The 288,358-nt window shown below is 49.8% G+C and overlaps 7 protein-coding genes, 1 long non-coding RNA gene and 1 other non-coding gene across 18 annotated transcripts; 6 read left to right on the forward strand and 3 right to left on the reverse strand.

The window, feature by feature from the left end:
- Positions 1-614: 614 nt before the first annotated feature.
- On the forward strand, positions 615-39,654 carry LOC122368167 (the record flags this gene model as incomplete). The annotated part of the gene is made up of 39 exons (XM_043341858.1): positions 615-768; positions 6,901-6,947; positions 7,401-7,519; positions 7,853-7,965; positions 8,279-8,477; positions 8,825-8,989; positions 9,230-9,407; positions 9,681-9,858; positions 10,231-10,767; positions 11,104-11,275; positions 11,573-11,759; positions 12,046-12,242; positions 12,480-12,637; positions 13,016-13,234; positions 13,437-13,717; positions 17,857-18,044; positions 18,280-18,473; positions 18,962-19,216; positions 19,499-19,714; positions 19,909-20,058; positions 22,652-22,947; positions 23,484-23,637; positions 23,890-24,058; positions 24,518-24,642; positions 25,011-25,188; positions 25,413-25,521; positions 25,839-26,012; positions 26,320-26,361; positions 26,546-26,769; positions 26,944-27,032; positions 27,199-27,596; positions 27,837-27,975; positions 28,247-28,464; positions 28,784-28,911; positions 29,094-29,422; positions 29,758-29,879; positions 35,923-36,055; positions 36,768-36,794; positions 38,862-39,654. Coding segments are annotated over 38 exons (6,955 nt in total), but the record flags the coding sequence as incomplete, so codon positions are not given.
- Positions 39,655-40,136: 482 nt separating this feature from the next.
- On the reverse strand, positions 40,137-79,072 carry LOC122368170 (carcinine transporter-like). Its single transcript, XM_043341863.1, has 11 exons — positions 78,898-79,072; positions 67,815-69,156; positions 59,441-59,642; positions 54,241-54,344; positions 53,631-53,785; positions 53,102-53,261; positions 50,496-50,631; positions 49,510-49,834; positions 48,800-48,981; positions 41,488-41,651; positions 40,137-41,277 (listed from the first exon to the last, which is right to left on the reverse strand). The coding sequence occupies exons 2-11, from the start codon at positions 67,997-67,999 to the stop codon at positions 41,118-41,120; spliced, it is 1,773 nt and encodes a 590-aa protein (XP_043197798.1). The 5' UTR covers positions 68,000-69,156; positions 78,898-79,072; the 3' UTR covers positions 40,137-41,117.
- A 1,829-nt stretch (positions 79,073-80,901) lies between these two features.
- Positions 80,902-96,875, forward strand: LOC122368171 (trace amine-associated receptor 13c-like). The gene is made up of 3 exons (XM_043341864.1): positions 80,902-81,340; positions 93,889-94,064; positions 94,424-96,875. The coding sequence occupies exons 2-3, from the start codon at positions 93,936-93,938 to the stop codon at positions 95,357-95,359; spliced, it is 1,065 nt and encodes a 354-aa protein (XP_043197799.1). The 5' UTR covers positions 80,902-81,340; positions 93,889-93,935; the 3' UTR covers positions 95,360-96,875.
- A 10,726-nt stretch (positions 96,876-107,601) lies between these two features.
- On the reverse strand, positions 107,602-123,361 carry LOC122368173 (bifunctional polynucleotide phosphatase/kinase-like). 2 transcript variants are annotated; one of them, XM_043341872.1, is made up of 11 exons: positions 123,076-123,346; positions 121,959-122,389; positions 121,503-121,661; positions 121,063-121,221; positions 120,646-120,814; positions 113,306-113,412; positions 111,943-112,086; positions 111,441-111,584; positions 111,085-111,146; positions 109,648-109,793; positions 107,602-107,757 (listed from the first exon to the last, which is right to left on the reverse strand). In XM_043341872.1, exons 1-10 carry the CDS (start codon positions 123,200-123,202, stop codon positions 109,670-109,672), a joined length of 1,626 nt encoding a protein of 541 aa, XP_043197807.1. In that variant the 5' UTR covers positions 123,203-123,346; the 3' UTR covers positions 107,602-107,757; positions 109,648-109,669. The 2 variants fall into 2 exon arrangements, with proteins under 2 accessions (XP_043197807.1, XP_043197808.1); XM_043341873.1 differs by lacking the exon at positions 107,602-107,757 and adding an exon at positions 123,357-123,361 and having other exon boundaries at positions 109,258-109,793; positions 123,076-123,211.
- Positions 123,362-124,139: 778 nt separating this feature from the next.
- Positions 124,140-129,697, forward strand: LOC122368174. 2 transcript variants are annotated; one of them, XR_006254195.1, is made up of 5 exons: positions 124,140-124,164; positions 126,187-126,245; positions 128,516-128,569; positions 129,007-129,085; positions 129,457-129,697. It is a non-coding gene; the product is annotated as an uncharacterized LOC122368174 (long non-coding RNA). The 2 variants fall into 2 exon arrangements; XR_006254194.1 differs by lacking the exon at positions 124,140-124,164 and adding an exon at positions 124,647-124,848.
- On the reverse strand, positions 129,644-146,735 carry LOC122368172 (apoptotic chromatin condensation inducer in the nucleus-like). 6 transcript variants are annotated; one of them, XM_043341870.1, is made up of 16 exons: positions 146,518-146,720; positions 141,948-142,028; positions 137,876-137,981; positions 137,170-137,241; positions 136,830-136,885; positions 135,375-136,695; positions 134,833-135,341; positions 134,376-134,563; positions 134,066-134,146; positions 133,605-133,795; positions 133,058-133,191; positions 132,524-132,742; positions 131,969-132,187; positions 131,416-131,646; positions 131,074-131,239; positions 129,644-130,781 (listed from the first exon to the last, which is right to left on the reverse strand). In XM_043341870.1, the coding sequence occupies exons 1-16, from the start codon at positions 146,647-146,649 to the stop codon at positions 130,540-130,542; spliced, it is 3,948 nt and encodes a 1,315-aa protein (XP_043197805.1). In that variant the 5' UTR covers positions 146,650-146,720; the 3' UTR covers positions 129,644-130,539. The 6 variants fall into 6 exon arrangements, with proteins under 6 accessions (XP_043197805.1, XP_043197804.1, XP_043197802.1 ...); XM_043341869.1 differs by having other exon boundaries at positions 134,833-135,334; positions 135,368-136,695; XM_043341867.1 differs by having other exon boundaries at positions 134,833-136,695; positions 141,960-142,028; positions 146,518-146,735.
- A 26,790-nt stretch (positions 146,736-173,525) lies between these two features.
- LOC122368168 (fizzy-related protein homolog) lies at positions 173,526-188,713 on the forward strand. Of its 3 annotated transcripts, XM_043341859.1 has the most exons (10): positions 173,560-173,730; positions 176,656-176,676; positions 177,037-177,240; positions 177,480-177,665; positions 182,140-182,271; positions 182,689-182,877; positions 183,356-183,580; positions 183,900-184,032; positions 186,685-186,809; positions 187,333-188,713. In XM_043341859.1, the coding sequence occupies exons 3-10, from the start codon at positions 177,037-177,039 to the stop codon at positions 187,609-187,611; spliced, it is 1,473 nt and encodes a 490-aa protein (XP_043197794.1). In that variant the 5' UTR covers positions 173,560-173,730; positions 176,656-176,676; the 3' UTR covers positions 187,612-188,713. The 3 variants fall into 3 exon arrangements, with proteins under 3 accessions (XP_043197795.1, XP_043197796.1, XP_043197794.1); XM_043341860.1 differs by lacking the exon at positions 176,656-176,676 and having other exon boundaries at positions 173,526-173,734; XM_043341861.1 differs by lacking the exon at positions 176,656-176,676 and having other exon boundaries at positions 173,543-173,730.
- Positions 188,714-191,165: 2,452 nt separating this feature from the next.
- On the forward strand, positions 191,166-223,686 carry LOC122368169 (protein phosphatase PP2A 55 kDa regulatory subunit-like). The gene is made up of 10 exons (XM_043341862.1): positions 191,166-191,328; positions 196,516-196,584; positions 197,565-197,828; positions 198,158-198,270; positions 200,110-200,287; positions 201,017-201,181; positions 203,494-203,660; positions 214,702-214,917; positions 220,445-220,641; positions 223,168-223,686. The coding sequence occupies exons 1-9, from the start codon at positions 191,322-191,324 to the stop codon at positions 220,598-220,600; spliced, it is 1,335 nt and encodes a 444-aa protein (XP_043197797.1). The 5' UTR covers positions 191,166-191,321; the 3' UTR covers positions 220,601-220,641; positions 223,168-223,686.
- A 37,421-nt stretch (positions 223,687-261,107) lies between these two features.
- Positions 261,108-261,179, forward strand: Trnaw-cca. The gene has a single exon. It is a non-coding gene; the product is annotated as a tRNA-Trp (tRNA).
- The last annotated feature ends 27,179 nt before the right edge of the window (positions 261,180-288,358 follow it).

Raw genomic sequence — 288,358 nt, forward strand, 5'->3', positions numbered from 1 at the left:
CGCCAGCCGCTACATGTCAAATAGGAGGGTAGTGTGACGTTAGGCGAAGATTCGATCACGTTTAGCGATAAAAGGAAGGCATCATCCGAAATGTCTCATGTTGATGCCTCAATAAGTTTTTCATTATCATGAAACATAAGATTCATCGAATTTCGTGAGTTTCAAATGACTCAACTTAGTTCAGTGAAGGCGAAGTATAAATCACGCTTAGGTATCTTTTGCCGTTTGTTTTGTGTTGTTAGACTAGCAACACATCGGCATAGGTTTGGGTAGAAAACGGTTATCATAACCGGCATGGTCATCATTGGTGGTTCTAAACAAAATAATTTGCTATGACATTTGACGGAATATAATAAAAGAAAGCATTCGCAAGACCGATGTAACAACTATCTTGCCGATTAGCCGCGAATGGGAAGTAACGTTAAAATAGCAGGATAATATACGTGCGATACTTTAAAAAGTATGTAATTCAGCTCACATATTTTCCTCACTGCATGATAGCGAGTGAGGGAGCGACCACTCCCTCACTGCAAGTGCAAACCACTATTCCAGCTGATCGTTGTTTTTCGCATTCAGCCCTGTCCCATCCGACGGCCGTGTGCTCCTCCCTGCAGGACGTGCGGCCCGGGCACCGTGTTCTGTATGAGCTCGGGCCACTGCGAGCCGACCGGAAAGGGGTGCTCCCCTCAGGCAGCATTCGGCTGTCGCGGCGGCACCAGCTACTGTATGACAGCGGCGCGGTGCCTGCCCACTCCGTGCCCCGCTCAGGTGAGGCTGCCGGCCGTCTGTTTCAGCTTACACAGGTGAGGAGATGGCCCTAGCCGTGCACTGTGTTTTCAGGTGAGACGACTGGCGCTGTATCTAACCTACTAGATTGAAGGTCAGCTCACCCTTTGGCGTGGTTTTGTGGTGTGCAAATCAAATTTAACCAAAGATAAACAGATTTTGAATTCTGCATACGCTATGAGCTCACGGATATTCTATGTTTAGTGCTGAACATATAGCTTGACTACTTGTTAGATGCGTTTAATATAAACTGATTGGTGTGCTCTAGCTGCTATACTAAAAGTGTGCCCGTGAATGCTGATTGCCGTGAATTTCTCAATATGTAACTAAATGTTTTTTTTACGTTACATCCTCGATAATCAAAGTAAATTATTTCCATTTTCCTCTATGGCTATTCCGTACGGAGCTTCAGCCTACAGGGTGTCTCAAAAGTTCGTTGACAGGTACAGCCCGCCGCTAAAGTAATGTAGGGTTTTACCAATCTCAACGGTTGGCTTTTACTGGCGCTTGTTTAATGCGGAGTGATCGAAAAGAAGATGTCAATAGCTAAAGTTGCAGCTGCAAGGGTGACGATACATATAAGCTACATTCAAAGTTTCATTGTAGTCTGGTTAATCGTTCCTAAGCTTCAGAAGCAGAACATACCCATGACTGAAACCCCACATTACTTCTGCTGTGGACTGTACCAGCCATGCTTTTTTGTCAATAATTCTGAATCAACAAGAAATAAACAGTCGAAATTTTGCATGGGCATTGGTAACAACCTTCCTTTAGCAGTTTCATTGTTTTCAAGCGCATTTGACCCTTCATGAGCTCACTAAAAGGGTTCACCTGTGACCATGGATCAGGCATGAAAATGGAGGTCGCAAAATCGGGTCGGCTGAGAAACTCTCTGCTTCTCAGGTGTAATGGAAATGGTTAGGTCGGAAATGACACATGGCAAAGTGTCGGCGAGGATGAGTACAACACAATGATCATCTAATAAAAACGAGTGGCTAATTTTTTTGAAGGACGAAACCATGCGAGACTAACAGCGTTTTGAACGACCCTTGTACGGCAGCAGACTCGTGCTCCGGAAAGCAGCTGAAAATGCAGTGCTAACTATTAAAAACTGAATAGAAGCTCACAGACAGAGGTTACCCAGTTTCAAAAATTGCAGGTCATAATAAAATAAAGACAAAATTTCATTTAGAATTGTTTATAATATCTAAAACGCTACATTTTTGGGGAAAATAACACGAAAATCGTCAATGCCGAGGACAAGTGACCCTCCAAAAGTGTCAATTAATGTAAAGTTGTATCTTACGAAGTTTCAAGAGGCAGATCTGGAGCAAATAGCTTTCTTTTACACACAAAATCCGGACAAAACCGCACGATGGACAGGTTTTGGCCGTTTACAAAGCAGAACTTCTCCTGAGGAAAACACTCCGGAACCCAGCGAAGGTCTTGGCATGGGGAATGGCGAGCGTTTGGGTTTTGCAAAATTTGTAAAATGTGTCTAAGAAACAGATGGCCGACACATTCTGCTACGATATGTATGCTGCGAAAAATTTGCCCCTGGCACTTCCCATTTGTTCAGGAATGGGGTTGTTTTGAAAAGGAAAGTGGTGCTTGGGAGGTCGGCGCCAGTCATTCATGAAGGAGTTAGCGCCAGAGAAGACCTACAAAATACTCACGGATGGTGTCGATGCAAGCTGTCGGCTTTCAGGGAGAAGCGGATGTTGCTGGGGAGCTCGTCAAACCTAAATCCGACGCACGGTGCGAACTGAGCTACCCTCAGTCCTCGGCTGCGAGACTGGTCATTAAGCCTCTCATCGTAAACTGTACCCGTTTCTCAGTAGGCAAACACGACAAAATTGGTTAAGCTTGCGAGCTAAAATCTTTTGTTTTAGAGCAGAAAATAAATGACACCAATTACTTATCTGCAGGGAAGGCAAACTTTAAATTTCCTCATAAATTTTAGTCAGTTGAAAGAACCCGTGCCTAGTTAGTCTATGACAGGTGGACGCCTGAGAGATGACTTGTGAAATAAAGCTTCATTTGATGAAAGTATGAATAACAGGAAAGAAGACGTAAAAAATAGAAAAAAGATTAAGACGAAAATATTTAAAAAAGGCCGAATGTCAATAAATACCCACTGATGACGAGAAAAAATAGTGCATGCATTTTTTTTCAGACATATGTCAATTTCAGCGGTTTCCATAGAGGTGATGTCGTGTGCTTTACCGGCCTTTTCCGTCTAACTGGACCATCCTCCCGGCGCTCACTAGTGCCGTCTGTGTGCCCCTGTAGGCGCAGCCGCCGGCCTCAGGACACCCGTGTCCGCCAACCCAGACCTTCTGCGTGTCCACTGGCCGGTGCGAGCCCGCGGAGGCCGGCTGTCCGACGCCTACCTGCCGACCCGGCACGGTCCCCTGCCCGGGGGTGGCCGCCTGCCTGCCGCCCTCAATGTGCCAGCAGCAGGCGAGCTGTCCTTCCGGTCAGATCTTCTGCCTGACTAGCGGCGATTGTAGGCTCCTCGACCAGTGCCGTCGCCCACCAGACTCAGGCACCGAGATCTGCACTGCCGGCATGACCTTCTGCATGAACACTGGAGGATGCGTTCGTGGCAGTCAATGTCCTGCCAACCCCATCTGTCCATCTGGAACGGTGTTCTGTCTTCTCATCGGAAGATGTGCCTCAGAATGTCAGTCAAGACCACCTGACAATGCCACCTGCCCAGCTGGCACTTTCTTCTGTCAAAATAGCTCTAGTTGTGTTCCTGAAGGACGTTGCTATAGCGACCAAAACGAACAAAACAACAACTGTACTATGGGATTCGTTTTCTGCAGTAAATTTGGACGCTGCGTTTCTCCAGCTCAGTGTCAAGATTCCCCTCCTGGAAATCATTCATGCGCTGAAGGATTTGTGTTTTGTTTCCGCTGGAACAAATGCATAAAACGTGAAAGCTGCACGACAACCATATGCGCAAATGGCCTCATCTTCTGCAAGAAGAGTGGACGTTGCCAGCCCAGTGGAGCATGCCAGCGAGAAGAACTCGACGGTAGCTCCTGTCCGGAGGGCTACGTCTTCTGCATGGAACAAAACGGATGTGTGCCTGCCGAAAAATGCCGTCAGCAGCCTTCAGAGAATGCCTGTCCTCAAGGTTTCACCTTCTGCAACGGCACTTGCGTACCTCAAAATCTCTGTCGACCAGAGGAACAGCCGACCGCCGAACGGATCAAGTGCGACGACGGCCACACTTTCTGTATGCGCACGGGCTCCTGTCATCCACCCGGTCGCCGCTGCCGTCGTCAGGCCGGGAGCTCCTGTCGCCGAGGACACGAGTTCTGCATGTCGACTGGCCAGTGCAGGCCCAGTGGCAGCTGCGCTACGCCCACACGCTCCTGTCCGACCGGACAGACCTTCTGTCTCTCCACACTGGGCTGCGTAGCGAAGGAGCGATGTTCACAACGTCCAAGTGGTAGCAATGAGAGCGACAGTGAGTCATCGACCACTGCTGGTGGAGAGGCGAATTTCACCACTCCTCCAGCCGTCTCAACGGAGACGCCGGCTACTGGCCAGGTAACTTCTGACACTACAACCACTGTATCTGTGAGCACCGCAAGTGAGCTGTATGTCCCAACCGAGACGGTGACCGATGTTTTGCAGACTTCTCCCGAGTCTAGTACGACTGAAGACGGTTCTGTTCCGACTGATGCCGGTTCGTCTTCTACGGTCAGAACAGCTACCGAAGGATTGCTTTCAACAACCAATGTAAGCGAGGAAGGGATTCTTCCAGAAGAACCAACAACGGCCTCTCCGCCTTCCTCAACAATGGATGTCACCAAAAGCGGGTCGTCAACAGCAACATCCATCAACAGCACAGTTCTTGAAGGAGTCGACACAACAACTAACAGCCAGGATGAAATCACACCTTCAGTGGTCACCGAGGGGACCCAACCAAATTTAGAACCAGGAAACCAAGTAGCCGGAAATGACACCACCACTATGCGTCCAGGAACGACTGGACAACCAGTCGACGATGTCACTGTGACCAGTGCTGCTGAGTCAGCCACGAACAGAGAAACATCCACATCCACATTACCAACCTTCCCCGAGGAGGTTGTTACCGAAGCTGAAGCCACAACTGTTGCAGTGGGACGGACCGATGTAACCACCCCCTCAGAGACCACGGAGGATGGGCAGACATCTCCCTCCACCAGTGCTCCAACTGGCCCAACCGACGTTCCTCTCGATGATGAAACCGTATTCACGACGACTCACAGCACCACTGGTGCCAACATGTCAACCTCTGAAGCTACCACCAGACAGGCTGCTACATTCGGAACTGGCCCACCACAGACTGGGACACCCGAGACTATAACAGCTCAGACTCCGGCTTCCGAGACAATTTCAACGCAGACGGTGACATCCGAGACAGTTTCAGAGCAGACAGTGACATCCGAGACAGTTTCAGCGCGGACTACGACATTCAGGACTGAAGCGACGGAGACTCTGACTTCCAAGACAGTCTCGGTGCAGCCTGAGACCACAAGCATGGGTGAGGCAATGACTTCGACAGCTGATGCATCCCAGACGGAGACCAGTGCGGCAGAGACTGATGCGACGCAGACTGTAACCACATCATCTGCAGCAACGCAGACTGTGAATCCAACAACGGATGTCTCTCAGACCGAGTCCCCCGAACCGGACGAGACTGACATTACAATAACCGACAGCCAGACGACAAATGGTCGTACAGTTGAACCAAGCCCTTCCCCAACTACGACTCCGGAAGATTCCACGACCGAAATAGCCGTTACAGTAGCTGAACCAATGGACACAGTCACGGTTGACGTAGGCCTTGACTTCACTACTGCCACTCAACCTGACCTTTCATCTCTATCCTCTGTGAGTAGTCCAGGTCCCACTTCCTCCACCGAGTCCAGCACGAGGACAACATCAGCGACTTCTGCATCCAGTGAACAGGTAACGTTCAGTCTCTCGGTGTTCCCACCTGCCAGCCCTGTCACGATCGACACACAGCCGTTTTTGGGAGCTGGACGACCCCATCTGGAGTTTGAGGACTCCACGCACAGCCGTGGAGGGACGAGCGCGCCCGCCTCAGTCCTCGCAACACCATCAGCATGGGATCGGGACGATTTCTGCAGGATCTCACCACACTTTATGTGGCAGGGAGTGCATGCTCTCACATGGTCACGGCCATGCAATTTTTGAGAGCCATTCGGTGTCGCTTGTTCGTATGTGCCTGCTAGTACTGCTTCGCTGTGATCGTTTTCAGGGCTGATGGTGATTTTGAGGAGAAATTGGTTTTGTATCACATGGAATCGTCCTTTTTTGCCTCGTATTGAGATGTGATCCACAATTCACTGAGCGCATATTTCCCTTTTTATAATGAACTGGGATTGTATCATGCGGAGACGTTCACGTGCATAGACAGTAGAGTGCACCGAATGATACACTACTAAACAATTGCACTTGTGTAGCGTTGCAAAATGTAATGATCCTCGTAGGTCAAGGGCGATTAGTGAACTCAGACCGCCTAAGCGATAAGAATGCATTAATATCGTCATTTCCCATCCCGCGGGGTTTCGGCCAGTTGTTTCTCCAGCCATCCTCGCCTGTGTCTCTTTGAGGCTTTGGTGTTCACAACCATACGTAAAGCCGATTGCCGGTACTACGTCAGTCGTTTCGCCTAAGAAAGTTTTGTTGCCAGCAAGCAATCGAAGCTCCTACCTCGCCACATGTGAGCATGGGTAAATTCATAGAGTGGGGAGGCATGAGGGCAAAATGTAGCCATATTCGTGGTTGAAGTGACTAATTGTCTGAGTTAATTTCACAATTGCCTATCCTTTTATTCCGTAAATTATATTGATGTGTCTCATAATCGGGGAAACAGCTGGCCGGAACGCCGTGATTTTAGACCGGTATAGACGTCCTCCAATAATGATTTACAAGCGCATCATGGCTTCCAAATCAATCATTTTTGATGCCTCAATTAAAAGCTTCAGTTTCATTGAAATATATTTCCCATTATGACACACATCACCCGGCATTTGAAGTTCTGTGCGTGAGCTTCTACCTATAGCTTAACTCGTCAATACGTTTCAGCCCGAGGACCCGCCGAAGCCAGAGCAACAATGCGAGGAAGAGGAAATGTAAGTGTGCACGCTGCCGCAACCGGCAACTCATAGCTCAAGGGCGACGCATGGTGACACGCCTATCATTATTCGCATTCCCATCGAGCTACATGTTTTGATTTGTTTCCTTAGTACTCATAAATAACTCATGCCATAATTCTATAACAGCAATTGACCCAATGTCAGCCAGACAACTTAACCTTCCACGCTTCCACTCATCTCTATGTATCTCTATGTTCCACTATGTATTGTTCATCTCTATGCATCTCTATGCACAAGTCATGTTGCCGATACTCAGCATATCATGTTATCGATGCTCGATACAAATTGTATGCCTAAAACGGAGCTAAAACATATGAAGCCTGCGTCGGTTCTAAGGAATAGTCAAGTCGGCATTACTGTAGCGATTCGAAGCCTCCCACTCGTCTCGTAGTTTTCTAATTTCATGCCGACCGCCGTTCCGATCCGCAGATTTTGTGCCATCTCCGGCCAGTGCCAGCCGTCGTCGGAGCCCTGCGGCACAGTCTGCCCACCGAGTCACGTGATCTGCGCCGGGAGGACCGGCTGCGTCTCGTACCGCGACTGCAAGAGTAGGTTCAATCGGAAACTGAAATAAGGTTGTCGTAAATACTACTTTTCTATGTACGTTTGCTTGTTCGCTTCAAACGTCTTATTGAATGGCGACAGATCAGAGATTTAAAATTTTCCTGCAAGATCATCGATGAATTTGCTAAAATCACATTAAAAGTGTGGCTATATTCTGCGGCATTTCTGTCTCTCAACCATCGCCGGGCATCGCAGCTGGACAGAGACTAGAGAGCTAATGTAAGCAGTGATCTATCGAAATGTTCTGGTGCTTTGGGTGATGATTCTGATGCCATTTAAACAAACAAAGATTCTGATGCCATTGCTGTCACCTTCAGACGCGACCGGCACCGGTTTGGCGTGGACGCTGCCATCCGCCGTGTTGCAGGACTCCAAGGAGGCGCCGGCTGCCGCCGCTCTGTCCTCACTGCTCCACTCTGTCGCCGTCGAGGTGAGCTACACCTGCATCGTCAGACCCTCCTCCCTCTCTCTCTCTCTCTCTCTCTCTCTGTCTCTGTCTCTGTCTGTCTGTCTGTCTGTCTGTCTGTCTGTCTGTCTGTCTGTCTGTCTGTCTGTCTGTCTGTCTGTCTGTCTGTCTGTCTGTCTGTCTGTCTGTCTGTCTGTCTGTCTGTCTGTCTGTCTGTCTCTCTCTCTCTCTCTCTCTCTCTCTCTCTCTCTCTCTCTCTCTCTCTCTCTCTCTCTCTCTCTCTCTCTCTCTCTCTCCACCCTCCTGTGACCTCTCTCTCCTTCTGCCCCTGCCGCAGACCCTGCTGGACGCTCAGGTGGTGCAGTCCATGGCAGTGGAGGACGCTGACCCCGGCTGGTGGGTGTCGGACTCCGCTGACGGACTCTTCCAGAGCGTCGCCGCCGACTCCACGCTGCGGCTGAACCAGTTTGTGAAGTTTCGACCGTCGCTCGACGGCGGGCTCGGAGTCAGGCGCATCAGCCTCGCCCAGGACGCTGGTAGGTACAGCTGCTGCTGTACGATTCGTGGATTGGACTTATCTGAGCCAATATAGCATCACACGTTTTGAACTTTTTAATTTTTTATACATCATCGCTTCACCGCCCATTACATACCACATTATTTCAAGGTAACAAGCAGTACAAATATTAAAAATGCATAACGTGATGCAATAACAGGACAGATAGCTGTATCGGGATGAGTGCTGTTGACGCATTTTGCACCGGGGTCCGTGACTGAAAGAGACCAGTGCCGTTTTACCGATTAGCATGCGCATACAAGGACGTGCTGAGACAGTTTGTGGTCCACGCTCCCTTCTTCACCACCTCGACTGCTGTATCTCCAGACCAGGACACTGTGCTGCGCTACTCCGTGGTCCAGTACGTCCTCCCGTCCACCAAGCTGGTCAACATCACCCAGACCGAGTTCACCATCCCGGAGGACCAGCCGAGCACCCTGCGGCTCTCGGACGTCATCCAGATCACCGACCCGGCGACCGAGGACGAGATGGGTCAGTTATATGCAGCCCTTCGGTTACTCTGATCCTTGCGGGGACGGTAAAATTGAATATAGAGATAATGTTGGAGACTGATAACGTTTCTCTTTCCTGCAACATTCTTTCTCGTCTTCTTAAACGATTAGCTATGCGCAGCTCGAAGTTTTTGGGCGTTTTATTGACGACGTTCAGTAGTTAGTCAGTCGGTGTAAAAGTGTTGCATGAGTTCTGACATTCACCTCCCCTGCTGCTCAGGCCGGCTGAGGACGTCTCTGGCGGCGGCTGACCTGGACCGGACGGCTGTGGGTTACCGTCAGCTGGACTCGCTGCTCCAGCCGACCGTGCCCGTCCGCATCGCCTACTCCCGTCCACCAAAGCGTCGCTCGGAGGTGCCCGGCACCCTGCTGCTGTCAACCGCCGGCGACCAGGACAAGTGGGTGCCTCGGAACACGAGCGAGGAAGGTCATAAAAGACAGATGTGTAGTGATGTTTTCTTATAATATTCCCGTTTTTCATGCATCGTTAGACTGTGCCTATAAACGACGAACCCATAATATTGCGATCTCTTTTGAGCGGCCGAGATTTCATGCGATTTCATCGACTACTCATGTTGAGGTTCTAAGTTGAGTTAGTGATCACCTGTGGTGTTTGGAGCGACATGTAACTCGCTGGTGTTACTGTGAGCTGCTTGTCCCGGTGTCGACAGCTGGACGGAGCACAGCCTCGAGCAGCAGCCACTGGAGCTGCAGCTGCCGCGGGACCCCTCGGCCGCCGACCAGCCGCTGATCACCTTCATGCCGCGGCCCGACTTCCAGGGCGTCGTCGGCTTCGACATCAGCGTCAGCCTCGGCGCCGCCACCACCCCGGCGCAACTGACCGTCACGGTATGTGCAGCACTGACTCAAACGGTACGTCCAGCTGGCGAGCTGACCAGCTGAGTCTCCAACTGTCCACATATAATACCGGTCACCAATTTGAATCAATGCATGTAGACCGTAGCTTAGCCAATGGCCGTATGACCGGTTTTCGCGATAAATTGCTTTTTGTCCTCTAACTTGTTACTCTTGGGTCTCGATCGCTATAAACATTCATCATGGCCAGTCATGCATAGCCAACTGATTGCATGTGTTCCATTGTTGATATTCAATCTAAGCACGCGGCACCAAGCCCTGTCGTTTTAAAGGTTTTGTGCTGTGACTTTGGTGCCATCCCTGTGGCTGGGTGGTGTTTCACGACTCTCTGACGCCTGCCCACAGGTGGAAGCCGCTAACGACGCGCCGCTGCGCGTGGGCCCGGCGCCGAATGCGCTGCTGGTGCCTCTGGGCGCCGAGTCGGTGACCGTGTCCGTGTCGGAGCTGGTGTCCGGCTCCTTCATGGATCCGGACGGCCTGGCCACGGGCGCCGCCGTGCTGGTGGCCGCCGGGGAGCCGCTCGGTCGCTGGGAGTGGGCTCCGGCCGGCGCCGACCGCTGGAGCGCCCTGGAGCTGCCCGCCGACGCGGTGTCGGTGGGTCTAACAGCGTCCGACTGCGGTCAACTGCCAACCGACGGAGAGATGGCGGCGCTCAGCCGGCGGCTGACGGGCTCCGCCGCGTGCGGCGCGGCACCGGTCGAGCTCCCGCCGACCACGGTAACACCCCAGTACCTGGCGCCCGACGACCGGCTCCGGTTCACGGTTACAAACGCCAGCCAGGTGTGGACGCGGGCAGAGGCGGCCGAGGCGGCCGTCCTGGTGGTGGCTGGGTGGGACCAGACAGCGGCGCCCAACAACGTCAGTCTGCCCGACTGCCAGCCGGTGAGTCCAGCGCCGCCAGCGCTGAGTGGTATTTCACGCCGGCAGAGTCTGACAGGGGCTAGAGGACCAGGTTTCGGAGGATCAGTGTATCATTTCACTGTCTTTAGACCCACATAATCTAAAAACAGCAGCATAATATCTGTAACAGTGAACACTAAGGATCATAGGAGCTGAAGTCATGTGGACTTGGCTCTGAGTCTGAACTCTATTAACTGAGCGTCACAGTTCAATAAAAGAGGATGAGAGAGGTCTACGGAATGTGCGAGACTGCCCTGTAAACTGATTGTGTGCCACTGTGTGGAGCTGTTCGCTGAATGTCTACACGTTACTCACCAGGACTGCGGCGGCTCATCCAGTCTCAGCGCCTCACTGCTGCGCGTGCTGGTGCTGCGCTCCGACTGTACCCGACTCCCCGTCTACAGTGAAGAGCACGCCTCTGAGCTGGACGCGTGTGGGGTGTGCGGCGGCCTCGGCAATTGCATCACTTGCGACGGCCAGGTCAACGGATGTAAGTACCTCGACAGAATCAACTTGGCAATAAGATACCTAATAAACAACTTTGTTGGTTTATAACTGTATAATCTTATAATCTTACCCACACGGCTGTTGATTCCACGAAGTGATGATCTATTTTGATGATGATGATGATGAGTGATGATGATTTATTTCACAATGCTACCATATTGAACACACGTTTCCTTCAAAACCAAAAATAACAGTTCGGTGAGCACACACTTTACATTATGAGGTCCGCCTGTGTTTGTCGTTTGAATGCGGCTGGTTAATGTACCGTTTGTCTCGGCAGCGGCCTACGTGGACTGCACCAAGTGCGTGGGCGGGACGACGGGCCTCCAGCCGGAGCGGGACTGCGCCAACCAGTGCTCGGAGAACCTCCTGGTGACCATTAACGGCACAGAGCTGTGCGTGCCCTCGGAGGCAGCCAGGGTGCCGCCGTGTGACGGCGTGCCCGGCTCCGGAGCCTACTTCAACCTGTAAGAGAGTGGGCCGCCAGCGGTCGTACGTGCAATTCGTAACAGAGCTGATGATTTGATGGTGTATTGCATGATCTTAGTTAGCGCCAGGTGTGTAGTCAATAGTTTGGAGAGTATTTGCCCCTTAAGTATCGAGCTGAGCGACGTTTTAAAACTGAGAGGGAAGGAAAAATGTAATTCAGAGAATGTCGGCCTTAGACGTTGCCCTTAGAGGCATGTGTAGGTAAATACAGTCGGCACCTAACAGCTTCGCACATGTCTTCACGATCTGCCTTGGGCCGCGCAGGTGCGGCCACTGCGTGCTGGGCAGCACGGGCCGGCCCGCGCTGTATGGCCGGGACGCGTGTGGTCAGTGCGTCGAGGACCCTACCGCCGACAGCGGCTCGAGCTGTCCGCAGCCGCTGTGTGACGGCTCCGTCACCAGCCCCCGGCGGCGAGACCACTGCGGCGAGTGCCGTCACCCGGATAGTGATCAGTGGAGCGGTCAGTGGCAGCACGCAGAGTCCACCCATAGCCTAGGCTAACCTTATGAGGGGTGATTTGAGGCATTGTCTCGAGGCAGTGCGCGCACTCTCTTCATTATCAATAAGATGAAATTATGGACTGTAACTGTAGCGAAACTGGAATAATGTACTGCAATAATGTAACAAGAATAGTGATCTATGTCCATGTTTAGCACTGGAGAAGTGTGACGGTGACCTCGACTTGTGCTTCCCCCAGCGTGTCGGCCGTTTGGGAAGCCGCCGCCTGTGGTTGACCTAGCCCAGCCCGGCGGGTCGATGCCGACGGTGCAGATGGCTCTGAGGAACCAGACGACCGCCTGGGACCCCACGCTGGTCAGCTGCCACGTGACTGGAATGACAGGAGAGCGCAGACAGGTACTGACGCAGAACTGGTGGACAAAGCTGGACGCGAGCCCCGCCTCAATTTGGACATGAATGTGTGTTGTGTGCAACACTCTCCGCAATCATGAATACTTGCCATTCAATTGTTTTTAAGGCATTTCCTATTGTTTTCAATAAGAGTGCTAAACAATCATTTTTGCGCTACGAAATATTAGCGCTTGTGTCTCAAATAACTTAAATCCTTGGTTAAAATGGCCATTTGTTGCAAAATACGAAATGAATCGTCGTTAGCATCTGTCTCTTCATTGAATAGCGAGTGAAGTTACTAAATTGCTCATTTACGGTAAATGTACCCATCAAACCCCCTACCTAGCCCGTCGTCTGACGCTGCCTTTCCCGCGTCGATTTCAGGTGATCACGTTCAAGGGGCCCTCGACAATGACGGCGGAGAAGGGTGTGCTGCGCGAACGACCCTCGGTGGGAGCTAAGCTGGTCGACCTGCCCCCTGAAACCTACCAGTTCAGCTGCGGCGCGGACCTAGCCGCCGATAAATTCAGCCTTGTGAACAGCAGCGAGCTGCAAATCAGTACCTTGGAGACACCTGAGGCACTGTTCAACGCGGAAAACAAGGTGAGATGCGCCGACGGCTTGTACGGTATACCTAATGTGCTGGTGAGCAGGAACCTTGGAAGTCTACTGCAGACAGTTTGTAAGTACGTGTGCCATGTCTGGTGGTGTCTGATGGTGTCTGATGGTCCGATGTGTCCGGTGTGAGTGCATTCGTTGGTGCCTGGTGGGTCTGATCTGATGGTGTCTTTCCTCCTTCCCTCAGGTGGCGGTGGTGCTGTCCTCTGACCCGGTACCCACCGCGCCCGTGGTGCTCGGTCTGGTCCCTCCGGACGGCGTTCGACCGGCGCTGGTCGTCGTCCCACTCACCCGACCTCAGCCAACCCCAGTGGGTGACGAAAGGACACTGAAGCGCATCGGTAAACTGGTGGCCAAGGGTGGCTCGGGCGCGCTGACCGCTCTCCTGCCGCGGCTGCCGTCCGCTGGAGTGTACCGGGTGATTGTCGCTCATGACCGCGCCGGACTGGAGGCTCAGCTGCAGAGAGGGTACGTATTTACACTGGTGTGAGGAACTGATGAATACGTATTGGTCCCGTTGGTCCGTAAGTCCTCCTGTGATCACGACTTTATAGACCGGAGTGAGGGCCGCCAGCCGTATCTGCGACTGTGTCTTGGTAGACTGTACCGCAATACATGCTTGCAATGCGGTACAGTATACACATCAGTCAAGAGATGCGTATTGCGTAGAAAATGAATGAAACTATTGTTGAGATATTCTGGCTTGTAAGCACCGCAGGATCCAGGGGCATTTGGGGCAAATGACCCCCGCAGCGCTCGAAACCGACGAATAATTGTTTTTTTTCTTTTCGAGGATAAAACGAAAACTAAACAACTTTTATTTCGAAAAGTTTGTTTTAAACTGCATAGCAATGCTTAGGAATCGAAATCCGATAAATGTTTGGAATTCGGAAAAAAACATTTTTGGGGCTATGCCCCAGCAGCGTCAAAGAACGCCTTTCTGGATCCGCCAGTGCTTGTTACGGAGCGAGCGAAGCGAGCGGAGTCTTTCCTTAGATTAACGGAAATTTCTGAGTATGAGCGGCCGGCCGGCCGGCCGGCCGTGCGGACGCTTTTGCGAGGCTTATATCTCAGCAACCACTTGACCGATTTTCATGCGGTAATTTTTGTAGGGTAGCTTCATTCCTTCTACCAAGTATTGGACTATTCCCGATGCATGTGGGTGACCCCTTATGCACGTGCCACGTGCAAAACGAAGAGGTGTCAGTTTTGTAATTGTTGCAATATCTCGGTAACTACTTGGCCGATTGCGCTCAAAGTTGGCATGTAGGTAGGCACCCACTAGGCACTGCATATCCATGTGCCAGAGTTGGGGTGCTGCTGCACGTGCGCACGTGCAGGGGTCGTTTCCAGATCTCGAGAACGGCTCGACCGATTGCGCTCAAATTTGGTACACAGTTAGGAATCGGTTAGTAGGGTGCCGTGCACAAGTCAGTTGGGACCCATTTTGCACGTGCGCACGTGCAGGGTGCCGCTTCCAGATCTCGAGAACGGCTGGCCCGGTTGTGCCCAAATTTGGCACATCACTAGAGACCGGTTAGTAAGGTGCCGTGCACAAGTCAGTTGGAGGTACCCCCTCGAAATTTCGCACGTGCAAGGCCCACCTCTCGCTCGCTCCGTTAGTCGCCCCAAAAGGCGTTATACTGGTACTAGGCTTTAGAAAGTTGGCCGAATTACGTTACATAACAGATATCGGATCAGAACTATTTGATGCTCCTCAAGCCCCTATAGGCCGCTGGAGACCCTCCTCCATATGCAATATGATACGAAGCTAAGCTGTATTCACCGCGAGCACAACGATAGAAATGAACAAACTATATATAACTAGGTACGGCAGCGAGACTTAATGATACACAACGAGCAACCATAACGACCGGATTTTGAAGTTAAATATGCCCAGATACGAGTATGTTCAAAATTATATGTTTGTCGGGGGTAAGTTAATTTGGAAGGTTACCAGAGTGCAATAGAGTCACCCGCAGATGATTCTACCTGGTGTGGTGTCCGGTTGCACTGGGTCGACAGCAAGGCCGATCCCGCCCGTTACCAGAGCTGCATCGTCACGCACAGGGCCCGAGTGCAAGGGTCGGCAGTCGAGGACGGACCCAAGGGGTGGCGTCACAGGAACAAGTGGCGTCCTTCCCGCGGCCGCCGAAGCAGTCGGCTCGGCCGCGCCCGCGGCCATCAGCCGGTCAACGCACAAGTGCCGCCCCGACCAGCCCGACCGCCCGACCCTCCCGACCGCCCGGCCCGTCGGCCCATCCGACCGTCCGGCGGCCCGACCGGCCGCCCGGCCCAGCCCGCTCGTCCGACCCAGCCCAACAGTCCGGCCCGCCCGACCACCCGGTCCGACCGCCCGGCTCGTCCGGCCCAGCCCGACCGCCCGGCCCGCCCGACTGCCCGGCCCGATCGTCCGGCCCGGCCCGACCGCCCGACCAGGCCCGACCGCCCAGCCCAGTCCGATCGCCCGGCCCGGCCCGACCGCCCGACCAGGCCCGACCGCCCGGCCCAGCCCGACCGCCCAGCCCGGCCCGACCGCCCGACCGGCCCTCCTGATCGCCCGGCCCGCCCGACCGCCCGGTCAGTGAAGTCACGTACAGTAGGTCTACAAAATAAGTCCCCCGTCGTATGCGGGTCACCAGTGGGCAGTTAGCGCCTGAGCGCTACTCGGGCGCCACCTGCCCGCATACGGAGAGGACTAATTTTGTAGACCTACTGTAAGGGCGCTCATAGGTGTAGGAACCTTTTTGATAGTGGGAGGGGAAGGCAGGATCCCGGACCCACAGGCACCGCTGCGAGCTTTGAGGCCAACGAATGAATGAATGAAATGGGCCATCATAGGCCATCTCGAGGGCCTCGACAGCCGTTTTCAGCCTTTATGCAAGCTTGGGCCCTCTCAGGTCGGAGTGGGCCCTTAGAGGCCGGCATGAGGCCCTAAAAGGCCAGCATAGGCTTTTAGGTGTTCCCTGGGTTCCCTGAGAGTGGCGTGGACCCACCAGAGGTTGGCTCAAGGGCTCTCAAGAGCCAGCGTGGGGCCTTATAAGGTAAGCACAGGCCTCCAGAGGCCATTGTGGGGCCCTGAGGCCAGCGTGGGTCCCTCCGTTGCCGGTGTGGGGTCTTCAGAGGCCAGCATGAGCCCTCAGAGGTCGAAGCGAGGCCTCTGAGGACGGCATGGAGCCATCAGAGGCTAGAGCAAGGACCCTCATGACCCGCATTGGGACTTCCGAAAGCTTAGGGCATCAGCCCTCAACGAGCGCAGGGCCCTAACAGATCGACATCGGCTCTTTGAGACGACTTGAGGCTCTCACAGATCTATGCTAAGCATTACTAGCTAGGGACCAGCTTTAGCCCTCAAGAATCTAAGACTGGAGATAGGATCCACGGGGGCTGACGTGGGGCCTTATAGCTCTGCGTGGGGTCCTCAGAGATCGACCACACGGAGCTCTTAGAAACCGGCGTGTGGCCGCTGACCAGCGTGGCCCCTCAGTAACCAGCACGACCCCTACCAGTCTGTGCAGGAGCCTGTAGAGGCTAGAGCTCACCAGACAGGTCACCAAAGGTCAACAAAAGCTTTTGACAATAACGTTTGACGGAGACGTGATAAAAGCCGTTTTCACGACGGGCTATCCGGCGAATGCACCTGATTTGACCAAATCTGCACCTAATTTCTTGTACAGCAAATATCTTCATTTTATAAATATATTTCAGTGTTTTAATCGATGATGCTCTCTGATAATAATATGACAAAGTAGGCATATAAGCAATTAGTGCAACCCTATGCTGTTAGCTGCTAAGAGACACACTGAACCTGATTTGACCAGACCTGCACCTAATCTGTACCAGATGTGCACCAAATGTGTACCAGATGGCCGTCGTGAACACGGCTAATGTGATGAAAGCACCTGCAATGCGTTCAGCTCAACAGACAACAATACAAACTGATTTAGACACAGCAGAGCATGACCTTGTCCGGTCGGGGCATGAGCTTGGCCTAAGGTCAAATTATGGATCATGCAACGTATCTCGACAGGTCCTCGACACGACAGGTCCGTCGAGGTCCTGGCCAGTGTTGTCTATCTTGTCTACCTAGCGTACCTAGTGTTGTCAGTGCTTGCACACGCCTCGTCTCGCATTCAACGAAATGCTGCCACCAGGGCTTCCAGTCTTCGCTTCTGATAAGGTTTCTATCATTGAGAGAAGGAAATTTGCACTCAATAACGCTGAAGATACCAAAGAAAATCTTCATCGAAATTCGAAGGACAAGCTGGAGAACCATCAAGTTTTGGTGTTCAGGGTGTCGGGTGGTAGGTACAGATAGGCACAAAAGTTCAGCAAAAAGTGTGGGTGCTATGGCCATCTTGGCCTCCCCTGTTCCTATACCTATGTGGGCGCCCGTCACGCACAGTGGCAGCGGAAAGCCGGCGCTTACAATTTTAACAGCCATTGAGCGGTGCAAGGGAATCAGACTGGTAGAAAATACACCAAGGGATGATTTACGTGATAAAGGTATTAAATAAATAAGTCGGTCTTATGATCATAAGATTTACTTGAACATAAGATTCACGTCATCCCGGTATCGCTCTAAAACTGCACGGCTCCATTTTCAGGTGTGACAGCGAGTGTCAGGCTGCGGCGCTGTCTCTGCGCGTGCGCTCGGCGCCGCCGGAAATCACAGGCGCCGAGTTCGCCGCTCCCTACCGGCACGTGACCGTCTCCTTCGACGGCCCGGTGTGGACAGAACAGGGCTGTGAGGCGCTGCTGGACCCCGCCGCACTCCGGGCTCTCGGAGGACCCGGTAGGTGCCAGCCTGGAGGCGGGAGTAGAGAACAAACACAAAATGTTATTTCATAATTGTACGATGTACAGACTACACTGTGTGATGTTATTGTCCTGTCCAGGCATTTATATTTCTGAAACAGACATCGATAAAGTTTTCCTTCGACATCATACCTTGGTGAAATTTTAGCAACTGAACCTTTCTCGTAAGTGACGCCTTTGGTGACGGCGATTTTTCACTTGCACTGTTTCAGAGGGAAGTGACTGTTCCGTTCGAAGTAACCAGCTGTTGATTCGCCTGGGGTCCAAGATGGCTGCGCCCGTCAGCGGGAGCGTGGAACTGACGCTGGCTGAGAGTGGTGATATCGTGCAGCTGGGTAGTGGTGGGGGAGAACTGGCTAGCCGTGCTTCGGGATCTGTGACCGTCAACTTCACACGGGCGATGGCGGTGAGTGGAGAGGGAGAAAGGGAGAGAGAGAGAGAGAGAGAGAGAGAGAGAGAGAGAGAGAGAGAGAGAGAGAGAGAGAGAGAGAGAGAGAGAGAGAGAGAGAGAGAGAGAGAGAGAGAGAGAGAGAGAGAGAGAGAGAGAGAGAGAGAGAGAGAGAAAGAGAGAGAGAGGGGGGAGAGACAGACAGACAGACAGACAGACAGACAGACAGACAGACAGACAGACAGACAGACAGACAGACAGACAGACAGACAGACAGACAGACAGACAGACAGACAGACAGACAGACAGAGACAGAGACAGAGACAGAGACAGAGACAGAGACAGAGACAGAGACAGAGACTAGCGAGAGTGAATAATAATATGGACAGAGACACACATAGAGAGGGCTTGTCGTGGGTCCGCTGATGCCCATTCCGTAGTGCTACATAGCCTTCAATCACGCAGGCACGCTGTAGACCTCTGACACCCTCCCCCCTCCCCCTCAGGAGTCGCCGCGCGTCTCGCTGCTGGGCCCGTCGGTGGTGTGCGCCTCGGCCGGGTGGCGGGCCGCGTTCCGCGCCGTCCCCGAACAGGACCTGGGCCGGCCACTCTCCTACAGCTGGAACATCTCACTGGAGAGGGAGACGACCCTGCGCCAGTCGGACACGCTGACCATCTGGCAGGGAATTAATGCCGCGATCGCCACCGAGGACACGGAGAGTACGGACACAGTGTCCTCGTACAACATCGACTCTTCAGCGGTGAGTGGTGCTCGCAGTGGTCTCGGTAGTGAAGGTAATGCCAGCACTGAGCGCTGTGAGTTGTGACAGCAATGTCAGCAGCGTTAGCATTTCAGTTCAGTTAGTATTGGTAGTGTCAGCAATGGCACAGTACCTATCAGTGTTCAGCAATATCATCAGTGTAAGCCGTGTTAGCATTGTCAGCAATCAGCATCATCCTCAATACCACATCATCCTATGCCTCTCTCCGATCGCCCGTCAGAAGCACTCACAATATATCCGTTCCTCGCGTTCTTTCTGCAGCTGGTACCGGGATCATTCAACTACGAGGTGTTCGTGAAGGCGCAGGCGTGGACGGGCGCGTCCCAGATCGAGTCGCGTCCGTTCCGCGTCTCGTCCTCGGGCCTGTCCGTGTCGGTGACCGGTCCGGCGAGGATCGGTCGCTCGGGCCTCTACACCTACCACGTGACGGCCACCAGCTGCGACTCTGAGCAGGACGGCACTGCTGACAGTCTGACGGTGAGCCGGGGACGCGCCGAACACTGTCGGGTAGATGGTGACTGCTAAGAGCAAATGTTCATCCATTTGGATTGTAGCGAGAGCGGTTTCCAATGCCCTTTTTCCGGAGCTGCCAGCGTATTCGTTCATTTTTGAAGATCACTTCAAATGCTGCATTTGATAACGGTTAACCTCTTTTCTCGCCCTTCCCGTAGTACTCATGGCGCCTGCCGGGGGTATCGCCCTCACACATGGACGGTTTGAACAGCCGCACCCTTCGTGTGGACACCTCAGAGCTAGTGTGGCAGTCAGAGTACCTGCTAACCTGTGTGGTCAGCCGGCTCGGCACCAGCGAGGTCTACACGGTTAGTACACTGCTCCACGAGTGAACGTACATGCATCACCTCATCGGGCACCATATTCTTAGATAAAGCCGGTGCAGTGGCGTAGACAGGGGGGCCATGGGGGCCATGGCCCCCCTTTCCGCCCAGCCGCCCAAATGGTGCCCCAATTAGCGCCGACCAAGCTGATGCCGTTTTACAGAGAGAACATGAATTAAAAAGTGATGTGCAGGCAGGGATCGAACTCAATATCTCTTTGGGGGTGCCTGGACACTTAAATGTTCTCCAGGACACCCCCAAATACGACCTGAGCCCCCAAATGTTGAAGGGCGCCCTTCCGGAAACCAGAATATTAAGAACCCCCAGGGTCGATGGCGCCCATGCGAGCCGCTGGCACCCACCTGAACGGAACAGTCGCCCCAGTTAAGCTTGGTGGCGCCCCTCTAGAGCACCCGGCGCCGCTCTTAAGTTCACAGGTGCCCCAATCGGCCCCATCCAAGATCGATGGCGCCGCCTGAAACCACTGGCGCCTCTCTAAAGTACCCGCATTCTTCTCAAGATCACAGTCGCCCTATTCGAGATCAATAGCGCCCTCAAGTGCCACTAGCGCCGCCCCCCCCCCCTTGAGACTGAAGTCGTCCCGCTTGAGACTAAAGTCGCCCCATTTAAGCCCAATGACGCCCCTCCAGAGCGTCCGACGCGCTTCTGAAGATCACAGTTGTCCTCATCCGAGGTCGCTGGCGCCCCTCAAAGGTCACTGGCGCCCATCTAAACGGAGATTACAGCTGACCCATCTTAAGATCGATGGCAACCCTCTGAAGCCAACGGCCCCCTTCTAGAGTACCCGGCACCCCTCTGAAAATCACATTCGCCCCATCCGAGACAACACCCCTTGTGACTACAGTCGCCCCACCCAAGCTCAAGGCGCCCCTCAACGCCGCTCTAAAGATCACAGTCGCCCCATCAATCCGAGGTCGCTGGCGGCCCTCAAGAGCCACTGGCGCCCACCTGAACTGGGACTTCAGTCGGCCCATCCTTGATCAATGGTGCCCCTCTGAAACCACTGGTGCCCCTCTGGAAATCCCAGTCGGACCATCCGAGATCAATGGCACCCCTCCAGAGCGAACGACGCCCTACTGAAGGCAACAGTGACCCCATCCAAGCATTGCACCCCTCTAGAGCACCCAGTGCCCTTCTGAAGATCACATTCGCCCTATCCGAGGTCGTTGACGCCCTCCAGTAGTCACTGACGCCAATCTGAATGGAGACTTCGGTCGCCCTGCCCCATTCAAGATCAGCGCCCCCCCCCCCGAAACCACTGACGCTAGGCAATTATTTGACAATGGGGCTTTCTCATCGACACCAAGGGTCCTTTTCAAAATGCAGCAGCCAGGCGGCGCCGACGTGGCTAGGATGTGCCAAGCGTTTCTTATAAGACAGCCTCGTTGGTGCCACGCCTCGTTGCGATACCGCCCCTCAATTTGCGACGCCGCCCCTTCACCGTACAATGCCACTCCTCAATGCAAGTGGCGCCCCTCATCGCATGAGTGCCACCCATTATTGCGATGTTGCCAGCGCCTAGCAGTGCGGTGCCGCCCCCAGCGTAAGCGTTTTTTTTTTAAATTGAGCCTGCTGGGGGTGTTTGAACACCCACTTCTAACTCAGCTTGTGGGCCACGTCGAGACACGCAGTAGGCAGTGTTCGAAAGAGCGCCAAAAACTATTACAAAACTACTAAGATAATTTTTAAGGATAGGTCGAACTGGTCGAAGTCACCAGTGACAACCGAAAATCAAATTTCGCCGATGTTGACATGTTTCGACAAAGCGGCGCATAAGTCAGGATTCAGAAAGGGATTGAGCTACAGCGCCGCACGGCCACCCCAGTCGACCAGAGGCTGCAGTCCACAGGTCACTTTGGATCAGTGAGTGAACCTATATTTTTTTTTTGCAAAGCATAAAGATTGTGCCTATCGATCAAAGTATATTTTACGGTTTCGAATTCGCATGGTGCGTATTTTGAGAATAAACTGTCCGTAGCCTGAGCTTGTTTCCTATATCGTGCTAAATTTGCATAAAGATCAAGGTTTTTGATGAATAAACACCGGGCTGCAAATTGCAATAATTGGATTTTTATGAAAAATCAGCGAAACCTGGTTCTTATTTATTTTGCAACACCTAGTAAATCATGCATGAATATATGACGTTACATTTTAGACTAACGCCCCTGTCACTAGCTGACAATGGCGCCCCTCTCAAGGGAAAAAGTCGCCCCCTCGAGCACCATGGCCCCCCCTTTCGCTGATTTCTGGCTACGCCACTGAGCCGGTGCATGCAAAATTGCATAGATGGTGTAAGAAACAAGAAGGTTTTATTACAAACTACGATATAATTCTTCGTTTCCACGCTCACGACTTTAATCCATTGGGGGCTCATCGATTTTGATTAGTTTCTTATCTTCACCTTCAGTTTTTTTTTTTTAGGTTGTTCACTGACAGGACTTATTTGACCGGTCTGTACTCGTAGCCGCGTCATCAAATGTCGCTATAAATCACTGATCAGATCAGACCAGTCAACAAGAGTCACTGATGAACGTTCTGGCCGTGTCTGCCCCGACAGGAGTCCCTCCGTCTGAGGCCGGCCAGCAGCGGCGTTCGTGCCCGTCTGCCGGCCGAGCGGCGCGCCGTCCAGCCGGAGCAGCCCATTTACCTGGACGGCAGCCGGTCGGAGGACCTGGCCGGAAGGCCGGGAAAGCTCAGCTACAGCTGGAGCTGTCGGCTGGCGGAGAGCGGCGCCGGCTGCTTCGTCGGCGACCCGCGGGAGCCGCCGCTGCAGCGGCTGGAGCAGCGTCTCGGCGACAGCGCCCTTAGCGGACCCACGCTGCGCGTGCCGGCCGGGCTGCTCGCACCAGAACAGTGAGTTGGCCTATTCAAACGCAGGGATCCCGCTTTTGTATCCCTTTGAATAATACATTCACACATCATAGATATGAGAACCGAAGCGAGAGCCGCCGGCCATCTGCGACTGTGTCTTGGTAGACTGTACCGCAATGCATGGGTGAACTGCGGTACAGCATACTCATCAGTCGAGAACTAAAGCAAATGAATCTGAATCGATTTGATTTTTTAGTGAATGTCAGATGTAAAATGTTAACTGTTTCTATGTCGCACTGAATGGTAATGGACATTTTTTTAATTGTGTTGGACAAACGTCGTTCAATATAATCTATTTAGTGTGGCTCGTCTACATAGATGCAGGTGTGCGTTAAAATCGCATCATTGGATTGTTGTTATCCGGGTATTGGGCGCTGATGTGCGATGGATGCATACTATGGCATCAATTTTACCTCTAGGTGCGGCTACATATAACACAAAATGGCATCACGCAGGACGAGGACATCATCTGATAACATAGATTGTGGACACCTGACCGAGCGGCTCTCCTCTCGCAGACGCTACCTGCTGACACTGAGGGTGGAGAAAGACGGCGATGTCGACACTGCCCACACGGAGGTGTATGTCAACGCGCTGCCGACGCCCAAACTGTGGATTGACAGGCAGACCGACGTGTTTGATCCATTCCAAGACATTTTCGTATCGGCGCAGGTAAGCGTTGCGGAAATACTGACTTGGGAACGCATGAACGATGTAATCTTTTTTTGAATAAAGTGAGATATATTTCAATTTAAAGCTTCAAAAAGTTCCTCAACTGTCCAAGCGTATGGATGTTCAGGATAAGCATCAGAAAATAGCATGAAAGCAGGCCGTGCCATAGATGACTGTTATGCTGGCACCACGATAGACGGTTTGGTAACGTTCCGGAAACCCTTTCCCCCTATGTATTTCCCCAATCCCCAGGTGTCGACCGACTGGCCTGTGACTGTCCAATGGGAGACCGACTTCCCGCTGCCTCCGGCCGCTCTGGAGGGCGCCTCGTTCCGCCCGACCCTGGTGCCCGCCGGCGCACGCAGGCGCCACTTTGACCTGGTGCTGCCGGCCCTGGAGACAGCCGGCGGAGAGGACGGCTGTGAGTCTGAGACTGGAATACGAAATAAGGAGCAGGTATTCGCTAAGATATCAGGCAAACAATCTGATGGTAGCATACGAACTCATTAGGCAAGGTGGGGAAAAGATTTACTAGAACATATGCTTCGCTCGATACATTGGTTTCAAATCATCTGAAGAAGATATTTTTATTTGGCTAATATTGATATAAAATTGCAATAACCATGCCGTGTAGTTGTTTCTAGTCTGTCTTTCTCTTGCCATATGCTGTACCGCAATACAAGCGTGTACTGCGGGACAGTCTACCAAGAGCAAACACTTCAAGCTCCACGAGCAAGCTTGAGAAAATACTGGTCACGACAACTGATGAATGTGCTTCGACGTCAATGCGAAAAGATGCATATCTCCCACCCCCTCCCGCCATTACATCAGTTCCGTCTATATTGTTTCCGAAGCGACTGGTCACCGGACCGTGTTCCAGGCACTCTGTGTGGAAAGGTGCTCCGTTTCGTCCTCCGCGCTGACATGGAGACCGGCGACTCCCTGGTGGCCTCCGCAGAGGTCGACCTCACCATGATGAGCGCCCCCTCACTCGGCGAACTCGAGGCGAGCACCGTTATGTGTAACTCATATTGATCGGGCTGGTTTTGTAAAAGCGGAGCTTCAAGTTTCGCTGCATCTCGGGACGGAATCCCTCATAGTGATAAGGCATCGAAATATAACGGCACTCTCGTGTGCATGAATGATCACAAGTACAAAATAACACTAAAAGTTCACCCATCAGGAATGTATTATATAAATGTCATGAATTGAGCGGTACTAGGAGATCAAATGTATCTGCAACACTGCCAACTGCGTATTCGCGATCCGAAATACTGCCCGATGTTGCAATACGAATACCGGTACTACGACAGCACTATTCCACTGACGTCATACCTCTACTGACGTCACACCCCACTGACGTCACACGGCAGGTGTCGTCCGCCGACGGCCTGATGACGGCCCTGGACGCCTCTGAGGGCTGGTCGGCTGACTCGGGCGCGCTGCAGCTCACCTTCCAGTTCGGTTTTATCACGTCTGACGGCATGAGGGTGCCCATGGCGACCACGGTGGGCGCTGACATGCCGCGGACCGAACTGCTGCTTCCCAGAGGTGAGAGAAGGCGCCGTGTAAGGCACCTTCAGCTTTGTGCGTTAGGATGCATTGTCCTTTGACAGTTGCATTCAAACTTTCTATAAATCTACTTACGACACTTTCTGTATAACACACTGCGCGCAGTGCGCAGTGTAGTGATCAGGGCCATTTATCAGAGGTGCTGTTATGCTAGTTGTTTATAAGAAACGTTAAAAGATTTGTCGTTTCGCATTCTTTTCCAGGCGCCGCTCAGGTGTACGTTCGTGTCTGTCCGGCTGATGGTGTATGTCTCACCGTGGACAGTGACGTCACTCCGAAACAGGGTGTCATCAGCGACGAAGCTGATATGAGGTAAGTCAAAAGCGCAATTCCCTATGCTTCATCAGACCGGTTTCCTTGCCCATCAAATGCTAGAAATTCTACATCAAATATTTTGTTTTTTTTTTTCGCTTCGCAATATAAGTTCTCCCAAAACTCCAGAATTTGCCGTTCATGAGTTAGTCACGGACCTATACTTGCCTATACTTGACCTATACTGTGAACAAAAATACTTGTTCAGCGTTGGACTTGTCAACGGCGTGACCGCAATGATGGCTTCATCTCTCTACCCAATGAATGACCCGTAGTGGCTACTTCAGTGACATTTCTCCCCGGCTGACCTGTTCCAGGGAGCTCAGCGAGCGCCAGGTGGAGGTTCACGAGCTGGGTCGTCCCGTGGAGGTACTGGGCTGGTCGGTGACCATCCTGGACAGACTTCCGACCGAGCAGAGCTCAGCCGCTGAAAATCTGACGGCCATCGTTCACTTCACGGCTCGCCGCGCCCTCTCCAACATCGCATCCAGGTGAGGACATAGGGAAGAGGCTTTGAGAACATTTAACTTTAGACAGAGTGCAATAGACATTATAGAGAGGCAGAACACCGAGCCACGTAACGTAACAGTGGCTTTCGATTATCATTGTGAGTAATTTGATGGAAACGATCGCGTTCGGCGACAACAACCATAATTTTTACTGATTGTAATGATTTTGATCGTTCCCATGCTGAAACATTTGCTTCTAAGCTTTTATTGCGTATAAAAAATTCTGTTTTTAGGGATTACCACCGGTGTATGTTGCGCTCCTGAGCATAAACGCCTCCGTTTCCCGCAGGCTTCGAGAGCTGACCAACAGTGAAAATGTCAAACAGAAAACGTGAGTGGTATGCCGATTCGTCTGATGCAAGCATTATTAATCGTGAACTCGTTTTATGTATCGTTTCTTTCTGAAAAAAAAAGATTAGGCGTGCTTATAGTCATGATTCCTCGTCGACTGAGCTGTAATTACAATGCCGCTGGTGGATCTAACTGTGACGCTCCCTGCTCTTTGGGCCCGTCAGGCGGGCGGTGGACCAGGCTCTGACGGCTCTGGAGCTGCTCGGCCCGCTGGAGGCTGCGCTGGCCGGTCAGGCGCAGTTTGACCTGACCGGTCACAGGAGCACGCTGCAGCAGCTGGTGGGCGCCGCCCTGCTGCCCTCAGTACCGCAGACGTTCATAGAGCAGACGCTGCAGGTGGTGCCGCAGCAGCAGATTGTGCCGGCCAGCGGACCGGTCCCGCTTCCAGGTGAGAGAATAAATCAAATGCAGCTGACATCGCCGATTTCTTGCCCGTCTCAAACAAAAACATCATGTAGCTCAATTTCGAATAGAAAATTTATTGATGTGTGCATACCTATGTCATTGTGTCACGGACTGAACGGGACACGTAACCGCCAACGTTTTGTCTTTGCGTTTCCAGTGGCCAGTCTGAGATCTCGTCGTGCTCGGCGCCGACCCAAAAGAGCTGTGGCTTTCACCTCGAGCACCCAGCCACTCGACGCCAGCCAGGTAAGTGTGGTGATAGATTGCCCTTAATTAAGCCGCTGATTTTGCTTAGTCGTTCTGTGCTTTCCGTAACATTATGTCCGAACGCCACCCCTAGCCATCTTCTTCGAGTTGTTGTGGATTTTTTTTGACGTCGATGGTCCCCTCTGACCGCCACCTCTCCGACCAGGCGGCGCGACTGCTCAGTACTGCCGAGGGCTCGTCCAACACCGGCGCCCTACTGACGACGGCTCGCGCGGCGCTGGCCGGTCTGTGCGCCGGTCTACCTTCCACCAACAGCCCTCCAGTGGCTGTTCTCGGCTACCGGCTGCAGCTGCAGGCGGCGCGGCGCGCGCTTGACACAGCCGGCACCGCCCGCTGGCCGCTGGTCGAGCACTCGGAGAGCGCCAACGGCACGTGGCTACAGCCCAGCGCCCAGTGGACCGGCTGGTCGTGGGAGTGCGGCGGTGACCCGGAGCTGCAGGTGGCGGTCCTCTGCCGCGATATGTGCGTCACCACCTGGGTCACGGAGGAGGACCTGCTGACGGCCAGCACGGACCGACTGGAGAGCGACCCCACCCCGCGCAGGTCAGTCCAGAGCTTATAGAAACAACGGTCAGTCCATCAGCTAGAATATGAGCAGTGACCGGGAGAGAGAGCGCGCGGCTGAAGATTTCACTTTCAGTGTGGGCTGACGGACTCAGTACTTGAAGTGTAAAGGCGGGGTGTTGATATCATCCCTTGCTGGCTGCGGGGCGTGCTATGAAAACTCTGCTTCTTTGCCGCTTTTTGACTGTGTGACACGTCTTTTTCTGACCATTCTGGCAGGACTCCAGTGTTCAGTGTGAGCCTACTTCACCCGGTCAGCCTGGAGCCGCAGTATGCCGAACAGACCCTCAAGTCGCCCTTCACCATCAGCACCCTGATCAACGCCTCAATGGAGATGCCGGAGGGAAAGACGCTCGAGGTGAGATCGGAACAATGTTCGGACTTACACACCTGAAGGGATGCCGATGTAGATCTACGGATAGTTCCTCCATGACTGCGGGATTGCATTTTTATAGGAGTTTGTGAATATAGAGCGAGTAAAAAAAGATGACAAAGGAATGTGAATGCTCAAGACTCACCTGAATGGTGCAGTATGACAACACGGTTACTATAGGTCACCAGAACCGAACTGAACCGATTTTCTGCCCCTGCCGCCGTTGCTGACCTCTGTCTCTGTCTCGCACACACAGTGTCGCAGCTGGCAGGACGAGGAATGGAGCGCTGACTCCTGTCAGACCGATCGGATGACTGGCGGCGAGCTGAGGTGCAAATGTACCCGGCTGGGCGCAGTGGCGGCCTTTGAGGTGGACGCGCCCGAGCCGACCACCACCGTGCCCACGACCCAACAGGCCACCACTACTACCGAGAGGACGGAGAGCAACACCCAGCTGACCAACATCACTCTGCGGTGGGTGGAGCGCTAGATGACATGCTCTAACCGATAGCGGGTCGACCTGACCTAGCCAGGGTGTTTTCCTGATTGCAAGGGTGTTTTTCAGTTTTAGCAATTATGTGTGTCAAATAGGCCATTGAGCTCAATAAACAAAGTAGCAAACGCATTACACATTACACAACCCCAATACAGCTACTTTGACCTTTTGACCTTTCGTGATCTGTACATTGCGATCTAACTCAGTGGCAGTGACGTCATAAAGTATTGCTATTGCTTAGCCTACTGCCTTTCAATGTATGTTCCTGACACTAAATTACCGTTTTGATTCGCGTAGGATCGACGCCGACTACCAGGCTGTGGTTGGGGACGACAAGGAGCAGTTCGAGAGCCACATGAAAACGCAGATCGCGGCGAGCATGAACATCAGCGAATCGTCCATCATCTCCATCAGCGCTCGCCCGGGTGAGAATCGGCGAGAGCAGGACCTCTTCTGTTGAACATCAGAAAGGGCTAGAAACGTGTCGTGGAATAGGAGTCATGCTTCATACCTCACGCAGGGGTTTCCAATGGTATCTTCTGAACCGCACTGCGGGCGTCCACCTCTTGAGTGTTCCGCATTGACACGTTCTTATTCCCACCCCCAGGTTCCATCCTGCTGGATCTCACCGTCGAGACATCCGCGGTGAACCAGCGCACTGCCACGGCCACCCGCTCCCAGGACCCGCTACAGGTGCTGACGCAGCTGGTGCAGTCGGGCCAGCTGGAGCTCACCGATCTCCAGGGTAACCGGCTGGTGATCCCGCGAGACGGACTCGACGACGTGCAGGCCGACCCCGTGAAGGAGGAGAGGAACACGCGCACGGCCGTCATCATCGGAGCCGTCATCGCCGCCATCGTGGTCATCTGTGTGATCGGCGTCATCGCCGCCGTGGTCATCAAGAACAAGAAGAGGTCCAAGGTCGGATCAATGACGGTGAGGGAGGGAGAGAGGGGAGGGATGAAGGGACGAAGAGAGAGAGAGAGAGAGAGAGAGAGAGAGAGAGAGAGAGAGAGAGAGAGAGAGAGAGAGAGAGAGAGAGAGAGAGAGAGAGAGAGAGAGAGAGAGAGAGAAGAGTCATATCTTATAGTTTGTATGCATGTATATGAGCTTATTTTGGCATTTATTAACAGCTTGCACCTGTATTCTGCACTTTCTGCAGTGCTCTTGTTCCTTAAAAAACCATTAGGCAACATATGTATAAAGTTACACCTAAGGGTTTCATTACCTCGCAACGTTATCTTCTTCTTCTTTTTTTTTTTTTGTCGCAGAGTCCGACAGACCGCAGTCAGCAGAACACGTACAAGTCGTTCCAGTTCGAGCACGTGATGGACGGCACAGCGGCCTCCCTGGAAAAGTACAGATCTTCACGAGGCATGGACGATTCCGATCGGTAAGCAGGAACGCTACATGGACGGTTCTGAACGGGTTGTATCGTCTCTGGCCGGTTAGTGGTGGCTGGAACTATAGCTGTAACCAGGCGACTAATCGGCGAAGCTCATCAGTGAAACGCCAGATTAACCCTATTCCTGGCGGGGGGGGGGGGGCTCAGGAGTCCCCCCCCCCCCGAGGTTTCTTGGTTATTTCTCCCAAACGCTTTGAGCTAGGAGGCTCAAATTTTCTGACTTTTCCTAAAAGACTTTTACGCAACATTTCTGAAAATTTTGAGTTGATCTGACCTCAGGTCAGGTCACCAGAGGCGGTTTGGTGACCCTACCTCAGAAAAGTTTGCAATCACGCCAGAGCTAGAGTTTTTGACCGATCAATTTCTTCTCTTCAGGCTTTAGTTAGGGTACCAGTATGTGCAATTTGTATATCTCAGAATTTTCATATCTGTGACCTGAGGTCAGGCCAGACTCGTGATCTTTACATTGCAAGCCTATGGGAAAATATTGAGATGCCTCCTGCTTCGTGTAAACGAGTCAAAACCACCCAATTCTTTCAGTATTATGGAAGATTATCTCATCGGTGATGATCCTGGTGCCGCTATTTGACAGGGGCACCGGCAAAGGTCATCTGAGGTCATGTGACGTCATAAATCGTTTTTCTGTCAATAAATCACGACATGATGGTGCTAAAGACTTGTAAGTGGTACCAAACTGCTCGCCTGGTCAAGGCGCGTCGTTTGGTATGCAGCATGACCATACCCCACAACCTCATTGATGAATGACCTGACCTTGACCTCAGGTCAAATTTCAAATTGACCTGTGAAGGTCATCACATACTTATTTCGCATCGCCTCGGCGAGAGCAACAAAAAATCTATTGGTTTTATGTCTCTATGTTTCTTAGTTTAAAAGTTATATAGGTAACTAATTTCAAAACATTTTATTGTTGATGACCTCTGGTGACCTCAATATTGACCTGACCTGAAAATGTTTTATTTAAAAGTTGTAGATCTTCAAACGACCTATCAAACGCCGTTCGCCGTTTGTCGCTGCGATGCGTAGTTTTTGAGATCTGAAGGGGGGCCGAATCGCCCCCCCCCCCGCCAGTTTCTTGTCCCGGCGGAGCCCGCCAGGAATAGGGTTAACGGGCACTTACATCGAGATGGGTTATTTGCCTCTCTAGTTGCTGGCTGACTATCCCAGGGTCCTCTGAACATGCGCACCCCTGTGCTGGTCGTCTGATGATCCCGGTCTGATGGTCGATGGTGTGATGGTCGATGGTGTGATGGTGTGATGGTGTGATGGCCGATGGTTGATGGCCATTAGGGTGCATCAAACGCCCCACTTTTTCGAAAAATTTCTACGAAGCCCCTGTCACCAAAATTAATTTGTTACGGATCCTAAATGTATCAACCATGCCAAATTTCAAGAATTTCTGAAGCCATCTAGGGGGTCCGCATCGACCCCAAAGTTAACGAAATTTCATGAATTTGATCATTAATGGCGCTTAATTACAAATTATTTAAAATTATTCTTAGGTCAAAATATCTTTTAGAATCGCTAATCATTGCAAGTGCTATCCTAAAACTGCCCACCAAATCAATCTGAAATGCATCTGATTTCACCTATAGGAGTCTTGACACTCGCCCGTATTGGTGTTTTGTGTGCGTCTAACGTACTGGAGCTGGACCCTCTTGCTGTTCGGTCTCTGATTAAGCCAGAGCTTCACGGAAAAAACTAGCGTGTTTCCCGTAACGAGAAGAAGCAGATGATATCAATTTCTACGGTCCTAGGTCATTGGTTGACCTTCCAGGTCAGGTCAATGACCCAAAAGTCGGGAAAATCGAGACCTGGTAGAACTTCGTGAATTGAGTTTGTTGTAGTTTTTTCGGGGTGCTGATTACGATTTTCAGATCAGCTTTGATCAAAGATGATGTCTCTATGCATTTAGGCTTGGTCGGGTCAGGTCAGGTCAGGTCAACCAGTGGGCGTCCTGCCAGCTATCCATAGTAGGTGTAAATCACCACCGACAGCTTCGAAATATTACGAAGGCTTCGAATAAATATTACGAAATATTACGATTAATATGTTACGAAGGCAACAAAACTACTTCGTAAGTGTTCAATGCTCAAACGTTTCAATGTAGTCACGCTTACGAGATGAGTAGACATTAGACAATGCTCCTATCATCAGGCGCTACTGCAGTGTCAGTGCGTCTGCTTTTTGAAAGACCTGCGCTCTCTCTCGTCTTTCTGGGCCATGTATCTGGTGCAACAACTATATAGCGCGGTGCAACAACTACATATATAGCGCCGACCATTCAGCGTTGCATCCACTCGTCGACGCACGGGGAAGGGTCTTTCACAAGGAGATGAAACTCCAGAAAGTAGCAACTGGCATGTCTCAGATATTCCATTCCGGTCACCTGAGGTTCCGGAGATTTCGTTCACGTGGTCGTGACCTATTGTTTTGGGTCAATGGGGTAAATATGAAAACCGAGTCAGAATGATCATCGCCAGTCACACCCCGGCAAGAACGCGCCCAAACCTCGGCAACATTCAATAGAGCAAGTGGCGGCAACAAAACGAAGACATCAAGTTTGTACGTCGCTACTGAAACCGCAAGGTCGTTGACAACGTCGGATACACCTGTCTGCTAAGGATGAGAGTCCAGACTTGCGACGCTCCACAGGGACTTGGTCCACCCTGAGGTCGACGAGCAATTACCGACAGGAAGAGCGGCTTACTCTAGTTGTCGTCGAAGACGTGCTATCAGATTACATGAGAATTATTCACGGATTGCTAAAAAGATACTCACGAGTCACTCTAAACCAATAATAGCGGTGTTAACATTTACCTCAACATGAGTTCGTCTCAAACCGGTTTTGTCAGGGCTGCATGCGTGACAAAGTAACTTCATTTGGTTTTGACGCTGCCATGGTCGAATAGGAATTTCAGGCTTCATATCGGCGAGCTCATCATCGTGTGCGTCTTCTGCGAGCCCAGAGTCGAAGCATCGAAGTCATGTCGTTGAATCACAAAACCATAAAATAAGCAACAACCGCTCTAACCCAAGAAAACCCAAGTTAATCATTGGAACTTAACGAAGCGATTTGTTCCAGTCTTCCCTCCCAGCAAAAGCCCTACTTCCTAAATATAGGTAATGCGTATCAGTTGGCTAAGCTGAAACTATAGTTATTATTTTCGTGCTTAATTTGGGCTTATTGAGGAAAAATCGCGATGATCTCAAATACTCTTAGTGATGTCAAAGGACGTCATATACACTGTAAAAAATATTGACTAGCCCCTCGTCAAATGATTCTCAACGCTAAATGTCGGGGGTACAGACTAGTTTTGCATCCTACTTTTGACACACGCTGCGAGCCCCTGGCTTGTTTTGTGTTCGTCAGACGACAGTTACCAGGTGTCGGTTAGTTTTTACCACGTCCCAAAAATAGCTGGAGCGTTTCTGCCTTGTTTTGGAAGCCGGTCCTCGTTAATGCTGTGTATGATAACAAAGTACCTAGTAACAATAATAACGAAAAACAATGTCAAAACGAGGGCGGCTTGTTTAGTGACGATGCTCAAAAGAAGCATCGTCTTGTTCCTACTTAACGAATGAAGCTCAAACTAGGTCAAAACTAACGTATTGCTCAACCCATAGTCAGATGACCAGCAGATCCTACGCCGCCCAATCCAGTCATCGAATTTGCCAGCGAATTCGTTTGAAGACCATCATATTATTAAATATCGGTGGTCTTCAAACGAAATCCCTTACCAGTTTGATGACGAATTCATCCGGCCCATTCCAAAAAACGCTCAAGATAAAATGAAAGTGTATTTCTGAAATAATATGCTTTCTTGCAATGCACCTTTCGTATATCAAGCGAATCTTTCACTTCCAGCGCCCGTTTACAGTTATCAATCGAATCAGAAGCATGCACATACCTATCGATAGATCTGAACCTAAGAACACAGACGACATTTTGTAGAGTACCTGTCTGAGCCTATGCAGTGGAGCCCGTGAGCCGCCCAACCGCAGCTGCCTCATGAACTTGATGATAGGTCTGAACCTCAGATTGGCCAGAGCTTGGCCGTCAATAACCAGCTTATTTATATCCACAGTTGTAGTGACTTAGGGTTTGGAATTTGCCAAACCTAAGTTTTGATTACCAAGAGAAGTTTTGTACTTCTTGCACTTGCCCTTTCTTCATAACTTTGGCGGAAATCGTCGTAGTGAAACTTCAGTGTTCCGTTAGCTGTCGGTTCTTGAGAGAGTTGGCCAGGCCGGACACCGGGGGCGGCTCCACAACTTTCGAAAAATTAAACCTAAGTCCTATTGCACTGCATGGAGAGCAATTCATTTAAAATCGCTCTTGTTTCGCCCCCCCCCCCCTCGACAACTTTGCAAACGTCTCTGCGCGATTTGGTTGAGAATAATGGCTTATGGCAAGTTATTGAATCAGAACGTCGATCACTGCAGGTCATATATCGGCAAGCAATTCTTCATAACTAGACACTGCACAAATGGAAACGATACAGGTTTGCCCAGTGATAAACACTCGCACTGCACAGACTCGCGCACCCCCGACCGAACGCGGCACGGCACAGCGCAACAGCTGGCGCCGGGAAGCCGGGAACGCATTAAGTGAAGGATTCACAGGTGCGCAACTTTATTGCGAACAATAAAAACCTACCGCAAACGATTAAAAAAAAGTTGTAGGGCAATCGGAAATACAAATGTATTGACTTATAGAAATAAAATTGTCATTCACCTTCCAAATAACCCAACAATTTATTTGCCGTAAAAAGTGTCTGGAAACGGAAAGTTGCTAACATGATTCAGCAAGTAGGGAAACGCAGCCGCTACCTGGCGAATAATCTCAGGCTGGTTTAGTAACGAGTGCATTGCTACGGCTTGTTCCTCAACCTTCACAGATTACTATGACAAAACTACCCCTAGTATTTTGATCATCCTGAGGCTGGCTTTCACCTAATAATTTGATGAGGGTCTTCCTCGTTTCGGATTGAGGCGAAAACAAACGTCAAACAACCTTGATAGTTAATTCAGCACTTCAAAACAAAGGTACACCTAGGGTATCATTACAATACCGGATCATAACGATCTGGATAGTTCTCAGCCTGTAAGCTAACTAAGCGGTAACTAGTCAAGTGGTAGGTACCGGAAGCATTGACAACCTGGTGACTGTTTCGAGACCCTTGTTTTGACACATAGCTCGTCAATATTTTTTACAGTGTAGGGCACAAGTTGAATACAGACCAGGCATCAGTCCACGAAAACGGGGCACAAAAATAAATTTCAATTCCTGAAACATATTTGGATCATATTTGGCGCTAACTGAGCACTGCTCAGTTAGCGCCAAAACAGATACAGAAAAAACAATACAGAAACTGCTCAGTGAGCAGTTTCTGTATCACTACCTATGGGACATAATGGAGGTGTCACGTGACTGACGTGACCTCAGGCGACCTTTACGGAAAAGAAAATCAGAGGAAAAAAGCTGTAAAAATTTGAAAGCTTGTGATTTCCTAAGTTTCGTCTCCCTGCGAAAGATGCCCCGACTCTGAGAGCGCTGCGAATCTATACAACATTTTTAGACCATCGAGAGGTTCGCATATGACGTCATAGGTCACTGACCTGACCTGATATCAAAATGCAGCAAATGCCAGATGTTCAGGCTTAAGTATCAAAGGTCAGCTAAGCCAAATTAAAGTTCCCTAACCGGACGTGTTTCAACCCATCGCGACAAAAACAGCAGTGGTCGCACCAACCCCCTCCATCGGGGAAGGTTAAGTGATGAAGCATGTTCATAGCTGATGCGGACCCCCTAGATAGCATCCGATATAATTTTAATTTTGCACAGCGTCATTGTGCTACTAGTGGAACAAATTGAATCAACAGACAGATCGATTTGAAGACATCGGGGCGTTTGATGCACCCTAATGGCCATAGTTTGATGACCATGGTGATGGTCTCTTTGGGGCCGCCTGGTGACCGGTTACTGCAGCGGAGCGGGCCGCGCCGACAGGTATCTGGCGGAGACGATGCGCGCCCATTCGGCAGCCGCTCTTCAGCGGCGGGCCAGTGTGCCGCGGCCGGCCCGCTACGACACGCCCAGCCGCGAGCAGCTGGACGCCACCCAGGCCGTGCCAGAGAGCGTGGTGAGTGGACGAGCGGCGGCTGTTGGCGTCCCTTCAACAGCCGCCGCGCTCCGGCAGGACAGGCCACTGATTGGCCCCGCAGAGTCTGACTATTTCTCACGTAATTATTTATCTCTGCAAACATTTTTTCCCAGTCATGCGATCCGAGCAACATCTTGCCATCTTTAGCAACAAAGTATTTTGCAACTGCAACTATGCGGCACATGGCCATTGCCCAATGCCCATCCTGTTAAACCTAAAGCTGTCGGCCAGCGCATGGAGCGATAAATCGCCGTAACTGCAACCAGTACATAAGCGAGACGCTGCATTGCAATTCACTCCACTTTACATCCACCACCATTATCCGCCATTGTATTATCCACCATTGGACGGTGGACTGCATGATAAATGTTTAAATCTATGCTTGTCACCTGTCCACTCCCTAATTCAGCTGTATATTCCTGTCTCAGAGCCAGCACCCCTCAATGTCTACACATGTTCAGACATTGCGCTAACTCTAGAACTTCGTTTCAATTTTTCGTTTAATTTCAGAAGTTTGTTTTGCCTGTTGCATACATTCAATGTACTTAGCCTTTACCCATGCGCGTTTCATACAATGCACAATCACATACAAAGCGATGTGCGCTTCCCTGATCTTCTCCGCCCTCTCTCAATCCCTCTCCTCATCTACTCTTTCATCTCTCTTGCTTACCTGCACTGCTCTGCCTTTCAGCAAGAGGCACCAGCTCCGTAACGGCTGGTACGTAATAATTGTTCGTAGCGTGCTGTGTACCCTGCTAGGCTTCAGTGTAAATGTTCGTGGTGCTTTTGTGTGCTGCTTCGATGTGCGATTGACGTGTATATTATCGGGTCTAAACGCTGTCAATCCCTTTCTCTAACTCACGGGTTTATCGGTTATGATTTGTAAAGGATAATTGATGGCCTCTTGAAGTATTTTAGCCACTACATATATATGACCTGTCGCCTATCTTATCGTGTCTGTAATGCAGGCTACCATTCCACGATCCTGAGAATAGTGCTGGGTAATCAATATCATGCATCGTGCTATTTGTTACAACTGGTGACACATAAAAATAAGTTTCCTCACGAACTGATGGCTGTAAGGGAGTGGTATCGTAAAACCCGTTTAAAATTGCCTTCTTGAACGTGGGTATAGCTGCGGTATTAGAGCAAACGGTGGACAATATTGCGGAGCTCACCCTGCTTCTTCAAACGATGATATAGCGGGACATTCTTAAAATGACTAATAGAACAAATAGCTCGCAGTGTTCCTTACTTTCACAAACTTATTTGGGTCTTAATTTGGGACTGGCTTAGTTTTACAAACAAACCTACCGAATATGTCAGAATACGACAATGAAGACATACGAGTGTGCTAAAAGTTGTTAGACATTTGTAATCGTTTATGAACGTTGTAATCGTTTCATTTATTTACGATGTTTTCTCGCATGGATGCCTATCTGTACTTACTCATCTACGGGGAAGCTGTTCATTTTGGTGTGACTTTTTATTTTGAATGCTCTTTTCGATGTTGTGGTAATGTTTTGCTACTTATAACGATCAATTAACGATGATTACATGCTAAATTAACGGCATGAAAGATTTGTTTACCGATAGCTCATGTGTCTGTATTTGCATATCAAGTAGGTACGTTTATTATTAGGTATTATGCGTTTTATGTTTATGCTATTTGTATATATTTCACTCAATAGTCCTATGCGGTGCAAAGACAACGAGAAACAGTGCACTTTCGTTAGAAAATACCGTCACACGTTTCCATCGACTGGCATAACCAAACAAGCTACCTAAGGAGAAGGACGCACTTTCCAGCACACATATAATCAATATGCATGTAGGCATTCCAGAGCCTGTGTTGAGCTATATGATGCTGAACATGGTAACGTTGCGTTCCAACCCTTCCGGCCTTCATGGCTCATGCCTTGTAAGATTTGTGTGACCTAACAAGTTATTACTAAATGTGACCTTTGTGCGTCCGCCCTGACCGGCGAGAGATTGCAAGGTGCAACGTCTAAATGAAAATGGCGTCCTGGATTTTTCCCTTAAAACCCGAGCCTACCGAATTCAATAAATTGTCGAATCCCACACGGGACAGTTCCAGTAGGACTCAGAGACGTAAGCAATAAGCATGCCCTAGTCTGGGGTGACCGTTTGAGCGGCTGGATGGCCGGCCCTGCCAAGGCGCCTCGCTATATAGCGTTGGTCTCTGATCGATCAACCCCATTTATCGAGCAATACATTATAATGGATAATTATCAAAGTTGCCTGTCTGGTTCAGTCTGTCCTTCCCGTGCCCTGGAATCCTGGGGTAATAGCGACATCTTCATCTAGAGGTGTAGTGTAGTTCTTGTATAGATGTCGCCACAGCATGATGTCTCAGCAAGTCGATGAGGTCCAGCATGATTTTGTGCCTATGCGACACATACACAGATTTCTGTCGGAGAGGACAGGTCAGAATCTGGTGCATGTATCAGTAGACAGCTGAGCTGAGAGCTAAGGAACATCGATCAAAGATTTCACACCTTTCATCCATTTCAGTGATATCCATTCACCAGATGTGCTGGCGGAAATAACATGGGGTCTATAGAGTCCGCAAATGTGTTTGCAGTTGCACGTAAGAGCAAATGCATAATGAAGAAGAGCACCATAGACCTCTTTACACTGGTCTATGAGAACCGGTGTACAGAGGTCTCTGAGAACACTTATGTATGACAATACGAACCCTAGAGAACTCAAATCGCCTTGCCTCTGGCACCCTGACCACAGATGTCGTCTGCTCCTCTTTCAGAAATCCAAGATCGAGAGGATACAAAACCATCTGCCAGGTACACCCGAAGAACAGTGGGAAAATTGAAGACTCTTCTCAGCGGGCTTAGGGCAATCATTTGAAGTCAGCTCCATCGGATGGATATTCGACAATCATACAAAAAGATGTTTAAAATGATAGGTAAATGTAACTTACCTATAGCTCCTTTCGACCGCTAGTTTTGGACTGGTGTGTACTTATTGTATTATTATTGATGTGCGTGTATTTTTATTCATCTCTAACGTGTGACTTTAGTTTTGTGATATGAGACCGTGAGGTTACCCATATCGATATCAATTCACAACTGTCACTGCTGTAAACTGTGATAACTGTCATTTTGCGCCATCTAGTCATTTTGTCTAGGAAAATAGTTGTGATAATTTTTGCAGCGGACTGTGGAAAACAAAACTGTGAAGGCTTGAAGAATTAAAAAAAAATGTTCGATTATGTTACTGCGAATTTCGAGTGATGTTTTCGTTTTTCCGTAAGGTCGACATGCGTGCTGCTTTCACGAGTGTTGTTTTTAATGATCATATTGTTATCACTGCCGACATTCATTTTTACTGGATGCAACGTGTAGTAAGGGAAGTATAAAAGTTACGTAATCGAAGCAAGCTGGGCTGGCAAGACCAAACATTTTTCTAGTTTCGTTTTGTTTTCTATATCGTAGAATTTAAAACGTTCAGAAGACGGCATTTCGATTATACTGTTCGATGACGTTCTCAATAATTTTGAAACAATATGTGTTTGTATATCAATACATTTAATTTCGTTAGCTTGTTTGGTGGTCCACTACAAGGCGCACCGCTTGTCTGCGGGAAGCACGAACGGCAGCGTTCTGCTGAGGATGAGGGCGGAGCTACCTTATTCATCTTATCGCTGTAGTGGCTGCCGAATATATTGGTCCTTGCTGAATATGGACAGCCTCAGGGTCGTCCCACAGTGCCGTCTCATCGGGATGGAAGGCCAAGGGGGGGGGGGGGGGGGCTTTATGAGGGCGGGATATTTGAGGTAGGTAAGGGAACAGCGGTGACCGTATAGAGTTGTGCAATGGCCAACTGGTAATGCTCATCGTACTTACATGAATGTGTTTTTCAAATAAGTTTCGTTGCTACATCAATAATGCAGAAGAATCGGATATTGTTTCATTATATCATAGACAATGCCACAACGAAATTCGCCTTGTCGCTGTCTGTGACATCTCGAAACATGAATACTGTGATTTACATTTAGTTCAGACAACTGGCAAAGGCAAAGTAAGATCAAACATTTATGTACACTTCACAAAAATCCGAGTTGACAGTATTTTCGAGCCCGCACTGTTATGGAGCACCCGACCACAGAGGTCCCTATCGGGCAAAATTCGTCACACAGGGCATACAACGGACTTACACTTACAGGTACAACAGACGGTCCAATGGCACGGGCGCACACAACCGTTTACACACAACGCTGACACACAACGGTCAATTACACAACACTCTCGTACCGAGGTAAAAACACTGTTCACATGTCATACTCTAGACCCGCCACGGCTGAGGGGACCTCACATCGCGCCGCTGCGCAGGCAACAAACATTAGCTTAACATGAGCGCAGCCTCTGATCGGCAACGGTCATTCGCCTCTCTCGAACCAGCTCGGGCCCCCGTGGCCTTCGGACGTCGAATGACGTCCTTACGGCGGTTACAAGCACGCCGGGTTGAGTTCATACTTCATACCCAAGTTTGCATGAGTATCCTCCTTTTCCAGTTGTACGTCAAAGGAGAGCATTGCAGTGGGTGACTCTCCACCACTCTAAGTTGAAGTGGCGATATTCAGCGAAGGGCCGCCGCTGCGACTCTAAACTGGGGTCACTCTGCCTCGCCCTGTCCTCGTCTGATCGACATCACCCCAGGCAGCGCAGGCAGACTGGCACGCTGCCTGCATGTAGATGGAGCGCCACATTTGGCCCAGCCTGACCCCAGCCGGCGCCAAAACAGTCTGTGGGGAGCGGGCTGACATCCTCTCCTTTTGGACACCTGGCCACATACAAATGCAGCGTCCACACTACTACTAGTCACTGGACCACAGTCACTCTTGCCACTCTTCCCCTACTTGTCATGACGCACTGGCACTCACTGTAGTCTCTTGTGATAACACCAGCACACACTGTGACCACAACTCGGGCGATCTACCCCGCTCAGTCCCCCAGGCCGCACGTGTCCTGTCCCGACAACGGACGGTGTCGGCCGACGGCTGCTAGGAGACCAGTGCTCTCATACTACTCTCGGACTGGTCGCCGTTCGGCCGCCGCGCCACCTCCAGAAACCCGTTGTACGGCCGGCTCTTGGTCATGGGGAGGGTCTCCTCGGCAGCGGCAGCCGTACTGTCGACGGCCTCGGCCCGCCTCCTCTTCCAGCTGTGCGGGCGGGAGAAACGGTGTGTCAGAACTGCTCGAACGACCCAAACGGACAATTAATGCACTAACAACACGAATAATTACAGGCCATCCTTTTCATCGCCGTCCTATCAAGTTCCTGATCGCAGGTAAACGAAACCATTAATATTTACTAGCTATGTACAGTTGCGAGGACCCAATCTGTAAAATGGCGTGACGTGTCGTTCTTACCACCGCCACCGGATGTTGGGCTCGCCCTTGCCGAAGTTCTCGCCCTCCTCCATGGTCTCCGGCAGGTGCTGGTGCAGCGTCTCCGGCAGGAAGAACGACACGAACGCGCCCAGCAGCGTGACGCTGCCCATGATGATCACCGGCAGAAGACGTCCGTACGCTTTCTGCGGGACAGACACTCAGACTGAGACTCTGCACCTAGACTACACCAAGATTGAGGTCCTAGACTTAGACAGTCAGACTGCACACACGGAATTCACTCAGCCAGATTGTAGCTAGTAGCTACACTCGGACTCAGGGACAAGGTATCGGGTACGGCGGCATCAGGCCTACACAGGCCTAAATAGGCGCAGATGAAATGCAAAACAGTTACTTGTATGCATGGACAGTGGTCAGGCGACCTCGCGCACAACGGGAAGGCAAAGGAACGGCAGTATATAATCCGACAGCCTCGACACAGAGACATAACTACATAGAGCTCGGATGACCTCGCCTACATACAAGGACACACTACACAGGGACAGTAGTAGCTTTCGGCGCCTTCATGGCACCAGTAGACCGGAACAGTCACGACGTCTTGATCGATGCAGCGAGCGTTTACAGCACAAGCAGGGCGTATTTTAACATGTTAACTGGGTCGGCAATTGCCGACCCAGTCACGGAGAATGCCGACCCAGTGACAGCCGTTTGCCGACCCAGTTGCCGCCCCCTCTAGGATGCAGCACGCACATGCAGGCTAGGTGCCGTCATTCATAGTGAGGCTGCTGCCCTCCGAAATGATAATGCCGCCTCTTAAAGTGAAGCAGCCGTCTATAGAAAGTGATGATCCCACAACTCAATGTGACAGTGCCGCCCCTAAATCTGTTAGTAGTCCCACTCAATGTAATGGTGCCGCCCTTCTAAGCATCTGTGGAGCCCCTCAATGTGATGATACCGCCCCTCAAGAAGATGATGCCGCCCCTTTCAGTATCGGTGGCGCCCCTCAATGTGATGGTGCCGCCCTCAAAGGGCCGGTGGCGCCCCTGAATGTGATGGTGCTGCCCGCCAACGAGTCGATGGCGCCCCTCAAAATGATGCTGCCGCCCCTTAAAGTGTTGGCGCCGCCCCTTATAGTGTCAGTGACGCCCTTCGAAGTGTCGGAGGAACCCACTAATATAATGGTGCCGCCCCTCTAGATATCCACATAGCCCCTCATTGTGATGGAGCCGCCCTCAAGCAGATGATGCCGCCCCTGAATGTGATGGTGCTGCCCGCCAACGAGTTGGTGGCGCCCCTCAAAATGATGCTGCCGCCCCTTAAAGTGTTAGTGCCGCCCCTTATAGTGTCAGTGACGCCCTTCGAAGTGTCAGAGGAACCCACCAATATAATGGTGCCGCCCCTCTAGGTATCCACATAGCCCCTCATTGTGATGGAGCTGCCCCTCAAGCAGATAATGCCGCCCCTCAAGAAGATGATGCCGCCCCTTTCAGTATCGGTGGCGCCCCTCAATGTGATGGTGCCTCCCTCAAAGTGCCAGTGGCGCCCCTAAATGTGATGGTGTCTCCTGTCAACGAGTCGGTGGCACCCCTCAAAATGATGCTGCCGCCCCTAAAAGTGCTGGTGCCGCCCCTTACAGTGTCAGTGGCGCCCTTCAAAGTTTTGGAGGAACTCATCAATACAATGTTGCCGCCCTCTAACTTTCTGTAGCGCCCCTCCATATACATAATGGTGCCGCTTCTCAAACCATCCGTGGCGCCCCTCAAAGTGATGGTGCCGCCCCTTACAGTGTCGGTGGTGTCTCCTCAAAAGTCAAGGTGCCGCCTCTCAAAGAAATGCTGGTGTCCCTCGAAGTGTCGGAGGCGCTCCTCAATGTCATGTTGCCGCCCCTCAAACCTTCCGTAACGCCCCTCCACGTCATGGTGCCGCCCCCCCCCCCCCAATGTGCTCACGGCGCCCATATGTGATAGTAACGCCGGTCAAAGTGCTCCTGGCAGTGTCGGTGGCGCCCCTTATAGTGTCGGTGGCGCCCCGAACAGTATCGGTGGTGGCCCTCAAAGTGATGATGTCACCCTCAAACAAACGGTGGCGCCCTTCGAAGTATCGGAGTCCCTAAATATCATACCTATTGCCGCCCATTAACGATCTGTAGCACCCCTCCATATGATGGAGCCGCCCCTTAAAGTATCCATGGCGGTCCTTAAAGTTACAGTGCCGCCCCTTACAATGTGGGTGGCGTCCTCAAAATAAAAGTGATGTTGCCCCCCCCCCCCCCCGAGTAATGTTGGCGTCTCTTTCTTCTTTTTAAGTATCGGAGGCGCTCCTCATTGTCATTTTGCCCCACATCACTGCTCACATGGCGCCCTTCAATGTAATGGTGCCACCCCGCAACGCTCAAAGACATAATTGCGCTCCTCACAGTGTCGGTGGCCCTAAAAAAAAATTGGTGGCGCGCCTCAAAAAACAAAATGATGCTGTCGTCCCTTAGCATATCTGCAGCGCCCCCAAAATGATAGTGCCTTCCCTTAACCGGCGCCGGGCTGAGTTTGTTTAAACCCCCCTCCCGACCCCTATAACTTGGCTACTTAGGCCACGTAGCGACACGCGGTAAGCGGTATTCGAAAGAGTGTCAAAAACTGCTTGGGTTAGTTGGTTAATCGTGCTTTGGTTAGGGCAAGTCAAATGTCAAATATCAGGTGACCAGAGGTCATCAAAGGTGAAATGTGGGTGAAATGTTGTCTGTTTCAACATTTATTGACAAACTGGCGCATAACTCGGGGAAGAATAGAACTACAGCACCGCGAAAAAGCGCATTCGATAGCTCTTCAACGTTCCTATGAAGTCTTCAGACTTGACCTAACATCAACGGCTTAACCTACAGAGCACAACTTGTTTAACCCGTGCCGGGCCGGGGAGGGTTGGAGGGGACAGTGGACCCCCTGCGCCCCTCTACTGAGCTGTTTTAATGAAGAACCTTTTACTGTAATAATTATTGACTCACGAAAGTTATGACATTGTTTTTTTCAGTACTGTGCTCCTCTCGTCGAGATGCGTCGAATGAACTATAATTTGACATTCAAACGTCATTTGGGAAATTTGAGCTCAGGTCCAGGTCATGACCTGGCTGGTAAAGGTCATGTTGCATATCAGTCGATTTGTATCGTCAAACTGAAATCATCTATGTAAGGTGTTTTCATCGCTCAGGCATGTCGCATGTCTCTATCAGAAGTTATTGGAAAAACTGCTGGAGGCCTACCATGACCTGACATGACCTCAAGGACATAACGAGGGGTCGTGGGTGGCAATTTTCCGATTAAGTGTGTCATTTTTAATTGTTTTCTGATGTTTAAATTCGTTAATTTTGACATTTGTCTACCTATAAAAAGAGGCACATGCCCTGATTTTCTCCCATTTCCTTTTACCTAATGGAAGGGTCGCAAAATTGTCCTTACATTTGGTCAGAGACATCGCAATTTCGAGACTTACATTTAACCCTCGCCGGTTGATGCAACCCCCCTAAGGTTTATCGCGAATAACTCGCGTAAAAAGCGGCCGATCGCAACGAAACTTTCAGTACCCTCGAATTGATCAATTTTACACCTACCCTGCAAATTGATGACCCTGACTTCAATGACCTTTCACCTGTGACCTCTTTTCCGTGACCATGTTTGGCCGAAATCAAGATTCGGCGTATGTCGGCTCGCATTAACCGCGCGTTTGCAAGCTTTTCGTGGTTTCAAACGTTCAAACATGTGATTTGATGTTGCTCCCATGCATTAGGGTGGGTGTCAAGGTCACCTGAAGGTCAGGTCAGGTCATTGACCTTTGGTGACCTCGGTTCACTTTTTCGAGTTTTACATGTTTCTAGGCTAGTTTTTGGAGCTGAATTCGAATTTAGCAACCATTTAAATATTTCCGAAGTAGTTTTGGTGCCTTCGTAACATGTTACGAAGCTGTCAGAGGCGGATGACAGGTACTACGAATACCCGGTACGACCCCTACCGGTTGACCTGACCTGACCTGACCTGACCTGACCTGACCCGACCTGGTCTAAACGCTTAACGACATCATCTGTGATCAAAACTAACACGATATTTGTGATCAGCACCACGGAAAACCCCTTAGCAGCCACAATTTACGACTTTCAAACAGGTCCCGATATTCCCGATTTTTGGGTCATTGACCTGACCTGGAAGGTCAACCGATGACCTAGGACCTTGAAATTGGGTATCATTGGCTTCCTCTCGTGACGGGCAACACGCTCGTTTTTTTCTGCGAAGCTCTAGCTCCATCAGGGGCCAAACGAGGGGGGGTCGTACCAACCAACCTTGTGCCGTCGAAGGACTCAAAATGGCCTGTGCCGGCGAGGGTTATATATACAGTTACACACTGTTTGTCTTATCAATCGCTGAAGTTATAAAGGGATCGTTCAGTCGGTATATCTATGGTGAGCATTTGCCTGTTCCGTGGCTCAGTTGGTAGAGCACCGGACTCCCCGCATTGTCTTCGCTTGCGTTTTGTCCGCCGGCCGAGCCGGAGAGAAAGTTACCGAGTGAAGGTCATTCAAAGTTCAAAAACTCAATGACAATGTCACTGGGGTCACGAAAATGTTTGAGTAGGTAGGTATAACATTCATTAACCTGGGGGGGGGGAGGGATGAACGTATCGTTGCAATACGCTGCAGCGAGTAACTAATAAATAAAAAATGTATGAGTTAATCCTTACTCCACACGCTCTCCCTCTCCATAAAAAAGAGAGTTAATTGTGTTGCATTTTATCTATATGCAGAAAAATAGAGGCGTCAAAGGATATGGCCGAATATCAGCGACCCTTGCTGTGTAAGCAATGGGGTATGACAAGTGGGGGTAATGGCCCCGTCCAGCGCCCATAAAGTGGGCACACTCGTGCGACCTGCCGACCACTGTTCTAGATAGAGCAGTGATGCCATCCACATTTTTGCTCCATCCCAAGATCTCGACCAGAATTTCCCAAGATTCTCGTCTCGAATCCCAAGACTACCCATCGCATATCCTTAGGTGTACCACAAGTAAATCCATAGATTATTTTGGACATATTAGTGTGTTTTATTCAGCTTTCTCTTCTTCGGGTCCACCCTTGTCCTTATTGGCGTCTTTACAGCAACTAATGTACATACATTGTACAGCCCTCTGCAGACTGCGTGGTAGGTATTCTTTTTTCGACAAAACCGAGAATAACGCGAATGCTATGCTATCGGGCACTCGGAAATCGTAACAGCAAGATGCGCGAGACTCCGCAGCTTAAATTGGCATTATCATCGTATGCATTTTCCATCCAGTTTGGCAACAAAACCCAAAAGTTTATATTTGCCCCCAAACGAACTTTTACATTTTGTTGCCACACAAGGCGCATGCTTTGTTTATTGATAGGCCCTATCGAAGGAGTGGAGCATGGCGCATCTATTTGCAGTGAGTTTCGGCCGACTGATAACATGACTTTTGAATTATTATCAGTTTTGTCGGAAAAAGAATATCTACCACGCAGTCTGCTGAGGGCTGTACCTAGAGGCCGGGGGGGGGAGGGGGAGGGGGTCGATCGGACTCCTACAGCTGATATTCCTGACCGAGTATAAGAGCTTCACGAAAAATGAAGATGCTGGCCTAGACAACATTAAGCCGGTGGTATCTGATTCTATGGTCAGGTCATTCGTCGACCGTCAATGGTGGGTCAAAGACCCAAAACACAAAGTCCGAATCTGTTAGAACTTCTTGGAAACGAAATCTGTGGCATTTTGGATTTATTTCGAAATTTGTCTGACACATTTGGAGAAGCTAGGGTCAAGTGAGGTCAGGCTGTTTTTAAGTGTCTTTCACCACTGACAGTTTTGAAATAGGGGCTCCAAAACAAGCTCTTAAAAGCTTATGTAAATCCCGAAATCGAAAAGCCTATGCTGTGAATCTGCGTGTAAGCCAGTGCCCGCTGGGGCCCATGGATTTTCAAGCCGACGATGGCGAGGGGGTCTAAACGAGGACCTAACTCGTCCCCTGGACTATATAGCTACAAGACGTCAGCAGTGTTGTGAAGGTCGCAACTCGCAAGGTTACGCTTTGATTATTTTTGGTCCAGCAGAGCCCAGAGGTCAGGTGACCAGGCACTTTTCCGAGGTCAAAAAATTGCCCTTATTTTGGTTCGCGGTCAAAGGATAAGCCTCCATAGAGCAAAACCGTAAAATGAAGCGCTTTGTGCGGGAGCCGCTTTCTGAAATATTTTTTGGACATAATGTTTGTAAAAGCTTTTCATAGCCACCCAACATCATGCCGCCAAACCACCCATCCCCGTTGATTGGTAGAGTTGGAAATTAAACAAATGAGCGCCAGTTGCGAACAGCAGCGACTGAAAGCTGCTACTATACCCATAACAAGTAATGGTACAAAAATAATCCTGCGATCTCGGGAAGAGAATGCCTGCAAGAAACATCGCAAGCTTCGTCCGTTACCTACTTCAATATGTTTGAATGCTATTAACCTCCGTGAGGCAAATCCATCCTAAATTTATTATCGACCAAGGAGAAAAAACATTCGACAGCATGAGAAGACAAAGTGAAATCAGCTTCTGCCAGATCCCAAGATATGCAGTGCAAATCACAAGATCCCAATGTTAATGTTCAAATCCCAAGATCTTGGGACAAATCCCAAGGAATGGCATCGCTGAGATAGAGCCATAAAACGCCGTGAATATTTTAAGCTTGACGATACGAATCGACTGGTATGTAACATGTTTACCTCGGGTAAAATTTTAAAATTACTTTTTGTTAGGTCAAATTATAGTTCATTTATCGCATTATGATGAGAGAAATACTATATCCCGGAAAAATAAACGTAATACCGCTGAGCTTAGGTTGAATCTGAAATCATTACTTAGGAAGAGTTATAAAAGAACCGACGAACGAGTCTTTTTTGGTCATTAAATATCAGTAGGTATGCCGCCCCCTCAGATGCCAAGTGCCGCCCCTATGAGTGCAAAATGCCGCCCCTAATTGTGATTGCCGACCCAGTGAAAATCCCTTAAAATACGCCCTGAGCACAAGGAAGCTGAAGTGACTATAACGACTATAACCATCAGAGACAGGCACATCCCACAGGTATACAAAGCTAGAATGCGAATGCTCAGTAGTTTTTTCCCACATATTTATAAGAGTATATAATTGAAACAATGTTCTTCGATACCTGATCGATATGATGCTCGTAAGAATAACTGCAGCTTCAGCCTACCCTAGTATTTTCTGAAGCAAAGCTCGCTGTTTTAGGACATTTAAAGTGTATATTACTACAGCAATGTCGTTTCATCTGCCACTAACCAGCTCCAGGATCTGTGGGAAGATGAGCAGGCCGATGCCGGCGAAGAACGAGGCCACGGCCATGGCCTGCGAGCGGATGACGGTCGGCAGTAGCTCGCCGCTGAACACGTAGATGACGGCGAAGCTGCCGGCGATGCCGAACTTGCCGATCATGGCCAGCGTCACCGTCCACCAGACCGCCTCTGAAGGCACAGCGGAAGACCATGGTGTCAGACATGTGAACTGGAGGACGGAAAGTGACTGCTGATGGGTACAAGCGCACTTTGTGGAAGGACTGGGAACGTAAGACGGCGGAGCGACAGACAGCGGTGACGTGTAGAGGAACTGGCAAATGGATTGCAAAGTGACGAATTGGAGTGTAAGACAGAGTAACTGGATGCCTACGACAAATGACAACTCGGGTGTCAGAATAGGAGATAGGGAGGGAATAGGAAGATGGAGGTTGTCGACTGAACGACAGAGCCGAGGAATGGCACAGATGTCAAACGACGCATGACCGTCAGACAGAGTAGCATTAATATTGAGCACAGACACAACATGCAGTGCCATGAGACAGTGCTGACTACTGAATACAGTCACCGATACGCCATTGCCTATGTAAGTGGCATTGACAGAATCGTGTCATCAAGATTCACTCCAATGTCTGCATACCATTCCAGCTTATTAAATCCCTGTCACACTCTCAACAATCATGTTCCCTCTCCGCTAACCTTTCGGCACGAAGATGCAGCTGACACAGGCCAGCCCGCCGAGCAGCATGGTGGCACACAGACTGAGCCTGCGACCCCACCGCTCCATCGTGTACATGACGATGAAGTAGCTGGGCACCTCCACCATGGCGCTGATGAAGAAGGCCAGGTAGTCGGAGACGCCCAGGTCGGTGGCGTTGTAGCTCAGCCCGTTGTAGACGATGGCGTTGGCCGTCCAGCTGAAGGTGATGATGAGGAACTTTTTGCGGATGTTGGGGTAGCCGCAGACCAGACAGCGCATGGAGACGGGCGCCGGCTCCGCGGGCACATCCGGCTCGTTCAGCTCCTGGAACATGGTACATTGAATAGCCGGTCCATAGCCGGTCCATAGCCGGTCCCGTAGCTCAGTTGGTTAGAGCGTTGGACTCCGCGTGGTGAGAGCACGCGTTCCCGGTTATGACAGTCCGGGTTCGAAGCGCTACGGGCGCTCGACATTTATGGGCCTCCTGACAGGTATGGTTGCGGTTGGTGGCAGGCCGTAGCCAGGCGAAGTCAGCGAGGGGACCGGCCGTGCGCGGCTTTGTGCGCACGTTAAACTTTGGACTCTAAATTCTGCCATAGAATCGGAATTGCGCGATCGGAGGGTAGAGGGCAGGGTCATCGCAACAAGCTCCGCTTAGCGGTGGCTCTGTCCTTGTGAATCCTTCCCATCAAAAGGTTCGGACTAAATTTATAAAAAAAAAAAAATTAAAAAAAAATTGAAGCGTCTGATACTCGCCAACTTGGCTATAAACAGTGGTAAACTTGGCAGCCTGAGCTAGAGTGGCCAGTTTACTAGGCGGCCTGATGTAATGCCTGATGTGTAGGCGGCCTGATACTCGACCAATGTTCACCTCAGTGTCATAGACACTAGACAGGGCGTCAGGCAGCGTATATAAAAGATCTGCCACACCACACATCGTATCGGTTTCGCTAAAAACCGTAGTGAATTGAGAGAATTCACTCACCTTTATGCCTTCCAGATAATTCGTTGGTATGGGCTTTTTGTTGACCTTGGCGATTTTCTGGACTATTCGTTCGGCCTCCTCTAATCGGGCGTTCTGGATCAACCATCGCGGAGACTCGGGCATAATCCAGTAATATCTGCAACAGGAAGAACTCTAATGTGATACCTAGTCTAAGTAGGTTCACAGGTCAAAAAGGTTAATTTGCGAATGATTTTTTTTTATTGCTTACAAGACCAACTTTATCTCATTTTCAAAGAAAAATAACAAGGACAAACTTCCATGCCTCCTTATTCGCTACCAGTAGGGGAAGTTGGGGCAATGCCGGAGTTGGGGCAAAGCCGAAATTCGAGATATTTCGAAAACCGTAAGACATGGATGCCACCTGTCAGTGATGCTCTGAAGCCTAAGTGACTACAATTATCGCATGTTTGTTACGAGTCGTCATTCGGAATACTTCGGCTGTGAGGGCGCCAAGAGCGTTTTCAAGGTACGCGTTCCTTGTACTACATGCGCCTTTGAAGCTGCATTTCTTACTCATTATGCTACCGTTTGTCTGGCCAATTCGGTCAAGTAATCTTCAGCATGTCTTTGCATAAGTGTGCTGCCTATTTGAAATTTATACGGCACGTTGAAAAGTTATGGGCCTGCAAATGAAAGCATGGCTGGCTGGGGTAATGCCGAAAACGTGCAATTACGCACGTTAAAGCACGCTACGTGGACTTTACTGCTGTAGAATAGCAACGCGAATTTTTAGTCACACAAATTACACTTTCAACCGACGGAACGGCCTGTTACCTATAAGGAATTATTTACCTGGCATTTTCTTATTATATCACATAATTATAACTTCCAGTGTGCACCAAGCGTCCTCAAGCTCTTAAAACGCGTGTCAGGTTTGATAAATTCTGGATAAAGTTTGAGATAAAGTGGCAAAACATCAATGTCGGCATTCCCCGTAGATAATTTCTCCCATTTTCGGCTTTCCCCGCAGTCCGGGGCAACGCCGAAAAAGTCACTTCTTTGATATTTTTAGTTTGTGCGCTTAACCCGCGCCCCACTGGGGGGGGGCTATTTATAGCCCCCCTCCCGTTTTTCTGCAATAACTTCCAAACCGCTTGACGGATCGACGCCAAACTTTCAGTATCTTCGGCTGCATCAATTTGACACCTTGTGTCAAAATTTGAACTTCGTAGCTACCATAGGTCGGCCGGAAATGACGTCAGAGTGACGTCATGTTCGTCCGATTTCGACGCAAAACATTGAACCACGGCAATCGCTCCCAAGAGCTCAGTTTTTAAGCTAGATCCAATTTCTTTGCATGAAAGAACTCAGAATTGACCGCGCTATCAAACTGCTATCTCGGATTTTCAAAATTTTGAAAATTTCGAAAATTTTATATAATAATATTCAAAATTTGTATTTTTATATTTTTTTCAAAAAGTTTTTGACTTTTCGAAAAAACCGGAATATATGTGACAGAACGCATGATTATGACTACCTCTAGCAAGTTTTAGCTAAATATCTTCAAAAATGGCCAAGTTATACGCATTATTGCAAAAAATTCACAATTCTTATTTTTTCAAATCAATTTTTCAGTACGTCTTTGGCATCGTACACCAATATGAATGGCACCATCGTGTTCCTGAGCTCAAACTGCATCCAATAGACACATTTTTTGTTGAAAAATTTCAACTTCAAAATTTGACCTTTTTTTTGACCTGAAAGTGACCTGACCTAAGCTAAATTCGACTCAAAATGACCTCGAATGACATAGACGACATCAAATTCGAAATCTATGGCCTAAATGGACCATAAAACATGTGTCACGTGACCGAAGCATGATATAATATTTTCGTGACCTGTGATGACCTGACCCTGACCTGAAAATCAAAGTACAAGTTTGGTACCCTCAAGGTATCTAGAGCATCTGTTCACGAGTGTGGAATCCAAAAATGAGCCTGATCTGACTTGTAAGACGGCGGCCAGAGCCCAAAATGTGAACAAGCCAAAGTGCTAATAATTTTTACTTTGACCTGACCTGTGACGTCATCGGTGACCTCGAGGTCAATGAAATTAGGTTTCGCTCGACAGTTTTTCCGGGGCTATCAGACGCCGTTTGAATTTTGACGATCGGCCCAGTAGTTTCGGAGTTAGGAGGGGGGGGGGGCTATGAATAGCCCCCCCCCCCCCCAGTAGGGCGTGTTATACACAGACCCCAGTGGGGCGCGGGTTAACGGTATGCGAATTCATCAAATGCGCCTGGTATGTTTGAAAGGCAAAAGACTGGCCTCTCGAATGACGCCAACAAGAATAGCTTATGTTGTCTACCTTGCGTGCTACGGGCGTCAGAAAAAAAGTATTCGGCGTTCCCCCAACTTCCCCTATCTAAATATATAACGAAATTGGTCTCCGGCTGGCCGCACTATTGTTTCGATCATGCAATTGTTAGAGGTCAAACACCACCCATTAGGACGGAAATCGTCTGGTCTAGGACTTAAACTAAGACCATCCTTGCTAAACTGTGCCTCGCATCTGCTGGTTAGGCTCGGATCAACCATCCCCTATACACTCAGCAGCGTCGAACGGCTCCCTGTTTCGGTACTCACGACGCGAGCAGCACCCAGGGCACTGACAGACTCAGTGACAGCACAAACCAGTGCCGGCACAGGTAGGCGATGCCCGCCAGCAGCGCCAGCGCGAACGCGAAGAACACGCAGATCACCATGCCGGCGAACGTACGGTAGGCGGGTCCCATCAGCTCCAGCGCTGACGGGCGGGGCGGGACGGTCAGGTGGGCTGCGTGTTACTGTTAGTGATGCCGTAAATGCGCCTCAGGAAGGTTCCTACTCAGCAATCTGCAGCCAGCGATCACAATAGTACCTACATTTCGGTGTTGGAGGTACCGCCAATATATAACTGCCAGTGTACTATAGTCAGGTTCAATAACACAGTGCCGATGTGTTTGTGATATCACATGGCTGAATAATTGAATTATGATAAAAGGCTGCTTATGAAAGACCAGAAGATCGTGCTCAACTGTCGAAAAGAGTTAACTTAGCTTACAATGCGGCAGGCTTATTACTATTAGACGGGTGATGATCACAGTTACGTCACACTCGATGCTGTCTCACTTACCAAGAATGAACGGAATCTGGTAGAGCGCCGGGAAGGTGAACCCCACCACGGTCCGGATGGCCATGTACATGGTGAAGTTGGTCGAGAAGCTGCACAGGATGGACAGCGGGATGGCCACCAGCATGATGACCAGGGTGCCGGTCCGGCGGCCCCACCTGCCGGTCAGCGGCGGGTGCTCGTGACACGGGCTAGGCGCGCGGTGGCGGGTCATTATTCACAGACGGCACACGGGCGGAATACGCTGCTCAGTGTCGGCGCGCCTAGCCCAGCTCCTCTGACGGCAGCGGGCGTCCTATAAGGCCGTCTGACGCCACCTGGCTGGCACAGCTGAATCGGTTGTACCCCCTGACCCGTGATATGATCATCAGACGTCTTACAGGGATGGCTGTAGGCTTATCTTTGGCAGGCTACAATGAAATAACGAAACAGCATCATTAGCTGATGTAATACGGAATGCATGCATTGACAAGCTGTAAATAAAATGGGAAACGTAAACGGCGAAAGGCAAAAAGCGCTCACAAGCTTTGTGTCATTCAGTATGCTGTGTTGCAGGCTAGTCTACAAATAGTCGGGACGCAGGACGAGTCAGTAATGATTTGTTCGCACTCACTTGTCTGCCATCCAGCCGAACAGTACATTGCCGAAGAGACTGCCCGTGAAGAACAAGGTGATGCTGAAACCGGGCTGCCACTTGTCCGCACAAACCAGATCAAACTGGAATAGCGTCCAAAAAAAGTTCCAGGGTGTTGACCTCAACTACACACAACACCATACCTACATAATCGCTCATGATTGTGATACGCCAGGTCGAATTGGAACAACCCATAACAACTAAAACCAAGCGTAGCTAAAAAAAAAATCCCGTTTCCTCTAACACATTCGCAGCGCACCTAAAACTGCACACAAATAACGCGCAGGGGGTGACTGCAATTATGCACTACACGGTATCTACACGTTCATTTTGACAATATAAAAGTCGAACTGAAACGGCACAAAAAATAACGCACGCATTAACAAAAGGCATACCTAATGTTGAAAATCGGGCCCAAGGACGGCGAAATGTTTCCTTGCGACTACCAGTGCTGAGTAAAAAGGCATTTCACGCTTTAGACCATTGTTTGTCCCTTTTAAGTTCGAGAGAAAGCAGAGTGTCCACGGGTGCCTCGTGTCGTCTTTTACTCTAGTTACGTCGTGGCGCGGGTACTGCGATGTAGGTTCGGTGAGGGAGGGAGAAGAGGGAATGGGGGGGGGGGGCTGTTCCGGTCCGTATGCCCCGGTTGGCTCAAACAAGGATACCGCGCTCATTGCTGCAGCCGGCCGGCCCAGACCAGCCGTGCTTCCTCAGTCCGATACAAGTGATAGCGCAGGCCGTAAAGGCTGGTTGGCTCCGCGGCATTCACTGATAAAGCCTTTTGAATTGTAAATCACATCCCGGCCCGTGCTAGACGTCAAATAACACCAATAGACGATACATTAATAGTCCCGAAAAGGAGCAGATAGGGAGATGTCTTCAATCCTTGAAAGGTACACACGTGATCGGTTGTCGGCTGAACGTTTTGTGACCGTACAAGGCATGTAGAAATGTGCTGCGTGCGAGCGGCAATCACCTTTCAGTGCGAGTGACGCCAAGCATGTGTGGAGAATGTTTGAAAAAGTTACCCCGGCCGGCGACCGAAAGTCAGAAAGACGATGATGCACAAATATTTGTCAACGGTTATCAACAAACCCCTATTGTATGGCATGGAACAATGGATGTCTGCCGTTACGAGTTATCCAATGTTTTATTTGCAGTGATTTAGCTCGAATTTTTGAATGGACCGATTGACAGAGCCGGGGGCCCACGCTAAGCAGAGCCTGTTGCGTAGGTAGACCCCGGACCCTACCGTCCGACCGCGCAATTCAGGGTAACGGGATAATTTATATGCCAAAGTTACACGTGCCCTTCAAAGCCGGACACGGCCTGTCCCATTCAACTGACTTCAACTGGCTGCGGCTGCTCCCACCAACCGCAGACCATCACCGTCAGGAGTCTCAAATATCGAGCGCCGGAGCGACTCGAACCCGGGCTCTCGGGAGTCCGTTGCCTCTACCAACTGAGCTACGGGACAGGCTTATGTTATGAACTTTGAGAAAAGTCGTTGGAGAACGCTAAAATCAGAGAAATTTGGCTTTTATTATCTATGGTGATTTTATGATTGAGCTTGTCTAAAACTTGACCAGATTTCTCTGATCACGTTTGTCCCTCTTTCAAACGTCGTTCCGCTTTTCGCCTCGTAGCCCAGTAGCCGAGTTAGAAGGAACGTGAAACGCCGACCGCTCGACTCAACGTGTTACGATAGGGCCACCATCCTGGCGCGGGTTAACCCTCGCATGTGTAGGGGGGAGGGGTCGGATGGACCCCCCCCCCATGGTTTTTCGCGAATAACTCGCGTAAAAAGCGGCCGATCGCGACGAAACTTTGAGTACCCTCACATTGAACAATTTTACACCTACCCTGAAATTTTCATGACCCTGACCCAAATGACCTTTGACCTGTGACCTCTTTTCCGAGACCATGTTTGGCCGGAATCGCGGTTCGGCGTATGTCTGCCCGCATTAGCCGCGCGTTTGCAAGCTTTTCGTGGTTTCAAAAGTTCAAACATGTGATTTGATGTTGCTTCCATGCATTAGGGTGGGTGTCAAGGTCACCTGAAGGTCAGGTCAGGTCATTGACCTTTGGTGACCTCGGGTGACCTCGGTTCACTTTTTCGAGCTGTACATGTTTCTAGGCTAGTTTTTGGAGCTGAATTCGAATTAAGCAACCATTTGAACATTTACGAAGTAGTTTTGGTGTCTTCGTAACATGTTACGAAGCTGTCAGAGGCGGTTGACACGTACTACGAATACCTGTCACGATGCCTACTGGTTGACCTGACCTGACCTGACCCGACCTGGTCTAAATGCTTTAAGACATCATCTGTGATCAAAACTAACACGATATTCGTGATCAGCACCCCGAAAAACCCCTTAGCAGCCACACTTTACGACTTTCTAACAGGTCCCGATTTTCCCGACTTTGGGTCATTGACCTGACCTGGAAGGTCACCCAATGACCTAGGACCTTAAAATTGGGAATCATCGGCTTCCTCCCGTCACGGGCAACACGCTCGTTTTTTCCGCGAAGCTCTAGCTCGATCAGGGGCCAAACGGCAAGGGGGGGGGGTCCAACCGACCCCCCCCCCCCTACACATTAGAAGCTGGCAAACGCCGCACACATGCGAGGGTTAAGTTGGAGGAGCCTTGAGCCCCAGCCCCCAACAGCTCGTCCTTCTATCTCACTGATATTACCCTCGTCCTCTCTTGTGATGATATTGCAGTGCCATCTTACGATATAGGCCCTTAAATATGATTTAGGTTTGTTAGATGAAACTTGTCGGGCTGCGCCATGAAAAAAAATTGAGAGCATAGAAGCTCCAAAATGAAAATAAAGTAAATTTAAAAAAAAAAACGTTTCAAGGTAGATAAGAATAATGAGAGACACTTATAGGTGGCAGTTTTTCGCATGGATATAGCTTTTAGGATTTACAAAAGTGGACAAAGTTACCCCGGCCGCGCCGGGGTAGGCTGAAAGTTACCCCGGCCACGGCCGGGGTGGCCGGGGCAGGTTCTCCACCCATGTCGATTGGCATTCTACGGATAAAGGACCTATTACTTCGGTGGCTGTTGACAATAATTTGATCGCTGACGAATAGTATTGACCGTTCATGCAAGCGCCTCACATACCTGAATCCTATCTATTGCTCCATAAAAGTGCTAGTCCTTCAAAGATAACATTTTCAGTTGTGTGCGAATGTCAACCGTCTCCTATGTATTTAAGACGATATTCCTATCTTGTCACATGCCATTTTCATTGACCCAAACAGGTCAAGGCTAGAACAGACTTTTAACTTGGCTCGGTACCAGGCACGATCGTGCAGTGCTTCGATAGGTACAGCCCACCGCTAAAGTAATGTAGGGTTTTACCAATCTCAACGGTTGGCTTTGACTGGCGATTGTTTAATGCGGAGTGATCGAAAAGAAGATGTCAATAGCTAAAGTTGCAGCTGCAAGGGTGACGATACATATAAGCTACATTCAAAGTTTCATTGTAGTCTGGTTAATCGTTCCTAAGCTTCAGAAGCAGAACATACCCATGACTGAAACCGCACATTACTTCTGCTGTGGACTGTACATACCTACCCATTCGTATGGATCGACAGTATTTGTAGGCTATAATTGGTTTATTATTTACATCGTAAGCCCTTACATAGTCAAAACGTTCAGTTGCAGTTCAAAATGATAATCAAATGGAAAGGACTGAACTTAACGCTAAATAAAATATGAGGGGTTCTCCTCCAACACCAGGGACGGGTGTTACCGCACGACGACCGTCATGTCTGAAGAAATACGGGCTGCAACGAACGGTATTACACGTATCTTAACAACCGCTATGCATCCGGATTCCTGGTGAATAGCCTAACCATGGCAAATAAAAACAATCAAGCAAACTTATAAACAAACCATTAACCCGCGCTCTGCTGGGGGGTGTTTGAACACCCCCCCTTGTGGTTTTTCGCAAATATCTCAAAAACGGCGGCGCGGAGCGCCGCCGTTTTTGGTACACCTTGTCATACATCAATTCTACACATGTTGTGAAAATTTCAGACCAAGGTCATTCAAGGTCAGGTCACCAGGTCACTTGAAGTGACCTCACCTCATAAAAAGTTTCAATGTCTGCCATAGCTACACCGAGTGACCGATCGCTTTTAAACTTTCAGCGATTGCTAAGAGCAATAGCATGTACAAAATGTATATCTCAGAATTTTGATATCGATGACCTAAGGTCAGGTCAATTTTGCGACCTCCCCATTATAAGTCAATGGAAGAAAATTGAAATGCGCCTCTTTTGGACGAAAGACATTATAAACACTCCCAAACACCGAATTACAAGTGGTTAAGACACACTGAACATGAAAATGGTGTCCGTGACCCCTGTTTATGCCCTGAGGTCATCTTAGGTCACGAATGGTATCTAACGGTTTTTCGCAAATAACTTTTGATAGAGGCATGCTAGAGCGATGAAAACGCCTTAGATGTGTTAAGCTCGACGATACGGATCGACTGATATGCAACATGACCCTTTCCGGCCAGGTCATGACCTTGACCTGAGGTCAAATTTTCAAGTTGACCTTTCAAGGTCAAGTTATAGTTCATTAGATGCGTCTTGACGAGAGGAACACGATGCCGGTAAAAGTAAGCTCGTACAAGGCTTGGGTCAAAAGTTATTGCAGAAAAACTGTTTCCGAAAAAATCGGCTATTTTTGCAGTTTTTGCCCCCTGCAGGCAAAACCGTTGACGTTAGGTCAAATCTGAGAGAATTACTCAGAAAGGGCGTTATAAGGGCTATCGAATGCGCTTTTCCGCGGCGCTGTAGCTCTATTGGTTCCCGAGTTATGCGTTGGCTTCTTGGAAATTTTCGACATTCGACCTGGAAATCGGCGAAATTTTGCCTTCAATGACCTCTGGTGACCTGACCTTTGACCTGACAAAAAAATTGACCGAAGTGATTTCGTCATCATTTTTGACGCTCTTTCGAACGCCGCCTTCCGCGTATCGCTACGTGGCCCAGGAGCCGAGTTACAAGGGGGGGTGTTCAAACACCCCCCCCCCCCCAGCAGGGCGTGGAAATCCAGGACCCCCAGCCGGGCGCGGGTTAAATAAACGAACAAAAAAGCCATCCAGATTGGGCACCGACGGACTGATTCATGGGTGCGCCCTGTATGACCGCTCACCTTGGTTGTGAGCGTCTCGTCGTAGAAGGTGGTGTCGTACTCCCAGCGGTACCGACAGGGCGCTGTTGGCCACGAGGCGTTGGCTCGCTCCGGCCACTGGCCACCTTCCTGGTACCACAGGGCCGTGAAGTTGACGTCGTACATGGTGCAGGAGTCGTAGCCTCCAGACTCGCCAGGAGGCAGTGAGAGAGCCTTTCGGTGGCTGCGGACAGAAGCGGGCAGGGCAGGTCAGGTCAGGTCAGACTACTGTCGAGCAGTGAGCATCCTGTCAGGTCAGGTTAATTGAAGACTGGTCAGTCTGTTAGGTCAGATCAGGTGGCGTTCGACCATCCTTTCAGGTCAGACTAGATGATGGCCGGTCTCTCAGGTCCGTTCAGTGCTCAGAGTTCAGTACTCTCAGGCCAGATCAGACGGTGACCTACACATATACATAGTCAGATCAGACAATCCACGACCGGTCAGTCCACCACGCTTATTTTAGACAGTCGGGCCACTTAGGTCAGAAAAAGAACGACCAATGCATCAGGCGAGATTAGTTGGTTCGTCTTTATTCATCTTCGACCCTCGCACCTGGAGGGTCGAACGGATCTCTCCTTGGTTTTACGCAAATAACTCGCGCAAAAAGCAGCTGATTGCAACGAAAATTTCATTACCTTCGAGTTGATCAATTTTATACCTACCCCGAAAAGTTCATGACACTGACCCAAATTAATTTTGACCCGTGACCCGTTTCTGGAGACCATGTTTGGCCGGAATCGCCATTCGGCGTGTGTCGGCTCACATTATCCGCGCGTTTGCAGTTTTTTGTGTGATTGTAAACGCTCAAACATGTGAAATGATGTTGGTCCCATGGATTTGGTGGGTGTAAACGTCACGTCAAGGCCAGGCCAAGGTCATTGACCTCGGATTTCCTTTGCTCACTTTTTCGAGTTTTATCTGTTTCTACGGCAGTTTTTGGAGCTTATGTCGAATTTAGCACCCAATGAAACAAATACGAGGTAGTTTTGGTGCCTTCGTAACATGTAACGAAGCTGTCAGTGGTGGCTGACACCCACTACGGATAGCCAGCAGGACGCCTACTGGTCGACCTGACCTGAACTGACGCCATCGGGCCTAAATGCATAAAGACATCATCTCTGATCAAAACTCATGGCATGATATTCGAAATCAACAAAAAAAAAAAACTCATAAGCATAACAGCTTCACTTTACGACGTTCTAGCTAGTCCCGATTATCCTGGGGCTTCCTCTCATCACGAGCAACACGCTCGTTTTTTTTTTCACGAAGCTCTGGCTTGACCAGGAGCCAAGCGGCAGGGTGGTTAAACGGCCCTCCCCCTCCTTTTCGTTAGACGCTGGCAAAACACTAATAGCTACGGGCGAGGGTTAATTCATCACGGTTAGTACTGCCATGCCAACAATCAGCTCAAGTCGCGCGGCACATAACCGTGATGAGCACCGAGCTCTTGTGAGCTGATTGATAAAACACAGCGTGCTCACGGTGAGAAGCCGGGAAGTACTCGTAGTGTGATAAGCTCCCTCTGATACACTCCAATCGCGTGAGTGGTAAGCTGTGTACTGAGCCGTGTAAACCAGGGCTTTATCATGTGCGGATAGGATGTAAGTGCCTGTGTGTGCACACTGAACATAAGACGGCAGGTGGACAGATGAGCCGAAACCGTGTAAATGCTAAGCTAGGAGCATAGGGGTCGAGAGAAGAATACTTCTTATCTCTTGTAAAGACCTCACTGTAGTAAGTCGTAAGATTTAGGTACTCCCAACTGTTTGGTTATGATGTCATGGTATGTTATGTCATACATTTCTTTTTGTTCCGTTTCACATTTTGCTCATCATAACAAATATTTTCCCGGTCATTCCTGTTTATGGGTGATACTTTAGCCGCTCTGTGTCAATTATAAACCTTTTATCACTATCATTTACATACAGCCCACCGCTGAAGTTATTTGCGGTTTTACCAGCCTCAACAGACGGCTTTAACCCGGCAGTTGCTGGGGTATTTCGCCAACCACCGTTTGCTGGGGGGGGGGGGCGTTAAACGCCCCCATCCGATAACTCGAGAACCAATAGGCGCAGCGAAACGCACGAGGCAGCAAACGAAAGAGCGCGACGAGACGCTTCAGATGAGTACTTAAAAGTTGAATTTTGAGGTCACAGGTCGGGTCAAGGTCAGGTCAAACACCTGAAATCGGGCTTTCAGTAGCATGGACTTCAGGACTTCGCAATGGGCGCCTCTCGTCATAAACTCTGTCAAAACGGTGCACAATCCATCATATAAGGCCTACAAGAGTGTCAGCTCCATGTAGGGGTCAGTCAATCATAGGTCAGGGTCAAGGTCAGGTCAACCGAGTAGGCACATATGCCCGAAAATCGAAACTGATATTCTCAGCCTGTGACACATGTTTTATGGGTAATTTGGGGCGTAGAACACGATGGTGACATTCATTTTATCATATGTGTAGGGGAGACCCGGGAGGTATGGGCCGGTTTTGAGAAAAGGCAATTTTCGTCCAGTGGGCAGTGGCTAGACTCGGTATTTCACTCTGTGTACCTGAAATTGCCTTTCGCCTGCAACTTGTGCCTGATATTAGGCATCTGGGATCAACTATTTTGTCTCGAGATAACTTTCTATAAATCATGTGCTTTTTCGATCCATCAAAATACACCGGGAGGTATGGGCCATGGCCCGGGAGGTATGGGCCGGTGCCATGTTTCATATTCTTTTCTCGACAATGAGAATAATACTCGTAGCTGATATCCTACCTTGATCTCTCTTAGAACCCAGGCACCGCATAAGCGGCCAACAGCTTGTTTCATTGAGGTCACTTGGGCCCATATGTATTTTGGTAACCTCAACCATGCACCATGAAATAAGATAAATAATATTTTTCTGTTCGAATGAAATTTGAAGTTAAATTTTCGACCTTGCGCGACAAAAATAAAACTTATTGACGGGGACATTCAATGAAAGCATCTTTTTATTTATTTAGGATCACCGGGGGTGGGTGGCCCGAACCTCCCGGTTAGGACGCCAAAATGTGCGTAGCATCTAAGCTCATAAGCTTGCAAGAAAGCTTCATATTATCTATCCAGTCTTAATTTGCATTCTTTAAACTTAATGTTAGCGATGGTCTGATACCATAAAACGAGCCTGGTTCAAATTTATCACAAATTTTCTGTATGTACCGTATTTTACTCGAAGAGGGCAAAAACGCTTTATGACCGCTCATTGCCAAAGAAGACTGAGGAAGGTTTTGAAAATCACGTGGGATGTATAACGGAACTGCTGCTACCAGTTAACGCCGTCAAATGTGTAAAAATACGCAACACTTCTTCAAAACTGCGATGGCCCATACCTCCAGGGGGCCCATACCTCCCGGGTCTCCCCTACGTGTTTGGCTCAAAAATTTCAATTTAAGAAATGCATGTATCATGATCGTGAAGTAGTCACGAGAAATTGCCAAGATTCAGTTCAAGATTTTGGAAAATGCGGAACGATAATCAATAATCCAAGATAGCCATTTGATTTTTCATGGTATTGGCAGTCTAATGGCGTTTACGGCATGTCTGTATGTCTATTCTGTGATTTTATATGATTTTTTGAACATATGCCGTTTTTGGTCGAAAACTCAGAAATCATGACGTCACTAAAACCTGAATATCTCAAAAATTTTCTGACCGATTTTTTTTTTTGAAACTTTGTCACAATAAACTTCAATCAATTCCCTACAGGTACAGGTCTCGCGAGATTAAGCGGTAGGTTTTGCACTTTTACATTTCCGGTTATATCTCAGAAACTAATCGATCTACGATGAAGCCATTTTACACGATCATGGCCGGCTTGTTACCCAACAAGTCGATCGCATCTTCAACACTTAAAAGCTTAAGACGACGAAGATATAGCCTGAAGTACACTAAATTTTCTAGGTGCAAAACCTACCGCTAAAACCCGCGAGACCTGTACCTAAAATTTGGCGCGCCTGCGGCGCGCCGTTTTTATGCTATGGCCCGAAAAAGTGGGGGCGTTTAACGCCCCCCCCCCAGCAACTCGCGGGTTAACTGACGAATATTAAATACGGAGTGATCCAAGAGTAGATAGCAAAAGATACCTAAACAAAGACTTTTGCTACAAAGATAAATAGTACTTTTGTCTTACTTTTGCTATAAAGATAAATAGCAAAAGTAAGGATGACGATTCATGTAAGCTACATTCCAGGTTTCATTCTAGTCTGACTCTGGAAAATCCTTCCTAAGATACAGAAGCAAAGCATAACCACGACTGAAACCGCGCATTACGTCTGCGGTGGACTCTATTTACCTACCAACAGAATGTGTCTCATCATACGGATGAATGAATAAATAAATAAATAAATAAATAAATAAATAAATAAATAAATAAATAAATAAATAAATAAATAAATAAATAAATAAGTAAACGAATAAATAACTCCAGAAATGAGCGAACGAATCAAGAATATGATCTGAAAACGTTAAAATTTTCAAATTAAAGGGACTCTCCCACCTTCAAAAAAGTTAACGGATGGCTAGAGCCTATAAAAGTGATGAACCGTGGTTCAGAAAGAGCAAAAATGAATATCTACCAAATTTCACCGAAAAATATTCAGCGGTTTTTGAAATATTTGACTTATACTTTTGTTTATTTGCTGGAACCTTCCTGTTCCCAAGATTCCTTTACTACTGAGGTTGGTTCACTAGGGAAATAAAGGCGCCGTGGTGACGTCATTAGAGGAAATCCTTCACGTTCAAATGACGGGGTCATTTGAATTGCTGATTTTGGCTCGATATAGTCCTATTTTTTAGTTTCAGCCCCATTTATCGTAATGAGGCGAACTCATTGTTACATTGGTACAACTTTTGATGACACATAATCCTTGTTTTTTTTTTCTCCAGCTCGCTCGAAAGATGATGAAATTTGCATGCATGCATGAAGGGAGAATCTACCGCCGTGGTGACGTCACGGTAAAGGGATTCTGGAGCTCGTGAACAGGGGCTGACTGTTCCTATGACATTATTTGGAAGCAATAATTTGGCATCTTTAAAGTGCGGCACATTTTGCGAGCAAAGCAGCATATACCACCACAACTTTACAAAGGTTTTAATATGATATTTTAAAATCGCTAGATCTGCACTGACGTCACATATTCAGAGGGGGCATTCAAATGCATTAATTATAGGCTATCTGGTAATGCGTATCACCAAATACAGATCCGACTGAATTTAATTATCGCATTACAGCGTTTTATCTATGAAGGGGAAAGTAGGTAAGACGGCCAGGGTAGGTAAGACGGGCACCCCTTCTATGCAGACCAAACCAATAGCGCTACGAGCAAGAAAAATTAGGACCAGAATTGCCTTTCCCACTACACACCACCATTGAAGTCTGGTGAATTTGTGTTCAGTCAATAATCTTTTATTTTGATTTCTTTTAAAACACTCATTTCATTGAAAACATCAATAATGTATTGTGCAAGCTTTTCTGTGCAGCACTATACATAGAGGTAAAAACTCGCAATCACTTGTGGTACACTATCATGCCACCAGTGTTCATTTACCGCCAATTTGCTTTGTCTGCATCGAATTGTCCACAGAGAAAAAAACGTGCTGTACTTCTGACATTGAGTTTGGGGTAAGACGGGCAAATATGGATCAAATGAGTGCGTAATAGTGAAAATATTGTTTGTTGCTGTAGGAAAAAGAGAAGCATTTCTGTTCAGAATATGTTCGATTTCGATATTCACAGACATGTTAGCAATATTCCTTCGGCACAGTTTATTCTCGAATGATGAATGTGAAAACGGCTCTACAAGGCTTCTGAACTAGGGCCTATATACGAGCATACGCCTTATGCACGAATCTCGTATACTGCCTTTTCCGAAGCTTGAGACCAACGAGCGACTGTATCAATGCGGCTAATCTCGGGCATTTATTGCGAGCTGCGCTGGTCGGTGAAAGAAGCTGTAGCCGTTTTGCCCTGCCCATGTGACCGTCTTACCCCATGGGGTGGGGTAAGACGTTTTTTTTTTGCAAGGTTTTGCAAAAATGGCTGCAGTTTATTTGTCGAATCAGCTCTAAGTCTCATCTTCTGGCAAATGGAAGTAAAATGTCTAAAAAAGGTTTTCACTCAGTTTCCCGTTTCTACGGTGTTTCTAACCGGCCGAAAAATGGCCCCAAAGTTAAGGTGCCCGTCTTACCCCACTTTCCCCTATCATGCACCTATAGGTATGTATGCTTTAAACATATGCTCCACGCGGTGTACATTTAACTCATACATTCAACCAAAAACCTGTTGGTGACCGTTCGAAAAAAAAAACCTGTCCCAATTCGCGAACAGGGAATCTGAGAGTGCATTATCAAATCAAGTTGATCAGGCTCATCCAATAAGTGAAGTTGACAGAAATGGTAAAGGCTGATCCACAGCAGACGCTCGTAGTCTTATTCTTGTATTGTATAGTGTCTAATATTTAATCATATCGAAGCATACCTGGAGCGTGCACATCTAGGTACCTTTGCTGCAGACGGAATCCGTCAACGAAATCAGTCTTTTCCGGAGCTAAGGAAGGACAGATCCCAATCAAGTGCGAATTAAGGTAATTATAATTGTCATTAATGTCCTCCGAGGACCGAGACAATGAAGTACCGTAAAGTGGGGCTATTTGAGACAGTGGGGCTATTTGAGACAGTATTTAAAATCGCTATGCTATGAAGAGCGTTTGATTTTTATGTGATAGTTTTGCTCAGGAAGGTGTGGAATCGAGCAGTAAATCGCCTGAGCAAAAATTAAGCATAAATTTCAAACGGTTATTATTTTATAACAATTTTAAATACTGTCTCAAATAGCCCCACCTTACGGTACCTAACGATTTCATCATTTTCATGCAGCTGAAGACTTCCTGCCGCTCGTTCAAAACGTAGTTAGGTTCGTGAGAGCCAAGCGTAAGGAGAGCCTCCTTTTTCTACCCAAAAGGATCAGATCCGTTTCACTTGTACTTTTATCTTTCCATTGACATTGCAATGCAAGGTTTTTAATAATTAAGCACACCTACCTCACGCGGCACAAGTGGCGCATGACCAACAGCAGTGAGGGTGAAGAGCACACATTGCTTATGGGCATGGACGTTTAGCCCTCAGCAGACTGCGTGGTAGGTATTCTTTTTTGGACAAAACCGATAATAACTCAAAGGCTATGTTATCAGTCAGTCGGACCTCACTGCAAATAGAGGCGCCATGCTCCACTCCTTCGATTGGGTCTATCACTAAGCGAAATATACGCCTTGTGTGGCAATAAAATGCAAAAGTTTGTTTTGGGGACAAATATAAACGTTTGAGTTTTGTTGCCAAACTGGATGGAAAATGAATACGCCTGATAATGTCAATCTAAGGTGCGGAGTCTCACGCGTCTTGTTACGATTTCAGAGTGACCGATAGCATAGTATTCGCGTTATTCTCGGTTTTGTCGGAAAAAGAATGCCTGCCACGCAGTTTGCAGAGGGCTGTACCTACCTGAGGTCAGTGGAAGCTGTTTTGCCAAGGTTCAGCATAATGAAAATAAGTTGTTTGCGTGTGAAAAGTGTCACCATCGCTGAGACGGTTGAAAACACAAAGATTCCCACGTGTATCGGCGACAAATAACATCTCGTTTCATGTTTCTGGTGCAAATTCTAGCGAGTGTTGCTGCGAGTGTTCCTTTTTCTAGTCGGCTACCATCGAATAATGTCGACAACATAACATCGTCAGATAGTTATCTATGCCATGCTAGAAACGTTGTTTCTTAGAGAGAACAGGCATATTTGAATGCAAAATGCATTGTTTACGCCCGTGAGATGTTACAGCAAGGTGGCCCAGGAACTCAGCCACCTGGCTGAACCAGTGTAGTAGTGCTGGTTTGAGCTGCACCAGGGCTTCTCGCCAAAGGAATGAAATTATTAATTAGGGTCAAAGAATTGTGACTATCTTTGTCGCAACCAATTGACCAATCAACCTAATAATGGCAGCTGTTAAGCGTGGCGTAGCGATGCTTTTGATACTCATATAGTCAGTACTAAGCAACATAAGTCATAAATTTTGCCTGCTAGGTTCACACTTAACTTTTTCAAGCAACAGTAGGTATAATTGAAGCACCTACCGTATGTTATACGCAGCCGGACGTACGGGTAGCTGCGGTATCCGGCGCCCCACCCGGGTGGAAGTCCCCCTCGGCCTGGGCCTGCCGGTGTCCCCTTCCGGAGGAAGTCCCTCCTCAGCCCGGGCCGTCGGTGTGTTCGTCCCGTGCACCCACCCCGGAGGAAGTCCCTCCTCAGCCCGCGCCAGGCGGCGCGGTCGGCAGCTGCGGTACTCACGCCACTGAGAGGTTGCTGAGCTGCGGCACCCAGCACCAGTGGTCCGGTGTGGCCACGATGAACACCTGCTGGAAGGCTATGAACGCCGCCGGAATGGTGGCCGGGATGCAGAGCAGCAGGTACATGCCCAGCTGGTAGCGGCCCATCTGGCCAATCTCCAGCAGCACATTGTCGAAGTCGATCATGGCGGCGGTTCAATGTGCTGCCGATGGCTGCACGCTCCCTATCTCACCAGACTACTCACACTCGCACCTCAGACTCCGCTTGAGCACAGCACTGCACTCACCGTCACCGAGTTTTAACCGCATCGGGTTGCCGCTATCGAACTATCCTGCGATGATCGTCAAACATCCACTCATTCGAATCCACTGACTGACGATGTTCTTATTTGACTCTCTCGATTTCTCTCTCGCGCTGGCGCTCTCAAAAAGCTCGACGGCCACCAGCACCACGGTCTGATATCGCCTCGCTGGCGGACGCTCCCCCAAATCACACACAAACCCTTAGTCAAAGCTTCCTTCTCGCCTTCATCACCGACACTTGTACAGATATCCCATATCCGCCGCCGCGGGAACATTCAGTCGCCGTGTCGCACACACACTCGCGGAGGAGGGCGCCGGTGCGTCTCCGGCGCCGGCGGAGCTGGCACTGTCGCAGCGCGCCGGCGGCCAGTGTCGCGCGCCGTCTGCGCTCGCTCTCCGCACACGAATGGTGGCTGTCCTCTGAGCGAGAGCCGCCCGCGGTGCTGACGGCACGGCCGGCCGGCCGCTGGGGCGCCTCAGAGCGGCGTCGCACGCTGGCCCCGCGCCGGCCTCAGTTGTGCCGTGTCAGGGCGCCGCCGCCGCGTCCCCGTCCGTGTCGTCGCCACACGCCCGCCTCTGTCTCACCCCCAAGCGGCCTCGCCTCGCGCCGTGTCGCCCACCTGTCCGTCCGCACGGGACTTCGGAGAGGCCGAACACACGCCGCCGCCGCACTATTCCACGTGTAGGCTTGATGCGACGCCGTTCATGTCATAAATCATTGGAATAAATCACCATGAACCGGACACGACGCGAGCAGAACCACTGATGAACGCTCATAAAAACTCCTCCCTGGGCGATGGCGGGGCGCTTCCTGGTCGTTCCGCCCTCACGGAGTTCGGGGAGCGTGTCCAGGCAGAGGACCCTAGCGCAGACCGAGCTGGCAGGACCCCGCGCGAGCGACTCTGACTGGAGGGGAGGCTGGCGATGGGGCGGGCTGTGCGTACGGCCCCAGCGCGGCCGTCACCCGGCTAATGCTCTCAATAAAGCCGCCAATCACGGCTGCCGTCGGCACCGGCGGCCGAGGGCGGCGGCGCCTGGTCCTGTCAACAAGCCAGAAATGCGGGTACTCGGTCATACACCACGGTGACAGTCGAACAAAAGACACGCGCGCCCGCAGCTTGTGTGCGGTTTGAGGTGAATTGTGATTCAATGTTAATCTGATATGAATTGTCCTCCCGTCAGTGAGTGATTAAAGGTAGTGTGCCAGCTTTCTTGGACCGTATGGAGTTAATGGCCCAGATAAGGAGAAGCGGATTTTTAGAACTTATCCATACCTTCAAAACTCATGGAAACGTCTTAAATTCTTCAAATTTTGAGTACCCCAGTGCGAAATTCGCCCCGACGGGTTGTCGGTCGTACCCCAACCACATTTCACACCACTATGAACAATAAATGCACACACTGAAATCGCTATTACCGATATGCTCATCCAATCAAGTTTCGATAAACCCGTTCATCATCATCTCCTGCGGTTTCGAACACGCCTGTTAGGTGGCTTCTGATGCTCGTCGAGGTCGGAATTTCCAAATACGCGTGGTGCGTCGGGCCGCGCGCTCTGACTTCGGCCAAGAAAAATGCGTCAGCTGATCATTGTCATTTCTGCCACTTGCGTGTGGTGAAATGGGGTCATAACTTATAAGACGGCTTTTTCATATCAATTATTTTACATAAAATCATATTTCAAACCATAAATAATGTTCGACAGCCAAATAAAAGAAACAATACCAATACGGGCTTACAGTTTAAGGCTCGACATTGTGTTGTCTACGATTAGACAGCTGATAACTCATTCCCCTACGTCGTATGGTTGTAACACTATAATGACCTTTGCTTATTGTCACAAGTGCGCCGCATTCGCGATTGTTGCCCGACGCCTGTTTGCAGGTGAGCCCACTACAGTTGTTATACATATCTAAAAACCGAAAAACTTTTAGGCGAAAAAGGCACTATTCCAGGCCCATTTTTTGATTTTTTTTTGCGATATTAGGTAAAAACAGAAGCTTCTTATCCTAGGAAAAATAAAATGGGAAATCTTTCAAAGGTGGCACACTACCTTTAAGTCCGTGTAACTGCTATGTTTAATATCAGAGTCTGCATTCCTGATTTTATGAATTAATTTGCTGAAGTGCTTCATTTCATGCTGCTTAATTTCGACGACAGGCTACGTGCGGCCAGCGGAGAGTCAAAAAGCTAAAACTTGAACACCTGACAACTTCCTTCGCAAGCTTTTATTACGATATATGCAACCAATATTTCAAAGCCTCGAATTCAACAAATGATTGAAATAGTTCTGACGAAATCGTTGTAAAATTCATCGCAGCTATGCTTCCTTTCCCTATCCTACTGCGATTGAAAGCAGCTTCCTGAGAAATCGAAGCGATGAAGTCGTTAAGCCTCGACCTCGGCCACCGACAGCGAGGCGTTTTATCCAGATTTTCAGGCCGCGGTAATTACTGATCCCCACCTGCCCTCGCCCGTCCCTGAATGGCGTCGCGTCGGCCGGTCACAACAGGCCTCTGCAGACCAAGGTTATCATTAGTCTCACGAAGGCGGAGGTGGCTCCGGCCTGTCGCTTAGTGGCGTCACAGCCCGCCGTGGGCGAGCGACGCACGTACGGTGTCTAGACGCGACGCGATGCGACACAGGAGCAACAACGACAACGGGCGTGTGGTACCTATCGTGTGTAATATCGTGTTAAGAAGTCGCTGCGATGAATGTTTTAGGACTACGTTTTAGATCCCAGTAATGAACTTCCGTTAAACATGACGTTAATGAAATGGGATTTTCAGAGTTCGTTGGTACTCCATTTTTCCAAAATCATCATGAAGTTTTCATCTGCTTTCCATGCTATGCAGTATTAATGAGGCTACATACTCCTTTACCTCGTATCCGAAGCTTGGGTAGATATGGTCTCGATTTCGTCAAATCAACATTTTTCGTTAAGCCCTAACGAATATACGACGGGAAAAGTCTCGGCCCACGCTGCCATCCACAGACGTCCTTTACATCGCTTTGAGACGGCAGACGAAATGCCGTGCTCTGAGACAGACGGTCGCTAAAATAGTGTGCCTGCACAGAGAAGGGTTGCCGAATGCCGGCCGTCGGGAGCCGGCCTCCTACTTGACGATTCTCCGTCCGTCGCTCGGCTCTGATGTAGTGTGCACGTGCCCGCAATGTGGCATGGCCAACGACAGGTTGTAAGACAATTCAGACATTAATAATGATTAGATTACGATTTACCGATGGTATATCTGACTTACGTCCAGCTGTCACGACACGATGGGAACAAAAGAATTACGATATGCAATGAATGCAATCAGCAGTATGCCCGTCACGATAACTCAATAAATTATATCGTTGGATAAAAATAGACTGAGAAAGACCTCACACAGTCGAGAAAACAGGCAGGATCATTAAGTTAACTGCTTCAGGAAGTCATCAATCACTTAACTCATTCACTAAACAGCATCTGAGGGATAAGGGATAACAATGATTAGTCCGCAAATATTTCGGCTCCTTTCGTGACCATATTTTTTTTCAGATCGATAGAGTTCAGGAATACAGGTAGGCAGGGGTCAGCTGGTCGTCATAATTTGTCGTAAGCACCAACTTTGCCTCTCGGGGCTGGTGTGGAGTGCCGTTTCAGCCCGGCGGCGTGGGGTGCCAGTCCAGCCCGTGCGGCCCCCGCCCAGCGACAGAGACCGAGCGGGAAACGATGACGCGCCCTTCCGCCGGCCCATCGGCCATGACAGGGCGCTCCCGCTCCCGACTCCCGCTCCCGCTGCGGCTGAGAGCGGACACGGAGACAGCACGCGCCCCGCGCTACCCTGACCGGCACCAACAGCAAGGTATTGACCCTCACACAACACTGTCCCATCTAAGTCCGAGGTGTTGACGATGTTCACAGGAGAGAGAGAGAGAGAGAGAGAGAGAGAGAGAGAGAGAGAGAGAGAGAGAGAGAGAGAGAGAGAGAGAGAGAGAGAGAGAGAGAGAGAGAGAGAGAGAGAGAGAGAGATGTGGAAGCCTCTTTCTCACGGCCTACCGCTTTGAGTGACTTGTCAAGACGTTAACGTGTAGGCGAGTGTAGTAAAAGTTAATTACCATTGAATGACGCTAATTAGTACTAATGGGCATAATGGGCATTCGGCACTCTTGCGACCCACGTCCACGACAAAACCGATGGTCAGCGCTCAAACCAGCTAGCAAAGCTTAACGGAAGCCAGCATACCTGTGAATATTGCGATCATGAGGAGAATTAATGGAGTGGAGATGCTAAATAGCCCGCTGCTTGTCTTATGTAGATGTTGGCTAGCGGTATAAAAGTTTCGTAGAAACAATTACCCAAAAACGTCCAGACAGAGATACAACGATAATCGACCACATTCCTACTTTCTCCACACGACTACGCAGTCTTATAGCTATCGTTTGATCTCAGATTATGTCACCGTAGGGACCGGAGAGGACCTTTACAGCACGTGCGTACTCCGGTCGGATCGGCCGGGGCCGTCACGTGCTCTGGCTGTCAACTACTGTCCCGTTTTTCATATTTGGTCACCCCAGAGGATCAGTAGTAAATTGACTCTCCGAACAAGGTAGGCACTAGGCAGGTAGGTGAGCAGACTGGCACACTGGTTCTCCAATGCTTTTTCTACACTGAGTGAGCAGAAGCTGTCACAGTGGCTGTTTGGAAAGGACAGGATGGGAGGGAGATGGAGAGAGAGAGAGAGAGAGAGAGAGAGAGAGAGAGAGAGAGAGAGAGAGAGAGAGAGAGAGAGAGAGAGAGAGAGAGAGAGAGAGAGAGAGAGAGAGAGAGAGAGAGAGAAAGAGAGAGAGAGAGGGAAGGTGGGAGGGAGAGCGTGCTCTTTATTGGTGGCCCTTCACACAATCCTCGAGGCTCGAATATCAGTATCAGAGCTCCACTTATCCTCAAAGTAAACGCACCGTTCTTACGCAATGCACAGAGCTGGCAAGTGGACCAGATTGGTCAATGTCAGGCGACACTGAATGGTAGTGATACTGAGCCCATTCGACCGATCGTTCGGCTGACACGGCGTCCGTGCTCCAGAATACGCCCGAAGGCGGCAGCCGGGCGAACAAGAGCGATCTCCTAATCTAAAACAGTCCTCTCCATCTACCGAAGTTTTGACGAATGCTGAAACAGTGCCTTTTTTACGTTCATACTTCACGCTGCTGCTCGGAAGAAGTTAGCGTGAAAAGCTATGTAATTCTCCGGTGCATATTATTTCATGAAGGGTGTTTTCGCTATCTTTATGTTAACTTAAGTTGAACGTTATGTTCTGGTGGTAGGTATGCCGGCGCACAAAACACTGCTTTTGCTAGTCCGATGAAACAATCGCCACTAATATGAGTACAGCTCACTGACTCATAATTTATTAACAATCGGTGCTGAGCCACTCATCCTTGACAAATATCGTATCTAATGACCTAAGCTCATTCCATACGAATGCTAATTAAGGTTTTTCAATTAGCGAATGATTAATCAGTTATCCATACATACCTATCTTTATCTCGACAAAATGTGTTCCAGGAAACTGATAAAAAATATCAACAAGTTAGGGAGAACAATAACTGAACAATTGGTCATGCATGTAGCTTGACAAAATGTCAATGACATAAGCTCTTTTAGCTCTCTTTTTACGACAAGTTTAACCACCCTGATAGGTTTTTTGAGATTACGATTAGTTTGTTCATTTTTGTGACGATGTTCATCATTTCATAGGGCGTTATTGGCACTTAACTGTGAATGGACACGAAATATGATGGAATCTTAACTGTATCATCACACTCCCAATCGGGACGGCGATAAACTAAGGAATATATAATCTGTAAATATGTACCTGATATGCCTAGGTACACTGATACCTTTTAAGGCTCTATCAAAAATTGAAATTTCCAAGAGACCAAAGCTCCTTGAACGCACACAAGCAGACAGTCATGTCAGTCCCTCCCAAGACCTCATCGATCAGCTACCTTATTGCGCTTGAAAATTGCGTCAACAGTGGGTACCTACTTAGCACAGCAAACACACGTTCACCAAACATGGCCGCTATTCCAGCCGATCATTGCGGCCTAGAAACGTCTAAAGACGGTCTGTCATTCATTAACGATCCAAGGCACAAGCAAATAGCTCTGACGCACAGGACTTCCGAAAAGGCAGCAGCTCACTAGTTATATCCGCTTATGACGCAAATCCTGCTTGCTGGTAAGCCGTAAACCATCTATGTAATGATCTAGCCATAGAAGAAGCACCATGAGGCCAGATGGTAGACTCGACGGACAGACGGATGGACGGACGGATAAAACCGTTGACGGATGATGGATGGACGGATGGATAGACGATGTACTGATGGACGAACGAGCGGATGGGCGGACAGATGACAAGATAGACGGGCATATGCGCGGGAAGCTAGACGGCTAGACGGACAGACAGACCGTAACAGACGAAAAGACGAACGGACGGACGGACGGACGGACAGACGGGCAGCTGGAGGGTTGAGCGGAAGGATGAACATTTCTCGGGCTCACATCACACTGCTGATTACCCCAACCTAATTTTAGCCCCTTTTTAATATTTTACCCACCACTCGAAGTTTTGAAGAGTCATGAAGCCGATATGAACTACATATTAATGTCTGGAAACGTGCATGTTAAAAGCTTTAAGTCGAAGCTGCAGAAAGCTGAAGCTGTAGTTGTCCACAAAAAAAACAATAAAACATCTAAGATAAGAACAATGCCAGCCTCGCCTTCCCTCACACTCCGAACAGATGCCGGCACCGGCGCACCTCAGTGGTCCGTCTGAGCTCCTGGTGGCCTTGGCCCACATTTTGCTGAGAGTGAACGACAGAGGGAGGGCGACACAAGGAAGCATGATAGGTAAAATATCACCTACAGGAGTGGTGGCAGCTGGACGCATAGGTCGTGTCTCGCGGTGATCTCTGGGCGAATCCACACCAATGCCAGCGAGTTTGGAGAAAACATTGGAGTCTCTCGAGCTCCTGTAATACCACATCTGGCCATAGGTCATTAACTTGAACACAATCTTACAGACTGCGATGTTTTAGTTTCGTTGTTGCGCTGGCCGTCCGTGGCCGCAGCAGGACAAAGATATTTTCCACCACCCCTAGGAGTGTCGCCAAATGGTCAGTCATTCCAGGGCACCTCACGCCGGCAGTGGTCGGTCCTTTGCAGCGTTTACTTCACATCGCATACCTAATACCTATACATAGGTTACCTATCATTATACAAGCTTAGCGAACAGCCTCAGAGAATCAGAGGGTCCGGTAATTTGCGAAATGCAAAGCTCATCATCAGCAGAGAGAGGTCGCCTGCGCCAGTAATTCGACGATCCACTCACCTCCGTGAACTCTGAACGGTCTACGACGCGTGTCCCAGGTGTGAGGGTCGCCGCTGGCCCCGTCCCACCCCTCACCGGAAAAGGCCCTCGGTCGGACTCGACCCCCACCGACCCGACCGCCGCAGCACTGGGAGCTCGCAGTGGGAGCCCGACCGGCCAACGCAGCTCGCGCGCCGCCCATCAAACTACCATCTGTACCCATGAGAGTTCGTTGAGGCTGACGAGGCGGCGCCAGCGGACCCTCCGCTGTGCGCTGATATTGCCGGCTACTGCGAATCACGACTGATGCCGCCACTGCTCTGACGTCATTATATGACGTGTTTGTGACGTCATTGGCCTCGGGCAACAGCCGCAGCGCCGGTGGCCGCGTGTCATGGGCTGAAGAACGAGCTGGGAGAAGTGGCGAGGTCAGAAGGGAGCCAATGACTCGGTGGACGTGACGTCTAACGAGCACCGAGGAGTGGCCGCAATCGGTGCGGTGACGAGTTACTTCCCAGCGCGAGCCATTGTTCTCAAGTGATTAAAGAAGATGACGCTCCTGCACAGGGCTTTCAATGGGCTTTACGACTGTTGCCAAGTGTTCCATGCGGCTGTAAATTGAGCACGTGAACGGCTGGCGGCACTGCGCTGGGGTGGCGCTGGGCGGAATCGGGTGGGTCCATGTCTAATCTCAGCTTCTGTTAGTTTTTGCACGGAGGGCAGACAAAACTATCCGAGTTCTGTGATCTGTCCAACCTCAGTTGGAGTCAAACTAGTTAGGGTGGTTCTGTCCGATGTCAACTAATGTGATCAATGTCACATGCTCTCTTCTATTACAGCTGGTTATGGTCTGCTCGTTTGAGCGCTATTCAAGTTTCACTGGTCCAATATAAATGCGAAAGTGTCCACTGAAGCTGCCATGGAGTGGAACCATATCTATAGAATCGGTCGGGAATCCAGAAATTCTGCATGCTCTGTAGGTATACCAGACCCTATGCCTACCTATACCTACAAATGATAATTGTTTGACCCAGAGGTATGGTCATTGTCTAAAACTAAATTTAATTTTAATGCCCTTCGAATATCACTTAAACATAATGCAATTTGATGCACTAATTTCCACAGCTCGTAGGCAGTTCCTGAAAATCAACAAAATCTAAGGTGCCGGTATACGGGAGGCGTCTCCTCAAGGTCCCCGGGTCGGACGTGGGTGTCGGCCGACCGATGAGGCCCCGCGATAAGCGCGATAGGCAGCCACGCCGCGGCGCCCCGCCCGTGCCGATGAGACGAGCGCTGACCGGAGGCGACAGGACAAAAGGTGGCGAGGCCCCGATAGCGCGCCTGCTGTCCGCTCTGGCGTGATGCCGCTCGTCTGCGCCGTCACCGCCGCCGCCGCACCGCACATGTCCCCGCCGCGCCGCACACGTCTCCGCCGTAGACAGCTCAGTGTAGGAGTGCTCGAGGAGCGAGCAGTCGGGCACACGGCTCGGTACAAACCAAACACTTGACTGCTCAACGGTCGGTAAAAGGAGTCGACCGTGAACATGATGACGCAGATATTTTTGAATTTCGAATCTTCGTCATGGATCCACTGGGGGGTTACCAAGTGGTTAAGAATGTTAGCTCAGTCAAGATAGGCGGTGGCAATTGAATTTATCGGAAAGGGGGTGATGGCCCGAGTTCGAGTTGCTCCGATCACAGCGATTCGTCTCTGACGGGACCGGCCCGCGGTCAGAAGTGGTGGTCAGATTACTGGCTTGGGGAACTACTGCAGACCGAGACCTCAGACTCCTTGATGGAAGTGCCAGCTTATGGATTCATCGGAATGATGCAGAAATGCATAAACATGACTCTGGTTTATAATGATTCATGCCCCTGGATTGCGGAATAGCTCAATATAGCTACAGTCAAATTTAATGGAGCTAGACAGCAAATATTTTAGGTACAAACCCGTTATACTTTATAGTTTATATGACTATGGGGTACGACATTCGGTCCGTTAAATGTGTATTGCTTTGATTCAATTTCAATTTGCGGTCGTTTCAGCCATTGTTGTCGGCCCCAAAGAGCTCTCTCGCCGGCTTCCGCACCACAAAGATGAGCCAGTCCAGCTCCAATGTTCCAGCTCAGTACCTCAACCCAGCGTCAGTGGACTAACCTGCACCACCTATCCCGAATTCCAGCGCAGGTTCGTCGAATTAGCCAGCGCGGCTGCCGTATCGCTCGTCTCAGCTGCAGAAGAATGTCTTCTGAGAATGTTACGTCCAATCGAGTCGATCTCTGGCTTCGTAAGCAGGTGCTGATGAGAGTATGTAGTAGCCGGACAAAGCTGGTAGTGAGCGGATGCAAAGCGGACAACGTGTTGGCGTGATGAACGGCGGGTCTTATATTTCGATCTACACGGCGTGACGCAATAGTTCGATGCAGCGACACTGAAAAGCGGTGTAGGTGCTGCAGCTTACAGCGCCACCGAGTCTGAACGGGGGGTGTAGGTGGAATTCCGGGCCCCTTATCTTTGATATCGCCAGTGACAGTCGGGCGGGTGGCAATCAGTTGGTATACGTGCCACTTGGTACTCGTGGGTGTATGCATCGAGCCGTTGTCACCACTTCGGATTATCAGCTCTTGCAGTGTGCTTCACTGGCCATAGTACACGCAACTCGTAATGCATGAGCAAACCTATCAGTAATTTGAGTTTTCAAAAGAAATTTTGTCCGAATGGACGAACGGGTGGTTGTGGGTCCTAGCAATTTCATAAAGGGTCCTAGTTTCATAAAGGTGAAACGTATAGGTATGCTACAAATGTCGTGAGCCCATCGGCATAGGTTATACCAGTGCGCTCTCGAAGTTGCTCGCATTGTATGGGACTATGTCGTGTACGAGCAAGAATTTAATAAAACTATCACAATGGGCCACATCACGTAACATGCCATATTTGTAAAATAGAGATCACGATAGTTCAAATTGTGCGACAGTCAGTGTTGTTGACCCGTGTTTTTGGAAAAAAGGGTGTGTCCGGTTGTCGTGGTCAGACAGAAAAATAGGCGGCGGGTACTGCGACTCTGGACTGCTCAGCACGCCAGCGATGCGGTTCCGGTTCCTGAATGACAGGCTGACACGACGGCGCGACATCTATGGAGCGGTAGGTCTACAGACGGACCTATTGCGTAACAAGGAATGGGTTCTCATTATGATGGACAGGATATTAACACTCATGCACGTACCTATCTGTAAAAGCTGCGAGTCTCTAAGACTAACTGCTGCCTAAGTTCTGCCTTGTTTATATGCCTATGATTGTTTGTACCCCTTAATTATTACGAAACATATTAAATAAGAGTTCGTACTTAATTCACAGTCATATACACAAAATTTTGATATTATCCGGCCTGTGGCAAACCCACTATCCACTACCCCGAGGCTAGCCTACCCTGAAAGCTGATCTCGCTGGCAGTAGGTAGCAGTCACGGCCAGTCAGTATCGGCCCGGTCACACCACGGGGCTGGTCACCGGCAGTCTCAATCACGGGTCAGTGACCTGACAGTTCACACCAAGACCGGAGTCGCAGCGCACGCGGCCACCCGCTGTCGGCCTCACGGCTGTCTGGGAAGGCCTCTGCTCAACGCAGATACCACCTCACAGACGGAGAGGCCTGAGGCAACCTCGGCACCCCTCCCCCCACGACCCTCTCCACTCGGTGTGATAGTCTAGGCATGGGAGGGGGGGGGGGGCACGGCGGCGGTCCTTATGATTGTGATACAGCCTGTATCAGTCGGCGCGGAGAGGAGACGCAGCCGCGGCTGAAGACGGCCGCTGATGCAACGGTCGTTTGTCCGTCCGACCGCACCCGTGACCGCACCCTCAGCCACACCCCTGGCTACGTCACAGTCGGAGAACTCCGCCGCATTGTTAACGCAGCGGTCATCAGTTTGTTTGCGTTCCATGTCATCATTGAATCGACACGACCTTTACATTTCACTCGCATACTGATGTCATGTTATTCTTTCTCAATATCTATAAGACTGTCACCATTTTATCATATCACTTATTGGTTCGTTCGGCTTTGTATTCTTGAAATAAATGAATGAATGAATGATTAATTATTACGCCCATCTTGTGACGTTCGTATCGCTATTCTTCGCCCTCATTGCATTTTGACAGGATCACCGTTCCAATTATTGACCACAGCTAAGCGTTTTTAGCTTCTCTCTCATTTAGCAAAAAAACAAAAAATGTCCTTAGAAAGGAGCTTTCCTCACATAAAAAATACTACGCATAAACTGTTAACGTTTAGACGCGTCCGACTATCTACTTTGGAAATCAAACCAGCACTTTAAGAATGAGAAATGGCACAAAAAAGCAAATAAAAGCGTTCTTTTTGCATCCTCGTACAACGCAGCTACTTTACAATTACGATTTAATTGCAATTGCGTATGTAAGATGTTTTAATAACTTTTATCAACGAACAAATAGGCATGGACTTTTCCATCACACGCGCTTTACGGAAAAGAATACAGCCTGATAAGCAGCATCGATATTCATTCATCCTCGAATGTGTTTACCCCTCATCACACATACAACCTCTCAATAATGCGATACGTTCCGGCTCCCTCGCACACCACAGCACACGGTGACCGATGCCCTGCGTCTACCTCCGCCCACCGTGGCGCCCATAGCGGTGACGGATAGTGCTGCTTCGGTCGGAGCACCGCCCCACGACCAGCGGCGGCGCATTGTAGTTAGTGGCCCACCGAGTACACACGACCGGGCGTATTTGCCGACAGACGAATGGTCCGCCGCGAAACGCGCTACTGCGCAGTCAACTAATGACCTGTGTGTTTACGTATGATGTTATCGACTAATGCCAGATGATCGCCCAAGTCTGTTCACAGCTACGACATAGTGCTAGGTTGATCGTCGTTTGTTCTGTGTTGTGATGTTGTTCGTTTGTTCTGCTCATGACTCGAAATGTTCACGATCTAATTGGATTATTGCTTTAATTGTTGTTGTTATTTTATGATACCTAAACATGAAACAGGACCTCTACTTTTTACCAATAATACGTCGGGACAGACTTCTCTATAAATAGCAGCGTCTGCAGTCGAGACGTCTGCAGCTGGTGACAATTACGACCCCGTGCCGCGATCAGCCTACATTTGTTCGTGATCATCGTGGTTATCCAGATCCAGGATGTCACAGGAAGAGCCGCGCAGTATTTCCGTCTAATCGGTCCCACCTCCGCAGCCTGAGCACCCCCCCCCCCCAACCCCTCCCCCCAGGACCACTCGGCACCGTCCCACTCTGTCCGCCCCGTTCCCCGGTCTCGTCCGCAGACGCCTCCTCTGGCCGAGATGGTCCGACGGTGCGTGACGTCACTGCGTCGCCACCGACGCGCGTCGGCTCCGTCGGCGGCGGCGATTGATCGGCGGGCGGCGCACCGGCGGCCGCAGTCTCGGCGGCCGGAGCGCCGTGGACTGTGGAACGCCCTGGTGTGAAACGGACACAGGGGGAGCAGTGCTGACTGGATTGATTGGGAGAGGGTTCTATGGTTCGAGTTTCAGCGGTGTTGAATTTCAGCTTGGACTTAAAGCTGGCTTTAAATGGCTTTATGATTAAAACGGTTCTGATCAAGTCAGTGTAAACCAGGTGCTTGAAGAAAACGGGCAATAGATAACATCACCATAACGTTTCATAAATGTCATTCGTGACGAAGGCGTGGTAGCGCGCAAGTTATCACGCTCGATTATCAGACCATGGCGCCGCTTAGAAAGTGCTGGACTTGAGGTCCATCAGTGACAGCTCTCCGAGGAGCACCCCCTCTCTGGCACAATGGAACCTGCATATCGTCGATAGGACACACGCTATGTGATCAGGTGAGTGGTGAAAGGATGCCCGGCTTGAAGTGAACATGTCTAGGTATCCGAAAGTTCAACATTCTAATCCAATGTCACGTCGCATTTAATGAAAGGGATGAAATCAGTTTTATACGAGCTTATTCTTTAGCGAGATTGTGATGAAGGGATGTTTACACCAATTAATTAGCTAAGCACTCATCAAAACCGCGTCTAAAACTTTTCAAGCTGTCTTAAAAGTTACCATTTAAACGCTTAGAAACGCCTTTTACTTAGGTATTGATAGATGCATTGGCGGCGGCCAGATAAAATTAAAATGGAAAACCATATGCCAATATTAAGGAGAAAATTGTAAGAAACGAAAGAGTACTGCATGATAACTTTCACAAAACAGGTAAGAATTTCATACTCGAGAACGTTTCCAAACATTTTCCCTGTGTAGCCTCGTGACCGTGATTCTCATCCATTCGTTTCCTGAAGGTCTCCTCTCACTTTGCTGCAGGTCTTCTGAATATTTTCTTTTCTCGCTGCAATTCAGCTGCCTCTCTTTGCTCCTATCTTCCTGTAGGCTCTAGCACTCGGGGTTCACTGCAGGTCACCTGTCGTGGCTGCACGGCAGATCTCCCTTCGTGCACCAGTCCAATGAAGTCGACAGGCGCCGCGGTTAACTGGCAGTAATTGTGCGCACCATCGCCGGTAGCGCAGTGTCCGTCTGTTCACCCAACTCAGAGGTCGCGTCTGACATGGCCTCACGTCGATAACGGTGGCGCTTATGCTAATGTCCATGCGAGCGGACGCAATGGGCAGAACCTTTCCATCACAGCTCTACGGCCATTGAGTGGGACACGCAAATCTGCAGGGCGGTGTCAGTGGGCGCGGTGTCTGTGTCCCTGCTGTCTGCCGGCACACCCCTGATGGTATTACGACCACTTCTGCTCGGAGCTGAAGGTCGTAAAACGACCAGAGTTATATGAACCATTATGTCACCGGCCGGCCCGCTTTGGTTGCCGTAACCTCCGTGCACTGTCTGCGTGCCGGGCCACTCCCAGGAGCGCGCGGGCCGAGTGGCCGCTGGGGACCGCGAGCTGGCGATGCGGACAGGCGCTAGTCACGGATTCAGACAGGGAGAGGCGTTTTCCTTGACCATGGATTGGGAAAGGCGACGTGCCTTCTGATAGCCCTACAATGATTTCAGTAGGAGGACGTGTATTTTGTCGGGCACGGATTTGATCAGGACAATGCGTCTACTGTTCGTTTTAAAATCGGGCGAAACTACGCTGGCGAGTAGTCAGCCTAAAATGCTTCAGGTAGAACGAGGTGTCTACTGTTGTCTATGGCTTTGCACAGGGCCAAAAGTCTACTTTGACAACGGATTTTTGGAGCTACCGCCCCATGGCGCGCAGTGTCCGCCGGGCGCCGCACATGCCGTCCGCCGCCGGTCCGCACGCCTGTTCTCCGGTCATTCCTCGTTCGGTGCCGTTCCGTGCCGCGGCCAGTCACAAAATACAGACGAGTGGCGGAACCGTGCCGCGGCCAGTCACAAAATACAGACGAGTGGTGGAACCGTGACGTGGCGCAGTCACGGTGCGGTACCGTTCCAAATGTCAGAATGTGACCTTACACAGCGAGAACACGACGAGCTCTCCAGATCTCCCACAGCGAAACGCTGAAATGAAGCTCATTTCGCCTCAAAAGAGCATCAAGATGTTGCCGACTAACGTCATACAATTTGGAACTAGAGCAGAAATTACATTTGTGGCCAGCCAATAAATCATTAATTCAATGTCTGTGCTGGGCTTCCACAGGATCAGATTATATGTGCATGACGTTTCTGCTCGATTATTATACCTTTTACAGCAGGTTGCTGCACCTGTTCAGCGGAAACGACCACGGTACCAATAGCGTTTCAATGTATCGTATTGATGCATCCAGTTCGCAAATGAGAATTTAACCCGGCAGTTGCTGGGCCGCTGGGGTATTTCGCCACCCGCCGTTTGCTGAGGGGGCGTTAAACGCCCCCAGCCGATAAATAGGCGCAGAGAAACGCACGAGGCGGCAAACAAAAGAACGCGACGAGACGCTTCAGATGAGTATTAAAATTGAATTTTGAGGTCACAGGTCGGGTCAAGGTCAGGTCAAACACCTGAAATCGGGCTTTCAGTAGCATGGACTTCGGAACCTCGCAATGGGCGCCTCTCGTCATAAACTCTGTCAAAACGGTGCACAATCCTTCATATAAGGCCTACAAGAGTGTCAGATCCATGAAGGGGTCAGTCAAGCATAGGTCAGGGTCAAGGTCAGATCAACCAGGTAGGCACATATTCCCGAAAATCTAAACTGATATTTGCAGCCTGTGACATATGTTTTATGGGTAATTTTGGGCGTAGAACACGATGGTAACATTCAATTTCATTTCATCATAGGTGTACGTCTTTAGTTCAAAAAGTTCAATTTAAGAAATGCATGTATCATGGTCGTGAAGTAGTCACGAGAAAATGCCAAGATTCAGTTCAAGATTTTGGAAAATGCGAAAAGATAATGAAAAATCGAAGATAGCCATTTGATTTTCCATGGTATTGGCAGTCTAATGGCGTTTACGGCATGTCTGTATGTCTATTCTGTAATTTTATATGATTTTTGGAACATATGCCGTTTTTGGTCGAAAACTAAAAAAACACGACGTCACTAACACCTCGATATCTAAAAAAAAATCGACAGATTTTTTTTTAAAAACTTTGTCACAATATACTTCAATCAATTCGCGCTGTTGTTATGCTATAGCGCGGCGAAAAAAAGGGGGGGGGGCGTTTAACGCCCCCTTCCCCCCAGCAACTCGCGGGTTAAACGAAGCTAGCGATTTTGTGCCAGCATCTTGTCATGAGCAATTGCCTAAAATCGCATTCATGGGTCAGGTCAGGTCACCGACTTAAGTCATATACTCGCAAGTTCTAGACCTCTGCATGATCCATGTAAATGTCGCAACTTGAAACTCTCAGTGCCAGGGAATCTTGAAAGAAACTTTCAGTAAATAGAAAGCTTCTGAATCCCTACAAATTGTTTCCATGACAGTCACCTGTCAAGCACCAGATCACGTGTCAGGTATGCCACGTAACCTTTTCATTATAACTCAGCAGGGGAAACACGGAAACTGCTTATTCAGCGCTGGTTTTCGTCAGCGCTGCTTTACTACTACCTCATGCACGTGAGGTCGTATTTTCTTGTTCATTTATTTTCATCTTTTATTTGTTCTTTTTATTTACAATTTAGACCTTGCATGACGTCATACATTTATCATGTCACTTAAGTCATTTGATGTCGTCAGATTTCTTTTACAAACTCGCAATCTAATTTACCCTCGCCGGACCTTTGGTTTTCTATCATATTACATACATTGGTACATCCGACCTTTGGCCAAGCCGGTGCGTAGGTTGGTATGTTGGCCGAGTCGGTACGACCCCCTCGCAATTTCACTCCCAATGGACCTAGAGGCTCGCGGGAACAAACGGGCGTGCGTGCCGTTACGACACGCAGCGATTGGTACCCGATCACCCGATGTTAGAGTTTCAGGCCAACCGGTGACCTCTAAAGTCAGGTCAAGTGACCCAAGGCACGGGTTCGTTTGTTTTTGTAAATAACTTGCCAAAAATGGTCGCAGAGCCGCGATTTTGACACAATCGTATTCTCCATGCTCAGGCGCGTCGAATGGTATACGTTTTGTTCGGATGAGGTCAACTCAAGGTGTTGACCTCGGGTCAAGGTCAGGTCAGAGCCCTTCAGGTCACGAAGTTGGTCGAAGGAGGTCATAGAGCATGTCATTGGACTCGGCAGGTCTTCCAAAGTCCATTGGTGACTTTCTCAACTCACTAATTCAATTTGATCGGGAGTTGGCCAAAAACTCATATGACCTGTGTGATGTCATAAGTGTCGTCACGCAAAGTCAACCATGCATAAGTCAGTGAAGCATCGGACCTTGCAAGGGGTGCCTAAAATCACAATTCCTTGTTCTTGAGATAGTTGTAGATCATTCCCAGCACCAAACTAACAGTTTCCATATTTTCCCGTTGACTTCACTACATATAATGGTGAGGTCACGTGACCGACCTGACCTCAGGCGACCCTTAGGAAAAATCCGAGATATAAGAGTTATAACAGCTCTCGAAGATAGGGGAAAGTGGGGTAAGACGGGCACCTTAACTTTGGAGCCATTTTTCGGCCGGTTAGAAACATCATAGAAACGGGAAACTGAGTGAAAACCTTTTTTAGACATTTTACTTCCAGTTGCCAGAAGATGAGACTTAGGTAGAGCTGATTTAACAAATAAACTACAGCTATTTTTGCAAAACCTTGCAAAAATCCGTCTTACCCTATGGGTGGGGTAAGACGGTCACATGGGTAGGACAAGACGGCCAGCTTCTTTCACCGACCAGCGCAGCTCGCAACAAATGCCCGAGATTAGCCGCATTGATACAGTCGCTCGTTGGTCTCAAGTGCTTCGGAAAAGGCAGATTCCGAAGTGCAGAAGGCGTATGCTCGTATATAGGCCGTAGCATGGATTAGAGATAACTGGATGGGGCACTCCGGCGACTTTAGCGTCACACGGCCGTTATGCGCATGCGCGAGGAACGTACACGACCGCGACCTTGGCGCCTGTTGTAAACTCAATGGCGGAGTGCTTTGCGGCGATCATTATTTTGCTTTTACGTGTGATTACGTGTGTTTAAAGAAGAATTTGGGGCGGCATATTTTATATTGAAAGGTGAGGAATGCAGTGAAGGTAAAAGTTTGGTCCCAATAGCTATAATTGATGAAATAACGCCATGCTCTGAAAACAACACCTTTTTGGCAAGAAGCATAAATCGGTGAATATCTCTTTGATACGGTAGGCAGTGGCGGCGGAAGGTATTCTAGGATAGGGGTGCAAACGATATTGAAGCGCCCCTTCCCGCTGGGCGCCCCTTACCATTGCCGGGCGCCCCAGGAGAATGAATGTTACACATCAACACCAATATGCCTCCCAGTGAAATGAATTATGAATGTCGCCTTTCGACGCCGGTAGGCGCCCCAGACACCAGTGGATTTACTGCCGCCTTAACCCTCGCCCGTAGGTAAACGGTGTTTTGCCACCTTCGCCTATGCAGGGGGGGGGGGGTTGGTGCGACCCCTCCCTGGCGTTTGAAAACGGAGCGTCGTAGAGCTTAGCGGAAAAGACCAACGGATTGCTCTCAACGAGATCTCGCGATTGGTGGTATATTTTGTGGTCCTAGGTCAACATTTGACCTACTTATGACCGGTCACAGGTCAAATTTTCGGAAAAATCTAACTTTTTCAGATTTCCGCGCCGATTGCGGCACAACGGTAAGAGATATCGACTTAAAACCTTCACTATCGTGATCCTTGATCAATTCTCTATCGTTTGGTGTGTATTTCGATGTCATAACTCTAAAAATGATGCGTTGGGAGCATCGGAAGTCTGCAAGGTCATTTGTGCATTGGGTCACGTCAGGCGTGTGACGTCACTGACCTGACCCTGACCCAAAATGAACTACAAGGAACAATCGACGATGCCTGAAATGGATAGCAAATTCGAATTCAGGGCATCAAAATACCCCGAAAAGGCATACAAGTGCAAGAAGTCATTACAGGTCAACCGAGGTCACTGACCTTACCTTGACCTTAAGTAACCTTCAAAATGTCAACGGACATTGTGCCAATGTCAAATCAGCCAGTTGTGATTCTAAAACAATCCATCAGTGTGTCAGGTCAATCGGCATTTATAGCAATGTGAAGCAATCTCCAATTTAGCGTAAATCTGGCCGGAAGTTGTTCTCTTTATGACGTCATAACTCCGTGACCTGACATTACCTTGACAAAAAAAAAATACCAAAAGTTGCGCAAAGGATGCCCCAAAGGGTACTGAAAATTTGAGCAAGCTATCTGAAACGGTTCGGCGTGTAGCTAAGAAAAACCTCAGGGGGGGTTGCACCAACCCCCCCCCCCCCTACATGGGCGAGGGTTAAAACAACGATAGGCACCTCAGTGAAGGGAATGCCGGCCTATACCACCGATAAACGCCCCGGATGAATAAATACCACCCGTCAACGCCGATAGGCGCCTCAGTGAAATTAATGCCGCCCCCAATCTCCGATAGGCGCCCCAGGTGATACATGTCGCCCATCAACACCAACGGGCGCCCCATTGAAATGAATACCGCCCTTCAACACTGGCAGACGCCCCAGTGGAATGAATGCCGCCCCACAATGCCGATGGCCGTCCCTGCACTGGAAAATCAGTTTCGCCCCTATACGGGCGCCCATAGAAGTTTGCAGAGTGCTATTCCTGGTCATAATCACCTCCCCAGTAAAAAAAAAAAACGCAAAATAGGCCCTAGCACTAGGGGTGTAACCGCCCATACGGACAGTGCAATTTTACAGGCCCCAATCTCGGACCTCCCTTAACATTCATATGTTGTAAACGGCAAACCGCCCCCAATAAATGTTACACAAACTAATTTCCTCTCGCATATCGGCCATCAGGCGCCCCTTTTTGTCGCATGGAGCCTGCAACGCTATAAGCTCTCATATGTTCGTGTTGGCGTTCGGAGGCTATCGCCTTCAAAGACGTCTCCATAAATGTTTCTTTTTCGTCCCACACACAGGCGCCCCTCTTTCGCATGCAGGCGCCCCTCTTCCGCATGGCGCGCTTCTCGAGTGGCTGCGCCCTCCTAGCCTTTATCGCCTGGCAAGAATATATTCGACAGGGTCGGCAGCATCTGCCTTTGTTTCAGATAAGGATGCCCTCCACTCTTCAGCATATCAAAAGATACTTTTCCCACGTCATTGCCACCCTCTTCGTGTCACAAGTGCCTTTATCAGTTGCGGTGTCGCACTGCTCAGCTTTATGGCTGCCGCACCTCTTAACCCGGCAGTTGCTGGGGTATTCCGCCACCCACCGTTTGCTGGGGGGGGGGGGGGCGTTAAACGCCCCCAGCCGATAACTCGAGAACCAATAGGCGCAGCGAAACGCACGAGGCGGCAAACGAAAGAACGCGACGAGACGCTTCAGATGAGTACTTTAAAGTTGAATTTTGAGGTCACAGGTCGGGTCAAGGTCAGGTCAAACACCTGAAATCGGGCTTTCAGTAGCATGGACTTCAGGACTTCGCAATGAGCGCCTCTCGTCAGTAACTCTGTCAAAACGGTGCACAATCCATCATATAAGGCCTACAGGAGTGTCAGCTCCATGTAGGGGTCAGTCAAGCATAGGTCAGGGTCAAGGTCAGGTCAACCGGGTAGGCACATATCCCCGAAAATCAAAACTGATATTCGCAGCCTGTGACACATGTTTTATGGGTAATTTGGGGCGTAGAACACGATGGTGACATTCATTTTATCATATGTGTACGTGTTTGGCTCAAAAAGTTCAATTTAAGAAATGCATGTATCATGGTCATGAAGTACTTACGAGAAATTGCCAAGATTCAGTTCAAGATTTTGGAAAATGCGGAACGATAATCAATAATCGAAGATAGCCATTTGATTGTTCATGGTATTGGCAGTCTAATGGCGTTTACGGCATGTCTGTATGTCTATTCTGTGATTTTATATGATTTTTTGAACATATGCCGTTTTTGGTCGAAAACTCAGAAATCATGACGTCACTAAAACCTCGATATCTCAAAAAATTTCCGACCGATTTTTTTGAAACTTTGTCACAATAAACTTCAATCAATTCCCTACAGGTACCCAAAATTTGGCGCGCCTGCGGCGCGCCGTTTTTATGCTATGGCCCGGCGAAAAAGTGGGGGCGTTTAACGCCCCCCCCCCAGCAACTCGCGGGTTAACTTCCTGCCTTCTCTACAGATTTTAGAGGCGCCCCTTTCCATAGCTTTAGGGTGCAGCTGCCCCCCTTGCCCCCCTGCTTCCGCCGCCACTGACGGTAGGCTAAGTAGATGTGAGGTAGTGGGTTTTATTCAGAATCGTTCCGAGAATCGATTGCATGTAGAATTAAATGAATATTCATGTGTGGTAATAGGAGAATGGCCTTTGAAGTGGTGACTACAAATATGGCGCACATTGTTCATCACAGATTACACTGCTTTAACATTGGTTTGGAATAGTTTGCCTTATTATAAGAATAATGCAAAATAAATACATTTTAAAGATACTGGAATGCATTCTTATTTAGCCCCACATTCATTTCAGACCTTAACTACAAGTTACAACACTAATGACTTATAATGCTGCATATCAAAGTAGGTACTTCCACAGCGTTAAGTATTATATGTTGAGCTTGAAGTGCTGTCCGGATTGAATAGTTTATTTGTAAACCCTTTTTTCATTAACTGACAAGATTTATAATAAATATACTATTAAAATATGGTCACAGAATTATTATCTTCCACCTACCAATAATTTTTCATTACGAGTTTACGCTTCTTCAAGGAGTTCTTGATTGCAATCATTTTATCATAAATAGTTAATACCTTTTTTTTAGGAAAAATGGAAATTTATGTCTAGTAAGAAGCTAAATTCCTCCTATAAAAATAAAATGATTAATATTTTATCAAATATACATTACAAGGAAGTGCATTCGTATTTCTACCTATCTTGTATTCAGGAACATTTCGTTCTTATAATACTTTCTAATAATATAACTCAATTAATATTACTATTCTTTTATAAATATGCATTGAAATTGAGTTGATTCTTCATAATATCCACCTATTACATCTAATCACATTTGTACCTTTTCCACTTTCCAGTTTGACCAGCTACCAGCCATTGGTTTTGGATCAGCCTGTTTATGAGCACTGGACTGGAAGGATGGGGATTGGGGCTGGGGCAAGATCATGCGATGGCAATGCTTGTGTGGTGCCTTGAGTGTTAAACATGTATGTGTATTGGGTGTTGTATACAGTGCCTTAGTGTTAATGTTTGTAAATGCCAGTGTTTGCTTAATTTAACTGTTTGATTGATGCTTAGGGATGACATTGGGCAATAATGTATGTATTGCTAGGATGTTTGATATTGAAAGTAGTTTTGTGTATCACTTATGTTTATAAAGACCAATGGACACCTCAACCCTGATGCGTTAAGGCGTGGAGATCTACTGGTCATGTTTGTATCGATACGTCTCCACTTCCCTACTTGCCCCTTGTTCCATCAATGGCCTCCGTTACTGGAGGGCAGTGGGCACTGATCAGTGTTTTTTTAGATGTCTGTGAACTTGTCCGTCCTTGGGAGTTGTTTTGATGGGCTGTTGTTTTGAAGAAAGCTAATGCTGAGCGCTGTAGGTCGGTGAGTTTTTGTTGCAAATAGAATCGTCTCATTCAGCATTCTGTTTACTCATGGCATTTGCTAACTTAATGTGCGGGTGTGTCGGTTCCTGTATAGCTTCTGGTGTATTATAATTCTTTGGGGCGTTAAATAAGAGAATAGGGGCCTACATACAGTGGGCCGATTCGACCGTCGACAGGCGGAGCTGAGCTTCAGGCGAGACCGGCATGTCTCGGTAATGCAAGCACTGGAGGGAAATGGTTCTACTCGAACTGTCCTAGTGCCCTCACCAGTCGCCAAGGAGCCGGGTGTGGTGGCTGGCTATCAGCTCAGAACAAATATGGGTGATCAGTGATGAGGTGAGTTGGTTGTGAGGATGTAGAGGACGAACATGCGCAGAAACTGTGGGCGGAATCCGCGATTCGATCGTCGTTAAGTGGGCTAACGTATCTAAGCGACCACGATTTTTATGAAATCGAGCACATTGCACACGTGTAGCATCGTGCTAACTACCCGTTGACACCCACCCACCCATCCAAAGGCCCCAATAGCGCAGCTTGAAACGGCGAGGAGCGTAAGATACGGCCGCCGCTAATGCTCTCAGCCGGCCCGGGCGCCCGGCGGTCGTGTACGTTGTTAGTTCCGGGTTCCGCCACCAGGCGGCCGCCGGCCGCAGCGGTGTGACGCGTAGATCAAAGGGTACCGCCGAGAGTGCCCCATCCAGGTATCTCTTATCCATGGCCGTAGTTCAGAAAACTTGTAGAGCAGTTTTTCACATTCATTATTCGAGAATAAACTGTGGCCGAAGGAATATTGCTAGCATGTCTGTGAGTATCGAAATCGAGCATATTCTTAACAGAAATGCTTCTTTTTTCCTACAGCAACAAAAATATTTTCACCATTAGGTACTCGTAAATACAGACCCATTGGATCCATAGTTGCCCGTCTTACCCCAAACTCAATGTCAGAAGTTCAGCACGATTCGGGGGGGGGGGGGGGCACCTCGGCCGGCGAGGGTTAAGCCGACGAGTCGGGTAAAGGCACCAACTGGTGGCACCGCGGCCCTGGTGGCGCAGTTGGTAAGGCGTCAGCCCGCGGTGCGGGAGGTTCCGGGTTCGATCCCCGGTGCCGCCCGTTCCGCGGGCGTCGTCCCCAGCTGTGTCACCAGCAGGAGTGGGGTGGGCTCCCACATTAGCCGTAGCCCAGGGGGGAGGGGTACCTTCCTGTAAATGTGCATACCGTATGGCCCGTTGGAAGGATGATGAATAAACTAACTCTGTGTTATAACCTGCTAACATAAAACTGTATGAAAAATGACCTACCCAACCAACTTCCTGACTGAGAGACTTTGACCTGACCTTGACCTGAGACCGACACCGGAATCAAAGTTTGTCAGACAAAGTATACCATTTGACGCGGCCTAGTGCGACGAAGACGATGATGCCAGCGTTGAAAACCATTGGTATTTGGTAGGTACTACACTTCATGTTGAGTCATACGACCATTGTTTACCATTGACTTGACCCTGATCTTCAGGTGTTTTACCTAGCCTCAGAAGTTACCGTTTGACCTCAGACCTATTATACAGGCGCTGCGTCTAGTAACGATGCTCAACATTTTTTCGCGACGAAGCCCTAGCCTATAAAATAAGGGCAAAACGGTGAAAGAGGTCCTATTACCCCCCCCCCCACTCGGCCAGACCGTGTGTAGATAACAAACAGCATCGTAGCAAGCAGCAGCAGCATGACTTACACGATACTTTCGTAAAAAAGCTCAGGCCAAATGATCCCACTGTATTTCTCCACCAAATGAAGGTGCTGGGTCATCGACCAAGCTGCTTTATCTATAGGGATTAAGGATGAATGATGATTCACATGGAGGTGATGCCCCGCCCCAGCACAATAGGAAGACTGCCAATAGATAAAGGTCCGGCTTTCAAGAACGCACACACATTCACGGGTTAATTACATTTTTTATAGTTGCCACAACCACGGTGCATATAAGCCACAACTAGCTGGCAGCCCAATCAGCCAGCCGAGCGCAATGCGAGCCTGTCTTTTGTCACCTTTTATCCCCTCCTCTTCTTCGTATTTCCCCTCCCTGCCCACTCCGCCTCCTATCGGAAATGAATCGGCCTCTAAGCTCGTCCTGCACTTTGTTCTGGCGAAGTGCCGTCTGATTTTCTCCACAGTAGCGGCTGATTTGTCCCCATGCATCCGCTCAATCGAAGGCCCTCTAACCGCTCAAGCGGGCTCTCAGTCGCAGATAGATACTTATATGGATAATGGATTCCAGGGCAGCCCCGTGACGTCATTGGTTCTTTTGTGTACCGTTACCAAGGCAACCAGCCCAGTGACGTCAGTTAAGTGCATCGTTACCATAACTACAGTCACCATGGGATAAACTTACTAGGTAGTTATAGATAAAGCAAATAATAATGGACGACGGAAGAAGATAAGGCGGGGCTCAAATTTACATGAGCACTTGAGCGCATTGCGGTGCAAACATGTAACTATAGGCAGGCAGATAGAACTTAAGTGATTGATCTTCAATTGACTGACGATGGAAAAGGTATACTTACCTAAAGGATGAAAGGAAAGCCCACCAGCCACGATTTATGTACCTATATCGTTTTTGAACAATATAGAAGCAATATTTTTTTTGTAAAGAATGAGAGTGTGACTGGAAACTGGCACCTAGGTATCACCACTAGAAATTCTCCAGGGAGCACTGGAAACCCGCTCGCACCAAATCACATCTGCCCAATCAATTCAACGTCCAATAGCCGGTGAGCTAATCCCACCTTCAATCCATAATCCCTCTAACCCTCTGTTCAGCATCCGGTACGCGTCAGTCCGTGACTCCGGCGCCGCTCCGCTCTCCGCCGACCGCCCGGTCCGGAGTCCGGAGCGGCGCCGGCGGAGGCTCGGCCCGGGCCGAACCAACCTCGGCCGGCCCGGCCCGGCCCGGAATCAATAGGTGGCGCTCGACGACCGGCCAGTGACGTCACCGTCCGCCAGCGGGTCAGACGCTGACCCCGGCACGGCGGGGTCCGAATGCACAGGCAGCCACCGGACCGAACCGGAAAACACTGAACTGCAATCGGCGGCACTCTCGCATTAATTCAACAGGGTTCCTCAAGGATCAATGTCTTTATTTTCTTATTCTTAGCAAAATGCACATCCATTAGCATCCCAGTTCCCTCAACATTTATTTCCTCTTCCAGGTCCCGATACCGGCCACCTCGTCTGTGTTCCGTCCCGCCGCGTCTGACGGCACCTCTCTGTTCACCAGGCGCCGCACCGAGCCGCTCCACCGACGACAGTCAGCACCGGTGACCGATGGCGATCGCCGGGGGAGTGCCGGAGGCGGCCGCCCGCGCCCGAGAGGCCCGGCCCCAGTCCGACCTGGAGGCGTGGCGCAGCCTGCTCAGCATCTTCTCCAACTACTCCTCCGTGCTGGACGAATGGGTGAGACGCGAGTAGGGGAACGAGAGGGGGGAAGATGTAGAAAGAAAGAGCTAGAGTGGGTTTGCTTCCAGTACCGGTATAATTGTTTACGCCGGGTATTAGGTACAGAGTCCTAAAAGGGTAAATAAAATGCATGAGCCCGGTAGAGCCTTGAGTAAAGGCATATATGCGTGCCTTATTTGTTGTAGGAACTGCTATAATTTTCCGTATTTTTGCAAAACAAAAAATATATAGTATGTATGCGAAAACATAACGTGAATACCTACAAGACGAGCAGCCAACCATTCTGCCACAAGCTGTCGTGTTTCAACCGAAGCCATCTGAGTCGCTCCGTGACGCTCCACCTGCTCTGCTCGCAGGTGGAGAAGATGCTGGAGGAAGCAAAACGACACGAGCAGAACGGCGAGCCCGAGCTGTGGATCATGAACAAGCCGGCGCAGTCGCTCTGCATCTGCGTCATCATCACAGCGGCCGTCATCCTCAACATCTGCGTCATCCAGAACATCTACCACAACGACCTGAAGCTGAAAACCGTCCACTTCCTCCTCATCAAAAACCTGTGCATCGTAGACTTGATCGGGGCGCTGTGCGTGCTGCCCGTGCCGCTGATCACCACGATGCAGGGCGAATGGACCTTCGGCGAGGTCATCTGCAGCCTCAACAGCATCATCAACGTGCTGCTCTGGCTGCAGCACATCATCATGTTCATCATGCTGAAGATCGACCGCGTGCTGGCGTCGTGTCTGCCCATCGGAAAGTATCCCCTGTTCCCTATCCGATTCATCAGTTTCGTGGTGATGCTCTCTTGGCTCTTCTCTTTCAGCGTGGCCGTGTTTGTCACCACCAACTACGACGCCCTCTTCGAGCCAGCCATCATCCTCTGTATCCCCGACCTGCCGTCGGTGTTTTTCATCTTCATCCTCGTCATCTACTGCCTCGCACTCTTTACCATCATCGTCGGCTACGTGCTGGTGGCCATCTTTTTGCGTCGCAAACAGGTGGCCGCTTCCCACAACCCTGCCAGTGTGCACATCCTCGACTACCGCGGTCTGGAGCGCACTGCCATGGCCTCGTTTCTCGTCACGCTCAGTCACTTGGTGCTTTACATCCCGACCCTGCTGGTGATCGGCCTTCACGGCTGGATCCTGCCTCCGATCGGCATCCTCATCTGCGACATGATCGTCTACTCCGAGTTCTTCATCCACCCGGTCATCCTGCTGGCCACGTCGACTCGGATGCGCAAAGAGGTGCGCAGCACACTACGCCGTCTCCGCCAGTCTTTTTCGCGTCGGTAGCGGAGGCTGCTAGAAAAATAGCCGACATCCGAGCACGGCCGTTCGCACAGCTGGTGGAAGTGACATCCGCCGCGAGACAGCTAACGAGGTGAAAGCGTTAGCTGTCAGCTGGATGTCTGCGGGCACTGGGGTGTACTGTGCGACTTCCTACACTAGACTCGTGTGTGTGGGACGTGCGTCTGCCGCCATGTCGCGAACTCTGAGATATCGGCACAGCAGCGGCAGTCGTGTACTTATACCGTGGTGTGAAGTAGTGACAGGAACTTGTCTCAATGAACAGACTCAGTGACGAACTTTGTGAGGTGCTCAATGGGAGCTGCGTGGTGGAGCCGTGCGCCGCGGCGCGGTGGGCTGTTGAATCGTTGACGTTACAGTGTTGTGTGAGTGGCGAGCTACAGGAACGCACACAGTGCTCCACCTCGCGGACAGCACAGGGCACGAGCACGCTTTCCATGGCCTTGAAGTTTCTGACTATACATATTTACGTAATGTTGAGCTGTCCTAAGACATGTTCCAATATTTGCGCAGTTAATACGCCCGTTCTTCAACAATGCCATGCTTTTAGTAGTAATCCCATCCAGACCCGTTTATTTTTCTTGTCCCGTTTTAAAAGCCCTCCCCAGATATCCATTTTAGGCCACCGCTTGACGCTCTATTTCCCATGTTTTTAATCTGCAACCGACTTACGGAAAGGCGACACCGCACTTTGGTATTTGCCATTTATCAACAGCTGGAGACACGCCATTTCTTCGATGGCTGACACTTGACAGTGTTTCTGAACTTACCGACTATATCGGGACATTTCTTGCCGCCTGATCTCTTAGCAGAGCGTGCCACCTGTTCATATGTGAATCATAGTTATACATGTTTGAATGCGATTATTAGATGCTGTTACAATGCCGTTGCGCTGTCCTGTCAGTATTAAACGTTGCAGGGAATGTTGCTGGTTCTCCAATTACGTGCTATCGATCAACTGCTCCTGAATCTCGCCAAAAACACATTGCACGGTGCTCAGCCTCATCACTAGCATTGAACGAATGAAAAAAAATATAGATAAAACAGCAAACTTTGTACGCAAGGAGTGACACAATATGGAGCTGTTTTTCATTACAAGAACGCACAAACATTCAATCCAGAGTTATCCCAGCACAAAATACAATGGGTTACTTCTCATATGTAATGAATGGCTTTCTGTTAACGTAACATGGAGTGTTATCTAATGTAGGTATACTCAATGCCTAACTAATAAAGGATAAACAGATGTCAATGTGATGCTCTCGCTCCACTGAGCTCAATGTGCCGATCACAAGTTATTTTTCACACGTTAGTGGGCAGGTACTAAATGACTTTTATCGTCAAATTTCCATGACGCTGCGTGCAATCCTTGAGAGTGGGTTACAATGTGAACTATGTGACTGACGGTAAACCACTAACCAGCTCAATGTTCATGTGATTGGTCTCCGTTTCCATATACGACCCCTCTGCCTCCTATTATTCCGCCGCTATTGACCGGTGGTGCAGTAGCACACCGTCTCGGAGGGAGACGCCAATGATCGACATTTCATAAATATGCAAGATATTGCAACAAAAACACCTAACCGACGGCTCGTTTATTGTAACCTTTTCTATGGTAATAAATTTTTCATTGTCCTTGAAAAAGTTATAATAAACGAAACGTCGGGTAATTTTTGTTGCAATATCTTGCATATTTATGAAATAAGTGTCACATTACAACTCAATGCTCGACAGTCGACATCTTCACGAACACTGATAGTGGAAGGGCGCCAAACTTTGTCTCCGTTCTCCTGTATTCTCTTCAAGATTTCCACTTATAGCACCAATCGCGGAGACCTGGTACCGCCAGTCTCGCGCGGCGCGTGCGCCAATCAAAACGGCGTCCTCTTAGGGGTGTAACCGGGACCTATTATCAACAGTGAGCGTCGACCGCAACAGCAACCGTTGGCTGTTGAAGCTGGCGGTACCTGCCCGCCCGGCGGCGACTCATGCTGTTACGGCACCGTTGCTCGAAAAGAGAGAACGCCGTCTCAATAAACGTCCACACGCTGGGGTCAGCCGAAGAATCAGTCGTATGTGCATTGGAGAGCGGACACTGGAGAGTACGCGAGTGAGAGTCAATTCCTGCGCTGTAGGACATCGATTCAATGCTTGTGCTCAGTTCAATGCCAGGTGATGCTTGCGCACTTCAGGCAATGTGGGGATAGTCGCCGTTTCTGTCGAATATATCTTTTGATTAAGACACGATATAGACGTCAAAGAAGACAGACTCCTATCTGTTGTGCTGGATCAACTTGATCAAGGGCATTTAGGTATCACATTTGTCTCAGGTGAAAACTTGCGGTGTAAAAAGGTTATAAAGCTTTGGAAAGGCTTCCCTCATCGAACTACATATAAACACAGATCCTGATGTGAAATGGTGTTTTCCTGATTTTACGAAATCTACCACTTTTGACTTTTTTACTTCAACCCATGTTACGTATTTAGAACTTTGCGGGGCGGAATTTTCCGAGCATCTCGCTGCTGTGAGCCGGGTGGTGAGTCGGTCAGCGCCCGACAGGTGGCAGCACCTGCGGGGCTCTGGCCGGCGGCGGGCCCGGCGCCAGCGCGGCGATCGACCGTTCAGCGCCGGCAGACCTCGTGCTCAGCTGAGAGAGAGAGAGCGATCAATGCAGCCGCCGCTGACCGCCAGAGGCGGCCGCCTCTGATACTGAGTACCTACCTCCACCTGATCCGGATATCTGCTGGTCTCATCTGACCACCGCACACGGGCAGTCTCTAATACCGAGTGGCGAGCACCCGCCTCCATCTGACATCTGATAAACACTGGAGCAAATCATCTACAATACCGTGTGCCTTCGTCCGACCTATCCACGAGACAGATTCTCCGTACCTAATTATCTTCCTTCCCATTTGCTGACAGACTGGATTGTGGACAGATCATATTAAATGTGCGTCCGATCGACCGTTGGACGATGGTTTCTGCATACACATCAAACTGCAGATTATCTCCAATATAAACCAGTATAACGCCTTTTGGGGCGACTAACGGAGCGAGCGAGAGGGTGGGCTGTCGTACTGACTTAAAAGTCACCGTCCAGCACAAGAAGAAGATCTATTCTGCTCTCCTCTACACCTTCCAGCCAACTAACTCACAATCCCCCTCCTGGCACATCCACAGCTCGCAGACACACATCTCACATCATCACCAACCAATCGCGCTGTCATACGTCATATATCTCACATCATAACCAGCCAATCATGCTCCCATACGTCATGCCCGGCCCAGCTACTTGCAGGGTGTAACTCGGCCCTGCCGGCATCAGATGCCGGCGGCTATGACCAACGCTGGGTCACCGGTTCACAGCTCGACGCTGAAGCTGACTCACACTTATACGGCTCACATTCATCCTTGCGTCACGCTACATCACCCCCTGGTTCTGAAGAACCACATTACTCTACATGTTACATGTCATTCAATCAACGCATCAACTACATCCTCTGGCACACCATCGCCATATCTTTCCGGCTCTCTTCGAACACGCGTACCACGCCGCAGCGTCGCAGGCACGAACGTTTCACTCTCGTCTGCGGACACATCGGACCCGGTCGGTGGATCGGGGTCCGGGGACTGAGCGACGCTGGGCGGCCGCGTGTCCGACTCCGTCACATCACTCGGAGCTGGCGACACACACACGCCATCACACTCGCTGTCATCAGACCACTCCACCGTTGGCGCTCGCAGAGCCCCTGGCCTCGGACATTCAGGGACGGTCAACCGATGTCGGAGGTTTCGCACATGTCGTGGGACATTATCGACTTCGATTGTCTGGGCCGAAACGACGCCTGTCACAATACCCTCGTCTGACTTTACAAAACATCGGTCGCCCCGCCGCCGAACCCACACCTTGTCCCCTACCTGGTATACACCGGGTTTCTTCAGCGGCAGGGCGTCACCAGGCTCGTCTGAGGTTCTGCGGGGCGTCACGTCAACGTCTCGGCCAGGGTGTCGAAGCACCCCGTTGATTGGAGCTGTGGCCGGGTCACTGCCATCCTTCGGTGTCACGTTGTATCGATGGACTGCTTCAGCAACGGAGCAGGACTGCCGGGCCACCATCACTTTGATGGTACGATGATGGCGCTCGACGATGCCGTTCCCGCCGGGCTCGTAGGCAGCGCGGAACCGGATGGATACGTCCCAGCGAGCCGCGAACGCTAACATGACCCGGCCACGGAACTCTGTCGCATTGTCCGTGAGTATTTCCGCCGGGGCTCCACGCTCTAGAAACACGTTCTCCAGCTCACTCACAATCTCCAGAGCTCCTGCCCGGCGAAGCCGTCGCCATATGGCGTACCTCGACGGCCCGCAGTCCACCAGCGTCAGGTATGGGTGGCCGTGCACGTGGGTGACATCCATGGCCAGGCGATCCCACGTGCGTTCTGTTCCGAGTGACCCACCGGGCCAGCGCTCCGGCGCCGGGTCAATCGAGGCACACGTCTGGCATCGTCTGACCACGTCTCGCACAGCTGGTTTTGACACCCGCCTCACCCCCAGCTCACGTCGGGCGTACCACAACGTTCTCCTCACTCCTTGGTGACCGATGTTTTCGTGGATGGTGCGGATGTCACTCGCTGAGGCACTTGTGATGGCAGCGACAGCCACCGGTTGTGCTTTGGACGAATCAGTGGTTGGCTGGTCGGCAGTCTGCAGCCAGGCGTTGGGCACCCGCGTCACCTCATCAGCACGGTTGACCGCTGACGCGACCAGCTCGATAGTGACCTCCAGTTCGTACTCGATGACGAGCTGACGGAAAACAGCCACGCGCCGTCGGATAAGCATTTCGGACTGCGCCTTGGTTCGCAGCCTTGCCTTACCCGACAGCGCGTCACTCAGCCAGCGGTGCACCGTCACCGAGTCTGTCCGGAGCGTCAGGCGACGGAAGCCCCATGCTACCGCCAGGTTGACACCGTTGAGAGCGGCATCCAGTTCTGAGATATTGATGTGCACGTCCCTCTCCGATTCGGCACGCAGCCAGGACGCGTCCTCGATGATGGCGCCCGTGTCAGGGTCAGTGAGCACGACACCGCGGGCGATGGAGCTGGCGTCGGTCCACACCACGACGCTCGTCCCTGTCACACACCACTGGCCGCGTGCCGGGTCACATGCTCGAAACCGCCGTGACACCTCATCCACCTCACGTTGTAGTTCCTCGCTGACGATCGGAGTGTCCCAGTCCGGGCTGAGGCGGTTGGCAGTCCGCTTCATCCATGCAGCGGCCGGCCGCAGCCAGCCTGCGACCGGCACATGAGATGTCAGCTGGCCGGCCCACGCGAAGACAGATCGCCGCGTTAGCACGGGTGGAGCCTGCGTTGGTGACTCCCCGTCCCTACTCCACTGGAGTGCCGGCCCGTCGCTCTCGGCGACACGAAGGCCCAGCATACGTGCACCGGTCGCGACCCGCTCCGGCGGCTTGCATGTGAGCCCGAATCGAGCGAAGTGCTCGGCAACCTCATCAGCCGAGACCACCGCTTCGTTGACCAGCAGATCATCGGCGTAAGGCAGCACTGCCTCTGCCAACCCGGGGCTCTGTGCGAGCACCTTCCTGACCACAGCCTTCATGATCAGAGGCGCGATACTGAGCCCAAAGCCGACCCTGGTCAGGCAGTACCGCCGCCCTTGCACGATGACTGTCTGGTACGGCCACAGGGCCGGGTCCACACGAAGCTGAAGAAAAGCTTTCTTCAGATCCAGGACAGCGACCCGGCGTCCGTGACGTCGCCACCTTCGCAGCTCTTCCACGCAGACGTCAGCGTCGGCTGTGTGACGTGTCAGGTGTTGATTGAGTTCCCGATAATCTAACACCGGCCGCACCTTGTCCTTCGCTGCCTGAGTAACCACCATCAACGGGATCAATCCCTGTGCGGGACCGTACATCGTCTCATCGTATTCGCGCAGCCAGCCCTCACTAATCCACAGCGCCAGCTCTGCATCGAATTTTTCACGCGCACAACTCGGCACACCGTACTGAGCTATCGAGTTTCCAAGCGGGGGCGGAGCCACGCCACCGGCCCATTTCCAACGGACTGTCCACACATCATCGAACACAGCCGTGAAGTCAGTCTCGTCAATCCTTAGCTCCGGCTCCGTGTCGACCGCTCGACACACCTCCCGCTCCGGCGGGACCTCACGCTGCACCACAGCAGCCGTGTCGACCGCACGACACACCTCCCGCTCCGGCGGGGCCTCACGCTGCACCACAGTAGCCGTGTCGACCGCTCGACACACCTCCCGCTCCGGCGGGACCTCACGCTGCACCACAGCAGCCGTGTCAACCGCTCGACACACCTCCCGCTCCGGCGGGGCCTCACGCTGCACCACAGCAGCCGTGTCGACGCTCGCAACTGGGTTGTCGCTCCCGAAGCGAACGGATCCTCCACTTACACTCACGCCCTGCAGGGCGTCAATGCCGGTCATGCCCAGCAACACGTCTACGCCCAGCAACCGGGCCGGTACGACGACCGCCCGCACACTCACTGTCGCCCCGCGCACTCCAAGGCTGACCACAGCCCGCCCACAGCACAGCACCGGGCTGTCGTTGACAGCGACCAAGCTGGCGTCACTCCGCTCCCAGCAGGACACCATGCCCTTCCACACCACTGTCTCGCTGCACCCTGTGTCGACGAGTGCTCGGCACTTGCGCCCATTTACATTGATGTCGATGATGGGGGCTCTTGGGTCACTGCGGCAGCTGGCGACGGCGGAGCCCGTGGCGCTGATGTAGCGCCGTCGCCGTGCCCGTTTGGGCAGAGCCGGGCGATGTGGCCTACCTGGTTACAGGTCCAACACCGCAGTGGTGGACGGCGACCCGTCCCTCTGGCTCCCCGCTGCTGCTGTACATATGATGGCGGCGGCTGGACGACAGCCACCGATGCAGTCGCTCTCTCCCTGGCCGCCATCGCCAACGTTGACCTAGCGACGGCGACGGCTCGCTCCAAGGAGAGAGTTTCATCTCCAGCACTGTTACGTACTGTTAGCCGCACGTCCGGCGGCAGACCTTGCAGGAAGTGCGTCGTCATCACTTCGTTGGACACTGAACCTATGAGGGATATCAGCCGCTTGACTGATCCCAGGTAGGCATCCACAGACTCGCCCGGTTGTAGACGTCGGTGATACAGCTCATACATAGCCGCGTCGGGTCCCAATGCAAATGCACGATGCAGTTTTTGGCGGACGATTGCAGCATCCCGCTGCTCGGTGGAGGAGAGGGTGGCCCACACCTCGTACGCCTGGTCCCTCAGGCGTGTGGGTATGACAGCGGCCAGTGACACACGACGCAGGGCACACAGCTGTGTCGCCTGCTCCAGCCATCTGACGACGTCACCGCTGCCGTCGAACTCCGGTATTGCCCGCAGATCGAATGCAGGCGCAGGAAACTCTGGTTCCATGGTATTGGTACCAGCTACCGGTGCACCACTGCCCTCTTCTACGTCAGACATAATCACAACACTTAGTCGAGAAGGCCGAAATAGCTTGTCGTACTGACTTAAAAGTCACCGTCCAGCACAAGAAGAAGATCTATTCTGCTCTCCTCTACACCTTCCAGCCAACTAACTCACAATCCCCCTCCTGGCACATCCACAGCTCGCAGACACACATCTCACATCATCACCAACCAATCGCGCTGTCATACGTCATATATCTCACATCATAACCAGCCAATCATGCTCCCATACGTCATGCCCGGCCCAGCTACTTGCAGGGTGTAACTCGGCCCTGCCGGCATCAGATGCCGGCGGCTATGACCAACGCTGGGTCACCGGTTCACAGCTCGACGCTGAAGCTGACTCACACTTATACGGCTCACATTCATCCTTGCGTCACGCTACATGGGCCTTGCACGTGCGAAATTGCGAGGGGGTACCTCCAACTGACTTGTGCACGGCACCCTACTAACTGGTCTCTAGCGATGTGCCAAATTTGGGCACAATCGGCCCAGCCGTTCTCGAGATCTGGAAGCGGCACCCTGCACGTGCGCACGTGCAAAATGGGTCCCAACTGACTTGTGCACGGCACCCTACTAACCGGTCCCTAACCGTGTACCAAATTTGAGCGCAATCGGTCCAGCCGTTCCCGAGATCTGGAAACGACCCCTGCACGTGCGCACGTGCAGCAGCACCCCAACTCTGGCACATGTATATGCAGTGCCTAGTGGGTACCTACCTACATGCCAACTTTCAGCGCAATCGGCCAAGTAGTTACCGAGATATTGCAACAATTACAAAACTGACACCTCTTCGTTTTGCACGTGGCACGTGCATAAGGGGTCACCCACATGCATCGGGAATAGTCCAATACTTGGTAGAAGGAATGAAGCTACCCTACAAAAATTACCGCGTGTAAATCGGTCAAGTGGTTGCTGAGATATAAGCCTCGCAAAAGCGTGACCACGGCCGGCCGGCCGGCCGCTCATACTCAGAAATTTCCGTTAATCTAAGGAAAGACTACGCTCGCTTCGCTCGCTCCGTAAACACGTTGACCCTTGGACATCTCCGACCGCTAGAAATATCCTGACTGATACACAGCTCATCGCTAGACAGCAAAGGGGATTCGGAAAGGCGCTGCATTTGCCCCAAATGCCCCTCCAAATGAATCCGCCAGTGATTGACAGCCCCTGAGTAACTCTCTGATTACTGGCCATATCCTATATAACACATCCAATCGCCGGAAAAATCACCCCTGAATAGTTCCACGTTCTTATTAAGCCAGATCGGGCCAATGATAACCTGTTGCAAGCTGATACCAAATGAAGCCAGGGTCAGCTTCGGGGGTACCTGGAACTAAAGCGCTACGCGGGCAGTCTCTAGTGATATAGAGCAACTACCTTTAATCTGACCTCCGGGCACGGATTCTCTTGTTCTATAATACAACGCATGTTACGCCGCTAGTATCCGCGGCTGAGTTCGTTCCAGCTTCCGGGTCCGCGATCTCGGTCCGCGATCTCACACAGCGTTCTGAATAACGTAGTCCTGTATTGGTGATCGGTTACCGGCGGGGGCCGCTGCCCGACTGCTGCACGGCCGCACCGTGCCCGCGAGCTCCACGAGCTCAGCGCCACCTAGCTACTGCACAAAGTTCAGAGGGCAAGGGCTACGTCACCACACACTACCCCCCTCAACAGGAATGACAGTCGTGGCGAAGCAGACAACACAAAAACTGGCCGAAATAAGACTAAACATCCGTCTAAAACTATTTCAAAGCAAAGCCAGTCGCTTCGAACACGACTTTGTGTCGCCGTCACATTTCGGCTATGAGGCGACGTGGCTGCTTCCGCTGCCTGACGGGCATCCAGGATGTGATCGATTGCGGCCTGAAACACCGAACTGCACGCCGATATGCCGAACGGTAGGGATTTCATCCGATACCGTCCTCGGTGCGTGACGACTGTTGTCATATCCCGCGATTCCTCCGCGAGCTCCAGTTGCAGGAAGGCGTCTTTCAGGTCCAGTTTGCAGAACCGCCGTCCTCGGACGCTCGCAAAGATGTCCTCGGCGGATGGCGTAGGATGCGTCGCCATTTGCAGCTGCGGGTTTACCGTCAGTCGATAATCACCGCACAGACGCACACCGCCATCAGCCCGTGGCACCGTCACCAGTGGTGTTCCCCAGCCGGGCGCGTCGTTTGGACCGACTTTTTCCGCGATCCCGGCCTGCACCCAGCGGTCGAGCTCCTGCTCGACGGCCGGTTTCAGTGCATATGGAGGCGAGCGCACCGGCCGTGACACCGGCCGTGCATCCGGTTTCAGTGTCAGGTGCGCCTTTACTCCACTGATGCGCCCCGGTGTGCCGTCAAACACCGACTTGTGCCTGTTACAGACCGCCTCCAGGTCCGCCGTCCCTCGGTCCGGAGTGACGTCCATCACCGCCGTCTCTCCGCCGCCCACACTGATGTCCAGAGCCCGCAGCCAGTCGCGGCCTAGCAGACGGCGATCGCCAGGCAGGTCCACCACGACCAGTCGCAGTCGATGGTCCCGACCGCGAAACCTTACAGAGACGTCTGCCTCACCCCGGCGAGGGATCCGGTGACCAGTGAATGACGACAGCTGCAGCTGAGTAGGTTTCAGTCGCAGCCGCGGGATGACCGTGTCCCGCCCCACAGCAGTGATAGGGCTGCCGGTGTCCACCACCATTTTGATGGCCACCCCGTTCACCGGTAAAGTCATTTTAACCGCCTCCGTTAGGTTAACAGCGTTTATCTGCCCCAGCCCCCACATGTCCGCCGTGGCAGTCCGCTGTCGGCATTGACTGCGCAGATGTCCGATCTGCTTGCAGCGGTAGCACCGCCGCGTCTCCGGTGCCGGTCTGACCCCGTCGGACCCACGAGTGTCAGATTCCCGGCGCCCCGGCCCCGTCGGCCGCCGTGACGCTGGTGCCGCACGCGCTGACTCATCCGGGCGTCGGCTCTCCTGACAGTCCCACTGAAAATGTCCCGCCGCACCGCAGCGGTAGCAGCGGACCGTGCGCCGCTGGCGGTTCCGGTTACCGTCAGCCGTGCGCTGTGGCCGGACAGCGTTCAGCTGATCCGGTCCCGAGGTCACCACATCGACCTCTGGCCGCTCGTCCAATGCGGTAGTTGACCGTCCGACGCCGTGAGACGCGTTACGGAACTGCGTCACTAGCATTTGCGTTTGCTCGTATGCACGAGCCGTAGCCTGGAGATCTTGCAGTGAAAAGTTGTCTCCTTTGGTTCCGACCGTCTGCAACAGTCGCTCCTGAATTTGTGGAGTCGCGCCGGCCACGCTCCTGTCCCGGAGCTCACGGTCGAGGTCAGCCGCCGGGAACCCGCACCGCCCAGCCACCGCCCGCAAACGAGCCAGGTACGCGTCGAATGACTCGCCGGCGTACATGCTCGTGCGGTGGAACGTTACACGTTCCGCCATAAGGTTAGACGTCGGCTGTAGATACTGGCGTAGTTTAGCCACGGCGGTGTCGTATTGTGACGTTGCAGCCGTTGCAGCCGGCTCCGGCAGGGTGTTGAACACGTCCTGGATGTCCGGCCCCATTAGATGGAGCAGGACTGCAGTCCGCCGCCGGTCGTCTGTTATGTCCATCGCCTCGGCGTAGAATTCCAGACCCTTCAGCCACCGGCTAAAGTCCATCCCCTTTGCAAAAGGAGCCACGCTCGGCAGTCCGGCCGCCATGTTTGCCACCGCCCCGAGCCTGCACCGGGGTCGGGCACTGCACACTGCACTGACCGCGCTGACTCACCAGTCACGCCACACCGAGCAGAGTCCAAAGTTCAGAGTCCAGCGGCCGCCGTCGCCGCCCGCACCACTGTTCACCCAACACGGAGGTGCAATACAAATGTTCCCAACAACGATACAGCGAAACGCAGCGGCAGAGCTTACAGCGTTAATGCACAAAATTGTGCAGCAGTATAAAAAAAATACTAAGCACTAAGCAGAACTAAGCACTAAGCAAGATCACCCGGCCCGACGCTGTCACTTCACCGTGATGTATATCCGCGCCGACCGCCGCGCACTGCACCATCCAGCACGCCAAACGAGTTTGTCCGAGTCCCGACCCTGTCACTTCCCCGTGACGTATATCCGCGTCGGCCACCGGTGCCGCACCACCAGAACGCCAAATCCGTGAGAACGCCACTTTTCCTTCCGAGATCACCACTAAGCGAATCTCATCCTCGTCGCCAAGTTGTTACGCCGCTAGTATCCGCGGCTGAGTTCGTTCCAGCTTCCGGGTCCGCGATCTCGGTCCGCGATCTCACACAGCGTTCTGAATAACGTAGTCCTGTATTGGTGATCGGTTACCGGCGGGGGCCGCTGCCCGACTGCTGCACGGCCGCACCGTGCCCGCGAGCTCCACGAGCTCAGCGCCACCTAGCTACTGCACAAAGTTCAGAGGGCAAGGGCTACGTCACCACAACGCACCTAACTATTTCTCTTAGCTGACCATCGGACGGAGTCAATAATACCGAGGAGCACCCCCCCCCCCCCCACCTACATCTGTTTGTCGTATCAAGTCACGTCAGCATGACATTTCACTTATTTGTAAAAGTCCCAGTTGAGTGTTGCCTAAGGTCACATCAAATTCCGTCAGAGTAATACGATGGCTTAGAGCGATCAAGTTGCTATTCGACAAAGAAAGCCAGCCAATATCAAACGGATCGTTTTCAAACAGACTGACGCAGCCAACAGGAAAACTACTCGGGATAAAAACTCTGCGACATATATTTGAGCTCAATGCTCACAGCTAGCGGCCTCCACAACAGCACGATGGCCATAACGACCGTAATAACTGCCGAAAAAAAATAAACCAACAAAATTGAACTGATCTCCAGCGCAGTATCGCCAATCATTGCAGTGAAGCTGGGGGTGATCAAGAGCGCAGTTAGTTATAGGCTGCTGAACAAGAAGCCAGTCTACTTCACAGAAAACATCGAACAATGTTGATTTCGATCTATGTCGGACACCGGTGGTAAAATCATACCAACGATACAAAGACATAAGAAAATAAAACCAGCCTAGGAATGACATGACGAAGTCACGCCGCCGAAGACAGAGTCCGGACCGCCTAGTTAAAACACTAGGCACCAAAGGACTTGCGTAAGAACTATCGACAGGTATGCAAACTGTTGCAAAAGACAGTACTGTTGCCTAGAGACCTTCAACGGGGGCATCACATCATTATGCAAGACTCCCACCGCATCTAGTATATGATGAGAAACAAAAAAAAAAAACGAGATTGTTAAAGGTAGTGTGCCAGCTTTCCTGGACCGTATGGAGTTAACGGCCCAGATAAGGAGAACCGGATTTTTAGAACTTATCCATACCTTCAAAACTCATGGAAACGTCTTAAATTCTTCAAATTTTGAGTACCCCAGTGCGAAATTCGCCCCGACGGGTTGTCGGTCGTACCCCAACCACATTTCACACCACTATGAACAATAAATGCACACACTGGAATCGCTATTACCGATAGGCTCATCCAATCAAGTTTCGATAAACCCGTTCATCATCATCTCCTGCGGTTTCGAACACGCCTGTTAGGTGGTGCGGTAGACCGCGCCCAAAGCCAGGGCCCCGGTAACGTGAGGTAGCCGAGTCGGGGCAGCGTGCGATGACCCAAGCCGGGGCCGCGCGTCCTCCCGGTGTCATGTGATAGCCCGGGGCTGCCCGCGGGGATGCGGTAGACCGCACCCAAAGCCGCGGCCCCGGCTTGGGTCAGCGCACGCTGCCCCGACTTGGCTACCTCACGTTACCGGGGCCCTGGCTTTGGGCGCGGTCACTTTGTGGTGCGGTGGTGGTGCGTCGGGCCGCGCGCTCTGACTTCGGCCAAGAAAAATGCGTCAGCTGATCATTGTCATTTCTGCCACTTTCATGTGGTGAGATGGGGTCATAACTTTAGAGACGGCTGTTTCATATCAATTATTTTACATAAAATAATATTTCAAACCATAAATTAATGTTCGACAGCCAAGTTAAAGAAACAATACCAATACAGGCTTACAGTTTAAATTCGACATTGTGTTGTCTACGATTAGACAGCTGATAACTCATTCCCGTACGTCGTAACTCTATAATGACCTTTGCTTATTGTCACATGTGCGCCGCATTCGCGATTGTTGCCGACGCCAGGGCGGTGTTTCACGGGACGCTGCTACCACGCTGCTATCAAATTGCGCGAGCTGACGTCACACTTGTGGTAGTGTTGGAGCAATGGGCCTGTTGATGTTTCCATGGAAACCCAATTTGACACGTGTAAAAGCAGCGTGCTGCTATCACCGGTGAAACAGGGCCCTGTTTGCAGGTCAGCCCACTACAGTTGTTATACATATCGAAAAACCGATAAACGTTTAGGCGAAAAAAGCGCTATTTTAGGCCCATTTTTGATTTTTTTTGCGATATTAGGTAAAAACAGAAGCTTCTTATCCTAGGAAAAATAAAATGGGAAATCATTGGAAGGTGGCACACTACCTTTAAACATGAAATTCTGCTGGTAACTAGGATTATTGTCAGTGTACGGGACCCATCTCTCCTGCACGGGGGATTCGGGGCGTAAAATGTCGATGTGAATCCACGGATGTCGATGAGGCTGGGTGATGCTCTCAATAAATCGACTTCGTTGTGCGACCGAGAAAGAGAGTCAATACCAATCGCTTCTCAGAGTCCTGGCACTCACTCCCTTTTCCGGATTCTCTTTCACAGCCGACAGTGCCACTCCCAGCTCCCCATCTGGTAAATACAAAACAAACTCACTGCCGAGTGAAGCAGACTCTGCTCACTTCTCCAGTAGGTAGAGCCGGTATATTCGCTCCTGTTGTTGATCGCTAAAGGTCGGCAGACAGTCCAGTCGACAGATCTCTGAGAACCCCTCGTCGGTGGTGGGCTCTTCGTATCGAGACCTGCGGCAAACCAGGGTGGGGATTGGTGGTAAGCGTGACAGTTTGCTAGGTTACCGGGATTATCAGACGGTTTTACACAGTCACGCCCAATGGGAGATTGTACCAATGTGCGCTAGACATGGGAAAGAGCCACGGGACGTAAGCCATCGGAGGATACCGAAGGGACTGGGCCAAGGGAGTAGGATACCGGCCACCGAACGACCGACAATGGGATATTGGGACGGTAGGGATCACTCTAGATCACTCTAGACAGAGTCGGCTGCACGATCCTCCTGTACAACGTCAGTATTCTCGTATTTAGCTTGCGACAAAATTTGATTGTGTTCTTATCAACTAACATAGCCATATCAATGATGTAAGATGAATTAGAGCCGAGTAACTCGTCGACATGTGGGCTTGCCTACGCCATCTCAAATGCCAGTCAAGGTAATCAGAAAACGACACATCAATCACATTAACCGCAGCCGCATTGACGCAAATGCTGCAGCTGAGCTTTTTACTTGCGCTACGTCAGATACGCTACCTCTAGGCTTTTCATTCTATTGACCAGCAAAAGCTTTTGGCAAAGTGCAATAGGAACGGCCTCCGCCCACCTGTTTCTGGACTACTTTACCGATATACCGCACTCATTGAGATTCAGTACTATTCTCAAGTTCGGTCGAGGAGACCGAGGTGGTTACCTTCTGAAGTCAGTTGCATTTAAACTGTTTCCATTTCTGAACCGTCCGAGGAGGTGCTTTAAGTAGGGATACGGCCACAGCACTCACAGTTCTAAAATGACGTCATGCTGTGGGAGGCTAAAACACAGCGCAAAGCCTGGCCAATCTTACCAATGCCGTAAATAGGATTTGGCAGCACTGGCCGGAGTTTACAGCACTGATATCAAAGATATCCTTTTTATTTACATCCAGCTAATCTTGTCCAATGATTTTGGTAGCGTTAATGATTATGAATGTTGCCTGAACGAATGAATAAGTGAATGTGGAATAGTTCTGGATGTTAGCAAATGCCGTGAATACGCATTCACAGCATTTGATAAGATTGAACAACGACGGAAACGACGTCATACAGCGGGATATAAAACACCCAGCGCCTGCCAGGCACGGCGGGGACAATGCTCGTGGCAAGAGTGGTGGGAGAGTGGGAGGGACCACGAACATTCACAAAACATCCACGTAGAACAGAAACATCCAAGAAATCCAAACGTGGCCATTAAAATAAATAAATAAATAAATGAATAAATATAAATAAATAAATAAATAAATAAAGCATGTTATCTTCAAGAGCTTACTTGAACATGTTGAAGATCATGTCGCTGACGTGCTGGTGAGACGAGTCGGTGAGCTCCCGGTACTGAAATGCAACAGACACGCCGTGAAATGCCACTGACGAGAAGACGCTCCTTTGGGCTTTGGGGAGCCCGCGCAGGTTCAGGAATTACATTGTTACGAGAAGAGGTTTCGAAACACTAATGGACATTAGAGCAACTAAAGACATCCGGAAACCCGCCCTGTGCTTAGGAAGTATGTACCATCTAACAATCATAATCATGTAGCAAACGGGCATTGTTGTGTAGTAAAAAAAAAACGAAAAAAAAAACGTGCGTTGTGTTTTTGTTGCAGCTGTCCGTCCAGCACCACGACCAACCTTGTTGTTGTGCCGCGCGTGCGCCAGTGTCGTGGTCATCAGCAGACAGCGGACGGGCACACCGAGCCGGCGGCCCAGCTGCACGTACCGGGCGCGACTCTCGCGGTCCCCGTTAGTGTTGTCCACCGCCGCGCTCTTGCCCTCCTGTCAGGGGGCACAGGCGTCAGAACGGATGGCATATTCCACTCGGTAGCTCCCAGCGGAATTATATGAATTCATAAGTGCCAACTGTGGCTGCCAGAGGATAAAGTACTGCTTACATAACGAGTGTTTGAAGCTTGCTCTATTTACAGAGCTTAAGCACAAAGCAGAGTGAGTCATGACAGCTCGCTCGGCAGCGTCCTCGAACAGAGCTTTCCTACATTCGCCGGAAGGAGCTCTTTATGGGAACTACAGGCCGGTAGCTAGGCTCTATTTCACCACAAGCAGCCCGTTGTAGGGCTACAGACTGGCCCTATTCTATTCCTGACATCCTGAGCAGACACACAACAGCAGCGCCTACCTTGATGGCCTGTTCGGCGACTTGGACGCACTTCTGCCACGATTTGAGCGTGTCCCGGTTGGCAGCCACGTAGCCAGCGGGCACCAGCTGGGTGGACGTCACGTGACTCTTGCCCGAGCCGGGCGGTCCGACCAGGACGGCAATCTGCCGGCGGGAGGCCGGGTCGGTCACGATGGTATATCACGTGATGTCACATCAGTGCACCTAGTTACGCTAGAGCTAGTGGAGGCTTTAAATATGCAATTAATGTACCATCCTTGCACCGAAAAACAAAAGCGTGAGACTGAAATGCTAACGCACAATTTACGTTGGGTAGGACAGACTTCAAACGTTTCAGTAATATCGCATTAAGTATGCCACAAGGCACGTACACACAACTTTATTACGCGACTTCAAATGAATTATGAATTGAATACGCTTGCCTCTTTATGAATACGCTTGCCAGGAGAGCTCAGCAGCCGCAACAAGCTCCCTAAAGATCTTTGCGACCTGGTACTAAAGACGCGTCCCATCGCCACCACAGCACGACTGAACAGAACCAGGGAACACGACCGCCCGTGAAGAACGACCACCAGCACATCAACATAACCTTCTGCCGCTTCTGCCGACAACAAACTTCAGCACACGCCACGCTTAATTATTCAGCACACATGCAGTTTTTAGATGTTTATGAAGCCCTGAGCTCAGAAATCAGCAAAGAAGCCTCGGAAGTCGGAAAACTAAAACAGGAGATGAGTTGAAAAAGGTGAAACATAACATATTTGCATTCAAGTTTGCAATAAATGTTTAGATCGTGTTTTAAGGTTGAAACCAAGGAACATAGAACATAGTTGAAACCAGGGTATATTCACAGTGTATATAAATAGGTATATTGAATTAGGGTTGAAACAGACTCTTTCCACAGTCAGGAAATCGCATGCGACAACCTATTCAAATACATGGAAGCACGCTCGCATCAATCGCACGCACGTCCCGGATGCGATTGATGCGGGAAGAATTATAATGTATTTGAATAGGCTCTCGCATGCGATTTCCTGAATGCGGAAAAAGTATGTTTCATCCTTTACTCCGAATGAGGGGCACTTAAAATGTAACGGAACATGCCTTGGATCAATCCTACAAAAGCGGAAAGACGGAGAATCCTACGCCTCTTCCTCTTCACCCATCCCCTTCCCCCAGAGACACCCCTTCCCAACTAGGCTCACGCTGACCTCACCTCCTTCTCAGTCCTTGCCGCGCTGACCTCCCCCCCCCCGACCAGGCCGTGCTGACCTCTGACCTCTAACCTCACCTCCTTCTCAGTTCGCGCCGCGCTGACCTCCCCCCCGACCAGGCTGTGCTGACCTCTGACCTCTGACCTCACCTCTTTCTCAGTCCGCGCTGCACTGACCGGTGCCGCCGTTCGGGCGCCATCCACCGCCGCCCGAGGGTCAAACTCCGGCAGCTGGTACTTGTTGGTGGCCGGCTGACCTGGCGGTGCAGGTTTACACGTGGTTAGTACCACAACAGAGCCCACACTGACCCACCGGGGACGGCCAGACACAGTCAGTGACACTGAGAACATGGTGATACCGGCAACTGACTCGTGCCTTGCACGCTGAGCATGACGGGAAATTAGCATATCTTCCCGAAAAAAAAGACAGAGTAGATACTAGTGGTGTCAATCGGAACTTCAATCTTCGGAATTCCGATTTTGTCCAATGTCCAATTCGGAATTCGGTTGGACAATGACAGCAGGCTTTGGACAACTTTGGACAATCGCTTGCTTCACCTCAACATTTTTATAAAGTAATCCTGTTTAACATTGATTGGCTATCAGAAAGCTCAGCTTTCGATATGATTAACACTTTTGAGCTGGTAACGACTAACGATACATTTAAAGCAAATTAAACCAGTATAACGCCTCATGGGGCGACTAACGGAGCGAGCGAGAGGGTGGGCCTTGCACGTGCGAAATTTCGAGGGGGTACCTCCAACTGACTTGTGCACGGCACCCTACTAACCGGTCTCTAGCGATGTGCCAAATTTGAGCACAATCGGCCCAGCCGTTCTCGAGATCTGGAAGCGGCACCCTGCACGTGCGCACGTGCAAAATGGGTCCCAACTGACTTGTGCACGGCACCCTACTAACTGGTCCCTAACCGTGTACCAAATTTGAGCGCCATCGGTCCAGCCGTTCTCGAGATCTGGAAACGACCCCTGCACGTGCGCACGTGCAGCAGCACCCCAACCTTAACACATGCAGATGAATTATCTGATGGAGACCTAACTGTGTACCGAGTTTCAATTCAATCGGCCCAACCGTTGTGCCGTTATTGAGGTTGCAATTTTGGGGGTTCTTAAAAAATGTCCAACTTTACCACGCGCCACGTGCGGTGGTTGGCAAGAACGCATGGTGGCCATCACACCACAGAACTTTTACGTCCAAGTGACATTCAGTAAAGAAGACCGCTTGTCAATCGGATGTCCCGTTCCAAAGATATTAGCTTTTGAAGAGCGTCCCCACGGCCGGCCGGCCGGCCGGCCGGCCGGCCGCTCATACTCAGAAATTTCCGTTAATCTAAGGAAAGACTCCGCTCGCTTCATGATATTTATTCACTTTCGATGATAACACAAAAGCAAATATTCTAAATAGCCAGACGTTTCGGCCTCAGGGTGCCTTCGTCAGTGACAATACCGAGATACTAATACATTAATAAATTAATCAATATAATCTTTTACACTTTCAAAATACACATGACCTGGACATTTTTCAACCATTCTGCACATGAGACTCGAGATTATAAAAACTAAGTATACATTTTTGACACGTTCAACTTTTAAAGCATGACCTTTCGATAAGATGATAATTGATATGCTACACTTCTTTTTCTTATACAAACATACACAGCACAATTGTCGGGCATAACTGTTATCAGATGTCGTTCAGTCGTATTCTTCCTTTCGAGATTCATTCTTAAATGTTTCTTTTTTTTCTCTCTCTCTCTCTCTCTCTCTCCTTTTCTTCTCCTTTTCGTTTTCCTTTCTACGTTTTCTTAGTTTTCATTAACGCCATTTTGGCTCCGGATTTTGCCCATGTAAAGAAGCCCGGCTTCTCATTCACTGTGTTTTCCAAAGAGATGTGAGCTGCTTCCAAAGCCTTTCGTATTGATTTGGACATTCCTTTTTCTATGACCTCAGCCTGGTTCCAGTTCGGTAAAGTTTCACATGTTTCGATGTGTAAGACCATTGCATTTGAACGATTGTGATTTCTTACTTCGCGCTTATGTTCTTTGAGTCTTGTTTCTAAACCTCTTCCAGTTTCTCCTATGTACGACTTATTGCAAGCTCCCGAGCAGGGAATTTTGTACACTACACTTTCTTCATTTGTTATTTCACGTTTTCGTCGAGTCAAATTCGCAATTTTTCTACCAGAGACTACTGCTACGTTCGATCCGATGTCACGAAGCTGGTTCGATATCGAGTCGGCATGTTTCGAGTGAGGTATAGATATAAATCGTCCTCGTTTCTTTTGTTCTTGTTTTCGTTTTTTCTTTTCTTCCGCACTTCGTTTCCATATTTCTTCTGCTTTCTTTTTTGCCCTAATAATGAAGCCTTTTGGATACTGTAACTTTTCAAACGTATCAAAGATATGTCTAATCTCTTCTGTTAGAAAGTCGTCACTGCAAATCCGGAAAGCTCGTAAGAAAAATCCAATCACTATACCACTTTTGACGCGCTCACTATGACCCGATAAATAGTGTACGTAATCTTCCTTGTTCGTTGGTTTGCGGTACACTGAAAATTTTATCCCACTTCCACATCTCATTATGAGTGTGTCCAGAAAAGGTATTTTTCTGTCGTTTTCTCGTTCGATCGTAAATTGAATTTTCTCTTCCACCTGATTGAGGTTTCGTAGTTTTTCGTCAAGGCAAACATCTTCCGGGACCACCACTAACACGTCATCAACATAACGGAGCCACGTACATTCATTTCCCATAATGCTTTTAAATCTGTTTTCTTCTAAGCGCTCCATATAAAAACAGGCAGCCACAGGACTGAGCGGAGAGCCCATCGCAAGCCCACTAAGCTGGGCATACTCTTGTCCGTTGAAAGAAAACGCATTGAAATGCATACAGAGTGAAATTATTTCTAAATAATGTGCTTTCGGTATCGGAAGTGATCGTTCGTCCAGCATATCAACCACCTCGTTTATCGCTTCCAATGCGCCTTCAACAGGTACGTTGGTGAATAGAGATTTTACGTCGAAGCTCGCCAATTTCTTGTTCGACATGTCGATGTTCTTAAGTCGTTCTATTAGTTCGGTTGAGTTTCTCAAATTTGCATCACTAAGGGATCCGAGTGCCCGTGTTAGAGGTTTGGCTAAGACTTTCGCGATTTTATGTGGCGCGCTGCCTATCCCTGATATAATTGGACGCATCGGGTTCCCTTCTTTATGTATCTTTGGCAGGCCCTTGAGCTGGGGAGACTTTGGAGACTCTCCCAGTAAGTTGAGGAGCTTTTTTCCCTTCTCCGATTTTCTTAAGATTTTCCTTGCGTTCTTGTTGAAGTGTGTGTTTTGCTTTTTACAGAAACCTGCTGCTTTTTGTGAATATGTTTCCACATCGGCCAAAAGATCGTTCAGTTTTTGATGATATGTTGGACTATCCATAATGACGATCCCACCACCCTTGTCTGCTTGAGTCACTAAGACATTTTCATCCTTTGACAGTTCTTCCAATGCTTTTAAATATCGTTTCGGCAGGCTGCTCGGTTCGTTATCGCTCATTATCTTGCATATCGCAAGGATGCCCTGAATAAACCCTTTGTCGGCTTCGCTGTCCTCCCACTTATAATTTCGATCAACATGTCCCATGTACGAATATCTGTCTATCCCAGAGTCAAACTTCAGTACCAGTGACAGTGCTTCTTTTTCTGTTTGAGACAATGGACGCCTTGAAAGGTTCGTAATAATGTTGACATTGCCAGCATTTTTCCATTTGCTTTTGTCGCAGAGTTGTCTCAGTTTTTGATTCAGATTGTTTCGCTGTCGTTCGTTTAAAGTCGCAAGTTTCGATTGGAGGTGGTTCGGTAGTCGTATGCCTGTAAGCTCGTCTCGAAGTTCGTAGAGCCTGTTCTTCAAATCTTTACAAGCTTCTTCCAAATATGCCCTGGCTGCCGTACTAAATGGCTTTTTCTCCGCGTGAAGTGATGTCGGCGCTGACTTCGGTAATACCATTTCATCTAGGCAGTCGTTCAAAAACTTGTATCTGTTAAGGTTACTTGCTATCTTTTTTCTTAAATTGAATTCCTTCATTACGTTAACGTTACCATTACATAACGTTACCATCTTGCGATATGCAAGATAATGAGCGATAACGAACCGAGCAGCCTGCCGAAACGATATTTAAAAGCATTGGAAGAACTGTCAAAGGATGAAAATGTCTTAGTGACTCAAGCAGACAAGGGTGGTGGGATCGTCATTATGGATAGTCCAACATATCATCAAAAACTGAACGATCTTTTGGCCGATGTGGAAACATATTCACAAAAAGCAGCAGGTTTCTGTAAAAAGCAAAACACACACTTCAACAAGAACGCAAGGAAAATCTTAAGAAAATCGGAGAAGGGAAAAAAGCTCCTCAACTTACTGGGAGAGTCTCCAAAGTCTCCCCAGCTCAAGGGCCTGCCAAAGATACATAAAGAAGGGAACCCGATGCGTCCAATTATATCAGGGATAGGCAGCGCGCCACATAAAATCGCGAAAGTCTTAGCCAAACCTCTAACACGGGCACTCGGATCCCTTAGTGATGCAAATTTGAGAAACTCAACCGAACTAATAGAACGACTTAAGAACATCGACATGTCGAACAAGAAATTGGCGAGCTTCGACGTAAAATCTCTATTCACCAACGTACCTGTTGAAGGCGCATTGGAAGCGATAAACGAGGTGGTTGATATGCTGGACGAACGATCACTTCCGATACCGAAAGCACATTATTTAGAATTAATTTCACTCTGTATGCATTTCAATGCGTTTTCTTTCAACGGACAAGAGTATGCCCAGCTTAGTGGGCTTGCGATGGGCTCTCCGCTCAGTCCTGTGGCTGCCTGTTTTTATATGGAGCGCTTAGAAGAAAACAGATTTAAAAGCATTATGGGAAATGAATGTACGTGGCTCCGTTATGTTGATGACGTGTTAGTGGTGGTCCCGGAAGATGTTTGCCTTGACGAAAAACTACGAAACCTCAATCAGGTGGAAGAGAAAATTCAATTTACGATCGAACGAGAAAACGACAGAAAAATACCTTTTCTGGACACACTCATAATGAGATGTGGAAGTGGGATAAAATTTTCAGTGTACCGCAAACCAACGAACAAGGAAGATTACGTACACTATTTATCGGGTCATAGTGAGCGCGTCAAAAGTGGTATAGTGATTGGATTTTTCTTACGAGCTTTCCGGATTTGCAGTGACGACTTTCTAACAGAAGAGATTAGACATATCTTTGATACGTTTGAAAAGTTACAGTATCCAAAAGGCTTCATTATTAGGGCAAAAAAGAAAGCAGAAGAAATATGGAAACGAAGTGCGGAAGAAAAGAAAAAACGAAAACAAGAACAAAAGAAACGAGGACGATTTATATCTATACCTCACTCGAAACATGCCGACTCGATATCGAACCAGCTTCGTGACATCGGATCGAACGTAGCAGTAGTCTCTGGTAGAAAAATTGCGAATTTGACTCGACGAAAACGTGAAATAACAAATGAAGAAAGTGTAGTGTACAAAATTCCCTGCTCGGGAGCTTGCAATAAGTCGTACATAGGAGAAACTGGAAGAGGTTTAGAAACAAGACTCAAAGAACATAAGCGCGACGTAAGAAATCACAATCGTTCAAATGCAATGGTCTTACACATCGAAACATGTGAAACTTTACCGAACTGGAACCAGGCTGAGGTCATAGAAAAAGGAATGTCCAAATCAATACGAAAGGCTTTGGAAGCAGCTCACATCTCTTTGGAAAACACAGTGAATGAGAAGCCGGGCTTCTTTACATGGGCAAAATCCGGAGCCAAAATGGCGTTAAAGAAAACTAAGAAAACGTAGAAAGGAAAACGAAAAGGAGAAGAAAAGGAGAGAGAGAGAGAGAAAAAAAGAAACATTTAAGAATGAATCTCGAAAGGAAGAATACGACTGAACGACATCTGATAACAGTTATGCCCGACAATTGTGCTGTGTATGTTTGTATAAGAAAAAGAAGTGTAGCATATCAATTATCATCTTATCGAAAGGTCATGCTTTAAAAGTTGAACGTGTCAAAAATGTATACTTAGTTTTTATAATCTCGAGTCTCATGTGCAGAATGGTTGAAAAATGTCCAGGTCATGTGTATTTTGAAAGTGTAAAAGATTATATTGATTAATTTATTAATGTATTAGTATCTCGGTATTGTCACTGACGAAGGCACCCTGAGGCCGAAACGTCTGGCTATTTAGAATATTTGCTTTTGTGTTATCATCGAAAGTGAATAAATATCACAATGTCTGACACGATACATCCGCTCGCTTCGCTCGCTCCGTAATAACGGTGTTGAGTGTAAAAGCTATTCCAGAATTGGAGGATCAAAAGCATGCGATAGCATGCTTTTGCATCCGGAAATTCCCATTGGTGGGTCGCTGAAAAAAGTTCGGCTGAACCTGTTTGTCAGTGAGTGAGTGAGTATGTGAGTTTGTCCAAGCTTTTTTGGACCTGGAGTCAAAATGGGTGGACCGATCGGGACGAAAGTGGGACCGTTTGATTCGTCTCCGGCGAGGTAAACTTTTGGTGCTGGCCTCGGTTCGCTCGGTGCTTCGTGGCACATGCTATTCCGCTTCAAAGTTTCGGTGACACGAAATTTTTTGTCAAGACTTCAGGTCAACCCGAGGTCACGGGCAAAGCCATACTGGCGGGACACATCGGTAACACCTTGAACCAGTTTCCAGGGGGGTCACCGTCTGCGAGGGGTGCAGGCTGCACGTGCTGGGGTCGGGAAACCGTTTTGACGTGAGGTCCTCTGGCTCAAAGAAATTTTAAGCTATCAACCTCAAAATCGGTTCAATGGTAGTCCCAGACAAGGCCTCCAAAATAATGCACATTTGGTTGAGCTAAACTCTGTGGTGCATGAGCTATGCACGTGCAAGCCGATTGCACCCCTTCGCACGTTGCCACGCCTGCAGGGTAAACGGCAGCTCTAACTGGTTAAAAACTTACAGGTCATAAGAAGAATACATTTGATCACGACATTCCGGCGAGATAATATCCGAGGGGTGCAAGCTGCGCGTGCGGGGGGCGGATAACGGTTTTGACGAGGGATCCTCTGATCCCGGGAAACGTCGATCTAGCGACACAAAAGTCGATTTTTAATGAAGTCATTGGGCTATGGATCCTTCAATTCTGGCCCAAGGCAACGCACGAGCGCTGCCGGCATCTAGTGCGTAGATGTCGGACATCTTTGGACAAATGGCCTGGCTTGGACATTTTTGGACGGACAGTCGACGTAAGTATTGGAAAGTGGACGGACATTGGACATACGTTTTCTGAAATTGACACCACTAGTAGATACCAGACACGGGGATAATGCCAAGTAAACTAATAACGGTATCCTAAGATTGAAAGAAAATTACGAACCATTAATTACAAAGTACGAACTAAACATGTTCAAACATCAACTGTTAACCCACCGAGGAACAGCTCTTCAGGCGTGTAGAACCGCAGTCCCACATTGATGGCGAACAGACGATCGGAGCACGAGAAGTCCTTCTTCTTCTTGGGTGCCCAGCCCTCTCGGCGGCCGGCCGCGTCTCCACAGTAGAAGCTCTCCTTCATGTCAACGGCACGCGATCCGTTTTCCTGCATGACGATCGGAACGATCACGTCTGTGAACTCCACAACTGGAGCGATGAGCATTTCACGATCTGAAGATTTTTTTTTATCCATAATTGACTCGTCACCTGGAGACAACATCAAGCCTATTTACTCATTTACATTTAGAAAAAACGCGATGCTTGTATCATCTCGAATAACCGAGTTAGCATACTTGTCAACCCAATTCTATAACGATGAAAAAACCGTTAACAAAATTAGTCAGTGGAAATTACCGTTTTGATCAGGTACTCCCACATCCCGGGCCGCGGTTTTCGGTACCAGCGGTCGCCGGGCGAGATGAGACACTGAACCGGCACACCCAGCCGACCGGTGATGTTCTGCAACTTGCGCCGCAGGTCCTCCGGCAGCAGCTTCCGCTTGCTGATGCCGAGCTGTCGGAGAGGAAGGCACGCCGTCATGTGGCGTGGAGTGAGGGGGAGGGGAGGATGCCGTTTTATAGTGGTGAGCTGAGTGGGAGGGCAGCCAAGATAGGGCAGGTGCGTGACCGTACCAGCAGCATAGTTGTAACATTATCCGCCGGATTCCCTATTGGACAGCAACATATATTCAATTAAACGTACCTACTTCGATAAAAAACGATATCGTAAAAGAACGAAAGGGCATACATCCCGCTTCCCTGAAAAGGTAAAAAAAACTTCTAAAATTTATTCACCTGATTTGTTAGAAAAACAATCTTGAAGCCACTTTTGCTGAGTTCTTTCAGCTTTCTGGGCACATCTGGATAGATGATCTGCCAGTCATCTCTGTCTTTGGCGAATGTTTTGCCCGACTTGGTCGTTATTATCGTTCCGTCCAGATCAAACGCCGCTATCTGAAACAGGTAAAACCGCCCAGGTTTAAAAAAGTGTTAGAATCCAACAGAAAGGGAAACTGGAGAGCCTGTCCCAACACGACATGCCTTTTTGTTTGCTTGTTTATTGGAGCTTTGGGGCGCGTCCACTACAATTACGGGCTTTTGCGCCCAACATGCCTTTTTGGCATGTTATCTGTATCGTTACCTATTTCAACAGTTCGATAGATCTTCGAATGACACTACGAATGTAAAGCGAGCATATCAAAGTTATCATCGACAAACAGTAAGCTCCGCAGCCACGAACGAGCAACAAACCTTCGAGGACGGCTTCACTCCTTTGGTGACAAACATCAGCAGCTGGTCGTTCTCTAACGACGTCCACTGTTCCGCGAGGGTCTCCTGTTCCTCGCCGTCCGACTGCTCGCCCAGTCCCTCCTCGTCCAATCCGGTGGCAGGAGCACTGTCCGGGCGAGCCCTCTTCGGGGACGGAGCCTCCACCGATCCCGCCGCCCGTTTCAGACCGCTGGGGCTGTCCTGATGGGCGGTGGAGGAGCCCGAGGCGGCGGTCGGCGGCGGCAGAAAGTGTACCGTGAACTGGTGCTGTCCGCTGAGCAGCTCCAGGGAGTCTCCGTGCCGCAGTGACACGGACTGGCCCTGAGGCAGCGGCCGGCCGAGCGCCGACGACGGGTTGGCGCCGAGGGTGCGCACCAGGACCGTGCCCGACGACAGGTCGACGTCACACTCAACTGTGGGTAAGAATAGTAGGTAAATGGAACTGAGATATGTGATCACTTCACCTGCAACCTTCATCAAATTTAAGCTTATTTTGTTACTATAACAATCATTTGACAAGACAAATACTCTCAAAATAAGTCTAGCCTTATATCTGCTTTGTTCCAGACAGCTGAAAGCATGACAGGTGTAATAACATCTTGTAGTGTTGCATGCTCAGCTAATTAGGGTGACATGACAGGTGTCATTTATGAGCTTTATTGGCAAGCACATATGGTTGATTTTAGAACACAAATGCCAAGGCTATTGGCTATTGCTATGTAACTGCTAAAATTATTGGTGAATATCAGGCTATACCAGGCCTACAAAAATTACAATCATGGTTAGTCATAATCTTTCAAGCAAAGCCCATTCTTTGAGATAGGGACCTCAGGAGGAGCAATGGCAGATTTCACACAAATCAGTGCAGGTCCACCATAAAACCAAGCTTGAGCTGACACCACTATGCTGGCACTATCAAACACTCTGAAAGACATGCTGCTTGGCGCCTGCTGGTGTTTAAGAGACTTCAGACCAGCCAGTGAGCAGTCGGACAAATTTCTATATCTTCTAGCTGCTCAAGCTGTGGATGAAAAAAGCTGGCTCACATCTTTAACTGTCTGGATCCAGTTCATGTTCAATAATGCAGTAGTGTTCATACCTTGCTTCTTAGAGCAGCGCACGTCTTTTATCATGGTCTCTCTTGACCTTCCAATGATTTGTTTTCCATTCACAAGAGGCACATTCACCCCATCTTTTCTCTTGAGTGTGCAACCAGAGAAGGACATTTTAATTTCCTACCAAGTCATTTAGGAAAATAAATGGATAAGAACTTGAGTTGTAGATTGCAAGCCAAAGATGGAAATGTTTTCATTCAGCAAAGTGAATTATTGGAGGCCTGTGAAAATCGCCTGCAAAGTAGGTGCCTATCCCAAAACACACAGCATTCCGTTCCAAACACACGTGTAGTTTTATTTAATGCATCAAAAATCTACATCTATTACTATTTACCACTGAATTATAACAAATACATAAATTTAGCACACACGTTGTTAACATATCACTATTTTCTGATACCATTATCATGCATTTTATTTCGGTAGAAAATCGCGTCAACAAATATAAACTGAACAAAAACTTTAAATGAATGTCCTCAGCAACAGATAATAATGCATCTGCAAGTAAAATGTTAAAATTGCAAACATAATTCAAGTGCGAAAAAACATATATAGTGTTAGCTCAGTACTTTTGACCTTGCCAATTCTCATATCAGCTGCAAGCCTCCTTTTATTGTCTACATATCTGGCGCAGATGTGACAAACAAGCTGTTATGATTTTTGCTTTTGATCTAGTTGCCATGGTAATTTCATAGCAGCCTAATGTTGAGATTCTATCTATCGGTGATACTTCGAATCCCCTGAACACTAGTCACAGCGCAATGATTTTCGCGAGCACGGCCTCGCCTTGACAACAGACCCATAATTCCGAGGAAAACGCGCAAAAAAAAAAACGCGGGAGAAGGCCTTAGTAACCGGGCCCCGGGGTCTGATACTGCCGGAGGGGCACATCAGGTTTCGTACCTATTTGTTTGGGAAAAACTGTGGTATGTGTTGGTGTAGTGATAGGGGATGACTGAGTGTGAATGTATGTAAATATGAACTGCTGACTGCTGGGCTGGAGTAGCAGGACCATCACCATGGCTATTTTCGTTACCAAGATAAATTAGCAAAACATTATTTTAACAGTTCAGGTAGGTAGGTACCTAGGTGGTAAATGTTGACATGAAATATCAACAAAAGTGAAATGTAAAAAATGTGCGCCAGCCGCCAACTATGTGTGTTTTGAAGAATTAATGTTTCGTTCACCATCTAATGCTATATCACGTGACCTTGAAAGCTGAGAGGAAAATTTACCCTGGTTTTCAAGGAAACATACCACTTCACATGGGTTTTTTAATTGAACTATCAGTTTTGTAGCCTAAGGTGAGACAAGAACAAATCAGTACCTAGCGTTTACAGCCCAATGATCACCCTAGCCAAAGTTACCTTTACTGATTTTAGTTCTGAAATCATGCCCTTATGAAGGAATGCATTCCCTTACTGAAGCATGCCAAGAATGTAGCCACCTGTGGCAGACCGCAGAGGCCAATGATCAGACAATCAGCATGCTGCTGGTTTGATTGAACTATGTAATATGGTTGGTCAACACATCAGCTTCTGCTGCCAACACTGTATAGCCTATACCAAAGATGGAAAGTAGTTCTTCCTATTTCATTTAAGAGCATTACAATGCTTTGTAAATGTTCATAATTATTTTCTTTTTTGGTCATTTCAAGCATGTAGTGAAAAACATTTCATAAAAGTGGCATATTCCCTGTAAGATAAAGTGAAAGCAGCAGCCAGCAATGAACTTGTCATTGCTGAACCGGACACTGGTAATTGTTAGGCACTATAGAATCATTGTGACATTGATAATTGAATATTGTTAGTTATTTGTTATATAGTTATTTTATTTATTTATCTATGGGGAAATTGATGTGTAGATATCTAAATTTAGCTGATTTTAATTCATTCAATAGTTACCTATTAAGCTATTTTATTTGTTGAGCTGTTCAAATTGAAGTGTTATTTTAAGCTAATGATTAAATGAAAAACAATTACAGCTGAACCGTTCTTTAACAATTCTGGAGTAGGGGAGAGTGGGGCAAAGCGGCCACCCGGGGCAAAGCGGCCACCCATCGTGGCCACCCATCGTTTTAGCCCTTCGTAGCTGGCGTCAGTTCCAATTTATGGTTTCCAATTATACTACATGCATTCTACCAATTTTAATGTTTTTTACCCCACTAAAAGCTAAGCTGGAATATTTTTGTCTCGGACCGTATGCGCGGGGCAAAGTGGCTGGGGCAAAGTGGCCACCCCCCTATTGGCCATAAGTTGTTTCCATCTGGATAAAAAACATTATTAATATTCAAATGTGTCGTCATGCATTCATCTTGGCCACTTTTCAGTTGCATGAGTTACCAAATAATGCAATTAAATGTTTTTTTTCATGAAAATCCTTTCTTTGTTTACCTACAGGTGGAAGATAATAACGTAAACATCCATCCTCGCTTAAACCTTGTCACCATCAAATACCCTAGTCGTACATGAGGCAACTATGTTGTTTCTCATATCGGGACTTGAGAAGACGCCGGTGGCCGCTTTGCCCCAGGGTATGGGGCAAAGTGGCCAAAATATGCATAGGTTTAAAGTTTTGTCGATATCTTTTATATGTGAACGCCTTTGGAAATAAAACGCAGTTGAAATGAAAGGCAACTTAATAGGGATCACATTTGTATAGAAAGAATCTTTCCAAGTTTAAAAATCAAGCGTTGGCATCGTGAGAAGTGTTAGGGTGGCCGCTTTGCCCCACTCTCCCCTAATGATTTACAAGAAGGGTGGCCTGCCCATGCGCAAGTCACGTTGGGCTCATTTTGGACTTTCAAATGAATTAATTGGAATGTAATGAAACAATAATTAGAGCTGGCAGACCAATGATTTAATTGTGCTGCAGCAAAGGCTGTGTCTGACACATGATGACAGACCTGCATGTGCTAATTGAGCCAGCAGGCAGTATTGAGCTCTGCACTTGTGCTATGCAATATGCATACACAGAAGCATTATAATGAGTGCTGGGAGTGGTATGCTTTATCCTGCACACTGACATGACTGATAATTGATTTCATTAAACTTCAGTCGGATATATGTACCTAACCCTTTCCTGTTTATTTCAGATACTTACAAAGGCAGCAGTTTGCTGAATACTGCTGATTTAGAGATGATCAAGTTTATTGTAAGTATCTCCTTGTCCTGGCACATGAAATTAACTTTTCCTTTATGGCAAACTAGGCTGATCTTACCATGACAACCAACTTTTGTTAGCAATTATCTCCTGGTTTGAGAAAATCACGTCCGCTTGGGCTCTGCAGCCAAGGGGGATGGGGCTAGACAGTAGAGTTGCAAAGTTTCCCTACCGCATTACCGGCATGCCGGTAATTTTTCACTACCGCAGGTTTTTTTGTGGTATCTGGCATGTCTTGCCGGTAGCATGCCGGTATTTTTGGTTTTGCACAAAAAAAAAATTATTAGCATATGATTCAAACTTTGGACACTAAGAGGAAAATGTGGCATCTCTTGTAGGGGTAAACTGGAATCAACAATGCAGGTTTTTTAGTATGCCGGTAATTTGGTGGTGTTTTTGCTTTGGGCGTGGTAGCATGCCGGTATCCCCAAAAAAAATTTGTGGGGCGGGGCGGTGCCGGTAGCAGCCTTTGGGGGAAACTTTGCAACTCTACTAGACAGGGAAGGGGTATAAACTTACATCCATAATTGTATTGCTTTTATTTGCAGGAGATACTAGATAACGTGATGATCATTATGGCATGTTGCCTTTACCTACGGCTATGGATATCGGCGATTGCATGGATATTGATAATCGTAAATCAGAAGGATTGAAATCCTTACACACAAAAAGATGGTTAGGTATTGTCCCACTCCCAGCAATGGTAAAAAAACGTAAATATTATAGGCCGATGTTCACTATTTCAGCTTGGTACAGTCTGAGGCGTAAAGATCGTAACAGAGTATAATCCTATAAAGTCCTCTGGGGCAGCTGTCGTCTGGGGGGGGGGGGCTGCTAGCTGATGCTGATGTTGCCTAGTTTGACTCCGCAATCCTACCACGCTGTCCCTTTTCCCGCCCGGTCCGCTCCTCCGGACCATGCCTCGCTGTCAGTGTGAGTTGTGCGCCCCCCCCCCCCCGCCCCCCTCCCGCGGCATTCCGACCCCGGTATTTCTGGCGGCAGTGCCGCGGGCTATTTGGGTCAGCGCGCGGCAGCGTCGGCGCCGGCAGACGGGCAGGAAGTCACGGGCTCGGACACGCGCTCTGCGCTAGTAGTAGTGCCGCGGAGAGAGTGGAAGAAGAGGCGGGACAGACAGTGACTGACCGATCGAACCACTAGCCACGGGTCATGACCCGCGTGTGACCGGTGACCCGGCCGTCGCCCGGTGACCTCTGGTGACGGGCGGGACACTCAGAGTGGTGCAGGATGGTGCTGGTGCTGCTCTACGACCTGGTGATGGTCGGCTTCATTGCCGCCCATTTATTAGTAGGTGGCGCAGTAAGCACACACTTTTCCTCTGTTGTGTTGTCGTCGCACTTTCCCTCTCGTCTCGTCGTCTGAATGGGCTATGTTGGCACTCAGCATTGTATGAATCCTTCTCCCCGACCACCGCTTATTTGTGAGATTTTAAGTCCGATAAACTCAACTATTGGAAGACACGCCAAGAACAGACGCAATGTCTCGACCATTGATTACCTTCTCCTTTTTTTCTAATGGACTAGTGAAGTAAGAAACTGCAGCCCATTTTCCAGGCCGTTTGACTTTTTTTTCGGTAGCATTATTTTGTGGATTCAGACGAACGCATCGTCACTGAAGTCTCAGAACCTTTTTTTTTTGCCTGACAAGGCCACTCCTAGCATTTTCTCGTCTGCAACAGTCGGCAGACATTTTTCTTTCTTTTCTCTCACTGCTCACATCTACGGATCGAACACCTTTAGGGTATGCAGTCACCCCATCCGCCTTCGGGCCGTTACGGATAGGAAAATGACTAGCTTCAGCGGGAGTAAAAGCGAACCGGGTTGCAAATGGCCCCATTCTCGGCGAGCGTTACGCTACCGGGAGCCGGTGCTGGGCTTGGCAGCCGTCCCTGCCTAATCACCCCGTAATACCGACCGGCTGGCGGTGACCCGTCTCAGCAGCAGCGGGAGAGGGAGGGAGGCGTGCTTCCGGGGAGGCGCGCTCCTCTAATGGCGTGAAGTGAGATCACCACAATCCCTGCTCTGCTACTACTCATGTGCCCAAGTCCTAATTACCCAAATCCAGAGCCCGCCATTGGGGTCGAATAGTTGGACACGCCCGATGAACTAACGCAACCCCCCCCCCCCCATTACGACCTCAGTGTGCACAAAGTGTGAACCTTATTGATCAGTTGATACCGACGGTATCCGCCGAAACCATGCCTTGCTATCGACTGTGTAACTAACCGTACTCTCTCTTTTCAGCTAACTTTTGGAGCCGGCGTTTACGCTGGCATCTACGCTTGCCAAAATTACAATGTAAGTACCGTGTGCGCCACGCCTAGCGGGAGTCAATACAGTTGAGATGTTACCTCAGTCATTGGACCGAGTTCGGTACGCCGATTCAGCAGCCCCAGTCAGTTATCGCCTCTGCGGCCGGCCGCCGGAACTGTCTACCGCCTATCGGCCGAGGTCAATGATAAGATTGTAGCGGATTAGCTTCACATTCTCATGTGTTATGCGTGTCTTATCGACCTAAAATGTAGACGGTCGAAGAGTGAATTTTTGTCGAAACGGTTCGTGGATGGGACCGCTATGCCTAACTTCTTACGATCAATGCGCTAAAATACCTCACTAACTTTTTCCACCTTAGCAACAGTGCTTCCGTGCGTCACCAACTGACTGCGACCTTATCGACAGATCGTCTGTGCGTTTAATATTGTGTCTGACAGATCTGTATTACTTTTTTTCCTCAGATCCCGCGGGTCGATGATCCATCAGAAATAATGGACAAAGTTCGAGAGTTCACCGACAAATACAAGAAGAATTGATAAAGTGAGTAACTGTCATCTCGCCGAAGGCGCTCGAACATAGTGCAATCAGATGTACCTATTGTGAAGAAAAGGTCGGTCGCAAAGCGGGGTACTTTCGGTGATTGCCTCTGTTTGAGAATAACTGCACCGTTACGAAACTGCGGACGCCATACTCTGTAGTTTGAACATGCTAGCCTAGTTCGAGAGCTGCACTTCTAATCGATAGTGTATCCATGGTAAAAAAAAAATATTGTGAGCTCCGAACCGTGTGTAGTTCGCGCGGTCATCACCGCAATGACAGTGCATTGACAGTCCGTTCAGTTGCGATGGTTTTCTCGTGTACTGTGTAGTGTGTATTGTTTGTCTGACAGCGCCCTCCCTCCCCTCCCGCAGGAGCCGTTTTAGCACCTGGCTGGTGCAGCAGCCGGTGAAGGACCGTGGAGTCTGGTCCGAAGCCGACCGCACCAGCCAGCCGTCAGACCCCGTGTATTCCAGTGTGGCAGATCAGTCAACTGCCTGACACAGCGCCCCGATCGAATGAAGCTCCTGCCGCCGTGATCACCGCCGCGTATATAAACACTGTTGGAACTATGACGTGTATTTTCATGTAAATAGAGCAGTATCCACTGACGAACGAAGGTGTCTGGTGGATGAACGGTGACCGGCGGCGCGCCGGCGCGCGCGGTGGCGGCGGCGGCCGGCGCGCGCGGCCCCTTGCTGATGACGGATGACGGCGGTGGTCGGTGGCGGGCCGGACGAACGGTGCGATGACGAGCCCAGAGACCGGGCGCCGGCGCGGCGCCATCTCTGTCCGTCCGTCTCTGGGCGCACTGCGGTGTGCTCACTGGTTGTACGTCGGCACTGATCGTCCGCCGAGCCACACACATTCGTGTCCCATCGCCCGGCCGTGCGCGGCCGCACCTCAGTCCTCTCGTTCTCTCTCTCTGGCCTCTCGCCTCCCGGGCTCCCGGCTCGCACATTCCCGTCGGTCACACACGTCTGGCGCACGCCTCTCCCTCACTCCCGGCACCTACTGGCCGGAGAAGCGGACGTCAGAACGACCAGCAATGTGCACCTGAAAACGAACAGCGTCATACCAGCTTACCTCCTCGGCGCGGCGGCAACCCGACCGACCAGTCAGACTAGCACTCCAACCCCGGCAGTGGACTACTCTCGCACTCAAACCTGAAATCGTGATCTCCAGTGCACTCGGAAAAGGCGACGGCTTCTCGCCGCACGCCCAATTCAAAAGCGACCACCTACAACTTACCTGTGATCGGGAACGTCTGACGACGCTACGAAAAAACTCGACTCACGCTCACTTGCGCGCTATGGATAAAACAAACTGGGGGGTGGGGGATATCGCGGGCATTACGGTGTGCTCCGACGAAGCCGGTGCGTGGCGGCGGCCCTGGTGGGTGGTCTCCACGGCACGGCGGCCGTCGGTTGTCCGCTGAGCGCTGGCGGTCGGCCGCTCTATCTCCTGCGGCGGTCCCGGTCCCGATCGGCCGACCGCGACCGCGAGCGGCTGCGGCGCGACGCCGCCTGGATGGCCTCCAGCCGCTTCTGGCGCTCGGCCATGCGCTGCCGGCGCTGCCGCTCCTTCTCGGCGATCTGTTCGGCGGTCAGCGGCAGCCAGTAGATGCACGGCGTCGCCTTGGTCTTTCGGAACAGGTCGTCCAGCAGTTTGGCTGGCGCCTCCTCCTTCTGCCGTTTCTCTGTCGGGACGCAGATTAACAGCTCGGTCAAATCGGTGCCATGGTGGCAGGGCGAGAGCGTGCGTTGACAGCAGCTGTAGATGCCGGTCGATCATGTTGAAACACAAGCACATCAACATTCAACGATCAAAACGCGATTTGACCAGTGACCATAATAACACGATGGGAAGTCTAAATCGTGCAGCTGCGACCACCGAGCACAAACTTATGTCACATTTCCAACGGTCATACCGTTCAAACACGCAGCATCTCTAATCTCTATAAGACGTGTCAATTACTGGTGCTCACTCACCCTTGCGCTCCTCCTTGTCGGCGGCCGTGGCGGGGCTCCTGCTGCGCCGCTTCCGACGCTCGGTCTCCTCCTCGCGCTCTCTTCGGCGCCGCTCGCGCTCGCGCTCCTTCTCGCCGGGACTGGTCTCGCCTATTTTCACCTTGTCCCACTCCCGTACCGATTCGCGCTGAAAAAGAACCGGCTGTCAGAGATCTGCAATTCAGAGACAGAAACACTGACATTTGGATAAACTGACGCACACACTGCAAGTGAAGCCAGCACACCCCCTAAGACCAGCCACCTTCCAATTCAACTTGGCCCACCCCGATGCCTCCCGGTGCCACCCCACCCCGATTTACCCACCCGTTTCTCTCTGACGGTCTCAGCACGCAGCTCCTCCTGCTGGCGCGTGGCGAAGTACGGGTCCACCTTGAGCGGCTCAGTCTTCCTGGGGATCTGTTCAGTGAGCGCCTTGTGGAAGTCGAGCTCGTCGGCCGTTGAGAAGTCGACCAGGAGCTTCTTGGGGTTGGAGGGCGGCCAGCGCACGCCGTGGAGAGCGGTACGAGTCTCCACCGCCTCGGCGTCTGTCTCGTACTGTTGACGGAGAGGGGGGGGGGGGCGTCAGACACTTCACGGGTGACACGGGGCATGGTTGGTTATCATGGGTAGTGCCTTCTTGTTGAATTAAAAATAAAAGCATTCAGGTCCAAAGCTTCAATTAACTACCTTCCTTACCTACCAAAAACAGGATTGGCACAACTGGGAACCAGCTCACTGTTGTTGATCAACTAAATGCGGCCACTTATCCTCCGAGCTGCCAATGATGTCTACACTTTCTGAATCTACTCTGATCCCGTCAGCTTACGGCAGTCCACGATCTCTACCCAGCCACTGAATACCCTGCGAGACAGCTCACCTGGCAGTAGCACTTTGACTTGATGTTGTCAATCCAGAAGTCGGTGATGTTGCCCGTGCGCGCCAGCAGCTCCTTCAGCTGGTTCACGGTGAACGGCCGCACCAGGTTACGGATGTGAATGACGCTGGAGGCAGAGTTCCGTGCCGGGGACGGCTGTCGCTCGATGCGCGGCGGCCGCCGGCCCGGCTGTGGACCGCTCTCAGCGCCGCCGGGTACGTCCTGCCGGGCGGAGAGGATGGAGGGTTAGGAGAGTCACGAGCGCACTATGGCGGTCTGACCAGCAGCCTGAAGCGAGCTGGAGGGATGCCAGCCTGTAGTTGTCAAGCGTGTTATCAATTCATGTCATGACTACATACAGAACATATTGTACAGGCTAAATGACCCACAGACTAAACCACCATTGATTACAAGATCGCATGTAAATGTTCACCATTCATTACAAGATCGCATCTAGCTGTTCTGCACGTCTTCGCTCCTTTTCATCAATTTTCTCTGTCCCTTGTGCCTTCCGCGCTAGCCGGTCCGTCCCTTCTCTACGTTCACCAGCCAGCTCACCTGAGTGACTGTTCGTTTGATGAGTGGCGGCGGCGCCGGACCCTCCTCCTGCGGGCTCTGCGGCCGGCCGTTCTCCGGCGCGGCGGCGGCGGTCTCCGCGGCGGGAGAGGGCGAGCGACTGCCGGTGGGCGAGTCGTCTCGGCGCTCTCCCTCCTCCTCGGACTCCGACTCGAGTCGGACGGCCTCCTCCGAGAGTGGCCGCACATCCGGCACCAGGTCCTGGTGACACGGCGCGAGACAGACGGTCAGCACACAGCTCACACAGACGCTCAGCCCGCGCAGCCACTCGCCATCCCCTTCAAACACTCGGCCTCTTCTTACAGACCCGTAAGACCTCCGCAAGCCCGCCAGTGCCACCCCTTCCCCGTATGGGCTATCAGCCAAGGAAAGTAGTCAGCCAACGCACAATACCAATTATCAAGCATGCAGCTCCACCAAAACTACGGTAACGCGAACTGGCTTCGACACATGGTACGCTAAATTCAGCAAAACGCCCCAACTTCGCCTGTTTGCCCGGCGTCCTGTGCCACGTACCCTGAGTGAATCTGTCGATATGCTGACTGGCTTTTTGTCGCCGTCCGGTCGCGCCGCGGCCCAGCGCCGGCGCCGCTTCTCGCCGGGAGCAGCCTCGCCATCCTCGGGCCGCCGCCGGTCCCGCTTCAGGGAGACTGGTGACACGAGAGAGGTGTCACAGTCAGTCACGGACAGTGCAATCACGAGCCACGACAGGCACAGTTGTAAGCGACAGTCTCGGATATCTCTTATGTTCATTCTTGCAACGTTAAGGAAGGAGGAGCGGTACCATAATTAATTACACTTTGTTGTAGCAATTATTAGGCTAAGACGAAGGCTATCCCGATAGTTCGGGCCGCTGTTACACTGTTTAGGCTGTTGCACTACTACCACCTAGGTTATCGTATCGCGCTGAAGGTGAACCAAATGCAACAAGGAAGCAGATAAACGTGACAGAACGAAACGAAATAAAAAGATCATTGCATAGGTGAATATGCAGGACCTTTCTAATGTTGTGTTCTGCCGTCCCGCTCAGTGTCCTGCCCCGGTCCGGGCTCGCTCGACTCACCGAGTCTGCGGAAGGTGGGCGCCGGGCCCGCGGCGGGCGCCGCCGTCTCGGCTGGCTCCGGCTGCTTCTCCGGCGTCCGCTCCGGCCGAGTCTCCGGCTCCGGGGTCGTAGCGGCGGCTGGGGGCGCCTGGACGGGCGAGCGGCGCCGCTCCCTGCCCCGACCGCGCTCCGAGTCACTGCTGGAGGCCGACCTGGCGGCGGGAGAGAGAGGGAGGTCAGCGGCGACGGACGGCAGGTGGCGGCGCACACGGCCGGGGGCTCGGTCGGCAAATCAGTGCTCATCACAGAGCGTACCAATGGACTGTCCCGAGCAAAGCGCAATAGAAGGATAATTAGAGTTGTGCTTTAAAACGCTAGGCATGAAAAGGTTGTTTATCAACCGACTCCGAAAATATCAGACGCATTGGCTATATCAGCTACCTTGTACGATCCGCGATGGCGATTGAGCCACAAAATCGTACCTGTCACGGCGACTCCTCTTCCTTGGACTCCCCTCGCGCCTCGAGACTGGTGCCGTGTCATCAGACTTGCTGACAGACTCTCTGTGAAAAGAGTAAATGGGACAGGTGCTGAAATGGTCTTGAAAAGCATACCGCTATTTAGTCACTTATCAGTCAAGTAAATAACCCTCAAACTTGTAGAAAAATGGAGATCATCTTCTACTTGTGACACGTACCTAGTGGAATAAGATGACCGAGTCAAAGCTAACGTGTCGTGAAGGGGAGAAAGAAACACGCCCAACTGTAGGAACGAGTGTCGCCCGCCACTTACTTTTTGTCTCCGGTGCTGGAGTTCCGTTTCAGTTTGAGTTTTCGCTTCTCTTCCTTCTTGAGAGGCTGTGCTTCTTCTTGTTCCCGTGAAGATTCCTTCTTAGAAGTATCATCTGCACTTTGTTCCGGCTTCTTTTTGTCACCGTCAGCCTCAGAAGCGGCCGCTTTAGTGACAGCTTCGCCGTCGTTCTGTGAAAGGAAACGCCGGAAATCGCGGTCATCGAAAGTCGGCAAGCAACTGCACCAGTGTATAACTGCTCTGGAAGAAGCACTAATACAAATTTTCAGCTAGAATAAGGCAAATATGAAAGGTCGTTGGAAACTTTTCATTTACATAGAGTAAACGTTTGCAAAATTAACATGTCATGAATACTCTGCTACATCACAAGTCTGATAGACCAACCGCTCTAAGTCCGCTCATAGTACCGGCATCACACCCCGCCGCGGTAAAAACTCACCTGAGCCGGCGCGTCGGAGCTCCAGAAGGCGGCGTCCTCCCTCCACTCTCCGTCCTCCAGAACCATCTCCTCCGCTGACGGAGGCCGCTCGACGGAGTCGTGCCGCCCGCGCCGCTCGGAGGAGCCGTGACGGGAACGACGACCATCGGACGGCGCGCCCGAGCCCGACCGGTGCCGCTCGCGCTCCTTACGATCGCCCGAGTCGCGCTCCTTACGATCGCCAGAGTCGTGCTTCTTACGATCGCTGGAATCGTGTTTCTCACGATCGCCCGAGTCGTGCTCCTTACGATCGCCCGAGTCGTGCTTCTTACGATCACCCTTCTCGCGCTCACGCTCCTTGCGCTCGTCCACCTCGCGCTCTTTACGATCGCTTGAATCGCGCTTCTTATGATCCACTGGCTCCCGCGCATGTTCTTTGCTGTCGCCCGCCTCTCGCTCACGCTCTTTACGATCGCCTGAATCACGTTCGCGCTCCTTACGATCGGCTGAATCGCGGTCCTTACGCTCGCCTGAATCGTGTTTCTGAATCGTGTTACGCTCGCCTGAATCGTGCTTCTTACGCTCGCCTGAATCGTGCTTCTTACGCTCGCCTGAATCGTGTTTCTTACGCTCGCCTTTCTCCCGCTCGTGCTCTTTACGCTCGTCCACATTGCGCTCTTTACGATCGCTTGAATCGCGCTTCTTACGCTCGCTTGAATCACGCTCTTTACGATCACCTGCTTCGCGCTCCTTACGATCACCTGATCCACGCCTCTTACGATCACCTGATTCACGCCTCTTACGATCACCTGATTCGCGCTTTGAATCGCGATCCGGAGAGTGAGGTTCCTTGGATGCGGGAGACTTGTCCCGCTTTGCCTCCGAGGAATCAGCAGGTTCGTTGTCATCATGTTTGTCGTTGCTAGACGACTTTTTGGAATCAGTTCTGTCGTCCGAGCTTTTCTCTATGTGCTTTACTTCAGACTTGTCGGAACGCTTATCATCACCGTCGATCGACTTCGATCGGCGGTGTCCTTTCCTGTCCGATTCCTTATCGTCCGCCTTCTTTCTCTCAGCCTCTTTTCGTTCCCTCTTCTCTTCGTCCTTCCTCCGCTCCGCCTCTTTACGCTCCTTCCGCTCGTGCTCTTTCCTCTCTTCCTTCTTGGCTTTCCTATCAGATTCTTTTTCGCTTTCCTTCTTCCGCTCAGCTTCCTTCCTCTCCCTTCGTTCGGCCTCTTTCCTTTCCTTCCTCTGAGCCTCCTTTTCTTCGTCCCTCTTTCGTTCCATTTCTTTTCTTTCTTTCCTTTCGGCCTCTTTCTTTTCTTCCTCTCTTTTTCTTTGTCTTCGTTCCTCTTCCTTACGCTCTCTTCTGGCTTCTTTGTCTTCTTCGCGGTGGCGGTCACTCTCCTTTTTCTTTTCAGACACGTCCTTGGCTTTCTTCTCTCGTTTATCAGCCTCTTCCACTTCTTTCAGCTCCGGTTCCTTAACCTCAGTTTCATTTTTCTCCTCTTTGCCCTTTCCTTTCCGCTCAGCCTCAGTGTCGTCTTGTTTATCAGACTCCTTCTCTTCCTCAGTCTCTTTGGTTTTACCCTCATCCTTCTTTGGTTCAGCTTCTTTTCGGGTTTCTTTCATTTCTTTCTCCGTCTGTTCCTCCTCACCCCCGGCCGTCTTGTCTCCGTCGGTCACCGCCTGGGGTCCCTCCCCGATCCCGTCCGTCTCAGCGGGCGGCGCCTCAGTGTCGCTATCGCCACTCTGCTGGCTGACCGAGACGCGGCCGCCCGAGCGCCGACTGCGGCGCCGCTCCGGCGTCTCCTCACCGTCGGCAGAGTCCACTGAGGCCGTGTGGCGCCGCGAGCGGCGGCTCGGCGCCGGAGACGGAGGCGCCTGCAAAGAGAGCCGCGTCAAATAAGGAGACATAACTCGGCCCACGCAGGGTACGAAAGATAAACAGGTTGACGATTCGCGACTAAGCTCACAATTGTTCTGCAAATAAAGTAAAAAAAAATGTAAAGACGTACCTTTTCCTCCGATTCCGGTTTCTTGAACGATTGTTCGCGAGACTCGGCTGAATCTCCTGAAATGAAAGAAAATGAATAAGATAACGATACAAAACTTATAGGTTAAAGCGCCATGCTAATATTAATGCGTGAAAATGATAACAAAGTGACAATCGTAAACAAGATGAATAGCGAACAGACATGAACATTGCTAGTCAGGTGGCGTCATCCAACCTTATGGAATACAGCGTCCATCCAGCTAAGGACAGACGGCGACAATATCACTGAGTCCACGATCTGACAACCACCACCACCCAGCTATCTCCGGCGCAGTAGCCGGAGCGAGTGCCCGCATCCCTACCTTTGGCGGCCGGGGTCGACTCCTGCTCCTCCTCTCCCTGACTGTCGGCGCTCTCCGACTGAGACTGCTCACCTGCGAGACACGACCAGCGCGGTCACAGCTCGGCGAGCCACCACCCGCATACAGCCGGCCGGACGGAACATACAGCCGGCCGGACGGAACATACAGCCGGCCCTACTCACAGCCGTACAGTGGGGGCACTGTAAACTGACTACACAAACATTTCGCCAGGATTAATCATAAGTACAATTAGCTTCAACAGCAGTTAGAAATAAATTGTACAACTTTTAAGCCGATTTGGAAGAGGTTATAAGCAAGGAGTCCATGCAAGCATATTCAACCAACGTACGATATTCTTAAGGTCCTATAACCGATGAATCGCATACCCAAGATGATTTGATGAGCATGCGATGAGAACAACAAGCACAAGACGATACTATTTTTGAACGAGATGACACGTCTTAAAACCCAACCCTCAAGCTACCATGAAACAAAAGTTGGAAAACTTGAACCCACGGCAACAAATACACCCGCACCGCACGTTATAGACAAACCAAGCACCGCATGCATTTTTTTTAGCACAAACATGTACAATTTTAGAAAACAGCCGCACACTCAGCCCGCGGCTGTTTCCCAGTTTCTGTGCACGAATGTTTTCGCGGGCCGGTAACGGCGGGTGCTGGTTAGAGAAGCCGGCTAGGCCCACCTTCCACCTTGCGTCTGGCCTCACGCTGTTGGATGAGCTGCGCCTGCTGCTTCTCCAGGTACTGCTTGATGAAGTCGTTGCCAGCCAGCGCGCCCTCGCTCCTCATCTGTGCGCAGAGTCATGCCGAGGTAAGCGAAAGGAACGGCCGCCTGCGAGCCATGCAGATTTGTTGGGGCGTACTTGAGGAACATTCATTGTTCACTTACACAATATCTTATCATAATTGTTTCCACTACACACGCTTACAACAGTGGACATGAGCGTCGTTAGATGAAAACAGCTGAAAAGTAAACTGGCACACCTGTTTTTTTCTTCTTTTTTTTCTTGTCAAACTCTCCCGAGTCTAATTACAGCAACACTTTCATTTGAAAAAGCAGTGTGCGAGCCACACCAGCTATGCAGCGAAGGCAGCTGGGCTCGTGTTCAGTCAATCGTGGATCGAGCGGATAGAAGACGGGATGGAGCCGGCCAGGCTATGAGCGGCTGAGAGCTTCTCCGCGAACGTCGGGGCCCGCTTACCGCTATCCACCCGCTGTAAGTCGACCTAGCGCGGCTGGTCGGACACTTAAACAATGTTAGATTGGGTTGATGGATCACCAGGGAGCGTGACAAGCTAGGAATGCCCTAAAGTTGGTACTGCTGATGCTAGCAAGCTGTTGCTGCTGCAATAATGACCTGCGCTGATGTGTTTCAGGTGTAGTTAATAGCTGCTGGTATTGCCCTTACCCGCGACTGGCCAAGCAAAGGTCTATTATCATCAGGTTGGCTTGAAGCCCTTTGCTGTGCAAGTTCCTCAATCCTCAGCCAATGCCCCTAGATTACCGATGGAATTCATCAGTGGTTGAAGTGGAGAGCACTGTTATTGTGAGAAACCAGCAGCCTGATCCATCCTGGTCCTCAGATGCTTATCATAGCCTTGACCAATCAAAATATGTCTGCTGCATCACCCCATCCAGTAAATCTTGAGGTCAGCAACTTTTGTGTTTACGTGGCAGCAGGGCTGTCAGAAACAATATGTTTAGAACAGGCAACTCCCCATAACTATGTGGACTAGCCTGAAATTTTATCTTTGGGCGAGCGCTGAACATCCTGGGCAATGTATTTATTAGGGTGGCACTTAGCAATAGGGTGAATTTTATGTTATCCGATTTTTAGGCGTGCGGGTAGTTTTCTGGTTCCATTCCCGTAAAAAATAATGTGTGCAAAATAATTTTGAAAAATATTGATATTTAGGGGTCGCGAATTGAGGTCAAAGTTGGCAGTTTTGGGGAAAAAAATCAACTTTTTGGAAACTACTTTAAACCTATTTGGAATGACATATGTGGTCATTAAGCGTCATATTCGACGTATTTTGACCTTTATTTGTATAACAATTGCTTATCCCATCACTTCCGGTCGATCGTAGCCAGTCCAGGTCACGCCAAGACAGGTCTGATCTGGGCTGTTTTACCCATGTCAGGCCTGTTTTTGGCCTGCGACCGGTGCCTTCTCTCTCACAGTGGAGGTCATATCCTCTTATGAGTGTGAGGAGTGAACGGTCTCTCCTGTTCCAAAGGGAGGACGAGCCCCACAGTTCTATCGGTTCTTGAGACATGCTCCTTTTCTGTCAAAGAGAATGTGAAGAAGTTGGAGCCAGCCTATCGCCGGCGGGGGAAAGCAGAGGCGAGAGTGGGCATTGAGCTGCGCTGGTTTATTGTGTTTTCGGGATGTTCTTCCGTGGGCGCTTCTTCCGACTCTACATAGTGCCAGTGCCAGCAACAGACTTACCCGGCCGTTGCGGCGCGCACACGGAGGGAACGTCTTTGACGATGGCGACCATGAGAGAGAAACGTCGACTCACACTCCCAAGCGCATGCGGGCGAGCGGACGTCCCCAACAGTGAACTGGCCTCGACCGGGCCAAACTGCCCAACCGTAATGTGTGAAGAACACGTGAGCCTGTTGTCAACTGCGGCACGGAACTTCTGATACGACTCCGGCTGAACCGCGAATCCTGAACCGCGAGAGAAGGAGCGTCGACCGATTCTAGGTCCTGGTGATGGGGGGGGGGGGGGGATTAGGGTGGCCAAGCTCCTCGCCGTTCCCAAACTCCCCTCCATCCAAGCACAGGAGGCCATGCTCACAGCGCTGGGAGGCTAGGAACTGGAGAAGCGTAACTGCGGCCTTTTGCTTCGACGCCACGACGGCGAACAGCATGCTGGTGAACGGTACTTTAGCCCTTATCATTTAGGGCCTTGCCCTTATCGAGCAGAAGCTGGATCGGCCCGTCCTCCAGCTGGCCTGCCGGCACCACGTGTAAGAGCTGGTCCTAGAGAAGGCCTTCTCCACCTGCCGTAGAATCTCGAGCGGCCTCTACATCCGGCTATTTAAGAGGTTCAAAGGCGGATGGGAGTTCATGCTTCATTGACAGGATCACACCGGTGGCGTTCGCCGTCGACGACGTTCCGGAGTCGGACAAGCTGCTGGTAAGCTTCCATCGCTTCCATCGCTGGACTATGCCTAGCTCCGGGAAGACTACCGAAAACTTCTGGAGCTCTGCGTAACTGCTCTCGGTGGAGTTCCAAGCACGGCATCCGTTTCTCCGCCTCAGAGTACTCCACTGAGTTAGGTGGATGGCAAAGACCATCCGTACCGTGGATGCCTTCCTCTTCAGGGAGCGGCTCCGGCTGACGGCGGCCGAGGCCCAGGTCATCAGACGCTGTGCGCTGTTCGTTGCCTGCAAGTTCGCCGCCGCCGCCGCCGCCTGGTCTGGGACTCTACTGCCACTGCGCCGGCTCTGGACCTGACCTTCGTGAACTCGTTCTGCACCTACCCCGACAAGGAGCTGTCGAAGGCGACAGTCCCGGTCTTCGGCCGTCACCTGTAGTAATTGAGTGATCGGCTGGTGACTCTGGAGCTTTTAGACCCCGACCCTCGGGCTCAATCAAGACATGGTGCGGGCAATAGACTTGTAAGAGAGGGGACCCGCCCCGTAAGTCCTTAGTGGACACTATGAACGCCGCTCTCGCGACCGAGACGTTGGCGAGCTTCCTCACACCATCGTTCAAAAAGCTCTCAAGGATACACGACCTGGACGCGGGGCTCATCATCAATGACCAAGGCCACTGGGAGGACAGCGGCTACCAAACCGCAGCTCGTGTAGTCCGGGAGCTGCGGGTGGTGAATGACTTCACCAGGCGCGGTATGGCGCTGATGTAGGACTGGCACTCATGGAAGACAAAGATTAGCGCCAGTTCTTCCTCCATGTCGTTGAAAAGATCACAGAAAACGCTAACCTGACACCCGAAGATCGGCTGCAATTGCTAACCAGGCTACACACAAAGTGATCTGGGTGCCCGTTGCCCATGATACCCCTCCCTCCAATGAGGCGCCAATAATCTACTAAAGAGGAGGAACTGGAGTAGTGGAGTACATATACCAGCGTTCTGGCGTGGCCGAAGCTGCATGGAATATCAATAAACAATATGAAAATGACTAAGAAATGCCTTATTATCATCCGATTATAGCGTAATAGGAAACTCAGAAGCGATTTTAATGATATTGAAATATGCTACCAAAATCTCAATTTTTACCTTGATTCGCGACCTCTAAACATCAATATTTTCCCATAAAAATTTGCCTCCCTTATTTTTTACGGGAATGGAACCGGAAAACCACCCGCACGCATTAAAAATCAAAAATTGATTTTTAAGTGCCACCCTAGTATTTATATGTCATTATTGAGGCTGTGGTACTTCTGTACACGTGCATGTTCAGGGCCCAGGGGCAGCTTCTACATCTCCATGGCTGAGCCGATTGCACTCAATGTTATAGAACTAGGATTGAAATGGAATGGTGGCTAGCAATCAGTTGGGGGTCTCAGACACACTGAAACAGCATTTACTATTGCACTTGCTGGTTTGTGGCCCAAAGGCATTTTATTTATTTATTTATGGTGTGACATATGAAATGTCTCAAGCATCACTTGCAACAGGCTGCATGAACACAAAAGGTACACAAAGCAGACAATTTGTGTGGCATAAAGCATAGAAGATTGACAGCAGTTGATTGGAAGCATGAAGCTTTTGAATTACCTCTATACTTACACTGATGTTTGGGGCCTGGTCATCTTCACTGCTGGCATTCCGTTCTCGCTCTTTTTCGAGGTGGACATACTGCAAAAAGAAGACATGGTCTAAGGGCTTGAAATACACATATGACATAGCAAGGGCTAGACCACTGCAATGCACACTCCCAGTGGTGTGGTGTGGTGAAGGCAGCTGATTGAGAGGAAATGGTACAAAGCCTATAGGTCCATGCGGAACTCAGTAAGTCAAGGTACAGTCCACAGCAGAAGTAATGTGTGGTTTCAGTCATGGGTATGTTCTGCTTCTGAAGCCTAGGAACGATTAGCCAGACTGCAACAAGACTTTAAATGTAGCTTACATGTATCTTCACCCTTGCAGCTACAACTTTATCTATTGACTTCTTCTTTTCAATCAGTCCGCATTCAAAAATCGTTGGTCAAAGCCATCCGTTGAGATCGTAACCGGACAAATCTTCGTATGGCAATTCTTCGTCGCGCAATTCCTCGTCCGCATTTCTTCGTCCGCAAATCTTCGTCGGCGCATTTATTCGTGTCGCATAACTTCGTCTCGCATTTCTTCGTAAGCGCAAATATTCGTAGCGCATTTTTTCGTATCCGCATTTCTTCGTACGCGCATTTCTTCGTCAAGCATTTTTTCGTCCACGCATTTCTTCGTCTACGCAAATCTTCGTCCGCATTTCTTCGTCCACGCAAATCTTCGTCTGCGCATATCTTCGTCCGCAAATCTTCGTCCCCGCAAATCTTCGTCCGCAAATCTTCGTCTGCATTTTTTCGTCCACGCATTTCTTCGTCTACGCAAATCTTCGTCCGCATTTCTTCGTCCACGCAAATCTTCGTCTCGGCAAATCTTCGTCCGCAAAACTTCGTCCGCAAAACTTCGTCTGCAAATCTTCGTCCGCAAATCTTCGTCCGCATTTTTCGTCCACGCATTTCTTCGTCCACGCAAATCTTCGTCCGCAAATCTTTGTCTGCGCATATTTTCGTCCGCAAACCTTTGTCTCCGCTATCTTCGTCTCCGCAAACATTCGTCCACAAATGTGGTTCAATAAAACCATGAAGAAATATAAGACCATCAAGTGATTGACGAATTTAATGCATGGAATGGATGATCGAAACTTTTGAAGTCAGGTAGATGAGGTCTGTCAGGTGAAGCTATTGTATTTGGGAGCCGAGAATTGAAACATTCCATATCATTTGTGTCCCGGACATTCTTTTTTCGCGGTCGATGAATGACAATATAATCTCTTGTACCCTCGCCGGCATAGGCGGCGGAACGGGGAGGGCACCGGGGCACCGTTCCCCTCTTTAATTTTGGCCTTTTAACAGTAGCCCTATGGGCGTTGCATGGAAATTGAATGGGACTAAAAGTCGGCAGTGCCGTGCCCCCCCCCCCTAATTGAAGGTGTTCCGCCGCTATTGCTCGCCGGACCTATTTGTTTTCTACATACACGCCGGCCGAGGGGGGGGGGCGGGTACGACCCCCCCCCCATCGCCGTTTCGCCACTGGTGGAGCTAGCGCGTCGCGGAAAAAAACGAGCGTGTGCGCCGTTACGAGACGCAGAGGTAAATACCCGATTTTAAGGCCTTCTAGGTCAGGGGTCGGCTTACAGCCCGCGGGCCGGATCCGGCCAGGAGGGTGACGGTTGGATCCGGCCCGCGACCATGTGACGTCCGGCCCGCGCAAGTTTTGTCTAGAAGTAGAATTAGACAAAAACACCCGCAAATGGTGTTTATAAACTCATGAAGTGTGCGAAGGAAGAACTATTGTGCCAAAGCACATTTAAGTCACTTTTATATCGGAGTCGATTTCTGAAGGAACCGCGGGCCGGAACACAATGTAAGTCGATGATACCAGCCGCGGGCCGGACGTCAGATGGTCGCGGGCCGGATCCAACCGTCACCCTCCTGGCCGGATCCGGCCCTCGGGCCGTAAGCCGACCCCTGACCTAGGCCTTAAAATCGGGTATTAATCTCTGCGTCTCGTAACGGCGCACACGCTCGTTTTTTTTCCGCGACGCGCTAGCTCCACCAGTGGCGAAACGGCGATGGGGGGGGGGGTCGTACCCGCCCCCCCCTCGGCCGGCGTGTATGTAGAAAACAAATAGGTCCGGCGAGCAGTAGCGGCGGAACACCTTCAATTAGGGGGGGGGGGCACGGCACTGCCGACCTTTAGTCCCATTCTTTCCATGCAACGCCCATAGGGCTAAGCACGTTAAAAGGCCAAAATTAAAGAGGAGAACGGTGCCCCGGTGCCCTCCCCGTTCCGCCGCCTATGCCGGCGAGGGTACAAGAGATTATATTGTCATTCATCGACCGCGAAAAAAGAATGTCCGGAACACAAATGATATGGAATGTTTCAATTCTCGGCTCCCAAATACAATAGCTTCACCTGACAGACCTCATCTACCTGACTTCAAAAGTTTCGATCATCCATTCCATGCATTAAATTCGTCAATCACTTGATGGTCTTATATTTCTTCATGGTTTTATTGAACCACATTTGTGGACGAATGTTTGCGGAGACGAAGATAGCGGAGACAAAGGTTTGCGGACGAAAATATGCGCAGACAAAGATTTGCGGACGAAGATTTGCGTGGACGAAGAAATGCGTGGACGAAAAATGCGGACGAAGATTTGCGGACGAAGATTTGCGGACGAAGTTTTGCGGACGAAGATTTGCGGACGAATATTTGCCGGGACGAAGATTTGCGTGGACGAAGAAATGCGGACGAAGATTTGCGTAGACGAAGAAATGCGTGGACGAAAAAATGCAGACGAAGATTTGCGGACGAAGATTTGCGGGGACGAAGATTTGCGGACGAAGATATGCGCAGACGAAGATTTGCGTGGACGAAAAAATGCTTGACGAAGAAATGCGCGTACGAAGTAATGCGGATACGAAAAAATGCGCTACGAATATTTGCGCTTACGAAGAAATGCGAGACGAAGATATGCGACACGAATAAATGCGCCGACGAAGATTTGCGGACGAAGAAATGCGGACGAAGAATTGCGCGACGAAGAAATGCCATACGAAGATTTGTCCTGGAATCGTTGAGATTGGTAATGCCGCACATTACTTAAAGGAAATAGTTCACTTTTAACATGGGGTTTGGAACTGAAATAGCAGTTTTGTTGCTTGCGCTGAGACTAGCACAAATGAGAAGCTTTTACGGCCCAACGATCACCCTAGACGAAGATATTCCATTTTTCGTTCCGAAAAGAGTGCCTTGCAGAGGAATGCGTGCCTTGCTGAGGAATGCAGTCACGTCATCGTCAGCCAATCAGAATGCTGCTTACAGCCGATGGGTTTGTCCTACGCAATATGATTGGTCAACGCGTAATAAGCTTCCGCGTCAAACATTATTTTATATAGAATATAGTTCTTCTTATACTAAAATATAGAAAATAATCCTTTTTACAAAAACGTTTTGTTTTAGTTTCTGATCATTTTGAGCATAAAAAAAACATAAATCCATAGCAAAATACTAATTTCAGGAAAGTGAACTATTTCCTTTAAGCAGTGGGCTGTACCTTCTATGCTGAACAACTGCTTCAATGCAAGTAAAGCATTGTCCACAAAATTATATACAACTTGCAAGAGATGACTGTCAAACAGTGAGCAGGTTCTAGTTAAAGTTCATATATTGGGGACTGGGGAGCATTCCCACAGTGGGTATTCTGCACCCGGGTTACACACAGTACAGAAGCAATGCAAGATACTAAGACAGTGCAGGATAGTACAAACAATGCATGAGACAGGCCGTGGTGTAAGTGAAAAGAGACGGGTTAAGCATCAGTCACAGCTATTCCTTTTTTGCAGTTTTTCTCAGCACATCACCCTTGATTTACTATAAAAATACAAAAAATAAGCTTGTCACCCTAGGCTGGTCTGCCTCCACACAATTACATGTGACAAGAAATGGCTTTGTAGCTTGGCTTATGTCTTCAATTGGGTGGAATCTGAAAAACAGGGCACCTGAGGCGATTTGATCAATGCTCTTGAAATTTGCTTGTACAAATCACATAAGCTTACTAAGTGTGTTGAAGGCAGCAAAGGGGGAGAATTTATTTGCAGTCATATGACTTAACGTGCATTCTACATCCGGATCAGGGATAATTATTCAGGATCACCAGTAAGTATTTGGTATTGCAGGGACCATTGATGTAATTAGTCACATTGTTAGACTGCTTTTGCTCCCTAATGACTTTTCCTCATTGTCATGTCCATTGGGCATGTCATTGGCCTAAAAAAAACGAATGATCCCAGGTGATCCCAGAAATTATCCCTGATTATCCGCATGCTAAATACCCAAAATATGCCCTGCGGAGCCCTGTTTTCAGATTCCACCTACAATTGGTCAATTGTCGAAGGAGATTCATGGCACAGATTCATACCTACCAATACAAGGGAATGCAAAGAAGTGGGAAAACGCTGTTAATTTTCTTCCACTGCTGCACTTAAAATCAATAAATGAAATGTAAGAAGAAAATAAACAGCGAAAACAAATAATCAGAGGACGCTGCGCCACGTTCGTCTAGAGTTCACAACTTACCGAGCGCAAACGCTCCAGTAGCTCTTTCTTCGTTCCAGATTTCGACAAATTTCTTTTGTCCAATTCATCCTTTAAATCAATCACGCGCAGTGATGAAAGCGCCTTTCCATCTATTTCTAATTCAGAGTCCATTTTCCACTATATAGACACCGGCCCACTCGCGCAACGTGCACACACAAAACACGCTCTACCGAAATCAAGGATGCGAGCTTTGTACCGAAACTGAGACCAGTAGAATGCCTCAGCGTCAAACGCATGTCAAACGGTATTAACGACAATTTACTAGCCACAACCTAATAAGCGGCTGTGACGTAATTGGGGGCTAAATCCACACAGTCGTCTATGTATAAGTGCATAGTGCAATGTGCATATATGTAAATAATATAGGTATACGGCAGTTGCCGGCGGTAATGCGTAATGAGGATTAAGAATCGTCAGCAGAGTTGTCTACCGAATTTTTTATTGGTCCGCTTCGCTTTTTAAATTACATCTACAATAGCTTATGTCTTATTTGTTTTGTTTTGTTGGGTTAGGCCTTTTCGGTCTGGCAAGACCATTTCAGAGCCGGAAGGATGATAGGAATTAGGGGGAGACGTTGGTCTCGGCAGACATCCTGGAGAGTCGCCTGGGCTGAGTCCGTCCAAATCCGACCCCCCCCCCCCCCCCAGCACTCCCTGCACCCGGCTACGGGGTGAGCTCCTGTAGGAGAGCGCGTACCACTTGTCATTTACTATGTGTTGAATAAAATCTGAATCTGAATCTGAATTTATGTAGAGTAACGTAGATATCCGGAGGAGAGGTAACGAAGGGCCTACAGGACCGGCCTAAGCCCCCTCACACCGTCACACGTATAGCCCAGCCCACATTCGCCCAGATTCCCCACTTCTAGCTCACGTGGCCAGTGGCCACGTGGGCCCCATTTGGGATGACTGGCTGGGAGACACATCCCTAAAACAAGTAGTGACATCTTATGAGCTTGTCTCCAAATTTATCGAGAAAAGAAAAATGCAACAAAACCAGCAATGCAGCTCTGTGATACCATAAGGTAGAAAGTGACAAGAGTACCTACCGAACACGCTTACCTCTGACAATCCAGCTCCTTATCCCTCTCTTAGCCAAGATGACATCAGGCTGCTTATAATATCCGATTAATACGAAATAACACGGTGACGTCGTTTCACTGAGTGGTTGTTGACTAAGCGACACCCCACAAAGGTAGCTACAAATTATCTAGGTATTCGAACAGAAAAATATTCTGTTAGCAAATATTGCAGTCTACGCTTACAATAAACGCCTTACGTCAGGTGTCATGAGAGCACGGCCAGCCTGATGTCACCCTGTTGCCCGATGTCCGGCACGTGGAGCCGGAGGGATACGGCGGACATCGCCCTGGAGAGTCGTCATGTGGCCGGCAGAGTGCAATTCAAGCATACTGATAGGTATTATGAGCAAGCATGACATAGGTATTCAACAGTGTCCTGATTCAGCAATTATTGGTCTCTTTCCGGTGGCTGAAGACTTTCCAGAACCCATGACATCAGCATCATGGCCTACCTACCTGTCTACACCGTAAAAACATATTTTGGTACCTACTAACTTATTATCCTGGCGCAAATTTCGCTAACCCAAGGCGTGTTTGAATTGACATTGACACGACATCGGTTAGTGAGATGTCGTCATTGAGCACGCTTTGGGTTAGTGAGATTTGCTGGCAGGATAACACGGAAGTAAGCAAATATTTTTTCAGTGTAGTGCCTAATTACATTACAAACCACTTACAATATCTATACCTATACCTACCCATGCAGTAGTGTCCCTATCTCCCTGCCAAGTGCCAACCTACCTACCTATCTATACATACCCAAACCTTTACCTATATACCTGCCTACCTACTAGCCTTCCTACCAGTCTATCTTTCAGCCTACCAGCCTATCAGCCTATCTCCACTCTCCAGCATACTCCTTTCAGCCTACCTACTAGCCTACCTACCAAATCCTAAGTATTACCCAGCATCTACCGAAGTTAAAAAGAACGACAAGTTATTTATAATCAACACAGGTAACATATGCGACAAGCCAGAAGCATAATTCGTGTGCGTAGTTTATCAATCTTAAACATGCCTAAAATACTTTAAAATGTATACCTATTTCGTTTATCGTACGAGCTATGAAAACTATTCTCAGGTATACATAGTAAAGAAGCATTAACGTGTTCAAAACACAAATATTACTAACAATACCTACATCACAGCTGTCAGCCAATGGAACTTCGTCAAAAATATCTATTTTCATTAACTTTTAGTTTCATTGAACGGCAAGAGGCTTCAACAAACTGAAACTACAAAGACACTCCACAGTTGTAAATCGATTGACCCGAGTGGACGCTTACATCAGTGATCCCCTAATTTTATCGAATTCTTACGTAGTATTCAGCTTTCAGCTTAGTAAGTTTTACCCAGTAAAAATAACATCACAATTGGATATGAAAATTGACAAAAAAACCTTTTACATGCAATTATCACAGCCTGGATAACTTAAGTGGAGATGACCATATAGCAACAGTGAGGTACAAACATAAAAATAACGTCAACATATAATCATGCAAATGATGTAGATAAATAATTATCGAACTAAAACAGCCACTACTCACAGGGGCCAAACCGAACACAGAAGCAGCGAAACAAAAAACGATATCAATAAGCTTACTCAAAGATACCTAAAATACAGTAAGTAAACACTACTCACCTTCTCAGTACCATACCGTAAGAAAATAGTTTTGGTTTTGTACAATGTTCTTACTTCTTGCACACTTAAATGGCACCACAATATTGCACGCGATAGATATGACTGATGACAACCCTGCCAAAAGACACGATTTTTTCACGTTTGCTTACAACTGTTGATATGCCCGCAATAAAACTTAAATGGCAAACGGGATTAAGAATCAAATTCGTATTAGCGCGAAATATTGAGCTATAGCAAAACGGTAAACCACACACTGAATTATATCCGAATAAAAACCGTCGCCGGGCGCAAAACATCGTTTTGAACAAACCGTCGGGAAGAAAAAGAACATTGGATCAACCAGCCATAAATGTAGCGGACAGCTTCTTAAAATGCCCATTGGTTCTGTTTGTGTTTCAATTTAACTGTTTCTTAATATAATTATTGCCCGTTGCTGTATCATGGTTTATGCTTACCGAAGCGGAGACCTCTATCAAGTCGGAGAGCACAGATGAGATCGTCTTCAATAGAAGAATGGCTTGCAGCACTATTTTGAAACCATTTCTCAAAAGCAGTGCCAAATCAACGCATAAACACATTTCGCAACAAAACGAAAAGCGTGGAAAAATTATAAAACAAACAAATATCAACGAAATGTCGCGCGAGAAAATGTTTCCTGAAGCAGGTAAATAAACCACAGCCTACTAAAACGAAACAACATGGTTCGACATGGTTCAACCATGTTGAACCATGTCGAGAGCGCCCCTGAGCTTCTCCGCTCACGCATCACCCACCGCTCTGATGTGTCTGTGCGTGAGACGAGAGCGACACGTGACGGCGAGCTGGAGGTGCCGCGGGCCCGCACAGAGTTTGCCCGTCGGTCGTTCTTCAATCGGGCGGTGAGAGCGTGGAATAGGCTACCGCTGAGTGCGAGAAACGCGTCTTCTCTTCCTGTCTTTAAAAAGTGTATCGCAGATGCCTTTTTAACCTTTTAAAGGGTGATGCAAATGTGGATTGATAGGAAAATGCTTTTACTTGTGCTACATGACGTGGAACGCTGAAAACCCATTTTATGGATGTATTCCTAAATATATGATATGATATGATATGATATGAACAAAAATCCAGATTACCAATAAACACAACATCAGCATCATCGAACGACAAGATAGCATCGCGTCCCACGCAAAAAAAAATGCAAATGATTATTTACACCATACCTACACATAAAAGTAGTTGACAAAATGGATATCAAGTAAAACAGACTGAACATTGTAAACAGGGGGACTTGTTAGCTGTGACGGTAAAGAGCACAATAAGATCAGCAGTGATGCAGGGCATATTTTAAGGCACTTACTGCGTCCCATTTTGGGACGCAGCCCCCTCGCCTTGGGACGTAGCCCCTGCTAATTTGACCCTCTGCGTCCCTGCCCTGTCCGGTTACCTGACCTGTGCCCTGCTGTCTGCCCTGACCTGTACCCGGCCTTCCCTCTAAAATGTCCTGTGCCATGCCCTGCAGCCTGCCGTGCCCTACCTTCTGCGGCCTCATCAGTGCCCTACTCTGTTCCTTGCCCTGTGCCCTTAGTCGTAGCACTGCTCAACTTTGGGACGCAAAAAAATGTTAAAATATGCCCTGCAGTGATGGCCTAATATGCAATTTGTTGCAAAATGTTCCCGTCCAGACGTATCCGAGCTTTGAGTGGCACGGGAAAAGTGTTTCGAATTGCGTGGTTTTATCCGTCATTTCCGTTTTTGTTTGTCCGACACATATTCTATATTTGATTTGAGGTGGGTGTGTCGTGTCAGTCTGTCCGTCTGCGATCGAGGTCCCGACATGGTGACTGACGAGATCAGGTGGCCCAGCCAGCGAGCGGTTAGGTAGTAGGTACTAGCCACCAAAAAAGTGCAAATTTCCGTCACAAATCTTACATGTTAAACATGGCGTGCAAAATTGTGCGAGAAGGTCAACATGTGACTGACACGGGTGCAGTCTCGGGGAAATATCGGTATCCAGCTGCCCAATCGGAACGAGGAAAATAACATCGTGTAGAGAATTGAGCTGGCTATATAATGCTGGGCGGAGGGTAGCACGGGCCACGTTCACGTATGATGGCAGTTTTATTCGAAAACTGAATTTGTTGTCCTGCTTTCAATTGACGCTGTTTGTTAATGACCTTATAAGGGAAAAACTAAAAACCTTTTTTTTCGAGAAATATAGGCCATCTTGCTGTACGGCTAACCTCTGCACAAGATATTGGCTAAGAACAAGATGGTTTGTATTACTGGTAAAATTGCATTTACGCAACAATTGGCTACTTGTTTGTTTTGCCGGATTTCTTGCATGGCCTTATTCGTTTTGAAATTAAAACGTTACCTAAGAGTCATGTTACCTTTTCCTCAAGTTATAATGAATATGAAATAATATTTTCGGAGTTTCTTGAGTGATATATATTGAAAAATTGATAGCAAATATTTCGATACTCGTAGTGGTACCTTTTTCAATGCGAGTGATGCACAGTGCGAGCTTTGTTAAGCACAACAAAATAACACAATTCCCATGCAATCGGTGGAGCTGGGTCCTCCAGTGCAGATAAAATAACCTATACGATACCGCCTTCCTAAGAACTTATACAATATCACTGTCTATCACGGAATTTTAATTAAATATTTAGACAATCAGCGCTAATTTAATAAAAAGAGCGTCACTTCAGTTACAGGTAAGTCACACTTACACAAGGTGACCCCCCCCCCCCTCGCGTGTTCGTTCAGCGTGCCAACCACTATTTTCTTAGCACAATGTCCCATATTGGGCTCAGCTGGACGCCACCGCTGTCGAGATTCATTGACGGGCGCAGCTGTCGGATCTCGATGGCCTCCCTGATTTTACGTTTTTTCCAGTGGCGTTCGATGGCTAGGGTTCTCGCCTCGAACGGGTTCAAGTCACCGCCACAGGTACAAAAGTGTCTGGCCGTCGCTGACGTATCGCAGCGTCCGTGCTTGATTTTGATATTTTATCTGCACTGGAGGACCCAGCTCCACCGATTGCATGGGAATTGTGTTATTTTGTTGTGCTTAACAAAGCTCGCACTGTGCATCACTCGCATTGAAAAAGGTACCACTACGAGTATCGAAATATTTGCTATCAATTTTTCAATATATATCACTCAAGAAACTCCGAAAATATTATTTCATAAAACGTTACCATTCAAAACAGCATTTAAATTTCAATTTTGTTCAAGGATCACATTTTATTAAAGTACTCGACTAACCAAACTGCAAGGACCGCTGAACTGTACTAACCAAAATCACTTTATGCTGAAGCCAAACTATCCGAAAAATGACCATGGCAAGACCACTTGCCGTTAAACTATCCCACTGACCAAGATCACGTGCCGATTAACTAGTTGTTCAACAAACCAAGATCACTTATCATGGCGAAATCCCTTGTCACTATATTATCCGACTAAACAAGAGCACTTGCCGCTAAACTACATGTCCCACTGACCAAGTGACCAGCCTCCGACTTGCCGCTGAACTATCCGACTTATCAAGATCACTTGTCGCTGAACTATCCGCCTAACCAGAACCACATGCCACGGAACTACCTGAATAGCCTCACTAACAAGATCGTTTACCGCTGAATTATCTGGCTAACCAAGATCACTTACCACTGAACTATCCGACAAATAACCATGGCAAGGTCACTTGCGTTGAATTATCTGACTGACCAAGATCACTTGCCGATGAACTAATCCAAAAACAAAGATCACTTACCGTTGAACTATCCGCCTACTGACCATGCCAATATCCCCTTCCTACTGAATTATTCGACTATCCAAGATAACTTGTCACTTAACTAGCCGACCAATAACCATGGCAATAACACTTGCTCCGACTGATCAAACTCATTTGCCGTTGACCTATCCGACTGACAAAGATCCGACTTGCCGCTGAACTATCCGACTTATCAAGATCACTTGTCGCTGAACTATCCGTCTAGCTAGAACCACTTGCCACTGAACTACCTGACTAGCCTCACTAACAAGATCGTTTGCCGCTGAATTATCTGGCTAACCAAGATCACTTACCGCTGAACTATCCGACAAATAGCCAAGGCAAGATTACTTGCCGTTGAATTATCCGACTGAGAAAGATCACTCGCCGATGAACTAATCCAAAGATCACTTACCGTTGAACTATCCGCCTACTGACCATGCCAATATCCCTTGCCACTGAATTATCCGACTATCCAAGATCACTTGTCACTTAGCTAGCCGACCAACAACCATGGCAATAACACTTGCCACCTAATTATCCAACTAATCAAAATCATTTGCCGTTGACCTATCCGACTGACCAAGATCCGACCCGCTGAAGTATCCGACTCATCAAGATCACTTATCGCTGAACTATCCGTCTAGCATAGAATCACTTGCCACTGAACTACCTGACTAGCCTCATGCTAACAAGATCGTTTGCCGCTGAATTATCTGGCTAACCAAGATCACTTACCGCTGAACTATCCGACAAATAGCCAAGGCAAGATTACTTGTCGTTGAATTATCCGACTGAGAAAGATCACTTGCCGATGAACTAATCCAAAAAGCACGATCACTTACCGTTTGACTATCCGACTACTGATCATGCCAATCTACCTTGCCAATGAATTGACCCGACTATTCAAGATCACTTGTCACTAAACTAGCCGACCAGTACCTAGACATGGCAATACCACTTGCCACTTAAGTATCCGACTACGGACTAACCAACATCACTTGCCGTTGACCTATCCGACTGACCAAGGTCCCACTTGCCACTGAAGTATCCGACTAATCAAGATCACCCGCAGTGCAGCTGAGATAACTGACTAACAACATAATTTACCTGTTGCCTTAGGTTAGTTGCCGCCTAACCAAAACCACTTGCCACTCAAGCTGACTAACCAAGATCACTTCCCGTTGAACTATCCGACTAATAACCATTCCAAGTTCACCTGCTTCTGAGCTATCTGACTATCCAAGATCTCTTGCCGCTGAGCTAACCGACCAGCCAAGATCTCTGGCCACTGAGCATACATACACGACTAATAACCAATGCAAGATAACTTGCCACTGAATTTTCCGACTGTCCAAGATCACTTGCCACTGAACTAGCCGACCAATAACCAAGGTAATATCACTTATCACTCAATTATGCGACTAAATAAGATCACTTGCCGCTGATCTATCCGGCCAATAAACATAGAAGATCACTTGTCACTGTATTATCCGACTAACCAAGATCACTTACTGTTGACCTTTGTGACAGACCAAGATCCGTCTTGCCGCTGAAATATCCGACTAATCAAGTCACTTGCCGCTAAGCTATCTGACCAACAAGCTAATGGACCAGTTGCCGCTAAACTATCCGTCTAACCAAAACCATGGCCACTTAACAATCTGACTAACCAAGATCACTTGCCGCTGAACTATCCGACAAATAACCATTGCAAGTTCACCTGCCACTGAGCTATCCGACTAACCAAGATCTCTTGCCGCTGAATTATGACTACCCACGTCCCACGATCACTTGCTGCTGAACTATCCGAGAAATGGCAATGATAAGACTATCTTGCCACTGAACTATCTGACCAACAGCCATGGCAAGATCACTCTCCACTAAACTAGTCCGGCTAACCAAAATCCCTTGCCGCTGAACTATCCGATTAGCCAAGACCACTTGCCGCTGGACTACTCGACTCGGACTCACCAAGATCACTTGCCGTATAACTATCCGGTTAATAACCAAGGCAAAATCACTTGCCACTGTATTATCTGACTACTACAAAGAATGCTTGCCATTGAGCTGCCCTACCAATAACCATAGCAATATCACTTGCCACTGAATTATCCAACTAACCAGGGTCACTTGCCGTTGAACTATTCGACTAATAACTATATGCCAAGATCGCTTGTCGTTGCATTATCCGACTAACCAAGATCACTTGCTGCTTAACCATTCGACTAACCAAAATATCTTGCTGCTAAACTATACGATTAAATATTACCTAATCGAGATCACTTGCCGTTGAATTATATGACTAATAACCACGGGGAAATAGCTGGTCGCTGAACTACTCGACTAACCAAGATCACTTGCCGCTGAATTATTCGGAAACCAAGTTGAACTATTCGACCAGCCAGTCCCCAATCAGCCACTGATGACTGCGGAGACACCAACTAAACAATATTCACCAATAGGTCACTGCTTTCTGTTGAATTATCCGACTCGAATATAGTTCTGAATGATCGAATGGAGAGTGATCGAGTAGTCCAATAGTTCCGAGCCACAGTTGTGCAAACAAGTCTTCAGGAGTCAGCGATCATTATGCATATCAAATTTGATCAACTGCATCTCTTGTGTGGACGGAACGAGTTTTCCGTTCGAGCCCTGGTTCGGCGGCTGGCCGCTCCGATCCGTGCTACCACCGACCGCGCTGTCCGCAGCACGGAGCACGACGGGACATCCTACCGTCCAGGGGCGAAGTCTGACTGGCCGCCCGACGCCCGACTGACCGGCCGGCCGGCCCCGAGCGAGTGGCGAGCGAAACACGGAGAGAATCGAGATCCTCTAGCCGTGACCCTGCGCAATGGTGGCCACATAATGCAACGTTGGTTACAGTGATATGATGCAAGCTGATGTAGGTAGAAATTTAACTATGTGCAGAACGCACAATCCGTGTATGCATGCGCTCCAAACATCAAGAAAAGGGCACAATATAAAAAGGAGTGGATACTACCAGAGCAGCCACCGCTAATCGTCCGGGAGCAGCCCGCAGGGAGCCAGCTGAAGGGTGGCCAGTCCCCCAGCAGCTCGACCCGCGAGGCTGTCCAAACGGCGACGGCGAGCGAGCAGCTCGTGGTGATGGGAGCCATAGCTGGTCGGGATCCGTCATATCGTGGTCACAGCGTTTATTTAGATGCGACCATATTTAGAGGTGCCACTGACGACTATAACCAGCCTTAGACGTCAGGGATATTCAGGTGCAGGGTGAGAAAATGCTGGGTTCTCAGGAACCCGCTGCTCCCGACGGTGGAAAACAATGGAAAACTTCCGGCTCCATGTTCCATCCGACCAGGCCGGGTGCATGCGGGTAATGCATTTAAATTATGGAACTGGAGATTTTCGAATGGCAGACATGTCCATTATCCGGTGCCCAGCCCGAAAGTAAAATTTCCAGCCAGTACCTAACGAAGATGGAAATTGAAAATAGCCAATGATTCCGTATGAGATATGAGATTCCTTACCGTTCTATAATGGCTCGGAATGTAATGCCTATCATTGACTATCAATTGGTTAATTTGATTATTTAAGTGAAAACTGAGTTAAACTCCATATGAACTGAATGTAGCCAGAATATGAGCTCATCGTGGGTTACAGTGCTCGGACATTATGCGTATCCAATGTCTCAGAATGAAAGCGGTAATCGGTTACGGTAACAGCTGCACCTAGGCAATAGGCATACTTTAACTGTATGCCTAGGGTTCCCAAACTTCCTATAAACTACACTTAGATCAAGCCTGTGGCCTAAAACTTAAGTCAAAGGCCTCATGGACTTCACCTAAGTTAAATGCCTAACCTTAACCTAGGAAAGGACGAATTACAGCTTGTGCAGTAGGACTTAACCTAAAGCTTAACCTAGGACTTAACCTAGAACCTAACTATGAATTAAACTAGAACTTAACCTAGGACTTAGCCTAAGACTTAACCTAAGACCCAATCTAAGTCTTAAACTAAATTCTACATAAATATTGACAAACGCCGGTGTGAATCCAGCCGGCGTTTGTCAGCGTTCTACGCAAGCCATAATTCGTCCTTTACCATGCACCGTAACAAAGTACCGCCCATATTCTGTGACTTTTCAGCGTCAGCCGAACTCGACCAAAGCATTTGAAAACACATCACTTATCATAATTTTAGATGATAAACTATAGTTTTCAAACATTGTAACATTCCGAGCCCAAAACGAGTCTACCGAAGGATCGGGCCGGCAAGTGTCCCAAAGCAACGACTGGAGGTGGAAATAGACGTTAGTGGCCACTAGCGCGACTGCTCAGCGTAACTGAAAATTGAAATATATGTAAACTCCCGTCAGCGACGAGAGACGTGGGTCTGAACAACTGATGACGGAACTGACGACAGTGTCGGTGAAATCAGCAGTCAAAGTCTTCAGGACGAATCAATAATTCAGCAAAGAAAAAAGCTAGGTTGCTGGCAAATTTGCTGCAAGACGGAAAACCACGTCGTTGAAGTTTTAGCGACCTTAAAAAGCTAAAGCTAACGACGACTCGACGGCTAAGGTCAAACGGCGACATAGTCAAAGACTGAAGTGTACTTACCTATATGCGATTAGCGTACGTAATGTAGACAATGAAGAAGAATATAAAAAAAAAAACAACAACCCTAGACTGAAGCGAGTTAAGTCGGATTAACTCGCCGCTACACACCGATACCCTGCAGTGATACCGATACCGATACCCACAACAATCTACGGAAGATAAACTTATACAGTGGATTGTTCAACGACCGTTTAGTTAGAACTGCTAACAACCAATGATCAAAAGCAGTTGAAGAGGATATGAATTATGAATCGCATAGTCGACTGAAAGACGTCAACAATGAAATTCAAGAACAGACATCTCTCGACCTATCGTATTTACCCTACGAAACCCATTTTTCAGTGGCGGTAGCAACTAACAGATCATGAACGCAACCTGCTTCCTGTCGCTGACTGCTGAATGGACGACTATCAAAAACGGTCACTGAACATGGGAGGCGACTATCAAAAACGGTCACTGAACAGGAGACCACTAACAGGTGAACGACTGCTTACGACTTCACGCCGATAACAACAACAAAGGACAATTACGGATGGATGTAGGCTACAAGCGAACACTAAAAATGAAATAGTGGCTAGGCGGAATTAAAGCGAAGGCCGAATCTAGTCCTCAAACCACAGATGATGGTGAATATTCCGTTTCAAGCACAAAACTATATTAAGCAACAGAGGAAATGAAATTTGCAACCAAAGAATACGATCAGGCAAATTACGCCGATCATAAAATAAGGCGAAACTTCAGACTTCAGGTGACCAACAGCCGCAGTAAGCATTGCAAACGATACATCAGCTTGACGCTTCTGGAGTTCATTGATTGAATGCACTGATCATGCTTGCGGACGGAACAAAAACAGAGTATTGAGTATTGACATAATGGAAGCCATCGAGAGACGAGGTGTACACAAACGAATGACTCAAGTGACTACCGAAATTTCCAATAGTTAACAGCGGTATAGGACCATACTAGTCACAAACAACTAATGACAACTGTCAGCGACAATCACTGTGTAAATAGATACTGTTCAACTTGGCGCTACGCCAGACGGTGATGCTATCGTAGTTGACATATTTTTAATTACGCTAGGTAAAGCAGCCGAAAATGTAGATGTCGTAAAGAACCTAAAAATGAAAAGGACAAACGACTGTGGACAAACGATCCTAAACAAAAACCGACAAAAACATAAATATACCTTCAATGACACAACTGGCAATAAGGACTACCTATATAGCGACATAATAATTGATGATTAGCGTATGTTACGCCCCGCTCAGATACCCGTGTCTGCATGGCTGGCGGGCCGGTCCAGGCCTTCAGGCTTCAACTGAACTTAACTCGAGAAAATAAAGGTACCACTACCTACACATAAAAAGAAAATAGAATTGGTGCAATGTTCCCTTGAGGCTTCGCAAAAACGGCAGCCAACAACTGACTGCGGTAGCCACCAGATTTTAAATATAGGCATTCCTCTGTAAATTAAATAAACGCTTCCATGCAGTTCAGCGTTCCGAAAAATGCTTCAGGGATCCATATCCCGTATTCAGGAAAAAACAACTATGGCGTGAAAAACACTGAAAAAAACGTTGTAGTGCGCACTGCGCGTGTCGTGAACACAAGTGAAGTTCTCCCAATCTTGCAAGAGTGAGTGCCTTTCCAGTATCTGTCGAATGACAACGTGGAATGCTTGCATTCATAGGAGGCGGAACGGGGAGGGCACCGGGGCACCGTGCCCCCCTTTGATTTTGGCATTTTAACATTAGCCCTATGGACGTTGCATGGAAAGAATGGGACCAAAAGTCGGCGGTGCCTCCCCCCCCTTAATTGAGGGTGTTCCGCCGCTACTGCTTGCATTATATGCCAAGCATATGTACCCATTAACATTGCTTTATGCAGGTGGCTTCAAGTAATTTTTGTCATTTTGTGCAATACTGGTTAGGTATGTACTTATGTAGACATCCAAAATGATAAGGATGCATTAAAATACCAGCAGTAAAGTCGTAACAATTTGAATACAGCGAGTATAACAATTATAATAATATACCTAAAAAAGAATCCTACTGTCACTACATATGGTAATGGTAGCAGTTTTGGCAATGGTAATGATACACAAATAATGGAACGAGGTAAAGTTGAAGGTGATCCAAGATCAGACCACCCCGAAGCCCTTCGTTCTCCACCCCCGGCCGTTGACCTTTGGTGACCTCTGCCGGCCGGGGCAGCGCGGCGGTCAGCTGACTGCCCCGCGCCGCCGGCGAGCGGTGCCCGAGGCTGAGGCGGGGCCGCTCCGAGCTGGAAGCCGCGAGACGGGACGCCCGACACTCCAGGCGAATGTCTTACCAAGAGAACAAGTAGGGGAGAGTGGGGTGGGTTGTATCAGTTTTTACTCCGAGACCCATAACCTCGTAACTATCCGTGATAAACTCATTATTTCCATACTATCTCCTTCCTTGATTCTTCTGCTTTTTTGTGCAAAGTAACTTTTCCGCTACCTCTACCAGTTTTTCTTCTACGGTCTGCCGAATAGAGCAATGTTTTTGATACAACTTGCCCCATGGCTTGGGTGAGTTGTATCACATGGTGGGGTAATTTGTATCACTAGGTATTTCACGTTTCAGGGAGTGTGCTTGCTACTGGTTTTGAACATAACAACATTAAATGGGGTTAATACAATGTATATGCTCAATCAAAGGCTTCACTTTTATTAGACCAAGCTTAGGTCAATGAAATCCGAACGAAACATCGAAATGAACGAAACATCAACAGACTAGATGCAAAAGTGGCCCGTTAAGAGCAAAGAAGCCAGCACATTGTGCCGAAATGGAACGAGTATTGACTAGCTACCTACAAACGCGAGACAGGGCTTAGCTTTCGCGATCAAAAGCAACATGTCCATACATACATACATGTTACAACATACCCCACCCGGCTCTGATACAACATGTACCTCGCCGCCATCTTGGAAAAAACATCCTCGTGCTCAAAAACAGCGGACAGCTGGAGAAATCCATTTTCACTCACGCAGCCTTAGAACTTACCCTCACCACCGCTACGGAGATCTTTCAAATTCGTGCACATCTAAATGCCCAAAACACACATTTTCTTGCAACTCATTTTTTTAGAATGATATTAAAAAAAAACATAAAATCGGCTCTCACCCCGAGACGCGTCCACTCAGCCACACGACAGAACAGGGAAAGATGGCGCCCGGAAAACCTCGTCGGCTGGTCGTGTCACGAGCGCTATCTATTGGATAAGTTTGGCACAATTCGCCCTGATACAACTTGGACATGATACAACTCTCCCCGCTCTCCCCTAGCGGTGGAGCATGGTAGAAAGAATTGAAGGGAAAACAATCACAGGCGGATCCAGATCGTTATAGAATCAATAAGAATATAGCATTATATGTAAATCTAAAATTTCATCAGACAAATTGTTCCAAGAAAACTGTTGAACTGAACTTCCTAAGATATACCCAAGGAGGAAATGCAAGTCACTATGTGATAGGTTTCAAGTACCATTTTAGCCTCGGCAAGTATGCAATATACACATTATTGTGGTATGACAGTTTGACGTTTGTGAAAAGCGATGTGTGTTCACATTATCAATTATCGCTTTTCACATACACATTATTCATATATGTAGGTATATTGTATAACTAGTAGGCATCTGTCTCCAACAGATAGGTACCTAGCGATGAGCCTCAAACGAAACAGACGGCAAACCTATCAATTTTGGAAGCAGATACATCTCATCTGGATCCGCCCTTGGATACACATTAGCACACGATAGAAGCTGAATTACCGCTCCACCAGTCGGGAACGGACTGACCATTCGTGATCCGAAGCTCCATTCCCTCGAAGTGCAGGTTCCGAGGCGTGCAGGTCGAAATCCTCTCCGATGACAGATGTCAATACCCGCACCAAACACTCCACTCAACCTCTCACTGAACTCACTCTCACTCACTCACTCACTGACAGCTCGATAACTCAAACTCACTGGAATTATCACAATCACCCGATCGCCAAGTTCGCACGCAGTGAGTGCCATATCACGATGTCCGCTGTCAATTGTCAGTCTGGGAGGAACCACCATCGTACTCATCACCTCTCCACAGACAAAATCACCTCACACGTCACCTCCCACCAAAACTCTCACCTGCACAGCCCGATCACGGCACCGCACGCACACGGACACACCTCCCCCAGTCGCGTCTGGGCCAGTTCTCCCGCGCAAAAGCCCCGCGCTCGAGTTCGTCAGCTTGCCGCTAGAGCCACTGCGTCATTGGTGCTGGACGATTGAAATAATCGGGCGGAAATATGCATCGCAAGAAAAAAAGTTAAAACGTAATAACAAATTATTCTATTCTTTTAATTCATGAAGCATAACACCCTAAACCATTTTATTTGGCAGTTGGCACATACTTTACTGCACCAAATCCGAAATCGACAAGCGTAAACATGATTCGGAGTCCTTCCCTTCTTCGTCTCTCCGGTTGCCAAGGGGTCGGCTGGCCGCTCGAGCTAGCCAGACGAGGAGGGGTCAGCCTGCGCGCGATTGCGACCGCGCCGCCAGCTGGACGCGTAGACTTCTACTGTGGACGTCAAACCGCGTGGGACGCGACTTTTTCGCAATAACTTTTGAATGCGTTGCCTCTCAAGAACGAAACTTCGGCAATGGACGTTTCAGACCCCGGCCTAATTTTTATTACTAAGGTTTTTCAATGTCCGATCAATATTTAGGGCACTTCCCGTTCACTCGTAATGTTAAATTTTGCTCCTGAAACTCTCTCGGTGAGCAGAGGCTACTCCACAAGGGGCGGAGCCATAGTGTGACGTTGGAGCTAAGCTCCGCCTCGGCTGGCCGTTGCCTGAGGCGCTACCTGACCCGAGACCGGTCAGTCGCGGTCCGTAGGGGTTGGTACGCGGTGCTTCCTGCCAACACACCCAGCCGCATGGCGTACGTTATTCATGCTTGCCCTAAGGGCTGCAAGAATGTATTTGCAATGCGCCTCTTGTCGGTATTTAACCGTGAAGGAAGCCGCGATAAACTAAAAATTCTATCAATTCTATCAATGAAATATTTTCTTCGACTCGCTAAGAATGTCACCCAGATAGGAAGACTATACGCGTACGCCAAATATTACGATGATTTAAGAATAACAGAAAATAATTAAATGATTATTTAATAAGTTTGTCAACGTAATTACGTAAATGAGATACATAATAATATAATATATTTACACAGTCAAGTTAATTTTTTTTAATTAACACTTTAATTGTAGGTTCTTGTAGATATCAAACCGCCAGGAACGTTAGTACACTTCGTATTATCCTGCCAAGCCCCAATATGCCCCAACTTAAATGTTTCCGTAATGCACCGGTACGCATAGCCGGAGGGGAGGCGGATCCGCCGGAGCCGTCATATTTTGCCCTGAGTGGGAGCCGGAGCCGGAGCCGTATTGCCATTTTACTCGGAGCCGGAACCGGAGCTGGAGCTGACTCAAATGTTCAAGGCTCTGCATCCCTGCTGCTAAGTCAATAATTCGTATAGTTAATTTGGTAAAGGGCCATACTGAACAATCTCGGTTTTTTTCTCGGATTAAAAAAACCTGGTAAAAGGCCATGCTGAACAATCTCGGTTTCGAGATGTCCGCCCATCTGAGACCCGACGCACACAGCATGCAGAACCGGTTCTGAGTGAGGATCGACCGACAGATGGCAGTCGTGTCTGAACGGTAGATGGCAGGGAATTCGTAGTTAGTAGGCGGGGCTTCGCGAGCAGCCTGACGATAGCCGCCATCCGGGCTGATATTTCACTTAGCATTACGAGTGAACGGGAAGTACCCTAAATATTTATTTGACATTAAAAAACCTTAATAATAAAAATTAGGCCGGGGTCTGAAATGTCCATTGCCGAAGTTTCGTTCTTGAGAGGCAACGTATTCAAAAGTTATTGCGAAAAAGTCGCGTCCCACGCGGTTTGACGTCCACAGTAGACTTGCGTAGACTTCAAGCTGGACGCGTAGACTTCTAGCGCCCAGGCCCCAGCAGTATGACCAATGGCATTGGTCATGGACAGTAGTAGCGGCGGAACACCTTCAAATTGAATCGTTTAACCCTCGCCCCGCTGGGGGGGGCAATTTGCCCCCTCCCCATGTGGTTTTTCCTGAATAGCAAGAAAACGGATGCACAGCGGCGCCAAATTTCCAATACCTTCCCGGGCATCAATTTGACACCTCCACACAAAATTTCAAGTCTTAGGTCACCTTAGGTCAGGAGTTATTGAGGTCAAACTGAGGTCATGTTCGAGCAAAAATTAGCAAAAAAACATGAAATCTTGAAACGCTCACAAAAGCTACAGTTACCAAGCAATTTCGAAGTTCTCTATATGGTCACGTAGACAAAAGACAGCGCTACAAAACTATTGTCTCGGATTTTCAAAATTTTGAGATTTTGACCCCAAAAATTCAAAAAAAAAAATGATTTTTTTTTAGAAAAACACAAAAAATCCCAAATATTTTTTTCCGAATTTCGACAAAACGGGAATTTATGTGATAGTCCCTGCGCTCTTCTATATACATACCAAATTTTAAATCGATGCCTCTTTTTGGCCAAGTTATAGCGAAAAACTGTTCAAAATTGATGACGTCGTATTTTAGAACTCAATTTTTAGCTATTCCAGACCACGTAGCGCAAAACAAAAACCACCATGGGTGTCGATTTGTATACTTTTGGGGGTGCTGCAGCACCCCCAATGCTCAAATGAGCACCCCCAATGGTTTGCCGGGCACCCCCAAATGTTCCAGTTAGCAACCCCAATCATTTTGTCCCTCAATAACTCCCACTAACTCTGCTTGAGGAAAATAATTCGTTCCGCAGTCTTTCACTACTAAAAATAAAACAATTACGCAATTTACAATGCATGAAATAAGATGTAAAGAAAAGAAAAGTTAGTCTTAAGAAGAAGGGCGAAAAAAGACGTTCAGTTGCAAAGACACTGGTGTGGGTCCGTCGTACACGAGTGTCTGATCCTTAGAGCTGATAACGCGTACCCTTTACAAGCCGGCAGGGGGCTCCAGAGACCGGCGACGGGCCCTCAGAGGCCGGCAAAGGCCATCACAGGCCGGTGGTACCTTCAGAAACCCTGTGGGGTCGTCTTTAGAGACCGGCACGGACTCGGACGCCGATGGGGCCCTCAGAGTCGCCGGTGTGGGGCCTTCAAATGTCACCGGTGGGTGGCCGTCATGTGCACTTGTGGGGCCCTCAGAAGCGACGGTGTTGGGCCCTCAGAGCCGCCGATATAGGGCCTTAAGAGGCACTAGTGCGGGGCCCTCAGATATGGCAATGTATGGCCCTCCGAGGCGCCGGTGTAGGGGCTTCACAGTTGCCGGCGATGGCCCTCACAGGCGCCGTTGTGGGGGCTCTCAGAGACACTGGTTTAGGGCCATCACAGGCGCGCGTGTGGCCCTCAGAACTGCTGTTACGGAACGGACCCTTCATAGGCCGACAAGAAGATATCAAGAGGTTACCGGTGCCTTCAGGAACCTTGTGGGGTTCTCAGAGACCGGCATGGTGCTCTCAGACGCCGCTGGGACCCTCCGAGCCACCTGTGTGGGACCGTCAGGGTCGCTGGTACCTGACGAGGGCCCTCAGAACCGCCCATGTAGGGGTTTTAAAGGCATTGGTGTAGGGCCTCAGAGACGCCGGTGTGGCGCTCAGGGGCGTCGGTGAGGGCCCTCACAGTCGCCGTTATAGGGGCCCTCAGAGAAATGGGTGTGGGGCCATTACAGGCGGGTGCGGAGCTCCTAGAGCTGGCGCCCTTACCCAGCCAGCAATTTGGTTCGGCGCAAGTCCGTTTTGCCCCGGCAACTGCGACATGCCAGACTTGGGCCGGTATAAACGGAACGCCGTCAAATCTGGGGTTTGGGTCGATACGACTCTATTCCGGCTAGCCAGTATTTGCTGTAGCGCTCCCGGGTTGGTATGGTTCCGGACCGCCAAGTCTGGCTCAAGTCAGCTCCCTGCCATGGCTCAAGTCCGGCTCCCTACGACCCGGCTGCACCCCATAGCTGCTCTGGCTTACTGTGGCTGAAGTACGGTGGAGGTTGTAGTGTCCACCGCCGTCTCCGGATTCCGATGTATTCTCACAAACTCGCGGTGCAAAACACTAAGGCACTGTCGTGCTGTGCGGCCGGGCGGAGCCTCTCGACTGCTGGCTCTGACTGGAGCCGAGCAGGGTGCGGCCGCCTCACACTCGTATTACCGGGGGCCCGATGCCGAGCCTCGGACACCCGATGCACTAGGTACTCGATACACTACACATTCCCCCCTCTCGCAAAAAAAGGAACAGCATCACTGCGACACGTAGTAGTCCGGTCGTCTACAGACACGGTCGCTTCGCCTGGGACGCTGCACGCTCACATCGGCGGCGTCCGGCGACGGCTCGCAAGCTGTCTCGGTCGACGGGCGAGAAGCAGCGGCGAGCGAGGTCAGCGGGCCAGCGGCGTCGGCCTCGGAAGTCGTGGCGGTCGACGTGGTCTCGCCGGGCCCAGCGGGGGGAGATGCGGAGGGAGACGCCGGCGCGTATGGGAGACGGGCCAGATGGGCGGCGTTCCAGGTCCGGCCGTCAGCCAGACGGTACGTTGCGGGACCGACGCGCCCAGTGACTCGCACCGGAGACGTGAACCGACAGGACGTCTTCGAGCGGTGTCCCTGCCGTCTCACGCAGACGTAGTCGCCCTCAGTGATGCGCGGCGTCGTCACGCCACGGCGGCGGTCGTAGGACCTCTTGTTGGACTGCTGTCGGCGTCGAACTCGAGACGCCACACTGTCGGCTCCTGGTGTTGACGGCTGAATGACAGGCAGGTTCAGCCTCATCTGTCGTCCATGCAGGAGCTCTGACGGTGACTTCCCAGTTGTCGTGTGTGGGGTGGCTCGATACACCGCCAGGCTCTTGCGTACCTCGTCGATGAACGCTGCTGGTGGACAGTCTGTGATCCACGACTTGAACGTTTTGTTGAAGCGCTCTACGGCGGAGTTGCCTCTAGGCCAGTAGACGGACGATTTGGTGTGCTTCACCCCTCGGGCGGCCAGATACGCAGTGAACTCCCTGCTCGTGAACTGGGGCCCATTGTCCGTCACGATCTCGTCGGGATAGCCCTCTTTGGCCCACACAATTGACAAGAACTTGATGACGTCTTCAGTCTCAGTCGATGACGTCAGGCAGACTTCCGCCCACTTGCTTCTGTAGTCAATCAGAGTGATGGCGTAACGGGCAGTCGCTGGTGCTCCGTTGATTGGACCAACGATATCCATTCCCAGTTTCGACCAGGCGCGGTCCGGCAGGTCGACTGGCTGCATGGGCGCAGGGCGTGCGCGCTGGGAGAGGACTGCGTCGCTGTGCTGGCAGCGCTCGCAACTTCGGCACAGCTCCTCCACCTCACGGTTGATGCCGGGCCACCACGCCAGATTCCGCAGCGCCTGTTTCATGCGGACGATTCCGTCGTGCGCGCTGTGCGCCAGCTCCAGGTATCTGCGGCGGAGCTGAACGGGCACAACAACTTGTTGGGCTCCTCTCAGGATGACGTCGTCGTTGCGCACCCACAACTCGTGTCTCATCTTGAAGTACGGCTGGACTTCAACCGGGCAGGCCTTGGCGCTGCTCGGCCAGCCGCGCTTGATCTGATGACGCAGCTGCTGCAGCTCAGGATCAGCAGCTGACGCGGTGCGGACGTCTTGCTCGGTCAGCACGCTCTCTTCATCTGTCAGAAGAGCGATCACCTCTTCTTCAGCGGAGCTGTCTTCATGCAGGTCCGCTTCTTCGGGGTGGCCACGGACCATTGTCAGTGAGCATATCTCGCCAGGGTCGGGCTGAGACGGTGGCGGTTCCGGGACTTCTGCGCTCCCAGTGACCGCCAGCTGATCGATTGCCCCACTCGCGGGGTGCAGGTTTACGTCCAACTGCTTCAGCAGGTCCAGTCCCATGACGGCTTCTTCACCGTCGGAATCTATGATGAAGAACTCTGTGTTGGCTCGCCGTCCACGGTAGGTCACCAGCGCTGGCAGCGTGCCAAGCACTTGAAGCTGGTGTCGACCAAAACCGAACAGACGAGCAGACGTTTTATTGAGACGACTGCCTTTGAAGAGACGTCTGGCGATGCCGAGTCCTAAAGCGGACACCGTGGCACCCGTGTCAACTTGCAGATTCACGGTCTGCGTGATACCTGGTACCTCCATCTGTACTTCGCACATCATCTTATCGGTATTTGGTACGGCGCAGCAGAGAACAGTCAGCTCGTGACACCTTCTGTCGTCGTTCCGTTCACCAGACCAGCAGACCACGGCAAAGTGACCCGTCCGCCCACACTGCCTGCACGTGGCCCCGGTAGCGGGACACCGACCGCGCTCATTGTGCAGGCGCCGACCGCAGCTGGGGCACGTGTCCGGTTGCAGCTGGGCAGGTCCGGGACGACGGTCGGCTTGCAACTGGGCAGGGGCGGGGCGGCGGTCGTCTTGCCGCCGGGCGGGTCGCCAGGGCCGGCGCCCGCGGCGCTGACGAGCGTCAGATATCTGATGCAGTGACTGCGCTCCGTCGGCGGCGGGCCGCGCCGGCCCGGCCATGGCGGTCGCCTCGCGTCGGGATCGCTCGAATGCCTCGGCGATCTCCAGAACGCGGTCCAGGGTCAGGCCCTTATCCTGCAGAAAACGCTCGCGGAGAATCGGATGCACTGTTGCTTCCACGACTTGGTCACGTATCATTGCGTCTGTCATTTGTCCAAACGAGCAGTTTACTGCCAGGCGGCGCAGCGCCGCCACGTAGTCGGCCGTCGGCTCGTGCGACTCTTGCCGTCGCTGCCGGAAGAAGAACCGCTCCGCGATCACGTTGACCTGAGGTTCATAAAACTCGGCGAGCTGCCGCTCAGCCGCATGGAACTCGTCTTCGTCTTCTCTCCTCGGCTGGACCGGTAGGGTACGGTACACCCGTTGTGCCTCGGCGCCGACACAGTGCAGAAGGAGAGCCGTCTTCCTCTCCGTGCTGTAGGCCTCACCTCCCAGGGCAGTCAGGTAGTTGTGGAAACTGAAAATCCAGTCACTCCAGGGCAGTGCTGGTTTTCCTGGTCTCGCCAGGAACGGAGTTGGCGGCGACACCCCCTCGACGTTCATCGTCGGTAGTATTCAGGATCTCATCCTTGTCGCCAGATGTAGTGTCCACCGCCGTCTCCGGATTCCGATGTATTCTCACAAACTCGCGGTGCAAAACACTAAGGCACTGTCGTGCTGTGCGGCCGGGCGGAGCCTCTCGACTGCTGGCTCTGACTGGAGCCGAGCAGGGTGCGGCCGCCTCACACTCGTATTACCGGGGGCCCGATGCCGAGCCTCGGACACCCGATGCACTAGGTACTCGATACACTACAGAGGTACGGCACGGCTGATGTGGCATAAGTCCGGCTGTGATGCGGGCGAGCTCCGGGTTCGTGTGTCAGCTCCAGTAGAGCCCCAGACCTTGCCCGTACTTTAGCCGGAGCAAATGCCGGAGCTAGCCAGAGTAAAACCAGCTACGGCCAAGACCAAATTAGCTGGCTGGGAATAAGCCGGTTAAGACCCCCAGAGTCCGACATGTGGCCCTTCGAAGCCGGTAAGGGGCCCTCAGAGGCCGCCAAGGGGCCCTCAGAGACTGGCTTGGGGCCCTTATGGAGATCTTAGTGTTGGTACTTGTGGGCCCATGAGGGTTTTTTACAAGCCCCGTGGATCCTTCTTTGTCCAAATATGACCAACATTGACTCTTAGCGGCCAATGGCGCCTCAGGGCCCCTCAAGCCCGAATAACCCGAGGGGACCCTGGGCCCGAACCTGATGGGGGGGGGGGCACGTGCCTCACGGCCCACCTGGCTACGCCACTGAGGAAAATCGTAAACCCGTAAATATCCAAATGCGATCACCTGCCATTTTTCAGCGATCATTATTGGGATCGTCTGATTACCGCCAGAGCCTCGTAGCTACCGTTGCCTCCGCGCAATGTCCGCCCCTGCGGACCGCAGCGGCTGCTGCACCGGTGCTAATCGCCGTCATTGGTTTCTGTCACCTTATTACAGAGGTGTCGGGGCTGCTGCCATGCTGCCGGCAAATATACGACTTTTTTTCGGAAAGATGTTAGTGTAATAAGGTAGCCAAGTACTAGGACGAGCAGAATGATTTTCAAGAAGAACGTTCTGCCCTTGGGAAATGTTAGTGGAAATCCCGGCATTATCAGTACCTTATGGGGATAACCAACCCTGCCTTGTACGGTTGTGCCCCGTGGCAAAGCTGCAATCTTTCACCCGGTGCAGGGGTTGAGCACCCCCAACCATTTTGAAAAATCGACACCCCTGAAAACCACCATTGAACTCCCCGTGACGAGCTGCATCAAATCGATACCCATTTTATGCAAAAATATCAACTTTGAAATTTGACCTAATTTGACCTGACCTTGACCTGACCTTCACCGGAACATAATCTACACTGACCCCAAAGGCTGCCTGACCCACATAATCGTATTTGGCATATAAAATGACCCAATAAAACATGAAGTCACATGATATTTTCATATTGTGACCCTCAGTGACCTGACCTCTGTGAACTGAACTGGTATCAGTGGCCACAAATAGCAAAATATGTGTTTGACGTACATTTCCCCGTCGATTATTTTCAATGAAATACATTTTTTTACAACGCATTTCTTGAAATGCCTGTAAACGGTGAAAAATCGACATTTGACCTGACCTGTGTGACGTCATCTGACCTAGGTCAATGAAGTTGGGTCACAAGGTAGTTCCCTGTTCGGGCTATCCAACACCGTTTGCCGCTTGTAGCTATGTTGCGTGGTTCTCGAGATCTTAGGGGGGGGGAGGCAGCAGGGCGCGTTGCTCGGCTATGACAACCGTTTCGCAAGGCGACAGCCGAACGTCTCTCCCGTGGCCGGGCAGACGTGAGACGGGCCTAGCGCCGGGTCTGCGCGTCGATAAGGGTCATTTCACGCTTTTGTGTGGCTTACTTTGATCCATCATGACACTGAGTTGTGTGATTGCGCCTTATTGCCGGCTGTGAGAGACACATACCTATTAATATTTGAGAATATTTTTTCGCTACATATTGTTCTTTTGGCATTCAGCTTTTACTGGAAAACGAAAAAAACATGCATATGATTTCAAGAATGTCCTGGACAGCTCGTTAAATAAAAATTATCACGTTTTTACAAAAACGCAATTTTTGAAAAAGGCCATCGAACGATTTCGGTAAAAAACACATTTTTGCAATCAGCTCACCGTCAGCTTTCGAATGGTACCTATATTTCGTTTCTTTTGTGGATAAAATGACTTTCCGACGAACCGTGAATAGGTACCTATACGACTTACCTACGCTCAGTTTATAAGGATTTAAGTCATAAGAAGAAGCCCTATGTGCTTCTAATTTGTCTTTCAAATGACAATCTCGGTTTATTGATTTTTATTCATGGACCCGTTTTTAACAGAGTTTTGGAAACATTACTATAAAATCCAAAATATTGAGTTTGTAGAAAAACTCGGCCGAAAATTTGTTAGAGCCGTGCTGTCTTTAACATTCCAATTGTTTATGAATCGGTTCATAAATGTAGGAGTTATTAAAGTTTCAGTGGCGTCACGACCACCAAGTTTATAGACCTTCGTGGAAAAAAACGAGCGTGTTGCCCGTGACGAGAGGAAGCCGATGATGCCCAATTTTAAGGTTCTGGGTCATCGGTTGACTTGACCTTCCGGGTCAGGTCAAAGACACACTTAAGTCTTGAAAATCGGAACCTGTTAGAACGTCGTAAAGTGTGGCTGCTAAGGTTTTTTTCGGGGTGCAGATCACGAATACCAATTTAGTTTTGATCACAGATGATGTCTTTATGCATTTAGGCCAGGTCGGTTCAGGTCAGGTCAGGTCAACCAGTAGGCCAGGTCGGTTCAGGTCAGGTCAGGTCAACCAGTAGGGGTCCTGCTGGGTATTCGTAGTACGTGTCAACCGCCTCTGACAGCTTCGTAACGTGTTACGAAGTCATCAAAAGTACTTCGTAAATGTTCAAATGGCTGCTAAATTCGAATTCAGCTAAAAAAACTAGCCTAGAAACATGTAAAACTCGAAAAAGTGAAACGAGGTCATCAAAACCTGACCTGACCTTCCGGTGACCTTGACCATGGATTGACATACACCCTATAATGCATGGGACTAGCATCATCATGTCATATGTTTGAGCGCTTGAAACCAACGAAAAGATTGGATTGCAAACGCGCGGCTAAATGGAGCTAACGAGCTCAAAGTTGGCATGTCGGTGGGGGTAACCGGACAAAAAGTTAAATGACAAAAAGTCAAACGGGATAAAAGTCAAATGGAAGAAAGTCAAAATGTAGGTACCTATAAAATTCAAAACGTCAAAACGTCAAAAGTCAACTCAAAAGTCAAAAGAGCAAAAAGTCAAAATGGCAAAAGGTAAATGGCATTGAGGTAGCGAGAAAAGATCTTTCCTCCCTTTTCCGGACTTCTTTACTCCTTGTTTCCTTTATAGGTATATCTAAACATCAACACACGGCATTTTCTTTGCCATCTGAATGGTTTCTGCTGATACTCGATTTGACAACATCTGCTATTGTCATCCCTCTTTGATTTGCGCCTGACCTTGGCCATAAGTTTGGCAGGCCAGATTTTATACTGGACCATTTTGAGTCAACTTTGAGAATTACATAACGTACAACGGTGGTACAATCGTTGCTATAGGTATAACACAGTTTACCGCTCCGGGTGTGAGGGAGGGGTGTGGGGCAATGAGTGCACTGACGTGGTGCCCTCGGAGGGCCGGTATGGGATTAAAGCTCAGCAACACCGGGCTTGTGTGGTGCCTTCGGTTATCGGTAGCACCCTCAGAATTGACCTTGACCTTTTGAGGTCAACATATAAGTGGTTCGATGCGGATTGACGAGAGGATCACGATGGTGTCCTTAATTTGTTCCTAGCTTCACCAATTCGAAAGTTATTCGAGAAAAACTCTCCCCATACCTATTTAGCGCCGCCATTTGGACGTTTTTGACCCCTCTGACGTCATCTTTGACCTAACCTGAAAATGACCTCAGTAAAAATTGTAGACCTTGTCCGTGCGTACCCCATGCCGTTTACCGCTTGTCACTATCTTGCTTCGTTCTCGAGATCTCAGGGGGAGGGGCGGCGGTCCCCCCGTCGGTTCTAAGTCGGCGCAGACCCTCGTCGGTCCGCGGGTTAAGCTCATTTGACTTTTTACCATTTCAATTTGACTTTTATCTTTTTGACTTTTTGCGGCTTTGAGTTTTGACTTTTTGCTTTTGACCTTTTGTATTTTTTTACTTTTGCTTATTTCACTTTTTGGCATTTGACTTTTTGTGTTTTGACTTTTCGTCTTTTGACTTTTTGTCATGTAATCGTCGGTGGGCGATATTTTGTATGAGGATCGCTTTTTCAAAATTGGGAAAAATTGTGTTTTTTAGTACCCAAGATTACTACCTACCTATTTATTCATTTTTTGATTTTTAGGGGTTAGAATGAAAAATCCAATAATTCGAAAATCTGAGATAGCAGTTGCAGTTTTGTAAGCACTTCCTCCAAATCCTTTTTTTTTTGTCTAAAATTGAAATAGCAGAACTTACCGACGTCACTCTGACGTCATTCGTGGCCAACCTATCATAGACTTTTGAAAAAAAATATTCTGGCAATAATGTGTAAAATTGACACCCATAGAGGTCCTGAAAAATCGGTGACGATATCTACGATACTTTACGAGATATCGACTGAAAAGGAGAAATAAGCCCATTCAAATTCAAATTGCGGGCATTGATGACGTCGATCGCGATGGTTCTGCGCAGGCGCATAAGGGCGTTGTTGTGAGCCTGCGTCACTACTTTCTGTGCGCCATTTACGTCGATGTTGTACGCGACCTTGAGAAAAAGTTTTGATTCAGCGATTTCACACGACTACGATCTGCGATTGTCGATCTGTTAAATGCCAAACTAGCCTTCAACATTTAATTCAAAACTTTTATTTATGTTCCTGGCATTCCTAACTACATTCAAGTTGTGCTAGCGTCGACAGAGAAAGAGTAGGTAAGTTGAACTCAAAGGAAGGCAGGTTTGGGCTCGTGGGTACGCGGGCCTGAAGACTTGAGTTTTTTTTTTTGGCCATTTCAATTTATTTTGAATGCTCGAAGACTTTCGACTGAAATTCCATGGCCCTATATACCCTGAAATTCCAACTGAATCACAGTCACTAGTGATGCACATGTTTTGAACCTTGTTGCTAAAACAGGGCAGCTACCAAAGTTGAAGTACGGCCCTCCAGCAAAAGAGTGGTTGGTTAGCCTATGTGCTTTTGGTGAAATAACTTTAAATGACAGAGACACTGCTGTAAAATGATTCAATAGAAATAAGAAGAGGGTTCGTGCACACATTTCGGCAGTGGTTTTCAACAGCCATTAGACGTATTCATCAATGCAGATCAACTATTGTGATGTTGGCAACCAACCACTTAATACCTGGAGGGCCGTACCTAGGTAGGTACCTACTTTTTCCATGAAAATTGCACATTATCTAATTAAGCATGCTGTATATAGTCCTGTGTACATTTGATAGGTGCAGCATGTCCCATGCTGCCCATGTTGCATGTAGGCTACATTCAAGTCGAGACTGCAAAGCGTGACAACTTGAACTGAGTGGACAAGTTCAAGTTGTATTAGCTCATAGTTGGGGTGAAAAATCTGCACCAGCCCACACCAATCAGACTGGTGATTTGCCCTGGCCTGGGCTGAGCAAGCCTTGGGACTTAAACCTCAAATTTAAAATTGTTTCTGCACTTTTATTAAGTAGGTGTAGGTACCTACTGGTGGAAACTGAAATAGAACTCCAGTCCAATCATTCTCCAGCCAAACCAATTTTTGTATCTTCCTTATATCTTTTTTTGACAATGTTGCATCAACTGAGTAATTCTGCATGGTACATGCATGGGCCTGCACTGACCACCATTCCGCGTAAAATTGCATCATATCATGGAGAATTGGAACCTCAGCTAGATGCCTCTAGTCAGTGTTAGAATTATCATTTTTGGTTGTGGTCCCAGAGAATAAAATTTTAACGAGATAACTGGTCAGCTTTTTGAACAACCAAGCACATCAACATGTGTGCCATACTTGACTATGACTATGTGTGACTAGAAATAAAATTCACAACTGAAAATGGTATATTCATATTTCCATGTATGCTTTCTAGTCTCTCACATGAATTGAAATATCAAAAATATTGCAGATGCTGGAGTATCAATTTGTGTAGGAGGATGCACTCTTTTGAACCCACCTGGGATACGATAAGTGTCTTGTTTCCAAGGCTGGCTGCCTCAATGAGATTAGTGCAATCTTGGTTCAAGAAAAATCGATCCTTTTCATGCAACTTGATAATGAAAAACAGTGTTGTTGACCACAGCATGGTCCAGTGCATCTTAAGAATAATAATAAAATGATTGTAAGTGATCACAAAGAATATTCAAAGCAGGAAAATCTTTTTAGGTTGTGACCTCAAATTCCTAGTGTGAATAGAAGGTGAAAACATTGAAATTTGGCCAAATAATTCCCTTAATATAATGATTCTGTTTTGTGTATGTGGAGGTTGTTATCACATTGAGTGGTTTGACCAGCTTCTGAGACCATCATAAAAAATGTACTAAAAAATTCAGGTTCTTCATCACTAAGTAGCTTGTGTGTTAACCCGCGCCCTGCTGGGGGGGGGGTGTTTGAACACCCCCCCTGTGGTTTTTCGCGAATATCTCAAAAACGGCGGCGCGGAGCGCCGCCGTTTTTGGTACACCTTATCATACATCAATTCTACACATGTTGTGAAAATTTCAGACCAAGGTCATTCAAGGTCAGGTCACCAGGTCACTCGAAGTGACCTCACCTCATAAAAAGTTTCAATGTCTGTCATAGCTACACCGAGTGACCGATCGCTTTGAAACTTTCAGCGATTGCTAAGAGCATTAGCATGTACAAAATGTATATCTCAGAATTTTGATATCGATGACCTAAGGTCAGGTCAATTTTGCGACCTCACCATTATAAGTCAATGGGAGAAAATTGAAATCGCCTGTTTTGGACGAAAGACATTATAAACACTCCCAAACACTGAATTACAAGTGGTTTAGACACACTGAACATGAAAATGGTGTCTGTGACCCCTGTTTATGCCCTGAGGTCATCTTAGGTCACGAATGGTATCTAACAGTTTTTCGCAAATAACTTTTGATAGAGGCATGCTAGAGCGATGAAAACACCTTAGATGTGTTCAGCTCGACGATACGGATCGACTGATATGCAACATGACCCTTTCCGGTCAGGTCATGACCTTGACCTGAGGTCAAATTTTCAAGTTGACCTTTCAAGGTCAAATTATAGTTCGTTCGATGCGTCTTGACGAGAGGAACACGATGCCGGTAAAAGTAAGCTCGTACAATGCTTGGGTCAAAAGTTATTGCAGAAAAACTGTTTCCGAAAAAATCGGCTATTTTTGCAGTTTTTGCCCCCTGCAGGCAAAACCGTTGACGTTAGGTCAAATCTGAGAAAATTACTCAGAAAGGGCGTTAATAGGGCTATCGAATGCGCTTTTCCGCGGCGCTGTAGCTCTATTGGTTCCCGAGTTATGCGTTGGCTTCTTGGAAATTTTCGACATTCGACCTGGAAATCGGTGAAAATTTGCCTTCAATGACCTCTGGTGACCTGACCTTTGACCTGACCAAAAAATTGACCGAAGTGATTTCCTCATTATTTTTGACGCTCTTTCGAACGCCGCCTTCCGCGTATCGCTACGTGGCCCAGGAGCCGAGTTAGAAGGGGGGGTGTTCAAACACCCCCCCCCCCCAGCAGGGCGTGGAAATCCAGGACCCCCAGCCGGGCGCGGGTTAACATGTGGTACATTGTTCAGATGTGTGGTGGCTACCCAAGCTTTTGGTGTCAAGTTCAGTCATAATATATTCTTGTTTGCAGCTGAAAGTGACAGGCAAACAAGTGAGTAACAGATTAATAATAGGAATAAATCATGCCTCCCTGGTCTGATTTGCTATGTAATATGCCAAAATAGATACCTTTTTTCATAATCTATTTCTCTTTTTCTTTTCTTTGTGCTGTCATGGTTGTTTTCCTACAAGCAAATTCAACTTTCCCCCAATCAGCCTACCCAAATTAAGTTATGGCATTACCCTTGTTGGAAGTTGGAGGCAGATTAATAGCAGATCACACCTGGGTTTGAACCTTTTGCTGATGGGGTCTGGTCTGTTTTTTTTTCATTTGCCTGCCTGTCCCTGTCTGTCTTTCTCAATCTGTGTCTCTACTCTTCTGTCTTTCCTCTCACTCATTCACCCTTCACAGATGGACCAGGAGTATGAGCGGCGCCTTGCGCGCACACCGACGCGTCCTTCGCTGGCCTCGCCCAGCAAGCGGCCGCCGCCGGCCAGCCCCACGGCGTCGCCGGTCAAATCTCCGGTCAGCTCTCCGCACAAGGAGCGTTATGGAGACCGCTTCATCCCAGCTCGCGCCGGTGCACGGTGGCACATCAACTTCAACAACGTTCAGGTGTGTACTGCTCTTGTGACACCAGTGGCTGTACTTAACACTTTCGTTATGTGTTTTCGTGTTTTTCCTTACCGAGGTTTCGTATTTGATAGTGTGATTGTTATTCTCTTTTAATTTGAGACTGTCCTGGACTCCCCTGATTTTCAATCTTAACGCAATAGCGCAGCTGATTTGAGTTCTCGTTATCCATGGCATCCCCGGTGTCGTTTGGCGTCACGCACATCCGCCACTCCCCGCAGGAGAACGCGCGGTCCATCTACGCGGCCCGTAAAGCACGCGACAACGAGTCGGGCAAGGACGGCCTGGCTTACACGTGCCTGCTGAAGAACGAGCTTCTGGACGCCGGCATCGACGACCTGCGCTCGCAGGAGGACGACAGCAGCCGGCGCGTCCTGTCGCCGGCCCAGTCGCAGAACATGCTGCACGTGAGTGCCAAGAGCGACATGGAGGGGTGGGAGAGGAACTGGATTGTGGTTTGGTGTGAAGATTAAGAAGCTCTCTCTTGGTCATCTGTCTGTTTGTCCCAGTAGTTATCGGTCCTAACGGAGCGCACTGTCCTGGCAGGACTGTCTGTCCTGCCAGGACCGATCCCGGTGGGCCGCACGGAACTATCTGACCGTCTGTCTATCTCTGTGTCCCTTCGGAACCGGTCCTGACGAACCTCACTGTACCACTGATCGTCTGCCTGTGTTTCATTTGCTCAGTACCGGTCGCGGCGGACCCTCATCAGCGAGCCGTCTGCTCCCCTACTGTACTGACCGTCTGTGCTTCTTTTGCTCAGCACCGGTCGCAGCAGACCCTCATCAGCGAGCCGTGCTCCCCGTAGGGTAGTGTGGGGTAATTTGAACATATTTTTACGTCTTCTCCGTTGTACCAAATTCCAGCTCAACCCTGGATGAAGAAAAATTGTTTCAGTAGCGCATGTGTCACTTGCTTTCACCATGCAAACCTCATTTTTGGACGAGCCGAGCATACCTTGAATAGCATAGCATCACTTCTCCAGCAAGTCACGGTGTGTTCAAATTGCCCCACCGTGGGGTAATTTGAACATACTGTCTTTACCTGCCATAAAAAAGATAGTCTCGCCAGCACCGATGTTGTTTGACCCATAAACAAATAGGCAGAGCAATTCTGCCGTCGGGAGGAAAAAAGCCGTAAGTCGCATTTTTATCGATTTTTCGTTTTTGATATCGTTGGAAAGCTCTTTTCATGATGCGTTTAATGGTACTGCTCAAAAGTGTGTACACTCAAAAATGAAAATATTATATATAATATAAAAATTCAAAAACGGATTTGTTACATCAGGGATAGCAAAACACGCAGGAAGAAAGCCGTATCCTTAAATTCGGCAGATACGGCATTTATACAAAATTTCAAACAAAGAATGTGGAACTGATAAGTCAGGAAGAAAGTCGTATCTTGTAGATACGGCTTTTATTTGATGGTGGCCTGTGAAATATGAGCCGAATCGTTGGTCCAGGCAGTTTGGAAGAAAGCCGTATCTACTCATTTAGCATGGCTTCGGCATATCCTGTACGGAACAGTTGAACATTTATACAAACATGCTACGTGATCGTAGCAATATGTGACCATTTATAGGGGAATTTTAATTGAAATAAAATAGGGAGTGAACTTGAGAAGTTTGAGGCCAACAGAACGTCTTTGCCAGCTCGGTGGTGTCAGCAGGGTGCCGGGCATTCAGTATTTTGATGTGCTAACCAGCCGGGAGCGCCAGTATAATCCGACCGTTCTTTTCCCCAGCTTCGTTTAAAATTCCAATAAAAAATATCCGACCTATAAGCCTCCCCCATGATTAATTTGGCCTCCCTGTCCCCACCCCACCCCACAACCAAAATAGCATCATGTTACGTTCGACCCAGTAATCATCATAGACATGCAGCTCGTAGCCGGCACGCTTAGTACGACGGCCTACAATCTTTGTCGTAAAACCGTTGAAGATATAGTTGAATACCGTGAAAGGTTGATTGCTATTGCCAACCTCGACACATTCATTGTGATAATTGTGACCACGCCCATGTATCTTTGGGACGTCATCCCCTGTCACTTCCATTCCTGGTCAATGACTTTACCGTCTTCTTTCCGGCTCCCTCATACCCATGATGCTCAATCATATTGGAAGTTTAGGCTACCTTGTAACACCCACACAAGCCCAACATTGTCATATTCTACGGGCAGCTGCCCAGAGCCTACCAGCACAGCTGTGGCCGGTGGAGGATGCAGCAAGGCGTACTGAATAGCCCTCTGCTCTGTTGCAGTAGGTGCTATAATCAGAGTCCTGTGAATACGAGTGCACATTGGGGGCCTTTTGAGGGTGCGCCCTCTAAAGGGCGTTCCCACAGACGTGTGGAGCTCTCAGCAGTCTAGCGATCTCCGACAATGAGGCGGCATTTGCTTACACCCTCAGCCGCGGCACAGTGCTGTCGCCCTAGATGTTTCGCACAGGCTTTGTAGATGCAGTTTCTTTACGGGAATTCCTGAAGTTCTTACACCATCCTCTATTTTGGTTCAGGAGCCGGGCGGTTCCGTGCTTGTAGCTGCGCACCACGTGACTTAACAGCGTCCCTTTTCCGGGAACCTTGTGTCCAGCTAATCAGCAACATTCCCACTCATCGTCTCTTGCCCCCTTGAAATGCTTTGAGGTCTGCAGATCGATGGGAAACTACACTATCTCTGTTCTCTCGACATTGTCGCCGTGGCTCCGGCGCAGCGGCAGACCGGCACACTCATCTCTCCGAATATATCGGTGGCTCAGAATTAAGAAACTCTGGAGTCCAGTGTAATCGAAAATTGAAACACCGTACAAACAAAGCATTCGTGATTCCCCTCGTCAGTTGCAGGCACGTAGCCAGGATTTTACTCAGGGAGGGGCCACAGGTCGCGGCCTAGTGTCGTGCCCCTCCAGAAAAGGAAAACTCCTCGGATTTGGCCCACTATCTCTTGGGGTGTGGTGCAGCTGTTTTTTTTTTTTAAATATTAAGTTTAATTCAATTTTTCGCCTTTAGAGGGGGGGCATGGCCCCTGTGCCCCCCCCCCCTTTGGCTACGTCCCTGGTCGGTTGGTCAAGCTGTCTTTTGATGGCACCCTGCGCAATCAGAATCCAAGAGCCTAAAGTTACGACAATAATGCGATTATGCATGGATGATGTAGTTTAAAATGAGTATCATGTTTGTTTTTGTATCGAACGTTCAATTAAATATCCATACTTGAGAGCTGAAGCAGTGGAACGGAACCAGCAGCGGAACTGATTTAGTACTGTCATGAACTAATATGCTGTCAATACAAATGCAGCGGTGATACTGCTTTTTGATGACAATATGATTAAACACAAATGGCGATACGGCTTTATTCCCGATCGGTTAACCAATGTATCAGACATACGGCTTTTTTCATGACAGTATTGCTCAGGTGTCTCGTACGATGCGGCTTTCTTCCACGATACGGCTTTTTTCGTGAAAGAAAGATTCCGAAAACTCGGGGTTGAATTGGAAGCAAAAAAGTTTTTCGCCTTTTGCTTTTAGGTTAAAATAATTATCCTTTTATAACCACTTTCATTGGATGTAAAATTTCTTTCCGATCACTGCAGTATGTTTTGTTTCGTTATTGAGCAAAGTTAACGCATTTTATAACAAAAAACGCGTTTTTGCTTCTCCTGAACAATTTTCAATTCGAAAAAGTGCCCCAGATACGGCTTTTTTCCTCCCGACGGCAGAATTCTAAAAATACCATCATTTGAAAAATCAACACAACAACAAAAATAAGAGTTGCAGAGTATCAATATCTGCACGCTGCACACCGGTCAGTTGACAGAATTCGCCTCTCTTCAATTAACAGAACGTCTATCATCTCCGTTCGATAAAAACTCTACCAAACCTTACTTCATCTGTTATAGTGGTGCCAATCGGAACCTGGACATTCGGAGTTCCGATTCTTTATAATGTCCAATTCAGAATTGATTGCACAAAGGTATAGAAGTCTGGACAACGTTGGACGATGGCCTGCCACACTTAAGCATTTTTATCAAGTGATCGTGCGTAGCATTGATTGGCGAATGGAAAGCTTGTTAAGCTCTCAATATAATGAACACTTTTCGGCTGGTAAAATTACATGATAAGCAATATAAATGACGGTTTTGAGTGTTGATAGCTGCATAATTTTCGGACATATTTGGACAAATAATCGACTTTAACATTTTTGGATGGAAAATCAACGAAAATGCCAGACATTAGACGGATATTAGACGTAAATTTTCTAAAACTGGCATCACTTATCTGCTACTGCTTTGGGTCAAAAATATTGGCAAAAAAAAAAAACTGGGAGCGTTGTTTTTTCGGAGCTATCCCTGTCTTCATTGAAATTCTCACACTATGTTCAAATTACCCCACGCTAAAAGTTATCTTGCAATTTTTAAAAACAGGGTTTAAAAGCAAATTTCTTGGATTGAAGGCACTGATTAGGTCATTGTACAACAAAAGCCGTTGCGTATTAGGCGCTAGCAATGCAAGATTTTGCGCTGCAATGAAGTTGCAATGACGTGTTGTTAGGCGTTTATCCTTGCGAAATTGATTTTTTACACTGTGCGTCAACATCTTCATTCCCTGAAACTTTAAACCCCGTTCATATGATAGCCCTTTTAATTACGATAATTTCTCTCATTGGTCTTATTGTCATGCCACTTATGGATTTTCCGTAATTTTGTGTTATTCACACTATGTTCAAATTGCCCCACATGTTCAAATTACCCCACCCTACCCTGCTGAACTGACCGTCTGTGCTTCTTTTGCTCAGTGCCGGTCGCAGCGGACCTCCATCAGCGAGCTATACTTCCCTACTGTACTGACCATACAGCTGACTGTCTGTCTGTCTGTTTGTGTTCTTCAGTACCGGTCGCGGCGGACCCTGATCAGCGAACCGTGCTCCCCGTACTCGCTGTCTCCGGTCAGTGGTCCCAGCCAGGCGCTCCTTAGGTCTCCCAGGAAAGCCGTACGGAAAATCTCCAAGGCGCCCTTCAAGGTGAGTGACCACATACCAGCCAGCCACGAGTGGTTTGATGGTGTGTGTCTCAGGCTACACTCTTCAGAGGGATAGGGCGTAAACCACATTTTATTTACGGTTTTCGGTATTCGCTGCTAAATATATCAATGTAATTGTTATATCGTGTCATACCTGCGAAATTCAAGGCCGCAGTTATTGGTGTTTTGACAGTTTACTACCTCACCTATGTCTTCCGTCGCCGCTGAATACCGTGCCTTCTGTCGTCACTGCCCTTTCTCCTGTCATCCCTGCCTGTCACCGGCCTCTTCAGCACACCTGAGTCTGCTCTTCACTAATGACCGTGTTCCCTAACCACCCGTAACGGGTAACCATATTCTATAGCCTTACCCCGACTCCCCCTGACCACTCTATGTAACCTCCCCGTCCCTCACATAGGTCCTGGACGCGCCGGAGCTGCAGGACGACTTCTACCTGAACCTGGTGGACTGGTCGGCGCTGAACGTGGTCTGCGTCGGCCTGGGCCACTGCGTCTACCTGTGGTCGGCGCACACCAGTCAGGTGACGCGCCTGTGCGACCTGGCCGCCGACGGCGACTCGGTCACCTCTGTCTCCTGGAACGAGCGGGTCAGTCGAACGGACGGGTGGGTGGGGAGGGGAGGAAGAGACGGGTTCTTAGGGAGTGCCAGGGATGAGAGGGAGAGACAGGGGTTGGAGGGAAGGGGTTACGGCCTAAAGGATCTTTCAGGGGTTTGAAAGATCGTTCAGGGGCCCGAGGGACCCGATTGACGAGTAGGGTTCTGGGAAGCACTATGTGACTAGATGAAGAGGGGCTACGGAAGTGTTGAGTCAGATTCCTAAGGTAATGGTCCGCTATGCTATCAGATGGTATCTCTATCATATTTGGAGTTATCGGGTGTTTGCTGCTTAATCAGTGATTCAGTACTAAAAGCCACCGTAGTGGTCAGTGGCTCAACGAAGTACAGAATATACGCCGCTCCACGTCGTTGTCTATCGTGCAACATGGACATATTTATATCTACGCCACCCACATTCTATCACTGTCTCCCAAGTCTGACACATTTCTCTCTCCTCGCGCCGGCAGGGTAATCTCATCTCCGTGGGCACCAACAAGGGCTACGTGCAGGTGTGGGACGTGGCGCAGGCCAAGCGGCTGAACCAGCTGGCTGGCCACACGGCGCGCGTGGGCGCCCTGGCTTGGAACGGTGACACCCTGTGCTCGGGCAGTCGGGACCGGGTGATCCTGCAGAGGGACGTCCGACTGCCGAGCACCGTGCCGGAGAGAAAGATGACCGGGCATCGACAGGAGGTGAGTTGAGAGGGAGAGACAGATAGCGGAAGGAGAATAATGGGAGAGGTTGGGAATGGAGACAGAACGGAGGGAAAGTTACAAAGGGATTGGGAAGGGAGGAGGATGATTTGTGATTTTAGGACGGCCGGATTTCAGAGGTCATCGGTGGTTACAAAGGAAAAGGCAAATCAGAGCTGGTTGTAAAAACGTTGGTGGCGCCCTCGCTGTGTTGCCTGCTGTCGGTACAGAGGGTTCTCAGTCCGCCATTCTTCGGTTGAGCGCTGGTGTCGTTTCAGTCGTTCCCGCTCTCACATGAACCCCTCACGTCCTGTCACAGGTGTGTGGCCTCAAGTGGTCCCCGGATAACCAGTACCTGGCCTCCGGCGGCAACGACAACAAGCTTTACGTGTGGAACATGCACTCGACCACACCCGTGCAGACCTACACCGAGCACATCGCCGCCGTCAAAGGTACTGTGGGCGGTCGGGAGGACGTAAGGAAAGAGGGTTTGTACGGCTGGGTGGCGAGGGGTGTCACCGGGTAAAGGTCTCCTGCTTCTGTATCTGTGTGCTGTACCAACAAAGCGACACTTGGGATGAGTTTCAGTTCAATCTCCTTCTCTGTCATTTAACCTGTCCCTGTACAACTCTGCCGTCCAAAGCCAAAACACCGCATCCCAGGTTTTTCAAATTTTACAGGAGAACGATTTTAAGCTTTCTTACTTTGAGGTGTGATTTCTATGTGAAGGAATCAACATTCCGTGATAGGAAAAAGACCATTAGAATTGTCTGATCTTGCAGAATTGATACATTTATTCAAATTTCATAGTAATCATTATCATTTTACTTAGCATTCGATATGGTGTTTTGGCTTGGTTTGTATGTAAATTTCGTGCCTTTTCGCGAAGCAAAAACACCGTATCGCGTTTTATGCCCCAATACGGTGTTTTGCCTTGGATGACCTCCAAGTTACGGTAAAGTTGAAGCATACAGTTTACATGATGGAATGATCCATCGACAATTGCCAGCATTCGGAATAATCGATGCTGCATCATGTGTAGGAAATAGGCGGGTCTATATGGAGTTGGCGACAAAATTCACGAATAATTAGAGGAATGTTCTAGGGTCAAAGACATTTCAGCAATACCTGCCAGGCTATCACGTGGGCAAAGTAAATAAGATCGAAGCTACTTTGAATGCAGCAAACAGGCGGCCCACCTCACTTTAGGCAAGGAAGCCAGTGGCGAATATCGAAGAGAGGCCGATCGTGATTGGGCTGACGACGGGGTGACGGTGACGGTGTCAGTATGATGAAAGAGGTGATGATACATACGATTAGGTCTGGCCATGCTCCTTCGTCCCTGGCTTACGTGTCTTCAACTGAACAGCGTGGCAATGCCCGAGAACACCCGCAGCGTCAGAAAGGACTGCTATCATGTGGTGTCCGTTTGCATCGTCTGGGACGACGGGTGTAGCCGGACGTGGAACTGGTGGAGATATCTGGACGTGGCAGGTGGCTGCATCACTTTTTTGCTTGAAACTTGTGACTTTCACCCAGTCTACAAAGGGGAGAGCGGAATGTGTTTGATGACGGAGAGTCGGAGACTGAAGACAAGCCGAGGGGGCGAACGTTTGATGCGTACATCGGGCTTTTCTACAAATTGGCTACAATAAGAAGACGGTGCTAAAAATAGTTAAATGAAGCAACGGAAGTTTTGCCATCTTCTAGTTATAGGAAAGTCTGAGTTCCACGCATATTCAAGCGTTCACTGGCCGCTTTCACAGGTACCGAAACCAACTGATTTCTGATTCGGTTTTGGGTTAACTTACCTGGCACGGCTACGACATCGGCATTCATGCCGGTGTTTTCAGATTAGATCGACTTTAGCGTCAGTCTGGATTGTGAGGTGGTTCGATTGCACACTGAACACTGAACAGCATCCATCAGCGTCCACTTTTGGACTGTGTGAAAGACCCAAGTTACAAGCAAAAAGTAAATACCAGATACCTCCACCAGTTCAGCGTCCGGCTACACCTCCCAGACGATGCAAACGGACACCACATGATAACAGTCCTTTCTGACGCTGCGGGTGTTCTCGGGCATTGCCACGCTGTTCAGTTGAAGACACGTAAGCCAGGGACGAAGGAGCATGGCCAGACCTAATCGTATGTATCATCACCTCTTTCATCATACTGACACCGTCATCGTCACCCCGTCGTCAGCCCAATCACGATCGGCCTCTCTTCGATATTCGCCACTGGCTTCCTTGCCTGAAGTGAGGTGGACCGCCTGTTTGCTGCATTCAGAGCAGCCTCGATCTGAGCCACTTCGCCCACGTGATAGTGTGGCAGGTTAATTGCTCTAACCGGCTTACATCTTTAAATATTATTCCTCTAAAAATTGTGTCGTTATTATTCTCGCCGTCAATTTTGTCTTGAATTTCATATTGGGTAGCTTATTTCCGAAACACGTTGAATCATTCGTGCCAAAAGAGTGTATCTCAAGGTGATGGGGATTTACCGACACCAACCTATGCCAAAATACCGCATATCAGTCAATACGGTGTTTTTGTCACTGGTTTTGTCGGAAATCTCGTTCGAAATCAAAGCCAGAAGACCGCATCGCACGTGAAACGGTGGCATGAAGTGGCATAGGTTCAGCGTCCGCCAAGGCCAAAAGACCACATCGCTGTGATACGGTGTTTTGGCATGAGTTGACGACTTGAAACAACTGATGAATTTCACAATCACACTCCATACGGCATTTTGGTGGCACCAAGTAGCTAAATCATGGTTTATCCACAAAAGCCATAACACCTTATCGAATATAATAAAAAATATATTTTTGATACAAAACTATAAATGGTACAGCTAAACGCAGCGTCAAAAATGGATTGTCCTGGTACCAAAAACCATATTTCGGAAAAAATGGCCCATACGGTGTTTTGGCTTTGGACGGCAGAACTGTCTCATGCCTCGCTTAGTTGTTTTTCCGCTCCGTTGTCACGTCCGCCGATGTGTTGGCCGGTGTCTCGCTAACCCTGCCCATACTGAGCACCATGATCAGCCCCCTGACCTGACCTGACCTGACCTGACCTTACCTTACCTGACCTGTCCCCACAGCGATCGCCTGGTCTCCGCACCAGCACGGTCTGCTGGCCAGCGGCGGCGGTACGGCCGACAAGTGTATCCGCTTCTGGAACACGCTCACAGAGCAGCCCATGCAGTGTGTGGATACCGGATCCCAGGTGAGACAAGGAGGGGACAGGGAAGGTAGGGGGATGGAGGGACGAACACGCTGACCGAACAGCCCATGCAGTGTGTGGATACCGGATCCCAGGTGAGACAAGGAGGGGACTGAGGGAGGGGCAGGGAACGTAGGGAGGAAGGGAGGAGACGTGCTGACGGAGCAGACTAACTAGCAGCCGTGCATGCGGTGTGTGGATACTGGCTCCCAGGTGACACATGATAGGGAGATAGGGTGGAACAGGGAACACGTTGACCGAGCAGCCTATTAAATTATACATTGTAATCAGTAATGACATCCGGGCTCTCATAAAACGAAAACGAACAGGCGTGCGATTTTCTGGCTAAGAGCAGCGGACTTCTGCCGTTCACTCCACGACTGCAAGACCATCGATCGGTTTTTGGTAACTGATGTGATTGTGAGTTCTTCTGATGTAAAAGTACATTTCTGAGGACGTGGTCATCATTCATGGCCGCTGTCCTGTCTCCCTCCATCATCTGACCCCCCTCTCCCTCCCACCTCAGGTGTGTAACCTGTCGTGGTCGAAGCACGCCTCGGAGCTGGTGAGCACGCACGGCTACTCGCAGAACCAGATCCTGGTGTGGAAGTACCCGGGCCTCAGCCAGGTGGCCAAGCTGACCGGGCACACGTACCGCGTGCTCTACCTGGCCATGTCGCCCGACGGGGAGGCCATCGTCACCGGCGCCGGTGACGAGACGCTCCGCTTCTGGAACATCTTCAGCAAGGCGCGCAGCCAGAAGGAGTCCAAGTCGGCGCTGAACCTGTTCACCAGTATCCGGTGAAGCGGTGAGGGCATAGGAGGGCGGCCGGCGGCGCGTCAGGGCGCGGCCTGACCGACGCTATCCGCCCGGCGAATACCAAAGGCTTTAGGAGAAGAAAGGTATGACAGAACTGTATCGAGTTATTTTTGACTGGTTTTCAGCTACGAACAGCAACATTATGTTTATTTATGGTTATTTGTGTCTGAGTTGGTTTGTCGCGTGGTGTGTCGGGCGGGAGGGGGTGTTGTTTTTTGTTTCGCTGGCTGACTACGTCGGCCGGTTGCGGCGGCTAGCCGCAGTTCAGAATCTGAGTCGCTAGCGACAGAAATTGGGACGGGGCGCGGCCCGCGCCGGCGGTGGGGGTTCCCGCGGGACGGCGAGCCAGCCCACTGCGACGGCCGGGTAACGCCCACATACGTATCGTATTTCAAGTACAGATATTGTCGACATACTGATGCCGAGTTGTAATCGCGTGTGTTTATATTTCTTGCGAATATGTTTGATTGGGTTTAGTTGCCGTTAGCGCATGCGCAGATAGTCAATTCCGTGTGGTTTGCAGCGTACCGCAGAAACTGCCAGGACAATCACAGCACAACGTTTGAGTTTGTATCGAGTACGCCGAACGCCTCTCTCTTTCTCCGACCGCGAACCGACTGACCCCAACCGGGGTCGACAGGGCGGGCTGTCTAGCCGCTCAGCGTCCGTGCAATTCGAAAGCCACGCTCCCATTGTCGCGACAGTGAAGCTGGCTGGGTAACCGCCCGTTTGACGGTAATAGCAAAGCGTAACAGCTGCCACTAAAGGTTTAACTTTTTGTTCATATGACTCTCGACCATTCCTGCATTACCGTCGAGCGAAAATCCCGAGTTTGAAGCGATTGATGCGATTTCTGGTGACCCGCCGGCCGGTACCAGGCTGGCGAACCGCTGCGTTTGTGTGCGTGTGTGCTGTGCTGTGTGCATTGCGTGTGCGTGTGCTACCCTTTTTCTACGATTCACTGACGCTTTATGTCTGATAGATTTGTGGACTTATTGCGGCGATACGGTCGCGAGATGCTTACGTTAGTCGGGACTTATGGCAAATATCCGAGCGCTAAGCGTAATACAACTGACTGGCGTGCATAGCGTGTTATGGATGTGGATTGTCTCCGAGAATAGCTTTTGTAACTATCCACTACGATATGATCGTACTTCATAGCTAGTGCGATGGCAGTGGAGCCGTTTCGGCTGCGCTCCTGGCGGGGATTACGACTGCTGGGGACAGTTGGGGGGAGGGGCAGTGCTCGGCTGTGCTCGTCGGGGCTTCACGGGCTGCACGGCGGCGGCCGGGCGGATCGATCCGCCCTGGCCCAGAGTCCGCGTCCGCCGGCGGGCCGGTGATAGCCGGCGCCGGCCCGGTGCTGTGTGATGGCCCTGCGCGCCTCGGGCCGACCCGCCTGGAGTGGTGCCCTGCGAGCCAGCCCCGTGTCGAGCGGTAGGTGAGACGCCGAGCGGGACGGGACGGGGGGACTCATGGAGATCGCCGGGTGTTAGCTCGACTTGCTTATAGTACGAACTGTCATTGGTATATTTGCCCACTTTTTAAGTTTTTAAGAACTCTGAACTGGCTCGCACTTTACGTACCCATTGGTTGGCATTCCAAGTGTCCAATGTCCACGTTTTCGCCATTCGTATGCGTATTTACCGTTGCGAGCGGCCGGCAATAATCTCCCTTTGTGGGCTCTGTATTCGTGTTCTCTCGTTCTATCCTGTACCCTCTCCCCCGTGCCAAGAATAGCCGTCTCGGTGGCCGCCGGAACCGTCTAACCGATTATGCCCTGCCATAACAGCGGCTTTACGAATCGACCTGACATCCCGGTATTGTGATTGTGAAACGGTTCACCGATAGCACCTTTGTGGACGAGAACTGTGACAGTGTGGCATCGTCTCAATGCGCGTCACGAGCCTGAGTCAGCCTCCATGACTGCATCTCAGCACTGCCAGTCGCCACGCGCGTCGGTTCGCACTCTTGCCGTGCACGCGGTCACCCATAACAGCCCTGCCGTCCGCGTTTATAAACAGAGCCGCTCGCGTGCTGACACGTGGTCGCGTGTGGAGAGGCCGTCACCACAGGTGGCCGCGGGGCGCTCCGATAACGCCGCCTATCGCCGGTATCAGTGAGAAGGAACGTCGGTCAGCTGGGGCGGACTCTGTACCTTCGAACGACTGGGTGTTGATCGAGACACTGCTGGCCCGCGGGTGAGACGTGGCGACGAACTAGCTTGCATGATAAATTATCATAACTTCCGGCTTAGTGGTCGTGAAATGTGACTGGTTGCTGCTCCGTGGCCGATGATACAACTGTCAAACAGCGGCCTCGTTCAACCATCAGTAAATCGGCAGTCCGCCTTTAAATGTCGCAGCGTGATAGCCAAAGTGCGAGAGGTGTCACATTCAAGTGGCTGGTCCCGATAAAGTTCGGTACGTACGTACTTCCTGAACGTTATGTTTAATTCCGGTCAATGACGCCCTCCGCCCCCCTCCCCCCCCCCCACCGCCACAGTGGCTCCAATTCTGCCGCCGGTCCGGTGAGCCTAAGCACCCACAGTAACGCATCTCAGTCTTGACAGTGCTTCGTTAGCCGCGGCACTAGGCAACCGCGCAGCTCGCTGCTCCTGAGGTGACAACGCTACCGCGGCGAGATGAGGGACGCGATCACGCGTGAGGGAGGCGAGGCGCTGAGCACCTTTGTGGCTGCCGCAGCACAGCCGCCGCGTTAGCCGGCTGACGCCTGCGACCTGCTCTCGACGGATCGATCCGCGGGTTTCGAGCATCGGCTCGGGCTCGGAAAATCGGCAAATCCTCGAATCTCAAGGCGTGGTCGAAGAGATGTGCGCGATGCGACATGGATTGAAATCGACTGAGCGAGCCATGTCAGCTGATGGGTGGATTTCTGAAATCTCGATCGCGAGTCATGCCGTTTGCGGATAGGTCATAGCGTGTGCTAAGACCACCGACCACGGACCACGGTCGTAGAGCTAACTGGCAGCTAAGGCTTGGGCGGAACCATCTATTCCATCCGATGGGAAAATTCCGAGTAGGTGGCAGAATAAAGTCAAGTCCCAACCAATTACCATGTAAGGAAACGGCATGGCCCAAAACGACTTGGATTACCACACCTGGTGATTGGCGATTGCCTTTGCCTCGTTTCGTTCGGCCATGCCATTGAGTAGGTACATTGACATGGCGATCAAGCCGTTTTCGTGTACGCACCTCCTGACGGTCAATGCCACTGGGCCCGCCGAGTAACACCTGTCAAATACATGATTGGTAATAATGTCTATTTATTCCCTTTTTTGGAAGTGGGTAATCGCCTGAAACGCTGTGCGCCAATAATAGTAATGAAGGAGTCACATAAATGCGAACTCTGTCGATTCGTTCCCTCACATTGGTGTTCTTGAGAAAAAATTAAAGTAAAAGGGTACATCAAAACATTTGAATTATTATAAAATAATATTTCAAACAATGAATTTTTCTATTTTTTATTCATTGTTCGAAATTAGTCGGAAAATTGTTCATTACCGACTCCAAAGTATTTGTGTTTCCCCATCTCTAGATTGCCGCCATACTCTCTCTTCCTCGCCGCAGAATGTGCTAATAATGGAAGGGTGATATTTGCATGAGTTTTTCAACGGGTTTAGTGATTTATGTTTCTTTGATTTTCTTTATTTCAAATATTCCACCACTCTGGAAATGGCAGGTCAGTGAGCAATACTTACGGATCTATGATGATAAGGCGGGTGTGTTATTTTGAGACGAAAGTGGATAATTGTACATATGGGCTGTTTTTATTATATGCTGGGATTTTCCATGATTTGCATGATTTGCATTTGATTGAGGTTCCTTACTAAGTTATCTTTTCATGCCATTTGAATCATGTTACCACTTGGGCATGCCAGCTAAAAGGACTGCGTCTCGACACATGCTCGTATGCTGGCAAAGGCCTCAAATGTTGATTTGTAACAATTTCTTTTTGTCATGATGTTCTATTTGCTGAGGCATATATATTTTACATTGTTTCAGTGAAATTGGTCATTATATGATGGTGAGTATAGGAAAGGAATCATGGCCATAAAATGACACGGGTAGTTGGCGCACCCTCAAGCTCAAATCAGTCCCACGCACAAGGGGGAAAAGCTCAAAAAATTGAGCGCTCAAAATATTGAGCGTGTGACGTCAGAGGCTCCCATAGGCGTAATGCTGAGGGCTCAAAAAATTGAGCCGTTTCAGGAACACGTTTTGCAAAAGCAACTCGCAACACCTAGGGAGAAATGGCAACACCCTAGGAGAATCACTAATGATGCAAAACAGATTAGGCTTTCATATTTTTCACTGCTCAAGCTTCAATGATTGGGGGAACACCAATTTATAGGTCGAAATCTTACGGCATACCAGGATGACTTAAAAACAGGCCAATATTTATGTCGAAATTAAAGTTATTTTTTGTCCATTCACGTTTTTTACTAGGGTTCTGTTGGAAAGAGCATTTTTCATACTACCCAAAATGATTGCGACTCAATTTCACATTACCCATATCAGAGAATATTTTTCATTTGGCGGCGCCGTTTGTTTATTTCGTCGCGACGTCTCCGGTCGCGTGGTTGTCGTCGTCCTTGTGTTGAAGGTAAGTTTTTATCGTTTTAGTTATACTTAGATGTTAAAAGGTACTTTGAAAAGTTTGAATATGCTGTGATTTTAAATTTGGAAACACGTAAACGTCAATCAATTCACGTTTTCCTCGATTTACGTGCAGATAAGTAACTGTCGACGAAAGTGGCGCCATCCGATATGATGTTTTGAAGGAAGGAGACACACCATATTTACGTGAATTTTTTGTTTTTTAGTGGTCTAAGTGCTTCAAAGAGGCTGTCGATGTTTTCTTCACACAATTTTTCATTAGGTATGATGAGGTAAAAGGTAGTTTCAGTCTTAACTTTCATATAATTGACATTAAAACATATGATAGTGCACTGCTATCAGTGATTGAGTACCTTGATATTTGGCATTTCTTATTAATTTGAATGTATTCTCTATCCATTTGTCCTGATAGTAAGTGACAATACTCTGCCAATATGTTTCCACAGTTTTCACATTCATTTTCCAGTCCTTTACATAACATCACAATTTATTATCAACAAAACTCAACTCCTTCATTACTTCACAACACTGACAGCATGACAGACTGACAGTCAACTATTGTGTGTGTGAATGCTGAAACAGGATAGCCACTTTGCTGACTGGCTCATATGAAATAAGATAAAAATGATCCTTTATATCATTTCCATCTGGAGGATCGGAGTCAACGGAAAAGGAAGGCATCTTTCAAGCCTCAAGGTCTAGGCCGCCAGACGCCAGTCGGCAGTCACCACCAAATTTATAATAGATTAACTCATCATTATACTTTGAGACCCTTAGGTTACTGAATCGGCATCACATTTTCAGTTTCAATATAGTAAAGGTTTTTATTTGTATGATGTGAAATATTTTCCCGAATCAGAATTTAATTATCCCTAGGTACCTGGTAGAGGTTTCAGATTTAATGCTCATTGTTGGTGTGCAGTCAGGATTTTTTGACAGGTCCAGATAGGGAATCCTGAGCAATTTTATAGTAAAGTGGTCTCCTTATAATCACCACACATTTTATCAAAAGCATTTGCAGAATTCATTCAATGAAGAATTTTATCAATGTTGCACCCATTTCTTAGACGACCTAGGCTGCATCTTTTTTTAGTTCCTGTTGTATGACATATTTTTCATTTTGTTCCACTGCATAAAGAAAAAAATCGTTTGAGATCACCAAACAGCTTTTCTTTTTCTGGCAGGTCTGCACAACCAAGCGGTCGCTGGCGAGGACGTCGGCACTCGGGGCCGTCCCTGTGGGTAAGGTCATCTGCTCAGCCTTTGTGGAGATCAGCAAGACGTCACCAAGATGAAGACTTCGCTGGAGCAGAAGCTGCTGACCCGTGTCCGATCGGGCAGGTCATGCTCGACGGCACGAGCCACAACTTGAACGACTCGGTGACATCAACAACATGGTGGAGCAGGTGAATGAGTTTGGCAACGTATTGTGCGACTGCAAGAAGGGTTGTCTGCGTGTTCTGGCTGGCGGAGCGGCGACGCTGCGCAGTCTGTGCTGGCGGTGAGCAGCTGGCCGTGGTGACCGCGCGCGCCCACATGCGCCGACAACCTGTGCGGCTTCGACGGCCCCGGGACAGCCCGATGCCGCCCACTATGCGACGCCGACCGCGCACTGTCTGCACGGCCACATGGAGGTGTGCCCGCGCCTTTTGCCCGCACGCCGCTACCTCGCAGCTGGTCTGCAACCACGCCGTCGCCGCCTGTAGCCCGATAACAAAACGGCTGTCTGATAATGCCGCGTGTTCTTTGTGATGTGATAGGGTTGCTACTGCTGGTCTGAGACTCGATGTTTCCATTCGTCCTTTACATGTTAAGGATTTGATCATGATTAGCTTAGTCCGAGCTTAGGTCGTTTATATCATTTGTTATATGGCATATTTTGGATCAAAACAGTACGACACTGCCTCCTGCTTTTGTGATGTATGCTGGCAAGACGCAGGTTCCGGTCGCAGGTCACCCGGTTCCAATGTGGTCGGGGTGGCATGCGATAATGTGATGTTGTTTCGCTCGTCTCTGTGTTCCACACTTGATGATGTTTGTGAATCTAACCCACATTGTATAGTATTTGTTTGTTTGCGGCCGATGGCCTTGTAAGTTGTAACCGTGGCAATACAGTTTTTCCTGCTATAATTCTCCAATATTCAAGCGTGGGTGGATATCTTTCTGTATTCACGTATTCTCTTCTCCCAGTACAGTCAGAGAATATCAATACAGTATTCATACGGATTATTCAAGCCCTGTATAATTATTTGAGGTGTGCCGAATCCGAAAGGCGACCGATAAAACTACTAGCGGAAAATGTGACATGATGCCATGGGTTTGTGAAAAGTTTGGGTACCACGTAGCATTCAACTTCCTGCATTTCTGTTTCAACTCAGTTTAACGTATTTCAACGAACATAACATCAAAAATGGCAGCCAGTACCGGCTTCACCTGTCACGGAGAACGCTCAAAAAATTGAGTGTAGATGCTGGCAGGCACTCAATTTTTTGAGCGCCAGCTGACTGTCGTCTGTCGTGGCGCTCAATTTATTGAGTATCGCGGTCCCGAACGACAAGTGGCGCTCAAAAAGTTGAGCGTCTTTAGGGCATTTTCTTTCCAAAAACACCGATATAAATTATCACGGCGAGTGTTCGAGAAGAAACCTTGTTGCTCCCTCTTGCCATTGATACCTTATTTGGATACAATAGTTGCCGTAGTGTGACGCTAAAGGCATTGTAAAATACCATCGTTTCGCCTATTCCTTCATAATGGGGCCCGCTCAATTTTTTGAGCGCTCAATTTTTTGAGCTTTTCCCCCTTGTGCGTGGGACTGAAATAAACAAACACAAGTGAAAAGGAATAATCATTTAATTCCACTTGTGTTTGTGATTCCCTTAAGTTCCTACCTTTCAGTTTTTTTTGCTATAATTCAGCATTTGAGCTTCATAAGGGTCATCACTATGACAACCAGTTTTCTGTTTGTTCATTTAATATCCCACTACATAATTATGAATAAATCTCTACGTACATTTTTTGCATTAGTTCAGTATGCTATCAAGCACAACCAAGTGTGAATGGTTAAAATAAATAAGACTTCTCTAGCTTTTGGTAAAAAGTAAGCATTTTTAAGGCAAAGTTACCTACAACAATTAACAACCATGTGGATAGGTTAAAAATGAAGACATCTTTAAGATACACTAAAACTTCTGGATTTAGTAGAAACCCGCTAGGAGAAGCGTATCCTTAAAGATGTCAATTGAAACTAATTCTGTAAAATCCAGGGGATCAAATTATAGAAAGTATGGCTCTTAATTATTAATTAAAAGTTGGTCACTTGTGCATGTCAAAAGCTGCACATTTCCCCCTTCATGTAATTTAAGAAATATATTTTATATTGGCTTGGTAATCCACCTGCAGAAGGCTTGATGCATGGAAGAAAGTGTTTGTAAGAGCCTATTTAAGTATGAAAAGTTTGCAATATGCTTTTCCTCTCTGAAGTTTTTTATAGGATTACTCTATGTATTGATAGATGAATATTATTCTTATGTACCAGTTTTTTTCCTTTGCAAATATCTGATCTCATTTACCACACCAAGTACGTTACTTGCACCACTGTGTTAAGTGTTTTTTTGTACAGTTTTTTTAAATACTCTTTTTACTTATTGTTTAGGGCACTGTTACCATTCCCATGGAATCAACAGTGTTTGTTCTGGGGGTTCTCACATTTCTTTGTATTTCTGAACCTACATGGGAGTGAAAGTGTATAGCAACCTTATCCTGCAAAATCAGATGCTATTGCTGATGTTGGTGTAGTTGTTGGCTTCTTTTTATCATTCTCTGGAGTGAAATTGCAAGGTGTATGTATTGTAAAGAATTTGTGGTTTGCTGTTTCTTTTTTTCTTTTTTTTTGGTGGAAGGAGATGGCATCAATTTAACAAATGCTTTGATGCCAGGAATTGACTCTTGCTGATTTATGATCATTGTAGTTTATTGTAAAGCTGTTATAGGTTTGGGTAGTTTAGACTAGGTCCAGCCAATGGTCTTCTTGTGTCCAAATCAGTTCATTGTGGTAAGAAGTGTCATGTGAAGATGTTGGTGTGTTAATTTCTGCTTTCACAAAATCATGGTTTTTCCTTTTCCCCACTCCCACTGACTTATTTTCCTCATTCCAGGGTGGTAGTGGCGACATTTTGCACTCTCAATGATGTACTTCTGTTATCCCAGGGGTGATGGTATTCCACACTGACACACTGCTCTCTGATTTCAGGGGGTGGTGGCATTCCCCAGTGGTGTTTTTCACAAGTGAAGGGAACACTAGAGGATGAGATTCATGATGGTAAGTACCAGCAGCTGACTGCCAGACAGCTGAGTTCATCTTCACAGTTCATTTGTTGTGTTTTACTCAGCAATTTGTCGAGACTAATGCTGTATGCTCAAAATTGTAGTGTTCATTCCTCAAGCATTTAATCTGTAATTGTTTAGTAAACAATCAGACTTTTTGTGATGCTCTCTGAAGGGACGCTGGTGACCATCGTAGTCCGGGCGCCCCTCGACAATTCCCAGCCCATATCATTATTATTATTATCATCATCATCATCTGAAGCACAATAAATGTTGACTTTTGGTACTGTTTATGTGTAGCATTGTGACAATATGTTGGTGGCTATAATTGGTGGGTGCTGTGCCAATCTTCTCCCCAGCTGTGGTGTGTAGTGCATTGAAGAAGGTACAGCCCCCTAACAGGACGGACATTTTCCGTTCCAAGCCATCACACCTCCCTGTAACACAGGCTGAAATCCAGCCTCTATCTTGTCGCCAAAATATCCCCACCACTGCCAGAATGCCAGTCCTCCAGTGTAGAGAGTCGCCTGGTCCCCGACTGACAGACTGTACTCTGTCTGGTGGTACCGCATTCCGAACGACCGCTGACGCCTCGACCCAATCCGTCACTGGCCACCTGGTGGTGACCCAGTACAACACCACTCTGACCTTTCGCTAGCTGTGCTCTGACCCCGGCAGCATTGATTATTGCTGACGGGACGGACAGTGGCAGTGACGAGCGCCCGCGACTTGCAGCCTGTCTGTGCCTATTCCTTCCTGTTTGTGGCTGATCTGTGGCATCCAGACTGCCCCTGCCCATAGCTGCTCTTCATGACTGGTTAGGCTGACCTTTAGTGCTCTGCTGACCCGGCCCTATCTTCGACTGACCTTTCTTCCACGCTCCCTCCCATGACTGTGGCCGACCGTCATTGCCGCAACTCATCACATTTACCTGTACCACTCCATGCTAACCCACCCCTTCCTCGCTCTCCGCAGAGGACATCATCTCATGTATGGAGTTCGACCACGATGGTGAGCTGCTGGCTACGGGTGACAAGAGCGGCCGAGTGGTCATATTCCAGCGCGACCCGCAGTCCAAGACGCACAAGCCGCCTCGCGGCGAGTACAACGTCTACAGTACGTTCCAGTCACACACGGCGCGATTCGACTCGCTCAAGTCGCTCGACATCGAGGCGAAAATCAACAAGATCCGGTGGCTCAAGCGCAAGAACGCCGCCCACTTCTTGCTCTCGACAAATGGTGGGTAGAGAGGCGCGGATAAGGGATGGAGAGAGGGATATGGATGATAGGATCCGTGGCTCTGACGGTCAGACGGTAGAGGATGGACCGTCTCTAGAGAATATCGCGCGAGAGAGAAAGCAAGAGACAAGCCTGTGATCCGTGAATTTCAGTGGACTGCTAGAATGTCGATCATTTCAGGGTGGTGTGCCTAAGAATGACGATACTCTTCTACCAGGAATGAAATAATATTTTCCCTGATACACACCGTGTCGACTAGTGTATCGATTCTCACGACCGTGACCCATTATATAACCCTCAGGCGATAACCGTGTGCCCCTCGTTCACAGACAAAACAGTGAAGCTATGGAAGGTGTCTGAGCGGGACAAGCGGGAGGTGGGCTTCAACACGCGCGAGGACAGCGGCGTCCTCCGCGACTACAGCAGTATCACCTCACTCAAAGTACGTCCCGGCGGCCGGGCCGCGCGCTCAGCGCCTCCCCGGCGGTCGCCGCTGTTTGTGATGGCTGGTCTGGGAGAGAGGGCTGGTTTAGGTGGTGAGGGAGACTAGGGGGGCTGGAAGAGACTAGCAATGTAACTGATCTGATCATTGAATAGATCTGGATAAAAAGGAGGGGTGTGATAGTAACTGGTAATGCCGATAACTGCCACCTGCCTTTACTGGGTGGTGGAAAGCGGCTCTCTGAAAACTGCAGTGGAGTTCCTGTTGCTGTCCATTGCCTGTATTTTATCCCCACGTTGTCTTAGCTAATTCGCCTTTTCTCGAAGTTCTGAATTCTTAGCCTTTAAGACCCTGCTGGTCTGTTGAGAGAGCATTTAGACTAGGATTTGCGAACTTTCCTTTGTGAGGAGCGGGGTCTTTTCACTAGCGCCAGTCTTGTGAAAGTTAAAGCACGTCACCGCCTTTTGTTACGGCAGTGCTCAGTGAAGCGATCTTTATAACGGCCAACCTTTTATTTCTGATAAAGAGAGAGAGTTGAAAAGAACAGCAAGAAATATTGAGCTGCGATCTATCGGCGAAAAGTCTCAATTCATCACCTTTTTTATTGTCCTGTTAGGTAGCTTTTTCATAATGTTCATTTTTGAAATGTCAAATCGTTATCCTTTACCATCAGGAATGGTCAGAAATTTGTGAAATCAGCGTTTATCGATACGAAGTCTCGTATAATTGTTTTATTGCGATGGCAATCACCAACCGGCGCCTTTTTGTTCATTAGTCGTGTCTGCACTATAGAAACCCGTGTTTTTCCATCACTGTAGCTATCTGTTTCAGTTGCCGTGCGTTGCGTTTTGATACGCACTGCTATTGGTTTTACTACAGCCTCAGCCCACATCTCGCAATCTCGCTATCTCTGGGCCGTGCATGTTTGGGCGATTAACCGGCGGTCTTGTTGCGCGGCACGCGGCACGAGTGAGCGCTGCAGACCGTGTGACGGAACGTCTAGACGGTGCTGCGGCCCGGTGCACACTGCACACACCCCACAGCTATTCTGCGACGGTACACAGTAGTCTACTCCGATACGGTCGGGTAGTGTACCCCTTAGTGCGTCATGGCTGGTTGACTGCCACTGGGCGGTGGGTTAGTGTAGCTGAGCTGTTTTGATCGCTGAAGTGGTCCTCTTATCGGTGAAAACAAGGAGGAAATGGTTTACAGTCGTTTGACTTCAATTAGCTCACGTAACACGTCCTGCCCTGCTGGTTATTTACCTTGTCAAACTATAAATGCGTGTGGTGATGGTATACTAAGTCCTCGCGGAAGTCATGCAGGGACGGGGATGATGCCCTGCCTCACTCGCAGCTATGATATACGATTTCAAAAGGCTCGCTTCGGCGTCAGTGTGCTGACGATGTTGTGTCAGTGAAGATTTGTCGCGGTGCCGTAAATTTTCTGAGCGCCCGGCTGGTGTCGATAGCTGCCAAGCTGTCAATCTCTGTCCTATTCGCCCCGGCGGTAGTCTCAGAGGTCGTCCTATCTGCGTCATTTTGTCGGTCAGATGTGTTAAAAATTTAAAGGGTATTGGGGAATTTAAGTCCTATTTCCCCGTCGGCACTACCACCGCGTGGGGTGGGCGGTGGCCGCTTGGGACTGTCTGTAACTTCCAGACATTTCCACTTGCGTGCGACGTGTCTGACCCATCCTGACCCCAACCCCTCCCTCACTTACCGCGGTGGCCACCAATTCCTGTCTGTGACCTGTGTTCACGTTGCACTCCTGCAGTTACCGCGTCGGGCGCCGATGACCCTCGTTTGTGACCCCTGCTGACCCGCCCCTCCCCCTCAGGTACCACGGTGGGCGCCGATGCGGCTGACGGTGAACGCGTGTCCGCGGCGGAAGTTCCGCAACGCCCACGTGTACCACATCAACTCCATCAGCGTCAACTCCGACCAGGAGACGTTCCTCTCCGCCGACGACCTGCGCATCAACCTCTGGCACCTCGAGGTCAACGACAAAAGCTTCAGTATCCTTTGCGACCGCCCGATGGCGCTGCCTGCCCGCCGAGGCAGGCGGAATGTGGAGAGGAAAATGCAGGATGGCTGGATCTCAGAATCACCCATTATGAAGATGAATTCTGTTTGATGGGATTGATGGAAGGGGATTGTAGGGCATTAAACAGGATCTTGGAAGGTTTCATTTCAGCCGGTTTTTCGTTGCTCGAAGTCGAACGTCAATTACTTTCAGAGCCCGTAGTTAGTTTGAAGATGGGCGAATTGAGAGGGATGCCAAAAGTGCTCTCTGTTTAAAAGTTATGCTTCACTGCTAAATCTAGGAAAAGATGCCCAGACAAGTGATCCAGCATAAGACGATATATATCTTTCAAATAATTCATTGTTCAAATTTGAGCCAGTGAGCATGAATCTTGCTTTAGTATTGTAATATTTTTGTCATTTACGTAAGTCTCTTTGTAAAGCATGCACGCAGTGTCAGCTTACCACCTCTACACCATATACAACAGCCACAGTCCTTTTCTATCTACCTAATTGAGCTTGGATTGCGGCCGCATTCACCGCACGATTGATTCATTCCCCCTCCTGAGCTAACCCCAGTAACACTTACCGTGTGTAAGACTGCCCTCCCTGCGTACCCCTCGGTCAGTGAACCGCTGTCCATCTCCCACCTCCTCCGTGACAGTCGTGACAGCCGTGACAGCGTGCGTTGGTTTCCTTAACCGTCCGCTGCGCGCTCTCAGACATTGTAGATATCAAGCCGAGCAATATGGAGGAGCTGACAGAGGTGATCACGGCGGCTGAGTTTCACCCCACCGAGTGCAACCTCTTTGTGTATAGTAGCAGCAAGGGCACCATCCGGTTATGTGATATGCGCCAAGCTGCCCTGTGTGATAAACATGCGAAAAGTGAGTACCGGGGGAGAGAGGGGGGCGGGTCCAAGGGATGTTCGTCGATAATTTACCAGCGACGGTTTTCGTTCGAGATTAGATTAGTTCTCAGCATTGTTTTTACTTTTTCCTGTTCTGAGAGTCGTGTAAATTAATCCCATTTGTCACTGATCGTAACAGATGGAACTTTTCAGCTGCCAATGTGTTGGTTGTATCAACTGGTGTTTTGCGTCGGTGACCCGTGCTGCATCTGCGAAGAGGCCCGTGTGTAATGTACGCTTAACTTTGTTGATTAATTATTTTTGTCTGCTGTCGACGTTTTACCCTTCCTTGTGGGGCGGGGCTTTTTCGCCTCCCTTTACATCTAAACCCGTCGTACTTTGCATCGTGTTGTATGTCTGTTCTCTAGTAACTGACCCGCTGACCTCACCCTGCTGGAATATCGGCTCTCGACATGGGTCAACATCGCTAAGTTCCCTCGTGATCGTGTCAGCCGTTGGGTGGCGCCGACATCCTCTCGTGGGCCGCTGGTATATGGCGGCATGGCTAGCCGCTGGGTGGTAGATGCCTTTCCGAGGGTTGGAGAGGATGGGCGCCTGCTAGCTGCATCTCTGCTGCCGTCTAGGTCCGGCGGTGGATCTCAGACACGGGCCAGGTCTAACCAGACCGGGCGGTGAGCTGCCGGCCTGTTGCCGGGTCTGGAGCCGGTGTAGGTACCGGTCGGACCGTGGGAAGGCGGCGTCTGACGCCCACCAGGCCGACAGGGCACCGACAGCTCCCCGCGCCGACCGGCCGTTCCCACAGCCCACCGGACAAATAGCCGAGAAATATGGCCCACTGTGTTTAACGGCGCCGTGACTCAGTGTGGCAGGCCGCAGCTGCTGCTGAAACGGCCGACAGCTTTGGTTTCTTGGTTGTTTGCGAGAAGAGTAGTCTCACTATTCCTGTGGCGTCCAGGAGGACATTGCTTGCAGCACCATGATGAGCTGCAACTTATGTGGAAGATGTAACTTGAGATGTAGCTCTACTTCTCGTCTGGCTAGTTTGGGAAACTCTAGTGTTATTTGGGATATCATCTCTGACAAATTGTAGTTGAATAACTATTAACTACTGACACCTGAAGCCAACATCCCATCACCAAGACCTTGTGGTTGACCTTGTACTGGTCGTGTACGTACAGTGTACAGTGTACAGCTGTAAGAGGTCCTTATTGGTGCGCTTTGCGACTCTAGGTTTGTTTGCTTCTTGATATGGATTGTCCCCGCTGCTGCATCACTTGAAGTGCACTGTATTCTGGGATGGGAAGCCATACATGACCGTTCACTGAATTGACGGCAATACCATATTTGCCGGGGATAAAACGGGACACGATCCCTCGGCTACATGCTACCGATAGTGTGGGTTGCATCAGGCAGCCGTTTTTGTTCGATGAAACGTCCATCGAAATTCGCCGCCGGTCGGGAACGGGTGCGCAATTTGCGCCTGGGTGCGGTGTCCTTGGCTGAAAGTGCCGCCGGGACGACGCTCGGAGCCGGCACAAATAAAGCCGTCAGCTAATTTGTGACCGTCCATGACTGGGGCGGCGACTCGGGCCGACTGTAAATGAACGCCGGCCGTTTGTGTGGCGAGGTGAAGCGCTCCGACTCTGTGCGACGGCGCAGATCTGTCAGTGACGGCCGGCCGTCGGCACCCGCCGGCGGACTGGCCGGCTCAAATCGGCGCCCGGGCGGGGCGGGGTGACCGTCTCCGACGGAGGGGCGTCCTCCGCCCGTATTGAGCGGCCCCGACTGGCAGAAAGTGGTTCATGGTCGCTCCGCTGGCCGCGTTATGACCGGCCGCCGGCCGCCGGCGGCGGCAACTGAAGCATGGCGGCTCGGCGGATCGGCCAACTGCAGTTGATGACCGCGATGCTGGGAAGGCAGACCGGCGAAAGAGGGCTGAAATGGTTGGTACAGAAAGGAGTGGATGTGCTGGTCTGACGTATACACCTCTCATTTACCGTCTTAGTTGAGTTTTAGTGTGTCTTAGATCACGGGACGTGACGTTTATGTCTCAGTGGATTATGTCCTATTTGTGTTCCTGTGGTGTTGATGAGACACATGAAGTCCACTTGTGGCTGTTGGACACTCAGGGAGACAGCTCGTGCCCCTCCCCGCCCTACGCTGTAGCGCCCCTCCTACCAACTTGGCTGACTGGCCCAGCCCGTGCCCTGACTGACCGAACATTTAATCTATCCCGTTCTGTTCCGCCCGGCCCTGCCCCTGTCATTACCCTAACGTACCCCTTCCACCCACCCGACTGACCTGCCCCGCCCTGACCGCCCGTCGCAGTGTTCGAGGGACCCGAGGACCCGTCGCGGAGCTTTTTCTCGGAGATCATCTCGAGCATCTCGGACGTGAAGTTCTCCAACTCGGGACGCTACATGATCTCGCGAGACTACCTGTCGGTGAACGTGTGGGACATGAAGATGGAGTCGAGGCCCATCGAGACGTACCAGGTAAGCGGGCCTGCGTCCCGAGAACACCCCTCTCTCCTCCATAAGAGCTCGACAAGCTTGGAAGCTTTTCAGGAAGAGTGAAGGATAGGGTGAATTCGCGGAGGCAGAAATAACCGGTCTTAAGTTGCAGGGATTGTCAAATGTCGGAATTTTACAAGCGGACCAAAATCGATTTGGTTTGGTGATATCCCAGAAACGACTTCAGATGCTCGGTCTGGGACGATTTTCAGAAGGACGCCAGACTGATTTGTTGCCTGGTTTCGTCTAATGTTAGCAATATTTTAGAGTCGACGGTGATGTCAAAATGGTCGGGATACATTGCTTATAAATGGGAGTGATTTGCATGATGTAAATTTATTCTACCCATTCAGACAATTCTCGGGTTAAGACAAGTGAGGTTGGATATAGCACTTCGCTTTGATGGGACACTTCCCGGCTCGGTCGAGTTGTGACATAAGAGATGGTAAGAATTAATTCAGCTAGTCCACAGGCTGCTTCGGTCCACACGAAATGAGTGCTTCTATTCCAGTCAGTAATAGTCTGTGTCCCAAATTTGCCAGTTTTGGGTGGGAAGTGTCATCCAATCGAAAATAATTTTCCATTCTCACCCCCAACTTTTCACAGCAATTTTTCGCTCCCAATTGTACCAATAAAGAGCACTTGCATGTACGTTTGCTGGCTGGCTTTCACCTACCTCCATATTCCATTAAATTATCTTATAAAGCAGCTCCCACGTCCTCCAACGTTCACAAATAAACTGATGATCCGTATTTTCCGCCTTTTTTGTGCCTTTCTCACTGGCAATTTTCCACTCTCAGCCCTTTTCGCAGTGAGGGATATCCCTCAGAGACCCAAGCCCGAATATAAGATTGAGACGCTGGTAATAGTTACTTGCTTTATTAGTGTTTCATTTAGTTTGTGCGCTTGGTCCGTCCGCTTTGGCGCAGAGTTGATGCGTCGATCGATCTAAACTGGCCGCCAATCTTTGGTTGATCCATGCAGCATCACCCCATCCCAGCCGTCCCAGACTGTGACTGTTTCCAGCTGAGGTTCCATGAGAAACGGCAACGCAGTCGTTTTATACATAGTTCATCTCCCGCAGTTGTTTCGCAACCGCCTATTTGACGTCTGCCGTGGTTGGTCCCATTATACCCAACGCCCCCACGTGTCCGGATAATCCGTCGGATCTGTATGCCGGTCTGCGATACCGGACGTCCGGCCCCTGACCCCGGCGGGCCGGCCGACGTCCTGTCAGAGGTCAGTGCCGTCCTCTCATCGTACCGGCACGTCGCCGCCGGCCCAGTTCCTTATCGTCGTCCGGGGACGGACCGTTTGTAGAGGCTACCCACCCGCTCTGGTTATTTACCGTCGCCGTGGGACTGATACGGTCGCTGGCTGTGCGGTACGACGGCCGCTGGGGACTGGCTGAGGGACCGCCGTCAGTCAGTGACACTCAGCGACCGGCGGAACAGTTCGGGAAGTCAGCCGTCGGCGATGGCTGGAGGTCTCCCTCGGGGTGTCGTCCCTCGGTCGGTTTCTGGGCTCAGCTCGGTCCGTCGACATTCGTCGGCCCACGGCGGGGTCTGTGACTACCGATCGGCACGTCCGGCGCCGGCGGGCACAGTCATGAGTTACCGGCGCCGCCTCCGCCGCCGCTGTCGTCTGGCGCGGCCCGGAACCGGGCGGGCCACCGGTCGGTCGGAGGGAACAGAAGAGTCGGAACCGGCGACCCTGGCCCCGGCCAGCCGGCGCCGAGCTGCTCCGAATGGCAGACGGTGGCGACTGGGTCAATTTATGGGGTGTCTCGCGCCCCGCTGGCCGACTTTTTCTGTCCATTTTGTCTGTCTGGAAACTGGCGACACCAAAATGGTAGCCGTTAGAAGAAATCTCTGGTGGTTATTGTGAGTTATCGGTGTTTATGTGGGGCGTTTCGCCACTAATTCTTCTTCGTTTGGTCTTTATTGTAGCTAAGGAAGAGTGAAACGTTTTATTAGGTGTTAAAAAGTGCGACATCAACGTAACGGATGGCCCAGATATTTTGGATCGCGGAGCAGAAAGCATTTTCTGGCGGAATATCCGCCGGTGTGGTTTTCTCCGGTACTCACTCGCTTCATTACCCGGCTCCCTGGGGACATTACTCGGCCCCATTGCCGCGGCTTCGCCTGCGCGCTGAACGCCAAGAACACTGGCCTAGAATAGCTTGGCAACGTCTAATTTGGGCGTGCCGCTTTTGTGAAATTATTTAATCCACCAGTATGATCCAACGAAAAGCGCTCTCTTCACGGACCTCTTTCAAAACGCTATTTTCGTTTATAAGCTCGGTCTCTTTAGATGTGGGCACCCGGGCTTTACTCCGTGCTATTTAAAACTGCTGTCATTTGAAACCTTTGAAGTCATGAAACTCATACGTCAGGTGGCCCGAAATACCATGCCGTCGCCCCCAAGCTGTGCCTGGCTGTGACAGGTCAGGTCCGCCCGGGCCGGCCACGTGACTTATGTCACAATGTTTTGTCGGGGGTGGACCGGATGCTTAGCTCTTGGACGGAATTTGTACGACTGGGGAGTGAAGCGATGTGGTGATGAAATTTCTCTCGTTTTCTGCAACTTTCAAATGTCAGTTTCATTGAAATGCCGGCTGACGATGACTAGCGCAGTCTGTGCGCTCTATGGTCTAAACCCAAGCATAATCTTTTATTAGCATCACTGTGTGATGTAGTGAATAGTATAATTGATCTGCCACATGCCATGCTGGTATTCTTGAACGTGTCGTATGTTTTCTTAGTAGCACTATCGCCCTTTCATAGTCTTCGCAGCTGTCAGTCAGTGCCACTCCACCCCGGACCTCTGTGCCTCTGGCCCTGCTCTGACACTCTGACATCCGGCAGGGGCGGGCTCTAATGCGGCCCGCGCCGCCGCCGTGGGCGGGTCTCAGCTCTATGCCGGTCCCTGGGGTGCATACTGAGCGCGCCCCCGCCCCGCCCGGTCGGCGGGCGGCGGCGGTCGACCGGGCGCACCGGCAGCTCCCGGGCGGCGCGCTCCCCCGGGCCGCCGGCCTGTCGTTGGCAAACATGTTTTGCAGCATCCGACAAAGTGCGGCCGAATTAGAGAAGTGGCGCACACCGGTGCCGGAGAGACGGCCGCTGGCGCATTGTGGCAGGTGGAGCCGGCATTGATCCGCGCTCAGAGTCGGCACGCGCCGGCCGGCCGGGCGGCAGCGGACCGCCGCCGCCGCTCCAAACTGCGGCTCGGTGCCGCAGGAAAACTGGGGAGACAGACGAGCTGCTGAGGCTCGCCGGCGGCGGGACACTCGACGGGAGATGCTCGACTAAACGAGTCGAGTGGGAACTGCGAGTCTCTCCGAACAGACGAGGGACTGACTTTGAAGTTTGTCGCATAACCAGAGTTCTGGTTCTGCACCGGTTACCCGCACACGCCTTTTCCGAACTGTACGGCAGTGGCGCCCTCACACAGCAAGCCGGTGGCGGGCTCTGGTGGATGCCGTCTCTCTCTCTCTCTCTCTCTCTCTCTCTCTCTCTCTCTCTCTCTCTCTCTCTCTCTCTCTCTCTCTCTCTCTCTCTCTCTCTCTCTCTTTCTCCCTCTCTCTCCCTTCTCTCTCTCTCCCTCTGCCTCTGCCTCTGTTTCCGCCTCTCTCTCTCTCTCGCTCTCTCTCTGTCTTTCTCTCTCTCTCCTCCCTCCCTCTCTCTACCATCGCCGGCGTCATCCTGTCCAGCCGCCGGTCGTTCCATCAGAGGTCCATTGGACTCCGTGAGGGGTAACTGCCGCTCTCATCTGGTCCACGAGCCAATGTGCCTGTCATGAGGCTCCTCGGCCTGCTGGCTGATACCTACTGTCGCCAACAGCGGCCACACACGGGGCCGGAATGGGGGATGATTCGTGTCCCATCGCGGCTGCTGGTCAGGTCGGACCACACTCTGACGGGATGAGGGTCGTGCTCGGACGGCTGAGATGTGTTCGGCTGATGCCTGACGACAGCCACAGGGCGGTGCCTGGGTTCTAACAGCGTGACTGACACGGTGGGGCTTGTCGGGCGGTGGTGGTGCCTGATTTCAAAGGAAGGAGGGAGGAAGGTAGGGAGGGGCCCTGTGCGTTCCGGAAAGTTTGGCTTTGAGTGGTCTTATCCGATTGGCTGATATGGCCATGGCACACAAGGTTGGCTGCGCTATTTTTGAAGTGGACGTGTTTGCAGTGTGCGATGTTTTAGCGGCTTTGCGTTGGGCACATCCGTGATGGTCATTGGAGAGGGCTCAAAGTGACCGCTCGGATATTAAGTTGCAACTGATTAGTGCATATTTCGTTGATAATACTTCGCATTAAATTGGAATTCGCAGACGTTCGGGAAGGCCAGTGACCTGTGTGGATCGCGCGGGGCCGTGCTCCTGCCTCGACAGCCATGTCCGGACCTTGATTGACGGCACGTCACGGCTTCAAAGGTGCCGTGACCTTCCGCCCTGTACGCATGGCTCGCGGCGACGTCAGCGCCGGGCGGCCACATCAGTTTGTCGCGCCGCTGACGTCACCGACGCGACGCGACATCGTCGGCGACATGCCGGCCGCGGTCGGGGCGCATTAGTTTTTCGATTTATGTCGCTGCGTCGCTGGCGGCCGCCCAAATGACTCGGCTGCAATTTGACTGGGGCGGCCGTCGGCTGGCGCCGCCCTCGCTCTGGTCTGCGGCGCTCCTCTGCCCTCAGGAAGAGGCCCCTCTGCTGGCGCCCCGCTCACCCCTCTGCAGCTGTTGCTAGTGCGTGACAGCAGACTTACTAGCTGACGTGCGGCTCAATGTGTTTCTTAGAGATATCTAGCTTTAGCTGAAAAGTTTTTCTCCAGTCCGTATCTCGACCCGGCCGTATTTTTCCGTTCTCCATTTTACCGTATGTTTTTGTCGCTCGCTGGCTAATGATGCCACGGGAGTTGTTCTCACCCTGGTTTGGTTGAGCCAATCTGAGCCGGGCTCCTCTCTGTTGGTCGCTGCGCCACCCTCCAGCTATGGGCTGGACGGGACCGATTGCGGCGACCAGTAATGCCGTAACTGGTGTACTCTGCGTCACTGAGTGATGTGGAAGCCACGGAGACTGATGTATCATGTGCGTGTGATACAACGGCGGACTCTTTGTGCGTGAAGGATCAAAGGTTTGAGTCTTCTCATCCTTGCGTGGAAGCCACTATGGTTGGTGAGGGCCTCAGGTGTTGTCGGTGGTGTTTTCAATGACATGGAGGATGTCGACCATGGACATAATCTCCAAGTGGAGATGCAGCATTCACTTGGAGTCGTTTTACCAGTTACGTGAAGTGACCGCTAGCCGGGAGGCTGAGTGACTGTTAGGGAGGGAGCGAGGGAGGTGCCAGCCATAATTTCGGATGTTTGTTGTCGTGCACACTGCACGCATTGCCATTACTTTCCAAGAGTACTACAGCTTCATGCTATGAAAAAAATGGAGACAGTATTCACTTTGACACTCGTATGCATGCAAAAGAAATTGAACTCTGTGCCCTCCTCCTGCTCCAGGGTTCACGTACGAATGTGCCTGTATGCGACTAAGCACACATAATCCCAGAAATTATTTTCTGCGAGTGGTTGGTCGTGAATAGCACAGATGCACATATTTCAAAACATGTTTTCCTGCAGCTGTACAAATTGCGGATTTACTGTGGGGCTAGGAATCTTTGGTAATCTGCTGTTCCAGGTATGCTCTTCCAAAGACGATTCTGTGCGTCCATTTTCGCTAGAATCGCTGATTTCCTTTAGCTCGTTGAAATTGTCCCGAACTGTGATGTGGAGCAATATGGTGAGGTGATTGGATTTTCGTCCGAGAAAGCCTCAATCACCCCGAACCATTTCTGATTTGTGCTAGCTGAAATAGTTTCCTCGAATCCTGGGAATACTGGAGGAAATGTTCGATATGAAGCTGATTTGTCTCGATTCAGTGAAATTTGTTCTCTTTCTGTCAGTGTCACAATTTCCATTTGTTGCTTTGTTTGCTAAATATTGTTGCTTAGCCAGCATGTTTCAGCTATGGTACGTTATTTATTCCTTTTCCGATATGACAATCGGTGGACTCTTTTGGGGTGTCAACGGCGTGTCACAGTCTACTATGACGGTTAAAGGCAAACTTAAACCATGCTGAGTTTGTTTTATTTTATTCCAGTCCTCCGGGATAGTTTCACCTCAGGTCCATCTTTAGTTGTTGTCCCGAGTGGACTTCCTCCTCGGTGGGACGGACTGGTTCCGTTCTCGGTGCACTCCGAACTCACCAGCGCACTGTTTCCACTACATACGGTCGCCTCTGTCTTCGAACAGGACGTGCCTGTCTGTCACTAGCCTGAGTTCCGCACTGCGACTGATCAGACTTCCAGTCTCAACCCCCCCCCCCTCCTCCTCCCCTCCCTCATGCTTGTCTGGCTCGGAGACTGTGAAATATTCAGGGTCCTGTCGGGACAGATGGGCAGCTGGTTATTGTGCTCGACAGATCACAGCAGGGTCGCTGGCGGCTGGGGTATTCAGCGCATTACGTCTGCATCACTATGTCATATCACAGTGCTAAATCAGTGTCAGTGTCATGCTGTCACAGTGTCACACTGTCTCCGTGTCGCACATAACTAATGGCGACCGCATCTGAATTTGCCAGCACGACCAAGGTATCGGCAACTTAAACCGCTGTTTTGTAGGACATGTCTCAAACTGGTTTATCAATCTCCGGCGGTCTCCTCTCCTCCGAGACGTTAGCGTCAGCACGGCCGGCCGGGCGCCGTCTCCGTCTCTGTGTCGGCCGAGTGGCGCTAACGGGGTTCTGGCGCCCCTGTTTGTATGTGTGGCTGTGCCGGTAGCTCGCAGCAGACGCCTCCCGGATGTGCGCTGATTTAATTTGGCTCCGAGCCGCGACACTCGGCCGTTTTTCTGCCCGGCCAAGTGTGCGTAAGTGGCAGTATGGAACCAGCATGCGGGAAGCTCCAGTTTCAATATTTTAGCTCACTCGTGTTTTTCCTACCGTCACTCCGTCGCTCCTTAGCGTCCCTCGCGATCCGGCTACGCTCTATCTCTCGCTCTCGCTCTCTCTCTCTCTCTCTCTCTCTCTCTCTCTCTCTCTCTCTCTCTCTCTCTCTCTCTCTCTCTCTCTCTCTCTCTCTCGCTCTCGCTCTCGCTCTCGCTCTCGCTCTCGCTCTCGCTCTCGCTCTCGCTCTCGCTCTCGCTCTCGCTCTCGCTCTCTCTCTCTCTCTCTCTCTCTCTCTCTCTCTCTCTCTTGCTCTCTTTCCTCTCCTCTCTCTCTCTCGTTCTCGTTCCTCTTTTCTCTCTCTCTCTCTCTCTCTCTCTCTCTCTCTCTCTCTCTCTCTCTCTCTCTCTCTCTCTCTCTCTCTCTCTCTCTCTCTCTCTTCTCGTTTTATTTCTGCTTCCTCGTGTTGTTATTGTGCTTTCCCGTTTTCATAACTATGATGCTTGTTCCTGCCCACACTGCTTGTATTTGGCGCCAGATGGCTATCATCCGTCACGAGAAACCCCTCGCTTCAATTATGATTCAAATATGATTGTGTTACTACAATTATGATTGTAGTAACACATCATACCGTTTATGTTGTCATGACACATCTCCTTGCCCTTACTTTATTGCTTAAGTTAGTTAGCTGATTTTCATAGCGCTGCTCCATTCTCCCTTGGCTTGCGTTCGATCTCCCATTTTCAGAGCGAGTGCCCTTGACCCGACTGCGACGGCCGTCGCTCTGACCGATCGTGACCTTCACTGGGCGCGGCGCCGGCCCTGACCGGCCGCTGCCTCCGGGAGGATCGACCCTCCCCGACCCGACCCAGCCGTGTAGGACGGTCCCCAGCTGGGCGGGAGGTGTGCGGCCGCCGCGAACGTCCCGGGGGTCCGTGCCGCGTCCCCGGCGCACGGCTGGACGGCGGTCGTACTGATCTGAGATGTTCTTAGAAGAACGCTGACTGCTTCATAGCAATGGCCGGTTGGGAGGGGGTGAAATATGTGGCATAGTGGCTCCTACTGGTGCTGTCGGTATCAGTCGGCTGTCTGTCCATCTGTCTGTCGGCATCTGTCAGTGCGTCTGTCCCGTCTGTCAGCTGTGGCAGCTGTGTTTGACACGAACCGAGCGCCGGTGACGGCTGCCGTGGGGCCACTGTCAGCCGTCAGAGTAGGCCGGTGACAGCCGATGTTCATTATGGCAGTCGGACAGTCAGCAGTTAACACCGCCGTCGGCGCACTAGACCGTAACTGGGAGATTTATAGGAAATACACCAATTGGTGATGAGTAGTGACCGTCGCCGTCGCCGTGTCAGTTACCTGGTTTACATGAGCAAGTGAGTACGCATCAGGAACGGATTTTCCTATTCGCTCACCATTTTAGTCTGTAACACGCATTTACTCTGCTCATGTAACCCCGGTCTGTGCGTCAGTACCGCTTCAGTAGCGTCAATACTGGCCGGTGGCCGTGGTCCAGAAATTTGCGCAGTTTAGCCCGCCCCACCCCATCCTCTAGCGTGACCCTCACGCGGCTTAACTGAGCCCGGCCGTGAACACGCGGAGCGAACGAGCAATATGTCCGGCGGCCTCAGTTCCAATATAGTGGCGCCGACCCCCCGGCGAGACTGAGGTCGGGCTGAGCCGAGCTGGTCCGGCCGCGGTGGGCTCAGCTGATATAGATGGATGTGAAGACGAGTTGCCCTTGGCCAGGTATTGCACAGGTGTAATTGCATTGGAAACGGCGCTCAGGGCTGGTGTGCTTTGTTTAGTCCCACATCTTATTTCTAGGCCTGTTTTTGTTTGTTTGGTGTATGGTTGTTTGGCGGAGGAAGTCTATGGTCGAGTCTGAGGAGGCCGATGTCCTTCGGTTTTCCATATCCAATATCCATGGCTGGTATTGCTGGTACTCTTATCGATTGTTCTAAATACAATATACTCTGTCAATCACTATCCCACATTCATTGTGTTATTATCTTTGGCTCAGTATTTTCCCTTTCTCCATTCTTACCGCGCTATTCTCTATTCTCTCCAGTGTCAGTGTGGGTTCTCTCTGCGTTCTCTGGAGACTGCAGCGATACCGGCCCCACCCCAGGGCCTCCCCCTCTCCGCAATCCCCGTCCCAGTTGTCCGGCGCCGGCCAGTCGCCGCCGCCGCCCGGACGAGCGGTCATCCTTCCGCCGGGCCGTCCCCTTAGATCGAACTCGGTCCTGCCGCGGTGGAATTGACCTCCGTCGGACCGGTAGGGTGCCGAGTGGGTGTCGGGTCGAGTATGGACACCCGCTGCTACACTTAGCGAGCAGGCGGACAGACAGGACAGCTAACTGCTATACGGATGCGACTGCTGTACGGATGTTAAAACTAATAATGGTGTGAACGATAGAGGGATGTTTCAGCAGCAGTTCAAGATGCCGGATTCCACCGTTCTAGCAGTGACAATCCCGTCGTTCTTGCTCATGACCGCTAATCTTTCTTTATGCCAGCCTCCACCAATTGGTCCCTCCCCTTTCTCACCCAAGCCAATCTGGACACATCCGACCGAATCTCCTTGCATAATGCACACTCTGCATCGAATGACGTCAGTCTTACCGAGCAAACTGATGAGTTGCTTTCTCCGGGCTGTGCCAACACCAATAATCGCGAGCAAACAATGCGCGCAGAGTTGTCGCCGACCGGGCTTGTTACGTGCCGCGGCTGTGTGTGTTTGTGTCTGTGTTGTCGGATCGGATCATGCCTCTTCTCCGCCCCTGGAGGGAGAGGTCGACCGCGGCCTCCTGCTCTTGGGCTGGCCATAAATTGCCTCAGACATATCTGGTAGTTGCGCCTCTCTACGGTAGTTACTCAATGCTCTATCCACCGAGAGGTGGATAGGAGTGCTGCTAGCTAGGACTGATTGTATCGGTCCCAATTTTCCTATCGCCGACGGTAGTGGGGCCAGCCGGCGCCCGGTCGTCACAGGGGCCTGTTCGCCGTTCACGCGCAGCAGATGTGTTGTGGCAGGCCGCGCTGTTTTGGAGGCGGGTGGTTTTTTTTGTCGGGCGCTGATTGATTTCGTCTGTGGATGTTGGTCGCGACTGAGGCCGAATGGCACACGTCCCGCGAGACAGCCTGACGAACACACCGGCTGATGCAGACTGGCGCACAAACAGATGGGATTGCAGACGGACGGGCAAACGTACAGATGAACGGGTAACGGTGAGGCGGACAGACGGGTGGCGGACGCGCAGGGACAACAGGCGGGTGGTGATGTCCAGATAGGGCGCTGAGCGATGCACAATGCACATACGCGTTGGAGCTCAGTGGTTAACTCAGTTCACTCAGTAAACTCACTTATAAGTGTGATCTGTATGTGTCATTAGCGGGTAACTACCGGCGAACGTTAACTATTCGGGAGGCCGTTTGAGCCGGAATGTCTCCCTGAGGCCTCGGCGGGCGCCGCAGCTGTTACAGGGTCGATGGCACCGGTCTGTGGTGAGCGCTGACCCTCGGTTACCAGTGACCCCAGATGGTCCCGGCCAAAGGTCACTGAACATGTGCTAATGGCGCCGGCGGCACACTACGCCCAAAGGCCGGCTTCCGACGACCAGCAGTATTAGCCGAGGTGGAGCGCGGTTCAGGGAGGGATTTACTTTGAGCCGCCGCTTCCATAGTTGTGGCCTTTTGGTTGATTGGGTGGGCTGACCTTTGTGAGGAATTTGTTAGTCGGTAGTGTGCTGCACGTGTAGCGATACTGATGTTCTTCCGGTATGTGACATTCGAAGGGGCTTTAAACAGCGAGTGGCAACGATAAGGTACAGTGTACTTGCTGTTTGAGTGGATTTGAGTGGTGGGCGCAAAATGACCTCGCAGTCGGCGCGCCCTTAACCCCCAACAAACAAACAAACAAAGGATTTGAGTGGAATAACGATCCGCCGCTCAGATGCGTATAAAACCAGTAGGTAACTTTTAAAGCCAGCTCTTCGTCTTCCGTGTCTCCAGACGCATTTCTTTGCAGATGTCCGTCCTTTTTACGTGCCCTGCCAAACCCCTGACGTGCCTCCTCCGCTGTTCCACAGGTGCACGACTACCTTCGCACGAACCTGTGCTCGCTCTACGAGAACGACTTCATCTTCGACAAGTTCGAGTGCTGCTGGAACGGCAACGACACCCACATCATGACCGGATCCTACAACAACTTCTTCCGGGTGTTCGACCGCGAGAGCAAAAAGGACGTGACACTCGAGGCGTCGCCTGACATCGCCAAGCCCAAGACAATACTCAAGCCTCGCAAGGTAGGTGGCCGACAGATCATGAGTTAGGACTTTCTTCTGAGAGAGACGGATCAGTAGGAGTGAGGGCCTGAGGGGTGTATTTATTGACGAGCTATTCCCATGGACTTGCTGAATTTTAGGGAATATCCAGTTATTGGTTCGTGGGACAAAACGTATCGGCGACCACCGTCTCGAGCTAGGCGTTGACTGCAGTTATTGAGTAGCGTTTCCGCCCAGGCGGTGATTGATCTGATTTGGCGGTGTTACGTGCCTCGCAGTCCAAAAGTCTCACCATGCTTCTCCTGTCTCAAATCAGGACATTTTCCGCGCTCCTCCTGTCCATCACCAAGACAGCGCCCACACTTAGCGGCGTGAGTGGTGCCGGCTGCAGCGGTGGCGTGAGACGCTGACCGCCGTTCGACTCTGGTCCGTTGGACTTTTGTCCGCCGCGGCTCCCCCGAGTCCGCCGCCTCTCCCGTCTCTCTGGTGTGCGCGGCGGAGCAGCCGGCCGGCCGGCCGACCCGGTACGACCATCAGCCTGATTGGGCCGCCTGTCGGCCAGTTCGTACTGTGCACTGGCCGTCTTGTGGTAGCTCCCTGGTGGCCGACTGACCGCTGAACGGTCCAACGACCGACGGGCCGGCGAAACGGCCGGAGGGTCTGCTGTCTGGTGTCTAGACGCCAGGGGCGTAGGCACGCTCCGGTATGGAAAGGAACCATCGGCTATTATATAAATGTATAACTTTCTGAGACATTAAACACCACGTCTGAAAATGCCTCCTCTGATGATGTTCGGTGTCCGTTGTGTAACCTCGTGGGTGTGATTGATACGCCACCCCCACGGCAGCCTTGCAGGAAGTGCTCTGTTTCTGCTATCTCTGGTCGGCATTCTAATATCACCATCCCATCCTGATCGTTTCCGCGTCGGCACGTCATCTGACGCAACGCGGGCCGCACGTAGGCTCGTATGCTCACGTATGCTCATGAAGGTATTCCCGACCATTAGCGATCCGGCCCGGCCACAGACAAATTGCCCAAATCATCCCGGAACACGCTGATGGTGCGCTGTGACGTCAGTGTGGGGGAGGGCGCTGCGCACATGCCAGGTGCAACTGTCGACTCACTGAGCTGGTGGCGGTCGGTCGGCTGAAGAGACAGGCAGCCTGCAGCGCCCCGGCTCCCCGCCTTCTGTCGACAGCGTCCCAGTTGCCGCGTTCTAGGCCGCCTTATTTGCTCTGAAATTCTGTGAAGGACGTCGATGGGTTGATGGCGAAGGCCGCCGCCGGGAATCTCCTATGGCCTGAAGGTCGGCGGCGACGCGGGCGTTTTAGTGGGCCGTTTGTTCAGCGGAGACAGTTTGCCGAGCCGAGCCGGCCTGTCGAACCCGACACCAGCGCCGGCACTGCCGCGTTTTTCGGATGTCGATTGGGACGGCCCGCCTAGTAACGGAGGCGGCGGCCGGAGCGGGCGCGGGGGTGCCTCCCGCATTCTGGAGCTCTAGCTGCCGCCGCCTGCGCCGGTTGGTTATACGATACCGATGGTGCGGCGTGGCGGGACGTCCCACGAATGCCGGGCCACGCCGCGAGCTGGATTTGTGAGGAAATATGGAGAAGGGTCGTCTGGGGATAGACAGGCGGACAGACACAGATCGCGCCAGTCCCAACTACATTATTGGTCCTGGCAGAACTTTGCATTTAGCTGCCTCTCACTCTGACCCGATTGTATTTAGCTGCCTCTCACTTTGACCTGATATGCCGATCCCATCCCTGTATAGATAACTCCTGCGCTTCGTTCCCTACACTCTTTTATACAATCTTTATATGTGCTGTCACTGTCACCTGATAATCTGACATCTCCTCAGTTCCTAGTTTCGTTCCGACCGCCCGTGTCCGGCCAACGGCTCTGCCGCAATATGGCATTTATGTGTCTGCACCGGCGGACCCGATGTGGCTGTAAACATGGAGCTGCAGTGATATTCTACCTCGGAATAGCCATTTTGAGTTTATGTTGGCCGGCATTGCATTTTAACCGCCCTTTCGTTTCCAATAATGGTAACATTGCTTATAACTCTTCAACATTGTGGCTACCGTGAACTTTATTTCCTATGTAATTTCGTTACACTATTCTCATCACTGGGTTTTGGCCAAACATCACTGTTGCTTCACTAATTAATTCCAGCAGCTGTTCCTGCCGCGCTGGCGAGTGAGGCGCTCATCCGGCTCTCGGCTTCCTACCCCGGCCGTCCTGGGGCCATTTCACGGCGAGGCGCCGCCGGCAGCGAAAGAAGAAAAACGTGCGGTGGTTCCTGCGCACATCCGCGCCGAAATTGGCCGTCTCTGGGTGGCGCCGGATTGGTGTTCTGCCAGAGATATGGATCGAAATGTCGGCCGGCGCTGGCTCTGCCGAGAGACATGTGTGTCTGTTTTCGTGCGTCGGTCTGTTTGGATCGATGATTGTGTTTGTGGTCGGCGCACTGATCTGTTGGACTGTTAGTCTGTCACGTTTTTCAGATGTCTGAAAATCGGTGAGAGTTGTGTGCGGTGGTTTGCCAGAGGCCTGAGTGGATTCGTTTGTTCTGCTCCTATGGGTTGTTTGAGGTAGGATGCAGATTTGATACACGGTGGCTGAAGTGACCTGCGCGTTATATTTTCTGTAAAACTGGCTTAGTTTTCACTCTTCTCGGTCACGACTGCTAGGAGGCTCGGAGTGCAGCACCGATCCCATCCATCCCCTCTATGAAGCCCCTTGGCCCAGTCCGTGCCATCTCCGCCGCGGGGCCCGACCGTCTCCTCGCGGCTAATCTCGGTCTCGGTCACCGGGTCCGCGTTTCCACACGGTTTCCGCACGTTTCCAGCCGGTGGAGCGCGACGAACGGAGCTGCCCGTCGAGGAATGACGTCAACTCCGGTACTTGGGCTATATCGACGGTCGCTTATCGTCGGCTCGATATAAAAGAAGCCCAGAAGCACCGCTGTTTTCTCGTTTGGTGTGTATTTTTAGCCGGACCAAACTCTGATGCCTGATGCTGTCAACATCAGGCAGGGCACTGAGCGCCAATGTTGTGACATCAGGTAATGCGATGGGCTGTGTTTCTCCAGTGAGTGCCTTCGGCAGTGACACGGTGAATTAAATAACTTCTACACGGTGGCGGGCCGGATTCGTATTCAGGGTGGCAGTCGGACTGGCGTGCCGGCGATAAAACCTTCGTCTGGGAATCCGCTGGGACGGCGGAGTGATTCTTTCGTCTGACGCTGGGGCCATGCTCCATAGTGTTCCGTTGTGAATTCAGTGCCCGTGCCGGTGGCTTCCGTCGCTCGGCGCAGGTGCACGGGGCGCCCGCTATTCATGCAGCGCTGATGACATGCACAGGGGATTAGAGCTGACGACTGTTGACGGGCCGAATTCCTCTTGCACAATGGTGGTCATCACGTTAACTGTCCCGGCTGGCCGGCTGGTGGGGCCGGACAGTGCTGGTGGCAGCTCCCGCAGCGGGACCGTCAAGGTCGCAGACGCAGCCACGCGCCGCTATTTTCGGCTGCACCGGGTCCCATTGCGGACGGGTCGTGTGTACAGGTGCTGTGCATAGCTTGCCACGTGTACCATCGCCCGCTCAGAGGGGTGGGGTGCGTGGGGGCCGGGGTCGTGTGCCTAGTTCACGCGCCGTCGTGCATAATTGTCATTGTTTGTATTCATTTCGGAGCGTTGGACGGATTCTTAACAGTGTCGGCTGTCGGTGTCGGTGCGAGGTCCACGGGCTATCTGACGCTGTTCTCGCGTCTGACTACCGCAGCAGCGGCGCTGCGCTCCGGTGAGAATGAATGGGACAGTTAGCACGCTCAGCTCCGACGGTGGTCGCCCGCTCTGCTGAGAGACGAGGGCCTGCGCGGCTGCGACGGGCCAGCACCGCTGGGGCCCCTCGGACTGTGGCTGTCTTGAAGTTCATTATTTATTTGAGTGTTAGAGGGGCAATCCAGAAAAAGAGATAGTGGGAACATTTGTGACTCTGGTGTGCCTTACTAGGCTAATTAGTATACAACTGCATAGCATACTCATTATTCCCTGATTAATCAGATAGTTTGCCCAATTCTTAGTGATAATGCAAATAGCTGGTTTCTCGCACTTACTCATACTGACGCATTCACATTTGCTTGTTGTAATTGCCATGGCTCGGAGAAATCAGAAGAAAAAAGCTCCAATATAGAGTTACACACCCAGTTCAGCACCCAGCGAACCGAGGCCGCTGCTCTCTTCTGACCCCGGCCCAGCCTCGCACGGGGCCGAGTGGGATCAGCTGAGCGGCTCACCGACTCACCCGTCCAACGCACCGACCCCCGACCAGTTCTCAGGTGCTCGGTTAGCTGACCTGTCCACTGCGCTCGGCACTGCGGCGCGCAGGTTATCTTGTTTATCCGTGCCTTCATCCTCCACTCGACCGCCCGAGTGTCTGGTTCGGGTGGTCGGTACGGCGGCGGGCCGACCGCCCGGCTCGCACACGCAGCTGACGGATTATCCCCGGCTCGGATGACGTCCGCCGGTGTCGGCACGTCACCCGGTGACGGCGATGACGCGCCGGTCCCGGATGTGCGCGGCGTGTGCGTGTCAGATGCGTCATCATGCAGATAGACGGACGTTGCAGCGGTGTTGATACAAGCTCTTCTGATCACCATCTCCCGAACTTTTCCACCCGTCCGTGGATAACGCGACCTTGGAGTCCTGATGTTCAAAAACATTTCAGCCTAGCGACAGGGCGGGCGGGCGGGCGCTGATATTTCACACTGGCTGGCAACTGCAGAGATCCGCCGCCGATGCGATTAGGCCGGCCTGCCGTTAGCAGTCGATTCGTATGCGGGCATATTGCCGGTCTTTTTGGGAGTTGGTCCGACGGTCTGCCATTGGGCCGACTGTGCCGGGCCGGATCTGCACCAATTGCCGCTCGGCGAGACGTGACTGTCGACAGGCCACCATCATCATCGGCGTCATCATCATTTGTTTGAGCTGCATCCGCTACTGAGCGCAGCAGCCTCCATGGAGAGGGAGGGGCGGCCGCGCCAGTCGGATGTGACGGCTCTGATGACCGGCTCGTTTTTGTGTGAAATACGGCAGGAGACACTCAGGTCGGGGCCGTCTGGGAGGGCCCTGGTTGCGACTGACTGGTCATGAAATTCAATGTTTATCCCGCGTTGTGAAGGTGATGTCCGGTCTGGGGTTGATCCGTAGCTGACAAGACGGTTCAGAGTCCCACTGGTCCTTCAGACTCGGCCATTGGGGTTGATCGATGACTGGTTCTCCGTCAGCCCGCATATCACAATACTTGCCCAATACACAGGAAGACATACCTTCGTCAGAGCTGGGTAGCATGATGCCTTACGCATTTTGCTTGCTGGACTGAAAATGCTTGCTTATTTCTATATCATTCTTCCATCCACTCTTCTGTTCCATCGTCTTTTTTCACATGTTCTGTTTCTAACGTCACTGTCCCATTATATGTAACTATGTATCCCGCGTTCTCACAACCACCACCGCCTGTAACCGTTCGTCTCTGTCTTCAGGTGAGCCCTCAGACGCGCCGGAAAAAGGATGAGATCGCCGTCGACTGCTTGGACTACAACAAGAAGATCCTGCACACTGCCTGGCACCCGCACGAGAACACGATCGCCGTGGCGGCCACCAACCAGCTCTACATCTTCCACGAGAAGGACTTCTAGCCGGCGGCGACCTGGACTCGGGGATCTGACTCTCCGCGCCGGTGAGACCGGGGAAGAGGGTGACGGAAAGAGAGGGCGATGGTTGAAAGGGGGGACGGATAGGGTAGGTGTGAAATGGGAGTGTGGGGGTCAAGGGAGGGCTGGCTCGGGTTGGTGCAAGTTTCTATATGATGGGGTCTCTGGAAGCGAAGCAATCAGTCGGAGCATTAGCATCGTCCTAAAAAACGTCACGTGCCTTCCGTGTCACGTAATCGGTATGAAACTCGCGAAGATTGAGAGGGGCGTTTCGTTGATTCTATGCGCTTCTAGCCGACTGCCGAGCCATTTGGTCTGCGTGTCTGCCGCTTTAGATCGCCGGGCCGCTGTATTCTCGAAGCCAGGCCCACCCGGCTGGCTACTGACCGGCATTGACTGAATGGCTGCTGTGTTTACTGTCAAAGTTTGATGCTGTGGGCTGCTCAAGTTAGTTGAAGCTGCTCTCAGGCATTTCAGCACTTGTCAAGGCATGTCGGAAAGTGGTTGTAGCATTCCACGGAGTCGTTAGTGAGGAAAGGATGGACTACTTGTGACGGTATCATTCCATGTGACGCTTGCAGACTCTGGTAATCCCTGTAAACTGTAGCTCCCTAGGACGTTAGCGCCAAATAAAATAATCAGTTTCTGTGTCAGCTTCAATTTATCCTGTTTGCCTAGAGACCAAATGACGTGCTTAATGATTTATCTATATCGGAAAGTGTGCTTTGGATGGCGAGTCGAATTGAATAAGTCCTACGTTGGTGCTTCGCTATGCGCACGTCATATCGATAAAAAGGTTCGTGCACAGAGATTGCTATATTTTTCCGTGAGCAACACAAGTGACGTGCTTACTGCTTATACGTTAGGGATGAATAGCTAGCCCCTTTCCGGGTTACCCTGAATCGATCCATGTATGATAAAGCTTCATTCGAGTAGGTTTGCCGGCGCTTTTATTCTAATATCATCGTGTCCAAAATAGCAAATAGCTCCTCGGCATTTCAGTTAAAAATAGTTCCAGTTGCGACCAGTTTCCTCCGTCTGTCGCCGCAATTTAGGCCCGAGAAGGGAAACAGTTTGAGCCGGCGGCCGCCCACGTTTGGCGCGCGGCAATTATTCGACGGTGGTCTGTTTGCTGGCTGTCTCTCTCCCATGGGTGGGCGGACGGGTCGCTTTCTGCCCACTCGCCTCCTCCAAATAGTGCTGTCTGCGAGATGGGCTGCCTCCGCCCACCGGCCTGCCGTCAGAGCGCTCTGTGCTGGTGGTGTTTGGTGATTGTTGAGAGGGTAGAAAGACGTGGTGTGTGCGCCGCTGCCCGTCTCCGGTGCGGTCCAATTGTGCAGGGCGTGCAGTCTCGAGGGTCGTTTGTGGAGACGGATCGGTACACCGGGCGTCGGCGGAGGCACTGCTTCTGCCAACCTCTGAGACAGACCCTGCGCCTCTCAGGGTGGATGCTGATATGTAGAACCAGTATGTGTCAGTCATGATTGAAAAGACAACCGCCGTCCCAAGACCATCTCCCTCTGCACGTTTTCTCGGTACCCCAGCCCGCTGCAAGAACTCAGTAGATGGGGATAAGCAAGGCTCATGAATGGCTCAGTGTTCATTACCAACTGTGACTGTTTCTTGGAGCCAGCAGTGGTGGACCATCTGAGCCTGTCTTGGCGAGTTACGGAGCTCACAGCGACGGCGGCGACGGAGAAGCATCCGGGTATGACCGAAACATAGTTACAGACCGCGCTAATGGATGGAAATGCGATTAGCAGCGTCCCAATGCGGCGCGCTCTGTGCCGTGCACCATACAGTTAGTTTGATCTCCATAGACGGAAATTCAGTTGGCTACCGGAATGACGCTTATGTGGCGATTGATTTCCATGGGCTGATATTCCCATTGACGATTATTAATTCCGGGAACAGAGAATGCCGGCGGGGGACGTACCGTTGGACTGCGGAAATCCAGCAATCCAGATCTACCACCGCGCTACCGTCGACGCTCTATTGCATTAGACGGCTCATTCGCCGAGGTGCCGAGCCCCCCCCCCTCCGCCGAGGGGGGGGGCGTCACGTGCCGCCGACGGCAGTGTTTGCCAGATGCTGGCGGCGATAGGGGACCGGACGGGACGGAAGGCTATTGTGGCCCCAATGTGTGACGATTGCGCGACACTGTTTGTGCGTGCCACTGTGCGTGTCGAGGCACGTGTGTTTGTGTGCGGAAAGGGTGGTCTGTTTGGCTGCTGGGTGACTGGCCGGGTGACTGTTTGTTGTAGAGGTTACGGCGTAGTGGGAGTTATTCATTGCTACCGAGGTTGGCTGCTGATAGGGCAAGTGATACCTTTTTGGTCATGTTATCCGTGAACACTTATTTAACCTGGTGCTGTTGTAGAGAGGAACCTAGTGCCTGTACTGTTATTCACTTTGATTGGTTTAGTGTCAGTGCCTCTGTGCAACATTCCAGACCGCAATCAGTGTTCCTGAATCTGTTAGCTGTGTCAGTGATGTATGCAAACCAGTTCGAAGAACATCATCTGACCGTCCTCTCCCGGTTCTGTTCGCAGCTAGCCGATGAATCAAATGAGCCGCCGGCGGTGGGCAGAACTCGGAGCTCTGCGCCCGACCGAGCGGCCGGCAGCGGCCGACCTGTGGCCCCGCCACCGCCGGCCACCGCCACCGGTCCGGTCCATCCCGGTGACCCGGCGGGCCGGCAGCGCACGCCGACACTACCAGCGGCCCGCGGCCGGCCAGTGCCGGCCCAGCGCGACCGGCGGCGCTTTTATTTGTGAACTGTTTACCCGCAACTGTGCTGAGGAGAGACGATGAATAGTGCTGCCGTGTTTTTGATTGGAGCGAGCGGGCCGGCGGGCCCGGCGGCCGGCGCCGCGGCTGACGAACATTCCGCGGCACGCGACCCTGACCGGTCGGCCGACGGCCGGACACTGAGAAGCGAGTGGCGCGGGCCGGCGTGCCCACCCACAGACGGAGCGGACAGGGCGGCGGACGCTCGCCGCCGCCCCCAGAGCGAGCGAGACCGCTGCGAACAGCACGGGCCGTGAGTAAAATAAACATGTCCATTGCGACCGGTGGTTTTTGAGGCGGTAGCAGCGGCGGCGTCGAGCGCGGCCGGCGCTCTAACGGAGATGAATGGAAGCTCCGGTCGCCGGTCGCCGGTCGCGGCGGCAGAGACGGGAGGAGAGCAGAGGGCCGGGCCGGAGGCGGCCGGGTGTCGTCTCTGTAGCGCCGTTTCGGCGGCCCTGGCACAGACATCGATTGCCGGCGGAGGAGGAAGGGACGGGGTGAGTGGGCTGGCGGCCGGCCGGCCGGCTCGGCCTTGGTTTGAAGCGGGCCGTGGAGGGAGCCGGGGCGATCGATGGCTCGGAGCGCGCCACATCCGGCTCCGCTGCGCCCGCCGGAACTGTCTGCGGACGCGCCGCAGGAGCAGAGGGCGGCTCGCGGTGTGCGGAACTGAAGCGCCGGTAGTGTCCTCTGAATCAGGACGGCACGCGCTAGATGCGACTGTGGATAATTCTTAGTCGGGCCTAATGGGGATGGCAACAGGTGAATCAAATTTGCTGCAAGACAAGATATTTCAAGACCGGTAGCCGGGCCTACGGTAGGCTACGACAGACCGAGTCTACACCAACTACATTTGGAGTCCAACGGATTCGTTTTGAAATTGCTTTGGTAGTCTCCTCTCCTCCCTGATCTGGTTAAGTCGCGCGGGAAGGAAAGTTTGGAGCCCAGCCATGGGCCGCATACCTCAGTCGACAGTTCATTCTGTTTGCTAAAGTATCCTTGCGAATAGCCAACTTGTGACTACTTGAGTGGACCAGCGAGTTAGCGTGGTCGAGGCGAAGTTAGCGCCGCTGCTCCCGGCGACCCGTCGGCCTAGGGAGGGCTCTGGTGAGGCAGGCTGTGAGTCGGAGCTGCTCCCGGCGACCCGTCGGCCCAGGGAGGGTTCTGGTGAGGCAGGCTGTGAGTCGGAGCTGCTCCCGGCGACCCGTCGGCCTAGGGAGGGTTCTGGGCTGTGAGTCGGAGCTGCTCCCGGCGACCCGTCGGCCCAGGGAGGGTTCTGGTGACTGGTGAGGCAGGCTGTGAGTCGGAGCTGCTCCCGGCGACCCGTCGGCCCAGGGAGGGTTCTGGTGAGGCAGGCTGTGAGTCGGAGCTGCTCCCGGCGACCCGTCGGCCTAGGGAGGGCACCAGTGGCGCAGCCAGGGGGGGTGAAAGGGGTGAGATCTCACCCCCGTCTCTTATCCTAGGGGCCCACCGTCGATTCGAACTGTAACGTTATGCAGCCCGACAATTTTTTATCACTAATGTCAAGGTCCGTCATAGGACTAAAAAACAGTTTTCAGGCCTGATACCCCCCACCCTTTAGGATTTATTGTCCCATTTTATGATTTAAGGGGGTACATCCAAGGCCCGATTGAACTAATCCAAGGCCTAGAAGGGCCCGTTCCATGGCATGAGAGGGCCATTTCAGGCCTGAGAGGGCCCATTTCAGGTCTGTGAGGGTCCATTTCAGGCCTGAAGGGGCCCATTTCAGGCCTGAAGGGGCCCAGTTGAAGCTTGAGAGGTCCCATTTCAGGCCTGAGAGGGCCCATTTGATGCCTGTGAGGGTCCATTTCAGGCCTGAAGGGGTCCATTTCAGGCCCTAGAGGGCACGTTTGAGGCCTGATAGGGCCCATTTCAGGACTGAGAGGGGCCCATTTCAGGCCTGAGAGGGGCCCATTTCAGGCCTGAGGGGGCCCATTTCAAGCTTGAGAGGGCCCATTTCGTGCCCTAGAGGGCCCGTTTGAGGCCAGAGAGGGTCCGTTTGAGGCCTGAGAGGGGCCCATCTCAGGCATAAGAGGCACCATTTCAGACCTGAGAGGGCCCAGTTACGGTATGAGGGGGCCCTTTTTCGACATGATAGGGACCATTTCCGGGCTGAGGGGGCACATTTAGGTCTGAGAGGGCCCATTTCAGGTCTGAGAGGGCTAATGTCAGGCCTGAGAGGGCCCATTTCAGGCCCTTGTGGTCCTATTTGAGGCCTGAGAGGGGCCCATTTCAGGTCTGAGAGGGCTAATGTCAGGCCTGAGAGGGCCCATTTCAGGCCCTAGAGGACCTATTTGAGGCCTGAGAGGGTCCACTTCAGGCCTGAGAGGGGCCCATTTCAGGTCTGAGAGGGCCCAGTTCAGGCCTGAGAAGACTCATCCCAGGAATGAAAGGATCATCCTATGTGTGGGAGGGTCCGTACTCCGTGCCTGGTCTGGGTCTGAGAGGGCCTATCCCAATCCTGATAGCGCGCTGAAAGTGGGTTCGATAGATCTATCTCTAACGCGTGCAATCAGCCATGGGGGGGGGGGGCGTATCGGCCAAAACCGATCATAAATTAAGAAGGCTAGAAAGACGAGAAAAGCAACAGATAGCTGTAGGATGCTTCAGAATCGTAGAGGTCATTTTTCGATTAGGTCATCGCTGAGGTCATTGAAGATGACATTATGATGAAATTATGATAAACACAAAGACAAGATTACGACGAAAAAATTATTGTTTTTATATTTTAACAAATAACCGTATAACTCGTAAACCAAAGAGCTAGAGCTTCGCGGAACATCTCATTCGATAGGCCTTTCAAAACGCTTCATCGCTTATAAGATTTGACCTCAATAATGCCTCATGTCAATGGTTTGGCAACAGAGCAGAGGGCAAAACCATCTAAATAGTCGCATTTTACCAAAATAGTTTTGCTAAGAATTTTTGCAAGAACTTTGGTGAGAAAAATTATGAGACATTTACTTTGTCATCATTCTCTCGTTAACATGCATCGAATGTTAACCCGCGCACCGACGGGGGTCTGCGCCAACTTCGCACCGACGGGGGGGGGGGGGCGGATGACCGCCCCCCCCCCCCCTGAGATCTCGAGAACGAAGCAAGATAGCGACAAGCGGTAAACGGCATCGGATACGCACGGCCAAGATCTACAATTTTTACTAAGGTCATTTTCAGGTCAGGGTAAAGATGACGTCACAGGGGTCGAAAAAGTCAAAATGGCGGCGCTAGATTTGGAGAGAGTTTTTCTCGAATACCTTTCGAATTAGTCAAGATAGGAACAAACTAAGGGCATCATCGTGATCCTCTCGTCAATCCGCATCGAATGATATATATGTTGACCTCGAAAGGACAAGGTCAAAGGTTGACCTCAGGTCACGTGACCTCGAGGTCATCATGTATATCATTCGATGCGTCTTGACGAGCTGAACACAATGAGACCATCCACGCGTCTGTATCTTGTTCCTGTACGGAGTTATTGGCCAAAAACCTTTGGTGACCTTTGATGACGTCACATGACCTCACAGCTGCCCAACAGCAAAACAGACCTCAAGGTAGTGAAGGTTGACCGTATATGAAGTCATGTAAAGTATATGGGGCCATTCCGACCCGTTTTAGTGGTAAAAACAGGGAGTTGATTTTTCCCCCATTGACTTATAATGGGGAGGTCGCGAAATTGACCTGACCTTAGGTCACCGATATCGAAATTCCGAGATATACAAATTGTAGCTACTAATGACCTCATAATATCCTGCGACTTTCAAAGGCCTCCGACATCTACTGTAGCTGTGGCACGGTGACAAAGTTGCAAAAAAGTGACTTGAGGTTGGGTCATTCAAAGTGACCTGGTGACCTGACCTTAAAAGGTAGGAAGTTCAAACTTGCACACCATGTGTAAAATTGATGAGGTTATAGTCATACCAAATTTCGCGAGCGAAAAACCTCAGGGGGGCGGATATCCGCCCCCCCGTCGGTGCGCGGGTTAACACCTATAATTTCACATAAAAAGTTCAACTTCAAAATGTGACCGCAGATCAAGGTCATGCACTTACTTGAGAAGTTCATGATGGTCATCAACTGATCCGTATGGATGATTAACACCTTCAAGACAATTTAATTACTCTACCTCGTCTCCTATATCAAATAGTCGAAAAACTGATGTTGAGCTTTTTTAAAAGCTTTTTGACCTAGCCCGGCCATTTGAGTGGCCGCTGGCCATCAATTGCACGCTCCATCAAATATGGGCAGAATGGTCGTGTTTCTGTAAATATGCTGTTGTTTTTTACGTGCCTCTTCAGATCAAGAGATATTTGTCCTTTTCCCCGATTTGGCTGGTCATGATCAGAACAATGATCTGACCTTTCGTTGTTGGTAAGGGGCCACCATTAGGTTGAGGGGGGCCCACTTTGCTGGGGGGCCCATCGCGAACGTCTCTCACCCCCGTCGCCAGAGTTCTGGCTGCGCCACTGGAGGGCACTGGTGAGGCAGGCTGTGAGTCGGAGCTGCTCCCGGCGACCCGTCGGCCCAGGGAGGGTTCTGGTGACTGGTGAGGCAGGCTGTGAGTCGGAGCTGCTCCCGGCGACCCGTCGGCCTAGGGAGGGTTCTGGTGACTGGTGAGGCAGGCTGTGAGTCGGAGCTGCTCCCGGCGACCCGTCGGCCTAGGAAGGGTTCTGGTGAGGCAGGCTGTGAGTCGGAGCTGCTCCCGGCGACCCGTCGGCCCAGGGAGGGCACTGGTGAGGCAGGCTGTGAGTCGGAGCTGCTCCCGGCGACCCGTCGGCTCAGGGAGGGCTCTGGTGAGGCAGGCTTTGAGTCGAAATCGGATGGGTCCGTGGGGAACGGCTGAGTCGGCGGTGATGGTCCAAGTCTGAATCGGTGATCCTCTGCGGTCCCGGTATAACCGAACTGCTCCGCCCGCAGTGGGCGATCAACACTGCAGTCTGGAAATCTAACTACCTTCAAATTGTGTTCTGCATTGTGTTTAACTAGGAATGACGTTCCGACATCCGACTTTGAAGTGGCATTGTTCTTACCAGCTCTGAAGCCTGAACTCATTTTACAATCAAAATTTAGGCAGAGCTCTTAATTGAAAGCGTCCGTATTTTCCCACTAATATTCGGATAAATCCTTCCGGGACGGGGGAGATCCCTTCACCAACGCATTAGTAGCATTAGTACGATTTGCGCAGTCAACAGAGCCTGATTGGGTGCCCCTGAACCCGTGGCTCTGATAATGCTGCCAGTTATGAGACGTAGAAAGCGGTTGGGTTTTGTTCGCTAAATGGTGAAGCATCGCTAGCCTAACGGCTATTCTGTCTGTCATGTTTGAAATGTCCCAGCAGAACAGTGGATACCGTTTCAGTGAAACGCTTAGATAAAAGTTAATTTTATTGGAGCGTTACATCCTCCCGTGGATACTGAACGGCCACAACCCATTCATTTATTTTTACATCTTTTTAGACATAAAAAATTATGCAATTTTACCTAACTTACCAAAGGCAAACAATGCCAAGATTCGATTTGCAACAAATTCGTTTTGACCGGACACTTAGGAACATTGTAATCGAACATCCAAACCGCGTGTCGGCCTATTTTGTGCCGTCTTGTCGCCCCGGTCGGATGATTAAATCAGCAGCTCGATCCAGTGTATCCTATTTTGTACCGTTCGGTCGTTGGCGGGTATCGGCCGACCTAAGGGATTCATTACTGCTGTCACAAACGTCAAAGGATTTCCGATCGACGGCTCTGCTGCCTCTGTTTGCTCAATGCTCATAAATAGAATTTCTGTGGTTTTGGGGATTGCAAACGATGGATGTATTGGGCGAAGAATAGGTTACTGGATGGATGGATGTGGCCATTGGATGGACATTGGACATAACACAATGGATGTGGCTGCAGTCTACAGAGTACAGATGGAGTCTCATTGATTTGTTGAAAGCCTTTCGATAGATGGATTTTCTCTGTCATGTTTTTTCGTCTATTGATTTTGTTTGTTAGCTGTTTGGCTTCGTTCTTAGTTTGTAGTTTTTTTTTACTGCGATATTTGTTTAATCGCTCTTGACATTTTAGAAACAGATTCGAACTAAATGCAATCGAATTTGAATAAAACACGGAACCTAATTAGCATCTCTCTCCGTTCAGTGTTCGCTCCAATGTTCTCTCCAATTACCATCCCCTCCTCCTCCCGACGCACCGCCCGTGCTCGTACAATGTCATCCTCGTCTCCGCGACACCTAGAATAGAGCGATGCTAGAATAGCTGCCACCTTCCACATCTCGGTCGTGCTCCCCAGGGAGCCATTCGGCGACGCTGCGACTCATTAGACCATTGTCTGCCGCTGTTGGGATGCAGGTCTGCTGTCTGTGTTAGTGTTGTGCGGGTGACACTTCTCGATTCCGTGTGACCCGCCCCCACGACTGTCTTCGGAGTTCGGCGCGACCGAGATGCGGCTGTCGCAGAATGATGGTGCGCTACGAGCGCACAGACGGTTAAATAACAAACGACAGCAGACGTCAGACAGCTCCCTCCTCCAGCTCCAGTCGACACCTTAGCGTTCGTTCTGATTGTTACATCGGTCTCAACTGGCTAGAAAGCGCATTGCTTCCTTGCCTATACTTACGCCTCCATCTATTTCACATATTCAATTGCAGTCGTTTCTACGCTGTGTAAACCTCACGCATCTAGCTTAGCCTATTTACCACGATCAGCTACAGAGCTACGCTCTATACTGACAGATAAACCTTTTCTCACAAAACATGACATTAAATAAACGCACCGACGGCTGATGCTCGGCCGCCGCAGAGACTGCGACGCCTTACAGCACGGTAACCCGGCGCGGCGGAGTGTCTTGCGGCACAGTATCCGTCCAGACTGCAGGCGCGTGGCCGTCCGGCCGAGGCGAGTGGACGGAGGCGACTGGACTGCAGTTGATTATGGAACTCGTTCAATGTTCAGCTTTTGGGACCACCTGGGGATACCCGCATTATTTTGTATGGATTATAAACACCACATACCTAGCAAAAGCATAGCAATATACTTACCTGAAGTAGGTATGTAAAAGGTGTCCCGAAACTACGAACAGGTAGGTAGGTTAGGTACCGAATGTCTGGAGCGTTAGCTCATCAAGCATCAATTACCTATCCCAGATATGAAATACGTGGCTCGAACTACTGAGCCAGGGGCACTAGAACTGACCGTGGGCATTTCCAATATAATTTCCGACCACCGCTACCTTGTGAATTATGATGTCTGGATCTATCGCGGCACATCCTTGACGCACTGCGCTCGGTAACCGGATCAATGGCGTTAAATGTGAGACGGCTCCCGGTTCCTGGAATGCGCCCCGCAGGCACTGAGTGCCGTCGATTGCCGGCGGAAAATTATGCATGCGCCACTGATGGCAGCGCCCGTCTGGCGCCGCAGGGGAGGGGGGGGGGGGAGAGGAAGGTCTGATACTCCTCTCGGCAGTGATGTCTCTCGTGGCGTCAGAATTTGTCACGAGGTGCGAAATGGCTGATTTGTTCAATGAGTGCTTATTTGTCGCACGGTTCTCGAATTTGTTTCTAAAGTTATTAGGTCTTGGACTTTCGACTGTTCTTCAACACTGCGGTGAAATGTTATTAAGTTAAAAATATGCACTTTATAATAAAGTCAACAACATGAAAAATATCAAGTCCAGTCAAGAAATATGGACAATGCCCGACGACAAAGCCATGCCATTCCTAGCTATCGTAATGTCTAGCCTGGCCATTTATCATGCCGTGTTTTTCTTGTGTCACTTAAGACTGATCATTATATTGAAAATATAATAATCAATATTAATCATCGTAGTGCAAATTAAATTATGCAACAAGAAATAGATTATGGTTTTAGGTTGCATCACATATTTAACGATTGACGTCTAGATTAAATGGAACGATGTGTCGGGCTGCTGATGGCCATAATCACTCAACTTCACCTTTTGACAAAACTGCCACCTTGTCGACACTTTATTTCTGTCCGGTCCAACATGCGAACCGAAACACGGAGATAGTAGCCTTTCAGCAGCTAACGAGCTGGTGACGACGGGTGTCCTTCCACGGGCGTCACTCGACACCCGCAGAGCAGTAATTTTGCGGGAGCGACGAGCCTGACAACCGCCACAGCTACAGGCGAGAAATGGAATAAGGGGTGACCATCATGCCACTTAAATTGGTCACCGCGCCTGAAAAATTCAAGACGGTTCAGCGCGTCACCGATAATAGAGCTTAGGAATGAATTCTACGCATGCCACAGCGCGGTTGGCACCCGCAGTCCGTGACACGGAACTCTCTGGAGCCGACTGACGATGGTACGCGAGTTAACAGCGTCATTAATCAGAATTTCATCATCCATGTCATACTAATGGGATATTGGTTCAAGTTTGCCCTAATTAGTCCAAATTAGCGTTCGTTGGATGGGCTAACTTATTCACTATCACACATTGACTCAAATATGCTGGGAACGGTGTTACATCAGCGTACGAGGTAAAGCTGCTTCGGAGCAAGAGTGGTGAACAAACCAGCGAACAGCGACACGGTGCGTCCGGATTTTCTAGTCGGACAAAAACCGATTGGGCGCTCACAAAAGCCGGATATTGGACGGAGCAGCGGCGACGAGCGACTCTGGGGAGGTAGTGCGGGCTCAGCAAGTTGGGAGGTAGTATGATTCGCAGTGCTCTGGCTGCAGTTCAACACAGCAAACTCATCGATCGACGCAAAAACAAACCACTGTCACATATTAGTTTCGTGCTCGATGCATCTGAAATGAGGCGAGTGCTGAGGGTTCCAGCGAAACCGCAGGCTTTTCGGAACTACCACACGATGTTTTCTCTGAAACATGGTTTGATTATTTGTTTTATTTTATTGTCGATTCTGGTAATTTGTTGTGTTGGCATCACCATCCCTTATCTATTTCTGGACTGCCTTTATTGTCTTCGAGGCAATATAGATCTACATTCGGTCGCAATATCACGGATTATTGATGCCAAAGCCATAATGTGCAGACTTTGAACAATGCGACCCCAACCGATTCGAGCCAAGTGAATACAGTTCCGAATTTAAATGCCAGACAACCGTCGCGCTGTCTCATCTGGGGCCGAATGGTCTCGTGACCTCTCCTCCGCCGCCCTGGGGCAGGAGAACGACCCACCTTGGCTGTCGGTGCCGACGCGGCCGTGGCGTCCCGCAGCGCCCGGGGACAATTTCGCCGCGGAGACGCGCCACCCGCCGCTAACCTGAGAGGGTCGTTTCCGCGTGAAATGAGTTGCATGGAACGCCGCCGGCGACCATCGTCCCGGCCGGGTGGCGTCTCAAATGTCGCCCGCGTCGCAAACGACACGGACAGCGAGAGGCGGCGGGCGGGGGTGTCGGGGGCGCAACGGCGGTATCAAGGCTACTTTCCCTCGACCAGAGATACATTGACGTTGTTGTATCGTGAGTAACGAGGCCTTCTGGCGGTCGGAACGGTCGGAGCAGGTGGAGCACGGAAAGTCAGGCTGGCTTCATGGCCGAGAAAGCGACGAGAACACGCGGAAAGTATGCCACAAAGCCGCGATGGAGGAGTAAATGAGGTCACGTTAGAAAATTGCTAGGAACATGCCGGGCGAAGTGACATTTGGTTGGCGTTTGGCGACTGTGTCCAACTGTGTGGGAGGTGCCAATGGGTCCGCACGGTGGAAGCCATGGAAGGAGCGCACTTATCTTCAGAGCTAAAATGAAAACTCTCACGGCTATATTTTTGAATAATCGTTACTGAAATGAAACGAAGTTTGTGAGTATTGAAAACTTTGCGACGAAGATGACTTATCAAACGCCGTAGAAAGAGAAGAAATGACTTGAATAACATTGAATTAGAAATGCCTTGGCTTGCTACCACGCCAAAAGCAGGCGCTTTCTGAAGAAGTCTTGTGAACTTCTTTCTTGCTGCCTCGAAACTGAGGTATATCAATGCAAAAAAAACGAACGATGCTCCATTATTGCTCGCCAAGAGCTGAAACACTGAACATTTTCCTGAATCACTTACCTATCTACTTACTTTCTTCTTACATGGGTGCAGTTTATCTGTAAAATAAATGAACAAAATGAAATGATGTTTTAAGTCGGCAGCTGCCTTTCCACTTTATCACTTTTCCACTAGAGGTTTCATACGAAATGGACGTATGAAAGTAGGTACAGTTGTTGACGAAAAGATTTTATACGCCGACACCAACTGGTAACATGGAATGCACGATTATTCTTCAGGTACAATTAACATTGCTCTTCTTGTAGAAATAAAAAAGTGATCTCTAATATGGGTGCTATTTAATCTGCCTATCAATTGATCATTGATGCAGCAGCACCAACACTGTTGCTCGGCTGCCTCTGTCTTACTCCCGTGACTGGCCCATTTTGGACGCCAATGGGCTGCCGTTTCACTCCAACAGTCCGATGGAGGTTTCGATTGGTCAGAATCGGCTGATGAGCTCAGTCCAATCAGCTATCGAGCCACACAAGTGTTTGCGTGCTCGAGCTCGGCACGACACTCGTTAATGGGCCTGTGACGTCATTAATCCTTGGTCTCGGGAGTCTACACGGCCGGATATGGGCTGAATCATTACTGTGTGTCAAACGTGCCAACTGGAATGATATTGTAGTCGGTTGGTCTTAACAGCTGCGTTATACAGTCGTCATTGAGAGAAAGACGGTGAGCCAGCAGCGAGTTCCGCATGCAGTCTTAAATAAATCAACTATTAAAGAACCTCAGATGTATTAAAACAAATAGATATTTACGTCTACTTAGTAAAATAAAACATGAATAGAAAAACAATTAAATATACGAGTATATTATCTGCAATCACCATGATAAGTGAGCCGTGGGTGCATAAACGAGAATAGGGGAAGTTGGGGCAATGCCGGAGTTGGGGCAAAGCCGAAATTCGATTCGAGATATTTCGAAAACTGTACAACATGGATGCCACCTGTCAGTGATGCTCTGAAGCTTAAGTGACTATCAATTATCGCATGTTTGTTACGAGTCGTCATTCGGAATACTTCGGCTGTGAGGGCGCCAAGAGCATTTTCAAGGTACCTTTCCCTTGTACTACATGCGCCTTTGAAGCAGCATTTCTTACTCAGTATGCTACCATTTGTTTGGCCAATTCGGTCAAGTAATCTTCAGCATGTCTTTGCATAAGTGTGCTGCCTATTTGAAATTCATACAGCACGTTGAAAAGTTATGGGCCTGCAAATGAAAGTATGGCTGGCTGGGGCAATGCCGAAAACGTGCAATTACGCACGTTAAAGCACGCTACGTGGACTTTACTGCTGTAGAATAGCAACGCATATTTTTAGTCACACAAATTACACTTTCAACCGACACAACGGCCTGTTGCCTATAAGGAATGATTTACCTGGCCTTTTCTTATTATATCACACAATTATAACTTCCAGTGTGCACCAAGCGTCCTCAAACTATTTAAAAAAAGTGTCAGCTTTGATGAATTCTGGATAAAGTTTGAGATAAAATGGCAAAACATCAATTTTGGCATTCCTCGTGGATCATTTCTCCCATTTTCGGCTTTCCCGCAGTCCGGGGCAACGCCGAAAAAGTCACTTCTTTGATATTTTTAGTTTGTGCGCTTAACGGTATGCGAATTCATCAAATGCGCCTGGTATGTTTGAAAGGCAAAAGACTGGCCTTTCGAATGACGCCAACAAGAATAGCTTATGTTTAGAGTTGCAAAATTTTCCCTATGGGCTGCTACCGGCACCGCCCCGCCCCACAAAAATTTTCTGGGATACCGGCATGCTACCACGCCCCAAGCAAAAACACCGCCAAATTACCGGCATACTAAAAAACCTGCATTCTTGATTCTGGCTTAGCCCTACATGAGATGCCACATTTTGGCCATTTCAGTTACCGCCCCACCCAGCAGCCACCCATTGTCCAACCAAAACTCCAGCAGCCTGATTTTGGCTGAGTTGCCCCCACAAATACCACAATTTTGAAACTCAATTCCAGTTTACAGCTGTCAAAATATCACCTGTAATCAAAGAGGTATTGCCTACAAAAAGCCTACACACATTCATCAAAAAAGCAAGGTCAAAAAGAACTTGAATTACTGAAATGTGTTCCTGAAGACTGCACAGTGAGCAGCAATCACATTTACCACAAGCGTTCTTATTTTCCACATTACCCTAAAATGAACTATAGCTAGTCATAAATCACAATATAAAAAAACTACAGATTTAGCCATGTTCCTAACTGAGGAAGCGAGATCAACATCTGCTTTTTTCCTATCCGCCATGGCTTGGCTCGTGAGTAAGATACGAATCATGTAAAAATGTGTGTTAATAACTCACTTGTCCTGAGAAGTCACCAAATAATATGTATAAAAACGATATAACATCCTCTCCCATCTCAAACGCGGGAACAAACACAAGGTTATAAAGGATCGAAACAGATGCGCCATAACACAGTTTTTAACCAGCTGATTAAAACACTGCAAAAAAAGTTTTAGGACTGCAAACTACTGCCTCGTGAATGATTTTTTTTGATAAAAATCATCCATTACGATATCAAAATCCAATAAAATCAACACTGTGAGTGTTATTCACTACAAGAAAATCAACTTCTCTTAAATAATTCAACCAAAAGGGCATATGAATAAATATTACGTCATCAGCTTACATCTTTTTTTAGGGGACAGAGGATCTTAAAAGTCAATCCTTGGTTGCTTGATCAGCTGATCATATTGCGCCACTTTGTATTCATTTGGTCTCTGCAATCTGCATGTTGTGTTTTCTTGTAAAGATAAGACAAAATGCCAGTTTAATTCATTTTCATTTCATTTTGGGACTGAAGTTAAGATCAGGGCTTCCTAACACCTGCCTTTTCAGCTGGATTTTCAGTGTCAAATTCTTTGTAGAGTATCTGAGACCACATCTCAGGACTCAAGGCCAGTTTCCAAACAATGTGTTTTGTGTTGTTTTGATTCTGCCTTTTGCCTAGGGAATGTTGCCATTAACATTAATTTATTTTATTGTATTATACCTATTACCTACCATTAGACTTACTAATTGGTTGTGCTTTTGCAACATGAATGAGTATTCTTCCTTTGATAGACCAAAGTAGATTCTTGACCAACCAATGGAACTTCTACCACAAAATGTATTTTGCAGTGGCTAAGATTGCTGTTATTACAATTCAATAGCCTCTTAGTGTCCAAAGTTTGAATCATATGCTGATAATTTTTTTTGTGCAAAATCAAAAATACCGGCATGCTACCGGCAGGATATGCCAAATACCACGAAAAAACCTGCGGTAATGAAAAATTACCGGCATGCCGGTAGTGCGGTAGGGAAATTTTGCAACTCTACTTATGTTGTCTACCTTGCGTGCTACGGGCGTCAGAAAAAAAGTATTCGGCGTTCCCCCAACTTCCCCTACGCATTGTGATATTCGGGTCGAATGCGAGGAAATGTAATTATCGCAAGATGCACCCTTGGAGCCAACGCATGGTATATCTGTTATACAGGGAGTTTGAGAAATCCGTGAGTTTGCAAACTCCCTAGTGAGTTTGCAAACTCCCTGACCCATCAGTGAGTTTGCAAACTCACTAGGGAGTTTACAAATTCACTAGGGAGTTTGCAAACTCACTGACCGGTCAGGGAGTTTGAGAAATTTCAGAGCGATTGGGCCAAATAAAAGCAAGTGTGCAGCATGTGGGTGGCATACGTGCCTTCCGTGATGTTAAAACAAAGGAGGCTAGCTCTAAGGCCTCGCACGCTGACAAAAAGCTTATAGATTATATGCACACCATAAATACCTTTTTTATTTGAAACTGTTCAGTGATTTACCCATGCATGTACCGCCGCTTTATTTAGTTATACATTTATTTAGTTCACGTCCCAATTAGACCCGTTCCACTCAAGTGTGGCTATTCCAGAGCCAGGCTAAATATATCAAAGTAGAAACAGCTGACTGTTGGTCACTTATGCTAAAGTATAGGCACACGCATCAATTCACGCCCATTCCCACTCCGCCATAGACGTGTCATCGAGAGCCGGCGCTACTGGCAGCCAGCCCAGCTGCGAATGGCGCACGCTGCTTGTTTGTTTTTGTTTTGTTGGGTTAGGCCCTTTCGGTCTGACAAGACCATTTCAGAGTCGGACGAATGATAGGAATTATAGGGGGAGACATTGGTCTGGGCAGACACCCTATATATGCAGAGTCGCCGGGGCTGAGCCCGTCCGAATTGACAGACCGACCAGCCCCCCCAAGCACTCTTTGCACCCGGCTACGGGGTGCGCTCCCTCGGGAGCAGCGGTGCCGCTCCAAGGGAGCAGCCCGCATGAGATAAAGGTGCCTGTCCAGCCCGGGAGTGGGGGTTTCGGCGTGGACGAGAAGGATTTCAGTATCCTGATTCCTGAGGATGGAAACGACGGAACGGAGGAGCACGTTGCTCCGAACTTCCCCTTTACATAGCCGCGAGTAGCATTTTTTTTTTTTTTTTGGTAAAACAATGAAGGATCTGTAAGCTTTATGTCAGCGTGCGACGGTTATATAGGCCGTACCACTAGTCGCTTTTGTTTTAACATCACGGACGGCACGTATGCCACCCTCATCTTACACATTTGATTTTATTTGACGCAATCGCTCTGGAATTTCTCAAACTCCCTGACCGGTCAGTGAGTTTGCAAACTCCCTAGTGAATTTGCAAACTCCCTAGTGAGTTTGCAAAGTCACTGATGGGTCAGGGAGTTTGCAAACTCACTAGGGAGTTTGCAAACTCACGGATTTCTCAAACTCCCTGTAACATATCCACTTTTCTTCTATTGTCATATTCTTTACCCCGCGACTCGGTTATTGAGGTAAAGTATGCAATTAGCAGTGACAATAAACCAATGAAACCATCCAACATACGAGCATGTGCGTCATAGGTAACTGAAAATATGGGTACGTTACGCCGCCGCCCTCAAAGAGAAAAAAGCCTTCTTTGGATGCTAAATGTCATGCTTAGAAGTCTAAGAAAAAGTGCATTGCCATGCTTGCCTGGTATTCAATGGGTATGTCTGATAATCGGGTGCATTGGGAGGCAATATCAGTCTTAGGACATTTTTAGAAACATAACGTTGGATGTAGAATGCGTTATATTCGAATGGATTTCTCGGGAGCAGAAGTTCAACACTGAGCATGCTAAGAGGTCATGTAGCCGAGCTGGTCCAACCAAAGCGCGCCTAAGAATTTGACCCGGAGGGTTCACGTGCGTGACGGATCTATGTAGACCGTGGGGCCATACATCTTTCTGCCTAACTCGCAATAAATTCATCTCCACAGTCCCATATCTCCTGCAATGAGTACTCAGCAGTGGGTCGAGGCAGCGTTGATTTACCACCCATCGCTCTAGCACTGTCTCCGTGGAAACGACTGAACATTGGGGATCCAATCCATTTCATATTTCATGAAATCTGGCACTGTTTTGCGCGCAATCAACACAATCGTGTATTTGAACACTGAAGCGCCGCATGGAGTAGGTACTGTGCCGTGCGTCTGTCATGTGTTTATTCAAGTTTTTCAGTTTTTTTTTAGGCAAAGGTGCCACGCACTGGTTGGGGAATGAGGTTACGTGGACGGCTTCAAAGTAGACGCTAGAAAGAACAGTATCTAAGTCTTGACTTGGGTGGGTGGGTACTCACATAATACCGCTTCTAACTTCACGTAATCTAGGGATTCTGACAGCGTCTCGACGGAAAACTATGGAGGTAACTTGTAGCAACTCACCAGCACGTGCCGGTCCGGGCGAGTCTTCCCAAGGGGCGCGTTTCCAACGCGTGGCGCTGATCTGGGAGGGTCTGTACGGGTCAGTTCAGCCCTGCAGTTCCGAACAAAAACGACAGGTCATCCAATGACCTGTCTTTTTTGTGGCCGCTAACCATTAGGGACTGACCGCTGCGCTGACCAGCGCTCATAACAATACGTTGGATACAATTTTGTTTCGTCTTATCAATAAATAGATAGTTTGGAGAAGAATGAATGGTTGCCGGTTATTACCGTGAGTGATTCACTCTCGCTCTCTGTGAGACACATAATGCATGGAATTGTTCTTTGCTTGTGATGGCTGTAACCTGTGAGTCTGAATGCCCCTATCTGTAGTGTCAGTGTGCACCTCTGGAGCGATGTGTACTCGTAAATTACGTATGTAATCGTATGTCTGCATTTCAATTGCGGGACAACCAATGCCTATCGAACCATCGATGTCCAGCAGTTCAGTGATAAGGCAGTTTGTTACGTGACGACGAGGCGACGGGAGTCAGAGAGAATGTAGGCTAGTTTACTTATATATTTTTTCAAAGGAAATAATGATCATTGATCATTCGTCAATTCACATTACTTTTATAAATCTGATTTTTGAACAACATTGGTATGCCACCAATGCATTGGAAAATGGCGATGAATGTCCGGCCTCTCAACAGTGTCTGAACAAAAAATAATTAACAAAGGCTGCCCATGACAGTCTAAACTAGTTCACCATCAAATGAAATTTACCGTGAAATATATGCAATAGCAGCTAAAGGTCGCATTCCAAACCAACATCAAACCACAAAGCTCAGCGTAATATTGGATTTTGTTTCAAGTTCCGGTTATCGTTGGCCGTCAGATCTTGCGACTGTTCGTTCAGTCTGGGAGATTTGTCGGACTTTCCTGTCCCGAACAGAGGCCGTTATTTGCAGTCTAGTAGAGATCAATTTCGGTCTGTCGAACATCGTACCGCATATGACAGCGCTCTGCCGCGCTGCAGGGCAGCTATTTGTGGGCTCAATTCCGAGCGGACGGCACTCTGCTGATATTTGTCTGCCGAGGAAGATAAAACAACCCACAGCTGAAAACAATTTATTAAATGACCAGATGCGACATCTAGCGGGGTGTATCGCTACGAAGCTTCTGTTACAGCTTCAATACATATACAACGGTTTTCGGTTGATCGAGCTTGTAATTAGTCTTTACTTTTCAACCATATTCTTGTAAGTTGTAAATCACTAAAAAGTTGGTAAATATACTTAACTGCCACTTATTGTTGAGTCACTTTACTCATGCTGTAGTTAGCGTTTCACTCGTTTAGCAAGCAAACTTTTGGACTTCTTTCAGGTCCTACCATGCACTGTCTAGCATTTCCACCCATTGGCTCATCTAGGTCAAAAAGCTACTTCTTTTTATAAATTTGGTCCGATCCTTTTGCTTGGAAGGATTCACAAGGACAGAGCCCCGGCTAAGCGAAGCTTCTTGCGTTGACCCTGCCCTCTACCCTCCGATCGCGCAATTCCGGTTCTATGGCAGAAGTTGGAGTCCCGAACGTTTAACGTGCGCACATAGCCGCGCACGGCCGGTCCCCTCACTGACTTCGCCTGGCTACGGCCTGCCACCGACCGCAACCATACCTGTCAGGAGGCCCATGAACGTCAAGCGCCCGTCGCGCTTCGAACCCGGACTGTTATAACCGGGAACGCGTGCTCTCACCACGCGGAGTCGGAAGTCCAACGCTCTACCGACTGAGCTACGGGAACGGCTTTGCCTGAGTGTTTCTACATATAATGACAGCAATATAAAGCTGTCATGTATTTTATTAATATAATAGTATAATAATTATATTGTTGATGAGAGCCATAGAATAAACATCGTCACTGTACGGAGTTGAGTCAATAGTGTGTCATTATTGATGCATGAATTGCAGACTGTGCTTGGGATGTGGTGCTTCCATTTGACCTTAATATTTATCATGTTTTGCATTTTGCTTACATTTTTTCCTAGTATCCTAAAATATGCGAATTTGCAAACAGCCTCCGTCGTCTATCAACACGCCCTTGCTGAATTTCCTTGACAGGGTTTGTTTACGAGGTTGTTTATATCAGAAACTTTTGATGAAATGGTGACTTTGACATAGGCGTCGCCAGAGATTTTCGGTTGGGGGGGGGGGGCAAAATCAACCTTTGTGTTAAATCTTGCCTTTCTCCAGTCGTTACTCATTCATTTTACATATCATTCGACGCGTAATGGTGCGAGGAATACGATGGTGACATGGTTTTCCTTCTTGCTATGACATAATCATTTTTTACAGAAAATTCAAAATTTTGAAATTTTTGGACAAAAACACGACCGGTAGAATCACAATGGCTGCGATTGCCGACGCACTCTAGAGAGCCCCCGTTCAGACGCTCGTCGCTCATGATCATCACCCCAAAAAAAAAGGTTAAAAACGCGCAGTAATAGAATCACCTTACTGAAACCTTCATTCACGCATGCATGCAGTCGCAGAGGTTCTACGTGAAATGCATAGGGCTCATCCCAGCCGCCGATGGCTAAGTTGGGCTTTCGGCGGAGATTGAATGTCGGAAGTGTGCATCGGAAATACCTAATTCATCTTTGCTTCAGTGAGAGGAGGTATTTTGTTCACACGGGAGTGTGAAGAAAAAGTTTCTCGTTTTTCGTATGTAGGGAAGCGCTGCAAATGCGAAGAAAAGATAACGGAACCAAAATTTCGCACGGCATAGCGGCAAGGGATCCCTTAGCGGCTTGGGACTTCCAGGCCATTTTAGGCCACTCAGGGTCAGTGTGGGCTCTCAGAAGCCTGCTTAGGATCCTGAAGATCGGCGTTGGTCACCCCAAGTAGTTACGTGTACGTGGAGCTTTAGGGCTTTCCGAGCCCAAGGTGGGGCCCTCAGGAGCCAGTGTGGGCGGCGGGCGCTAAGAGACCAGGCCCAGGGTGAGCCGGGAGCCCTCACATAGCAGTGTGAACCCTGGAGGTCTGTGTCGAATCCCTAAGGACCCTACATAGGGACATAAGAAACATGTGCTGGGACCCTCAGAGGCACACGTGAGTTGTGCAAAATCTGTGGCCTCAAAAGCTCGGCTGACCTATCAGAGGCCTAAGGTTCTCAGAAATTTTCGGAAGTATTCTCAAAGATCTGTGTGACCCTTCAGAGGTCTACGCATGTGTAAGGTCCTCAAAGATCCCTGTATGGGCCCTCAGAGAATATGGACACTCCAGTGGGACTCTCAGAGGCCGGTTTGGGCCCTCTGAAGGCTTCTTAGAGCTCAGTGGAGCTCCTTCGGAGCCTGTGTGAAAAGCAAGCTCATGAGCCCTGTGGCACTTGAACGGTACTTGAGTCTGTCGCAGACATTTGACGAGAGTTAAGAAGGCCCGAAGATTTAGTGTCACACTTTGAACGGAAATTTGGTGTCAGCACTTCAAAACTTTTATGAAAATCGGCTATAAAATGTAATAAAGAACCAGCTTGGAACATGGAATGAATCACAGTATTGACATTTCCGAGTCTGGAATCGGCGTCGTGAAGATTTTGGCGACTGCGACTCCGACTCTGGCCTGAACTGGACCCTTCAACCGAGTCTGACCTCACAGGCATTCTCAGAAAGGTACCCCCATTTTTTCCCGACTCCAAAATCTCATCGGATCTGTATCGATCTCAGGGGGTGCCCGGTCCGAGGTTAGGGGGGCAAGCTGCCCCGCTTGCCCCCCCCCCCCCCGTGGCGACGCTAATGGACTTTGACCTGTATGACAAATCCTGTAAGTTAACGGCTGCAATATTCAGCGGCATTATCAATTGCCGCGAGGCCCAAGTGATGTTAATTAACTGCTCTTACGGCCTTATTGCGAGTAGCTTCTCATTTTGTCTGATATCCAAAAATGAGATGGCGTCGTGTCGCGTCTTGCCACGCCCTCACCCAGCCTTAAATCTACTAGCTACCTGGCAACTGCTCGCAGCTTGATCAAATGCCTCTTTGGAATCGCTAAATTTGTGAACTGCATTTGTACGCAGGACCACAGCAGTAGATTGTGGAAGCGTCTCATTTCTGTTAATGCGATAATTGGTTTGATGAGGCGAGGGATACGTAATTGCGATAATGCAGACTGCCGGCATCATGGTCCTGATTTACCAAAGACTCTGAAGTGCTGCGTTACTGGGCTTGTGGGTACAAAAGAGCCGCACAAATTACTCTGAAAATTATGTAATTCACCCAGATCGGATATCGGATATATTATAAAAGAGAAGTTGTCTGTGTGTCACAAACGAAAAGTGTCATCGACAACTGGGTGTCTTGCGCCGGAACGGCGCCATGCAGGAGCGTGAAATTTGGCAGGCACCAAGCGTGGTCAAATCGAACGATCGTATTAAAATTTGGGGGCAATCCGACCAGGGGTGCGTCTCTGGCAGGGTCGCGAGCACGAGCCACGCTTGCCATTGGTTTAGCACGGGGCGCGAAAAACGGCGATATCGGCCGAAATCGGTGCGACGCGTGCTCCTTTCCGGGCTTATATCTTGACGACCGGTGGTCACAGCGACACGCGGTTGCCACCGATCGATAGAGGAGAGATAAAGCTAGCGTATTGATATGGTTTTATAACGTTGGGCGCGTCACGTGCACATTAGGACCAATTGTTGTGAATAAATGACCGATTTCGTACCTCGTGGAGCAAAAATCGTTGTCGTTAGAAAACGGTTTGGCCGAATGAAATCGGTGTGGTACCATTTTTTAGGTAAATATATGAGAAAATGGATGATGGTAAACAAAAAGTGATTATGTCTACCATTTCCTTGATAATGTAAAATTCATTTGAAAGGTTGATGCGCGCCGAGTGCGCTGTCGTTTACAACACGATAACGTATCGAAAACGTTGAAAATTGACCATGAAACACACATATTCGGATAGCGCATTCTTTTCTGATCAATATCCACCCAAAATATTATCGAAAAGTCAATAAACTTCTGTGAAAATGACTCAGGCATACCACCGTGTTTTGTTAACGTTAGACATATTTTCCGATGAAATCCGATCGATGGCTTATAGCCGGCATGTCATTGCACTTTTGCCAATCAGTCAGCACGGCATAGGCTACAAGGCACCACCCGCTTAGGGATATTGCAAACCCTTGAAAATTGTACTTACATATAACTCAGTCGTTTCTGGGCCGATTGCGCTGAAACTTGGACTGTCGGCAGGCAGGGCACTCACCAAGCGATGTAGGGTCATGTGTCACAGGTGGGGTGGACTCATGCACGTGCGCACGTGAGGGGGTCTGCTTCTACATCTGATGAATCCCTGGGTCGATTTCAATCAAATTTTGTACACTGTTAGGGACAATTTAGACAGGTGGCTTACATAAGTCATCTGGAGTCTCAGTAAGCGCGTGCGCACGTGCAGGGGCCCATTTATATATCTCAAGATCCGGTAGGACGACAGCACTCAAATGTTGTGAAACTCTTTGGTCAAGTATGAGTAGGGCATGAGTATGCCGGGTATAGGTAGGGTACGGTATGGGAAGGGTAGGGTATGGGTAGGGTAGGGTAGGGTAGGGTAGGGTAGGGTAGGGTAGGGTATTGTATGGGTAGGGTATTGTAAAGGATAGAGGTAGTTTTGGGTATGGGTAGGATAGGGTAGAGGTAGGTCGGATATATTATAAAAGAGAAGTTGTCGGTCTGTACGTCTGTGTGTCACAAACGAAAAGTGTCATCCACATCTGGGTGTCTTGCGCCGGAACGGCGCCATGTAGGGGAGTGAAATTTGGCAGGCTCCAAGCGTGGTCAAATCGAACGATCGTATTAAAATTTGGGCGCAATCCGACCAGGGGTGCGTCTCTGGCGGCGTCGCGAGCACGAGGCACGCTCGCCATTGGTTTAACACGCGGCGCGAAAAATGGCGATATTGGCCGAAATCGGTGCGACGCGTGCTCCTTCCCTGGCTTATATCTTGACGACCGGCGGTCGCAGCGACACGCGGTTGCCACCGATCGATAGAGGAGAGATAAAGCTAGCGTATTGATATGGTTTTATAACGTTGGTCGCGTCACGTGCACATCAGGACCAATTGTTGTGAAAAAATGGCCGATTTCGTGCCTCGTGGAGGAAAAATCGGTGCCGTTTGAAAACGGTTTGACCGAATGAAATCGGTGTGGTACCATTTTTTAGGTAATTGCACGTGTGATGCAATGAATGAAAAGAAAAAATGATTGTAAATATCACTTCCTTAATAATGTAAAATTCATTTGAAAGTTTGATGCGCGAGGAGTGCGCTGTCGTTTACAACACGATAACGTATCGGAAACGTTGAAAATTGACCATGAAACGCACATATTCGGATAGCGCCTTCTTTTCTGATCAATATCCTCCCAAAATATTATCAAAAAGTCAATAAACTTCCGTGAAAATGACTCAGGCATACCAGCGTGTTTTGTTAACGTTAGACATATTTTCCGATGAAATCCGATCGATGGCTAATAGCCGGCATGTCATTAAACTTTTGCCAATCAGTCAGCACGGCACAGGCTGCAAGGCACCGCCCACTTAGGGATATTGCCAAACCCTTGAAAATTGTACTTGCATATAACTCAGCCGTTTCTGGGCCGATTGCGCTGAAACTTGGACTGTCGGCAGGCAGGGCACTCACCAAGCGATGTAGGTCCATGTGTCACAGGTGGGGTGGACTCATGCTGCGCACGTGAGAGGGTCCGTTTCTACATCTGATGAATCCCTAGGTCGATTTCACTCAAATTTTGTACACTTTTGGGGACAATTTAGATAAGTGGATCACATTACTCATCTGGAGTCTCAGTAAGCGCGTGCGCACGTGCATTGGCCCATTTATATATCTCAAGAACAGGTAGGACGATAGCGTTCAGATTTGGTAAAACTCCTCTGTCAAGTATGAGCAGGTACATATGCCGGGTATAGGCAGGGTACGGTATGGGAAGGGTAGGGTATGGGTAGGGTAGGCTTTGGGTAGGGTAGGGTAGGGTAGGGTAGGGTAGGGTAGGGTAGGGTAGGGTAGGGTACGTATTGGTAGGGTAGAGTAGGGTACTAAAGGGCGGCGGATGGGCGTGCGATGCGGGCGGTTTCCTTTGTTGCGGCGTTTGCGGCCTTTTGCGGTTGGCGGCGGGCAGGCGTGCGATGCGGGCGGTTATTTGCGGCGGTGTTTTCGTTTTTGCGGTGTTTGCGTTTGTCGGCGGGCGGCCGTTTTTTTGCGGCGTTTTGCGGTTGGCGGCGGGCAGGCGTGCGATGCGGGCGGTTTTTTGCGGCGGTGTTTGTGTTTGGCGGCGGGCGGGCGGGCGATGCGAGCGGTTTTGATTTGTTTGCGGTGTTTTTGCGTTTTTTTTTTGCGGTTTGCGGCGGGCGGGCGATTTTTTGTTTCCTTTTTACGGTGTTTGCGTTTGGGGCGAGCAGGCGCTTTTTTACGGTGTTTGCGTTTGGTGGCGGGCGGGCGATTTTTTGGCGTTTTCGGTTGGCGGTTAGCGTGCGTGCAATGCGGACGTTTTTTAGGCGTTTTTGCGTTTTTTTTTTGCGTTGGGCGGGCGATTGTTTATTTTTTGCGACGTTTGCGTCGGCATTTCGGGCGTGCCTTTGGCGCATTTTGCGGTTTTAGCGTTTGGCGGCGAACGGCCGTTTTTCGAGGCGTTTGCGGTTGGCGGCGGGCGAGCGTGCGATGCGGGCGGTTTTCATTTTTGCGGCGTTTGCGGTTGGCGGCGGGCGGGCGCGCGATGCGGGCGGTTTTTATTTTTTAGCGGCGTTTGCGGTGTTTTTTGCGGTTGGAGGCGGTCGTTTTTTTATTTGTGCGGCGTTTGCGGTTGGCGGCGGGCGGGCGTGTTTTTTTTTTAATTCAATTTCCAAACTTTTGGATCCGTAGTGCTCCTCGAAAAGCCACACCCACCTATTACACAATTGAATAAAGTAACTATCAAACTCAACCCTACTTATATAAACATAAAAGTTTTGACAACCAAACTAATGGCCCCATCTACAGTATCTATCGAAACGTACAGTCATCGCGTAAACCTGTATTCTAGTCGGATATATTATAAAAGAGAAGTTGTCGGTCTGTACGTCTGTGTGTCACAAAAGAAAAGTGTCATCCACATCTGGGTGTCTTGCGCCGGAACGGCGCCATCCAGGAGCGTGAAATTTGGCAGGCACCAAGCGTGGTCAAATCGAACGATCGTATTAAAATTTGGGGGCAATCCGACCAGGGGTGCGTCTCTGACAGGGTCGCGAGCACGAGGCACGTTCGCCATTGGTTTAACACGGGGCGCGAAAAATGGCGATATCGGCCGAAATCGGTCCGACGCGTGCTCCTTTCCGGGCTTATATCTTGACGACCGGTTGTCACAGCGACACGCGGTTGCCACCGATCGATAGAGGAGAGATAAAGCTAGCGTATTGATGTGGTTTTACAACGTTGGTCGCGTCACGTGCACATCAGGACCAATTGTTGTGAAAAAATGACCGATTTCGTGCCTCGTGGAGGAAAAATCGGTGCCGTTTGAAAACGGTTTGACCGAATGAAATCGGTGTGGTACCATTTTTTAGGTAATTGCACGTGTGATACAATGAATGAAAAGAAAAAGTGATTGTTGCTACCACTTCCTTAATAATGAGAAATTTATTTGAAAATTTGATGCGCACCGAGTGCGCTGTCCTTTACAACATCATAACGTATCGAAAACGTTGAAAATTGGCCATAAAACGTACATATTCGGATAGCGCATTCCTTTCTGATCAATATCCACCCAAAATATTATCAAAATGTCAATAAACTTCCGTGAAAATGACTCAGGCATACCAGCGTGTTTTGTTAACGTTAGACATATTTTCCGATGAAATCCGATCGATGGCTTATAGCCGGCATGTCATTGCACTTTTGCCAATCAGTCAGCACGGCATAGACTGCAAGGCACCGCCCGCTTAGGGATATTGCAAACCCTTGAAAATTGTGCTGGCATATAACTCAGCCGTTTCTGGGCCGATTGCGCTGAAACTTGGACTGTCGGCAGGCAGGGCACTCAGCAAGCGAGGTAGGGTCATGTGTCACAGGTGGAGTGGACTCATGCACGTGCGCACGTGAGGGGGTCTGCTTCTACATCTGATGAATCCCTGGGTCGATTTCACTCAAATTTTGTGCACTTTTAGGGACAATTTAGACAGGTGGAGCACATAACTCATCTGGAGTCTCAGTAAGCGCGTGCGCACGTTCAGGGGTCCATTTATATATCTCAAGAACGGGTAGGACGATAGCAATCAAATTTGGTACAACTCCTCGGTCAAGTATGAGTAGGGCATGAGTATGCCGGGTATAGGTAGGGTACGGTATGGGAAGGGTAGGGTAGGGGTAAGGTAGACTTTGGGTATGGTAGGGTAGGGTAGGGTAGGGTAGGATAGGGTACGTATGGGTAGGGTAGGTTATTGTATGGGTAGTGTATAGGATAGATGTAGTTTTGGGTATGGGTATGGTTAAGTATGGGTATGATAAGGTATAGGGTAGAGGTAGGTTCGCCGTTTGGGTAGGGAAGGGTAAAGTTGGGTATGGTAGGGTATAAGGTAAACGTAGGGTAGGGTATGGGTAGGGTATGGGTAGGACTAGGGTATGGATAGGACTAGGGTATGGATAGGGTATGTATATTAGTAGGGTAGGGTAGGGCCTTTTGCGGCTTTTTCGATTGGCGGCGGTTAGGCGTGCGATGCGGGCGGTTTTCTTTGTTGCGGCGTTTTGCGGTTGGCGGCGGGCAGGCGTGCGATGCGGGCGGTTTTTTGCGGCGGTGATTGCGTTTTGCGGTGTTTGCGTTTGTCGGCGGGCGGCCGTTTTTTTTGCGGCGTTTTGCGGTTGGCGGCGGGCAGGCGTGCGATGCGAGCGTTTTTTTTGCGGCGGTGTTTGTGTTTTGCGGCGGGCGATGCGGACGGTTTTGATTTTTTGGCGGCGTTTTTGCGTTTTTTTTGCGGTTTGCGGCGGGCGGGCGATTTTTTTATTTGTTTTAATTTATTGCGACGTTTGCGTTGGCGTTTCAGGCGTAAGGTTTTGCGCGTTTTGCGTTTGGGGGCGGGCGGGCGCTTTTTTGTTTCCTTTTTACGGTGTTTGCGTTTGGTGGCGGGCGGGCGATTTTTAGGCGTCTTCGGTTGGCGGTTAGCGTGCGTGCGATGCGGTGGTTTTTTAGGCGTTTTTGCGTTTTTTTTTTGCGTTGGGCGGGCGATTGTTTATTTTTTGCGACGTTTGCGTCGGCATTTCGGGCGTGCCTTTGGCGCATTTTGCGGTTTTAGTGTTTTGCGGCGAGCGGCCGTTTTTTTTCGAGGCGTTTGCGGTTGGTGGCGGGCGGGCGTGCGATGCGGGCGGTTTTTCATTTTTCCGCCGTTTGCGGTTGGCGGCGGGCGGCGCGCGATGCGGTCGTTTTTTATTTTTTGGGCGTTTGCGGTTGGAGGCGGTCGTTTTTTATTTTTGCGAACTTTGCGGTTGGCGGCGGGCGGGCGTGTTTATTTTTATAATTCAAAGTCAAAACTTTGGGATCCGTCATGCTCCTCGAAAAGCCATGCCTACCTACTATACATTTAAATAAAGTAACTATCAAACTCAACCCTACTTATATAAACATACAAACCAAACTAATGGCCCCATCAACAATATCTATCCAAACGTTTAGTTATCGCGTAAACCTGTATTCTAGTCGGATATATTATAAAAGAGAAGTTGTCGGTCTGTACGTCTGTGTGTCACAAAAGAAAAGTGTCATCCACATCTGGGTGTCTTGCGCCGCAACGGCGCCATGTAGGGGCGTGAAATTTGGCAGGCTCCAAGCGTGGTCAAATCGAACGATCGTATTAAAATTTGGGCGCAATCCGACCAGGGGTGCGTCTCTGGCGGCGTCGCGAGCACGAGGCACGCTCGCCATTGGTTTAACACGCGGCGCGAAAAATGGCGATATTGGCCGAAATCGGTGCGACGCGTGCTCCTTTCCGGGCTTATATCTTGACGACCGGTTGTCACAGCGACACGCGGTTGCCACCGATCGATAGAGGAGAGATAAAGCTAGCGTATTGATGTGGTTTTATAACGTTGGGCGCGTCACGTGCACATCAGGACCAATTGTTGTGAAAAAAGACCGATTTCGTGCCTCGTGGAGGAAAAATCGGTGCCGTTTGAAAACGGCTTGGCCGAATGAAATCGGTGTGGCACCATTTTTTAGGTAATTGCACGTGTGATGCAATGAATGAAAAGAAAAAGTGATTGTTACTACCACTTCATTAATAACGAAAGATTTATTTGAAAGTTTGATGCGCGCCGAGTGCGCTGTCCTTTATAACATCATAACGTATCGAAAACGTTGAAAATTGACCATGAAACACACATATTCGGATAGCGCATTCTTTTCTGATCAATATCCACCCAAAACATTATCAAAAAGTCAATAAACTTCCGTGAAAATGACTCAGGCATACCACCGTGTTTCGTTAACGTTAGACATATTTTCCGATGAAATCCGATCGATGGCTTATAGCCGGTATGTCATTAAACATTTGACTATAAGTCAGCACGGCATAGGCTACAAGGCACCGCCCGCTTAGGGATATCGCCAAATCCTTGAAAATTGTACTTGCATATAACTCAGCCGTTTCTGGGCCGATTGCGCTGAAACTTGGACTGTCGGCAGGCAGGGCACTCAGCAAGCGAGGTAGGGTCATGTGTCACAGGTGGAGTGGACTCATGCACGTGCGCACGTGAGGGGGTCTGCTTCTACATCTGATGAATCCCTGGGTCGATTTCACTCAAATTTTGTGCACTTTTAGGGACAATTTAGACAGGTGGAGCACATAACTCATCTGGAGTCTCAGTAAGCGCGTGCGCACGTTCAGGGGTCCATTTATATATCTCAAGAACGGGTAGGACGATAGCAATCAAATTTGGTACAACTCCTCGGTCAAGTATGAGTAGGGCATGAGTATGCCGGGTATAGGTAGGGTACGGTATGGGAAGGGTAGGGTAGGGGTAAGGTAGACTTTGGGTATGGTAGGGTAGGGTAGGGTAGGGTAGGATAGGGTACGTATGGGTAGGGTAGGTTATTGTATGGGTAGTGTATAGGATAGATGTAGTTTTGGGTATGGGTATGGTTAAGTATGGGTATGATAAGGTATAGGGTAGAGGTAGGTTCGCCGTTTGGGTAGGGAAGGGTAAAGTTGGGTATGGTAGGGTATAAGGTAAACGTAGGGTAGGGTATGGGTAGGGTATGGGTAGGACTAGGGTATGGATAGGACTAGGGTATGGATAGGGTATGTATATTAGTAGGGTAGGGTAGGGCCTTTTGCGGCTTTTTCGATTGGCGGCGGTTAGGCGTGCGATGCGGGCGGTTTTCTTTGTTGCGGCGTTTTGCGGTTGGCGGCGGGCAGGCGTGCGATGCGGGCGGTTTTTTGCGGCGGTGATTGCGTTTTGCGGTGTTTGCGTTTGTCGGCGGGCGGCCGTTTTTTTTTGCGGCGTTTTGCGGTTGGCGGCGGGCAGGCGTGCGATGCGAGCGTTTTTTTTGCGGCGGTGTTTGTGTTTTGCGGCGGGCGATGCGGACGGTTTTGATTTTTTGGCGGCGTTTTTGCGTTTTTTTTGCGGTTTGCGGCGGGCGGGCGATTTTTTTATTTGTTTTAATTTATTGCGACGTTTGCGTTGGCGTTTCAGGCGTAAGGTTTTGCGCGTTTTGCGTTTGGGGGCGGGCGGGCGCTTTTTTGTTTCCTTTTTACGGTGTTTGCGTTTGGTGGCGGGCGGGCGATTTTTAGGCGTCTTCGGTTGGCGGTTAGCGTGCGTGCGATGCGGTGGTTTTTTAGGCGTTTTTGCGTTTTTTTTTTGCGTTGGGCGGGCGATTGTTTATTTTTTGCGACGTTTGCGTCGGCATTTCGGGCGTGCCTTTGGCGCATTTTGCGGTTTTAGTGTTTTGCGGCGAGCGGCCGTTTTTTTCGAGGCGTTTGCGGTTGGTGGCGGGCGGGCGTGCGATGCGGGCGGTTTTTCATTTTTCCGCCGTTTGCGGTTGGCGGCGGGCGGCGCGCGATGCGGTCGTTTTTTATTTTTTGGGCGTTTGCGGTTGGAGGCGGTCGTTTTTTATTTTTGCGAACTTTGCGGTTGGCGGCGGGCGGGCGTGTTTATTTTTATAATTCAAAGTCAAAACTTTGGGATCCGTCATGCTCCTCGAAAAGCCATGCCTACCTACTATACATTTAAATAAAGTAACTATCAAACTCAACCCTACTTATATAAACATACAAACCAAACTAATGGCCCCATCAACAATATCTATCCAAACGTTTAGTTATCGCGTAAACCTGTATTCTAGTCGGATATATTATAAAAGAGAAGTTGTCGGTCTGTACGTCTGTGTGTCACAAAAGAAAAGTGTCATCCACATCTGGGTGTCTTGCGCCGCAACGGCGCCATGTAGGGGCGTGAAATTTGGCAGGCTCCAAGCGTGGTCAAATCGAACGATCGTATTAAAATTTGGGCGCAATCCGACCAGGGGTGCGTCTCTGGCGGCGTCGCGAGCACGAGGCACGCTCGCCATTGGTTTAACACGCGGCGCGAAAAATGGCGATATTGGCCGAAATCGGTGCGACGCGTGCTCCTTTCCGGGCTTATATCTTGACGACCGGTTGTCACAGCGACACGCGGTTGCCACCGATCGATAGAGGAGAGATAAAGCTAGCGTATTGATATGGTTTTATAACGTTGGTCGCGTCACGTGCACATCAGGACCAATTGTTGTGAAAAAATGGCCGATTTCGTTCCTCGTGGAGGAAAAATCGGTGCCGTTTGAAAACGGTTTAGCCGAATGAGTTCGGTGTGATGTCATCTTTCAGGTAAATATACGAGAAAATGAATGATGGTAAACAAAAAGTGATTATGTCTACCATTTCCTTAATAATGTAAAATTCATTTGAAAATTTGATGCGCGCCGAGTGCGCTGTCCTTTACAACATCATAACGTATCGAAAACGTTGAAAATTGACCATGAAACACACATATTCGGATAGCGCATTCTTTTCTCATCAATATCCACCCAAAATATTATCAAAAAGTCAATAAATTTCCGTGAAAATGACTCAGGCATACCACCGTGTTTTGTTAACGTTAGACATTTTTCCCGATGAAATCCGATCGATGGCTTATAGCCGGCATGTCATTAAACTTTTGCCAATCAGTCAGCACGGCATAGGCTGTAAGGCACCGCCCGCTTAGGGATATCGCCAAACCCTTGAAAATTGTACTTGCATATAACTCAGCCGTTTCTGGGCCGATTGCGCTGAAACTTGGACTGTCGGCAGGCAGGGCACTCACCAAGCGATGTAGGTCCATGTGTCACAGGTGGGGTGGACTCACGCACGTGCGCACGTGAGGGGGTCCGCTTCTACATCTGATGAATCCTGGGTCGATTTCAATCAAATTGTGTACATTGTTAGGGACAATTTAGACAGGTGGCTGACATAAGTCATCTGGAGTCTCAGTAAGCGCGTGCGCACGTGCAGCCCTTTTGTTATATATCTCAAGAACAGGTAGGTCGATAGCACTCAAATTTGGTAAAACCCATCGGTCAAGTATGAGTAGGGCATGAGTATGCCGGGTAGAGATGTCAATCGGATACCAACTTTTTGGTATACCGATACCAAACCAATACCAACTCGGTATTTGGTATTTCAATCCTAATGTGCTTGGTATTTTGTTGGTACCATGAACCCCCGCTAATGTTCAAGGGGCTAAGAAATCGGTAAAAAGTTGGTATTTTCCTCATGTTCCCAAGTTGGCTTGGTTTCGGTATTTCTCCACAGTTTTGGTTGATATTTGGTTTGGTATCGGTATTCCGATTTTCCGTCATTGACATCACTAATGCCGGGTATAGGTAGGGTACGGTATGGGAAGGGTAGGGTATGGGTAGGGTTGGATAGGGTAGGGTAGGGTACGTATGGGTAAGGTATGGTAGGGTATGGTATGAGTAGGGTATTGTATAGGATAGAGGTAGTTTTGGGTATTGGTAGGGTAAAATATGGGTATGGTAAGGTATAGGGTAGAGGTAGGTTTGCCGTTTGGGTACTGTATGGTAGGGTAAAGTTGGGTATGGTAGAGTATAAGGTAATCGTAGGGTAGGGTAGGGTATGGGTAGGGTATGTATATTGCTAGGGTAAGGTAGGGCCTTTTGCGGCTTCTCCGATTGGCGGCGGTTGGGCGTGCGATGCGGGCGGTTTCCTTTGTTGCGGCGTTTGCGGCGTTTTGCGGTTGGCGGCGGGAAGGCGTGCGATGCGGGCGGTTTTTTGCGGCGGTGTTTGCGTTTTTGCGGTGTTTGCGTTTGTCGGCGGGCGGCCGTTTGTTTGCGGCGTTTTGCGGTTGGCGGCGGGCAGGCGTGCGATGCGGGCAGTTTTTTTGCGGCGGTGTTTGTGTTTGGCGGCGGGCGGTTGGGCGATGCGGGTGGTTTTGATTTGTTTGCGGCGTTTTTGCGTTTTTGTTTTGCGGTTTGCGGCGGGCGGGCGATTTTTTATTTGTTTTAATTTATTGCGACGTTTGCGTTGGTGTTTCGGGCGTGCGTTTTGCGTTTTGGGGCGGGCGGGCGCTTTTTTGTTTCCTTTTTACGGTGTTTGCGTTTGGGGCGAGCGGGCGCTTTTTTGCGGTGTTTGCGTTTGGTGGCGGGCGGGCGATTTTTAGGCGTTTTCGGTTGGCGGTTGGCGTGCGTGCGATGCGGACGTTTTTTCGGAGTTTCTGCGTTTTTTGCGTTGGGCGGGCAATTGTTTATTTTTTGCGACGTTTGTCGGGCGTGCCTTTCGCGCATTTTGCGGTTTTAGCGTTTGGCGGCGGGTGGCCGTTTTTCGAGGCGTTTGCGGTTGGCGGCGGGCGTGCGTGCGATGCGGGCGGTTTTCATTTTTGCGGCGTTTGCGGTTGGCGGCGGGCGGGCGCGCGATGCGGGCGGTTTTTATTTTTTGCGGCGTTTGCGGCGTTATTTGCGGTTGGAGGCGGTCGTTTTTTACTTTTGCGGCGTTTGCGGTTTGTGGCGGACGGGCGTGTTTTTTTTTTTAAATAATTCAATGTCCAAACTTTGGGATCCGTAGTGCTCCTCGTAGAGCCATACCTACCTACTATACAACTATCAAAGTAACTATCAAACTCAACCCTACTTATATAAACATACAAACCAAACTAATGGCCCCATCAACAATATCTATCCAAACGTACAGTTATCGCGTAAACCTGTATTCTAGTCGGATATATTATAAAAGAGAAGTTGTCGGTCTGTACGTCTGTGTGTCACAAAAGAAAAGTGTCATCCACATCTGGGTGTCTTGCGCCGCAACGGCGCCATGTAGGGGCGTGAAATTTGGCAGGCTCCAAGCGTGGTCAAATCGAACGATCGTATTAAAATTTGGGCGCAATCCGACCAGGGGTGCGTCTCTGGCGGCGTCGCGAGCACGAGGCACGCTCGCCATTGGTTTAACACGCGGCGCGAAAAATGGCGATATTGGCCGAAATCGGTGCGACGCGTGCTCCTTTCCGGGCTTATATCTTGACGACCGGTTGTCACAGCGACACGCGGTTGCCACCGATCGATAGAGGAGAGATAAAGCTAGCGTATTGATATGGTTTTATAACGTTGGTCGCGTCACGTGCACATCAGGACCAATTGTTGTGAAAAAATGGCCGATTTCGTTCCTCGTGGAGGAAAAATCGGTGCCGTTTGAAAACGGTTTAGCCGAATGAGTTCGGTGTGATGTCATCTTTCAGGTAAATATACGAGAAAATGAATGATGGTAAACAAAAAGTGATTATGTCTACCATTTCCTTAATAATGTAAAATTCATTTGAAAATTTGATGCGCGCCGAGTGCGCTGTCCTTTACAACATCATAACGTATCGAAAACGTTGAAAATTGACCATGAAACACACATATTCGGATAGCGCATTCTTTTCTCATCAATATCCACCCAAAATATTATCAAAAAGTCAATAAATTTCCGTGAAAATGACTCAGGCATACCACCGTGTTTTGTTAACGTTAGACATTTTTCCCGATGAAATCCGATCGATGGCTTATAGCCGGCATGTCATTAAACTTTTGCCAATCAGTCAGCACGGCATAGGCTGTAAGGCACCGCCCGCTTAGGGATATCGCCAAACCCTTGAAAATTGTACTTGCATATAACTCAGCCGTTTCTGGGCCGATTGCGCTGAAACTTGGACTGTCGGCAGGCAGGGCACTCACCAAGCGATGTAGGTCCATGTGTCACAGGTGGGGTGGACTCACGCACGTGCGCACGTGAGGGGGTCCGCTTCTACATCTGATGAATCCTGGGTCGATTTCAATCAAATTGTGTACATTGTTAGGGACAATTTAGACAGGTGGCTGACATAAGTCATCTGGAGTCTCAGTAAGCGCGTGCGCACGTGCAGCCCTTTTGTTATATATCTCAAGAACAGGTAGGTCGATAGCACTCAAATTTGGTAAAACCCATCGGTCAAGTATGAGTAGGGCATGAGTATGCCGGGTAGAGATGTCAATCGGATACCAACTTTTTGGTATACCGATACCAAACCAATACCAACTCGGTATTTGGTATTTCAATCCTAATGTGCTTGGTATTTTGTTGGTACCATGAACCCCCGCTAATGTTCAAGGGGCTAAGAAATCGGTAAAAAGTTGGTATTTTCCTCATGTTCCCAAGTTGGCTTGGTTTCGGTATTTCTCCACAGTTTTGGTTGATATTTGGTTTGGTATCGGTATTCCGATTTTCCGTCATTGACATCACTAATGCCGGGTATAGGTAGGGTACGGTATGGGAAGGGTAGGGTATGGGTAGGGTTGGATAGGGTAGGGTAGGGTACGTATGGGTAAGGTATGGTAGGGTATGGTATGAGTAGGGTATTGTATAGGATAGAGGTAGTTTTGGGTATTGGTAGGGTAAAATATGGGTATGGTAAGGTATAGGGTAGAGGTAGGTTTGCCGTTTGGGTACTGTATGGTAGGGTAAAGTTGGGTATGGTAGAGTATAAGGTAATCGTAGGGTAGGGTAGGGTATGGGTAGGGTATGTATATTGCTAGGGTAAGGTAGGGCCTTTTGCGGCTTCTCCGATTGGCGGCGGTTGGGCGTGCGATGCGGGCGGTTTCCTTTGTTGCGGCGTTTGCGGCGTTTTGCGGTTGGCGGCGGGAAGGCGTGCGATGCGGGCGGTTTTTTGCGGCGGTGTTTGCGTTTTTGCGGTGTTTGCGTTTGTCGGCGGGCGGCCGTTTGTTTGCGGCGTTTTGCGGTTGGCGGCGGGCAGGCGTGCGATGCGGGCAGTTTTTTTGCGGCGGTGTTTGTGTTTGGCGGCGGGCGGTTGGGCGATGCGGGTGGTTTTGATTTGTTTGCGGCGTTTTTGCGTTTTTGTTTTGCGGTTTGCGGCGGGCGGGCGATTTTTTATTTGTTTTAATTTATTGCGACGTTTGCGTTGGTGTTTCGGGCGTGCGTTTTGCGTTTTGGGGCGGGCGGGCGCTTTTTTGTTTCCTTTTTACGGTGTTTGCGTTTGGGGCGAGCGGGCGCTTTTTTGCGGTGTTTGCGTTTGGTGGCGGGCGGGCGATTTTTAGGCGTTTTCGGTTGGCGGTTGGCGTGCGTGCGATGCGGACGTTTTTTCGGAGTTTCTGCGTTTTTTGCGTTGGGCGGGCAATTGTTTATTTTTTGCGACGTTTGTCGGGCGTGCCTTTCGCGCATTTTGCGGTTTTAGCGTTTGGCGGCGGGTGGCCGTTTTTCGAGGCGTTTGCGGTTGGCGGCGGGCGTGCGTGCGATGCGGGCGGTTTTCATTTTTGCGGCGTTTGCGGTTGGCGGCGGGCGGGCGCGCGATGCGGGCGGTTTTTATTTTTTGCGGCGTTTGCGGCGTTATTTGCGGTTGGAGGCGGTCGTTTTTTACTTTTGCGGCGTTTGCGGTTTGTGGCGGACGGGCGTGTTTTTTTTTTTAAATAATTCAATGTCCAAACTTTGGGATCCGTAGTGCTCCTCGTAGAGCCATACCTACCTACTATACAACTATCAAAGTAACTATCAAACTCAACCCTACTTATATAAACATACAAACCAAACTAATGGCCCCATCAACAATATCTATCCAAACGTACAGTTATCGCGTAAACCTGTATTCTAGTCTGTATTGATGTGGGCATTGTCTGATATTTTATCTCCGCTTATGCCTTATACAAGCATAAGTGCTGCATGCTCTAAGCTGGCAATTACCTGAAGTGTCCACTGTGACATAGATTTTGACATGGGATCTTAAAATCAGGAGCCAGTTGCTACGTCAATTGGAACGGCGCATATGCTCGCCTTTTTGCGCGAAGCTCTGGTTCAAACATGTAGGGATGAAACAGTGAGGAGGGTCGTACTCGCTTCTCCTCGGCAGGGGCGTATGCAGAAAAATGTTAGTTCCGGCAAGGGTTAGCAGTGCAATGCTTGGAGAGAAGGGCACGCATCACTTCCAATAGAGGTGCTGAAAAGTAAATCAATTCATTCCTGACCCATCACCATACTCTCAAAGCATGAGCCACGTGCGAGCTGCGTTAGGAGCTACGTTGGAATTTCCACGAACTACGAAGAGCGGCGTGAGCTGCATTTGAGTCGATCCACTTTCAACTTTATGGATGCATGTCAGAGCGCTGACTTGAAGTCGTAACCTCTTCCGAAGCGTTCGACGAAGGCATTGCTTCAAAGCCATAAGCTGAAGGAGAGCATATTGGCAGTGGATACGCGTGGCTGACGTCGGCCGCCGCCGCCACTTTTCGGGCTTTCCTGGCGCCCGACGAGCCTCTCAACCCGAGACGGCTGGCTTTGACAGCAGCTTTCAGCCCGTCCGACTGTCGGCGCTGCCAGCCGGCCGCAGAGCCGGCGCATCAAACACTGGAGCGGGCCCTCAATGCCGACAGAATGAGCTCCGTGGCCGAAAACTGACTGACGATCGGTGGATACTGCGTGGTGGGTGATGCCAGGCAAAGTTGACTTTCCAGACCTCAAAGTTTGCGCATGACAACAAAGTGTTGAGCAATGCGATCCCGAACCCGGACAAAGGGGATTGGGGAACCGTTTGTCGATGCATAGCAGGACTATTTCGACTGACTTTCAAACATTCATGCGTACACATTGTGACCCTATATTTCCTTTATATGCGGAAGTACTCGGATGAGCCATCTATACCCCGCGTCACCGCGTGTGCCCTCGGGATTTGAACTGTTACAGATCAGACGAATAATTCATTATCATTCACCCAGCGCTCCCAGTAGAAGGCCAAGGTAATATGGAAATGCTCACCATTGGAAATGTATTTATTCACAATGCGGTAATTATACCCATCTATATTACCCGACTGCCAACAGATGCGAGACGTGTTACGACATCCGTGTCGGAAATGTGGGATGCTTGATGTTCCTGATATTCCTGGGTGGGCGCAGGTAGTTTGTCCAACTTTGACACCTGGTTTCTCAAGTAGGTGTTACGTATTCGTTATTGTATGAATAGGGACACAGCTGTGTTTTTTCCTTCGTATCACATCAAGAATGACTCAAGCTATCATTTACGCATGGAAAAACATTCACGAAAGCGGGCTAACGCATATCAAAGCTAAATTAAATTCGTCACATTTATCTTATGCATGTACCGTCTGGCATCCTTATACCTAGCATGTTCCTTCCGTCTGTTATCCTACGATTGTTTAATGGGCTGTATGTCCGGCGAGGACCTTCCCTCCGCTCTTCTTCACTCTACAGTCACTCGTCCGCGGTCTGACTTTGAAGGGCGAGTCGTCACCATGTAGTTGTCGGGAATGAGCGATGCGTGGTCAAACTATTTGTAGCACGCTTGCAACTGTTGAGACTGACGTATGGACGTTGAGTGCCTGTTCTTCCCTCACCAACAATGATTATCAACACTTTTACACTCGAAAGGTTAAAATGTAAAATTTGAACGTAGAATACCGCATGGCATATGAATATTCAATCAATTTTCCTTGTAGATGTAAAGGTCACAATCAAATTACCAGCACTTAGCACATCCTTTCTCAAATACCGCCAATTTATCAGGGATCACAGGTCTCAGACACAATCCTTGCTCAGTGTCTGTGAAGTCCAGCACACAAACGGTTTGTACTTCTACAGTGCTGAGTGCTAGACTAGGCTCACCCACGAGCTCATGGTTTAAACATTATGCTAACGAGGGATAAGCTGCTACACTTATATGATTTTCCAGACAAGGCGCGGAAGTGTCAGGAGACGTGGTAGGTTTCAAATTCATTCCTCATGACACCAGGGATTCCGCCATGGTTTCAGGATGGGGTGAGGGCGCGACCCAGAAATGCACAACCTTACGCATACAACTCCCATGCTTGAACGAATTTCTTGGGGGAGGGGGGGGGGGTAGAGAGTCGGATCCCCGCGACCCCTTCCCGATGGCTGAGCCCCTGCATGAATCAATGAATAAAATATGGGACGTACCAAAAACATCGAAACTTGTTGCAATGTCTTCAATCTCACGTTTGCGCAACATTCCACAGAAATAAATATTTTCGTATCATCGGAAGAAGAAAGTTTCAGGTAAATTACAACCATTTACACACAAAAACAGCGGATCAATTTTTCTTTAGGTAATCAACATTCAACCAAATGAACTAGGCAGGCCAAATTGCCTCATTTGTTTCACAACTTTTTTGTAAGTGTGGTGCCCGCAGCTCCTTCCTTGTCGTCTTTCGGAGCCGTGTTCATTGACTGGTGAGTGTTTTGAGTTGTCAATCCCGTCTGAAACAACTGTTATGAGAGTCAACACACCTGTAGCGATGAGAACCAGCACACCTGTGCTATTTGAACAGTGTTTATCCACATAGAACACAAGAGGCAGACGCCAGGGACTCCGTGGCGCAACGGTAGCGCGTCTGACTCCAGATCAGAGGGTTGCGTGTTCAAATCACGTCGGGGTCATCAGACCGTTTTCTGTTCCCTTCTGTTTGATGGGGATGGCGCTGTAAATACACATAATTTATGCATACCTTGCAAGTTGCATGAGCAGAGCACATTTGTGTCATATAAACATAGGGTACGCTACGGGTAGATCATTTTCCGCTTTTTAATTGTTCTGTTAGACCCCGCCAGATCTATCGGTTTTCTACATAGGGTGGGCCCGCCGTGGGGGTTGTTGGTGGGGGGGGGGGGGGAGGGTGGATCCATCGGAAACCACTCTCACCTTTTTCCCTCACCTGTTTTTGGTACGAAATTGGGACGGATTAAGACACTTAGAGGTTCAGTTATGATGTCACTGGTCAGTGACCTGACATGACATGAAAATGTGGTTGCAGATGTCACAAGATTCGACTTGTATCAAAGGTAACGTATGACTTTGGCTTTTCTGCAAAAACGTCAAGTGTTCTTGCTCTCTGGAAGCTAGACCGTTGGGGATCTTTCTGAGAACATTATTCAGAAAGATTTGTGAAAGAGCTATCGAATGTGCTTTTCTACGGTGCTCTAGATCTAATGGTTCCCGAGTTATGCGTCGATTTGTGAAAAACTGTCAAAATTGGGGTCAAAATTCGTGGTGGTTTTTCTTTTGGTGACCTCCTGTGGTGTCAGCGATGACCTGATCGAAAAATGACCTGTATGATCCTGAAAGCTCTAGCTTATAGCGAGCTATCTATTGATTTTCTGCGTCTTTCTATCTTTTTACTTTCCGAGATAACCTGGTATGGCCAAAACGCCACCCCTCCCCCCACCACCACCACATGGCGAAGCTGGTTCAGAGGCCCACCCGGGTGCGAGTTAAAAGTAAGAAGTTTATTTGTTTTGTTGGGCTAGGCTCTTTCGGTCTAATGGGACCATTGCAGAGCCGGAAGGATGATAGGATTTAGGGGAGACATTGGTCTGGGCGGGCACCCTAGAGAGTCGCCGGGGCTGAGCCCATTCAGTGGACAGGCCGCCCAGCCCCCTAACACTCACTGCACCCGGCTATGGGTCTGCTCCAGATGTGGAGCTACCCGCATGGGCCAAAATTTCAGCCCGGAATAGGACGGGAGGCGTGGAGGAGAAGGATTTGGCTATCCTGAGGATGGAAACGACGGAACGAAGGGTGAGAAGTCTTATCCCAAACTCATTTACTTGTATCCTTGGCTAAGGGAATGGTTGTGGCGTGAAACTCCTGAATAGGAAATCATGTTATATTCAACACAAGCTACGAAACTGCTTCGCTCAAACTCCATGTTTTACATAGAGAATTGCCTATATGTAATAGGCAACACCAGCCACAGTTCTATTCAGTTGCACACTCTCCATAAAATTATAAAAATGGCCACATCAAAGCATATCACTTTAAAGTCGTGGTGAAGGTATTCCGTCAACGCCCTAAGGCCGTTCTGGGAGCTAAAACAGTCTTACCCCTGAACAAGTTCAGCGCTCTCCGAGCTTAATTATTTCAGTCTTAAAAGAAGGCTTATTGTCAACAAAGCATGTCATTTCGTCGCTGAGCAAGTAATTAAACTGTTGCAGGGTTATTCGACGTGAGGAATGCCAGGAAAATGATTTACTGTCGCTACATCCAAACTGAAAATATTTGACGTTTTTTGGAGTATGTTTTCAACTATGTGGATATTAAGTAGCATGCAAAGATTAGGTATGTACTTTTTAATAGCTGCTCTTCTCTGCATAACAAAGATAAATGTAAGAACAGAAAATATGAACCATGGCTTTAAGTGTGCTGGAAAGCCCCTTCTACATTATCTTCTCACAGATACACGAGGAAAGAGGGACCAAAGAGATATGCTTTTTCGTCTATATGAAACCGTAGCGATATTGCCTATGGTTCCATATATTATATCTTTATGTTATATGGAACGACATATATGTACATTCAAAACCCGCCTTTTGCTCACAATCCGTGGCAATGTACACCTGATCTGCAACGAAAAGATGAATACCTGCCTTCACGTATATGTAGTAGCAATCATTCTTTATACCATTTTTGCTCGCAAGGTCCAAAATACGTCAGTGCAAAATACATGACGCGACCAAATTGAAGTTGCCGACTCCCACGCTTCGGTACCGCCAGCGCTTGAGCCCACCAGCGCTCAAACATCTCATCCTTCATGTTGCATTTGGTGCTGACAATAAGCAGGCGGCAAACAGCCATATGTGGCGAGATATCACTTCAGGCCGGCAAACAGCCGAGGGAGCCGCAGTTTCCGCAAAACACGTCTCCTGTGGGCCACCCCGTGCGCTGCCGACAGCGGTACAGTAGCTGCCGGAAGCGGTACTGAATAGAGGTGGCAAAAGATGAAAATTTTGGGAACCAGACTCGAACCAGACCCGGCTGGATATTTCTGGAACCAGTCAGACCCGGTCTTAGTTGGAATCGGAACCAGTTGGACCCGTTCCCCAAAAGTCAATTAATACAAACTACTTGTAGGTATCGTTAGTTGCATCAAGTTAAACAGCCTATTTCCCACTGGGAATACTCACGAGCTATTGTGTGCAAAGAAACATTCACTTCATTCACTTCATATTTTGCAATAATGTGTAGTGTGCAATATGTATAGTTTATGGAAGGACCCGGTTGGACCCGACAGAAAATTTCCTGGAACCGGTCTGGACCCATATGGGTCCAGACTGGTTCTTTGGGCCGGGTCCTCGGGTCCACATTTTGCCACCTCTAGTACTGAAGGACCTCCGCCGCGCCGGTTCGCCCCCGGGCGGCTCGCCGCCACAGAGGAGGGTACCAGCACGCAAGATTACTTTACTACATACAGCACGCACCCAGGACCCCGGGCGGCAGCTGCGGTCCTTTGCTTTGAGCTCGCGCCGGCAGTCGGCGGCACGGCCAGGCCCAGCCCTGCCTCAGACCGGGCGGCGGGCGGCGGCTGGAGAGGGCATCGGATGTGCATTGGGCTGGGTCCGCGGTGGACTGGTCGTGCTGAGTGTCGCTGTCTGTATCGACTGGCCCACCGTTGGCTGAATTTGTGCAGCACTGTGGTAAACAGACCCGCCGAGTGGTAAAAGCCATTATACCACCGAGCTACCGCGGCTGTCTTGCATTACACCGAAGTAATGCATTGTAATGGACTGGAGGGCTCGCTAACCTATTTCCACCCGGCATCAGACAAACATCCCGCCACCAAAGGTCAAAAGTCAACTCACGGTGACAATTCACATTACGCCGGACGAAATAAATCCTGAAAAGTGAATTAATTCGTCTCCAGTTTAGCAGTGAATACTGCATAGTGCATACTGCACGGCTATATGTGATATGACCTAATTTCAATCGGTACACACGTTTCTTCAAATTTCAATTGACTTATCACCATATCAAGCGAATGACTTATTCATTTTGAATATGTTTATCCAACCACAGGCTCACGTCTGTCTGTCTGTCTGCCTGCTTCTCTCTCTCTCTCTCTCTCTCTCTCTCTCTCTCTCTCTCTCTCTCTCTCTCTCTCTCTCTCTCTCTCTCTCTCTCTCTCTCTCTCTCTCTCTCTCTCTCTCCCTCCTTCTCTCTTCTCTTTCATATCGTCTACCTTCTCCCACCGACTTTGAGAATGGAACTAGACTTCCGGCTGGTCTCAGAGGACTGACGGGGGAGGAAGTCGGACAAAATGTCTCTGAATGGAGCTCCAAAACCTCCCAGACAGAACAGCGGAACCGGTGGAACATGCCAAATGCAGCTAATGAAAGCCAATGACAACCAAGAAATGTGTATAACCAGCCAAGTGAATGCCTTGAAGGAAAGGTAGAACCTGACGAATAAAGATAGTTGATGAAATGACATTGCTATGGCATGTAAAAACTGAAATGGTCATATGTCCAATAATAGTTTTTGGTCTTGCATTTTAACTCGCGAGTTGCTGGGGGGGGGGCGTTAAACGCCCCCACTTTTTTCGCCGGGCCATAGCATAAAAACGGCGCGCCGCAGGCGCGCCAAATTTTGGGTACCTGTAGGGAATTAATTGAAGTTTATTGTGACAAAGTTTCAAAAAAATCGGTCGGAAATTTTTTGAGATATCGAGGTTTTAGTGACGTCATGATTTCTGAGTTTTCGACCAAAAACGGCATATGTTCAAAAAATCATATAAAATCACAGAATAGACATATAGACATGCCGTAAACGCCATTAGACTGCCAATACCATGAACAATCAAATGGCTATCTTCGATTATTGATTATGGATCTGCATTTTCCAAAATCTTGAACTGAATCTTGACAATTTCTCGTGACTACTTCACGACCATGATACATGAATTTCTTAAATTGAACTTTTTTAGCCAAACACGTACACATATGATAAAATGAATGTTACCATCGTGTTCTACGCCCCAAATTACCCATAAAACATGTGTCACAGGCTACGTATATCAGTTTTTATTTTCGGGGATATGTGCCTGCCCGGTTGACCTGACCTTGACCCTGACCTATACTTGACTGACCCCTGCATGGAGCTGACACTCTTGTAGGCCCTATATGATGGATTGTGCACCGTTTTGACAGAGTTTATGACGAGAGGCGCCCATTGCGAAGTCCTGAAGTCCATGCTACTGAAAGCCCGATTTCAGGTGTTTGACCTGACCTTGACCTGACCTGTGACCTCGAAATTCAACTTTTAAGTACTCATCGGAAGCGTCTCGTCGCGTTCTTTCGTTTGCCGCCCCGTGCGTTTCGCTGCGCCTATTGGTTCTCGAGTTATCGGCTGGGGGCGTTTAACGCCCCCCCCCCCCCCAGCAAACGGTGGGTGGCGAAATACCCCAGCAACTGCCGGGTTAAACGCGTGTGTGTGCGTCAGTGCGGGCATATTGAACACAGGGTAAATGCGTCCTTGTATGTGTGCCCGCAGAAGCGACCTTGACAGCGCTAATACGGCTGCATTGGTCAGATTGCAATCGAGCTAGAACCGCTCGTGCCGTATTACTGCAGGTTTCAATCTGGTCCGCTATCGATGACAGAGCGACTGCCGTATAAAAATAGTCGCCCTCGACAAAGCTGCGTGTCACCCGAAGGCCGAATTGGGCTGTTCTGGATCATCACGCACCTCGGGACTGGACTGGTGCGCTGCTAATCAATCGCAATAGAGACGCACAATTTGTTGGGTAAAGATGGGAACGACCTGGTGTTTGAGCATAGATCAGCCAAAGAATCTGTGTTTTTTTGGAGGGGGGGGGGCGGATGTCAAATAATCCTCTCAGGGTTCTTTGAGACGATGGCCTATGGCCCCTCTCCTTCGGATTTGACCCTGAAAAGAGGTGGCCCGGCTTGAAATGAGTTGAGAAATATGTAGGTCTGGCTCTCCTGCGAAATAATCAGCCGCGATATAATTGTCCATGATTATTGATTAAACTAATGCAGACTATGGCACCTATTTTTGAAAATGTTTGATGCTCACCATGCTAGCAAAGGCATGTCGTTTTACCTTTCTCCACTGCTATGATCGCAGCGTGCCGTGAAGCTGTCCACCTCCCTTGACCTGCCTTCTCGGTGCCTCTGACCCTCCCCAGCTGCTCTGACGGAGCTCCTGGGCTCGTGACCCGTTCCCTGCTCGCGCCGTGACCTTTGGGGCGATACGCGGGTCATCGACAGTCGAGCCGCGCTCCGTACCCTGCCGGCACGTACCGTGTGGATAGGCCTCGCTCAGGCCGTGAACCGCTCACGCTCGGCCGTTAAAATTGCAGCCGAACCATGGAGAGCCAGGAAAACGAAGACGTGTGGGACGAGCCGCGCAGATCACCGAGGAAACACATGAATGCTGCACTCGTGGTTTTACCTGCAGCCCTTCCTCATGGGTGTCAGGGAGTTCTAACTACATAGACCAAAAGGGACACATACTTTCATATCACGGTAGTGACCGAGATGTCTATTGAAATTAGACAAGTTTGGTAGATGAAATATTGGACCCTGCAGTGACATTGTGAACATCAGTAAAAACTTACAAATCATGAAGTCACATTAAAAAATACCTATTAAAATCAGTAGTAACAAACCCAAAGTTATATGTAAGCAATATTTCTCTCTGTGGGTTATGACTTTTTATAGTTCCTATTTTTGGTACGGAATTAGCGCTTGGCGGCACCAGAACTGTAGCCCTCGTAATTGATGATTCAGCCATATCACGATTTCGGAGAATATCATTCATAGACCCACCGAGAAGTGTCACTGACATTCAATTTATGCAAGCGATTTCCATTAGTGATTAGGAGCTATTTTCGCTCACATCCGGATGAAGTCCATGTTAACACGAAATTTTCAGGACGATTTGATGGCAGCCTGCGCTCATTTGATTTCAAGATAAGGCATTACTCAACGACACCATGGATTGGTACTCGCTGCTGGCTGCTCGCTGATGGAGGCTCGCGAAAGCATCCTAAGAGTTATTTTACAGTCTGACTGATGCATGTTTTTTTCTCTTTTGAGATCCCCTGAACCAGTGACCGCAGACATCATAGGTCCAATGAATTGTGACACAAAACCAGCTTGATGACATCATCGGAGTTTCTGAACAAGGTTTCACGATATTTGCACCTCTCGTTATAAAAGGCAGATGTACTCTGAAGTTCTCAGATGACTATATAGCTCAGGAATGAATGAACATCATTCACCCATTTATCCGGTCTAACAAACCGCAACGCCACCTGATTCGTCGTTTACAAGCATTCCATCCGAGCCACCATAAGTAGTCGCTGTTTCCACTAATCGCCGTTTATACGCATTACATTATTTCGGTCTTGACAGGTCATCCATCGCCAACTAGCCCGGTCTCAGCCCGGAGATCATCCGCGAGCCTCGTGGCCGGCGCTTTGTGCCAACTTTGTCCCCCCGCCGGACGCCCGTCGCGACCCCCTCTGCCAATGCCGAGTCTTCAGATGACATGACATTGCTCGCAGTGTCAAGTCGCAACCGAGTTAGCATGGAGATGACGTCATACCCGAGTCAGAGTTGAGATGACGTCACAGTTCACCGTTCCGAGCCAGAGCGGAGTCCACGCTGAAATGTGTTCACAGTTCATAGCCCTGAGCCACAGCAGTGTCAGCATTTGGACAAGTATCTGACAATTTTTCTCTTAGCTGTGCAACACATCGTAAAGCTAGTGGTAACTGAAGAAGCCATGATTATCGATGAGATCATGGTTACGGCTTCAGGATTCAGAACTTTCCCACTCATCCGGTTTATTAGGGAGGGTCCACTCAGTTGTGCAATGTCACATAGCCTGGATACTGATGTTTAATGCAAAATGACAGGTGACATTTTGGGATGTTGCAGTGTCATTGTTTGTGAGAGCCTCTGCAACGAAAAGTCAGCGTTACTAGCTGGATGTGATCACGTGATTCGGGAATTAACGCTACCTTTTCGGATGCTGAGCCCGTAACGCTCGGCGGTGCGGTGCTGAAAAGGAATAACGTTTTAGGCTTTCTTGTTGTCCATGCATAAGACCAGTAAGGCCTTGGGGCTCGTCGAGTGCTATAGTAGGAGATTCACCATGGAACCGACTGGAAAAGACACCATAGATGTCTTTTCCAAGGAAAAATATTCCATAATTCCCTCTAGTCTCTGACCATTCCCGCAGTCATCAACCACCTTCGAACAAGATATCACGCGCCTCTCTGATGTCTTCTCGTGTCTGTCAGTGTGTCGCTGGGGAGGAGCAGACAGACATTGAGAGGGGGAGGGATGGGGAGAGGGGAGAAGGGGAACAGGCTGGCGTACCGCCCAGATCCCGACACGACATTAATGAGATGTCTCCACCGCCCGGCTGGCGCTCAGCGTCACTGCGATCAGCCGCGACCCGACCTCAGCTTCCAGCCCCTCCGCCTTGTGTGTTCTGTTCCTTCCAGCTCGGTCCTTACTCTCCCTGTCTGTCTGTCTGTCTGTCTGTCTGTCTGTCTGTCTGTCTGTCTGTCTGTCTGTCTCTCTTCCTCCCTCTCTCTCTCTCTCCCTCTCTTTCTCCTCTTTTTTACGCACCTTGTTGGTGAGCGGACCAAAGCCGATTCACCGTGTTATTCGTTTTCGGCCCACCTTGGGCCAGTTTACCTCCTCTACTGACATTTACTGGGCTTGCCGCTTTGCCTATCAAACTTCTACGGGCGACGGCAGACGCCTAACCAAGCTTAGACCCCACCCATTCTCCCATGCTCCTTGTAACCAGGCCGCCACCCACACTCTTGACCAAACTCTGATGGTATTTCGACACCAGCTGATGGGTTTGGTCCATTAACCGTCCACCTACTGATGAAGATGCGGCATATTCCCAGCCAGACGCTGGCCATGGCCCATAACCACGAAACCTATCCACTGAGGTATGCTGGGAGCTGGCCATGACGGGGAAATAATGCTGTTACATAAGGGAAAATCGGGAAATGTGAAGCGGAAAATAGGATAGAAAGGGAATGAGGTGAGACAGACCTTCATTCAAATTCTGTGTTCCAATATCTGGAGCGCCCGGCTGTCAAGTGGACGCATTCTTGAATGGCAAATGATCCAGTCAAGTTCAAGAAACGACTCCTGCGTCTTCTGATACCCAAGTCTTAGAAGAAAGTGCGTCGTGCAGACAGATAAACTAGTCTGGTCCAGCAGTGGTAGGTAGTTCACAGATCCGACGGAGTCAGCGGGTCCATTGCGTCGATGTGTCGATATGTTATGCTAGTTAGCACACCGACTGCCGATACGAACAGATGGACTGTTGCTGCCCCCGTGAAATCACTCCTACCGTTGTTCAATGTTCAGCCCCCGGGAGGCGATGATCGGTCTGTTTCAGTGAAGCCCCTTGGACCGTCATATTCAGTCCCCCGGGCAGCGGCTACCTGTCTCTCCCAATGAAGCCTCCCTGGGCCATAATTCAGCCCCGGGCAGCGGCTAACGATGACGGACTGGAGCGACGAATTGGCTCTCTGGGGACCGAAGCATGCATGATAATAGTCGACTCGCTTTAATGAGCCGGGAGCTGTTTTATTTCAGCTATTTTTGGCTGTTTTGAACTGTCTATTTTTAGCTTCGTTCCGACAATTGAGCCTGACATTTGACGAGAAAAGGATTTCACATTGATTTCAAATGCCATTGTTGATATTATCGGAAAACATGTTACGTAAGAGACCAACTGTTAACGTGACATAAAAAAACGTTAGGTGCAGTAGGGATTTGTGCTGAGATATATGAACAAGTTAAAACTGAACATGCTCTAGGAGTTATTGGGCTGAGCAGTGAGCTGATAGCTGAACTTCATTAACCCGCGCCCCACTGGGGGGGGGGCTATTTATAGCCCCCCTCCCGTTTTTCTGCAATAACTTCCAAACCGCTTGACGTATCGACGCCAAACTTTCAGTACCTTCGGCTGCATCAATTTGACACCTTGTGTTAAAATTTGAACTTCGTACCTACCATAGGTCGGCCGGAAATGACGTCAGAGTGACGTCATGTTCGGCCGATTTCGACGCAAAACATTGAACCACGGCAATCGCCCTCAAGAGCTCAGTTTTTAAGCTAGATCCAATTTCTTTGCATGAGAGGACTCAAAATAGACTGTGCTATCAAACTGCTATTTCGAATTTTTAAAATTTTGAAAATTTCGAAAAATTTGAATAATAAATTTCAAAATTTATATTTTTACATTTTTTTCAAAAAAAATTTGACTGTTCAAAAAAACCGGAATATATGTGATAGAACGCTTTATTATGACTAACTCTAGCAAGTTTTAGCTAAATATCTTCAAAAATGGCCAAGTTATACGCATTATTGCAAAAAATTAACAATTATTAATTTTTCAAATCAATTTTTCAGCATGAATTTGACATCGTACGCCAATGTAAATAGCACCATCGTGTTCCTGAGCTCAAACTGCATCCAATAGACACCTTTTTTGTTGAAAAATTATAACTTCAAAATTTGACCTTTTTTGACCTGAAAGTGACCTGACCTGAGCTACATTTGACTCAAAATGACCTCGAATGACACAGACGACATCAAATTCGAAATCTCTGACCTAAATGGACCATAAAACATGTGTCACGTGACCGACGGATGATATAATATTTTCGTGACCTGTGATGACCTGACCTTGACCTGAAAATCAAAGTACAAGTTTGGTACCCTCAGAGTATCTAGAGCATCTGCTCACGAGTGTGTGAACCAAAAATGAGCCTGATCTGACTTGTAAGACGGCGGCCAGAGCCCAAAACGTGAAGAAGCCAAAATGCTAATAATTTTTACTTTGACCTGACCTGTGACGTCATCGGTGACCTCGAGGTCAATGAAATTAGGTTTCGCTCGACAGTTTTTCCGGGGCTATCAGCCGCCGTTTGAATTTTGACGATCGGCCCAGTAGTTTCGGAGTTAGGAGGGGGGGCTATGAATAGCCCCCCCCCCCCCCCAGTAGGGCGTGTTATACGCAGACCCCAGTGGGGCGCGGGAAAAACGTGTGGTGTCAATACATATATCGGAATGTTTCATTATTCATGGAAAGCTCCGTTTTTTAAAACCAACTTATAATATTGTATCGGCATCGCAAATAGGCAGTCCAGAATGCCGAGAAAAGGTATTGAAATTACAACAGCAAATTAAATTCCTGTAACCCATTTTTGCACACGAAAATGCATTCGCACATGCATTATTAGAAACGCTTGCACGACCACAATTCGCCGCATGACCCTCCCGGATGATAGTCGGATGCCATAAGCCCATGCTGCCAGCCAGGATCTCCTGCCGTTCACGTATACGAGGTAGACCGTTTTGTCGACCTCCCACCTGTTTTCGGCAGCATCTGGCGGGTTTCCAAACCATTTGACGTGGCTGCCGGTGTGCGTTTCGAGTTCAGCCATCCGGCAGTCGCGGGTAAAAGCCGCTGTTTGGGTTCCGGTGCGACGGAGACTACCATTTGTCAGAGATAGAGGTGGATGAGAGTCAGAGCAAGAGCTACGCAACACTGCGAGGGCAGTTTCTGAATGTGAAGGTGTTATTGAAGGTTCCAGACAATATTACATCTTACATGGCTTTATCTTCTTTGCGCTTGATAATCTAGTCAAGCGCAATCATTGAAATCTTTCTAATCATTTAAAATCTTATTGCTTACAGGATATTTACACGCATGATATTTACAATGTTAGCCCGGTGCAGTTGCTGGGGTACTTCGCCACCCACCGTTTGCTGGGGGGGGGGGGGGGGGAGGCGTTAAACGCCCCCAGCCGATAACTCGAGAACCAATAGGCGCAGCGAAACGCACGAGGCGGCAAACGAAGGAGCGCGACGAGACGCTTCAGATGAGTACTTTAAAGTTGAATTTTGAGGTCACAGGTCGGGTCAAGGTCAGGTCAAACACCTGAAATCGGGCTTTCAGTAGCATGGACTTCAGGACTTCGCAATGGGCGCCTGTCGTCATAAACTTGAACTCTGTCCAAACGGTGCACAATCCATCATATAAGGCCTACAAGAGTGTCAGCTCCATATAGGGGTCAGTCAAGCATAGGTCAGGGTCAAGGTCAGGTCAACCGGGTAGGCACATATCTCCGAAAATCAAAACTGATATTCGCAGCCTGTGACACATGTTTTATAGGTAATTTGGGGCGTAGAACACGATGGTGACATTCATTTTATCATATGTGTACGTGTTTGGCTCAAAAAGTTCAATTTAAGAAATGCATGTATCATGGTCGTGAAGTAGTCACGAAAAATTGCCAAGATTCAGTTCAAGATTATGGAAAATGCGGAACGATAATCAATAATCGAAGATAGCCATTTAATTGACCTGGTATTGGCAGTCTAATGGCGTTTACGGCATGTCTGTATGTCTATTCTGTGATTTTATATGATTTTTTGAATATATGTCGTTTTTGGTCGAAAACTCAGAAATCATGACGTCACTAAAACCTCGATATCTCAAAAATTTTCCGACCGATTTTTTTGAAACTTTGTCACAATAAACTTCAATCAATTCCCTACAGGTACCCAAAAAATTTGGCGCGCCTGCGGCGCGCCGTTTTTATGCTATGGCCCGGCGAAAAAAGTGGGGGCGTTTAACGCCCCCCCCCCCCCAGCAACTCGCGGGTTAGCCCTCAGTCACGTGATAACTGCCGTTGAAAGCGCAGCATCTTTATCATATAATTACCAGAGGACATAGATCACACTCGTCTGACACAAAGAGCGGCCTGTGTCGGAAGTTTGTCTGAAAGTAACGGATCACCCGGGTATATATCACCGAAAAACAGTGGCTGGCCGGACAGGAGTGGCCTTATGTCAGCCAGGACGTCAAGAGCAGGACGTCGCCATGTAATGTGGCTCGACTCCAGCGTTATCTAATGGCCGTCTCAGACGCTGCTGACCTCTGCTCTTCCCGTTCCCAGAGGGGGGGGGGGGCTATCATGATTTGAAAATTTACAGCTGTGTTGTCAATGAACTGCAGGTCTTTTTGACATTGCATGGTTATGAGTATTTTATGACTGGTGCACTTTGCCCGAACAAGCATTCATGATTGTAATGAGTTAACCTCTTTGTCCAGTTGCATATTACGGCACACCGGCGTTGCAGAACCCGGCATCGGTCCCCCACCTATCCTGGCGCGGGGCTGGTGCCGTGACCTACCGGCCGGCGCTGCCGGCGCACGCCCCCGACCAAATGATATTTATTTTGGACGGACACGTCGTCAGATGCGGCCTATTTTCGAGCGAGTAGCTCGTCCGAAGACCACATGACTCCTGGCCCAGTCGGCGGCCGCCGGCGCGCGCGACACTCGGACACTCGACACTCGACCGTCGCCGCCGTCGCGAACGGCGCAGGCCCGTCGGCAGCGTCGCGACGATTCGGCGTCTCACTGCGAGGGTTCCAGCCCGGCCTTGAAGGACGTCTGTCTCTCTGCCTCTGCCAGTCTGCGATGTTTCCCCTTTGGCTTTGCTCTCGTCTGTTCTGCTTTGTAACCAAGTCCTTGTTGTCACGCTCCAGTAACACACACACTGACCGTGTCAACGTGGTCAACCCTCGTAACCCCGCGCTCGTGACCCTGCCCCCATCACTCTGCTCCCTTGGCCCACCTCCTGTGATCCTGCACAACGATCATCTATTCCGCTCCATTACTTCTGTGTTTTCCACCAGGACCTATGCTGGCAGCCATAGAGCATGACACATACTATCCTCTGCTTCGCCTTTCTTTTTTAAAATTATTTTGTTTTAGCGGCCAATCTAATTTTGTCTAAGCTTTGGGCCATAGTGCCTCTTGTGCAGGGTGTGTTATGAAGTACCAGCATAACAATTTTCATCGGGATTCATGCATAAGCTTAAATCGAAAGTCAACCGTACCGAAATGAAGCAACTGTAGGTATGTTCTGCTGTGAATCTACGTCCCTTCAGGACTTATCGTTTTAAGGGTTTGCCCGTCCAGCTTCCTCTTCTAATGCTCGATCGTTTAGTGTAAATGCTTTCGTCTGGTAAGACGGCTTCCAAGTTCCATCTATTCAATCCCAAAACCACCATCTTTGAGTCATGAGATGATGTCCGATCACCATTATGTTGTTCACTGGTGCACGCATGAGACGTTGATGTATTTTTTCTGGTGGGTTAATCGCGCTAATCGAATATATGTTATCAGGTGAAAATGAGAAATACCGCGCTCCTTAGTAAAGCGATTAATAGTTGAAAATTCCCCTTGAACTACCTTCTCTCCCTCTCTCACTCTCTCTCTCTCTTTCTCTCTCTCTCTCTCTCTCTCTCTCTCTCTCTCTCTCTCTCTCTCTCTCTCTCTCTCTCTCTCTCTCTCTCTCTCCTCTCTCTCTCTCTCTCTCTCTCTCTCTCTCTCTCTCTCTCTCTCTCTCTCTCTCTCTCTCTCGTTAGTCGCTGTTGCTCTCATCCAACCCCTTGCCAAATAACAGCCTATTGTAGCCAGCGTCAGACAACAGTTATGCATAATGGGGAACACAAATTTCTATTCTATGGATCACCCTGTTTAATTATTTTTTATGATTGAATCTAAGCTTGTTGATCATCTATCTACCAGGGTATTCCATTTTCCAAGGCGAAAACAAAACTAGAGCCTTGTTATCGCATAAAGAAAACATTTTTGTTTTGCTTTGAAAACTACTGTCTTTCAGCTAAATTCAATCTTTTGTTTTCTGTCGCTCTTTATTTGAAATATAACTCCGCCAATTATCTCCACGGCTGTCGCGACACAGGTCTACGCCAATTGGACAAACAAAGCGATTTCATCAAACGGTAAGTGTTATATATGTGACGTTTTTATCACACTTAGAGCCGTCCCTGTTTTCCTCCGTTCGGCCAGCGACGCTCGCTCAGCAGTCGATTACGGGTCCGTTTCCGTACTGTTTCTTCGGACGGGTCTCGTGGGTCTCGTGCCAACCCCATCGTCCACTGTCCGGCCAAAAAGGACCTGCGGACAGGGGACAAACGACGGCGGACGACACGTCCAAGACGGCGCCTGTTGAGGCGGGCCACTGCCGACACATCGCGCCACGACTGACGACGGGTCGCGCTCGTAAATGAACTTCATTGCGTCATTTGACGTCATTAGTGGCACGGCCAGAACGAGATGTGTTTGCTCAGGCGGTGCCAGCGGTGCTATGATAAATGCTGAGGTAAACAGATATTCAGAGGATATTGCTCAAAAGTCCAGCTGCGACGGCTAGACTACACAACAAGCAAGCATTTTCCTTTTAATATCCATTCTGTCTTTCCAATCTTCGCATATTTGTATGCGTGACTCGGAGGTTTGGTGTAAATTAAATGGTGTGCTGGCATCATGTGAGCAAAATGGTGAAATTTAAGCCTAGTTTTCTCATAGATTCGTGCCGGAGGCGCACGTTCCACCCGGATGCTGCCTGATTTATCAATCAGCGGCCTTGGTGGTAAGAATCACCGGTTTAACAGAACATCAATCGCTCATTTCACTAGTTTTCCATGAACTATGAATAACCATTACACTGTTGCGTAGTTGCATAAGATCTTTCACTTAGCCATCATTCATCTGCCAAAATATATGCTAACAGGCCTCATTCATATGATGCCACGTTCGCGAGTTTGGTTTCGTGTAACTCATGGGCGGTAATCTATTCAATGGTTTGGCTCACTAAATCATCAGCCCAACATGGTGTGTAAACTATTCAGAGGGTCATTTTCCACCTTTTGTGCTAAAATGACCATAATAACTCTGCAAAGAGTGTATGAAACTTGTGTGGCAGAATGGCTAGAGGGCTGCTAGATGATGTTTGATCCCCACATCCCAGTTATGTTTCACGTGATGTACTGAAGGCACGGAACTTACAAATGTTTGTTTGCATTTCAGCGCAGCTGGTCGTTTGTTGTTCTGCTAACGTTATGAATGACCAACAATAAATGCTGTTGATCATAGGCATGGATCAATGAAACACAATATACCTACATATAAACTTTTGGAGACATGTGATGTTATTTTGCCCCCTGAAAATAAAGTGATTTTATTCCGGCGTCAGCATCATGTCTTAGTTTAGTGGTCTAGCATAGTTCACACTTGGAGTTCCTTATTGTGCTTGTTCCGAGGTGCTTTATCACGAATTAATGCATTGGTTTGCAGAAGTTCATGCGTGGGAGGCTGTTTCTCATCCATTTAAAGGGACCCTCCCACCTTCAAAAAAGTTTATGAAGTTTATGAAGTTAAAGGGACCCTCCCACCTTAACATTAGTCAAGCATTAACGGGACGTTGAATCGTGATTAGCGGGCCGACGTGACACGACGCGACACCGAGCCAGTGGGGTCCAGGGAAGGGGGAGGGGGAGGGGGGGGGGCGATAACGAGAAGGGTGGAGAAGAACAAACAGAACCGCGGCGGCCCCGCCGTGGTCGGCCGATAACACGCGCAGTGTGAGCCGAGCCGCGGTGTACAAGGGGTGCGCGGAGTGTTTCTCGCGCGGCGCGCGCGACGAATGCGATATAAGTGCTCGGTTTGGTGTACGGAATAACAGGACAACATCAACGGAGCGACAGGAGACGGACGCATGATGGCAGGTGGGCGCAGCGATAGGCTGCGGGGGGGGGGGGAAGGATCTAGGTAGAACGGCCACGAGGAGACGGGATAGGGGGGGGGGGGACCGTTCGACGGGCGCTATAGTAGTGGGCGTGACGGAGAGGGGCGGGTACCTAGCTGACCACGACACCGTGCGCCTAGAGAGGCCAGCATCTGTGGTCCCCGTCGTGTCATGGCCACGGCCGACGGGTGTGACCTGATCCGTATATGCCGTGTGCACAGGAGGACCTGGTAACTGTGGTCCCCGTCGTGTCATGGCCACGGCCGACGGGTGTGACCTGATCCGTACATGCCGTGTGAACAGGATGACCTGGCAACTGTGGTCCCCGTCGTGTCATGGCCACGGCCGACGGGTGTGACCTGATCCGTACATGCCGTGTGAACAGGATGACCTGGCAACTGTGGTCCCCGTCGTGTCATGGCCACGGCCGACGGGTGCGACCTGATCCGTACATGCCGTGTGAACAGGATGACCTGGTAACTGTGGTCCCCGTCGTGTCATGGCCACGGCCGACGGGTGTGACCTGATCCGTATATGCCGTGTGCACAGGAGGACCTGGCAACTGTGGTCCCCGTCGTGTCATGGCCACGGCCGACGGGTGTGACCTGATCCGTATATGCCGTGCGAACAGGATGACCTGGCAACTGTGGTCCCCGTCGTGTCATGGCCACGGCCGACGGGTGTGACCTGATCCGTACATGCCGTGTGAACAGGATGACCTGGCAACTGTGGTCCCCGTCGTGTCATGGCCACGGCCGACGGGTGTGACCTGATCCGTACATGCCGTGTGAACAGGATGACCTGGCAACTGTGGTCCCCGTCGTGTCATGGCCACGGCCGACGGGTGTGACCTGATCCGTACATGCCGTGTGAACAGGATGACCTGGCAACTGTGGTCCCCGTCGTGTCATGGCCACGGCCGACGGGTGTGACCTGATCCGTATATGCCGTGTGCACAGGAGGACCGGGCAACTGTGGTCCCCGTCGTGTCATGGCCACGGCCGACGGGTGTGACCTGATCCGTACATGCCGTATGCACAGGAGGACCTGGCACTCTGTGGTCCCCGTCGTGTCAGGGCCACGGCCGACGGGTGTGACTTGATCCGTACATGCCGTGTGAACAGGATGACCTGGCAATGTGGTCCCCGTCGTGTCATGGCCACGGCCGACGGGTGTGACCTGATCCGTACATGCCGTGTGAACAGGATGACCTGGCAACTGTGGTCCCCGTCGTGTCATGGCCACGGCCGACGGGTGTGACCTGATCCGTACATGCCGTGTGAACAGGATGACCTGGCAACTGTGGTCCCCGTCGTGTCATGGCCACGGCCGACGGGTGTGACCTGATCCGTACATGCCGTGTGAACAGGATGACCTGGCCACTGTGGTCCCCGTCGTGCCGTGGCCACGGCCGACGGGTGTGACCTGATCCGTATATGCCGTGTGCACAGGAGGACCTGGCAACTGTGGTCCCCGTCGTGTCATGGCCACGGCCGACGGGTGTGACCTGATCCGTACATGCCGTGTGAACAGGATGACCTGGCAACTGTGGTCCCCGTCGGGTCATGGCCACGGCCGACGGGTGTGACCTGATCCGTACATGCCGTGTGAACAGGATGACCTGGCAACTGTGGTCCCCGTCGTGTCATGGCCACGGCCGACGGGTGTGACCTGATCCGTATATGCCGTGTGCACAGGAGGACCTGGCACTCTGTGGTCCCCGTCGTGTCATGGCCACGGCCGACGGGTGTGACCTGATCCGTATATGCCGTGTGCACAGGAGGACCTGGCAACTGTGGTCCCCGTCGGGCCATGGCCACGGCCGACGGGTGTGACCTGATCCGTACATGCCGTGTGAACAGGATGACCTGGCAACTGTGGTCCCCGTCGTGTCATGGCCACGGCCGACGGGTGAGACCTGATCAGTACATGCCGTGTGCACAGGAGGACCTGGCAACTGTGGTCCCCGTCGAGCCATATCTGGCCCGACGACGGGTATGACCTGACACGTGACGTAACTCGCGAGTTCTACCCGGCAGGTAATGGTGCGAACTGATCCAGAACAGGCGGGCACGTATAGGAGAGGGGCGGGTATCTAATGGCCTCCATCGGGGCGCGGCGGCATTGGGTGAGACGGCAATTTAGTGGTGTCAATCGTAGCTTGAATCTGTGGATTTCCGATTTTGTCCAATGTCCAATCCGGAATTCGGTTGGACAATGACGCAGGTTTGGGCAACTTTGGACAATCATTGCTACACCTCAGCATTTCTATAAAGCAATCGTGGTTAACACTGATTGGCGAATAGAAAGATCAGCCTTTGAGATGATTAACACATTAAAGCTGCTAAAAATACATAAAAAAAAGATAACAGTGTTAAGTGTAAACTATTGCGTAGGTTTCGGACATCTTTGGACAAATGGCTAGCTTAAACATTTTGGACGGAAATCGGCGTAAGCATTGGAATTGGACGGACATTGGACATACATTTTCTGCAACTAACACCACTAGACGGCATACGCCGAGGTGATAAAGACGAGGCGCCGTCAGCGAGGTGTTGTCGCGGCTGAGCAAATATTGGAGCTTACGACCGGTCGGGACGATAGCGGAGGGTGGGAGAGCAGAGAGGGAGAGTTTGAGGGCACGCAGCTGCGCGCTAAGACAAACAGGTCGGCCGTGCCGAGGCCCAGGGAGGGGAGATGGGGCGTTGGGAGCGGTCTCCAGCGGCGGCTGGGTTCTGGGGAGGGGCCGGTCATAACGGAGGGTGGGGGTGGGGGGGGGGGGGAGGGAGATACACTTGGCTGGACATGTGCATCGGGTAGATCGAAATAGTCAGTGTCACTCTGCGGTGCAGTGATGGATTCCAGACTGGGTGTGTGCGCAGAATAGACCGTCCCAGTCAGTGTCACGCAGCCGTGCAGAGATGCATTGTATGTCGGCTAGCCGGGTGCCCCGGGCGCCCCGATTTCGGCTGGCTTTGAGCGCTAGGCGGATTGATATGGTGAGTGTCACGCTGACGTGCCGCGGTGGTTCCCGGCTGGCTGTGTCGACTGCGGTCTTTCCACAGGGCACGTATCAGCAAGAAGGCTCATGTTAGACCGTTTCCAACGCTAAGTCGGAATGTAACTGCACAACTGCAGGTCGTCACTGTCCCGTCGCGGCGGCGGCCGCCGCTTGTGATACTGATGGGTCGGGCTTTCGAATGAGCCTGATCCGTACACCTATCATATCCCTCGTCCGTGTGCGGCGTTCTGTTGCGTCTAGCGTGTGGGGAAGGGGTCAGTTGGACCCCCCCCCCCCTCCCCCTGCCGTCCGGCTCCTGATTGGGCTGGAATGCCCAGGTCATCAGACCAGTTCGGTCGCCAATGGGACGTCATTAAGCTCCGCCAAAGCGAGCCTCAAGGACGTCACCCCAAACGGCCGACTCGTCTCGTCTCGTCTCGGCCGGCGCCGGCTCTCCCCCAGCAAGGCAGTGAACGCGACGGTTAGTGTATGTAGGTTGGACCACCGGCTGGAATGACTGGATCCGGTTATACTCTGACCACGTGGTGTGGGCGTCACATTTCTGTTGGCTTAGACCCGGCGTCGGCAAGGCGGTCTAGATGACATTAACAGGGTCAACATGTCGCCAACTGGTCGGTGCGTGTGCATGTCATCGCGGCCTCGGTATGGTATCGATATATACCTGGCGCAATAGCGGCGCCTGCCAGACATGCCAAGTTCAACGCGTATAGCCCAGCAGAAACGCAGCGCGGCAAACTCGCTGACTAGTGCTCGCGTCAAACGCGAAAGCCGGACATGAGGGGAATCTGTGGACCCAGTGGTGCTATTTGCTTACGGCCTGGGCGGCCGTCGCGGTGATAAAAGCTACACCGCCGACAAACCGACGAACAAGGGAGGGACAATGGCCTGGGACGGACGGAGAGGAGGGGAGGGGAGGAAAGAGGAGAGGAGAGGAGAGGAGAGGAGAGAGAGAGAGAGAGAGAGAGAGAGAGAGAGGTTGGAGGGCGGAAGAGAGAGAGAGAGGAGGGAGAGGAAGAGAGAGAGAGAGAGAGAGAGAGAGAGAGAGAGAGAGAGAGAGAGAGAGAGAGAGAGAGAGAGAGAGAGAGAGAGAGAGAGAGAGAGAGAGAGAGAGAGAGAGAGAGAGAGAGAGGAGAGAGGGAGAGAGAGAGAGAGAAGGGGGGGGGGGGGTGCGGCGACATGGATAAGGGAACGTGCGGCCGAGCGGGCGGACGCGCGGAAAGACGACCTCGAGTGACTCATAACGCACACCGCGGCGCCGGCGCGACGGGCCGGTCAGGCAAGTGCAAACAGCAGATAGCCCGGCACGGCAGGCTGTGGTACTGCGATCCTAGGCGTGACTTCGGGGGCGTATTCATAATTAGACTCGTGCATGATCCTACGCCGTCGACAGTGCAGAAGGGTGGAAGCCAAGCGACAGGCTGTGGACAATGGTCGATGCCAGAGAAACTGTCGTTGGGCGGTTCCGGCACGGGGCTGACATTGGATACCGCGGTGCGGGCGCGGGGCCGTTTCGCGAAAAACAATCAGTCCGCCGAACGGCGCCGTGCTGGGGTGACGGCAGCCATTCGGCGAGAGGTCGCGGACGGTACGACACGGGGACCGTTCCATGCTCTGCACCGCTGCCGAACATGATAGTGAACCCGTTGAGTGCGCGCGATAAACCTAATGGCGAAGTGCGGCTCATTTTAGATCTATCACAGTCGAGAGATGTCGGGGTCAACGCCGGGTTAGACCCAGACGAGTTTCGTGTGACGTACACATCATTCGACGAGGCCGTGCGGTCGATTCTCCTAGCTGGAGGCGCCGGGACCTTGCTGTTCAAGACCGATGTTAAAAATGCATTCAAACTTATACCTGTCCGGCCCGGCCAGTGGGCGCTACTGGGGTTCTGTTGGGACGGTTTACTATACTACCAGGTTTGTCTGCCATTGAGGCTAGAAGCAGTCCATGGGTTTTCAATGATTTTGCCACATGCTTGCGCCTATGTGTTCCAGGATCAGACATCGGACGTGTATATACGCAATTATTTAGATGACTTCTTCGGGGTAGGGCGCGGAGTATCGGACAGTGCCGACGTAGCGTATGTGAGACTGCGAGACATTTGTGCGGAAGTGGGCGTGCCGCTGGCCGAGCGGAAACGCGCCCCGCCATCAACACGGATGGAGCTTCTCGGGTTGTGATAGACACAGAAACACCCTAGACACCCTAGCGTTGCCAGACGCCAAGCTAGTGGGCACCCAGGAGTTACTAAAGACACTGCTCGGGCGACAGAAATGCACACAGCGGGAACTGCTGTCGGTGGTGGGACGCCTCGTGCACGCCAGCAAGTACGTCCCGCCGGGGAGGGCGTTCACTAGACGCCTGCTAGATGCGGCGCACTCTGTTAGCGGACCGAACCGCCGGGTGCGGATCACGGCCGATGTACGGGCGGTTTTACGGTGGTGGGCCACTTTTTGCCGATGTGGTACGGCATTCCCCCCCCCCCGCCACCGGGCGAGTACGACCACTGTATTGTGATGAACACGGACAGCTCACGTCGGGGGATGGGGGCGTGGCACGGAGACGAATGGTGGATGATGGAGTGGCCCCGCGAGCGGCAGTGTGACGCCGCGCCATCCATGACGTGGCTGGAGCTCATCCCCGTCATGGTGGCATGTTTGGTGTGGGGAGAGAGATGGGGCGGGCACCGCGTGCTGATCCGGTCCGATAACATGGGGGTGGTGGGGGTCTGGGGGAGGGGATGGTCGGGGTCGCCACTGATTATAGCGCTGCTGCGTCAGCCCCTGTTCTGGACGGCGTTCCATGAGTTCGCTGTATCCGTCGAGTACGTGGCAACGAAAGAGAACGGCGCGGCCGACGCGCTCAGTCGGCACGACTTGGCGCGGTTTCCGGCGGCTGCGGCCACAGGCGGCCCAGTGTCCGGTCCGGCCCCCATCGTGTGTGGCGGAGTACCTACAGGACCCGAGCCGTGGAACCCACGTGCTGACAGGTACCGCCTGTGAACCCTGTGAACGGGACACGCGCGCATAATCTAGTATGAATACACATACCCTTGGTTCCTTTGGGGTGTTTGGCGGTGGCTCGCACAGAGCTGGAGGCGAAGATAAACCCGGGTGTTGACGGCCTTTCACAGCCAAACAGGGAGAGGAGTTGATCGGAGGACACGCTAATCAAGCATTAACGGGACGTTGAATCGTGATTAGCGGGCCGACGTGACACGACGCGACACCGAGCCAGTGGGGTCCAGGGAAGGGGGAGGGGGAGGGGGGGGGGGCGATAACGAGAAGGGTGGAGAAGAACAAACAGAACCGCGGCGGCCCCGCCGTGGTCGGCCGATAACACGCGCAGTGTGAGCCGAGCCGCGGTGTACAAGGGGTGCGCGGAGTGTTTGCCCACCCACCATCCCCATCATCACCGTCCTGTCCTTTGTTCCCAAACGACCCTCGTCGTCCACCCGGGTTTGACGAAGCGGTGGCTCGCACAGAGCTGGAGGCGAAGATAAACCCGGGTGTTGACGGCCTTTCACAGCCAAACAGGGAGAGGAGTTGATCGGAGGACACGCTAAATTTGAGTTGAGATAGCCAAAATGGGGTCCCTGGCTCACAATTACCGGTTTCGGGCACTCACAACATCGAGAAATGCCTTAAATCGGAAATATTGAATTTCAAAATTGCAGCATTTTGATTCAGAGGGGCTAATGCTTAGGAATACCCCTCTGAATGTGTGACGTCAGCGCAAATATCTAACGATTTTAAATGTTTGACTAAAACGTTTTGTAGCACGCGGTGGTATATGCTATTTGCGCGCAACATCTGCCGCAAACGCCGCACTTCTAAAATAAAGTCGCTAGAAACAGCGGAGATCCCAAAAAAGTAAACAAAAGTAAAAGTCAAATATCTTGAAAACCGGTGAATATTTTTCGGTGAAATTTGGTAGATATTCGTTTTTCGCTCTTTCTGAACCGAGCGACATCACTTTCATGCCAATTCATAAACTTTTTTGAAGGTGGGAGGGTCCCTTTAAGTAAAAAAGTTTATGAATTGGCATGAAAGTGATGTCGCTCGGTTCAAAAGAGCGAAAACGAATATCTACCAAATTTCACCGAAAAATATTCACCGCGGTTTTCAAGATATTAGACTTTTACTTTTGTTTACTTTTTTGGGATCTCCGCTGTTTCTAGCGACTTTATTTTAGAAGTGCGGCGTTTGCGGCAGATGTTGCGCGCAAATAGCATATACCACCGCGTGCTACAAAACGTTTTAGTCAAACATTTAAAAATCGTTAGATATTTGCGCTGACGTCACACATTCAGAGGGGTATTCCTAAGCATTAGCCCCTCTGAATCAAAATGCTGCAATTTTGAAATTCAATATTTCCGATTTAAGGCATTTCTCGATGTTGTGAGTTCCGAAACCGGTAATTGTGAGCCAGGGACCCCATTTTGGCTATCTCAACTCAAATCTAATGTTAAGGTGGGAGGGTCCCTTTAAATGCTAAGTCTGGCATTAACTTTTGTTCATTGAGTTTTACATGAACACACATATCACATTTGTTTACATATCACATTGTTTCACAATCCTCGATAAACAAAAAAAAAAAAAACTATATTTATATTTCCTAGGTATCATCTACTCATGTTGACCTTGTAGCTAAGGAAGGATGTCAAAAAAAGCTCCAAAACACATCTGATGCGAGTTTAATGGGAAACACGCGGTATCTGCAAATAGACGGGAGCCAAACTCTAGTTCAAAGAGAGCGTCATCCCGCAGGCATTTAATTAACATCCTGTCTGTCAGATGCATCCGAGTATGAATAATCTCTCAGCCACAATATTGTCGACAGTCAGTTCAAAGGCCACGAAATTAAAGCAGGACAAATAGAAAACCTTTTGATATTCCAGTCTTCGTAGAAATGGGAACTGATAGTTGACTCTGCTATTTGTACGTAGATGCCTAATGTGTATTGTATATTGTGGCATGTTCATTGGCATTTTCGGTCGTCTTTTCTTTATCATGGCATTGCAAAGAACCTATTGCGGTAGCGATGAGTGAGTAACAAAGTTTAGCCGCCTTTCCCTCACTAATGCCGGTGTACCAAAATATCGTTTGTATGGGTTGGATACAAAGATCTATCCGCACGATGCGTACCTATGTTGGTATATTACTGTGGTAACAACAGGATTACGGTCTACGGAATATGACCGTGATGGAATCAACTAAATGGTTGAAGCTGCAAAAAGTCTTAAAATCATTTAAGTAAGTAAATTTTCAAAGCTGAAGGTAGTTACATAAGTTATAGTGCTGCACATATCACGTCAGGCATCAGGTCAATGTCGCACCCAGATTATTAAAAAAAAATACTGACCGTTGCTGAGTTTGCAGGGTGTGAAATATCGAATATCTCTCCCCATTTTGTGCGCATGCAATCGAAAGACGTGATTACTCAAAATGTATATCGTAGAACCAAAACTGTGCTTTCAGGACAAAAGAAGATTTACTTTGAAATAATATGTAGGTAGTTCAGATACCTATTTAAAACATTCTATTTTGTCCTTGCACGCCCAATGGTGATATATTTGTCTTCGTAAATGATCTTACTGTGAATGATCATGTAGGCATTTATCCTCTTTCGAGGCCCTCTACGACCGTAGGATGGGCCCACGTCGGCAGTGAGGGGCTGGGAGGGGATATTTCGGAGTCGGCTGCGACGCCACCTGACTGATAATAAACGGGCCGGCGCGGCTGGGCGACCGCCAGCCGCTTGGTCGGCCGGCCGGTCGAGGCGCGGGACGTCAGCTCCTCCACAGGGGACGTCATCTCCTCCGCAGGGTTGGCCCGCGCCGCTTCCGGCCGGCCCAGCTGATGATTTGCCCGGTCAATCTGGCACTACAGCGTATACAGACTCTACGCAGAATCAGTCTGCGCCCGCCGTCAGCTGATCGTGACGTCATCGGTGGGCGTCTGAGACTGGCGAAGCACCCGGCTGCATGCCAAGTATCAGAGACGCCGCGTGTCTGACGCATGCATCGCGTGTATTCCGTGCGTCAGACTCATCATACCTCGAGTGGTAATACACTGCGCACACAACGGCGGTGGGAGCGAGCTAGCCGGACTCTCAGAATGAGAGGCGATGAAGTTAGAAGGGACAAACTCTCAGAACGGAACGTGAGGACACTTCCGGGCCAACTTTGGCAGACGCAGACTTGTATGCTACTGGGCGAACTCGCAGAACGCATGGCTCGCAGAACGCATGGCTATAGCCATGCGTTCTGCGAGTTCGCCAGAATATATTCTGGCTGATTCCTCAAGGGATGACGGATAAGCATCAGCTGCTGACTGAGTTTTCAGGTCAGCGTTTGAGCAACGCAGTGATCTTAGTCTCAGTAAGGAGTTTGACATAGTTGTTATTGTTAGGAAACTTCTCAACTGTGACGAGTTGATGCTTTCTAACTCTCAGGAGGGAGTACCTTGACGCCTGTGGGCAAACTCCCAGAGCATGCATATAGCGCCAAGTTTCCAGCCAAACTCTCGGCTGAAGTGACGTGTTAAGTAGCTGCCGACAGCCAGAAACTACCGACGCACCGGGATGACTGACCTTATATAACTTCTCTCACGCTGCCTGGTCGACAGACTCGCTGCTTCACACGTGTCTTAGGAGCCAGTGGCGGCGAAACACCTTAAATTAACCCGCGCCCCGCTGGGGGGGGGGGCAGAATCTGCCCCCCTCCCGTTTTTCGCCAATAACTTCTAAACGCGTTACGCCAGCGACGTCAAACCTCCAGTACCTTATCATACATCAATTTGACACGTTCCCTGAAAATTTGAGCGAAATCGGTCGGAAACTTTTTGAGAAATTGACGTTTTAGTGACGTCATGTTCGCCATTTTCGCCTCAAAAACGGCAAAATTTCAAACGACGCTAACATCTTCATTTTTAAGGGAATCAAGACGTATCAAAAAGGTTTTACGTGATTCTACTTTGTCTATCAAATGGCTATCTCGGTTTTTGAAAAGTTTGGATTTTGGCCCAATTTTTTTTTCAAAAAACTGACTTTTTTGGGAAAATAATATAAAATCCAAAATTTTGAGTGTATCGAAAAATCCGGAATATATGTCAGAGAAGTGGTCTATGTGCACCTACATACCAATTTTTAGAAGAATCGGTTCAAAAATGTGGGAGTTATTCAAAATTTTATTACGTCACGACACACAAAATTTTTGTAAAAAATGATTTGTTTGGAAGTTCTAGACCTCGTACGGAAATAAGAATAGCACCATTCGATTCGCCGTGAAAAATTGCATCAGATAGACACCATTTTAGGCCTGAACAACCAACTTCAAAATTTGACCTCACTTTACCTGACCTTGACCTGAACTCGACCTGAAATTCATCCAGAGGTGGTCCATATCACTTATTGAGTGTGCCGATTGAATTCTATGAGTAAAATGACCCATAAAACATGTGTCGCACATGCCCTTTTCTATATTTTGTTTTTGGTGACCTGACCTGACCTGACCTGACCTTGACCTTGACCTTTGAATGACATTGTATGCAACGAATATTGTCTTGGTAGTCTAAGAACACGTTTTGGGCAATCAGTCTTCGTCCATTCTTCGGCAACTACGGTGTAAGGCCGATACTGTGGAAACTTGCATTTTGTACCCTTGACCTGACCTTGACCTGACCTCTGACCTACTTAAGCAAAAATTTTGGGCTCTTAAGATCCGCCTTGTTGAGAGCTTTCGATTGCCGTTTTCCCCGTCTTTCTACGACCATCGGTTCGGAAGTTAGACAGGGGGGGGCAGAATCTGCCCCCTCCAGCAGGGCGCGTATGGCTGAATAGCGGGGCGCGGGTTAAGGGGGGGGGGGCACTCCCGACTTTTGGTCCCATTCTTTCCATGCAACGCCCATAGGGCTAATGTTAAAATGCCAAAATCAAAAGGGGGCCCGGTGCCCCGGTGCCCCTCGTTCCGCCGCCTACGTTAGAAGCCATGCTTATATGTGAAGAAGCTTTTATTATGCATCCTGCTATTACCCAAGCAGTACTATGATATCATAAAGTCTTTCTTTGGATGGTTATCTTTTGATTGTCATGCCTAACATTACCCAGGCAGTGTTTCATGTGCC

Source organism: Amphibalanus amphitrite, unplaced genomic scaffold, assembly GCF_019059575.1.
Source record: "Amphibalanus amphitrite isolate SeventyFive unplaced genomic scaffold, NRLGWU_Aamphi_draft 000929F_arrow, whole genome shotgun sequence".
Classification (NCBI taxonomy): Eukaryota; Metazoa; Arthropoda; class Thecostraca; order Balanomorpha; family Balanidae; genus Amphibalanus; species Amphibalanus amphitrite.

Coding starts and splice junctions, on each gene's coding strand:
- LOC122368170 (XM_043341863.1), bottom strand. CDS start 67,999: ATGATCGACTTCGACAATGTGCTGCTGGAGATTGGCCAGATGGGCCGC. Junction 54,345..59,440: donor ACGAGACGCTCACAACCAAG/GTGAGCGGTCAT, acceptor ACGCTATTCCAG/TTTGATCTGGTTTGTGCGGA. Junction 49,835..50,495: donor ATTATCTGGAAGGCATAAAG/GTGAGTGAATTC, acceptor ACCATGTTCCAG/GAGCTGAACGAGCCGGATGT.
- LOC122368171 (XM_043341864.1), top strand. CDS start 93,936: ATGGCGATCGCCGGGGGAGTGCCGGAGGCGGCCGCCCGCGCCCGAGAG. Junction 94,065..94,423: donor CCTCCGTGCTGGACGAATGG/GTGAGACGCGAG, acceptor CTCTGCTCGCAG/GTGGAGAAGATGCTGGAGGA.
- LOC122368173 (XM_043341872.1), bottom strand. CDS start 123,202: ATGTCCTTCTCTGGTTGCACACTCAAGAGAAAAGATGGGGTGAATGTG. Junction 112,087..113,305: donor CAGCGCGGACTGAGAAAGAG/GTGAGGTCAGAG, acceptor TCCCGCCGGCAG/ATTGCCGTCCTGGTCGGACC. Junction 111,147..111,440: donor ACGCGCGGCACAACAACAAG/GTTGGTCGTGGT, acceptor GTTGCATTTCAG/TACCGGGAGCTCACCGACTC.
- LOC122368172 (XM_043341865.1), bottom strand. CDS start 146,649: ATGGACTCTGAATTAGAAATAGATGGAAAGGCGCTTTCATCACTGCGC. Junction 137,242..137,875: donor GGCCAGACGCAAGGTGGAAG/GTGGGCCTAGCC, acceptor CGTGTCTCGCAG/GTGAGCAGTCTCAGTCGGAG. Junction 130,782..131,073: donor CGACAAGGAGGAGCGCAAGG/GTGAGTGAGCAC, acceptor GCGTCCCGACAG/AGAAACGGCAGAAGGAGGAG.
- LOC122368168 (XM_043341860.1), top strand. CDS start 177,037: ATGGACCAGGAGTATGAGCGGCGCCTTGCGCGCACACCGACGCGTCCT. Junction 182,878..183,355: donor CTGTCTCCTGGAACGAGCGG/GTCAGTCGAACG, acceptor TCGCGCCGGCAG/GGTAATCTCATCTCCGTGGG. Junction 186,810..187,332: donor GTGTGGATACCGGATCCCAG/GTGAGACAAGGA, acceptor CTCCCACCTCAG/GTGTGTAACCTGTCGTGGTC.
- LOC122368169 (XM_043341862.1), top strand. Junction 196,585..197,564: donor AGAGGATGAGATTCATGATG/GTAAGTACCAGC, acceptor CGCTCTCCGCAG/AGGACATCATCTCATGTATG. Junction 200,288..201,016: donor GGTCAACGACAAAAGCTTCA/GTATCCTTTGCG, acceptor GCGCGCTCTCAG/ACATTGTAGATATCAAGCCG.